The sequence below is a fragment of the Mytilus galloprovincialis genome, chromosome 7 (genome assembly GCF_965363235.1).
Source record: "Mytilus galloprovincialis chromosome 7, xbMytGall1.hap1.1, whole genome shotgun sequence".
In the NCBI taxonomy this organism is placed as follows: domain Eukaryota; kingdom Metazoa; phylum Mollusca; class Bivalvia; order Mytilida; family Mytilidae; genus Mytilus; species Mytilus galloprovincialis.
Genome location: NC_134844.1, coordinates 10,022,122 through 10,310,479, shown reverse-complemented (window position 1 = coordinate 10,310,479; position 288,358 = coordinate 10,022,122). Strand labels below are relative to the sequence as shown.

At 32.5% G+C, this 288,358-nt stretch overlaps 5 protein-coding genes and 5 long non-coding RNA genes across 10 annotated transcripts; 2 read left to right on the top strand and 8 right to left on the bottom strand.

Moving 5' to 3' along the window:
- Positions 1-2,007: 2,007 nt before the first annotated feature.
- Positions 2,008-3,489, bottom strand: LOC143082269 (C-type mannose receptor 2-like). Its single transcript, XM_076257869.1, has one exon. The coding sequence runs from the start codon at positions 3,298-3,300 to the stop codon at positions 2,182-2,184; it is 1,119 nt and encodes a 372-aa protein (XP_076113984.1). The 5' UTR covers positions 3,301-3,489; the 3' UTR covers positions 2,008-2,181.
- A 7,415-nt stretch (positions 3,490-10,904) lies between these two features.
- Positions 10,905-14,461, bottom strand: LOC143084394 (uncharacterized). Its single transcript, XR_012981053.1, has 3 exons — positions 13,894-14,461; positions 11,733-11,823; positions 10,905-11,141 (listed from the first exon to the last, which is right to left on the bottom strand). It is a non-coding gene; the product is annotated as an uncharacterized LOC143084394 (long non-coding RNA).
- A 3,964-nt stretch (positions 14,462-18,425) lies between these two features.
- On the bottom strand, positions 18,426-40,299 carry LOC143082268 (uncharacterized). Its single transcript, XM_076257868.1, has 27 exons — positions 40,110-40,299; positions 39,181-39,435; positions 38,517-38,737; positions 37,495-37,600; positions 36,650-36,766; positions 35,895-36,030; positions 35,324-35,504; positions 34,124-34,400; positions 32,639-32,825; positions 30,819-31,030; positions 30,243-30,475; positions 29,752-29,905; positions 29,299-29,477; positions 28,948-29,091; positions 27,350-27,512; positions 26,743-26,887; positions 26,147-26,268; positions 25,373-25,515; positions 24,718-24,865; positions 24,251-24,454; positions 23,453-23,659; positions 22,188-22,964; positions 21,730-21,942; positions 21,163-21,258; positions 20,321-20,652; positions 19,521-19,728; positions 18,426-18,845 (listed from the first exon to the last, which is right to left on the bottom strand). Exons 1-27 carry the CDS (start codon positions 40,147-40,149, stop codon positions 18,568-18,570), a joined length of 5,478 nt encoding a protein of 1,825 aa, XP_076113983.1. The 5' UTR covers positions 40,150-40,299; the 3' UTR covers positions 18,426-18,567.
- A 247-nt stretch (positions 40,300-40,546) lies between these two features.
- LOC143084126 (uncharacterized) lies at positions 40,547-50,606 on the bottom strand. Its single transcript, XM_076260534.1, has 10 exons — positions 50,487-50,606; positions 48,763-48,981; positions 47,773-47,929; positions 47,063-47,346; positions 45,749-45,946; positions 45,050-45,179; positions 44,582-44,616; positions 43,747-43,885; positions 43,144-43,367; positions 40,547-40,714 (listed from the first exon to the last, which is right to left on the bottom strand). The coding sequence occupies exons 2-10, from the start codon at positions 48,973-48,975 to the stop codon at positions 40,547-40,549; spliced, it is 1,548 nt and encodes a 515-aa protein (XP_076116649.1). The 5' UTR covers positions 48,976-48,981; positions 50,487-50,606.
- A 2,996-nt stretch (positions 50,607-53,602) lies between these two features.
- On the bottom strand, positions 53,603-55,141 carry LOC143084393 (uncharacterized). Its single transcript, XR_012981052.1, has 3 exons — positions 54,977-55,141; positions 54,565-54,691; positions 53,603-53,793 (listed from the first exon to the last, which is right to left on the bottom strand). It is a non-coding gene; the product is annotated as an uncharacterized LOC143084393 (long non-coding RNA).
- A 2-nt stretch (positions 55,142-55,143) lies between these two features.
- LOC143084392 (uncharacterized) lies at positions 55,144-57,373 on the bottom strand. Its single transcript, XR_012981051.1, has 3 exons — positions 57,237-57,373; positions 56,505-56,853; positions 55,144-55,271 (listed from the first exon to the last, which is right to left on the bottom strand). It is a non-coding gene; the product is annotated as an uncharacterized LOC143084392 (long non-coding RNA).
- Positions 57,374-58,292: 919 nt separating this feature from the next.
- LOC143084391 (uncharacterized) lies at positions 58,293-63,978 on the bottom strand. Its single transcript, XR_012981050.1, has 4 exons — positions 63,905-63,978; positions 63,336-63,611; positions 61,344-61,473; positions 58,293-58,512 (listed from the first exon to the last, which is right to left on the bottom strand). It is a non-coding gene; the product is annotated as an uncharacterized LOC143084391 (long non-coding RNA).
- A 64,742-nt stretch (positions 63,979-128,720) lies between these two features.
- On the top strand, positions 128,721-160,425 carry LOC143084125 (uncharacterized). Its single transcript, XM_076260533.1, has 10 exons — positions 128,721-128,861; positions 137,800-137,889; positions 138,602-138,669; positions 139,158-139,334; positions 142,572-142,736; positions 144,056-144,169; positions 144,847-145,125; positions 156,007-156,204; positions 157,111-157,773; positions 160,421-160,425. Exons 1-10 carry the CDS (start codon positions 128,794-128,796, stop codon positions 160,423-160,425), a joined length of 1,827 nt encoding a protein of 608 aa, XP_076116648.1. The 5' UTR covers positions 128,721-128,793.
- A 5,615-nt stretch (positions 160,426-166,040) lies between these two features.
- LOC143084124 (uncharacterized) lies at positions 166,041-251,500 on the top strand. Its single transcript, XM_076260531.1, has 54 exons — positions 166,041-166,265; positions 171,529-171,618; positions 173,630-173,697; positions 175,555-175,731; positions 176,305-176,469; positions 176,708-176,827; positions 179,745-180,023; positions 180,857-180,998; positions 181,789-182,023; positions 182,403-182,564; positions 184,151-184,499; positions 184,813-185,107; positions 185,951-186,077; positions 187,645-187,869; positions 188,810-189,010; positions 189,398-189,672; positions 190,883-191,006; positions 191,430-191,648; positions 194,338-194,494; positions 194,888-195,168; positions 195,486-195,683; positions 195,967-196,096; positions 196,340-196,374; positions 196,880-197,018; positions 197,479-197,705; positions 198,243-198,401; positions 199,428-199,623; positions 200,220-200,474; positions 201,633-201,853; positions 202,872-202,977; positions 208,210-208,326; positions 208,853-208,988; positions 209,473-209,653; positions 210,000-210,276; positions 211,427-211,613; positions 212,105-212,246; positions 229,892-229,979; positions 230,359-230,591; positions 231,273-231,426; positions 232,363-232,541; positions 232,938-233,081; positions 233,526-233,688; positions 234,766-234,910; positions 235,633-235,754; positions 241,520-241,662; positions 242,433-242,580; positions 242,742-242,945; positions 243,983-244,189; positions 245,147-245,920; positions 246,408-246,620; positions 247,160-247,255; positions 248,744-249,075; positions 249,385-249,592; positions 251,059-251,500. Exons 1-54 carry the CDS (start codon positions 166,180-166,182, stop codon positions 251,334-251,336), a joined length of 10,314 nt encoding a protein of 3,437 aa, XP_076116646.1. The 5' UTR covers positions 166,041-166,179; the 3' UTR covers positions 251,337-251,500.
- A 7,040-nt stretch (positions 251,501-258,540) lies between these two features.
- On the bottom strand, positions 258,541-288,140 carry LOC143084390 (uncharacterized). The gene is made up of 3 exons (XR_012981049.1): positions 287,834-288,140; positions 260,315-260,405; positions 258,541-258,673 (listed from the first exon to the last, which is right to left on the bottom strand). It is a non-coding gene; the product is annotated as an uncharacterized LOC143084390 (long non-coding RNA).
- Positions 288,141-288,358: the final 218 nt, after the last annotated feature.

Sequence of the window (288,358 nt, the reverse complement as noted above, 5' to 3'; positions counted from 1 at the left end):
TTTTAAGCTGTTGTAGGATGATTTATTGTAAAAGATTTTATGTCTGGAGAAAAGGTATCAAAAGCCCTCTACATTTTTGCCAAAGTCCGTTTTTTGTTTCCTTTTCTGTTAAATTCCATTATTTTCGAGTATCTGACACTAGACCACAATTACTCTTCCCCTTTGCTACAATGCATTTCTTGGTAAAAGTCAAATTAAATTTTAAAAAAATGCACCGCTTCAAACATGAAATAAATGTAACTGCTTATAGACCATTATTATTCTCATAAAATATGCTTCTAGGACAATCCATCAGTTCATTTTCTTTTGTAGTAGCATGATACATTTCCAATATTCAGTTTCATGGTCTTGTTTGTAAAAAGGCAGAAGGTACCAAAACGGATAGTCATATTCAGTATTAAAAAACACACTGACAACGTCATAGCAAAAAATAACCAATAAACGATCGAAAGACAAACAAAGAGATAAAAAAACACATCATTGAAAACTGGTTAAGGTTGCACACCAAGAACCCCAACAACATCTCGGGAGGATCTCGGGTCAAATCATATCAACGCTCCGTGGTACTGTGGTAGACCAAACCTTCATGTTAATACAACATGCAATCTATAAAATTAGACCTCAAAGTGAAATAATTCATAAATAGGTTTATTAATACACAAATAATGAAATGAATCTGAAACATTCGGTGAAAAACTGTATTGGTAAACCGTTTAAATGATTTTAGAACTATTCAGTCTGAAGTGTCACTTTCACATTCTTTGAATCATTCGTATACCCCATCCAACGATGGAAACTCTTTTCTAATTATGTTTACTACACAAGCCGGTAGGATAATTCTGTGTTTCTTGCCAAGTGTTTGACCTTTCCTGACCCAACACACAAACTGACGATAAGCCATAAGCCTGCTTTGTCTGTTAATAAGTACGTCTGGAGCTCTCCTTCCCTTCCAGTAAGACAAAGTTTAAAATTTTCTGTTAACATTTTTGATATTTTCGTTCAAATAGCTGAAGAATAAGTACGTGGTGAGAATTAAATTATTTTGATAAGGACATTATTTCCTGAATATTTAAAAAAAAAAAGAGAATAAGATCGCTTTGAACGACCCACTTATATAACTGCAATTGGTAATTACTATCTATTTCAAAAATTCAAGGTCACCGATTCATATTTAGAATTTTTTAATTCATTTACTCGTGTTTATAGGGACATCATTATTCATAAATTTATTCAATTAAAATAATTCAGTATTTCTTTTTTTTTAACAAAAAATATTCAGCGTCAATAATATATTTAATTGAACTGAGCTCATGGAAAATATAAAGATTCCCCCGTTTATCATTCATACGAAATGTTGTTCACACCTAGAAAAGTGAACCGTGACGGCTTAAATTCACGGAGTAAAGATCAAAAGATACAAAATGCTAATCTTTTAATTAACTTGAATTTAACCACGCATTCAACAGGTAGTCACTATGTGTCAAAGTACAATACACATTGTATTTGCGGGGCCGTATTTACACACTACAAATGTACTAGCAGCACATATTTACTAGCCTGATGTAAAAGGTAAAAAGTACAAACATGCATGTTTAAAACACTACCAGTTATACGTGTTAGTTCAAAACATCCGTCGGAAAAGAAAAATCATAAAAAAATATTTTATATGATTTACTTGTATCACTATAATCATTTCAGAAAATATTAAAATATAAATCGTACATTCTACTTTCAAGCTGAGCGCTGTTCCATCTTAATTATTAGTTGGTTAATAGCTACACCAAACGTCGTCTATGCGCTTTAAATAGCGTTATAAGATGATTAACGATTAAGATTTAAAATGAGATTATTTCCACTCCCGGCATGCTTAAAGACATAAAATTATTAATTCTTAATTTTCTCCTTTATTGCTGTTCATATCCAGATAAAACTTGGTGAATATGTTTGTTATGGTATTATGGACATAATTAGCTGAAAAGTAAAAATTCGCGAATTATCCCTTTAACATTAAACGCAAAAAAGATAAATACAAAAATGTCAGAATTTACAAGATTCAAAATAGTTATGTAATTTTCATGAATCACGCATCTTACTTTCCAAGTTATTAGCCGTCAATGAGTGTTCACTCAATTTTGCATTTTCTAAGCTACCGAATCTCTTAACGAATTCATAAACTGAAACTCACAAAACTTTCTCACAAATATACCCAATCATTGTTTCACAGTCTGCATCATAAATATTACCAAGTCTTCCAAAGTAGACACAATAATGTTGATCATTGTTTGGTTCTCCTTTAGCCCATGTTAGATTTTTCGAAACAGTTCCATCAAGCCATTCATATTCGCCGATCAACGTCGAATTATTTAGACCTATCCATTTGTGTGACGTAGATAATCGAAAAGCTTGACTCAGAACAAATGAAAATTCATTATCCGAACCAATGCTGATTAAATCTGCACCCTTTTGTAAACATAATTCACGAGCGGCAGCCCATGACAACTTCGTGTCATTAGACGGACTAAACAGGTAACACGATCCATTGTGAAGATACCAACTGCCGTTCCCACATTTGTCAGTAAGACTCAATTTACAAATAAAACTTTGTGAAATATAGCAATTACCATCATTCCATTTTCTGTGAGTGAAGTGCTCCATTTCAACACAATGTTCAAAGTTGTTCCAATGGTTTGGTTCATTCAAGTTCCAATTTGTATAATCCAGCGGAGTCCCATCGCTCCATTTAAATGTACCTTTATGATCAAGTTCGTTTAATCCTATCCAATACGGCTCGGCTTTTAATCGTTTTTTCAGAAATTTATCAATTTCAGTTTTACTATGGAAACTTATCAGATCAGATCCAAGACCTCGGCAGACATCTCTTGCTTGAAACCATGTTATCTTTTCGTGAAAAATTAGATAACAAGCATTTCCATACTTATACCACGGGATAGGACAACTTGTTCCTACGGATTTTACACGGAAATTCAAGTTTGAAAGCGTTCTATCATAAGCCTGTGTACAGTTTTTATTTCCAAGAATGTCATGTTCACTGTTTCCGTATGATTCGTTTCTGTTAACCACAGAAAAACGATGTTTTCCCTCCGAATCATAATTACCATTAAAATACAGAACAGCGAACGTAAGTCCTGATGAAAACACAGCTGTTGTGAAAATGGTCAAAATGCATAGTGCAATTCTTTTTGCAGAATGTTTCAGAAATGGACGGTTACTTTTCTTAATGTCGGGTTTTCTGTCAAAATCTAGATAAATATGCTGATCCATACTGCTAGTATCACACATTGTATACGTTTCATCGGGATTATATTACGTTAAAGTCATTATGATAGGTATACCTTAAATACAATTTTGAGCAAACGTTTGAATCCTGTCCTTCATATGATGTACAAAGATAAAGAAGATTTCCGTGATTATAGATTACTGAGAAGAAGATGTAAATTAAAAGTGATACTTTGTATGAAATACATTTGTTTGTCCTATATGTTTATGTTATAAATTTATAAATAAAAAGAGACGTATTTATACACATACATGACATACGAGACAGGGAAGAAATGAATCAAACAATTAAGCACCATGGGTGTTATAGGCAGTTAATTAAAAAAACAAAAGCAAACTTGGCAAAATTTCAGATGATTATTGTGAAGAATTAGTAAAAATAATTATATCAGGCATTGTTCTCAGCTTCAAGAAAAGTTGCATCTTGAAAAACATGATGTAACTCGAGAACGCAGGCATAGGTTGCAAAAATACACTGATACGGAAGTTGAATAGATTGCTATGTTAAATATTTACCAAGTCTAACAAAATTGAAACTAAAAATGATGTCTTTATGTTGATTGAAAATTTGTGATTTTGTTACCTTGTTAGTTCAATGTTGACAAAATACTGATACTTAATACGTGACAAACGTATTTAAAACAGATAATATTCGGCAAATCGTTATGACCGAGTCATTTTTCGAAGCTTTTTATCTCTCATTACTGACCGTATTCTTTTGACTTTCCGTTTCCAACCGTCATTTGCACTGATGAAAAGACATTATTAATCAACAAACGACTTCTCTTTTTCAATCGATTTTAGGTGTAGTACCACCAAATCATGGTACGTAACATCCGGTTGTATACGAAAATAGGTCGAAAAAATATTCCCTTGAATTTGACAGTTGTAGCTAGGTAATTAATCCTAAATTTTATTGCAGTAAAACATTTTCTGAGTCATAAACATATGTCTTGGGTATTTCAAAGCACCATTAATTTTTTGTTTAGGATTTCTATAGAATATTTTGTAAACTTGAGGCTACATGGTTACTAAACCTTGTACACAGATTAAATAAGGGGTGAAATGTGATTGGTAATCTTCGAGTGATGGTTATTTTCTTATATGCAATGTAATGTTATGCGATTTTTTCCATAGAACTGGACAGGATAAAACTTTACTCATGCCAATTTACACCACTGGGATGATGCCACTGCTGGTGGACATTTCGTCCCCGAGGGTATCACCAGCCCAGTAGTCAACACTTCGGTGGTGACATGCATGTCAATTATATGGTCATTTTTATAAATTTCCTGTTACAAAACATTGAATTTTTCGCGAAAAACTAAGAATGTTCTTAACCTAAGAAAAGATTACCTTAGTCGTGTTTGGCACAACAATTTTGTAATTTTTGATCCTCAATGCTCTTCAACTTTGTACTTGTTTGGCTTTTTAACTATTTTGATCTGAGCGTCACTGATGAGTCTTATGTAGACGAAACGCGCGTCTGGCGTACTAAATTATAATCCTGGTATCTTTGATAACTATCAACACAATATAGATTTCGACGTTTCGAACATGAAAGCTTTGAAACAACTAGATTTATCAAATATCTTTATCGGAACATTAAGTCAAGACATTATGGACACTTTACCAACATGTTTGAAGTATCAGGTTTACGAATAGATTTAGGATCCAACGTTTTGCGATGTGGTTGTTCATCTACTCACTTTTTACGATGGATGTTGAACAACCATAATCATTTCAATAATAGTAATGCATATAATTGCAAATTTGAAAATGGTACATCGATTCTACTCGATAATCTAGGCGAAACAATTTGACAAATGGAAAAGGAATGCAGACACATAGTAATAATAATCGTTGTAACTATAGGAATAGCCTTAGGTCATAACTGTTATTGCTGGGTTAGTTTATAGATATAGATGGAAAATACGTTATATTTATTATATAACGAAAGGTAAATACACAAAATTGAAACTTGCAGAGAACAATAAAATATATTTGTATGACGCATTTATTTCGTATGCCGACAGAGAACAGAATTTCATTATCAATGAATGCATTCCGAATCTAGAAGAAACTGGGAACAAAAAACTATGCATTCATCAGCGAGACTTTATACCTGGTGAGGATATAACGCTGAATATAACGAATGCTATACATGATAGCAAGAGAACTATTTGTATAATCACCAGGGCATTTCTAGATTCTAATTACTGTATGTTTGAATTCAATATGGCCAGAATGGAAAGTATTTATTCTAGGGGAGGAGAAAACATTTTGTTTCTAGTCTTGCATGAACACATTACATCAAGGGAGCTACCATTAGTGATGTTAGAAATAGTACAAAGACAATCGTATATAGAATATCCAAATGACGAAAAAGGGAACGTCGTGTTCTGGGATAAGATGAGGGAAACCTTAACTTAATTTCAATTTGAAGTTTTTCACAGATCAAAAACAGAATAATTGGGATGCAAATAGAAAACATATGTTTAATGTCTTTTTTGTCTGTGGAATAAATATTCAGACAAATCATCGGAAAATTATTTCAAAATTATAAAAAAAAGTTTATATGAATGTTTTATTAATATAATTTGATTACAATGATTTGTATATTATATGTCAAAATTGTTTGTGAAACTACTTTCATGTTTTACGTGTAATGTTAACCGATGCGTAAATAAATCCAAAATTGGTATAATTCATATCCATACGATTAAAAAGTTACAATAATGCAGATCCGGTAGATCAAGAGGGAGCAGCTATACCGTTGAAATCACTGGTGTACGTCGGTTCGTAATAGTTTCTGTGTACAATGCCTATTCTGACTTTAATACAAACTTGTAATAACTAAAACGGCAAGTATACCAATGTGTGTATGCACATGGCAATTCTTAAATAGTTTTTCGTTAATCATTTTGCAGTACAAAATGCTGAAATATAAGACAAAACTATTAACAATAAATACGTGACGTAATCAATAAAACCGTTTATTGCTTTCTTTAGCTTTAAGATTTTTTTTTAAATGAACGAAAAACTGTGAAAAATATTGTTGAATCATATTTTCAAAAGATCTAAAATATGCAGGGTAAATCAAATATCAATACAACAAATTCAATCGTAAATATCAGTGTTTAACAAATTATGTCTAAAGGAAATATATATATTGTAATGTAAAAGACATCCGATTTATTCATTTTTTTTCTCGTAATAGATAATAAATATTTTAGAAGACACAACGTGTTTTGTAATTAATAGCTTTAAATTATTCAGCGTATATCCTCCAATTAATCTCTACGTGTTACGCTCCATAGATGATGTTTTCAAGAAAACCTCTACCGTGTTACAAGTACTAGTCTGACTTGATATTGTGTAGTAAAGTTTTGCGTCTTACACTCCTGACTTGGTAATCTCTAGTTAGTACCATCGTTCTACACTCCTTACTTTATATTTTCTATTAAAATATGTACGTGCTAAATTCTTTCCTTAATAACTTTAAGTAAATATCTGCTCGCTACTCTTTTTACTCTAGTAATCTCACTGTTCTACAAGTCCTTCTCGCTTTCTCTTGTAAATTCTCTACCTTTAACACTCCTCACTTGGTATCTTTTAATAAATCTTTGTGTGCTATACTTCTGACTTAATATTCTCTAAAAATCTCATGTGCTGTACTCTTGACTTGATATTTCCTCATGCATCTCACGTGCTACACTCCTTACTTTATATTTTCTTATGAATCTCACATGCTACATTACCTAATTGATATTGTCCCATATACATGTGTGTGCTATACTTCTGACTTAATATTCTCTAAATATCTCACGTGTTGTACTTCTGACTTGATATTCCCTTATACATCTCACGTGCAACACTCCTGACTTGATATTCCCTTATACATCTCACACGCTAGACTCATTACTTTATATTTTTAAGTATATCTGTGTGTACTAGACTCCTTACTTGGTATTCTCTAATAACTATTACGTGTTACACTTATTACTTGATTTTCTCCATTATCTTAGCATCTGTACATTTCTAACAATAGAAGATGTGATGTGAGAGCCAGTGAATGGTTAAACGCAACCGCGTGGAGACCATGTATATTTAGTAATAGGTTATAATTAGAAAGCGCGACTTATTTCAATAAACTGTTAGAAATCTTACTTACTACAATTCTTCCTTGATATTCTTTAATAAATCTCGCGTGTTACACTCCTTCAGTTATATTATCTAATATATCTCAAGTGCTACACCTTACTTGATATTATATAGCACACCTTTGTTTGCTTGACTCATGACTTAATATTATCTGATAAGTCTTTCATACTACACTTCTTCATTGATATTCCCTGATAAATCTCACGTGCTACACTCGTTACTTTATATTTTCTAGTATATCTGTGTGTGCTATACTACTGAATGAATATTCTCTGATAGTTTTTACGTGCTACAATCCATACGTGATATTGTCCAGTAAATCTGTGTGTGCTGTACTTCTGACTTAATATTCTCTAAAAAACACTGCTTACTACACTCTTGATTTGATAAGTATCAGTCATCGTGTTTTCTACACATTGTTATCGTAAAATGTCAGCCGGAGTCACAACTTGTACCTTTTGTGCAAGTGAGCGCAGCAAACGCGCTGAAAAGCTTCACATTCTGTCTATAGCGGCTGATTTTTTACGATATATTTACTAAGAAAATCCGATTATCTGTTTGTCGTTCTACAAATGGTCTTCCCCTCCCTATGGTAGTTTTACACTTGACAAAAGCAAGCATGATAACGTCTCCTAACACGTTGTGACATCGCTGATAACTTCCCGCAGCAATTGCAACGTCACAAAAATGTCCTTCTTTGTCTCAAAGCCGCGATACGAGAATAATGGAGCAACTGAGAAGGGTGATATGGGTGTAGGGAAGGATGATAACTTAAAATAAATATCGGCGCGCTACACCCCTCACTCAAGACAATATCTAGGTAATATCACTCTGCTACACTCCTAGCAAATATCGTCGTTCTACTTATATATCATGCTATTCTTTTACAAATATCACTGTGCTAAACTGTCTGTACTCCTAACTTGATGTTCTCTGACAAATCTCACGTGCTAAAACCCTTGCTTGATAATCTCTAGTTTAAGTACCATAATATGATGTAAAATATCTACATGATGAATTTGATATTTTTTAGTAAATCTGTGCTACACCTGTCTCTGGATATTTCTTTTCTAAGATTTATTCAAATGTGTGACTACCTGTGAGTGAACAATGACACTTTCAGTGTGTGTTAGAATTTTTTAGCAGAGTTTACAAAACAACAACAGAGCTTACATATTGATAAGTAAGAGTCTTCAAAATTTATATGCCGTAATACTGTAGAGTTTATAGAACATGCTCCCAGTTCGTCATGTCATTATTATGAAATTAAACAATGATAATATTTATTTAGGGTCCAGTTGAGGCCCACCTCCGCGTGTTGGATTTTCTCTCAATGCGTCACAGACTCATTGATGCTTTCGGCTGTTTTCTGCTTTTTGATCGGGTTGTTGTCTCTTTGATGTATTCCCTATTTTTCATTTTCAATTTTCAGTATAAATATTTGTATATAATGTAACAACACACAAATTGCACTGAGTATACAATTTGCAGCCATTATGCATAAAAAATACGGATATCTAACTGGTTTTGTAAGATAATCGGACGCACTTTTATCATTTTTCAATATGCACTTCTTTTAACAAACCTAAATGATTCACAAAGCGGTCTCTTTATATATCAACAGATGGTGTATCCAGTGAAAAAAGTAAAATTTACGGAAATTTGTCTGGAACGTCTGTTATTACGGGCGCCGAATGAGACTTTTGTGATTTTGTACTCGAAATTCAATTTTTTACGGACAAAAGTGAGTTTTTTTCAACAAAAATGAGTTCAGTTTAACAAAATGTGTAGCATACTACAAATTTAAAATTCTGTCATACAAAATTATCTTTCAGTGGACAAAAGTTACTTTTGTCATGACAAAATTCATTTTTGTAAAACAGACTTTACTTTTGTTACCTTATTTGAAAATTGGGCGACAAAAGTCAATTGTGTATGCAAATTTGTTTAGTTTAGATTCTGTGAACTAATTTGCATACAAAATCGACTTTTGTGACACAATATTGACTTTTATGAGACAAAATTGAGTTTTGTGAGACAAAATTGACTTTTGTGAGACAAAATTGACTTTTGTGAGACAAAATTGACTTTTGTGAGACAAAATTGACAAAATTGAATTTTGTCTCACAAAATTGAGTTTTGTCTCACAAAAGTCAATTTTGTCTCATAAAGGTCAATTTTGTCTCACAAATATCAATTTTGTCGTCACAAAATTGACTTTTGTCGTCACAAAATTGACTTTTGTGAGACAAAACTGACTTTTGTGAGACAAAACTCAATTTTGTGAGACAAAACTCAATTTTGTGAGACAAAATTCAATTTTGTAAATTTTGTCTCACAAAAGTCAATTTTGTCTCACAATTGTCAATTTTGTCTCACAAAAGTCGATTTTGTATGCAAATTAGTTCACAGAATCCAAACTAAACAAATTTGCATACAAAATTGACTTTTGTGAGACAAAATTGAATTTTGTCTCTCAAAATTCAATTTTGTCAATTTTGTCTCACAAAAGTCAATTTTGTCTCACAAAAGTCAATTTTGTCTCACAAAAGTCAATTTTGTCTCACACAATTGACTTTTGTGTTTTAATTTCCATATTAGAAAACAAAAGTCAATTTTGTATGCAAATAAGTTTATATTTGCATACCTTTTTGACAAAATTTACTTTTGTCATGACAAAAATGAATTTTGTCTACAAAAATGAATTTTGTCTACAAAAATGAATTTTGTCTACAAAAATGAATTTTATCTAAAAAATTGAATTTTGTCTAAAAAATTGAATTTTGTCTACAAAATTGAATTTTGTCTACAAAAATGAATTTTGTCTAAAAAAATGAATTTTGTGATGACATCACAAAATTGAAGTTCTCATAAAACAAGTATGTATCACATAGTTTTGTAAGACAAAAATGATTTTGTTATGACAGAATTGAATTTTGTACAAAACCACAAGAGTCCCATTCGGCGCCACGTAGTTATACACTTATCCGCGGATTACATTGCGCCCGGAAATTTACTCTTTCTGCTTATTTGTGCCTGAAAATAAATTCGGACTTAAAAAACTTCTATTGAAATTGTTTAAATGACAAAAGGTTTGACGATTTTCAACAACCTTTGTTTTTGGTTTTCAGACGAATAATGTTAGCATGCAACAGCTAAAAGATTAGAATACCACTTCAAAAAGATCCGTACACTTTTACACCGAGTAATTCTGGTGTGTCAATCATAATGCAAAATGAAATTGTATCGAAAGTTTTGAAAATAAACCACACCATTCTATTTTTAAATGTCCAGTGTCAATAAATTACAAAAAAAAAAAAAAACTTACCATATAAAACACAAAAACATCACAAAGGGAAAAATAAAAGAATTCAAATTTTTGGGACTTTTATCAGGATTTTTTTTTAACCATGTAGAAACAAAATGGCTATTACTTGATACTATTTAAGACATTAAGACACTATCTATAAAAATGAAAAGATAGAATAAACAGTTTTCATATCAATTTCCGGATTAATTTTATTTAAATTATTCATGCACGTTTGTGGATCTGTTAAAAAATTTCAGAAAGACGACAGTTTGTTTTTGCAGAGTTTTCTACACCGTCATCTGTTACCAAACGTTTTTGTTGAATGATGCTCTACTGTCTTCATGTGAAACTGCATCCGGTCACCGTTAAACTAAAATATAAAACAAATTATGAGTATTCCCCACAACAGTTAGCACTTATTTCTCCTGATATCTGTGATTTTTCAGATTACAAATAATGCAATTTTAATGAATATGAGTATCGGTTGAACAATCTCTCTCTCTTTTTTCTCTCAGAATTAATTTAAAATATTTTTCAAACATCAGAAACTGTGTTTCACTCCCCGGGAATTACGGACTATCAGTCCCTTACAAGATTTCTCCAAGAATCACGAAGGGGATTTATAGTATTAAAAAAGGTTTGGAGAATTTTCAGTGTAATACAGGGGGAAAAAATGCCTTTAAAGTAAGATAACATTATATACGTTAAAGTATTATTTATTTTTTTTACTCGCCAAAAAGTTATTTTTGAAGCAAGCGCATTTTTCAATTATATCTCGTCTACTAGCAAATGACTAGTTTCTATTTTGTTTCCAAATTGACAATGCATTTTTGTTATATCAAGTATAATAATTTGTAAGATGCTATGAAAATTTACCTAAATTTTGACAAAATTGCCGTGATTAAGTTACAGTTAAATACTTAAATTCCTACAAAATTGAAGACATTTAGTTAATACTCACAAGCTATGCAACTATGTGTATCGTCACCATTATCTATACAAATTTCTTTTTCGTCACATGTATCAGTTTCACAATCACCATTGTTGAGATCCTGAAATAGATTAATTGAAAAGTATTATATTTTCAATCATATCGTAATGTTTACTTGTAAAATTTAGTTCTAAATTTAAGGAACCAAGAATGAATAAAGCATCATGGGTAAATAGATTGGTAAATGGTAAACTTGAGACTTTGAAGCTTATACCATTTAAATACTTATATGTTTCAAACAATATTTTGTTAATATTTAATATGAATTTTAGTGATATTAAATCTTTAAGATATCTGAAAGATATTCCTACGTTTAATAAAGAAGTAATAAAGTCTTGGAATTTGACTGGTGGGGGTCAAACAAACCAACCACACACATTTGTCGATATCAGAAAGCAATAAATCTATAAAATTTGGTAATAATCCAATTATATTTGAGAACTGGAAAAGGAGTGATCTAATTTACATGAATAATATCTTAGATGATAAAATGTCATTATCGGAAATCTACATTCTAAACAAATTAAAGTACAAAATAATAAAACTGGATCGCCGAATTTCAAAAATAAAAAAAATCTATACCAGCAGAATGGATTTAAGTTGTCCGAAAAGAGAATTCTGTCAAAACTACAGTTAATATTCAGAGAAATAAAATCATATGGAAAAATAATTTAATCCAGACTACATTATTAACAAATAAAATGTTATATAACTCTTTGATAAGTATAAAACTAGAGTCGTCAATAGGGATAAACAGATGGTTTAGAATCCTACCAATACAAGAAACTCTTAATATGAATACATTGTACAAATTTATTTTTGAACATATGACTGAAAATAAATTAAAAAATATTTAGATGGAAATTATTACATTATATTGTGCCAACTAAAAAACTGTTATTGCAGTGGAAAGTAACTAAGACAGAGAAGTGTAATTTTTGTAAGCAAGAAGAAGATTATGCTCACTATTTTCTGAAGTGTAGATATTTGAATAAATTTTGGCAAAAAATATATGAACTCTTTAAAAGAAGTAAAATAGATTTTGATATCAAATTGCAACATCTGGTATTTGGATATAAAATCACAGATAGTAAATATTATGTTTTGAATTATATACTAACAGTATTAAGTTTTTCTATTTATAAGTCATACTATGTATCCGAGCAGAGAACAAAACTGTTGATGTCTTTCGTATTTTTGAAAATGAATTTAATAAAAGAATAGATGCATATAAATCAAGATGTCCAATGTTATTGTCAATTAGAAAGAATTTTTAGCATTGATAAATCTCTGCATAAGACAACTATACATCCTTTACATTCTTTTTTATAAGTTAATAAGTTGAATCAGCTGTTTATTTCCCTGGATAAGCAGTGGAGTGTAAGAGGGTAAATCAAGAGAAACTTGGACTCTTGGTGAAATTTGTAACAAGCAAGATTAGATGAATAAATATTATTATGTTTAAAAAAAAAAGAATGAATATAGCATACGATACGACAGGAAAGCTTTATCCAAATTCGTTAAAGTTATCGTTTGTGAAATTATAAGCTATAGATTGCTTTCAAGCAAATATATACAAATATATACAAACAAAAAAACAAACAAAATAATGTTATGCTGAAAAACAAAGAATATAGAAAACACACGTACAAGAAGGCACACCCAAACATGGCAAAGCAAATATACATTCTAGCATAATTTAAAAAATAAATCGAAGTAATGTAAAAAAAAAAGCACAGTGTATTAAATTATTCATCGCATACTCTGGTGTTGAGCATTAAGCTTGATAAATTATCTGTTATTTTAATGGAGAAAAAAAAAAAAAAATAGATGGAAATTACTACATCTGTACATCATAAAATTATACTACTATACCACCACAACAACTACTCCTTTAATACGTCTAACTGTTTCCTATTTTACTACAGTACTACTCTACTACTATAAAGAAGTCACTTCTACTACTGATAAAATGCCTACTACCTCTTAGCTGCTGATTGGACACAACTACTGCTTCAATACGTCTAATTCTTTACTATTTTACTACAATACTACATCTACTACTATACAGAAATCACTTATACTGATAAAATGCCTACTACCTCTTAGCTGCTGATTGAAAACCATTTACCTTAGGCATATCTTTCCGTTCTATATAGTTTCCAGAACTATCGATCGTCAGTTGACCCTGGTCAGCTTTATCATTGATGTCACACATGTTTTGTCCTCGATTAAAGTTAATTGACATGCATGGTTGAATCGAAAGACACAAGGTTGCACATTGGTAAAGCGTAGGCATTTTAAAATTCATAATTCGTGATTCATCTAACATTTTCCCTCTGAACAGTTTCATTGTTGCAATCGAGTGTGTTCCAACATAGAAAATCTCAAATAAAAGATATAAAAAAGTAAAGTTGAAATATTTCATGTCTAAAACTATCCTGCTTTCTTTCTGTTCACGCAACACTATCTTGAAATAAAGGTTAAGAATTGGTTGGTCGCTCTACATTTGTAAAAACTGTTATGCAAGTTCTCTTCCAATCAGTGCATTATAAAATCGACAATCAATAATCGTTTGAAGATGAATATAAATTATATCTTTAGTAGTTTTCATTTACAATAATCTATATCATTATATAATATTATTAACCATGATTGAAAGAATGTAATAAAATATAGATAAGACAGCAGAAACTTCGTAAATCAATCTTGTAAAATTTTAATGTCAAGTTGATATAATGTACTTCGCATGTTATCAAATTTGAAAAACAAATCTGTTTCAAAAGAAAAACAATCTGCATTCACGTATTACTTTCTACACTGATTTATAAATAGTCAAGGATAGAGAAAAATAGGCAAAACAGATTTCTAATTTTGTTTGCCTATTTTTCTCTTTTCTTTACAATTCATAAATTCGTTCTGTTCTATTTGGAACGAGTACTCAATTATTTGCCCCATTGGAACGCATTGAAAATCATAGTAAATACATAGGGTCCTGTTCAATAAATAATTTTGATAGCCACCTTGGGACTTCTGGTTCATGTTAGGCATTCATTTTGAAGTGTCTAAGTACAATCTCAGTGCCTCATGACCGGCATTACGTTGCAAAATTTTGTTTTTATTGACAACAGGGTCAGTCTGTCTACTTCCGGGAAAGAATAAAGGCTAGAATTTAGGCAATTTACTCTATGTACTGACGCCAGATTACATTTAAATCAATCAAAATTTTTACAGAAATTCAAACTAGAAAGCCTACCCTTTCAAATAAATCTACATTCAGTTACAGAACTAGTGAAATAAAAACACTACACAATTTATAACAAAAGTTAGATATTGTTTTTAAGAACTACATTCGTGGGTACCGGACTGGTTGCCCTAACTGGGATCCTATTCCATTTATCTATTATATTCTATTCTGTATAATATTATCAAAGGTACCAGAATTATAATTTAGTACGCCAAATGCGTGTTTCGTCTACATATGACTCATCCGTGATGCTCATATCAAAATAATTATAGCGAAACAAGTACAAAGTTGAAAAGCATCGAGGATACAAAATTCAAAAAAGTTGTGCCAATTACGGCTAAGGTAATCTATGCCAGTTGGTTAAGAAAATCCTTAGTTTTTCGCAAAATTCAAAGTTTTGTAAACAGGAAATTTATCAAAATGACCACATAATTGATATTCATGTCAACACCGAGGTGTTGACAACTGGACTGGTGATAGCCTCGGGGAAGAAACGTCCACCAGCAGTGGCATCGACCCAGTGATGTAAATAGTTATCAAAGGTACCACGATTATAATTTAGTACACCAGACGCGCGTTTCGTCTACATAAGACTTATTAGTGACGCTCATATCAAAACAGTTAAAAAGCCAAACAAGAACAAATAAAATTGAGAATGGAAATGGGGAATGTGTCAAAGAGACAACAACCCGACCAAAATAAAAAAACACAACAGCAGAAGGTCACCAACAGGTCTTCAATGTAGCGAGAAATTCCCGCACCCGGAGGCGTCCTTCAGCTGGCCCCTAAACAAATATATACTAGTTCAGTGATAATGAACGCCATACTAATTTCCAAATTGTACACAAAGTTGAAGCGCATTGAGTATACCTCACCCAGACCCTCATTCACTTGTATAGACTACTAACTTATCAATAGGGTTCTAAAATATAGGGAGTAGCGAATGTTTGGCAAATCAAGAAAGAATAGAGACGAATGATATAAAAATTAAGAACGAAGAAACGAATGACAACCTATCAAGACAATGTAAGTAACAAATTAAAAATTGGAGATTTCTAATAGATCTTTCAGATTTATAAACACATACATTCATTACTTCTTCTGGTTGTCAACACTTAATTTTGCCGTATTACCTTTTCTATCAGTTTAAACACTATTATGACAATTTCTATACTATCCATCGTATTAAGATTTTATTGAGCGCAGACTAGATGAAGAAGAGTGAATCTTGAGCGTTTGCAAGTAAACCTAACCCATACACGTAAAAAATGTCTATCTCAGGTAGAGTGAATCATTGAGCGCTCGCAAGCATGTATTATCAACCTTTTCAATAGAGACCTGTCCCAATTCAGAAGCTTCTTATCCAACCGATGTCTTTGGTAGATATCTGTATTATCTCAGACATCCCTTGCATTACAAAACCTATTTTATAAATTGTAAATTTGTCGTAATTATCCATGAACTATGACACATGGGCATTGAGTAAACAACAATCAATCACTCATATTGAACAGATTCTGGTGAAAAATTCTGCATATTCTCTTATATATCTGTTTCTAAGAATATTAAGAGAGCAGATTTAGAACATGTTTTATGTAATGAACATGTTCATCTGGAAGACTAATTGTTAATATAATCAAAATTATAAAGCTGCCAAGAGGTCGTTCCTAGTTACTTTTGTTTGACAAGTAACTTTATTATGTACACAATGTACTTATATGGCTTTTAATTAGTTTTTTTAAAATGGTAAAACTCTTGGTATGTTCTCTCATAACGTCAATTTTGCAACAATCAATTATACTTATCCAAAGCTCTGAAAACTATCAATAATACTCAATTTAAAATCTGACTTTTTCTACAGAAACGGTAGCCATAAAAAATACATTTTTGTTTGCGTTACGGAAAGCTTACTTTTGAAAGACATGTAAAATAATGGTGTAAATGAGCCTGTTCTTCAATTCAAATAACTTTTCATCTAAAATAAAACTAAAATCGAAGGTCAAAATTCTTGTTTTTGGTCACACAAGATCGTTCTTTAAGATGAAAAAAGGTCAATGTAAAATGTATGAATCCAAACTTAAATCGTGGAGTGTAGAAAAAATATTTATCCTGTAAGCATAACAATTCATGTTATATAATTGGTCTACACTTATTAGACACGACGGTTGCCATAGTCATGTGGAGGATAATCTGATTACCATTCTAGAGTTCTTGTTGCTCAGTCTACGGTTTCTATGGTTACGTTGTGTATATATTTGTTGTCTTTTTTTCGTTTTTCTTGTCTCTCTCTCCTTAACGTTATCTTAAAAATAAAATTGAGAAAGGAAATGGGGAATGTGTCAAAGCGACAACAACACGACCATAGAGCAGACAACAGTCGAAGGCCACAAATGGGTCTTCAATGTAGCGAGAAACTCCCGCACCCGTAGGTGTCCTTCAGTTTGTTTGTGGAATATCTACTCATAAAAAATAAAAGAACAAAAATACCAAACTCCAAGAAAAATCTAAAACGGAAAATTCCTAATCAAAGTTAATGGCAAAATCAAAAGCTCAAAAGGATAGCAACTGTCATATTCCTGACTTGGTACAGACATTTTCTTATATGTACTGAGAAGCCCGTGCTACTTTATGATATGTTTTTCATGATAATCATAAAACTTTTACATGCAACAGCTCATAAAACTTAGTTTTTATTTTAAAACTAAAAAGTATGACACTCGCTATTTCATAATTAAACGTGGACTGTGTTTGTTGTTTATTTTCATATCTATTTGATTGCAAATCTGTCAATTTTTCTTACTTGTTTTCTTGACTTTTTATCGTATTTGATGAAGGTCAAATCATTTACGTGAGATGTTCATACCAAATGCATATCATAGATCATATTTTGCATTAGTTGTGATATAGTGTGTGGTGGCAAAACTACATTAATGCACTGCAGTTTATATACTACTTGACTGTTTAAATGTTTCGTAGGATAGCTGGTTTCCATTTTGCGTGTCATTATTATTTTAAGACAAAATGAACTTTCATAATAAAACACTTAACCCGATCTTTTAGCTGGTTTTCTGTCTTAGTATACCACGTCTTTGAAATACATGTATGAAGAACAACTCACAGGTAGTGTGTTGGGTAGTCACTATTGAATTTATTTAAAGATTGACTACTCTCTTTTTAGAAACAAAACCTTCGACAGTCTCAGCCGTATTTGGCAGAACTTTTTGGAACTTTAAATCCTCAATGCTCTTCAACTTTGCACCTGTTTGGCTTTATAAATATTTTGATATGAGCGTCACTGATGAGTCTTATGTAGACGAAACGCGCGTCTAGGGGTACTAAATTATAATTCTGGAACCTTTGATAACTAACAATATTATCGAAATTCATTAGTTTGTAAAAAGTATAATTGTTTAATCTTTTTTAAACATTTTATTACTCATAATAAAATCAACAAAAATACTCATGCATATATATCAACTAGCTAATAAAAACAAAAAAGTATCACAGAATTTATGAAAGGACGGTCACGGAATTAAGGTTTGTTTGTTATTCATGTTATTATAATTTGACAGCAGCATTTAGGACTGACGTCATTCCATTTGCTGAAACACATCGGACAGATATATATCCAGTTAAATCTCTCAGTGATTTGATCTTTTGAGGAAGTTGGAATTCTAGGAATGTGTTCTTTGTTTCTTGCCACTGTATAATATCAGCGCCACCTAGCGTTGTTCCTGCTGACACCTCATAATACAAAGGTTGATGAACTTTAAAGTGATCTTCCCAAGAGGACGTTAGTGTACGGTTATCTAAAACCAGTTGTAAGTGCGGGTTATCTGCAATTGTCATAATGTAAATAAGTAAACAAAATCAAAGGAACCAAAAAAAACATACTGTTAAAATCTATATAGAGAAAATAACAACCATTATGGTTTTAGTTGACCAAAACACATGGTTCTCGTTTGATGCCGTCGATCATATTTTGCACAATCAAATGAGATATACAGTGAACAGAATGAAAAATGATATACATTCATTAATTAAAACAGATTTTAGAAAATTTAGAAAGTGTTTTTGCGAAATGTATAAAAAAAATAAAGTTTAAATAAAGTTAGCAATACTGTATTGCTAGTCTTTAATACACAACAAGGTCATGCTGGAATGTGTCATACTTTCTCATGATCATATCATATGTTGTATTCTCAAAACGTAGGTCTTAATACTTATTAATGAGACATTATTTTGTTTGCGTCAAAACTCTTGTACAGTATTAAAGTAATTTTAAATGTTGATGTTAAACAAACTCATTGTAATACCTAAATAAATTAATACTGTGTACAATACTTTAAAGTAATTTTTCCATGCTCTGTAGATGAAATTGGATTATTTGTGTCTTTGAGACAAAATTTATGACTGTCTCTATTATTATTATTTCACATTTGTGGTGGTACATACGTAGGTCTACTAATTGACTCATTTGTTTTAACTTCATAGATTTTAAGTGTACACACCTATCAATGCAGGGACTTTTGATGAAACAACGATATTTGAAGACACAGGTTCGCTCCTAAGATACATTTTGTTTACAGCTTTAATACTAGTGGTAAAGTTTCCTGTCCTAAGATCTAGTCCTGTAAACACACAAAAGGAGGTATCTTGGTCCTCAGCAATTATTGATTTAGAAATCACAGTTGTCTTATCTTGGCTGTGAAAAGTAAGCTGAAAAATTAAAAAAAAGAAATTGTATCGTTTTTAAGCAATATGTTTATGTTTGTTTACATTTAAATATAATCAAATCAATATAAATGACATATTAGTCAAACTGATGAATGTCATTTCTTTTAAAAAAAAAAATTGTTTGTTGCTTTAAATTAAAAAAAATTAAAAATAGATGCAATTATTCCATGAATAATGTCATTGTTTGGTATCAAGAAACGGCAACATCATCTTATATACATATCGCAAACAATACGATAATCTATGGTCACCTGGAAGATTTCTACTTTAACAATGTTGAAGAGAATAAAAATCTGAAAATATACACACTGGCTTATTATAAAAATTTAAAAATTTTGACCGACATGTATATGGGTTGCCAATTGACGGAGTGAATACAGGAAAAGGAACTCCCTAACGAAAACTCGGGTTTTGTTTGACTAAATTTCAACTTTGAAAAATCGCTAATCCTAATCGACACATAAATAATCCTGACATTTATCATGCTTTAAGTCAGGTTGGTTATCTTTGTGACCCGACCAAAGCTAATTTCCATTTAATCAAGATTAAGATATTATTTTTAACTACGACTTACAAGGTAGGAATCGACACCAGTCAGATCCTCAAATCCTGTCCATTTTACTCTTACGTATGATGTGTCACCCTGATAATGATGTCTAGGGTTATACTCTGTTAATGTATGTGGTAGAATTTCTACTTCAGCAGTCGTTGTATTTGGTGGAAGATTTGATATTTTAACACCGTTTGAAGACTTGGAAGACATTAATCCGGCTTTACTTCTACATCGTAATGTCACGTGTACCATTTGCATTGATATTTGGCTGCTGTGAAACACTTTTGATATCCTACTTTCTCCTTTAACTAATTCATGGAATGTTTGGATTTCATTGCCAAAAGGTTGGTAACCTACAATAAAACATTGTTTTAACAATAAAACATTGTTTTATTGATGATATATTGGTGGTTGACTCGCGTGGCCTCAACACAAAAAAAGCTATATTCTTTGTTTTAAATGAAAAAGTAAAGTAAAAAATCCTGAAGCAATACAGTATCGTTTTGTTGTTAGTAGAAATGGACGCAAATGACACCATGGTTTTCAGAAATATTATAAGTTTTGGTTTCTATTAATAGACAACAACATGCCTAATTAAGAATAAGGACGAAAAGACATATTACAAAAAAAACACAACAGAAAACATAAGACTGAGCAACATGAACCACACCAAAAAAGAAAACAACCCAGAACTCAGATGTTATGAAAAGACAAGATTTTTCTGGTTCATTCTATTAATTTAGTCGTTATGTCGACATCTACATGTCTTTAATATAAAATATTTAGCAGAGCATGTCATATTGTATACATGTACTATCTTTTATATATTTGTAAGTCTTTGTACCATTCGTACAAATACTTACCGACTGCCCATTCGCAGACATCAATCCCAGATTCAGAGTCATGTACCTCCCAATTAGCAGATACTTCATCGGTAGTTTGTGCGTCAATGTCAGATCCTAAAACATATAGAAACATGTGAGTTCTGTATATGTTTCAGTTGATAAATCAATGCATGATTTGATATTATCACTGTTCGTTTTGTTGCTCTCGCATGCTTATCTTCATTTATGATATATTGAGCTTACATCATCTATATGTTATTAATATTTCTCCTTCTTTATATATGTCTTTCTACTCGGGATGGGAAACACATGACTTTAATGGTGAAATGATGTTGATTCGCATTGCAAGTTAAAGTCAATTTTAAGGAGACGCAAACCCACCTTTTCTCTACTTTACTCAAAATGACTGAATGGAATCATCCAATCAAATTTGATCAAAATCTTATTTGTTCATAATTTTTCATAAAAATGTTTTGCGTTATTCTTTTATTTCGAAGACGACGTATTTTGATATAAACACAAATCAAATACATCAAATATTTTACAGAGATCAAGATCTGATTCTATTTTTTTTCATTTACAAACCTATTCCATCATTTATAAAATCTATATACGGTGGCGTTAAGTCAACAAGCAAGTCTTCGGCATGCACCTCGTGTCTCAATCCTGCAGCATTTGTAGCGATGACAGTGATATGAATGACTGACGTATGGGCTAAGCTGACGTTGTAGTTGTAAGCAAAATTATTCAGACCGACACTTGTGAATCCTTGGACTTCTGTACTTCCTTCTGTATAGCCTTCAAATAAATAGGATTTTTTAAATGTGTTAGTGCATTGAACAATGATTAGAAAGCATTCCTGATTTAGCATTTGTTTTCGGAAATATATTTTACGTAGCTACAATGCCACCTTGTACAGTTGGCGTCAACATTTTAAGGTTTTATTTTTATCTATATAAATTAAGAAAAATATATGTTTACAATGAAATTACACATGATAGTTTTCAGTTTGTGAAATTTTAAATTCTATGATTTCTATTTACCAATAGCCCACATGTAATCTATTATCGGACTCTCTGGATCAACAAAATTCCAAGATGCATGGATCGACGACCATTGATGCAAAGCAACCACATGTGCGTGAATATGTTTGCCATTTTCATTCTCATCACTATGATGATGAAAAAAGGTCTTCTGAACTTTCAAATCATCGAACAAAATGCCGGTATGACCAGTCATACTTCCAATACTGATTGTTGCTTCGAAAGTAAAGGCACGGAAATAGAATGTGTGGTGATGCCAGTTTAATTCTTTAGAGGAACTACCGTGTTTGTCATGCTTTGTGTAGACCATGAAGACGTGTCTTTTATCTCCAATTTCTACATATCCTTCTTTATTAGCTAAAACAGCCCCAAGTATGGGTGGATGAGCGGTTACAAAAGTAACACGGAATAAATGTCCAGCTTTTAGATTACTTAATGTTTGTGATATTTGGCCTTCGACAAATACGAAGGATCTTCCGTCTATTGCTAGATTTTTATCGGACTTTAAGACACTCACGCAGCTCCCTATTGAACTATTCCATTCAGAGGCACGTACAATATAATTGCATAAATTGATATTGGTTATATTATCCCAGTCAATAGGTACACCACCGTCTGTATCCTCAAATGAAGGATTTGCAGCTTCATTATGATCTAAATGTTCCATTAAAGTAGGTTCCGGATGTGTAGAGTCAATCATGATGCCATTTGATTTTACAGTTTTAGATTTATGTCCTATAACATCCATTGCATAAACAAGACTCTCGATTTCAGCTCCTGCATTAGAAAATAAATTGATTATCATATATATTCATAATGTTGAAATTTGTTTATAATTTCTTTAAATCCCAATATATATTTTATCTTATCAAAATATACTTGCAATATTGTGAAATAGAACATTTTTTAAAATTGAATTTCTCAACTCAACATCGAATGCCTATTAATTTGCATGGTATAATACATTGTACTAGACTAATTTATAGAAACAAGACGTTGATAATTTTTTATATTTAATCCGTAATCTAACATTAACATAATAAGATATACGAATATGTGGTATGAGTGCCGATGAGACAACTCTCCATCCAAGTCACAATCTGTTAAACTAAATTATAGGTCAAAATACGGAATCCTGGCTCACACCGAACAGCCAGCTATAAAGGGCCCAAAAAATGACAAGGGTAAAAACCATTAAAACAAAGAATGCCACCAAGTAGAGAAAACAAACCACAGTTAAATGGAGAACGGAAATAATTTTTTACCTGTATCAATGCGTGAGCTGTTAATAATTCTGGATACAGAATGATGAACGCCAACGTTTTCCCAGTCTCTAACATCACATGTTGTAGTTTTAGATTTAGTTTGTACACACCACATGTAATGTGTTATTCCAGAATCTCGATCAGAAAAGCCGTGCCATGAAGCCCCGGTAACATCTGAATTGTTCTGGTAATCAATGTCGTGTATACCTATTGGTGAACAATAAAGCATAACTAGATATTTGTCCACAGCACAAATATTGTCTACGAGATCAATATCATTTAGCAACAATTTAAAAGAGTTTAGTACGTTTTATAGACTGATTTTGTGTGTGTATTTTTAATTCATTGAAAGTCCCTTTATTTAGTTCGAAAGCTGCTGCTGAGATCTTTCAGACTATTGTAACCCCAAAAAGTTATAATGTGTCTATCTGAGACGTACATGTATAACGAATGTGGATGATGAATACTATAAAACATTAATTTAACCACCAAATTCTATAAAGTGCATGTGGTCTTTGTTCTGCATGAAGAATAAAATGGCGCTTTTGATCTTTTTTGAGAAGTGTTGATAAGGCTGTTGTTTGAAATTGTTAAAAAAAAGGTACACTAAACCAACCTAAAACTGTGACAGATTGTCAACCATGATACAGTCTGATATTTTTTGTTGATTATTTTTAATAATTGGATATAAGTATAAATATATCTATTGATATACATACCAACGTATATTCTCAAATATTTATTGCGTCTTATTGCAGTTACCTCATGTTTAATTGATTTGAATCACATTATACCCACCTATACCATCGTAGACAGTACCAGTAACTGGTGGCTGAGAGTCTACCATGATACCGTCTGATGATTCAGTAGCATGGATACCAGAGTAACTGTATCCTACAACATTACTGTAAAATACTTTCCCTGGAGATAATGGCACTCGGCTGATGTTATGAGACGTTATTGATCCTGGTAGATCCGATTCCACTTCATGTATGTCGTGACCTTTAACGAAATTCCTGTTCAATTAATATTATCTACATAAAATTTTTAATCAATGGGTCTTTTTATTAAGACCAGTAGGAATGTATAAAGGGAAGAAAGGTAATAAAACTCATAAGAAAAATAAAACGGAATCATAAAGAAATGATGAAAATTGAACAATTAAACCATTCTTTGTTATTGAAAACATTGGCTCACTTTTTTGACAATACTGAGGAAATTTGTTTGGGTCATACATACAAGTTCCAATTATAATAAAGATATACCTCCTGGATATGTACTCAGATACACTTTAAACTTGTCAATAATCTTAGCATCATCCTTAAACACATTTGTCCATCTGATTGTAAACGGAGCTCCAGGTTTGATATAATCTATATCCTTCTTCCAGTAACCAGGTATTTGTTCCACAACCTGAAGTAACATATTAAAAAATAAAACATAAAGTTGTGAGTTCAAATATATCTTAGGTACGGATGAGGGTTTCGCTCGGTTTGAAAATAACTAACAAAAAACCTTTTTACAAATAATTTTAGTTAAAAAAACGTCTACAACGTTTAAATGGTATATCTGTTCTATCATAAGTAAACCCTAAATCATTTTAAGGGAGAACACACCTAATATTTAACTATCTAAACGTCCTTTCCTTCCGTTGTCTAATTTTGGAAATCATGCAAATTTAGATCTTAAACATGTTGCGTATCACTAACACTTTTTTTCAAGCAGTCTTGAACAACAAAAATCACAGTTGTCTCTGTTTGAATTTTATGACCACAGCAATATATTCCTTTATGATCCTTTATGATGACAGTCTCCGTTTAATGTTACAATGCGCTATTTAATTATAAAGATAAAGGTGAGAAGGCAAAGTATATTTCAAATGAAATTTTGTTCTCCATAACAAAAGATTGAACTACAAACCGCTGCTCCTTTTATTTTTCGTCTTGGTAGAGGAGTTGACATAACTAATATTCCATCAGTTTTAAAAACAGCATATGTATCTTCATCATACCAAACTCGTACAAACATTGCATACGATACTGGTGATTCCTTTAACCGTTGACCTATATTTAAAAATCAATAAGTCTTGCAAATTCAATAGAATAAGTGATCACACAGTTGAATATATAAAATACAATAAAGTGTAACAATGTATTTGCATACAGGGATCTGGGTAAGATACATTTATAATCTAATTATTTATAAACAAAAAATAAAATTAATTAATGGCACCATACTCATACTTAACGTATGAGGGATCTTTTGAAAATACAGCGTGCAAATCATAGCAATATGCACGAAATGGCATACTAATACTTGTGATGATGTGCAACAAGCATTATAAGATAGTGTTTTTCATTTTCTGAAAATTGTAGAACATTTGTTCACCATTATTACTGATATCACAGATAGAGTTAACAATGCAGTTTGTTTGTCAAAATCTTTTTTTTCTTGTATTTCTTTATGTCCACCACTCTTAATCTATTTTGTTCATAAGTTCTGTTTTCCTCTGGCAATTGCTTGTTCAGTCCAATGTCAATACTACTCATTTGTAATGTTTGGAAGCCCACGCGATTCCGAGGCTATTACGATTCCCTTTTCATATAGTCATTATTATTTTGATATTAATTTCTGGTAATATTAATGACATTGAATACTTTATTTCAAGATTAATTTAATAGTACAAAAATTTACCTCGTTTGATATTCAATATTGCCTGGTTTGTTTGCCCTGCATGATGCCAGACATCGTCATTTAAATTGTCAAAGACGCCTTCCGGTTCATCTTTATCTGTATATCCTGCTGTCCATTCATACCTTAAACATTTTGAATATTTTAAATACATGAATTTCCTGTGTTGCCCCGCCTTCCCACGCGAGCTGATATACTAGTATGTCTGATTCTAAGATGAATTATAATAATCTATCAAAAAAGAGTTCTTGTGTCTTTATCCAACGAGAAAGCGAAATGTTATATTCAGATAATAATCATATAATCACTTACAAATAAGTAATTGGATTTAAAAAAAAGAAGGCCATGAATGCTTTAAAATCACTCAAATTTCGATCGTTTTTTGTTGTTGATACAAACACATTTTTTTCAATTAAAATAAGTTGACACATGACAGTCATGTTTGATTCACAGCACTATGTATCCCTTTTTATATAAAACAAGGGTTTTTTCCGACCAACAAATTGCATTTGTGTACTTGCACTAAATTATACGTTTAACTATAATATTCTATGAATTACTCGATTCCTGTTATTTTGATTGATTTAAATTATATTTACCACAATGGCCCCAATCCCTGAGCTTGTACTACATGCCATTTGGCTGCCAGAGCGACATTTGATGGCGTATACTTCACATCACTAAAGGGAGACGATTCCTGAATATTTGTTATATCATATATGCCTAACAAGTTGTTAGTATTTGCTGAAATACAAATATACTAAATGCAAACACATTTTACAATAGACCGTATATATTTTGAGGACTACTTGTTGCCCTTTATATATTTAGTCAATTTTCAGTTCAGTGCATGGAGCAGTTAGGCATATAACTAGCATCATGAGTTACAATGTTAAGTTTTCTATCCGTTACGGTATTTGACGTCGAAGCAAGTTTTACGATGTATGCTTCTGAAAGTGTGTTAAAAAACTATTTATAGCGTAGAAAAAAAAATTAAAATATATCAGACTAATAAATGTGAAAGCCAGAAACGAGTTTTTTCTAAAACTAAATAATCATCGAAACTGGAGTAAAATTCAGTGCCATGAAATCATCTCCGAGTAGAAATCTTGCGCGTCTCACATTGTAATAAACTAATCATTTGGATGCAGATTGCACATCCTTTGACATTTAAAAAATAAGATATTTATTTTGAAATTGTAATACCTTTGGTCACATCATTACATGCTCGTTTTGAACATCGTTGTCCTTGAGCAGCACAAACACAATGTCCTTGACACGTGACCGCTGAACATCTCCTTATCAATTCTAATGAACCTCCGGGTACAAGTTTAAATTGAGAATGTATCATTCTGCTTGGTAATCCAATCTGTAATTAACCATGTAAATAGCTATAATGCTCCATTTTTACTGAATTGTAAGTAACCTTTACCCTAGTTGCGTTTTAAAGCGAACTAAACTGTTATTATACTTCTTTTGTATTTATTGTTGATTTTTATTAGTAAGTTCTATATTATTATTTTGAAGCGTTCATGATTAGATATTTTATAATTGTGTGTACATATTTAGTGAGTTTTTAATCATGTAATGCATGACTATGCGTTTTTATAAATAACATTTTCCTTCAGTAGAACTGTTATAGCTTTTATTTGTATATACAGTTTCTCGTAAGTCTTTATAGGCTGGGTATTGATTTTTTTATGATGTTGTTATGTAATTTAATTTAGATCAATATGTGATACTTTAATAAACTATTATTTATCTTATCTTATCTTATCATACGTTAAGCATGTTAAGTTGCAATCATAATTTTGGAAATTCATCTATAGTGATCAAAGTTCATATACTTTGAAGTATTATCCATAACTTAAGAGAAAGAAAAAAATGGAAAAAAATAATGTTGGTTAGATGACAGATTGAATAACAGATGTTGTTATTTATGTATTATTGTCATTTTGGTTATTTTCTTTTGTTTCATATTTTGACATCGGACTCGGACTTCTCTTAAACTGAGTTTTACTGTGCGTATTGTTGTGCGTTTGTTTTTCTACTTTGGCTAGAGGTATAGGGGAAGGGTTGAGATCTCAAAATATATGTTTAACCCCGCCACAATTTTTGCGCCTGTTCCAAGTCAGAAGCTTCTGGCCTTTGTTAGTTTGGTATGATTTTTAATTTTAGTTTCTTGTGTATAATTCGGAGTTTAGTATGACGTCCATTATCACTGCACTAGTATGCATATTTGTTTAGAGGCCAGCTGAAGGACGCCTCCGGGTGCAGGAATTTTTCGCTACATTGAAGACCCATTGTTGGCCTTCGGTTGTTGTCTGCTCTATGGTCGAGTTGTTGTCGCTTTGACATATTCCTTATTTCACTTCTCAATTTTATTAGATATTACCCTTCGATAAAAGTGAAAACTTAAATTTTTCAATTCCAACTTTCCATTTTTAATTTGCAGCATCACATCATTACAATCACATATGAGTGTCGATCCCCCTGTTGATGTGAAAGTCCAAATCTAGAATTTCTTATCTTGAGGTCCTTATGAGTGTAGGGTTCTGTGTAACGTGTTTTGTGCACCGTTTACGTTTTTGCTTTGTACGGTTATTCATGGTGTAACTGGGCGGATAACGGCAGAACCGCACACGCATTCGCTTTTTACCTAACATCGATAAAATAAATGTTGGCAAAATGGCAATGGAAGCGTTCCCACCAATGCTTCATCTTGGATTCTGAACTTGCTGGTGTTATTTTATATCAAATTCAATGTCTTGTTACATAAATAACTGATTGTAACCACATTTTACCTGGTTAACCGCAAAAACGCTTACAAACACATGCTCAAATTTTGCCAAGTTTTTAGTATCTACTTCAAATGTCTGGACATATCCTTCATCATACTTGTCGACTCCCGATTGGTTATGTAGAAATGCTTGTGGTGAACCAGATACCTAAAGTAGAATTGTTTTTATACATATAACAACATGAAAAGCAAATTTCAACTTTAGTGAATTATTAGAAATTTAGTCTTATTTTCTAAGAATGGTCATCGGTATAACATCTGTACTAATAAAAATATTACAAAACTCGTTTGTTCTTCAGTAAAATGTGAGAATATCGACATCAATAGACCTCAATATTAGAAATGAGCTTTTTACCTTATTGAAATCATCTGTCATATACTTGCTGCCAAGGGATACAAAGTACTTGTCTATTCCAGTATGAAGATCTGTGAATCCTAACCATGACAGCCAAAGCTTATACCTTGACCAAGTCATCCAGCCATCAACATGGCGATGAAGATTTGCAGCATGATCAGTCTTTATCGCAAACATGCCTAATAAAAATGAGTGAGCATGTGTTATACTTGTACTTCCATTTTGTCGATAATTGGAATGAAAGCGATAACCTGTTTTTCATTGCAAGTATCAGTTTAGTACAGAATAAAGTCTGAATTTTACAAGATCACACTCTGCATCCTCATCCATTATATAACTTAATTGCTTCGAATATAAATGTTCATGCAAAAGACTCCATAGACTTAATTAAAAAATATCATAACATATCATATCATAAAGAGGGAGAAGAATTTTTCAACGTTTTTAATTTACCTGGAGTTGGTGGAGAGCTGTCTATCATGATCCCTTTAGATTCGGCTTCAACACACAGTTTTGCACCATTACAAACTATGAGTTTTACCGTATAATTCCCGCCATCATGTAAATCAAGTTGTGAAAATGTATACTCTCTCACAATACCATTTAACTGCAAAACAAAACATAGACAATATGCAGATTTGTCTTAGTCTTTTTGAAAAAAGTCAACTTTGCAATACGTCTTTTATCATCTTTATTTGCATTTACAGATAATCCACTCTGCTTGTTCAATTTACTCCTCTGGACATACGTTATTAACAGAAGGCACATGGCCGTTGTTTTACGTGATATGAAATCATGAGAACAGCTCTTTTATGTTATTTTCTTCTTCTCTTCATTTCTTATTTTGTTCTTTAATTTCAGAATAAAGTACTTCTCGATTGCACAATAAATCACCAGAAAAGATCGCACACTATAACACAGTTTCTTTACGTTGTTGTATTTACCTCAGTTGAAGATGTATTGAACTCGCCTCCTTTGTGTGCTGCAATGGAGACGTACTGTCGCTGTATATATGATTCTTTGTCTTCTACCTCCCAATGTATTTGTATAGTACTTCTAAATACTACAGAATTGTCTTTTATGGAACCATAATCTGTTGACATGTAAGGTTTCACCTTTATCAACGGTGGTGAGTCGTCGATGAGGAAACCGTTTGAATTGGCTTCTGTACTTAGTCCTGCATATCAAAAGGTATATGTAATATTTCATTAATAAAGTTTTGGTAAACTAACAAAATATAATAATTCGGAATAGAGTAAGAACATGAAGAAAAAAATTAATACACATTGCATGTCACAGAAAAGAAACATATTCGTCGTCATCTTTACATCAAATACAATTTTTTTTTCTGAATTAAACCAAAAAATATGATGATCTGTTTTATTTGTTATCATATTCAACATAACAAAGCAGAAAACACACATTATAATTTTAGCATATTGAACAAAAGGCTAGTTTGTTCTTTTTGGAGAGGAATATTGCATTAATCAATTTTACAGAAATAAATCAACAGTACATACCCGCTTTATTATACGCTTTTACTGTTACATAAATACGCTGTCCTCTTGGTAGTTTATGTAATAAATCTGGTTCCACTAATATATCAGAGCGTGGTAAATGTGTGGATTTTACAATATCATCTGATCCTGGTTTTGTTCCGACTCGCCATGCAAATTTGTCTATGTCTGAATGGGGATCTGTAAATCCATACCATTTTGCAGAAATGTAATTTCTGTGTGAAATAGGTAAGAACAAAAAAACAGGTGATAAAACTGGAGATTACAAATAAACTCATCTAAGAAACCAAGATTAATGTTTGTACACCAGACGCGCATTTTGCCTACAAGAGATTGGAATAAAAAATCGAAAAAAGCCAAATAAATAACGAAATTGACAAGCAATGAAAACCCAAAATTAAAAAAGGTTTTGACAAGCACAGCTAGACTTATATTTTCCTGGGGTAGAAAATCCCGAATATTTCTAATCATTCAAAGTTTTATTAACAGTTAATTAATGATTGTGAAAATATTAATGATAATTCATGTAATTTACACAGAAGTATTTACTACATGGCTTTTTATATATTCGGGGAAAATGTATCAATTACAGTGCACTATCATATTGTTTATGTATAACATATTACAGCAGAATAACAACCCAAAGTGTTAGGTCTGTGGTTTGAACAATATGCAAACTTTTTGAATATATATAGAATAATAGGTAGTTAAGATGTTCCACGTGATATAGTCAGTATCAAAAACTGAACTCCCTATTATTCTGTTTATCGGTAATTATGACGTCACACAATGTATTGCCTAATATTTTCAGTGATACAGCCCGGTACGTTGATACTCGAAAATATTAGGCAGTAAGATCAAAGGGAAAATATACGAATTACCGATAAACAAATATATCATGGTGATACATCTGCATTTAGAATATAGTAGAGTGCCCTCGACCAATGAAAGTGCAGAATTATGTGTTCCTTTATTGTAATTAAGAATGAATAAAAATCATGTTCTAAGTAAGGATCTCGGCCTATTAACAGTTCAAAACAAAGAATATCTGACCAGAACACAGTTTTATTGATTGAAAGTTGAATCTCGAAACAAACAAACATGATCAAAATAATTTCAAATATTGCTTGTGCATTACAATAGATAATGTTTGTGTTATTATGTTAAAAATTAGATCCTCCACCAAAAATAAATCTGCATCTTTTACGCTTATCAAAACTCTTATTACTGTATTTGCAGTTAGTAAGAATATTCATTTCCAATATACCGGTACATACAGGAAATACAATTTACTTTAGAATCTCCGGATACTATAAAAACATTTTTTTAACATTTGAATTTTAGTGTATTGAGTAGTACGAATGTATCTGATGTAAAGAGTGGGAGCTGGAATAAAATTGGCTGTGGAAAAGATTTTGAATTTTTAAATCGAACTGTAAATAAATGAGGAAAAAACCCCTTAAACACAATTAGAAAACATACTCTTAAACAGGAAACGTATTCAGAATTTCTACCATGTCATTGTTTACAAAATTGTGTCTAAAACACAATTTATTCAAATTTCCAGACATCACCATGACCAACACATAAATGAAATGCCTCAAAGGAAAGTCCACCTAATAATAAACATTGCACTGAGCCTTTTGCACTTTACTATATTCTAAGTTTGTAAGAGAACAACAATCCTTTTCATCATAGTAAGTACTCGCTAACAGTCGTACGTGCTTAATTATGACGGAAGGGATTATCATTCTCTTACATATACTTGTACATTGAAGAAATATAGAAAAAAAATTCTCTTGAAATCTGTTAATCTGACTGACCTCAATGACTGATATTCCAAGTCATACACATCTACACCATCTAGCACTATTCCTTGTGTTGGTGGACTGTTGTCAATAATAACACCGTCTGACGTCACAGATGTACATATTTCAGCTGTATTACATGCTGTAATAGTAGTATAGTATCGGATTCCAGATCCCAAATGCATATGACAGAGGGTAAAATCTGACAAAAAACCATAGTACTTCAAAGGTCAGACACATCAGAAAAAGAAATAACATAAAAGGCGTATGCATTAATCTATCACACCACATTTCAATTCAACAACGATGTGCAACTTATCTTGCAACAACTTTTTGTCATTTTATTACAAATAGCTGTTTGCATGAAAGGCATTTTGCTCATATCAATCTCTACAAAATATCTGAGGAAAACACAATATTCATATTATGTAAATTTCAAATACGAACCGACTGTTATGGTTATGTCTTTTTTGTTTCAAAAATGTCAAACGTATTTCTTTATATCATTGTATTCTTTGAGAAAGAAGGATTTAACGGCCTTGACATGCATTGTGATTCACTTGACTGATGAATAGCGATTTTGAACGTTGATACCTCAATGATGCAGTTGAACAGTATATTTGAACTTGGAGAAGCGTCAATTATGTTAATCACAACATTAATCCACAAAACTTGTCCCACCCAGATCCTCCCTTATTTGATGTTGAATATTAAGGCCAGTGGTACCAATAACCAGGTTGCTATCCCTTTGGTGCCCAAACCTAATGCTGAATAGTTACAATGCAGGTAGTCACTTAATTTACACTAATCAGAGTTAATTAGCTGGACAAAGACATAAGCTAACTGGTTATTGTATTAAGTACAAACTGAACAAACACAGGTTTGGGAGAGGAATCACAGTTTAATATTTTCTTTGCATATCAATACGCAATAAACATATTTACAAAGAAAGCAGAATCACATTGAAAAACTGTGGTACTCCATACAAGAAGTACATAAAAACTGTGAGTTCTTTGAAACATTACTACTCTACTAATTAAACAATATAAAGCATGCATAGATTTTACAAATGCAACAATATCTGTAATATACATATGTATATAGCAAATAACAATAAATGTCCACTAGGGAGTGATGGGTGGGAAGAAATTATTTTCCCGAAAAATATAAAATGACTACTACAAGCAAGCGTTGCTTTAAGAATAATTATGATTGCGCGTTTAAAACAAGAGCCCTGCTAATAAGTGCTGATTGGATAATTCAAACTTAATAAGCAATCTCATTGGTTAATTAGTATGATCTCGCAAAACAATTGTAAATGAGAAGCACATGCAGAGGTGAATGGGAAACCCCTTTGCTGATTGGATAATAATCTGAACAGGTCAAGGCCCCTGCATAATATGTGTACAGCATTCCAAAACGTATTGTATCTTGATAATCTATTTTATATAAAATAGTTCCTACAAAGACATTGTTCAAATGACATAAAAACGAACTTACTAAAGGATATTCCTATATCCTGATTAGCTAATACATCTTCACACTTAGGGCAAGTTCCTATGCTAACATAATATGACTTGATAGTAGAATGTGGATCATAAAATCCTTCCCAATAAGCAGATAGGGTCTTGACGTCTGTTTGGTAATCTATATCTTTCATATAAGACGCAGCAGTTTCTCGGCTACCATCGTATACATGACCGGCAATTGGGGGAGACATGTCATATATGTAAGCCCAGGAAGAAGCGGTGCTGATGAGATTGGCTCTATTTACAGCCTTTGGAAATAAATAAAAAAAGCAAAACTGTATACAGTAAACTACTACAGTTAAGTTCAATGAGGCGAAGACGATTCTATATGTTTCGTTTGTTGGATTTATTTCTTTTCATTAACATTTAATTCGGATATCAGTTTTATTAATCAAATAATAATACATTCTACAATACATTAAATTCATCGATAAAAAGTAGAACTCGTATCCTCGTCTGAATACTTTGACACTACTGAGCATTTCAAACAGTAGGTCTACTTGCTACTTCCAGGTGATTCAATAAACAAATGTCAAATGAAGGACTTGTTTTATTAATACTCAATTGTCTATGAACTATCCTTTAGATACAGGGTCTTTATTAATTAGGCAAATACAGACAAAACGAAAATTGAAATCACATTTAATCTAAATGAAGCGATATTACATGTTTCGACAATCTACATAATAGGCATATCCTCCTGTAAATAAATATTTTTTCGAAAAGCAGTTGTCATATAAATCGTCAAAGCAATTGTTATAACCATGACAATTAAACCAAATAGATATAATATAATATGCCGAATGTGATATTTGTTTGAAAAAAAAATGTGATGGGTATCATGTGGATTGTCTGTTTCCAAAAATATATGTACAATCAAAACTTTAGCTAATACTTTGGGCTTGTATTCTCAAACATTACATGTACACATTATTTCAATATTATAAATGTACAAAAAAGAAGGATGGATAAACATTCAGGTAAAGAAAAAAGAAAAAAAATGTGCTGTTTTGTTTTGTGTATCTTCGTTGTTTAATGCGCATATATGGTCGTCAGAATTTAAGACATCTCAGGCAATTGACTTATTACGAAAATAGTTCAAAAGTATGATTACATGTATCAGCTTCTTTGAATTGTGAAATTATGTCAACAGTTGTACATTCACTTTTACCTTAACTGTGATGAAGTAGGCATGACCTTCGTGAATATCAATTGTTGTATCTTCAGCTGACACACCACAGTCCAACATAGTCTTCGTAAACGGGATGACATCATCATATCCAGGATGGGATCCTATCGACCATAGGTAATGATCAATCCCACTCTCTTTATCAAGGAAAACATCTCTCCAGCTTTAATACAATGAAAAAGATCTAAGTTGATAAATACAAATATAATACATTTTTTATGATCTATATTGATTTTTATGTGTATGGATTATTTCAAATTCAGACTGAAAATGTTATGAATACATGTTCAATTTATCTTTAATAGAATATTATAATATCGAACTACCCCTAATTATGCTGTTTGTCATTCAAGTGTCATTGAAATTGCTGATTATGGCAAATCCTTGACAAAGAATTTGGTATTTATTCTGAAATTATGGAAATATGGTGTACGCATTTGCCAATTGTTTTTTTGTTTTTTTTTAATTTTTGATCGCTATAACATCGACATTCAATCGCAGTTTGGTCGACGCAAAACTTTCTTAAAATAAAATGTTAAACAAATATACAAACCATGCATTTATTTCACTCATATCTGATAAATGACGTCCTTCTATTGTTATTGGTCGATCAGATTTTCCTGGTGGTGTACCATCAATCTTTACTGGATGTGAACTTGATGTGGCACTTCGTTTTGCAAAATCCAACGCTACAAAATAAATTCAGCAGTAGTTAACCGAGGTGTAAAAATTTCATTATTTTTAGTAATTTATAAAGCGAAGAGAATCCTAGGCGCTATTGTTATAATAGCAAACTTTGTTAGTCAATGTGTCTACATTCATTCTTTCAAAACGCCATAATCGAGAATTTCACAGAATCGAGTTGTTTACAAACCACACGACTATATCAGAATTTAGAGACCAGAAACCACAAACAAATGTAGCATGCCAGTTGAGACCTGAACAAATTGCAGGTGTTCTACCTATTCGTGATTGCAAACGTACAAATTTATGTAACTTCAAAGGAACCACATGTACCATTCCGGAACACCTGAGAACACCCCCAATTTTTGGTCGGGTTCGTGTTGCTTAGTCTTTAGTTTTCTATGTTGTGTTTTCTGTACTATTATTTGTCTGTATGTCTTTTTATTAATTTTTAGCCATGGCGTTGTCAATTTGTTTTCTATCTATGAGTTTGATTGTCCCTCTGGTATATTTCTTCCCTCTTTTAGACGTCATATAAATTGAAAAGTACATGTATACGAATTGATATGTTTTAATGTAATGTTACAACAATGAATTTAGTGTAAAATCTGTAATATTTGATACCTCTTATAGTTGCATAGTATTCATGTCCATTTTGTAACCTCAAACCATGTACTGTATAATGATTCACAAGTCCAACTTTTGTATATGGATATATGTCTGTTCCTCCCTTTGTAGATCCTGAAAAGTATAATCCGAAATAGTATTAAAAATATTGGAAAATACATTTTCGTGATTTTCCATTGGGAAACGTTTATTATATTTTAAGAATTAATTTTAAGAAATGCTTAGGTTTTTCTGATAAGTCTTTTTATGTTGAAACGCGCGTTTGGGGTACACAATCTTAATCCTAGTATCTATGAAGAGTTTATAATCTATAGTAAGTTAATTACGAAACATCACTTTACAAAGTCTACCAAATAAATAAAATTATATACGGTCAGAAGATAGGAGAAAGATTCCAAAGGATGTTGAAACTCACAAGTAAAAAAAAAAAAAAAATAACAATGCATTGGCAAAAAAAAAACCCAATAAAAGCCAAGAAACAGTCAACAAAACTACCGAAATCAAGGCAAGAAAATATAGCAGGTGTTAAAAACTAAGAAATATGACAACTAATTTTTATTAATAATATTTGTTTTGTATAAAAGCATGTGACTTGTCATTAGTTTAAATATACTCACTTATAGTGGATTGGAAAACATGTTTTTGCAACTTATTTATTCCTTTCAACTTTGCGGATACGAGTGCTACCTTGTAGTGGCATTAACCTTTAGACTTTACTCAAAAGGGTATTTCATTCGAAAATATCACAATACACTTATGCATGCTTTATTCAATGAATTAAAAACAAACTGTTAAGTTATGAAGGTTTTGTTTTAAATTCTGATATTTGAAAAAATGCTTACCTATTCCAAGTTCGTACTCTTTTATGCCTGACGCATGCACAGTTTTTCTATACTCCTCGACATCGGTAAATGAATCCCAGCTGACAAAAATATCTGTTGTTGAAGACTAAAAAGGAGGATAAATAAAAAAAAGCTAACATAAAAATCCTTATATTTATGTTTTTCAATTCGACAATACAATAGATATTGATATTCATATAGTAAAAACATTTTCTTCTACCAATCACAATATGTCTCCTATTATCATCAGCTTAATAAACTCGACACAGATTTTTCGTTGTACCGTCTGATACAGCTGCCAATTATATCATTATTGTATGACGTTTTATGTTTATGTTGAGGTTCCAATTCATATAACTTGTTTTTTTCTACCTCTTTACATCAGAACCGAAAAACACGAAAGTTCCAACTATGTTATGGGCTCCAAAGCTCTACGAAAAACCTTACAAATATACTTGAATAATATTTCGGCTCTCAATTATGTCTTTTTCCAATTTAGTAACCATAACTTTTGTAAGTCTTCTGTACTTTTCTTTAAATTTTTTTTATTCAATTGAATGTTTCGGGGTTAGTGTGGTATCCCTTTTGCTGAACTATCATCCATGTTTGGCAAACGGCGAGCTTAAGATCCTTTCCAGATGTAGAAATGATGTAGGATATTTTCTCTGCGTTGAAGACCCATTGTTGAACTTCCGCTGTTCTAATCTTTGATCGGATTGTTGTCTTTTTGACACATTCCCGTGTTCATATTCTATTCTATAATTGAGAGGGATGAACCTCACTTAAATGCTCAAACTGTTTAAATCAATACTACGTTTGTTTTATCAAGTCGCAATAATCTATAAATGAAGATGATTATTTTCTGATGATGGTGATCGAAATCATTCACCGCTTCGGACTCATGTAATTAATAACGTGTTGTTTAAATATTCTAATATGAAAAGTTTAGTATTATTTTAGAGATTATATTTCGTAACGTGTGTGCTGAAACATAAAGAAACAGGTTTATATATGACTTTTACTTGATATTCCTCTTTAGGGTCAATACCAATCCACACGTGACCAGGTGTAGGTGGTGTTAAATCAACCGTAACTCCATCACTGCAAGACTTTATTTCATCTAACACTTCTGTCCACTTCTCGTACTGTATCTCCTTTCGAGGAGCATAGATACACATGATATATCGTTTACCGTGTTCTAGTTCCCTATTTGAATCGAATATCACATTTACATATTCTTTGTCTGTAATGTATTAAAATGTCAGTCATTTTAAATCAAATTTGACAGTGAATATTTAATATAAGTAATATGAAAAGCTTTGTTAATATTCCTAACAAAAAAAAAACATAAAGAGTACGTTTGTCTTTTCACAAAGCACATTCTTGTCGTAAGACTTATAATGTCTAATAGAATTGGTCAATGAAACAATTTAATAATCGTTTTATTTACAGACATGTCTCGTATGTTATCCTAGCTCCCGTGTCTGAAACAGACCATGCACATAATTGCTGACTGCCTCTTAAGTACCCGATCTAAAGACTTTTGTAAATGTAACATATAATAACGGCCATATAATATACAGAAATCTTTGAAATTGGATGCGATTATCTTTATTTACCAGGTGATGTTTAATTATGATCGAACACATATAAATCAACAGCACAATCCTTCTCAAAATAACTCACTTGTTACTCCACATTTAATAGTATCAGGATGTGAACATGGATCTTTCAATTGTAGCATATCCTCATCTTTGTAATAACTTGTTACATCTAACGTCTCAGCATCGATGACAGCCCATGTATAGTTCTTGTGACGTAGTAAGGGCCAGGTTGCTGAAATGATGTTCTTGTATGGTGTATAGTCGACGTCAGTTTCTTCCCAACGACCGTTCTCCTCCAAGTAAATATCCCGACCATATCCATCATGTTTGTTCCCATCTGAGATGATAAATTGCGTTTATTGAACGCTTTTAATGTGAAATTCTCATTGAATGGTTTGCAGAAAAGAGGATCAAGATAAGACATCCAATCGTAATACCAATTTATCGTAGGATATGTAGAAAAATCCGTCAGTTCCGAACAAGTCTTAACTTAAGTAGTTTTATGCATTCGGAATCAACATTTTCGAAATCAGCTGCGATGCTTTAATTGCCGAACTTTTGGAATGATGTTTTGTATTACAATATCAATAAAACAATAGCTTGCACTGCATACATTATCACACACTATCATATATATATAATGTAAGTTAGCATAGGTGTAAAACAGGCTCACTTACCAAAACAGACCGAGCAGTTTCAGAGGAATGAGGAATATTTTTGGCAAAATCTTTAGAATTTGCTTTTCCAAGATTTGATATATTGCTAATGTATCCATTATGTTATTTCTGTTTATAAATAATAAACTATTTGAAGACGATTGGACGACGTCATATACTAGTTTATAAGTAGCTTGGTTAATTAAATTTGCGATAGTATTAAACGTGTCAGTTGCATTAGGTTAGAATACAGTTAAACATTTATATTCTCATTAGATATTCTAAAATATTTATACAAATACAGTTAGGTAGTCAGGTGACGTATTGTTTTATAAATTATGACATTAATTCTCACCTATAGTTTTTTCCTGACGTCCTACAGCATCAATTACCATATTTGAAATTATAAGCGAATTGCCGTCTTGTACATAACATGTTTTAATCTCCTTGGAAAGTGTGGACCAGACACCAGCTTTATTGTAACCTCTAATGTTTAGTTTCCGACATTTAGAGAAATCCAAACTAGTGTTTAATGGTATTATGAATTGCATCTAATAATATAAGAAAAATGTCATTTTGGATCTTAACACAATTATCAACACGAAAAACGATACACCAATGTGAAAAATATGATATTTCTTCTTATTTCAGTGTAACACCAAAGATATCATGTAAATAATTTAGTATGTAATTATTTATGTTACTGAGACTCGTTAGGGGACGCTTTAACTAGTATTTGATAATATTGAAACAGAAAATCATACTAAATTAAATAAGATGAAATACTTAAAACTAGCATACGTGATCAGCGTCTAGTGTAATCCCGTTGTCAATTTCATTCCAAACTGTATGTATACCAACAGTATCACCTAACGCCCACTCATAAAAGTAAACAACACTTTGAGCCTCTGCATGGTCATCAATATCAGGGTCAAACATCTTCTCAAATGTAACTATAAGCTGAATAAAAACAATTATAAATTCTATTCAGCAAAAAAACAATATGATATTTAACATTTGTTTGAAAAAAAAACAATTAATTTGAATACTATTATTCACAGTGTAGATACTATTTGGTACGCTATCCGGAAGTCGCGATTTTCGAAGCGAGAACTTTTTAGATCGCATTTGAAATTTGGTGGATATACTGAATTAAACGGTAAGTTGATCATCTGTACATTGCTTAATGATTAATTCAGCTGACATCGGTATTCTCAAATGGTTAAGAATTAAATTTAGCACATTCATTATTCGTATATTTGCCTTAATCAATATATTTTCAAGTGCATCACTAAGGAAAATCAGTCGGTGAACCTAAAAACAATAGGTTTACCCTCTAAGTGTACAAATTAACGTAAACACCAGACTTAATCAACTAAATGAAGTATATTTCAAGTGGTGGTAAAAATCCAGATCTTTGAAGCCAGAAATACGAAAATTACACTTGTTTGAATTCCTCACTGTACGATCAGTTTCGCTTGTATATTTTGAAACTGTATGATCAGTCTTTGATTCACTGCATTCTAGTGGTGATTTCAAAGTTATTTACGATACATTAGAAGGTGGCATTTTTCTACATAACACAAATATATTTCAATAAATTCACATCCTAAAAACTTATGAAACATGTTTAGCTTAATAGGGTGTACTCGACTTACTACATTAAGTATAAGGATGTTTAAATTTTGTTAAAATAAGAGGAAGGTTTGTTGTGTGTATAAGTTTCAGAACTGTCCTCCGTTATACTTAAAATTGTACAAACACACAGATTTAATTGTTATATAAAAATGCATGTATTTGCACACATTCGAGGCCGTACTGTAACCTTTAATTGATCACAGTTCCTTCACTTTGTTTTGGAAGTAGAGCTGTCTCTTGACACCCAATTGTACACCACTTTGTAAAGCGGGGGTTTATAGTGATAATGACGTTCGTCTTTCCGTTCGTTCGTTGGACCGGTACAATATGTTTCGCCGGTTTTGTAAGCACATCTCCTCATAAACTACTTAATATACAATGGGGTTTCCAGCCATTTTTAAATGGAGAGATGGTCCAACCCAGGAGAAAAGGGGATTCCAAACATATGTTCCCATACAAATGCATTGATAGTTAAAAAAAGGTTTCAAACCGCCGGATCCCCTTTTTTTGGATCCGTCACTGATATGACTATTAATTAATCTTTCTCGGATTCCTTATCATAAATGATAATGACTGTATTGTGCACCGTGTATTTCGAATTTTAGTAAACATCTGTTAAGGGGTTTCTTTATATACGATACGGACTTTGCATTATATGGGCACCCATCAGATATTTCCAACACCTCCTAAACCAATTATTAAAGTCTTCTGAAAATGCTTCAATTTTAATCAATTAAAGCATTATGCACCTTCTATTTCGAAATTTTGGTGAAAATATTTTTTATGTTTCTTTATCTAAAATACAATTATTTTGCAGTCTACAGAAATCATCAGAACTATATTTATATTGCCTGATGAAAGATATTACACGTTATAGTTCCCTGGACAGTTCATAATATCACATAGACACGTACATACCTTCAAATTGCCGTTGTTTATTTTTCTTCAAAATCACGACTGGTCATACAGTCAAAAAATTGAAATCGCTTCTATAATACAGTCAGTTGTAGACTGATCGTACTGTAATTTATTTTGGGATTCTCAAGGAAATATATTTTTTATGGGAAATACGAATATTCTACTTAAATACGAAAAGAATATTGAAACAGTATATATTAAACTGTAAACTGATGCAAATATTTGCAATAAAAGATTATTTGCTTTGTACTACGAGAGCAAAATTGTCCATCGGTTTTACTTTTTTCTATCAAGTTGGTATGATGCACACGTATATTTTATGTTCTAGTGCATGTTTTTGTTACAGTTACACATATTTATGATGCTATACATACCTTGAAGATGTTCAATCACTTTATATATATAGGTGTAAACAAATGATGAGAAAAGTCACCGTAGGCAAAACCGTCCTGTTAGCCAGTTGGAAATCATCGCTTCGAAAATCGCGACTTCTGGATAGCATACAGAATAGTATCTACACTGTGTTATACGTTTTAGTAAAAATGTATGATGCAATAACATCTATAATAAAATTTATCAATTCTACAAATGTTAAATGCATTTCGTCTCAAAATCTGTGATCTTCTGCTTTTCATGAACAACCGAGGTGTAACTATAAAATCTATTAGGAACGGCTGCTAGTTTACCTTTATTGTCCATATTGTCTAATGTGTAGTTAATATTGGGTGCAAATTAATACGATTTAGTAGAATAGAGTGTCCAAATAATCAATCAGGTGTTATATATATCTGTAAACTGTAAAGTTCGTACAAATTCATCTGAATTCTTTTTACCTGATGCTTAATTGAATCTTCCATCTGTACAATGATATCCCCTGTTGACGGAGGTCTCGAAGTTATGGTAACACCTGTGCCATACACCGGTGGAAAGCATATATCCTCACTACAAAATTTTAAAACTGCTCGGTAGGATTTTCCTGGTTTTAGGTCTAACTCAGTTAATGTTTCATGTCGATGTCTTCCGACATATGTATATGGTTGAAATGCCATCCACACATCTAAAACAAATACATATTCGTAGAGGATCCTCTTTTACAAATCTTCCTGTCAACTTGTTCCGATTATACTGACTTGTTAACTTAATTCTAGTGATTTAATACAGATGTTTGGAACATATTCCATAAATTTAGGTAGGAGTATAAACAGAGTAAGTATCTCAATCTTTGCTAGCTACATTCGTCACACTTTTGGAAAGTCACATATATTTAAGAATGAATATTCGTTTTCTTTTTTGTAATTTAATGGTTTTGGTTAAGACGAATCTAGAAACCAGCTTTGGACGTATTATATTGACATAGAGTTTATTTCATTACTATGAATTTTTGTACATTTTGCGTACAATTACAAGCAAATGCTTTATAAATGTGTCAAACTTACCACCAACAAGTCTTTCTTCTAATCTAACAAAGGCATCCCTCACATAGTCATTGTACACCGCCGGTATAGTCCAATACACGTTTAGGGTTGATGTGGATGTTTGGAAGGCAATATCTTCTTTACATTTAGGTCGAGTGTCCTATAAGTTAAATGATATTTGATAGTCATCAACTGACAGGGTAAATTGACATATCTTTTGTAACGTATTTTAAAGTAATAAATCTATAAATGATATTTGGAATCTTAACACCTATACTGATGCAGTTCGTGATAGTTTTTACGGAAATGCTTATAATTACTCATTTGGAACAAATGTTTGTTCCGAAAGTGCTGTAAATCCACATGTAGAATTATCATTCTATCTGATGAGTCTTTGATCTAACTCCTTTATATTATTTGCATAATAGAGAAGCAGCGAATACCAATTGTAACCGGTTCGATCTTTAAAGTATTGGTTTGAGCAAGCAATGAATTTAACTGACTGAAAGTAATCAGAACGAACATAGATAAATGCATGCTCAAAAAAGAGATGCCATATATAATTCATACACAACCCTAAAATTTACTTCCTCTTGCATTTTAGACAGTCTGTACCTGCGTAAAGCAGAACAAACTCTATAAAATTGCCAATATGTCTTTAATTCATAATCATTGTTTACAATATTACACATTAATATAGTCATTATTTACAATACTTATTATGTATGATCAACTATGTGATTAATATACAATGAACCTTAACCATTTATATTGATGAGTTTATGCTAATAAAATATTTGTATATATATTTATATTTATTTATCATTACAAAAATATTTTTAATGATAAAGCATACCTGGCTATGATGACTGTTATTAAGGTCTGGTGCATCTAGCAAATATAGAATTAATAAATGGAATATACATGTCACTTTGAAGACACATCGTCAAATAAAATTAAAAAAACCCAAATTGAATCGCTCTGGTTTGTTTGTATATAAATATTAATTAATAGATTAAAAAGAATTTTACTATTTATGAAAATATAAATAAATATGACGATATTATAATATACATGCTGCATAGACGCTATAAATACAAATGCACTAGTATTGAAGTATTAAATTCTAGAAAAAATCTTCTCGCGAGCCGTACCCGCATATCTGAAATAAACGCAGATGAAATCGCAAAACTAATACAATGTTTGAGGGTACCGACGGAATTTTGATAAACCATTTGTCAAAAATATTTTTCAAGTCAGTACTGAACCATTTATTTATTAATTATTTAGATTTGGTGTTTTTCTAAACTCATGAAATATTTACCAGTACAATTGATGCCATCCCAAACATTAATTCCAGTTAAATTTTGATTGATATCGAGGACTCTGATACCATCTGAACTAACTTTAACGCTTCCCCCTCTAGTGCGTGCTTCTAGGGTAACATAATACATCTGCAACACAAAACATAATTACCTAGTCCCATCTGAACATGCAAACTTTAGTGCATATTAACAGGTGAGTTGCTTATGTTCATATGAACCTGCATAGCAATGTGGACGTTACAGTTTATCAGCTGTGACATATTTCAGTTGTTTGATATTTGTGAAAAGTATTTAAATTTGCAATAATCATTTGTTTTCATTATTGTTTGAAATTTTGTTATATATATATATGATGTTGGTGGTCAATTAGTTATTATTTCATGTACATATACGATAGTTTGCTAACTCTCATCTTTTTGAGGCAGGTGCGTTCAACACAGATCTTAAATGACTAGAATTGTCAATTTTACTATTGCAGATAGTTGGTTCTTTCTGGACACTCTAGTTTCTCAATCAATAAAAACTGGCCTCCAGAATAAAGCCATGATTGTTGAAAGTGGCCTTAACACTACAATCAATCACGTAATCTGTTTGACATTGATTAAATCTTTTACTGAACTCTTGATTACTTCATAACATCATAGTTGAAATATCATTGTTTCCATGCATACAGTATAGTGATTTTATAGTAGATATACCTGAAACGGTATCAAAGTTAGACCTTTAAAAGAAAAAGATGGTGACTCCGTAAAAGCTGTCATTGCTGAAACGTCACACATTTTCGGGAGTGTCCCAACACAACCACTGAAATTAACACTTTCGTGGGGATGCGCAAAGCCGGTCCATGATACAGCTAATGATGTCTTATCCGTACTAAAATCAATATCTTCGATATCCTAAAAGGAAAATATTTGTAAATGAAATGCATAATTTACAATGAAAAACAAATAACGATATGTTATACTAATGGATTTATTAACTGATATCGATATATTTAAAAACGAATGTATAACATAATTTTAACAAGAAGAACAATGTATTAATCGGCCTTCATTTGAGGTCTACTGTTCTGTGTTGGCTATTGTTAAAGGGTTAACAGTAATCTATAGTTGGTCACATTCTTGATTGTGTGGTCTCGTTGGGTAACTGTGTTTTTTTTTGGTAAATCATACATCACATCTTTTAATTTCATTACATACTAGTACAATTTCATTAAGGTGATTCATCTACATAGAACGAAATAAATCATAAACTGAAAAATGTCGTTATCGATCTGATACCGACATCTTAACAGACTGACAAGGAGATGTTTCTTTCTGTAACTGAAACTGAAGTACTGACTAAATAACTGCAGCAGATAAACAAAAAGTAAATGAAATACAAGATAGAGTCAGTTGAGAATGATTTGAAATGACAAATCAAAATCGATATATTCGATAGCAACAACTAACACTGATAAACAACGCCAAACTAAAAGTATCGATATCTGATTGAAATCGTTAAAATAGTTGATATCAAAGTAGTTGAATGCAGAATTAATAAATGGAATCTTAAAGTAAAAGCTATCTATATTGTAACTTTAGAGGTGGTTCAGTTATGAATAAGGTGACAATTGATATCATTACGATATCGTCATTATTATTCATTAAAAAAGTGACTACAACTTGTCTTTGGCATACCTCTAATTATTATTAAAGACAGAATCGTTATATACGAGAAAAAAAAAATGAAAATGTCATAGTCTATGTATTTTTAACGGCAATCTTTTTAAAGAAGGATATAATTAACTCGTGGTTTATTTTATCCTAAATTAAAACAAATGAGTGGATATATACTTCATTGACCATACCAAAATTATAATATGCAATGCAATACGGCAACTGCTATTGAACTGTTAGTGCATGTACATGTTTCCGTTTCAGAAATAATAACCATATAAAAATTATATTTCATAAGACCAGGTAACAAACTGGGAAGGTAATAAATGTACAGCTGCAACTGTCGTGTAATACCTTATTAGCCTGTGCCGATTGATTAAGCATCATAGGGACATCAATAACTATTCCTTTGGCTGGTAGCTGCACATCATGAGTATAAGTGACAGATGTCTTCATCACTGAAAGTCCTGCTAAGTTTGTAGCTTTAATAGTAAAGTAGTAGTTATGGTGACCGTGAAGTGACCATTTAAGACTTGATACAGGTAAAGCAGTACATGTGGCTGGTATCGTGCGTTTACACTTTCCTGTGAACAGCAAGTCTCTGAAGTGTTGAATGTCGTATGTATTTGGTCTGTGACCTGTAATACAAACATGCCATTCAGTTGTGTCAATGTGTCATTGTAAAATTAAGATTTACTGATAGAAGGATAAAAATCCCTATTTTTACATGGAGTTAAAAATCGTTAAATATTTCAAGCTTCCTTTGTTATTGCCATATGGTAGGCAGCAATTTATTTATTAATTTGATTTCTATTTATTATCTACTGTTAATTGTGCGTCCTACATTCTATATATACCTTTTCTTAACCAGAGTCTGTAATTCAGTTACTATCGTTTGTTGCAGTAAATTATACATGTTTGTTTTCGTTTTTATTGTTTTGAACATACATTCTGAAAATGACTTTTTTCCCTCAAGACAATTAATAAAATAAATTCTTCACATTACCCATTTTCTTTCTCAATTTCAATTTTATCTTCATTATACTTGAAAAGATTATATTTACCAACTGCATACTGGAAGTGCATCGGATACGGATCATTAGGATCCTCAAAAGCATTCGTTGTCCAATTAGCAATTAAGAATTCATCCTTTAAGTTTACGTCTATTTTTACACCAGAAAACTGTGGTTTAGTTGTATCAACAATAAACGGTCCGATACTCTAAAACGACAAGACGGTCACAAATTGAAATGTGCACGTGTTCTCATTTAACTTTTGTTAATAATAAATGTAATAAACATTTCGTTTTGATTTCTCAAAGCTAGTTTTCTACCTGACTTGTTATGTTGATTTATTTGAAAAATGATTTAAGATATCGGTAAATGAAAATTTTGATTCGGGATTATTTATCATCTGTCACATTCACTTCATCGAAAAACTGTGTGAATTATAAAACTAATTAAACATGAATAATAAGAACCGAGTAGCAACAAAAAGAATATGAATGATTAGTACTGAGGAGCTACTTCAACAGTTACTATACTAATTTATGTATCATGGTCATTTTGCATAGTTTCTTCTGTTACTTATTCTGAGGCAGGACTAGGACTTCTTTTAAAATGAGTTTTACTGTACGTTTTGCTATGTGTTTGTTTATTCTGCATTGGCTAGAGGTATATGGAGTAAGGTTGAGATCTCACAAAAATGTTTTTTTATCGCGCCTCAAGTTTGCGCCTTTCCCAAGTCAGAAGCCGCTGACCTTTGTTATTCATGTACGTTTTTTTTTTTATCTTAAAGAAATAAGAAGATATGGAATGAGTGACAATGAGACAACTCCCCGTCAATTAGCTGATTTATATGTTTCAGATTTTAGTGTGACCACATTTCACTGAGCATATTTTTGTTAAGGGGCCACCTGAAGCCCACCTCCGGTTGTAGAATATTCTCGCTGTGTTAAAAACCCATCGGTGGCCTTGGGTAGTTTTTGCTCTTTGGTTGGGTTGTTGTCTCTTTGGTATATTCTCTATTTCAATTCTATTTTACAAAGGAATTACCTGTAACCCCTCGACTGCTGCTTTGCTGATGGACTTTATGATAACGAAAAATTCCTTTCCATCAGGAACATCTGGGTGATTAAGTCGGAAACGGAAATGATGTTTGGTTGATCGAAATGGAACTATATCGGGGGCACTGCTACTTGCTGTCGACGACAACCCAATTTCGTAATCGTGCATCAATGCATCGCCAATATCCGATCTCCAGGACATTTTTAACTAAAAAAAGAAGTTGAAATATAATTTCCAGTAGAGATTTTTTATAGTTTAAGAAGAATAATTGTCATTGGTGCTTATAGTAGTAACTTTATAGTTACATGACCATATAACCGATTTTGACTTACTTTTTAATAGGAGTATTTGCGAGTACTTGTAGATTAGTACTATGTGGTTGATGTTATATTTGAAAGTTGTGTTTGTGCTTATTATCGATATTAATGTTGAATGTAATTGGGTTCTTTGATGTTTTAAGGTAAAGAGGATTAAAGTCCATACACGGTTATGGGCAGGTTTAATGATCGTCCACATGAAACACAACACATTCTTTATAAATGTAAATGTACAATGTGGTAGTCGTTGTCTGTAATCTGCAATAAATGCTTTTTCGAATAATTTTCTGAGCGTAAATAATATTTTTTTTTATTGTTTTATATTAACAAAGACCGGATTTTGTTTATTGTTGAAGGTCGTTGGAAATCTTGAAATGTCACAACATTGAAGTTTGATGCATTATTGTCAAATTGGTAGTCGCTCGAATTCTTTTTATATTTGAATCTAAATATACCGATACCCAAAAATAAGCTAGCACGCAAGACCTCGGATTAGTCGTTATCAGTACTGCCTACATTCAAACATCTGAAAAGCCATTCAATTTCTGAGCTAAAAAGACAACCGCAATGCTCATCAGGCTTTCTGTTTGTGCATATGGATTAATCTTAATGTTTTGAGCAATTATTACGAGCAGAAAATGTATAGAAAATGACTTTATCAATGCAGCTTTATGTTGAACGGGAGATGCTTCTTAGGCTTGATATATCATCGTGGACTGAACTTACACCAGCCGTTACAGTGTACCAGTGATTGTAAAAGAGACATCATTCCACAATTCGGCATAAACAATACACAATTTCTCCCATTTGGCAGTGCTGTGAATATTAAAAAGGGACCTCCGTATGGCTGAGTGTACGCAAATTTGTCCTTTAAAATAGGAATGTTGACTATGAGGTGGGAGATTATAACGCCCTTTATATGTTTACAAAACTTTCCAACAAGGATCAAAGAGATCATAAGTGGCATGTCGTAAGAGAAAATAAGTGATTTATTGTTGTATTTTTTTAATTTTTTTTTTCGAAATTTGCATAACTTCGTGTCTATCTTGAATATACCATACCTGGAATATTTGTCACCGGAAATATTTAATAAACAAACGACAGTTAATCAATAACATGAAACTATTTTTCAGGATAAAAAAATCCCTTACAGTTTTCTTTAAAGCACAATTGCATAAGACATTTTCAGAAATGTCTATTACAAAGTGCGTGAGTTTAAAAGGTGTCTTTTTAATCGTCCAATCATACATTCTTATCTAAATTATTTCTAATAACAAGCTTGATAAATATTGTCCTAGACAATAAGGTTTATAATGCTGACAGAACGGTTTGTAATTTTATTGAATTTTATAATGTTAAGGATTATTAGTATTGTTATACATGTAGTCATGGTACCTGGGATTCTTTTCTGACAGCAGCCAATATGTGAAGATTATTTATAACACCACACAATTTTTCTTCATTTTGTTTTACAGGTTTTCCAAGAGGAAATACGGTTATATTTTCTGCACTGGATACCCTATAAAACACATAAGAAGTATGGTCATCACAATGGTCTAGTTCTGAGGTAATTCAACGTATAATAACTTCAAGACATGTTCGATTCATTATAATACGTTATTTTGATTGGCTTACAGCAGTCTCGCATCATTCTGAAATTAACCTTCATTTTTACACGAGTTTCCACAATAAAGTGCACAGGTTAATAAAAGAAAAACTTGATAGAAATCCTATTAAAACAATCATGTAATTACATTTATGAGCATTGAATGCTTCTTTTAGTAATTTGATGGAATTGAAAAGCGTTGACCGCCCGCACGTTTTTAGAATACAATGCTTACGCATTCTCGGTCAAATCTTTCACACTCCAATAAATTAACTGCGTCAAACACCTAAGCTAAAAACTTGAGCTTGAAGTTTTGAGGTAAGAATATGTTTTGTTAAATATATTTTCCTTAGTATACAAGTTCAGACGTACTTGCAACTAGAACTAATGTTTTCGATCCGATGGCGCCGTAGAATGTTATCCAATAACCACACTGTGCCATTGTTGTCACGTAACAATCTGGATCTAGTGCTGGCACCTTCCAATACAAAATCTTTGACGGATGGTACGGTTGGCATGATGATAACTCCATCGGAGCAGACAACTTTGGAGCTCTCTTTTGCCCTGTTGACAGCTACTACTGATACAAAATATGTCCCCTCTACTGGAGCCTCAAATGAAGCAAATGCATTGTAAGTTTCTGTGGTCTGAAAAAACATTCATCACATTTCATGATTTCAAATCATATTATAGATATTAACTGTATCATGAAATGTTCTTTACAGAACAATAACACTTTACAGATGAAAATAAAACTTGATCATTGTTTTATTTTCAGAAAAAAAAATATCTATTCTTTTAATCAAAATAAATATCCACTTATTTTTACACGTTGACTTGGTTATTGTTTTCTTTGTTTATGAATTACCAAAGCATTATCAAAGCTATGAATCAAATACACATTTAAATTCTTAGGTCTCCATATTGCCTTTAATAATAATAAAAAAACACCATACCATATTGTAAATATGTATACTTGTGTAATAATGATAATGCCTTTCCTTATGATTAAGGAACGCGCGTTCACGAATACTTCACACGAAGGAAAAGCTGGTGTTCTTTTATTTATTCCCCATACGAAGAAACATTTCATGAAATTTGACAAGAGCTACAGTGTAGCTATATATAGTGACAAAAAACAATTGTGAAAAAAGCTTGTGGTTAATTTTTGACAAGGAAAGCTGACGCCGCACAATTTATGTGAAGGATAAACACAACATTTCGCGAGGTTTACTTTGATTCAAAAAGGATTTTAACCAAACGAGAAACACAAACTCCTCATTTTAATTGGATATCGCTTGATTCACTATTAACAATGCTATGACACTTGTTTAATTACAAGTTGGCATTTCATTTGTGTTATTTTAAGACATGTCGGTGGCACTCACGAACATTCTAAGCTACAATATGCCCTGGCGGTAGCTAAATACTAAACAGTTCAAAATAGGGAACAAACTGTAAGATTTATAGCTATTTAAATACGCTACAAAAAAAATTACTAGTAGTTAATCTGATGTATATTATTTAACCTCGTTGCTGTTTTTGAATTCAAGACTTGTCATACAATGGTCACTGAAGATGTATTGGTAGAATTCCACACCGCTCTCTCTGTCAAAGAATCCTTCCCAGTGAGCATCAACATGTAAATCTTGTTGGTAGTCCAATTCAGGGTCACCTCTAATACCGTCATGTACATATCCTTCGTGTGGAGGGGAGACATCTATTGTTATCTACAAAAGTATAAATCTATTATACATGTGTTTATTTAAATAAAACAAATCTCGCGTTTTAAATTTGTTAAAAAAAAATCTAAAACGAACTGTTTAGCGATCTTATGCTACAACATGAGACCCTTGTCCACCTGGTATTTCTTAATAATCAGAACAAATCAAACTTTTTTTTTCAAGACAAGATGGAACGACTGAATAGTCATACCATATATGTGCAGGGAATGGGAAAATATGTTTGTCAAAAATCTATCAGACTATTTTATCGAAATAATTAATATAAATATGTTTTCCGTATGTAGTGAATATGTCTGTAAGTTGTAGGAAAGAAAAAAAATCTGTTGTATAAATATGAGTTATGCCCTTTTCAACGGATTTTTATAGTTTGTCCTTTTGTTTTACTGTAACATTAATGCACCAGTTAGAGATAGGTTTTGGTATAATAAAACATACCTGACCCCTTCGCATTCTCCATGGGCCTGTCCCAAGTCGGGAGCCTGTTGTGGTTAATTTCTGTTTTTTATTTCTGTTTCTGTTTAGATTGTAGTTTGCTCTTTTGTTATGCCGTTGCATCATTGCACCAGGTTGGAGAGGGTTTGCGCCTTCAAACATGTTTATGTTAGCAACACTCTGTAGATGCCAGTCCAAGTCAGGAGTCCAAATTGTTGTTCGGAAATTGTTATATAAAATGTTAGGCCTTTAGTTTCCTCGATTGAATTGTGTCACTCTACTATACGATAAGGAGTTTTCTCTTCATTGAAGGCCTATACATTCTTACATTCACTTAATTTGAACGTTAGTGGGGAATTATCTTAGCAATCATACCACAACTCCTTATTTTTATATCAATATTTTTGTACAATATATAAACTCATCATAGATACCAGGACTAAATTTTGTATATACGCCAGACGCGCGTTTTGTCTACAAAAGACTCATCAGTGACGCTCGAATAAAAAAAAAGTTAAAAATGCCAAATAAAGTACGAAGTTGAAGAGCATTGAGGACCAAAATTCCTAAAAGTTTTGCCAAATACAGCTAAAGTAATCTATGCCTGAGGTAGAACAGCCTTAGTATTTCAAAAATTCACAATTTTTTAAACAGTTAAATTTATAATGTCGTATTTGATGGATACCTTTTTCAGAGATGTCGTCTTCAGCAATGCGTTATTAATAACTGTGATTTCTATGAAATAGTCAGAATCATGGACTCCTTTGTCTTTGCCTACTACAAGTCCGGCTTCGCGTCCCTTTTCTGTGATTTCAGGCTTGACAACGAAATGCTTATGATAACAACCATGAAACATGGTACAATAGCATGATGGTCCTCGTGGTTCGTTTTCATACATCTGTTCACATTCTGTCAAATTCTGCAAAATTAATGATTGAAACATTATGTAATTACAGTCTTATCGAACTTGATTTGAGATCAGTCAGATGTTTAGATTTAAAATACATAAACCGAATTTAATTTGTGTTAATACAAAATATCAAAGATACACACAAAAGCTATCTCCCCGATTTTTGGTTGTGTTCGAGATGCTTTTAAGATTTTCCATGTAATGTTTCGAGACTTTTATGAATCTAATCTTTTTCCTTGAAGTGGCGGTGGGTAATCGTTTTTCATTGGGTTCGAGATGCTGTGTCGTAAGAATTTCAGCGTAGTTTTTCGAGACTTTTTTGCGTCTTATCTTTTTCCTTGCAGTGTCGATTGGTGTCGATACCTTTTCAAGAAATGTGTTTTGAATGTTCCCTTGGTATTTTCTACTTCTTTCTTAGTTTGTGAAATGATACCATAGGGAATGCCTTTGTAAATACATCGATCTTTAAATCAAGTCCATCTTTAAAAAAACAAATTTTAATGATCTTGATCTATCAAATCGTTACTTACAGTAAGAAATAGTCACCAAAAGTTGATCATGTAAAGGCCAATATAACGTATGATAAAGTACATGTATATGAGTTTTCTCCCATGGTAATATGTCCAGCCGATTGCGTATAAAACGTCATTTTGAGTACAATTGTTCATTACATGCGGCATATAATTTTTTATTACATGTGTTAATGATATTAACGGATGTATTTTTTTCCTGCAAAGTTGTTAAATAATTATTGTATTGAAATGAATGTGTTGTATTCACCTGTGCCATTCCTTGTGCATGAAGCTGGGCTTTTCCGTGAATGATATTATTTCCAGTGTATTTGTCAAACAACTTCCATTCGACCTGATTCAAACCACTATCGTAATCCATACCGTCCCATTCAATTCTAGAAAAAAATATATTACATTTAAAAATCATATTGATACACGTTTTTATTCGCACAATCCAACCAATGAATTTTTATTTTTAGTTTTTACTACGTTTGTACTTAGACTGATTCAAATGTGGAGCAATGCAATGCAAATATCATTATACTGTTTTAAATGCTAAGTATGTAAATATGATAAGATGTTTATAAGTAAAAGTTACCACAATAATGAAGACCAGTAAGGAGATAACCCAAGGCCAAAGCCTTAAGGTCAAAAACTATAAATGTCTTATATAAACCTACGTCATTTTCTTAAAATCCTCCACACTGTGAACAGATATATTTACGCGATCACCACGAGAAAGCCAAAGTCGTTCAATGATTGGAGCACTTGTGTCTTTATAAACGGTGATGTGTTCTTCTACAAATTGGTTCAAAATATCGTAAGCCCTGACCGTCACATCAAGCCTGTTCCCATCGCTCCACGGGACAGATATATATCCTTTCTGAGATACAACGTTTGATGTTGGTGTAAAGTTTTGGTGAGCAGTTAGTGAAGGACCAAATACTTCATACTTGACATCAAATCTGACAATTCCTGCAAAATCATAATTATCAAAGAATAAAAGTATAATGACGCCATATTATGTCCCAAGTCTAGAGCCTGTGATTCAGTAAGTGTCGTTTGTTGGTGTATACCATATTTGTTTGTCGTTCATAATTTTGTAGGCCGTCACTGTTTTTGTTTGAATTGTTTTATATTTGTCAAGTTTGTCTTTTGTAGCGGACTATGCGGTATAGGTTTTACTCATGGTTGAATGCCATACAGTGACCTATAGTTATTAACTTCTATGTAACTTGGTCTCTTGTGGATAGTTGCCTTATTGGCAATCATACGGCACATTCTTATTTTCATACACGGTTTAATATATAGATACTTTAAACAAATGTTCACTTTACATATATTGTCAAAAATTTCCCCAAAAAAGAAACATTGTCGTAAAAATATTTTTCAGATTTTTAAGTTATAGACGATCTATGCGATAATGTCGTTGCATATATTAAGGACTATATCGACGCTCAGTCAAAAATCTGTTTTATATTAATACTGATACCAGACTTTATGGTTTGATATATAAAAGATAAAGTACTTAGCTGATTTTTCATAGTGTAATATTGCAAGGTTTAATTACGGCATTAATATTGTTTATAGACAAATCAAGTATACATGTATTTAATCGTGCCTTAATTGATATAAGAAGATATTGCATAACTGCCAATGATACAACTCTCCATCCAAGACACAATTAGGAAAAGTAAAATCACTTTGGTCAAAGTAAGGTCTTCAACACGGAGCCTTGGCTCACACCTAAGTGGCTAACAGTAAGCTTAGTCTTATATTTAGTGCTAAATGAATGTCTACATTTAATATCATATTTTTTTTAATTCTGTTTTAAAAATGCATTGTATTATTTTTTCTTTATATCATTTTATATAAGTTCAAAAATGTTTTTTAAGGTCGAATTACAGTTTATTGGCTGCTTCAACTTTTGATATTATTTTTCATACACTTTGGCTTATTGAACTTTAATTGAAAGTCGAAAAAATAATGCATTTATGTCTTTCATATTCTGATAATAACTAAATAATTGGTATGATTGTCATGAGATAACTCTTCACAAAGGACCAAATGATTCAGAAATTAACAACTATAGGTCACCGTACGGCCTTCAACTTTTTTGAAGTTGAAATATTTTTGATACATACATTTCTGTTTGGTTGCTGTACATGAACATATATCATAGACGGACTTAAACTTGCAAGTACTTACCGTGGGCATTTGGAATGGCATCTTTGGTTCTTTTGCCGAAGTGGTCATCGTATTCATCTTTTATGTGATCCAATCCTTCTACTTTGCTCAACCATGACTGCTCTTTATGTCTTTTATTTATAAATCGATCTAACCAAGTAACTTGTAATATTTTGTCATTTACCGAGATCCAAGTATGGTTAGTGCTCATAGATGATTGGTGCACAATAGTTCTCTTACCAGATTTAACTTCGACCTTTGAGAGATTGTCATAGAATATAATACACCTGGTGGATTCATAGTTTGTAGCTTTGTCGTATACAGTTATAATAGCCGAGTACACTCCCGGGGAAGTCAGTTGTATCAAAGCCTACAATAAATACAATATGTCGTCTTTCTTTAATTTGTACAATACATTATTTCTAACCGATTATTAAATGCATCAAGACCGTAACAGATACCAGGCACAATTATCTGACACTCAATCCAGAAAAGTCAATCCCATGTTTATCATCAACGAATGGCCGATTGCTCTATACCTGCCATATAACATCAGCGCAACGGAAAACCGTTGTTATGTCTTTCAACAAAGTAAAGGTCAAGTGTCTGATCTAGCTTGAGTCTATTCCGATTTGCGATGTTCAGTAAGACTACTATAGCCATGGCCCAAAATAACAAGATTAAATATAGCATATACACATAAAACTGTTTACTTGACCAATTAAATCGAAATAGAAGCATTGCAACACTTACTTTTGGTTCAGTAGAAGAAATGTCCTTCTTCTCAAGAGTTGGCTTTAAATCCTGAACTAGTCTATCTCCAGATTTTAACAATTCGTAGATTTCGTAATCGTAGTGATGAACTCCAGCCAGGTCATCTGTCCAACCAGACCAGACCAATGTGACATTCGTCTGCAAGAAATGTTTTATTTTTATTTCATGCATTTTATTTCAACTTAATTTTATTTTAGACATTATTTACATGCAAAACTAAAAAACTTTATAGCTTTATAGGCAATTCATTCATGAAATGGACGTACATATGTCGTCTTTACAATAAAATCAAATTTAAAAAAAAAATCAGAAATGTCAAATATACTTATTTTATCACTCCTTTAATTGCATATTACTGCATCATAATATTGATAAACAATTTTATGAGTTAAATTTTAACATCGAACAAAACACGCATCAGCTATATTAAGACATATGATACTGTATAAATTGGAGAAAAAAACCGCTTTATATGCAATGCCTTAGCTTTTACTTAATTTTGTCAAAAAGATGTGTGTAAAATTATTTTTTTTAATACGTCAATTTCAACATATTCAAACTTAAATCGAGAGAAACACAGCTTCTATAAGGGGATATATTTGTTTATCTGAATTTACTATCCTATATTTCATTTATCGACATGATTATTTATGTATGTGCCTGTCCCAAGTCAGGAGCATGTAATTCAGTGGTTGTCGTTTGTTTATGTGTTACATATTTGTTTTTTCGTTCATTTTTTTTTATATAAATAAGGCCGTTAGTTTTACATTGTCTTATCGGGGCCTTTTACAGCTGATTATGCGGTATGGCTCATTAGGCTCATTGTTGAAGGCCGTACGGTGACCTATAATTGTTAATGTCTGTGTCATTTTGGTCTCTTGTGGATAGTTGTCTCATTGGCAATCATATCACATCTTCTTTTTTTTTTTATATGAATAAGACTATATTCAAGAGGGCGAACGAATGTTTTTACATTTCAGTTTTAAGGACCAATTAATTTCTCTTATCTTACCCTATCTTTTTACTTACCGAGTCTGTTACATCATTGTATGATTTCACCGGTGGTTCAACACAACTGCTATTCTCAACGGAACATGGATGATAAGGTTCGATCAAATCCCATTGGAAAATATAGTCAATCGAATGAACTTTTCCATTGATTGGGACGGTTTTATTTTCCATTCTTTGGATTTTGCTTTCTCTATCGATATATTTTAAATGCCCACCACTTATTACAGTCCAAGTAAAAATTAATCTACAACATGTATAAGAAAATCTAAAGTATGTACTGAGTTAGGGACTGTTCAATATTTATCAGATGGTTGGGCCGGTGCAAAATAGGGCGGGGCAAGCACTTTTTTTGTGAAAATATTTGGATGGGCAAGAACGTTTTTTTTTAAATATTTAGTGGATGGGCCAGAACATATTTTATAGGAAAAATTTTGCTATCAATTTTATCGGTGTGTAGTAAATTTCTTTAGCGGGCACTCAAAACATGTCTCAACAAACTGGTAGCTTGTTTCATTTCTGTCAATTTTAAGAATTTAATTAAGGAATAAAAAAGCTAGAATTTTCTGTTCGACTATCTTTTAAATTATTTTGACCTTATAGAATACCAAGTTGTTTAATAATGTGGTGTTTTGCTGTTAAATTTATGGATTTAATTTATAATAGATAAGAAAAAAAGCTCAAATTTTTAGTTAAGGCTAAATTCAGATAGTCAACTATAAAAATTTTTATAACTTTTTCATACCAACTTGGATTTTCATAAAACTCTACAGCTATCTCATTTATATATTGATCTTATAAAAAACCAGGTTGTTTGATAGCTAGTTGTATTGCTGTTAAATTTATTGATTTAATTAATAGGAAAGAAAAAAAAAAACTCAAATTTTTATGTTAGGCTAAATTCAGAGTTTAGTGTTTTGCTGTTAAATTTATGGATTTAATTTATAATAGGTAAGAAAAAAAAGCTCAAATTTTTAGTTAGTGCTAAATTCAGATAGTCACCTTTAAATTTTTTAATAACTTTTTCAGATCAACTTGGATTTCCATAAAACTCAACAGCTATCTCAATTATATATTGATCTTACAGAAAGTCAGTTCGTTATTTGGTGTTACAATTGCTGACATTTTTATGGATTTTATAAATAGGCAAAAAAAAAAAACTAAAATTTTAAGTTTAAGCTGAATCTATATAGTTATCTTTAAGTTTTTTTATAACTTTTTTAAATCAACATTGATTTTAATAAAACTCTACAACAATCTCATTTATTTATTGATCTTACAGAATGCCAGGTTGATTGGTAGTTTGGTGTATTGCTGCCATTCTTACGGATTTAATAAAAAGGTTTTAAAAAAAGCTCATATTTTCAGTTTAGACTAAATCCAGAGAGTCATTTTTTAATTTTTTTACAACTTTTTCAAATCAACATGGATTTTCATAAAACTTTGCAGCTATTTCATTTATATATTGATGTTATAGAATGCCAAGTTGTTTGCAAGTTTGGTATGTTGCTGTCATTCTTATGGGTTTAATAAAAAGGTTAAAGAAAAAGCTCAAATTTTCAGTTTTAGGTTATTTCAAGATAGCCATCTTTTATTTTTTTCATAACTTTTTCAAATCAACTTGCATTTTCATAAAACTCTACTGCTATATCATTTTTATATTGATCTTACTGAAATCCAGGCTGTTAAGTACTTTGTTTTTTCTGTTATTTTTATGGATTTAGTTTATAGGTTAAAAAAAGCTACAATTTTAAGTTTAGACTAAATTCAGATCGTCACCTTTAAATTTTTTTATAACTTTTTCAAATCAACTCAGATTTTCATATAACTGTACAGATATCTCATTTATATATTGATCTTACAGAATGCCAAGTTGTTTGATAGTTAAGTTTTAGGCGAAAAAGGCTGCATCAAAGTCAAAACATGTCTGCCTATATTTGCTTAAAAAGACCATAATTTCTTTTTTGAAAAGTAGAATTAATAAAGGGACATTGGTATTTGAACTATAAACATGCTCTGTTATTAAGACAATAAATAGTAATTCAGCATATGATAATATGTTAACTAGTCCAAAAGTTATTGTCCCTTAATTTAAATTATTTCCTTTATTTTAAATCAATATTGTATTTGAGGCTGCACATATAAAATTAAATCTGTACATGTATATTCATACTGGTTTTAAAAAACAATAAAATGTATGGTTCTGATAGACACATAAATATATACATATATATGGAATGAACAAGCCCATTTTAAATTTTGTATTTACACCAAAGTCTATTCTTTGATTTCAAGACATAAAAATTAATTTTTTTAAAATAGAAAAAGAACCTAAATCATTTTTGATGGTCTTATAGTTTTAGAGGAGCAAGGACTTTTTTTTATAGATTATTTTAGATGGGCAAGGACTTTTTTTAAGAATTTAAAAGGATGGTTATTAACTTTTTTTAATGAAATAATATGAAGAATGCACAGGCCCGACCATCTGGTAAATATTGAACGGTCTCTTCAATAGGTATTGTTTAAAATCTGGATTATGTATGCATTATGCAATGTAAACGTATGAAAAATTATTTCAATAACTGAACGATCAAAGTTGACCAAAAGGGAATAGCAACATCCATGTAATAATATTCAAACGCCACAAAGAAGAAACAGAAACAAAAATTAGTATGCTTTCATTTTATATTGTAACTATTTGACTGGCTAATACGAAATAACGTGTCATTTGTAATTTTGGATGTTGTTGTTTTTTTCAATTGACAAGAGACGTGAATAACCTAGACAAATTGGTCCTGCGTATAAAAGACTTCCAGTATTACCAGGTAATTAAACCTGGTCGTATCTAAAGGCATACGAGTTAATTCTCTATAAAGTAGACGTCATGTAGTGTCAGATGAACACTTGTTTGTAATATATTGTGAAAATAAGAGTGAATCCTACGTCTACATGCAACAAACATGCTAAATTCATATTTTGATTTGCATATCATTAACTCGAGTATAATAAAAATGAAGAAATTTTATAGAGACATCAATATATTTTTAATCTATGGAAAAACAAAGGTTTTAGAATTACCTATGGGCATGTCTAAATTCCCATGTAGAAATATCCTGTATATTTGGTTTGGCACATTTTTGGTTGAATACTGGAACGTTTGCGTTTATTTTACAGGAATAATTGAAGCTGTGTTCGAAATGACTTCCCTCTAAAACAAAAATGGTACATAAAGTAGTTGTAATTACTATGTTTAACGCTTGTAATGAGTGTAATGTAGACGAGATGTTTTGTATGACGTACTAATTATGCTATTTGACGAATTTTAATATACAGGCAACTGTCGATAGTACCAACTGACTATTAAACTAAGAATACTTCAAAAGTAGGTTATAATATTTTAAATGCAATAAGTCTTTTTCGGAAATCCCGAATCATCTGTGTTTGGTTTTTACAACCCATAAATAAAGGCAATAGTAGTATACCGCTTATCAGAAGTCATAAATCGATTGAAAGAAAACAATCCGGGTTAGAATCTAAAACTAAGGTAAACACATCAACTATAAGAGGAAAACAACGAAACAACAGAAACACTAAAGTCCAACAAAATGACAATGCAACACACACAGAAGAGAACTATAAGATAACAACTGCGATTTTTTCTGACTTGGTTCAGGACATTTTAAGAAAAAATGGTGGGTTTAACCTGGTTTTGCGGCTAGCCAAATTTCGCGCTTTCATGACAATAATGATTACACAACATGGCAGGACTACAGTGCAAATAAATGCATGATGGTAAAAACCGAATTTGTATTTCCATGAACAACATGTGGAGCAGGATACGTTTACTAGTCCAGTGCACCTGATATCACCCACGATTTTTTTTTGTGGTTCATTTGCCCAGGTTTGATTGGTTAAAGCTATGGTTATATAACCAATGCCGCGACGTTATTTTCATTTTGGGGTACGAACAATGAAATTACCAATAGAACTTTTGAGATTCTGAAAAGCCATATCCAACTTAGAACTTTTAAATTCTATGCAGAATATCAATGATAGTTTTCAATCCTGTTATCTATTTTCAGTGAGTTTATGTGTATGATTGTTGCACTTCGTCGGACGATGTGTCAGGGATACAATTGGAACTTCTGTTAGGGGGATCGCGGGTCTAAATCAACTTTTTTTTCTATTATAGGATTTTGCTATTTTTTTTCTATGATTTAATTTTATCTTATACCTAATAAAAATATGAAATGAAACTATGGGGTCATGGTTCATTTAAGGTCACAATCTGCATCCGAAAGTATCATACATTTTTGTTAATGTTCTTTTTTTCTGTTGAACTAATAGGAGAAATATTGGTAATTTCAAAATAAAAAAAAAACTAAATTACAGAAACCGCTTAAATTTTACAATTACATGTACTTAATTTATATATCGCTTGTTTGAAAACAATCATAAAAAATATAGGTCACCGATGATTTAAAAAAGATATTTCAATTTAAACGTCAAAAATGACATTTTTGCAACAAAGGGAAATAATTTGGAGCTTTTTCAATGAAATAAACATTTAAAAAATCATCTTGGGCCAAACCGAATCGATTTGATTGGTTGATTTTTGTACAATATCATAAAGTAATAACTAATAGTATAATAAATAAATTTTGTAATGAAAAAATAAATGTTTGATTTTTGCAGAAATCTTGAATGACAAAGTCAAGATTAACACTAAACGGGCTTCGGTTGTCAAATTCAGGTTCACCGATTCGACTCAAACTCTCGATCATGTTTGATTCAGAACTTACTAAATGTATATCGAATTACGTGTATCAGTTCTTAGATTTCTCTACAATTAAGAAGAGCAGGTGAAATGCTCGAAAAATTGGAATGTCCGGTGAATAAATCAAAAGCTAGACGAAATTGACCTTAGAAAGCTTGACAAATTAATATATCACCATCCTCTGATGGTCATAATTTTATATAGTCGAGAAAAAAACGTTCTTCATACGTGCAATAATTGAATTATGACCAAGAATAAAATGACCGAATTTAAAGCAGAGTTGACAAAAATACCTTTATAATGTTTCAACTGCATAGATGCATGGACCACACCATACTTAAAATCTATTACGAAGTGTTTTTCGCCTTTAGGATCATAGTCTGGAGGCTTGCCTAAATCAGGAAACTTAAAACTGATCTCTATGTCTATTTCTTTCCAGTTAACATGGTTTGTCCAACGGATGGGTTGCGGACCTGGCTGGTTTGGGTCGATTGGTGTCGTTATGATCTTGTTTGTGTCTGTGTCTCTCAGTTTAGCTTCGGCATATGAGGTATTTACATCAGCAATTACTGAAAAGTATACATGATTGTATTTTAAAAATCAATTGCAAACAATTTGAATTCAAACCACGATATATGATTATCTTTGACTTATAATGGTTTACTTTTAGTTTTTACACATTGTGTCTTGAATGAAGAGTCGTCTCATTGGAACTCATACCACATATGCGAAGTTCTTATGATTAAGCAAAACTTTGTGTAAAACATGCATTGATTTTCACCTGATTATTCTAGGCTATGAATACAAATAATAATATAAATAAAACTAAATTTATTTTCTACATCAAAAAGAAAAAACTTACTGTTTTCACAATGTTGCCCACTAAATCCATGCCAGCAGTTACAGTTAGAAGCAAGATCAGCTGTACAATTACCAGGAAAACAGCGAGTACTATCGGATCTCCACGAACAAGCCTCTGTTCAAAATAAACATAAAAATACTTTTGTTATTTAAAAATACAAATACATATGGCTGAAGTACATACCGCATTAACAAACTATAACATTATGTTCCCTTTATATTGATGGGATACGCAGCAGCTTTGCAAATTGGAAAGATTATCTGTTTTATTTGATCTGTTTTTTTTTAATTATTAGCACATATCTTTTCTTCACCCTAATGTACGAAATCTTGAGTGTTAGTAAGTACTGTTATATACTATTTAAGGACATTTGAAGCCGACACAATTATATGTTTTTATTTCCATTGCAATAATTGATTTGTGTGTATCTTGTCTTCACGGAAAACCTTCGAATGAAACAAGTTTGGTATATTCTCTATTTAAATTTTTTAGAACAAAGTAAATTATATCTATTCATACTTTCACAAGTTTTCTTGGTAGACAATGGATGTGGTGTATACGCTCTCCAAAAAGACATGTCCTTTATTTCTCCTTCACAATATTCACAGTGGTTATCTTCTGGTTTTGTACAGCGTCTGTGATTGCAGTGCGATATTTTAGGACAAACTAAATCGGAGCAAAATAAAAAGGAATTTATCACATTTGCTTTATTCTATACAATAAAATATAAATGCTAGCAGATGCTTCAATATTAGTGTGGACACGAGGAGGAGTAACATCAACATATGACTCAATAAAATATGGTAATAATTTCCCTCAAAACTCAGTTTTAGTCATATCTATATATTTTAATATCCCCATAACCATCAAGCTCCAATTTTGTATGCTTGAATTTCCTATCGTATGAACCATTTATAATTTCGAAAGAATCGATGTCGTTCCCTTATGAAACAACTTGCCCAATGTTTAGAGGCACTGGTACATTGTATAACGCATTGTGATTAAAAGTCCACATCACCAGCCATGACAGCCTTTGATGTGTATTTACCAACTCCAATAAAAACAAAATGACTTATTCCATATGCCTTTTACCGCAAATATGTTTAGGGAATATTAAACGTTATGTTTTTCCCTAACTAGACTTTCATTTTCACTGTCTTTTATGAAAACGATTGCAATTATAAATTTGTTTCGAAAATAGACGTTTATTAAAACATTACAATTCTTCTCGACAGCAAATGCTAGTACAAGTAAATTTTGATATTTATTTTTATATATATTTCATCTTGATTTTCCAGTCGTGGTTTGAACAACACACTTTACAAGTTTATCACAGACAACAATTATGGTTATCTGTCTTATTACCTACGACAAAAATAGTAGACTTGTTCATGCTTTTCGAAACTTTAGTGTGTAGTTTCCCGTGTAAAACTGATATATTTAAATCAAGGAAAGGACAGTTATAATGGTTTACATTTGATTTATTAAAGTGAGTTTAATATTATGTATGTTTATTTACTATACGACTCTCTGTAATGCGCACGGACTTGAATGTAGATGAATTTTAGATGTCATTCTTAAGAACGTCCGCGTAGTACAATGTATTTACAGCAGACCACCGCCACCACCATATTGGTACATTCTGTAGCTACTTTGTTGGCCGGTACAAGTTTCGTGTTTTTTTTAGCTCACCTGGCCCGAAGGGCCACGTGAGCCTTTCTCATCACTTTGTGTCCGTCGTCCGTCGTCGTCGTCGTCTGTTAACTTTTACAAAAATCTTCTCCGCTGAAACTACTGGGACAAATTTAATCAAACTTGGCCACAATCATTATTGGGGTATCTCGTTTAAAAAATGTGTCCGATGACCCGGCCAACCAACCAAGATGGCCGCCATGGCTAAAAATAGAACATAGGGGTAAAATGCAGTTTTTGGCTTATAACTCAAAAACCAAAGCATTTAGAGCAAATCTGAACGGAGTGAAATTGTTAATCAGGTCATGATCTATCTGCCCTGAAATTTTCAGATATTGGACAACCTGTTGTTGGGTTGCTGCCCCTGAATTGGTAATTATAAGGAAATTTTGCTGTTTTTGTTATTATCATGAATATTTTTATAGATAGAGATGAACTGTAAACAGCAATAATGTACAGCAAAGTAAGACCTAAAATTAAGTCAACATGAACAAAATGGTCAATTGACCCCCTAAGGAGTTATTGTCCTTTAAAGTCAATTTTTAACAATTTTCATAAAATTTGTAAATTTTTACTAACATTTTCCACTGAAACTACTGAGACAAGTTCATTATAGATAGAGATAATTGTAAGCAGCAAGAATGTTCAGTAAAGTAAGATGTACAAACACATCAGGATCACCAAAACACAATTTTGTCATGAATCCATCTGCTTCCTTTGTTTAATATTCACATAGACCAAGGTGAGCGACACAGGCTCTTTAGAGCCTCTAGTTTTTTTTTTTAAAATAGATATATAAAAAAGTATTCTCAATTAAAGAAGAAACCCAAAAATTAAAAGAACAAAATGATCATAAAACCATATGCAATGAAAAACTTATCTTTTCTGTTAAATTATCTATTTTGTACCAAAACAATCATGCATTCAACTTAAATGCGTTGGTATTATTTACTCACTTCTACAATAAGGTCCATCAGAATAAAAACCGTCGTGGCAACCAGTGCATTTGTCTGGTCTTGTGCAATGTCCACCACTATTTCTCTGAAGAGTTTGGTCACGCTTCTTTATAACATCGTTTGTGTAGTCGATAAAACAAGCTTTATCCTTAATTTTACCATCGCATATTGCTGTAATAATCAATGTTGAAATATGAAACTATGCATCAGCTCGACTTTGCAGCCAAATTATTTTAATCATCTATCGGCTTTTATATCAAGGCAGTATACTTTTAGAAAAGTGAAATTGGGTGAATCGATATTTAATGACAGTTACAATGTACGACTACATGTGAAATTAATTTTGAATGTCCACTCATCCTGTTATAGAGCCTGGAATAATACTAGTGCATTGTATGAACGTTTATAGCCTACCATACGGTATAGGTTTTTCTTATTGTTGAAGGCTGTACTGTTGCCTATAATGGTTTGCATCTACTTGAAATTTGGTAGATAGATGTCTCTTATTAGCTATCACTGCTAATCTCCTTATTTTCATATGTATGTGAAGGAATGCAAATATCGCAATTTACACACGGTTTATATGTGAACGTTAGAAATATGATATTGTATTTCTCGATTTCTGTAGCAAGACATTAGTTTTCTTACGCATAAGTCATATAGGAATTCACTGTTTTAATACACATAATCTTTTTCTCTAACATACTTTCGTCTTTCTATGCCTTTTTTTGTGATATAACTCCAAATGGTTTTCTGACTTTTGAACGTTTATTTCGCAGTGTTCCTGATTTAGGAGAATCTAGAATAACGCTTCCGAAGCTTGCAATTTACCAAAAAAAAATTTCATTCAGACAAAAGTGATCTTTAAAAACTGTAACGTACCAAAACTGCATGCCTTCCTTGTTTTATCGTTGGACCATCCACTTTTACAGGATAATTTTGATTTCTGTACTGAACTAAAAGAAAGAAAATTTTTTGTAAAACTACTGATATTGTTGAAGAAGCGTTAAAGTAAGTTATGTTGTTCCTTAAACATTTTGCATTACATCCAAGTTTTGGGAATTTTACTTAGGGTTCGTTTATACAACGTGTGCAAACATTCGACAGCAAATGAATTTAAACTGAATACTATTTCGACAAATCAAATCTGTGAAAATTTCCAAGTTGAGAATGCATATTACGGAAAGTTAACACATTAATACAAAAACCCTTGATAGCTACTCTCATGACCAAACCATATCAGATTCCTATACTTTTTGATGGACAACATATAGACCGAATTTGGTGGATTGATATTAATTTAAATATTTTATTTTTGAAAATGTTGTTTGAGGTGGAGGATATATTGAACATATCATTTAACAGAAGTTTCCTAACTTAGTATAATTATATGACACATGTCTGACCATGTTCTTGATGGAATCACATTATTATCGATGCCCATTTCAAAACATATTTCATGACAGCAATTCTCCATTATTACAAACTAATTGTAAATATTTAAAAGACTTGACACGCCTTCAGTTTTAAATTTCAACATTAAACTATTTCGGGTTGAGATATATCGTTTTGCGTTAGATTCGGTTGTTGAAACGTTTCCTTTTATGATTTATAGACGATATGTTGGCAAACTTTACATATGATCAATATATTTTAATGATCTACAAAAAGATTCAAACAAAGCGCATTTTTATTACCAAACCAAATCGACCGGTTTGTGAGGGTTTACAGTTACAAAACAACATATTCAGGACGAAATTATGTAATTATTTAAATGTGATATGAATAAGGACCTTTGGATCGATCCTCAACTTCCCGTACTCGAGCAATGATAAACAAAAATATAATTGCAACATAATAGGATATATAAATTTTACCATTGTCATCTTCATGTCACATGAACCCTTTTAAGATGCTTAGATTTTATTTCAGATTACGTTTTAAATCAATTGATGAATATTTTGAGATGTTTTATTTTTATACTCTTATTATATATATAACCATTTACAGTCAGTAAACTGCAAAGACACCTTTGGGTTATACCATTTGTCTTTAATCTTGGATACAAATTTTAACCACGTCAATACTGAACACAAAATCGTTTTCCTTGTAATTCACACAATAGAATAAATTATCTTCAACAAACATACCGATGTTTTGTACAACGACCCCATTTCCAGAAGCTGCAGCTGACATGGTAAGTTTGCTCTTCATACCAAGTACTCTTGTGAACATTTAGTCTGTGAAAAAAGAGACATATCAGTATTTGTAAACACAAAGCGTAAAACAAGTGTCGCTTCAGGCCAACCGTGCTAGGACTGTAAAGCCAGCCAATATCGTTAAAACTTCCACAATGTCACTTACAAGTTGCATCCTATCAAAACACCTGCAACGTACACATAAATTAAACCAACGTTCAAAGTGAGTTTGATACATAATAAAACAAAATTATGCATGTGAACATTATGCCAAAGAAACACTTTTGTTGGATATTGAATTTCAAATTTAATTCTAAAAGGTTTTAGATTATTCAAATTTCGATGCGAAATATTTAGTGCATCCAACATAAACAGTCGGACACACGCGCTGACAAAAATAAAAAATGTTCATTCAAGTATTTTCAATTTAATTCACATTTTGTTTTTATCTCAAATCGAAGATAAGTAAATTTTTCTTCATAACTGCTAATTAATTATAAAGTGCTGTTAATCTTAATTCAATCAAATAAGCACCATAAAAACCATACGTACACAAACACTTTAAGAGTTTCCCCCCCTAAAAACTTATAATTATTTATAGGGTGTTGTTAATCCTGATTGAATTAAATAAGTTTCAAGATTCAAGATTCAAGATTCAAAGTATAATGTACAGTCGATATTCAACTACATAAACACAAGCTGAAGTGAGCTTTTCAAAAATAAAGGAAAAGGTACATTAACAAAACATAAAAAACATACATACACACACACTACAATAAAAAAGATAGTTTCAAACGTTATTTCAATTACGAATGTTTTAATGAATACAGTTATATAGAAGTTAAACTGTTATTAATCATCTTACTGTCCCTCTTGTAGATAAACTGGAGGAGTATATATCAAATTCCACCATGCAGCTGAAAAAACAGGACTTATACCCAATACTGTCCAAAGCAAGACTTGAATCATTCTTCATACCAGTAAGAAATTGAATGATAAGCTTAAGGGTATTATATATTAATTTAAATGTAATTTGTGACTTCCTTGTTACCCTCAGACCAATGAACTACCTGACTCTCCTATCTACTATTTAGATAATTGCAAACAATTCTGGAGTTTTAAAGAGTCATTTATCAACATACTTACACAGTATTTAAATGTTCGATACTTTCTATTTGTATCCAACATGTCAGTTTAATGATTTGGAATGATATCCGGCGCAATTCATAACGTTTAGGTATACAAAAAGTTTAACATACTTTCTAGTTCTATTTGTAACATCTATAACAGGAAAACATCGGAAAAAATACTACATGTTTTGCTACAAAACTATAGAAATGCATGATTTGATAGCTTCAAAAAAATAAATAAATAAATAAGCAATGGGAAAGTATAATCAATTTTACCTACATTTTCAACTTGTAACCCAATTAAGATTCAATATTTTGTTAAAGTCTCACTTCTGGTGTAATATAAAAACGAATACATATATAAAACATAGTGTATATCAAAACTAACAGTACACACCATTAGCGTAGATATTTAAAACTAATACAAGCGCCATTCTATTACGAATTATGATAGACTACTATGATGAGTTATAATATACAATATTTTTAAATATTTTTCAAACTATACTATAGTTAAAATATCAACAGCAGCTATATCTAAATAAAAATAAAATGTGTTTTCTACATTTTTAAACTATAAACGCAGCTTTTATCAACCATCTGACACATCTTTATTTCTAAATAAAAATGCAAATTTTTGTCATTAGATCAATGATATAATTGATCATTAGGTTCTATTGCTCTAATACACAACATATTTCAAAGGTCTGCATAGAAAGAAAATGACGTTAAACATGATGATTTTCATTTTCAATGTAATTTACACATAGAAGACCATTAGAATTGCTTGCAAGATGAGCTGATGATGATGGTTTTTGGCAAACTGTTCTATTTCAAATTTTCAAATGAAGTTATTTAATTTTACATACCATAGCTAGAGATGGAAAATTTTAGTTGTTGCAATCTGCTGAATTTTAAAAGAGAGGGACGAAAGATACCAGAGGGAGAGTCAAACTCATAAATAGATAATAAACTGACAACGCCATGGCTAAAACTAAAAGACAAACAAACCAAAACAAGTACAGAAGACACAACATAGAAAACTGAAGACTAAGCAACACGAACCTCACCAAAAACTGGGGGTGATCTCAGGTGCTCCGGAAGAGTAAACAGATCCTGCTCCACTTGTGGCACCCGTCGTGTGGCTTATGTTATTACAAATCCGATAAATAGTCTAATTTAGTAGGGAACATTCGTGAAAAGGGAAAGGGTATTGTAGTTATGACATAAGAAACATATCCGATATCATCTGTGATACGGTTATTTCATAACGGTCAACCAAATCGTGATGGCGTCCGTAAAATGTAAGAAGGGAGCATTTTAATTGCACCATTTGGAACTCTTGGTTTAATAGCTTTCTTAGGAGTAACAATTCTCTACTAAGGTAATCATTATAGGAAATACAAGCCTGGGAATATCGTATCAATTGGGAGATACATACTCTGTATGCAGGAGCTGCTGGAATGCTGCTACATAGAAATGGAAAGTTCACAATTTGAAAGCTGACATCATCTCTTTTGTCGTTAGTTTTGTTTTCAACCGACGCTCATTGTTAATTTCCGGATGTAAGCCAAGATATGAGGCAGACATAGCTTTATCTGTAGTATCCTTTATCTCCAGTTCGATGGGATAGATTCGTTCAACATGTTCACCAAATTTTGAATTATTTAGTGAGAGAACACAATCTATATAGCGAAACGTAAAATTAAAAGATATTGCTTACTTCTTATTTTTCTTCCTGAGAAGTTCCTATATGAAGTCAGCCTCATAATAATAAAGAAACAAGTTGGCAAGAAGAAAGGCACAATTGGTTCCCATTGGAATTCCGACATTCTGTTGAAAAACACGTCCTCCAAACGTAACAAATATGTTGTCAAACAAGAAATCAAGCATCTTGATAATGTCAGTTTTAGAGAATTTTTGGTTTGAATCAGAGTGATTCTTTACAAAGTAGGGTTTATCCCTCCCCAATACAAGATACTTGTATCTACGTTCGCCATTCTTTTTAATGAAAGTAATACCAACTCTTTCAATTTGTCTTTTAGTTTGGAATGGGGTGAATATTTGTGTAAAGTTTAGAAAAGTGAAATGTGTTAATACTATTGCAAGATGAGAGAGTCTTAGATTGTATGTACTCTAAAAGATCTTTGGAATTTTTTAGTATCCACATCTGATTCACGCCACCTCTAGCAAAGGCAGTTTCACAGTAACTTCGGGGCCCGGCTTTGATTGCTGATAAAATGGATGTTAATAATTTAGAAAGAGGTTTCATGGAGAACTTGGAAGACCCAGCAATATACCATTGTTCGTAAGAACACTTATGTAGTTTAGGTATCCTATACAGTGATGGAAGATCCAGTTCTTCATCTTTGGTTGAAATTTAAAAGGAACATAGAACATATCTATGATTATCCAGGATTTCCTCTTTGGTAAGTGTCGTGAGGGTATATGTTGAGTTTCCAAGTGAATTGTCAATTCCTAATTCATTTGATATTTACATTAAGCTTTGTTTATTTTTATGTATACAATTTCATACTCAGTAAAAAACGCATTAGAGGTTACATTTGTATGCTTTATGCTATTATGCCGGATTAAAATAAAGTTTTCCTTGTGTTTATCAATGGCTTTTTATAACAGGTGTATTTTATCACTAATTATTTCTCAATTTATACCTGAATGAAATTTATATTTAAAGCAAAAAAAGATCACAGTCGGAACTTAATATACATGTGAAAAATAAAGAAAAACAGCACATAAGCAAAACAAATACACACATGTAAAACCGGATCCCTTTTAAACACATTTAACTTCCGAGATGTCCTAAAATTCACATGTTTCAGATAGGACTCTTCAACTTTATCTACATTTAACTGTCAATGATTACACAAAGCAGATTAATTTAGTGAATTTTTACATCTAATAACATTTCCATTTAAATTGAAACAAGATTCTGCTTTGGAGTGATAGGTCAATTCTGAAGTGCCCTGGAAATATAAAGGTTTGCTTTTATATAAAAGTGAAAAGTAGGAGGGTGTGTAAATACTAATCTTTTAGTTTTCGAAAATTTCGAAATTTGTTAAGCTTACCTGGATTTTTCAAATGAGCTTTTGTCAGCACTTGGAGTCCATCATTGTACATCGTTCTTTTGTACATCGTCGTCAACATAAGAAATAAAAATAATCTTCTCCTGTGAAAAAAGTCAAATGACGAAAATATTGAACTCCAAGTTATATTCAAAACAGAAAAGTTAGCCAAATACCACCATACAGAAAACTTTAAGAAAAATAATGTAAATTGATCACTGTTGTACTGGACAGGATAGAATTGTCATTTACAAAACTATATAAGGAGACAATAATGGTGGAAGTACTCCTTTGACGTGAAGTTGCATATGCACCTTTTAACTTGCAAGTACTCTCATTTATATTATGCAATTTCACTGTAATATTGCAAAAGTGAAATATTCTGAGCGGTTAAGTCTCATAAAAACATTTGAAGGGAAACATTGTTAAAATACGATAGTCTTTTTCAGCCAATGCGTTAATTTAAGACTTATGAATTGGGGTGTCCATTTGATATCCCTCGCCTGTCTTGAAGTATTGATACTTATATAATATTGATAAAATATACTAGTTGATTTTCCTCTCGAGACTCTTAATAGACAAAAATGTACACACCAGTTCCATAATGTCAAAATAATGACGAAATGATATAATGGATTTGTTTATAGCTACAAATAAATGTATGATACAAATATAAAATGATTCAGAAAAAGAAAAAAAAATGCTTTTTGATTCTAATCATGCAAATTCAATCTACTTCTATAAAAAAAAAATACGAATCATTGATTGTACATACAGTTTCGGTTACCGTGTCATAGCGTGTGTCTAGAGATCAAATGACTTTGTCTAAAAGGAACAAATGCTTGGTAATACAACGTTTTTGTAGTGCCTGTTATCCATTTCTGTTTCGTTTGACTTTATCGTGTTAAGAAAAGGCTAGATAGATGAGCAATATAAAATGTGTTTGTAGAACTCCATTTGTTGTACATGTGTTCAAGTTTTTCTTTTATTTGTTACAGGATTTAAAAAAATAATTCTGGAGGGTATTGGTGTGCAAACAGGGGGGATCAACTAAAAACTGAATAAAAGTCCTATTTTTATTTTAATATTGTGAGTATGAGGCCCAGTTTACACATAACAGAAGTATTAAGTTTCTTATGACATTTTAAACTGTTTTTGTTAGATTACCAAATAGAAGCAAATTAATATTCAAAGTTAATTCTATTTCTGTCTTTTCAAATATCCTAGAGCCTTTTAGGATTTTACTTTTTACCATTCAAATATTATGAATGTCTTTTGAACCTCTCTGGGATTTACAAAAAACGTGTAACACTGAGGGCAAAACTGGACCGTTTTCACTCTCTTTGTCACTGGGAAATATGTTAAATTCTTTTAAATAACTATGAACTGCAGAAATATATCAAAAAAACTTAAAATCAGAAAAAAGTAGTAGTACAGTACAGTAAAATTGGTTGCTTAAAATTTTAATCTTAAGTATTTTGATAAACTTAAAAAAGAAAGTTAAAAAGAATTGATACAATTGTAAGCTACATACTTACAAACATTAGAATTGTAGTAATATCGGGTAAACATTTGTATAGTATAGATAGTTTTAGACAAATACATGTACATTTAACCGATATTGATACACTTTTTATGTTACTATGATGCGCTATGTTCCCTTTAATTTATTAAAAATAGAAAAATGTCAACAGTTGCATATTCGCATATTCGTAAGATGATCATTTATTCATTTATTGGAACGAATAAAAATCAATTTCAACAATAAGTATTTCGTTCAATCGATCTCTGTTAATACTAACATTAAAGGAGCACTAGCTACGAGATGTACATGTAGATGTAGAATGGTTCAATTTTGTCAAAATAAGCTAAAAACATTGATTATGAATTTACCTCATTGCATCCGTATTCATATGAACTTCAATTTAACACCAGCTAGAGATGGATTACACATGACTTATATGGGTGTAGTTTTTTTTTAAAGGAAAAGAATGTCAACACTGAAAGTAAAACAAAGATAAATTATTTGAATGGCTGATTCAATCCACAAAAAACATTCTTATACAGGTAAAAACGATGATAAATATTTATTTTACATCTATAAAATGAAGTTAAATAGACCTTGAATAATCTAGCAGCAGGAGTTTGCTTTATCTGTTTATATCTATATTTGTGTTTACATCGCTTGTATGGACATCGGATGACTTAAGAGGTCAACTCGATAATTTTAAAATTAGATGGCGTCTGAACTAAAATACACGCGAAACGAAGCTATGTATTTTCATGCTCGTGCCCTGCTCAATATCTATTTTAGACTTTTAACAGTTTGGATAAAGGTTTTACATCGTTATCAATAAAATATGAGAATTTAATTAAAATTGGTGAACATGACAGCTAGTGCCCCTTTAAGGTAGTATGAGTGTCTTCTGCCATCTTGAGTTGTAAAAACAGAGAACCTAAAGTTCAGATTTTCTATCAAGTTAGCAAAATTTAATGCAGGAATGCAGGAATGCAGGAATGCAGGAATGCAGGAATGCAGATATTTAATGTGAATTTTCATTTAAAAGAACCAATTTATAAGAATATATAAAACTTATAAGTATTAATATAATGTATAATACCATATCATTCTCCAAAATTTTGGAGAATGATATGGTATTATACATTATGCATGATTATTTTCCAGTTTTGGAGGGGGTTCGAGATACTTAGTCTTTAATTTTCAATAAATGTTTTTAATACTTGTTTCGGCATATTATTCATTTTTTTGCAAAAATTTTGCGGTGTAAATTTTCTCACTTACGAGTATTAAATCCTTTACATTCATTACATATTTCAATAGTTACTTCCAAAAGGTACAGTCTGCGGTAATGCGACACAATAGTTATCAAAAGTACCAGGATTATAATTTTAGACGCCAGACGCGCGTTTCGTCTGCATAAGACTCATCAGTGACGCTCAGATCAAAATAGTTAAAAAGCCAAATAAATACAAAGTTGAAGAGCATTGAGGAATCGTTGCTTCTTTTCTTATTTTATAATAGATATCAAATTTCTAATATATAACTTAAAGAAATTCTGATTTGTTCCTGTTTAATTTATTAACAACTTTAAAAGTCTATTGATAAATTATAATTTCGGATCAATCTTCTATTTGAGGTCACACTCATTTAAGTCAGGTCTAACACACAGTTGTTATGCAGAATTTAAAAAAGAGATAAACAGGGTTATACGTTGTGTACATGCACAGAACAACGAATATGCATTTTGATTTGTATGAAATTGATGCACTAATGCAACTTACATGTATCTCGTTATGTGACATTCAAATGTGTAGTTGCGTTACCGTATACGTTTTCTTTTGCTTGATTCTTCACATGTTTTATATCTTATATCTATAGTATAACAATGCTGTTTTTCAACATTTACATACATGTAGGCAATGATATTGATAGCAGTGTTTATATCTGTTGTATCGAAGTTATATACAAGTGCCGTACTTACAATGTGTGCCATTTATCAAATTCTTCGTATCGTCAATATAAATCAACATATATACAACAAACCTTTTAATATCTCCTTAAATCAACGAATATTTGAATAATACTACACTTTTTATCTTACTTGTCAAGTTTTTAGGTTTTTAAATTTGTAAAAAGATCGGTTAACTTTTGAAAATCCATATTGTATTACACTTAGGCTTGAGTTTCAAAAGCAGATTATTGTTTTAGTGCTACATAATATTTTAGAATTTATTCCATCCTTATAAGTTCATATTTTTCAAATGTAAAAACAACAAAATGTTATATAATATTTGTTTTTAAACAACTCGCTCAACTTATAAATATTATTTCCTGATGACTACTGTCTTGTCATTTTCCCCCAATAAAGGGAAAAATTAAGATTATAATTTTGAAAATTCTGATAATATTTTCCTAGACTAACATTATGTTAATTTGTCTTGTCATTTTCCCCTAATTAAGGGAAAAATTAAGATTATAATTTTGAAAAAAAAAAATACATACAAAGTAAAACCTACCAAAATGTCCATGAACTATTTATAAGACAATTCACTTTCAGAATATATAAGTGTCTGAAATACAGAATCAAGTCGGACAGAAGTAATGTACATAAGTGCCAAATGGAAAAAACAAAAGTGTTCTGATTGAGAGAAAAAGTGCTTTGCAATTTAATTTTTAATTCGATATAAAGATTATTATGTTTTATTGACTTAAAAAATGAAAACAACACGTTAAACAATTTCAGGCGTACGAAGTCCTTTTCTTGATTTATATTCATCAGAAACATACTAATACTCAAAACAAATAATTTTTTTTTGTAAGTGATTAAGGATGAGGAAACCAGATCTGACCTTAAATACCAAATGTTGATCAAGTCATTTAAATCTAATATATCCTAATCAACTTGACCTTAAAGATACTACACAGAATACAAGTTCTGCTTTCTATCTGGATCTTTTTTTCTTCTAATTGACACAGTATAATTAGTATCTATGACAGACGTGACGGCGTCAGTTTTATCGATTGTGTCCAGTTCCCTTTTGTAACATTGTTAACCGAGTCTTTAGATGATTGACATGTAAATTTTCCTAACTTTTTAAGTGCGTGCCTTTCTATTATGTCTTTTTTTTATATTAATGATCAATTGTCAAGTTTTGATCAATATATACCAGCTGTTTTTAATTTGATCTCTTAAAGTAGTAAAATGTTAAATCACAAAAATACTGAACACTGAGGAAAGTTCAAAACAGAATTCCGTTATCACTCGTTTGAAACAAAACGGAAAATATTCATTACTTGAAAATTGCCTTGATGATCCTTACGTTAAGTAGGCAAATATTACAGTGCATAAAAACACCACTCAAGTAACAATTTCAACGTTCAGATTTAGTAGTAATACATTGTAATTCAAGCTTCAAAGCACTTAAAATCTCATTTCAAGTGATCTACTGTGTTTAAAAGGTTATTGAACAATACCACAATAAAAAAATTGTATTACCTACCTATTTAGAAGGTATAGACTTTAACAAATAAACATTTTTATCTTTCTTTACTCTCTTATATCAAAAAACTATGAAGTTCTGATAAACACTTTTCAAAGGCAAGGTGATGGATTGTCAATACGTTTAAAGTGGGCTCACCATAGCAACGAAACTCTTCAAGCCATTCGGGTTACAAAATCAAGTATGTGTACCTCGGTGTTTACACCGATTAAAATATATGTTGATATTACAATTTATTATGGGTACTTTAATATTACTACTTAAAGCTTTTAAATTTGTTGCCAATTTTTTTAGCCGGTTTGCATACGAGCCGACGATCGTCTGACGAATGACATAATAATAAACAGTTAGTGTATGAAATAGACTTCCTAAATTCATATAGTAATTGCTTAAATGAGCGTAGCTTAATAAATTCAACCCCAAATAAAGTTCCGTAGCTGGTTTGTTACAGTCTTGTGTTTTGTTTACGCAGGCGAAAATGGTTTTGTAATACAATTGTCTTGAATTCGTGACAATTTGGTCCTCGTCAAACTTTTACCATTCAAACACTCTAACTAATTATTACAACTTGCATTACTTCATCACACTCGTTCACTCAAACAAAAAACAAAAAACAACAAAAAAAAACAATCGAAGAATTGCGAAAATCATTAGAATTTTTGTTCTTCTTATAATAAATTCTTTTATAGCAAACCATACAATTTTGGTTCAATATGTGACTTAAACATGTAATAAAGGACGCTGAGTATTGGTTGATTTAAATGAGATTGCCACAGTGACACATTACAGTTTATATCTCCTTTGAATAGGTGGCCTACAAGTTTTACAAAGCAAAAATGTTTGTGCCTATCCTACATACCTTTTTGTCTAGTTGGGTGAGGGTATTGTACTCCTGCTTCACAACTCCACAGTGTCAACTCTAATATGTTAGCAGTAAAAAATCGACAGGAAACAAACCCATTTAATATTCTTTTTGGTGCTTCTGTAAAAGAGGGACGAAAGATACCAAAGGGACAGTCAAATTCATAAATTTAAAACAAACTGACAACGCCATGGCTAAAAATGAAATAGACAAACAAACAACATAGACACATGACACAACATAGAAAACTAAAGAATCAACAACACGAATCAGAGAATTTTTTATTTGAATCAGAGTGAAGTAGGATTTATCCCTCCATAAGACAAGATACTTGTATCTACGTTGGCCATTCTTTTTTATGAAGCAATGCAATACCAACTCTTTCAATTTGTCTCTTAGTTTGGAATGTTGAATACTTGTGTGAAGAGTAGAAAAGTCAAATGTTTTAATACTGTTACAAGATGAAAGAGAGTTAGATTGTATGTACCCGCAAAGATTTTTGGAATTTTCAAGTATCCACATCTGATTCATGCCCCCCTCTAGAATAGGCAGTTTCACAATAACTTTGAATTGCTGATAAAATATATGTTAATAATTGAGAAAGAGGTTTCGTGGAGCACTTGGAAGACCCAGCAATATACCGTTGTTTGTAAGGACACTGTTGGAACTGTAAACATTAACAATTTAAAAAAAAAAAAGGCATTTGAATCCTCACAGGAATAGATTTAAAGCAAAAATGTTCAAGTTTATATTGTTAATGTTTTATTAAATTTACTTATGTTTTGAAAATAATATAATTACAAAACTTTTTTGTATTTTATTTGATTAAGTGACCAGCAACCAACATTAGAGGAACCATATATAGAGATCACTGTTCATCCTGTTTTTCAACACATAACTTCTGTCGTGAACTTAATATCTTGGATATTTGGTATATTAAAAGCTTTATTATGGTGTAATACAAATTATGTTTTTTCAAACTATATTGCATAAAAAGATTAGAGAGTACATCTCCTTCGAGGTTTTCCCAAGCACTTTCATCTACGTTTTAAACATTCTTTGACAGATTTATTTTGGCCTCACCTTTTTTCTTCTACCATTAGGTGTCCGTTTAAGATAAAACTTCATTTGCTCTCTAGTGATAACAAGCTTGAAGAACCATGTATTTTTTCGTGTGGGTTATTCGGACATTAATAGAATCCGAGTTTCTAAACTGCTTCGAAATATGCAAACGATTATTAGTTTTTATCACAGTTATTCATATAATTTTTATTTGATATATTGTTTGAAAAGAAAGAGTCTCAATTTGTTAAAAAGACAGTTATGAAAATTAAAGAGACTTAGAGTAGTCCTCCGATTTATCCATGTCTATAAAAGACGTATATTATCCTTATATAATGCATTGTTGTCCATATCAATAAATAATTTTAAAAGTGTATGGCTATGGTAAAACTTGCCTCATTTTTACATTTTCTTTTACCAATATATTATCAATCCACTTATATAAATATCCCCAACAACTTAAGATTAACATATCTTTGATACTAGAATACAAGACAAGTGTACATTGTTCTTACTTATCGTACACTAACAACGTTTGGAAAATTTAGTGACAGAAAGTTTATGCATCTTCATGAATGTAAACAAAACCATTAAATATTATAGATTTATTTTACAAACAGTCGTCATTCCCATTGTAACCAACTGTACATGGTGCTGTCTTCATATTATCCAGACTTCATACAGACACTTCTCATGACACATTAAAAAAAAGCTTTCATTATACTTATGCTACACTTTCCGGTTTATATATGAAGTCTTCTCACTAAATATTTCATTGTTTGGTGAATACCTTTGTTGAACGTATCCTTTTTTATCGAACTTAGGATAACGAATACTAGAAATACAATTAAGTATATATTTAGACTTTCATCAAGATAAAGGCAACAGTAGTTTACCGCTGTTCAAAACACGTAAATCGATGGAAAAAAACATAATCCGGGTATCAAACTAAAACTGAGGGAAACGCATTAAATATAAGAGGAGAACAACGACACAACATTAAAATTCAACAACAGAAACTAGAAATTGACAACGTTGGTCGGTTGAGAATAATTAGTTATCAAAGGTACCAGGATTATAATTTAGTACGCCAAACACGCGTTTCGTCTTCATAAGACTCATCAGTGACGCTCATATCAAAATATTTATAAAGCACAACAATTACAAAGTTGAAGAGCATTGAGGATCCAAAATTCCAAAAGGTTTTGCCAAATACGGCTATGGAAATCTATGCCTGGAATAAGAAAATCCTTAGTTTTTCGAAAAATTTAAATTTTTGTTAACAGGAAATTTATAGAAAAAAAAATGACCACATTATTGATATTCATGTCAACACCGAAGTGTTGACTACTGGGCTGGTGATACCCTCGGGGACGAAACGTCCACCAGCAGTGGCATCGACCCAGTGCTGTAAATAGTTATCAAAGGTACCAGGATTATAATTTAGTACGCCAGACGCGCGTCTCGTCTACATAAGACGCATCAGTGACGTTCATTTCAAAATATTTATAAAGCCAAACAATTACAAAGTTGAAGAGCATTGAGGATCCAAAATTACAAAAAGTTTTGCCAAATACGGCTATGGAAATCTATGCCTGGAATAAGAAAATCCTTAGTTTTTCGAAAAATTTAAATTTTTGTTAACAGGAAATTTATAGAAAAAAAAATGACCACATTATTGATATTCATGTCAACACCGAAGTGTTGACTACTGGGCTGGTGATACCCTCGGGGACGAAACGTCCACCAGCAATGGCATCGACCCAGTGGTGTAAATAGTTATCAAAGGTACCAGGATTATAATTTAGTACGCCAGACGCGCGTCTCGTCTACATAAGACGCATCAGTGACGTTCATTTCAAAATATTTATAAAGCCAAACAATTACAAAGTTGAAGAGCATTGAGGATCCAAAATTCCAAAAAGTTGTGCCAAATACGGCTATGGAAATCTATGCCTTGAATAAGAAAATCTTTAGTTTTTCGAAAAATTTAAACTTTTGTTAACAGGAAATTTATAAAAAAAAATGACTACATTATTGATATTCATGTCAACACCGAAGTGTTGCCTACTGGGCTGGTGATACCCTCGGGGACGAAACGTCCACCAGCAGTGGCATCGACCCAGTGGTGTAAATAGTTATCAAAGGTACCAGGATTATAATTTAGTACGCCAGACGCGCGTTTCGTCTACATAAGACTTATCAGTGACGCTCATATCAAAATATTTATTAAGCCAAACAATTACAAAGTTGAAGAGCATTGAGGATCCAAAATTCCAAAACGTTGTGCCAAATACGGCTATGGAAATCTATGCCTGGAATAAGAAAATCCTTAGTTTTTCGAAAAATTTAAACTTTTGTTAACAGGAAACTTATAGAATAAAAAATGACTACATTATTGATATTCATGTCAACACCGAAGTGTTGACTACTGGGCTGGTGATACCCTCGGGACGAAACGTCCACCAGCAGTGGCATCGACCCAGTGGTGTAAATTGTTTTCAAAGGTACCAGGGTTATAATTTAGTACGCCAGACGCGCGTCTCGTCTATATAAGACGCATCAGTGACGCTCATATCAAAATATTTATAAAGCCAAACAATTACAAAGTTGAAGAGCATTGATGATCCAAAATTCCAAAAAGTTGTGCCAAATACGGCTATGGAAATCTATGCCTGGAATAAGAAAATCCTTAGTTTTTCGAAAAATTTAAACTTTTGTTAACAGGAAATTTAAAAAAAATGACCACATTATTGATATTCATGTCAACACCGAAGTGTTGACTACTGGGCTGGTGATACCCTCGGGGACGAAACGTCCACCAGCAGTGGCATCGACCCAGTGGTGTAAATAGTTATCAAAGGTACCTGGATTATAATTTAGTACGCCAGACGCGCGTCTCGTCTACATAAGACTCATCAGTGACGCTCATATAAAAATATTGATAAAGCCAAACAATAACAAAGTTGAAGAGCATTGAGGATCCAAAATTCCAAAACGTTGTGCCAAATACGGCTATGGAAATCTATGCCTGGAATAAGAAAATCCTTAGTTTTTCGAAAAATTTAAATAAACTCTTAAATAAAAGGGACGATTTCAGCTTTCTATTTGTGAAATTTCCAATTATATGTCGCAACATTCCAGCAGCGTTTGCATATGTTGTATTTATTGTCCAATTGATACATCATTCAAGAGATTATATTTCCTTTCATGTCCGTGTTAGGGGTTGCTGCAAACACGGTAGCTAGCTGTTAAGATGAGAGTTCCATGTCTTTTAGTTTAAGCAATCTTTTTGTAAATTTTCCATACCCTATCACGAGTCGGTAGACCTGTGTTGAATACTAATGATAACGCCCGATTTGTTTTAATTGTTATAAACACTATCCCATCATCGTTGTCTTGGAACAAAATATCACTAAATTAGATTTATCATCGAATTTATACTTTATTTCGTTACACGAATAACACGGTGGTTGCCTAATATGAAACTAAAACTGAGGGAAACGCATTAAATATAAGAGGAGAACAACGACACAACATTAAAATTTAACACGCATAGAAACTCGAAATTGACAAGCGGGTCGGTTGAAAATAAACTCTTAAACAAAAGGGACGATTTCAGCTTCCTATTTGTGAAATTTCCAATTATATGTCGCAACATTTCAGCAGCGCTTGCATATGTAGTATTTATTGTCCAATTGATACACCAAGATTGTATTTCCTTTCATGTCCGTGTTAGGGGTTGCTGCTAACACGGTAGCTAGCTGTTAAGGTGAGAGTTCCATGTTTTTTAGTTGAAGCAATCGTTTTGTAAATGTTCCATACGCTATCACGAGTCGGTAGACCTGTGTTGAATACTCATGATAACGCCCGATTTGTTTTTATTGTTATAAACACTATCCCATCATCGTTGTATTGAATAAAATATCACTAAATTAGATTTATGATCGAATATATACTTTATTTCGTTACACGAATAACACGGTGGTTGCCTCATATGAAACTAAAACTGAGGGAAACGCATTAAATATAAGAGGAGAACAACGACACAATATTAAAATTTAACATGCATAGAAACTCGAAATTGACAAGCGGGTCGGTTGAAAATAAACTCTTAAACAAAAGGGACGATTTCAGCTTCCTATTTGTGAAATTTCCAATTATATGTGGCAACATTCCAGCAGCGCTTGCATATGTAGTATTTATTGTCCAATTGATACACCAAGATTGTATTTCCTTTCATGTCCGTGTTAGGGTTGCTGCTAACACGATAGCTAGCTGTTAAGGTGAGAGTTCCATGTTTTTTAGTTGAAGAAATCGTTTTGTAAATGTTCCATACGCTATCACGAGTCGGTAGACCTGTGTTGAATACTCATGATAACGCCCGATTTGTTTTTATTGTTATAAACACTATCCCATCATCGTTGTATTGAATAAAATATCACTAAATTAGATTTATCATCGAATATATACTTTATTCCGTTACACGAATAACACGGTGGTTGCCACATATGTAAACATGATCTGCTCTCCCTTCTTGAAGCTCTTGTGATCACTATAGTTTTGTGTAAAACACCTTCTCATAAATACCATGATTGATATTTGCTTTTTACGCTAGAAGCGCGTTACGTCTACAAAAGAAGGGGTTTATATTCTTGCTTTAGTTTTACATGTTGTTCGCTGTGATTTTGAATTGTTCAATGTATGTGCTGTTATACAGGTACTAGTCTTATTTGCTATTTGTCTATAAACGTGTTTCAATTTTCAAATTTAACATTGGGAAAAGCTGCAAGATCAGATATTTTACATGACCGATGGCTTAAGAATCTTTTGATGTCCTATGAGTTAGTAAGATTCGAAAGCCAATAAAAAACTGGGCGTAGAGAATCTGTTTAACCTCTGCAGAATCATAATCCCATGTTTTATATGTAGTCAACTTTTAGGTCTATGGTTTTAGATGTTGTTGTTTTGACTTTTATGAGGTGGTATATCCGTTTGGTATCTCCTACACCTCTTGTATGACTCCACTTTTATTACATTTCGTAATCAATCAAAATATGGACGGACTATTTGTCACTAGGTTTTAGGCAACAAACAACTTCTTTCATTGTGATAGCGTGAATGAAGGTGTTGGTTATCTCTTTTGTACGGCCATGTATACTCTTTTGTTATGTTTGGGATTTCTTACTGTTGGTGACATCTGATGATTCACAGTTTTTTGTCTAACTTCGGGCATTAAAAATGTGTATTTCCTTTTACTCAAACGAAATACACAAAAGAAAGATAATAACATTAACGGTACCAATTAACGACGAACTAACTGCATACATTACCAGTAATACTGTCAACACATAAATAGTATTAGTCGTTTTTATAACTTAGTCTTGAATCCACCAAGCATTATTAAGTTTGTAGTATAAACATTGATTTCTTGATGTTTTTTTTTCAATAAGAGGAATTAAAACGACAATAGACAGAGAAAGGCGTTCAGATAAAACATGACTGTAAACAAGCAAATAACGAAAACTTGGCGACAACTGTATTGAATTAAATATCTATGTACTTAATTCTCCTTTTTGTAGTAATTTTTACAGTGACCTGCGGATTTCATTCATTTAGCCATGTATTATATTTTAACTAAAGTTTAAACTAAAATATCTGATAAAGTAAATCATAGTGATGTTTTTGTTTTGCCTTGCACAATTTATTAGGGCAAAACAAAATTTAATTTGTGTCAATCTTTTAAAGAAAAATAAAGAGAAAGCTTTTCTGTATTGAATGTCATAAAAGCATCCACAGCAACAGTAAACCTGCTTAGTTTTGTTAAAACTAAAACACCAACATTTTTTTGCACATTTTATCATATAGAAACGAGATAGTCACTTCGAGAAGATTGATGCAGATATCAAAACTATATCTCTGGGACTACTAATTGTTGAGATACAGAACATTTTAGAAATAAGTGTCAAGACGCGAATCTTTAGTAGGACGTCTCAAGTGAAGGTACGGTAAAAGAAAAGGAAAGAACATTTGCGAGCGAATCCACATCTGAGATGAACAGAAACATTGACAGAAATTCAAAAACATCATCTACATAATTATATGATAAAAGATATGTGCAAGCATGGAATAGTCTCTTATTATCATATCAAGCGTCCATATTTTACTGCATTATACATGTCACGTATAGATTTCAACATCTTTAGACATGTTATATCAGTTTCAAATATAGGTAAATATTAGGTTTATTTTGAAATAACAAGGTTATAATACGTTTGAAAAAAACCAAGAATGTTTAAACAAAATTCCGTCTTTTGACAAATTATAATCATTATTTTTATTTACTCTTGTCTGACGATACTTGCGAAAAATTCAACATATCACAGTTGGAAGTCGGAAGTATTAAGCTGTCAATAAACAATATCACTACATATCATAAAGGAAATAGTAATCAATCTGTAAAGTAAGGATAGTGTATTAGACTATTCATGTCTTAAATTGTACGCACCCATTAAGTGTTATAGTTTAAACCCCATGATTCGATTCACTGTACACACGCCTTGTATGTGTGTGTTAACTAACACAGCTTGACTTTGGGTTTTGTTTATATTTTTAAACATATTCGTGATGCTTCATATACCATATACATTTGTAATTAATTGAAAATGGTTCTTCTTCCTTATAGTGGAAAATTAAAATAATGAAATAATCCTTTCTAAAACCCGATAAGAAGGATGCATTCAATTTTGTGTTTCGTACTACACTATACAACAATTAAACCAAGAGACTGTCGTAAACTAAGTTAACGTCATGTACTATACATCAAATTTTTACTTTCCTTCTTAATAATGATCGACTTTCCTTGGTCAATTAGATTGTCATTCTATCAATTGTAGCCTGAATATTCAAGATTTGTATCGTGTAATAAGATAGCGATAGGCATTGATTAAAACATTTTCGCCCATAAAACCAATTTTATTTGCTAATTTAAAAGAAGCGGAATAAAATAATTTAAAACAGCAGGGAAGATTAACTTTGTAGTTTTATCGCTTTAACTGATAAAAAGAATGAGAACTTTTCATTGTAAATTTTACGATGTCTCTGAACATGCTGAAGTCACCAGTGGGTCAGATTTGTATAACATTGCTATTTGTCTAAATTGTATAACACGTTTTCACGTGTCGAAAACCATGTGAGTGGATTCCTTACTTCTTATTGGTCAATGATCTTGCGGGGTCAGCACAAGTTTACGTGCCATGTGTGCACTGCCTTTTACCATTAACTTTCGTCTTGATAACTTGTGATTCTAAAACATTGCGTGAAATTTAAATTAATATTGTGTATGATTTGAACTTATCTGCGTACAATTCAAATTTTTCTGGAAGTTCCAGCCTGGATTGATTTTTGTCAGCAATTTGAGGTAAAGGCGAACCATATTTTTGTGTATTTATAATTTGAGTTGTAAATTAAACTTATTTCACTTTTTGCTACATTATGGACAAACGTGTTCAGTTGTTTTTGGCCATTCTTTCATTCGTAAGTTAAATGATTTTGTTTTATTCAATAAACATAATGGCTGGTCAAATTTGTCTCTTTACGAAAGAGATATTTTAGTAAACGTATTTGGTTTTGGTGGTGGCACTGTACGTCAAGGTCCAAAATGTATGTTTCAACCATGCTTTAAAAAGTTATAGCTGATGATAAACCCGATATTGTATTTTTGCAAGTTGGGGGTAATGGTATTAAGCATAATAGTGTTGACCCAAATCTATTAGCTCGCGTATAACTTCATTTCCAGAGTTCATTATTGATGGTTATGATGTAAAACATATTATTGTCGGTCAACTTTTTCACCGTTTTAATGCGAATCGGCCATATAATTACAACGAATTTGTTAATGAAGTAAATACATAGGTAAAATTGATCATAAAGAATATAGACAAATTATCGTTTTGGCATCATAGAGGCATGTGGTCTGATTCTGAATCCCTGATAGCAAATGACGGTGTGTATTTAAATGAAAGAGGCACTTTAAAAATGGCAAATAGTATCAGATTTGCCTTAGACATGAGACGTGGTTTATTTTAATGTATGCATATGTTACTTATTTCTTTGTATTTATGGTATGAAAATTCATTTATTGATTATCATTTTCTAATATTTTATTTTTTAAACCTAATTTCCTTGCTTACTTGGGTAAGGTTACCGTTTTTTTTAATTGGTGCAGAGGTCGTGGTTGCTTGAACTTATGACCTCTGTGTATTTGAGTTTGCAAATAAACCAATTTTCCTTACTAGCTTGGTGTAAGGTGGATGATATTTTAAATGGTGCGGAGGTCGTGGTTGCTTGTACTTATGCCTTCTGTGTATTTGGGTCGTCAAATATGTGTTAATGTAGTGTTGTTTTGATGTTTCATGCTTCGTCATGAAACTCATGCTACTTCGGTTATTATTGTCACGGTGATATTGGTTTAGAACATATTATTTTTTGCATTGTAACCTATCATAGGTTATAATTGCCATGCATTATATTTTATACATGTAGGTGTTTTAGATAATTGATGATATTTAATTCATGTTGTCAATTTATTATGTTTGCTAATACGTTGAAACATGTAGTTTTAGGTTGCGATGGAATTTAAATCTAATTGTCAATTTTCATACCCATATTAATGCATTATCAAAACCAATTTAAAATATTTTTTTTGGATAAATTGAGCGGTTTGTTACAATTTCTTTTTCTTTTTCTTTTCTCTAGTACTAATTATGCCTAGAGCAAAACAATCAAAGAAGAGAGTAGCTTCGGTTAAATCCTCCAGTTCGGTTATTGTACCAGATCCACTTACTTAACCGTATGCGGTCAAATGAACCAACATCTCAAGAACCAACGTCTCAACATCAGCCGTCACTAGCTGCGTTAGTTAATCCACCAGCACAGCAAACTAAAGCAAGAACCTCTACAATGAGAAACCCAAGCTTAGTTATTCCACCAATGCCTTGTTCTTCATCATCCGTAATGAACACTGTTGTACATCCAGTTAACACCAGCTTGCTTCAAGACAACACTTCCATGCCTGTACCATTGAACTATAATTTAGACTCACAGAGGGAAAGTACTACTCGTATAACATTTAGCTCTGTAAATTTAATCAAGAACTCGTTGCCTTTAGCATATCATGTAAATGAGGAAAAAAAAAATAGAAATATTGATTTCAAACTCAATCCACTGAAGAAATTTATGTAATTGCCACTGGTGTAAAACTTATGACAGCTTCCAATTCAAACCCAAAAGCAATTTCAAGCATGCACCAGTGGAATAACGCCTTTGATCTATATTTTATCAATTTATCTTTCTAAGTATCCGCACATGATGTTAGATCTGATCAAATATGGAAAATTGAGATTATAAAAATTTTATATTTTCAATAATCTGGTTTAATTCAATCAAATATTCGTGTGGGTGCGTGGGCGTTGCAGCCTGTAGCTCAATGCCATATTTGGCATGGCCATAGCGGCGATCGCAGCATGAATCAGAATTTTGGAATTCCCGTATCAGCTAGAATAGAATTTTGGAATTCCCGTATCGGGCACTTGTTAATTTGCTGTCGACAAGAAAGCAAGTGTTACGCAAATAAGTTAAAATATCCAGAAAAAGAAGATGCCTAACAAGAGAAATGCCGTTGGATCGCCATCAAGGGCCATGGGGAAGAAAAGAAGAACGACCAGCAGGACAGGAGGAAAGAAAGTGCAGCCCGAAGAAATTGCCCAAAAGAAAGACGGAGCTGACCGGAGAAGATCTGCCAAGAAAACAAAAGAGGTCGGACATGTGGTGGCAGAAGTACCTGAGGAAAATACTGATATCTCATCAGGTAATGAGTCGGAGGAGGATGCATGGGCATTCCCCTCTTTAAGGCACGAAATTGCAAATAATTCCATTGATTTCACTCCGTCACAAGAATCTAGCGTTCATGACACAGTGGGGGAACACGTGTCTTTTAAAATTAAAGAAAAAAAATGGGAGAGAAAATTTATTGAGCTTCATTCTCTTTTGAGAACGCAAAAAGAAATGGAAGAGGTTGACGAGGGCGATTTGAAATTAAAAAGGGGGAAAATTTGCATTGAAAAAAGATCGTCGGGGGTTTATTTGTCAATAAATGAATGGACTTCAGCATTCATGATTTTTATGAGTATCTACATTGAGAAATACAGCACACGGGCACAGGAATTGTTAAAATATATGCGCGATATAAGATTAGCGGCAACTAGGTCAGAAAACTGGGCTACCTATGACGAGCAATTTAGGCTAAAAATAGAAAAGAATCCTAATTTATCTTGGGGAAATATACACGGTGAATATTGGCTATTACACATCACATCTCCCACAGTACACAACAGTGTGTCAGTGCAATCACAGGGTTATAGAACAGATACACAAAATCGTGGTAATTATAACTCAAATGCAGCTACACTTCCAAACAATAGAACACTTCAAAAATCACAGGTAACTAGTGGAATTGTAAATATGTCATGTAAATACTATAATAATGGTACTGACTGTCCCTACTTCCCTCGTTGTAGGTTTAAACACATATGTGAAATATGCAGTGGCAAACACAGAAAAGCCCAATGTAATAACCGGGCGCAAGGAAGAAATAACAAAACGTATTAATTTTTATTCATTGGGAAATACTCCTATAAAAGTATCAGTCTTGGAAAATTATTTAGAATTTTACCCACTTAACAATGTAGCACATGAAATTATATCTGGTTTCAAATACGGTTTTTCATTACAATATTTTGGCTCTAGGGAACCAAGGGAGAGTTCCAATTTAAAAAGTGCATTACAGCTACCCTAAATTTTTAAAGAAAAATTAATGAAGGAAGTTAAACTTGGTCGCATAGCTGGTCCTTTCAGATACCCACCTTTTCCCACACTTCAGGTATCACCAATGGGGCTAGTGCCAAAAAAGGATGGGGATTTCAGACTTATTCAACATTTATCCTATCCTTAGAATAATTCAATAAACGATTTTATTGATAGAGATCATTGTTCAGTGCAGTACAGTTCAGTGGACGAAGCAGCATGTTTGATTAATAGACACAAAACATTTGCCCGATTAAGTCAGTGTGACGTAAAAGCGGCTTTTCGTTTGTTGCCAATTGCCCCGCACGATTTTGACTTGTTGGGGATAAAATTTCAGGGTGAATATTATCTTAATGAAATGCTCCCTATGGGGGCCTCAATAAGTTGTGCCCTGTGGGAGAAATTTGCAAAAGCTTTGCATTGGATAATACAGCTAAAAAGCGGAAATGATGATATCCTCCATTATTTAGATGATTTTCTTTTTGTCGAGTCGAGCCAAACAACAAAAGTTGGCAATACTTTGAAGTTATTTCAAGAGGTATGCAACAAAATAGGTATTCCTCTTGCTAGTGACAAGACTACTTTGCCGACTACATTACTTATGTTTTTGGGTATAGAATTTGATACACAGAATTTAATCATGCGACTTCCAAATGAAAAACTTGTCAAACTCGCACAAAAAATCAGAGATACCTTGGACAGTTCTAAAATAACTCTTAAAGATATGCAATCCCTTCTTGGGCTCCTGAATTTTGCTTGTAAGGTAGTTGCTCCAGGCCGCATCTTCTGTCGCAGACTCATAAATTCAACAATTGGGGTAAGAAAAATCGTATTTCAAAATTAGAGTAAACAAGCAGATGAAAGCAGATTTAGAAGTTTTGTTAGACTTTTTAAAACAATACAATGGTGTAACTGTAATAACAGACAATGTATGGGTTTCAAATGAAAAATTAGAGTTGTTCACTGATAGTGCAGGGGGGTCCAAAGGCGGGTATGGGATCTATTTTGCAGGTCAGTGGGTCCAAGGCAAATGGCCAAAACATTGGGTTGAGACCGGAATCACCAGAGATATGACATTGTTAGAGTTGTTTCCAGTTGTAGCTGCTCTTATGTCCTGGGAATCCTATTTTGTTAACAAAAAAGTTATTTTTCATGTTGATAATCAGGCGGTTGTTCAAATCATTAATATGAAAACTAGCAAATCAAGTAGAGTTATGACTTTAGTAAGACAGATGGTTTTAATGAACTTAAAAAATAATACATTAGTTAAGGCAATTCATATCCCTTCAAAACAAAACCAAATTGCTGATTGTCTTTCTCGTTCTCAGTGGGGGAAGTTCAGAAGCCTAGCTCCAGAAGCAGACCAGTGGCCAACCAAAATTCCAACACAGATCTGGAACATTTAAGTCAGGTGGCTGATTATATTGTCAATCAAGGTGTGTCCAAAAATACGCAAAAATCATACAATTTGGCTCTGTCAAAACTTTGTACTTTTAGATCATCTTATAAATTGAAACAGGATTGGCCGGTGCCAGTCAATGATTTGTTAAATTTAATAGCTTTTTTGTCAGTACAGGGTCAATCGGGGGGAACCATATCATCTTATTGATCAGGATTTTCATACCATCATAAAATACAAGGGATACAGGATACTACAAAATTCTTTATAATTGGAAAGGCATTAGAAGGAATAAAAAGAATTCAAGGGGGAAAACGTAATGACATTAGAGCACCAATTACAGTGCAATTGTTATCAGATATGATTAGTTGTTTAGATAAAGTATGTAAGAATAAATATGAAGCTGCTTTATTTTCAGCAGTTTTTTCTGTTGCCTTCTTTGGTTTGCTAGGAGTAGGGGAAATCACTACTTCAAAATCCAAGTCTGTTATAAATGGCTCCAACTTAACAATTTCTGATATTTTAGTAAGGAGAAAAGTCCTGGAGCTAAGAGTAAGGTGGTCAAAAACTGACCAAAAGGGAAAGTCTGTTACTTTGTTGATAGCTGAGAACGGAAAAAACTACTGTCCGTTACGACTCATTAACGAATATTTAAAGGTACGACCTACCTGTAACAATACAGATTTGTTTATCCATTATACCGGTATGCCTTTAACTAGATACCAATTCAGTAGTATACTGGAAAAAGCTTTACATTTTCTTCATATTAGTAAAGGTCATTTTAGGTCACATAGTTTTAGAATTGGGGGAGCCACGGAACTAGCCAGGCAGGGGTCTCAGAGGAGGTAATTATGAGATTAGGCAGATGGAAATCGCATGCTTATTCTCGCTATATTAGGTTACAATTTTTCTAGTTTCAAAAAGCTAACAAGCTAAAGGTTTTCACAGGTCCCAAGATTTTATGGATTGTTGGAAGTTCCCTTGTTCATTTGGCCAACGTAGAGGCGAAGAAATATGGTAGGAACAACCTGGGACTGGGGTCAAAAGGTGTAACAACATACTGGATTGGGCAACCTGGTTTACAGATTAAAGATTTGGACTCCCTACTGGACGCAAAAAGAAAAATTTTACCTTCTCCTCATTTTATAATAATTCACTGTGAAGCTAATGATTTGACAGATTTAGAATTGACAGGGCAGGGTTTAATGGAAAATGTAAAATGTTCTATCCTACGTTACAAGGCTTTATTTAAAAATGTTATTATAATATGGTCTTCAATGCTACAACGCAGATACTGGCATTTTGCCCCCTTGAATGCGGGTGCAATAATCGAATAGAAGAGAAAAAGAGTGAATTCAGTGGTCAAAAACTTTGTAATAGAAAACGGGGGGAAAGCTATATTACATGAGAACATTAGGGCAAGTGAAGTGTCTTTATACAGAACAGATGGAACTCATTTGTCACAAACTGGAAATCAGGTTTTCTTAAATAATATACAAGGGGGGGTTGAGTCTTTCCTACGCACAGCAAAATCAACTTTTCCAATGATTCAATAATGAAATTTTGTGGAGGTGAGAACCCCAGTCAGATTTGGTAGCTGACTGGGGCTCTCATGTTGCGGTCCAGGGAGACTGGTAGTGATTGGGGGATTATTTCACTCGGCCCTTGCTCTGGGCCTGACAAGTTCTACAATTTGCAGGTTTGGAAAATGTGGTTAGTGGTAACGGTGGGGTCTACAGATGGGTAACTCTGGGACCTCCTCCATCTCATCTTATAGAGGGGAGGCCTACACCTGCGAACAGGTGGGGCACTAATAACTGGAGCATTGGTAATACGAGTGTTTTCCCCGGTCACTCCCCATGGTAGGTGGTGGTGTAACCGTGTTTAACTACCAGGGGTTTTATGACACTATTTCAACATAGGTCAGCTGATAGCCATTGTGTATAGGTAATCGGTAGTCACCCTGGCGCATCAACAAAATATTATAAAATACTCTGTAGCCAAAGTAATGCCACAAAGTAAAAATGTATATTCTAGTCATGAAAATGTAAATACAAGTTGGTGTAATAAAATGTATGTTTAATTCAAAGGATTGTTTTTGTATTAGTTGTAAAAGTTATAAATGAAAAACAGAGGATGGAACCTCTACACAAATGAGTATAATATACAGAAAGTCTGTATAATGTTAATTTTGGTATTTGTGAATTACGGTAAAACAACAGATAAAGAGAGACAACTCTAGATGAATTTTTAATCACTTTGTGATTAAAGGTAGGACTTCAACATAGTTTAGAAATACGTCAACAACTCTTGATCGTTGTTCTTCATCTCATTGTTATTCGTTCAGTATTGATATAGGGTCTTCTTCTATGAGTATTGCAATTAATATGAGAAAACTTGGTTATGAGAGTGGCTTTCAGGCAGTAAAACTTTATGATGAAGAATTTAGAAAGCTTAGAGTAGTTCATAGGTTAGATTGGGTCATTTTGCACGATGAATTATACCGTTTGCATTGGCTACGGCTATAAAACATTCAGGCAATTATCAGCAACATGCTCAGTCGTCTGGTTAAAAAACAGCAGGTCGCCCTTCCTCGGTAAAACCCAACAGAAACAAGGTAAATACCCAAACGGTTTTTGTTGGAGATACTGTGATACTGGTATGTGTGGAAGCAAAGCGTGCAAACTCAAACACCAATGTGTTCACTGTGGACAAAAACATGCTTCAGACATCTGTAATAAACGACCGACAGGTGGTAAACCTTCCAACTCCAGTTAAACTTGTAATGCTTAGTAAATACTTAGAGCTTTATTATCCGGAACTAAGAGAATTTTTGATTAATGGATTTACAAAGGGCTTTAAGTTAGGTGCTACTAGTGAAAGTATTTCAAGTGCGCTGGATAAACCTGAAATTGTGACGGAAAAAATAGAAAAGGAAATTAAGAAAGGCGGTATAGAGGTCCTTTAAATTCGCCCCCCTTTCCTAATTTTATTTGTTCCCCATTGGGTCTTGTACCGAAAAAAGAAGCAGGTCAATACCGTGTTATACATGATTTGCCATTTATTAAAGGAAATTCTGTCAATTCATCAATCCCTGCTGAATATACTTCGGTATCTTATGAAAATATTGAAAATGTCATTCATTTAGTTGAAAGTCAAGGTCATAAAGCCCTGATGGCACATGCGGACGTTGAAAATGCATTTCGTTTAATGCCTATAAATCTAGCAGATTACCATTTTTTAGGCTTTACATGGAATGGTATATTCTACTATGATACTTGTCTCCCCATGGGCCTTTCTTCATCGTGTCAGCTATTTGAAAAAGTTTCAACTGCCCTTCATTGGATATTAACCAGTTCATTCGGTATTTCTAACATTTTCCATCTTCTAGATGATTTTGTCTTTGTTAGTAAAACATGTAGTAAAGGTTGTGACTATGCACTACATTTCTTTTTGAAGTTATGTAAAACGATTTGAGTGCCAATCAAACATGAAAAAACCCGATTTCCTACCACGGTTTTAACTATTTATGGCATCGAAATTGATTCTAATGAAATGATAGCCAGGTTGCCATCTGATAAAATCGAGGAAATATATGATATGCTAGTTTCCGTCAAACGACGGCGAAATGTGACTCTAAGAGATTTGCAATCTTTAATTGGCTTATTAAATTTTGCATGCAGTGTTATCATACTGGGTCGAGCTTTTTTGCGAAGATTAATAAATCTCACTTTAGGTCACACTTATCCTCATTTCCGTATCACCTTAAATGCAGAAGCAACAGCGGATCTGAGGGCTTGATGCGAGATTATAGAACATTCTAATGGAAAATTATGCTTTCTATTCGACAATTGTGTGTTCTCTGATACTTTAAGACTTTATTCCGATGCCGCAGGAGTGCATGAAGGCTTTGCAGCTGTATTTGGTAATGACTGGTTCACAGGTAGTTGGCCTCCTGAAATTGAACCTGAACATATCACCGTTCAGGAACTTTTTCCTATTGTGTTAGCTGTCGAAATGTGAGGCAAATGTTTAGAAAATCGTAAGGTTCTGTTTTTCACTGACAATTCTGCAGTAGTTGAAATTATGAATAAAACTTCTATGAAGGTCAGCGTGATTATGAGACTTGTAAGACGTTTAGTCCTAGCATCTTTAAAGCATAATATATACTTTCGAGCTAAGCAGATCCCAGGAAATCATAATGTCATTTGTGATCTCCTTTCTCGATTTTCTTTTCAAAAAGTGCGCCTGATTGCCCGATGGTTGTCTCCAAAACAGATATAAGTTCCAGTGCAATTTTTAACTCTGTAGTTGCTAAGTTGTTCACTGCATCTTTATCATAAAAAAAATGTTGAAAGGTGTACAGAATTTGAAAGGCAAGAATGACCCTAGCCTACCTATAACTAAGGACATTTTGATCAAATTAATTGACTCTTTGCCGTGTGTAATTGTTAATGTAGACAACCAATTAGCCTTTTTGCTTGCTTTTTATGCCTTTTAACGAGTAGTTATCGACCAAAAGCGGCTCCGATACAAAGCAGGTGCTTCAGGTTTGCGACATATCATTTGATCTTGAAAATAGTACTTTGAAAGGTATGTCTTTAACCATGACATATTATAAACACAGTGATCTGCATCCAACAACGATTTATATCCCGATTTGTGCAGATGATATTACGTGTCCAGTCACTCAGGTACATCACTATCTGTCTCAATTTGGCCATTCAAGTGGAGCTTTGTTCCAATTTTAGTCTGGAGCTCCAGTCACTAGGTCGTATTTCACCACCTCTTTAAAGTCGGCTCTCTCATTCATCGGTTTAGATACTCGGTACTATAAAGCACATAGTTTCAGGATAAGGGCTGCGACTTCTGCTGCAGCTAGGGGAACTCCCCACTCCGCGTTTCAAGGGATAGGGAGATGAAAATCGAGTGCTTTTATGAAATATATAAGGATGCAAAATTATGCAAAAAGTTATTTATTGCACAGTTTTGGGTCAGCATTGCCTGCCAAAACATTTGTCACTTAATTATTTAATATCTGTTATTAATAACCAGTGTCTGTTTTGTTAATCTTCTGATTAATCATTGTCATAAGAATTGCTAATTTCAATTTTGATTTTTACAGTTGTACATTGTTATATGTTTTGTGATTTGTTTTGAGAGCATGTTATGGATGTCAGCATTGCCTGGTCTGTAACTGCAATCTGTATTTTAAAAAAAAAAAAAATTTTTTTTAAGGAATGACTGTAACATTTTTTCGGTCTATGAAGAAATAACATAAAAAATTTGGTGCACACTGAATAACGCGCGTAGCGGGTTATTTAACAGTGTGCACTACATTTTTTTATGTTATTTCTAATAGACAGAAAAAATATTACAGTCATTTCTTATAATTTAATTCTAAATTCCATTTTAAACCGGAGAAAACCATGAAAAAACGTTGATGACGTCACGATCACATGACTAAATTATGTCTATGGGCTGATAACAAAATAACGTCAGCCAATCAGAAGACGCGTTACATCCAAAATTAAATTATATATACATAATTGATTTTTACAACATGAATTTTGAATTTTATGTACATAGACTGGATTCACGTCGCCAGAGCCCTCGGGTGGGGGATACACTCTTAATGTAAGGGTGTATTTGTGGCAGATGTTTCTTCCCACCTTTGCTATTATTTGTCATTTATTCAATTGATATGATTTTAGTTGATGTAATTTCGTATTAATTATGTATTATAATTGCATATTAATTATGAACTTTTATGTCAAATGTTTTATTTGCAAATTGTTATGTTTTGCATTTTATAATTTTGAATAAATGACCTTTTTTCGTCAATCTTGTTTGTATAGATATAGCAAAACAAGCTCAAACTCTGGCTGACATGTTTATATGTCAATAAGTTTATGGTATCTGTCTGTCTGTCTGTCTTAAATTTAAATTCGTGGTTTTGGCAAAGTCTGCATACATTCCTTTAGAAAATTTGCAATTCGTTGTATATCTAAACCTGTTCCCACGAAATCCACGAAAAGTGAGGAAATCCACGACAAATGGTATCCAACGAATATTAATGAATCCACAGTATTGGCGTAAATATCAAGTTGATATAATCTTAGAAAAGTGATTTAAAAAATGATGTTTTTTGACAATTACAAAGTACGACTAGATATAAAGTGAATCTGTAATGTCAACTTATCCTGTCATAAAGCATTTGTAAAGAGCGGAAAGGTACCATTTTCTTCACATCAACTTTGATATAAATGTTAACATCCACTTCATTTGAACTATCTTGTTCTAAAAAGTAACCATTTTGTAACACAGCTCCTAATGTGTCTCTGCGTTTAAAACGTTTATATCGAAGTGTTCCTGATTTAGATGAATCTAGAATAACGCTTTAGAAACATGCATATTAACCAAAGAGTTATTTTCATTTAGACAATTTTTCCTTTAAAAAATAATGTAATATTCCAAAACTGCATGCCTTGCTTGTTTTATCGTTGGACCATCCACTTTAACAGGATAATTTCGATTTCAGTACTGATCTAAAAAGAATTAATAAAACAACTGATTTTACATTGTTGAAAAAGCTTTGAAAAGTAAGTGTTTTGTCTTGATTTTTTTTTTTATATATACAATATGCATTAAATACAATAATGTCAAAACTGAAAACAGAACGTTTCAAGGCGTTATCTATCGGAACTTTCAAAACCGCTTTCTAAATGAATACTTTTATATGAATTCGTAACTAGAAGTTACTCGGTATTCATACACAAGTTCTTGGTAGTAAAGCTTATTTGTTTGAACTTCCGGTTTGTCATAAGGTTTCGTAAAATTTATGCTAAAAACTTGATAGGAATGGGATTGACACATAAAAATCATCGAAAATTTCCAAATTGAGAATATCTTGAACCAAAATCTTAAACGTTTTCCAAAACCTCTTAATATTTTATTTCACTACCACACTCATAATCAATTCAGATACGTTTAGATCGACAATACATAAACTGAATTTGATGGATTGTATCATTTTGAATTTTCGTTTAAAGGCTATGGCAATCATATCTTGAATCATTGCGTGATGCCTATTTCAAAACATATTACATCACTGCAAATTATCTACTATAGACGGTTTTATCGTGCGTATTGTAAATATTTTAAAAAGCCCGACCCACCTTGCGTTTTCAATATGAGATTTTGTGGTTGAATATTTTTCGCTAATGATTTGTAGACTCTATGTAGGTAACAATTATCTATGATTAATATGTTTTACATTGTAGTGATTTGCAAAAAGATTTATTAATTCACAAACAAACCACAATTTGATAATAAAAAACCAATCGACCGGCTTAGAAAAGTATTCAATAAGAAAACAACATATTCAGGACGAAATAATATAAATATGATGGAAAGCTAAATCCTACTTTGCACTAGACAAACACTCTGTCGAGAATTTAACATGATACATGTAGTTCAAAAGGTAACAATCCACGGAAAGACAAATCTGTCAACCTGAACACATAAGTCTGACTTCGGGCCGACCAGGTTCGCTCTAAATCTTTAATATCATGTGTTTAGTGGAGAAGAAGCAAAAAACAAATTTCCAGTCCTAGATTTGTTTCGCCCGGAGATCAATACATAACCTCTCGTATTCGAGCAAAGACGAAACGAGCGCAATCTGTATGTTACATAAAACTTTAGGGCCGAAGAATTTATTTAAGACTTCGCTTAACATTAAATGATGAATATTTGTTTACACGCATTCTTTTTTATTTAATTTTCTGAACATTTAAATTCAGCTTACCGATAATATTTGTGTTAGCTAAGCTAAAAAAAGTTTCCATTGATAAATTATGTACGTCTTTTAACCACGGCAATGCTTAACACAACAATCTTCTCTATGTGAGTTGCACAATATAATCAATATTTTCTAAACAAACGTACCGATGTTTTGTACAACGACCCAATTTCCAGACACTGCAGCTGACATAGTAATTTTGCACCTCATAACTAAATACTCTTTTCAACATTTTCTCTGTAAATTATAAGAAATATTTCTTAGTATTTTTGATAAACTTCACATTTAGGATCAATGTTCTGAAATATGAAATCTTGTATACAAAATGTTATAATATAACTTTTCATTCAAACCTTATTCGTTAAAGAAGGCGTTTTGAGTTTTTCTTTTTAAACTCCTACCAGTTCATTAAATGCATGTTTTAGCATTGTCTATTGTTAGTAGGTATATTAAATCTTCGCTATTTCAACGACAGCTAAATAAAACATGTCGTTTAGAGATCTTTTACATAATTTTAAAGTTTGTTGTGTTCAGTTTTCTTACTTTTGAAACCATGTAATAGCAAATTAATAGACCACTCTTGAAAAACGTTTCCATTTTTTTCCCATTTTGTTGCTATTTTGAACGAGAATACGAATGACTCAAATATGTAAGTTAACACAAACATGAAAAGGTCTTAACATGTATATTCAACTTATTATTTACAAAAAATGTAAGATAAAAATTTATCTATATTCAATTGAACATTTACCAAAAATATCGAATTGGCAGTGTTCTCGTTTTTAAAAAATTATAATACGACAAAATATGTTTTCCAATCCATGAAATGTGAAATATATAGCAAATTGAATGTATTCAAAATATACTAGCTAGAACAGTTAACATTTGAATGTGTCAAAATTAGGCTGCTACAACACTATAAAATGTATATTCGAAATTCCCTTTTGAATTAATAAGATTAAAACAAACAACTCCGATAAACCGATTTTTCCACATATATGATATAATCATGTACACAGAAAACTAACCACTATCTGAAAGCAAAGTTGAATACATGCTAATAAATGGAACACATACATGTGCACATTAAGTGAAAAAGCAGTTTTGATGGATATTTCGGATCAAGTATATAATACGTAGTTGTAGTTTCTTCGGATTATATTTCTTCTTATTGAATTCTAATTGATGTCCCCCCCCCCATTATTCGAAATTTTGATGTAAAACGTAAATTCATCGAATTTGAACTTTGAAATAATTAAACATAAACCGCCGAAAAAAAAAGCGTTTGAAATAAACATGTGTAATCATAATCGATTCAATTGCAACTGTTTATTTTAGTTATCCTGAATTAATTTCCACTCTGTCTTACTTTAAGTAACTGTAAACTTTTGATTTTGACAGAAGAAGTAATTGTAAGATGCGGTTAAATCGAAAAATTAATTCTTTACATCACGAAAATAATCTTACTGTCCCTCTTGTAGATAAACTAGAGTTATTATCATTTTTCACCATGCTGAGTCAAACCAAGACGCTGACAAAACCGGAATAAAACATAATATTATTCCAAGCAACTTGAAGATTCGAATCCTCATACTACATGCCAGTTAGAAATAGTGTGTTATAATTATTTTAGCTTCATTTTTTTTGTGTAACTTCCTTGTTTCCATTCAGACCAATGAACTACCTGATTCGCCTATCTTCTATTAAGATAATTGCAAACAATTCTTAATTTTTAAAGAATCATTTATCAACAGACTTATTGTAAATTTAAATGCTCGATACTTTCTATTTATAAATAACATGTCAGTTTAATGGTTTGGAATGATAGCCATATCACTTCATATAGCGTTTAGGTGAAAATAAACTCAATGCCTTTAATAGCCGACTATGCCATATGGTTTTCTTGTTTTTTTCTCATTGTTGACGACCGTGCGTTTCCTAAAATTGTTGATACCAATTTAATTTTAATTTCGGTCGATTTTGTGACATTGACAACCAAACCACATCCACTTGGTTTTTAAATGTACATGTTTGAATTTAATTTGATATATATAATGCCCGTTCACTAAAATAGTCTACAACTGTACAAGATGAATATTGGAAACAAGAAGTAACATATTTTTGCCATTAAACCATTCTAAAAACATGATTCAATACTTACCCATAATATCATACACCTAGAGATAACAAGGTATAAACATGATAAAATGGTTGTATTTTCAAAATGTTAGCAATACAATTTCAGTACTAATCGGTAAACTATTAAACAAATCCCGAAAGTGAAAATACACGTTTCGTGTTCCGATAAATAATGGACAAATCCCTTTTAGAACATTTTACTTCCGAAATGTTTCTTTTTCTCATTTTACAATTTTAGCTGACTGCCAATGGTAACACCCAGAAGTTTAACTTAGGTTTGTTTACCTTTAATAATTGTTTTGTATTCAAATTGATAATAAGATCGTTTTTTGGAGTCTTAAATCATACCCGTAGTTTAAAGTTGTAAGCTCAAAATACCTTTTTTTGTCATTAATTTGAGTCAGTGGTCGTCTATCGTCTGCCCGACTGTCATATTTAACTTACATAAAATCCTTCCTTGAAACTTTATAGCCAAGTATTTCCATCTTTATTTGAATAGTCCTAAAGTTATTTAGTTTGAAAAAGTATCCCGGGTGTTGATAGACATTGGCGCTGAAGCAAAGGTGAAATACTAACAAAATATGATAAGTCACATTAGTTTTCATACTTGAAAGAGTCAAAAATGTATTTCTTTGAATTTGTAGGTACTTAACCGGACATTTGTGTTGAAGGCCGTACATTGACCTATAATGGTTTACTTTTTTTTTAAATTGTTATTTGGATGGAGAGTTGTCTCATTGGCACTCACACCACATTTCCTTTATCTATTGCATTGCAAAAACACATTCTGATTCATAACCATATATCATTTGTGTTCTAAAGCATTCTTCTTTTCTGATGTGATTGAATAAATGGTTAAATTGAAGTTTACATGAAAACAGATTCAATGCAAGTGGATGATTTATCATTAATGTTTCGTAGCTGATGTGGACACAATTGACTCTACTAACTGCTAAAAGCGAATTATTATATCACTTTTTCACTTTAATTGATGATTGAATAAAAAAAAAACACATACTCATTTTTATGTATCTCGTACCTAGTGCCAATTTGAAATATATATGTGAGATTGTTTGCCTTCAACGTTAGTGATAAACATGAAAGAGAAAGTTTAAAGGAATTGATTTATTGGTAAGCTTCATACTTATAAACATTAAAATTGTAGTAATATCAGGATAAACATTTGTATAGTAAAGATATGTTTAAGTTGTATCACACATATAACCCATAATGATACACTTGTTCAATTTAATACTACGCGTCCCCCCGCGGTAAATTTTAAAGAATAAATAAATGTCCAACAGGTGCATGTTCATAAGTCGTATTTCCCATTTATTTAACAAAACGAGTACAAAAAAAAAAAACCGTCAACAAATAGCCTTTTATTCATTCAATATTTTTAGCTATTTTTTACGATTCTTCTTTTCTATTTATTTTCTAGGTGCATTGAATTTGCATCATGTCTTCCTAATTATGCCATTGTTGAATCACTACGTCTTTTCTTATTTTAGGGTAAATATCAACAGCCTGATTAAAAAGGTTAAGAACTTCTGAACTCTTCCTGTTTAATTTATTCACAACTTTGAAAGTCTATTGATAATTTAGAATTTCAGATCAACTTATCAACGTTGAGACAAACGTAACGACGGCAGTGGTATTTGAGGTCAGGCTCATTAAGGTGAGGTCTAACATAAAGAGGTTATATAGTATTTTAAACAGAGATAATCAGGGTTATACGTTGTGTACATGCACAGAGAAACATATATTGCTTTCTATGACATTGATATATATTTGTACTAATAAAAGTTATCTCGTTATATGACATTCAAATTTGTAGTTGCATTATACGTTTCCTTTTGCTTACTTCTCCAAGTATCTTTTCTAAATTCTAAAGTATAAAATGCAAATTTCTACATTTCAGCAGACAATAATATTGCTAGCAGTTTTGTATCGTATTTATAATTTTATAAGTGTCGTACTTACAATGTGTACGTTTATCAAATTCTTCCCAATTTCAATCAACAAACATACAACAAACCTTTAAATATCTCCTTATATTAAAGAATACTTGAATTATACTTGACTTTTTTTTTTTATCTTACTTGTCAATTTTTTTTTAGGTTTTATATTTTTTTAAAAGATCGATTAACTTTTGTAAATCCATATTGCAATACACTTAGGACTTTTAAAATTTAAAATACGGAAAACATATATCATGCAACAGAATAGTTTAGAAATTATTTTTCAAATGTAAATAAACAACAAACTGTTATACATGTAATACTAAATTTTAAACTACTTGCTCAACTTATTATAACCCACGTAACGAAGTTGCGGAGGGTATAATGTTTTTGACCCGTCCGTCCGTCAGTCCTGTTCTTGTTATCGCAACTTCTCTGAAACCACACCACATAATTTAATGAAATCTTTTTAGATAATAAGAATATACTGTGTAGATGTGCATATCATATCGACAGGAAATTATGATTCAATTTTATTCCCAGGAGTTACGCCCCTTTGAACTTATTTGCCCCAATATGCTACTGCAACAGTTTGTCATCGCAGTTCCTCTTAAACCTCTCAACAGAATTTCATGAAACTTTGTAGATAAGGACATACTATGTAGATGTGCATATCGACAGGTAATTATAAATCAATTTTATTTCTAGGAGATAAGCCCCTTTGAATTTATTTGCTTCAATATACTACTGCAGCAGTTTGTCATCGCAACTTCTCAGAAACAACACAATAGAATTTCATGAACCTTTGTAGATAATGAGGACATACATTGTACTATGTAGATGTGCATATCGACAGGAAATTATGATTCAATTTGTTTTTTTTTTTAAGAGTTATGTTATTTGTCCTTTGCCAATGTGGGGGCGTGGGGTATGTGAACGCGTTCACTAAGGTTCTTTAGTATTAGGCTAATTTCCCGATTACTTCTGTTTTATGATATTATTTTCTCTTGACAAACACCATTTAAATCAATATCTTTGTTAACTGGACCGTGAAATGGAGGTGACAACTCTAATTTATTATACTTTAAGTGAAAATACAATAATTTGATTGGCTAGTACGAGGGTGTTTAATTATTCTATTACATGGCTGAGCGGGTGACCAAAAAATGATGGTGATTTCAGGTGCTCAAGAAGGGTAAGCACATCCTGCTCCAAATGTGGCACCCGTTTAAAGATACTACCAACAGTACAAGTTCTGATTTATATCTGGACCTTAAATATCATCGATTTTGACTTGGATGTCTTGGTATTCTCTGATTTTGGTTTACTGTTTATGATAGATTGACAGGTTTTGGAGATTAATATATAATTACTTTTTCAATCTCGTTCTCTCAAATAATGCACACTAGTTTTCTATCTTAGTTTATGTTAAAACAAATAGCAAGATATTCACCAGGGGCCGGTTGTTCAACTTGTCGTTAACTTAACGGTAGCGTTAGCCTTAACGTGTCGTTAAAAAGTTTAACGTGGCGTTACTTAACGGAAGGTTAAAAAGCTGTTGTTCAAGTTGATTTAACGGTAGCGTTAGCTAACGTGACCGTTAACAAATCTTAACCTGTCGTTAAATTTTAACTATGGTTTAGAGGCTATTTTAGTTACCCATAATTCAGATTTTCTGAACTTCCCCCATAAACAAATATGGCCGACTTGCCTTCTGCTAGTGCATGCAATCAGTCTAATGTTAAGAAAACAAGGGAAAGAAAGCCAAATTTTTCGGAAGCAGAGATAAATCTTCTCCAAGATGAGGTAGAAAAGAATTATGCAGTCATTAATGACAAATTTGGAAGTTCTTTGACAAATAAAAGAAAAACAGCAGTCTGGGGAAGAATTTCAATGATGGTGTCTTCTCTTGGTGTTGCCCATAGGTCAGCCAAGGAGTGTAAAGATAAATGGGGCAACACCAAGAAAGAGGCAAAGAAGATCTTTTCTGTCAACAAGAGAGACCAGGGGAAAACAGGTGGTGGACCACAGGCTAAGCCAGTGAGTGTGGCAGTGAACAGAACCATAGATCTGTGCAAGGACTCTGCTTCCTTCAAGGGCATAGGAGGTGTAGAAAGCTGCATCATTGGTATGTAATATTTTGTCTTATCAATTTAAAGTTTCTGTAGATCTTTCTCTGGAAATTTCTAAACAGTTGTGCTTTTAATATGCCCTAGTTGAAGGAACAACTTCGATGGAGAGGCAAAAATTGATGTCCGCCGATATCACTATGGACCCAAATTATCGTTGAAAACTGTTGAAATAAAGTTTTTCCTTGTTCATGTGCTAAATTTTCACCCAAATACTTTCTATACAAGGATATGTTCATAGTTATTCATATTTTTGAAAGGTATTTAACCAATATTTATTTCTTAAATGATCAAATCGTCTGCATCGCCTTCGATGTTTATGCACTTAAATGGGGTTACACTAAAGACCTGAAAGTGGACCTGAAAAGACCTGAAAAGACCTGAAAATATACGATTAAAATTTAAGCAAGTTGAATTAGTTTGAACAGAGACATATAATACTATTTATTATATGTCTCTGGTTTGAATAATTTCAACGGGCAATCTTCTTTTTTTTCATCATCAAAAAGGTACATGTATTTTGTATTCAAATATGTTTCTGTATAAATATAAAGTCATTCGTTCTCTTCAATAGACTTTTGTCTAAAATGAAAACAAATAGAAAAAACAATGTTGTACGAATTTAAATACATCTACCCCTATGATCTATTCATGTCTTTTACTTCCCCGACAAGGTCCGAATTTTGTAACTTAACGATTATATTTTTTTAATTTCGATAAAATTCTTTATCATTTCAATAATATATATTACCTTTCCTATAACAAAGTTCATATTTCAAGGAGATTGATTGGAAACAGTTAAAAAAAACTTGAATAAATCTGAACACAGGCTTTTCAAGCAAATTTATGTTATTTAATTTTCCGTTCAGGTCCGAGTTTTGACACCTCGACGATATTTTTTCAATATTTTGTTTTAATATCATCATTATACAGAATTTTTTGTTTCATAAAATCCAAAGTTGAAAGATAAACATTGAGCCTTAAAAAAGTTATTGAAGTTAACATTAGTCCGACCATAGATTTTCAGGTCCCTTCAGGTCTTTTCATTTCTCCGTTCAGGTCCAACTTTTAGCATCAAAAAAATGTTTTTGATTTAAAATATTTAAATTTTAATGAAATATGGATATTAACAATTAATAAAATTTCAACTTGAAGAAATTCTATCCAATAATAAAAAAGTTATTGCAATTTGAATAATTTTAATCGTATATTTTCAGGTCTTTTCAGGTCTTTTCAGGTCCACTTTCAGGTCTTTAGTGTAACCCACTTAAATGTACTAAATAATGACCTTGCCCTCACAATCAGTGACAATGTAAACATTACAAATTCCGCATGTTATGAAATATAATTATACCTTTATGAAACGTTATTCAATCTTATTTGCGTTTTCCCTGTCAATATGCGAATAAAGAAAAGGTTTTAACCCTATCATTTCTTGTGAATCTACATCACTGTCCCATGCTGATATGCGAGAATTCTGAACAGGTGCTCTCTTCAATTTGTTAATGGCGCTCAATTAAAATATGTTATCTCGGCCCGAATGAATATCGTACCATAGAAATGTTCGTCCCTATATCCTGTCTTTGCTAGAATTTTACAACTTAAAAAAACCAACTACAATACGAAGTTTATCCTGATTAACACGTTCTTACAAGATGTTTTAAAGGGAATCAACCTGAATGTTTACCTCTATGTATTATGAGGGTTATCAAAAGTTAAAAAAAAAAATAATACTAATATACAACCTGTCGCCCTCTGGCATGGCGTGACAATATCTCAACTACATTTCACTTCATATGTGATGTCCCCTCATATAACTATTGTTCAAACCAATTGATAAAGTATCAAATATATATAATAAATAGAAAAAGTAGTTTAAAAAAATGAAAATATGTAAGAATAATATTTGCGACACCAACAAAAAAGGGGGGTCTACTCAAAAACGTATGATGATCTATGATCTAATTTTTAAAAGGTTTATCCCCCTATCGATTTTTTGAAACTGAAACTTTTGCGTATTAATTGGCTTACAACATTAAATTTAAGAGCTATTTTGTCTTTGTTTTAGCTGGTGCAACTGAGGCTAGATTGTCTGAAGGTGATTCTGAAATGGCCTGTACAGGGTCCCAGGATTTATTTCAGTCAGCTATGGAATGCCAATCTGAGTCCTCACTACAACCTCCAACACCTCCTTCACCTCAGTCGCCATCAGTTCTCTCAGGGTTTATTGGTAACCGGGCAGTACCAATTGTGGTAAACCTACCTGTGAACAATGAATCCCGTGCCGTCCCTACAGCTGCTACAGTGACAAAGAAGAGAAAAGCCACAGCAGGAGATGTTCATGAGCTTCAGGTGAATATATAACAGTGAACCATGTCCGGTAGTATAATGTGTCCTTAGTACTTTGTTGGCAATACATGTATAGCTCTTTTTTGAATATATGTACTGGTGGTAATATTAAACATTGATTGTTAAATTATACTTTCATTAACATCAAGGGACAAATGTTTCATGCATATTCAGGACAATTTTCCAATTTATATACAGTCTACACATATCCAATTTAGTGCACTCCCACAGAGTGTCACACTGGGATCGAAGACTTACATTCACCCTGTTTGTCACAGGTTGTGTATTTTAGGGGTGAAATTGAAAAACAGAAGAAGGAGATGAAAAAGCTGGACTTGCAAATAGAACTGTTGGAGAGAATCAAGGCAAAGGAATACCAGCCAATGTCGCTGTCACAGTGTCTAGAGGCTCTTGGTACTACCAACTAATATTAATTGTTATATTGATTAAATGTTATTTTCAAAAGAGAAAAAAATGATTATATATTTCCCATTATTATACATGTTGTATATTTGAATGAATTAGAATCCCGCTAACATGTTTAACCCTGCCACATTATTTATGTATGTGCCTGTCCCAAGTCAGGAGCCTGTAATTCAGTGGTTGTCATTTGTTTATGTGTTACATATTTGTTTTTCGTTCATTTTTTACATAAATGAGGCCGTCAGTTTTCTCGTTTGAATTGTTTTCCATTGTCTTATTGGGGCCTTTTATAGCTGACTATGCGATATGGGCTTTGCTCATTGTTGAAGGCCGTACGGTGATCTATAGTTGTGTCATTTTGGTTTTATGTGGATAGTTGTCTCATTGGCAATCATACCACATCTTCTTTTTTATATAAAGGAGGTCTTAACTATTAACCTCAACGATCTACATGTATATAACAGTTATCAATAAAACTTCCCGAAATTATTGAACAACACAGAACAGAATCAAGCACCTGTTTTTATATCATGTTGAACTTGGTAGGGAAAATGTTCGCCAATTTCTTTTCTGAATATCGAATACGTTTGTAATTGAAGTGATGTGTAAAATGGGAACCAAATAGTTCTGACAAAAAAATAGAAACTGTAATTGATCTGAGACATGAAAAGCATCTTAAGTCTGCCTGTGTCACTTGTGTAAAGAGTTTGACTTCATGAGCAATAATTGAATCTTTTACTTTAAAACGTAAACACTTATCGAATAAAGTTTCAATGTTATTAAATATGGTAACAAGAAAATGCTTAAATCAAACTATTTTGCACTTTGGTGAATAGTTGTTTCACTGACAGACACCCCATGTCTCCTTATTTTGAACATCATCAAAATAAAACATTGTTACCATTAAGACCATGGTGTAATAAAACTGGTCTTCAATAAATTAGGATCATGTGTCTATGAAAAAGTAAGAAAGCATATTAAAGTGTTAATAATATGTATTCAGTGGTTAAAAAATAATCTGGCAACATGTTCTCTCGTGTTTCTTCCATCTTGCACTCCTAGAAAGGCTGGAACTTGCACGGGCTGATCAAGTCGAACACCAGCACCGTCGTCATTCACCAACGGTTCATTTCTGGACAAGGCGATGTTATGCAACACTGCACATGCACCAAAAATTCTGCATACTTTTTCTGGTTTCATTCGGACCTTAAATATGAAAAAGTATATGCTCATTTCAGTTTCAAGTTATTAGAGCAACTAGTAGTAAATGAAAAGGTGTCATGCATGCAGAAATAGTTATCCTTTTTTATATGTCTTGACATATAGATAATATGCAAAAGTCATTTAAAATACCTTTATTCAATGTTTTGACATTATAGTTCATTCTTTGCACTTAGATAACTGTTCTAGAAAATTGATTGCGGTGATACCAAATGCATGTTCAAAATTCTAAATTGAAGACAAATTTACAACACTTGACAAAGATCCGTAAGGACAGCCTTTTGTTGATCAAGGCGGGCCTTTTTCCAAATTTATATATTCGGGTTGCTGTCTCACTGACGTTTAACAAACATCTCTCAGTCATTTTTGTGTAACCATTTCATGGATTTTGTTCTTTATTTATGTATGAATTGCAATGTCAAATCTGTATTTAATATAAATATACCTCAGAATGAAGGACATGAAACCGTCTTTTCAAAATACCAAAAGTCCTCTCTATAACGGATCTAGTACTGGCATGGCATCCGTTGAACCTTTGCTGGTGTCTCTCTGTTGGATTGGCATATGGAGTAAGCAGGTAAGGGCGACAAGCATATCCACTGTCCCCAAGAATAACACCATCTATCAATCCCCTGTGATTTGTCTGGAGGTGATTAGACAAAGTTGATGTGTTGAATATGTGGGAGTCGTGAGTGGAGCCTGGCCAGTTTGCAAATATATTGGTAAACTTGCCTGTAAATATAAATTCAGTGTTTAAAAAAAAAGAAAAAAGACAATTTAAAAAATATAGCAGATTGTTTAATTATGCAAGTACATTAGGAACTTATCATTATTTATCTGGGAGGGGGCTTGTCAAAATACAGGGGGGGGTAATTTTTTTCCTGTATGTGGAATAGGGGGGTTCAAATTTTATTGTAAATTCAAACAGAGGTAAATAATGATAAGTCCCCAATATTTTTTGCACAAAGAAATAAGTAGTTTGAACATCATTTATCATGGTACCGGTTTTATTTATTTTAAGATCCCTTTCAGTTAATTTATAACTCTCATTCCCTCAAAATCTGTATTTTTTAGTCTAAAAAAACAAATATTTGGCATGTTAATATTTTGACATGTTTAATAGAAGGGGGGGGGGGGTCACATTTTTTTAAATGTTTTTTTTCGGGGGGGGGGGATCAAATAAAAATAGTGAAATATTATGGGGGGGATCATGAAAGTTTTATATGTTTGAATTCAAAATTACCAGCCCCCTCCCAGTAAATAATGATAATTAAGTCCCTAATAACGCACCTGCTAAAAAAGAAGTCACACAAAGTACCACACAGTTATTCCTCAACAAACTTCATTACTGACATTTTTTTAAAACAAGAAAATTCGGATATAAACAAACATAAAGCTATTACTATATGATTAAAAAAAGAGAATTTGAAATCACAAAGAGTGAAAGAAATCAGTGCAAATCACACGGTATCATAGACAAGTCATATTAATTTAACTAGAGTTATGCCGCTTTGTACCGTGATTTGAAGTTCTTTGTCATATACTGTAAATAAAAAATACAATGTTGCACAGCTAAAAGGTCCCACAAATTGAAGAGTAGTTCATGTTTTACCTTTCTGTGTTGACAAGATGAATAAAATGGAAACCTTAAATCTTTTTCAAGTGTTATAAAGACCAGACTAAATGTAATCGAGCCTCCGAAATTTGGGTCGAAACAGAAGGACCCAGTTGTCTCTATTGATAATGTCAAGGTAATTTTAAAGGGAGAGAACAATTTAAAAATATGAACAACGACGAAACAGGGAATGACAAAATACAGATTAAAATACCTTCAAAATCACAGACAGCTTGCACATTTATGCTGTGGTACCCCTTTCTGTTTACATAGGATGGTTCATCATCTGATGGTGCCTGTATTCTCACATGTGTGCAGTCAATGCACCCCAAAACATTCGGAAAGTTGCTTTGCCTGTAAAACCCACATTTTATCCTGTTGATCGAATCCACATCTGTAGGCCAACTCACAAAATCGTCCTTAATGTCAATCAAGGCATCTGTCACATCATTTACAACACGAGAAACTGTTCCTTTGTCATACCCCAATGTATCTCCAATAACTTGCAAGAATGAGCCGGATGCATAGAAACGCAGTGCAATACATACTTGCTGTTCAACGGTCAGTGCTGTTGCTTTATTAGTTGGCCTACTGAGTCTGTCTTGTAGAAGATTACAAAGGTAAGCAATTGAGTCCTTGCCAAATCTATACCTCCTTCTAAGTTCATCATCATTTAAATTTGTTAAATGTGAAATAGTTCCTCTAAAAACTCTGTCCTTTCTGGGTCTCAGTGGTGGCATTAACAAAGCAGCCATTTTCTAATTATACCTTGGTTAAATGGTTTAACGCTGCTACCTACCATCGTTAAATTTCACCCAAGTTAAGAACATTATAACGGATCGTTAAAACTAACTATGAGATGAACAACATGATTAACGAGACGTTAAATTTTAACGATACGTTAGCAAAATTTAACGGAGCGTTAGTGCTAACGACAAGTTGAACAACCGGCCCCAGATGAATGCTATGATATAAGAGAGTATTTACAGAATTGAACGTCCAAGTCGTAATAAAGATTTTGAAGATTAATATATATATAATTTAAAAATTAAAGTGCCTTTATAATCCTTAATTTGAGTAGTCAAATATTGCAGTGTACAAAAACACAACTCATGTAACAATCTCAAGCTTCTGTTATATGAGTATTACTTTGTAATTCAACCTTCAAAGCACGTAAATTCATTTCATGTTAACCTCTCTGTGTCAAATGAAAATTAACTACCTTAATAATATAGGCAATTATAGATTTATTACCTGCATATTTTGAGAGTTGGACTGTAAAGGATAAAACATTTTAATCTTTATTACGACTTAGCCGTCCAATTCGGTAAATACTCTCTTATATCAGTCAAATTTAAAGTTTTAATGAAGGACACACTTTTCAAAAGGCAAGGTGATGGAGTGTCAATACGATTACAGTGAGAAAACTATAGTAACGTGACTTTTCAAGCCATTCGGGTGACAAAATCAAGTACATGTACTTTAGGTGTTTACATTGATTAAAAGATATGTTGATATCCCAACTTCTAATTGGTGCTTTGATAATATAATGTCTTTCCACCTTTCCGTACAATATAAGCTGGAGGTTTGGCTAGCTATAAAACCAGGTTCAGCCTACCATTTCTTCCCAAAAATATCCTGTACAAAGTCAGGAATTTGGCAATTGTTTTCAAAGAGTCCGTTTCCATATACGTTGGTGTTTGTTGTGTTGCACTTCGGTGTTCATGTTTTCCTTTGCTTTCCTCTTATATAGTTGATGTGTTTTCCCCTGTTTTTGTATGTCACCCTGATATGTTTTCTCTCAATCACCTAATGACTGTTGAACAGCGATGTGATATTGTTCCATCTATTTTCACCTTGGCTAATCTGATGTACATGTTATATTAGGATGCATCAATATAACATGTTTAAATGCTTTCGGTTCTTGTATTTCAAATTCACTTCATTCTTCATTTGTTAGAAAGACAGTTATGAAAATTAAAGCGACAGAGATCAGGTGTCTGAAACATCAATGTATAAGAAAAGACGTCCAATGTCATTGTTTACTGAATATTTCTCCTCAAATAAAGCATTGTAGTCCTTTAACGGAATGTGATGAGACTGTCATACAAGTGAGAGGTTTAACGCTATAAAACTAGGTTTTATCCACCATTTTCAAATTTAAAAATGCCTGTACCAAGTCAGGAATATGACAGTTTTTGTCCATTCGATTGATGTGTTATATCATTTGATTTTGCCATTTGATTAGGCGCTTTTCATTTTGAATTTTCCTCTGAGTTCAGTATTATTGTGATTTTATGAGAGGACTTTACAATGTTTGTGTATTCTAGTATTATAGATATGTTTATTTTAGTTTTTTGTAATCATTTGTGTTTGTTGTATGATGATATATTGGTAGAATATGATTTGTTCCAAGAATGACCATTCACAACATTTGATTATTTACTGATTTATTTAGGGTTTGTTTTAAAAGTTTGATTGACAGATAGTTTATGCATTTTTATGCAGGTAAGAATTACCTTGAACGTCATTAGATGTTTTTTTTACATCGAAATGTTAATCATTCACATGAATTTCGTACAATGTAATTCTATTTTGGTATAGACTTTTAAAAGCTATAGACTTTCACAAGTGTGTCTATCACTTTCATATATTTGTTCTGAGATTTCAATTGACATGTTAATGCTCTCTGAAATATGTAAATAATCTCCAACATTTAGAAAACTAGTGTTATCTATATAGCTAATTGGTTTTGACCGATAATTTTACTTAAAAAATGGCAAAAATTTATATGTTTTGATAGCTTCATTGAGCTATTACTCTAGACTAATAATTTCTCCACATTATAATAATCGACCAAATCTAAATTCTAACAATAAATATTGTAAAAGTATAAAAAAATAAAATTTGTCACCCTTCACACAAGTATACTTAGTACTCTATTTCAAACTTTGTAACGCTTGTTGGCGTGTTGTTTGAACAAATATTCGATATTCTAATGGTCAACCAATTATGCATCTCTGCTTCCGATATTAAACATACTTAAGCATCACGTTCCAGTTTACAGATGATGTCTCTAACTATTAATTCTATGTTTGGTGACAACCTATATAGAACGCATCTTTCTTATCGAACTTGGGATAAAGGAGCCAACTTATACAATTTAGTCTTATATATTGACTAAGAGCAAGAAATTGACAACTTTGGTCGGTTGAGGATAAAGTCTTCAACAAAAGTGACAAGTTCAGGTTCCTAATTGTGAAGTTTCCATTTATATGTCGCAACATTTAAGCAGCGCTTGGATATGTAGTATTTATCTCTCAGTTGATACAACATTCCAGAGCTTGCATTTCCTATCATATCCGTTTCTAGCTATTAAGCATAGAGCTCTGAGTTGATAAGTTGAACTTATCCTTTCGTAAATTTGCATGACGCTATCCCTTGTTTTTTTAAAAACTTTATTGAATATCTGAGAGATATGGACCAGGATCTGCCTACTCTACCCAATATACCACGTTTGAATACTGTAGTTTTTTGTTAAAGGGTTTTATATAATTGCTTTAGTTTTAAGTGTAGTTCGATGTGATTTTTAATTGTTCAATATAGGTATTGCTATATTGGTATCAGTCTTTTACGATATTGGTCTGGAAGAAAAAACCCTAATCTAAAAATTCTCATTCTCTAGCTTTTCAATTCAGATATTTTACATGACCAAAGGTTTAAGAATTTAGTAATGTCTCAATATGACTTTAGAGTCGAACGCCAATCAATTAATACTCGATACATGCTTGTTTCATATAACGTATTCCTGTATTTTATATGAGAAACAGTACGTTTACATTTGAAGGATCTACTCAACTTCGGCAGACCCTGGATACCCAACCCAGTTTTTCTGTTGAGTCTATTGCTACGATTTTAGTTTTTTCTGTTGTTGTTTGCATTTTGTCGTTTTTCTTTTTCTGGCATTGGATTATCAAATTTGCATCCACTTATGAGTTGAAATATTCTTTAGTATTTTCTTGTATGACTTCACTTTTTTAGTCATTTAGTAATTTTAGATATTAACCAATCAATGTCTAATGAACCTTCAAATTTTCAAAGATAACCTCTTTTCAATAGATGTTACAGTGTTTTCTTATTAGTCCAGTCAAACTAAGATTTAACCTCAAACTAATTGCAACAGAAAATGTTTCAGTTCTAATCTATAGTATTATGCCCTTTATAAACACAGAAAAAAGTCCCTTAAAATTTAACTTGAGGAAAACTCAAAATCAGCATTTTAGATTTTCAATGGAAATTAACATTGGGAAGGGAGATAACTCTTGCAAAAATTAGTCTTTTTTGGTCAGTTTTTGGTTGTTTTTCTTGAAATTTATGTATAGTATGATACTTTGATGGGGTCATAAGTTTGTTTTTGACTAAATTACATAATCTTCATCTCATGAAATGTACAAAACCGAAGTGTTATGGGTAGTTTTATTTTTTTCGCACATTTTTCTTTCAAGAAATTGCAAATTTGAAGCTTTGTAACCATTTTGAAAAAATAATGTGAAAATTTGGTATTGTTTATATCTGTATATTATATTTTTTCAGCAACTAACTTATCTTAAGAAACTTTAAACCACAAAAAGAAGAATACATGCTTAATTATTTTTATTAAATTTGAGATTCTATAACCAAGGCCAGTACATTGCACGTTCCTGACCTGGTTATTCATCTTGCTAGGTTGGGGGAACTAGCTGGTAGCTTTTATATGAATACATGTCAACGTAACACAGATTCAAAGTTCAATAATGTTTATTAATTCAGCATTCAGTATAGTTTATCAATCACAATAATCACAATAATCACATAAGTTCATGAGACATAATAAAACAGCATGTCTAATATCAATTCAATACAACTGTCTAAATCCAAGTATAAAGCACAAGTGTCCAATACGTGACTGTCAAATAAGTGTCCCTAACTATATGGTCAACTAATATATATTGTTTCATTATTCGATTTACATAACATTAATACTCAAATAGCTAATTTACATAATAATGCTTATTTATCTATATTCCCAAATATCAAGTCTTTGTGACATAACTTAAATCATCTTAAAAAGTAAGAAATCCTTTTTGTATATATAACACTTCTTTAATCCTTAATTCTCTATTGTCATTTAGGCCTCAGGGGATTACATAATAATTTGCTTTACACTTATCTAAAATTGTGAAGATTTATATTAACTATTTATCAAGTAAATTATTTCTTAAGCTAGTGCTAAATATCTTAACTATAATACTAAATTATAACAATGATTTGAATTCCACATTTTAACATTCTGACATCTAAAATATACTGGTTATACCCTTCCCTTCGTCGCCAAGATTGCTCCTGCAATCTTCAATTAAAATACAAAATGCATCATAAAAATGATTAATATAATACACACATCATATACCAACAATTGAATTTCTGATTTCTGTCAATGAAATATTACAATATATATACAAAAAAATTATGAAAACATTAATAAATTTCACTGATTCCTGTAATAAAACATTACTAAATATATATATGTATACATGTTCCTGGATGGGGAATGATCAAGTTTAGGTTGTCCATATCAGGGAAGGTCTCTGAAGTTCACTAATATTGACAAGTCCAACTCTCACATAATTAATGACAATGAGCTCATTGCATACTTCATGAAGTATTTTGGGGTGCATAAGGGGGTATAAAAATAGCAATATATACAATACAGCTGAAAGATAAGATTATCAATGTTTTATCCATATCGGTCATCAGCTACAAGTTAAAAATATTAGTAATCATATCATAAATATTATCCTTAAAAATTAAATTACTTTATGCCTAACCCATAAGTATGTAATATATCAAAGAATTATCTAATTAATATAACTGAAACACAAAACAATATCAATAATATATCATAAGCAAAACATATCAATAAGCAATAATAACTGTTTTTGTATTAAAAACATATTCAATACATATATATATAGGCGATATATTTGTTCTTGAGCACAATCGTCATATTCCATGTTAACATCATTTTTGGGGAAACACATGGTTGATAGTTTTTACGGATTAATGTTCATATATTTCTGGTTCAAGTTTTAACTTTAACATCTCATTGTCTCTTCATCTTCATCACTATTCATGCACGGTTATAAAAATGTCACTATATATATATTATATATCACAAATCTCTGCTAATTAGTTCCTATAATATTAAATAAATTTTCACTAGAAAAATATTATATGTGCATCATTGTTTGTCTTCATTAACTTTTAAAAGCACAATATGGTCACTTCTATGGGTCCACCATTTCATCATTTTGTGGGTCCACCATTTCATCATTTTGTGGGTCCACCAATTCATCATTTTGTGGGTCCACCATTTCATTATTGTGTGGGTCCACCATTTCATCATTTTGTGGGTCCACCATTTCATCATTGTGTGGGTCCACCATTCCATCATTGTGTGGGTCCACCATTGGAAGGTTACTTCATGAATGTAAGTGCAACCAATATCATAATCATACATGACACCAATTAACCCTTATCTCTTATTATAATTAATTCATTTGAATCGAGGGATTTTTTTTTTTATTTATCTCTTAAATATTCACTAGAATACCACAGTTTTAGGCCTGTAACTGAACTACCTATTTATAAATATTACAATAAATAACATACTACATGTAAGAATGTCTAATTCTCTTCCCTTTATATTTTTCCTTAATTTCCTATACTTTCTCTTCTTATTTCTAATTTATATATTTAGCAACTGTATGCCAGTTTATTTTGTACTTCCTTATTAGGTACTCCTTAATTATTTTATCTTTTTAGCTAAAAATCTTTTAAGTCATAATAAAAAAAAACACAGCTCAAAACAGTGATGCCTATACACAATGTATGTATAGGGAACACTTGATAGTTCTATTTGTATCATTGATAAAGTACATTTTGTATAATCTGAAGTAAATTTGGTTTAAAAGTACATCAGTAGATGTGCCGTCCACCTGCAATATTTAAGGATCTAATAGTAAGAACTACTAATGTAATCAATACATTTGTCCAGCAGGATTAATTTAACAGACACTATAACTAATCTGAATATTGTGTACTTTAACCAGAAATTCAGAACAAAAATAAAAATTTTTCAACGATACAAAAGAATATTGTCACAATGCATTTATGTATGCTCATAACATGTATAATACTACTTGGATATCTAGTTATAACATCTCAACCACTCATTTTCATATTTATTTTGGAAAATTTTAAGAAGTCCTGGGGGACAAGTTTCAAACGGTACCCACTCTGGATCATAAATATGTTTTCCTCATAGTGTATGAAACATTTTGGGACATTATTTTCTATTTTAAAATGTGTAATGTGAGAGCCTGTAACAAAACATGCTGGTCCCATATCTTTTGTTTGTGAATTGCCTGTAAGGGTCAGCATAATGTTATAAAACTGGTCACCATAAAAATAATCAAGCAAGTTTGTAAAAGCATGCTGATCTTCTCCATTTACTCTGTGTAAGGGTTGATAGTGTGATATCCTATTATTTCTCAATATGGTTTTGACGAAAAATCTGTTATTTTCTAGTTTTACAGCTTGCACTGGAAATTTATCCCAATTTATTTTTGGTCTTTGTTTATATTTAACATCATTGTTTTGGTCTATTGCAGTTACATTTTGTGGTTCATTTGAAGGTTCAAAAAATTTATGTTTGTTTCCTAGTAATGGTCTTTTTCTCTTTTTACCAGTATGCGTTCTGTTTTCATGAAATTCTCTTCTCATATTCTCTGGGATTTTATCTTGGTGTACCCATTCAGTTTTTGACATGTTTTTAATTTTTATTTTGTAGCATAGTTTCTTGTTTACCCATGCCGATGATATAATCTTTTCAACATCATCAGGTGTAATTTGTATTTCTGTTGTAGCTTGTTGAGCAGTTTTATTTGTATTTTGTTTGTTTTCTATAGAATTGTGAGGAGGCACTGCTTTATTTTGCTTTGAAAGTTTTGATTGACAATGATTGTTTTGATTATTCTTGGGTGCGTTTTTGGGTTGAGAATTCAATATTGTGTCTTGTGTTAGATTTTCAGGGCCTTCATTCTGGACTTGTTGATTTTCACCTTCATCATCCTCATCTTCTTCAAATGGATCATCAGTGTCATCTAGGAGGTAGTCAGGGCGGTCTGTTTTACTGTTAAATACTTTCAGACGACTTGCATTAACTAATTTCTTTGAGATTTTGTTATCGCTGTCCCTTCTTAGTTTAAAAGTATTACAGTCGGGGGGTCCAAGGTTTGTTATTGTGAATGGGCCTGTCCACCTAACTTTTAATTTTGGACTTTGACCTTTTTTAACCTTTTTACAAAATAGCATTACTTTGTCACCAGGTAAATATGTGGGTTTCACTGCTCTTTTGTCATGCTGTGTTTTGTATTTTGCTTGTGCTCTTTTTGTGTTTTCTGCAGCAACATCCCTTGTTAATAGGAGGTCCTTAATAAATTTATTGAGGTATTCTCTATGGTTTTTAGGCAATGTTGACTTTGGAATTAAGGCAACATCAATAGGTGCTCTCATTTCTTGTCCAAAGAGAAGGTGAAAAGGTGAGTATTGAGTAGACTGAGTAGCTGGTGTCATTCTATAAGCCATCATTATAGGTGCTATATAGTTTGGCCAATCTGTCTGTTTTTCCAGTTGAGCTCTCAAAGATTGGACAATGAATGAGTTCATCCGTTCACATGCTGCATTTGTTTGTGGATGATATGCACTTGTATAGTGGCGTTTGATTTGGAGAAGCTCACATAAAGCTGCAACAAGCTTTGAAAGAAAATTGGCACCTTGATCAGATACAATACAGCGTGGTGCACCAAAACGGGCAATTATCTCTCTAAACAGGATGTTGGCTACTTCTGTTGCTTCTTGTGTTCTCATGGGAAAAGCTTCACACCATTTGGATCCGCTATCAACCACCAACAATAAATAGCGATATTTTTCTGGAGTCTCTGGGAGTTCTAAAATATCCATGTGCCATCTTGAAAAAACTTCTTCTATTGGCATTGGTTTCAATGGCAATGGATGGCTGTGTGTATTTCTTTTAGATCTTTGGCAGATTTCACAGGTCTTAATGTATGTCTTGATATCTGTATACATGTTTGGCCAGTAATATCGTTGACGTACAGCTTCATATGTCCTTTCTTCTCCTTGGTGACATCCAACAATATTGTCATGGAAAGCTTCTAAAACCTCCTTCCGTAGGGTTCTTGGAATTGCTAGCTGCTTAACCATGTTTTGTCCTTTTGGTAGGCTTCTAGATCTTGCATTAAAAAAATGATAAAGTATACCATTATCAATTTCGTAATGGAAGGCTTTCGCATCCAGTTGTCTAGCTTTCTGTCTTTCCTCAGGTACTTGGCCATCTAATTTGTAATTAAAAATTTCAACAAAATCTGGGCAATGTCTTTGAAGGTGCCGAAATGTTTTACGCTTCTTAAACTGTTCTGGGTCAATGTTTTCTAATGTTTCATCATCCTCATTACCAGTATCTGTTATTGTAAGAATGTTGGGTTGCTGTTCGTCATCTCCTTTGTAATCAAATGTTATGATTTCGTACTTCTTATTGCTCATGGCTGCAACTGTTTGTTCAATTTCATTCTGCGGAAAATATTCTGGACCTATCTTTTCATACTCTCTTCTTGACAGGGCATCTGCATTATTTTTCTTCCCAGGTCTATGCATTATTTCGAAGTCATATCCTTGAAGTTCAAGTGCCCATCTACCTAGTCTCCCTTGTATATTTTTAATTGTATCTATCCAACGAACAGTTATATTATCTGTATAAACTGTAAATTTGTGTGAGGCCAAATATGGATTAAAATGTTTTATTCCCTCTTTAAGTGCTAACCCTTCTTTTTCGTTTATGTGCCATTTTTGTTCATTTTTATTCAGTGATCTACCACCATAGGCTACGACATGTTCAAGTTTTGTGTTTGGATTTAATTGTCCAAGGACATAGCCAATAGCATAATCAGAAGCGTCCACTGACAACACAAATGGTTTCTCAAAGTCTGGGAACACTAAGATTGGAGCTGAGACAAGGCTGTGCTTCAATGTTTCGAAAGCTGCTTGACAATCTTGTGTCCAGATGTATTTCTTATTTTTCTGAGTTAATTGTGTAAGTGGAGTTACAATTTTTGAGTAATTGTGCACAAATTTTCTGTAGTAATTGCATAATCCTAAGAAACTACGTAATTGTTTGATATTTTTAGGTATTGGGTATGTTTGCACAGCAGATGTTTTTTCAGGGTTTACTTTAATACCATTTTTGGACAAAATATGACCTAAATAATGTACTTCTTCTTTTGCAAAATGACATTTTGTTGGATTTAGTGTAAGATTTGCTTGTTTTAGTTTGTCAAAAACTAATTGTAAATGTTTTAAATGTTCTTCAAAATTTTTACTAAAAATCAAAATGTCGTCTATGTATACTAAAGCAACTTTCCAGTTCAACGTTCCTGACCTGGTTATTCATCTTGCTAGGTTGGGGGAACTAGCTGGTGGCTTTTATATGAATACATGTCAACGTAACACAGATTCAAAGTTCAATAATGTTTATTAATTCAGCATTCAGTATAGTTTATCAATCACAATAATCACAATAATCACATAAGTTCATGAGACATAATAAAACAGCATGTCTAATATCAATTCAATACAACTGTCTAAATCCAAGTATAAAGCACAAGTGTCCAATACGTGACTGTCAAATAAGTGTCCCTAACTACATGGTCAACTAATATATATTGTTTCATTATTCAATTTACATAACATTAATACTCAAATAGCTAATTTACATAATAATGCTTATTTATCTATATTCCCAAATATCAAGTCTTTGTGACATAACTTAAATCATCTTAAAAAGTAAGAAATCCTTTTTGTATATATAACACTTCTTTAATCCTTAATTCTCTATTGTCATTTAGGCCTCAGGGGATTACATAATAATTTGCTTTACACTTATCTAAAATTGTGAAGATTTATATTAACTATTTATCAAGTAAATTATTTCTTAAGCTAGTGCTAAATATCTTAACTATAATACTAAATTATAACAATGATTTGAATTCCACATTTTAACATTCTGACATCTAAAATATACTGGTTATACCTCTTCACCTTGACATGTTGAAAAATTCAATAAATGGTCAACTAATAAATTACGAAATCTAGATTATAGCTTGATAAAATATATGAAAACACCTTTAGAGTTGTTTGTTATACTCTAAAGACCCCTAAAATATCAAGACTCAATACATTCTGATGAATAGAAGCGGTAAAGTTTTAATTTTATATCAATTTTTATTGATATTTCTGCCTTTTTTGCAAGAGTTATTTCCCTTTTCAATGCAAATCTCCATAGGAATTTTAAATGGTGATTTTTTTAGTCTTCCTCAAGTTAGATTTTATGGGACTTTTTTCTGTGTATATTTGGGGTATAATGCTAAAGATTAAAACTCAAAAATCTTCTGTTGCAATTACTTTCAGGTTAGGGTCAAATTTATGCTAGATTGACTGGACTATGTATGTTGTGTATTCACCCATCTGTCTAATGTAAGAAAGGATTGAGACGTAAAAACTACTAGAACACACCTGGAAAATCGCGGGCATATACAGCTTGCGAACTATTGTATTATGTTCTTTTGTCAAAGATATAATGTATGGAGAATTTCATGAAAGGTATGAAAAGCTCTCTCCCTTTTTCTAAAGTCCGATTTTTGTTTCCTTTCTGTTAAATTCAATTGTTTCGTGTTTCTAGCCTCAGACCACAATTATTCTTCTCCTTTGCTACAATGCTTCTTTTGGTAAAAATTAAAATCAACTTAAAAATTTGCACCGTTTCAAACATGAAATAAATGTAACTGCTTATATATAGACCATTATTAGTCTAATAAGATATGCTTCTAGGACAATCCATCAGTGCTTTTTGTTTGAGAGCCTTATTAACATGCCAATGGTAGGATATGAATCTTGTATAAATGACCAAGACCGACTTAGGCTTATTTGAGGGGTGGTCGGAGGGTTCCTGATCCCGAAATCCCGGGCTTAAAACCATGAAATCCCGAGATGCAGAATTTAAAGAAACTTGATATCCGGAAATCCCGAAAATATATTCCCAGATCACGTAAGGATCAATCCCAAAATAAGGAGCTTAAAAACACCCGATCCCGACACCCCAAATAGGTCCTGCCTTCCTCTTATCTCTACCTTATTTTCATTTTTGCCAAATCACTATTTTCCCTTTCAACCATAAATTTGTATACCCCATTTATGGGCATTATGTTTTCTAGTCTGTGCATCCGTGCGTTCGTTCGTTCGGACGTCCGTCCGTCCGTCTGTCCCGCTTCAGGTTAAAGTTTCTGGTCGAGGTAGTTTTAGATGAAGTTAAGCAAATTTTACTTATTTATGCAAGTGGTATGACCCCTTGTATAGTAAAAATTTTGCAAGAAAACAGTAGACAGAACCAGACACTTTCTATACTAACATAGAAAGTCCGTGAAAGAATATAGAGAGTCTCCATATATAAAAGTAGTATAATCGTAGTTTACATGTAGATAAACGCGAAAAATAATTGTCCTCTCTAAGGAGGTATAATAGTTGTGGTTCTTGCGATCTAAACAACATGATATGGAGAACGCTCTGAATGGCTTATTTATTTTTCATTTTTGTTATCAATCATACGATTGGTTGTACTTGTGTCACATGTTTTACTTATTTTAATATATTTGCAACTGGTATGACCCCTTAAATAGTAAACATTTCAAAGAAAACAGTAGACAGATTACAGAGAGTCTATATATTAAAGTAGTATAATCGTAGTTTACATGTAGATAAACGCGAAAAATAATTGTAATAGAGTAATATATAAGGAGGTATAATAGTTGAGGGCCTTGCGATCTAAACACCATGATATGAAGAACGCTCTGATTGACTTATTTATTTTTCATTTTTGTTATCTATCATACGAGTGGTTGTATTTGGGCATGTTTCAAACCAGAAGTCTTATTTATGACTGAAAGTCAGACTGAAGACAGAATTATATCCGGACTCCTATTTTGTCGTTTTTCTCCCAAAATAACTCAATCTGAACAATCGTAAGAAGGGATGACAAATGCGACTAAGCATGTTACCTATAGGACACAGAGGCATGATGATTGATTTATTGTGGAAGGAAGAGAAGCGACACACAACATGAGGTCTTTTTGTTTAATAGTATAGATTTTCTTTGTGACTCTCTCTTGTTCCTAAAGCCATAAAATCTGTAGATTTGGATATTAATACCAGCTGAAGCGAAATTTCTTCAGTCACTCCCATAAATGTTAGAGAACTAATAAAGCCGTTGATTATCTCTTTCACATGTTTTATTTGTTTTATTTTCTGTCACATAAGGTAATATAAACTCGTTTATACTGTTTGAGTTTCTCTAAGATGATAGCGACGTGTGATAGTTCACATAAATGGGCTTACTTCTGGTGATCGTAATGAATTATTATATTTTTTAACTCTGAATGGAAATTAACAAAAGGAAAATAAAAAAGGGAGAACTGGATAAATTACCAGTTATACTGGCAAAACATCAATATATTTAAATAAAGGCAACAGTAGTATACCGCTGTTCAAAACTCATAAATCCAGGGACAAAAAACAAAATCGGGGTAACAAACTAAAACCGAGGGAAACGCATTAAATATAAGAGGAGAACAACGACATAACACCGAAACGTAACACACACAGAAACGGACCAAGCATCAGACAAAACACCACGAGAATAACAAATATAACAAGAAAACCAAATACATGAATTTGGGATAGACAAGTACCGTGCCACGTCTGATCTCAATATCTCAAAAATAAGAGAAAACACAAACGACTCAACGTTAAAATGCAACACACACAGAAACGAACAATAATATAACAATGGCCATCTTCCTGACTTGGTACAGGACACTTTTAAAGGGGAATAAAAGTGGTGGGTTGAACCTGGTTTTGTGGCATGCCAAACCTCGCACTTTAATGGCAAAGTTAAATATAACATTGAAATGACAACATAATATTACAGGACTACAATACAAATAAATGGAACATATTAGACAAAGAAAAACATGATTAATAGATAACAAAAAGCATCAGGTTTGAAATTCAATACGCCAAAAACGCGCCTTGTCCACACAGGACTTACAAGTGACGCCCAGATATAAAAGATCGAAAGTGAAAAAAGTACAAAGTTGTACAGCACTGGAGATAAAAAGTTGAAAAGGTTTCGCCAAATACGGCATTGTTTTTATGCCCGGGATAAGAACATTATATAGAACAATTCATGCTATTGCAAACAGTAAATTTTATCAAATGAATATGAATGAGATATACATAAGGCAGCAACCATTTGATTTTCTGGGGGGGGCTATGGTTTTTTTTTCTGGACAAATTTTTTTTTTCGCCTGCGGCGAAAAACGATCTATTTTTTTCACGACAAGTCGAAAACAATTTTTTTCTTTCAATGTTAGCATTACATATAGTGGCAGCTGAGGGTGAAACAAACAATTTTTTTTTCTCAGAATCAAAAACAAATTATTTTTTTCTCCAAAAACTGGAAACAAACTTTTTTTTCCAAAAAAAACCATAGCCCCCCCCAGAAAATCAAATGGTTGCTGCCTAAAGAAACTCAAGTATTAACTAATTACAGAAAACTAAACCCGAATACATAACGCCCAGATATAAAAGATCGAAAGTAAAAAAGGTACAAAGTTGTACAGCACTGAAGATCAAAAGTTGAAAAGGTTTTGCCAAATACGGCATCGTTTTTATGCCAGGGATAAGAACATCCTTATTATATAGAACAATTCATGCTATTGCAAACAGTAAATTTTAACAAATGAATATGAAAGAGATATACATAATGAAACTGAAGTATTAACTAATTACAGAAAACTAAACCCGAATACATAATGCTATTAAAGTTTAACACAGAATAGACACACCCGAATCAGTCCAGGCGTCAACGTAATTACAAAAATGTGACGTCACATACGATGGCGAAAAGGTACAAACGTTATGCCACATTTGAATTTATGAAATTTAGAAACAGCATGACGTCACATATGAAAAACTATCAAAGTGAGATAGAATTAGGATTGATTTAAGATTATATCAGAACTAAATACTGATAATTAATTTAAACAAAATGCATATTGCAATACTTATTAAGCCGTTTTATTGTAGTATTTCAGACTTGAACAAACCACGTATTATAAAGTTTATAAAAACAACATTGATTTTGCGATTCAATTCGAATCGAAAAAGGGATTTAGAATAACAAAAGAAAGAGAAAGGCGTTTGATAAACCCTGTCAGAAGATAAACAAATAACCCATAACCTGGCGACAAACGTAATGATTTAAATATCCATGTACCTAATTTTCTTTTGTGAAATATATTTTTCAGTAGTCTGCGTTCACTGGTCTATAACCAATTACCGTCCAAAATTTACTGTTTGGTCTGCTTTTTGGGTGATATTTTTTATGTGGCTCTGTATTATACATCCCGTCATTGTGCTGTTGGTAGTAGCCTATTTTTTTGCTTCGTCTGTGTGACTTTTTGTGTTTCTTTGATACAATTGATGTGGCTCTGTTCTTAACATCCCGCTAGCTACTGTGATATTGTTCTATTATAATTCTTGTAATCTGGCCTGAATAACAAATATGAAGCTTGGAAATGGAAAACCTTCGGCTGTTGTCTGCTCTATGATCGGGTTATTGTCGCTTTGACACATTCCCGTTTTCCTTTCTGAATTTTGATCAATTTTATTTCACATCTGAGAAAGCTTTGTCTATATGCCCTTTTGTGTTTCTTTTATACACACTAATCATAGAGCCAAGCGGCAAGAAGGAAGGATAAATATCTAATTTACATTCTGCAGAAGGTATGCATAAAAGAATTATAGACTTTATTCTTTAAATCTTTGAACGACAAAACTAGTTTATATCTCTATCTGTGTTTACATTCTGACGTCAAACGCACAATTCTACGCCAGAGTCAATGTTAAAGCAATGAATAAAATTCTTAAATGTAATATATGCCTTTTTTCGCTTCTTCGTTTAATATTTGATGGTTTTGATAGTGATAAGATACTTGTTGTACTTGTACAACCTGTCATTATGTTAATGTTTATGACATTTTCGTAGTATTGTCTTTCCTTTTAGCTCATGTACTTCGATACATATAGCGTGGCTCTGTACTAATACATCTCTTTATTGTGCTATTGTAAAACCTGATTGTATGCTTGGAGTTCAATTCTGCTATGTGATTAGTCTACATGCCTTTTTATGTTTCTTTGAAACATATAGGACGTGGCTCTGTACTTGTACATCCCGTCATTATGTTATTTTACTATAGTAATTTTGTGTATTCTTGTCTTTCATTTTTGCTATAATGCATTTCATGTCTATGCCGATTATACTGTTAATTGTTGTTCTGTACGTTTGTACGTTCTTTCTCTTTGACAGGCTTCAGAAATGGTCAGTATGGGTTGTTGTTTTGTCATTCCTATCGATTTTGTTTTATATTTTATTATAATAATCTTGTAAAAATTCCTTGCGATATAAGATACAATTAAAACTTCCAAGATGTAGTTGATCAACTTGTTACTTATTGGTTAAATTTTGACTTCCTAGTTACCAAAATATATTAACCAATTATTGATAAGCATAACAATTCTTCCTTTTTGAGTATTTTATTTGCGCAAGACAGCAAAATAAAACACTTTCGTTGCATTAACGTTTTTACCTCATATAATCACTGATCTATGAGTGGTAAATGTTGTTTGTAAATTACATTGAGTTAAAATCCAAGGCAAAAATTGAACACGTTTTAGTATAAACGTTATATAAACAATGATAGGAAGTGCAATGCATTTGGGACTTTTTATCTTGTTTTTGCTCTCTTTTTGTCTCGAATCAAGGTAAGTTATGTTATGTACAACTGAATTTGAATAAGCAGAGGATGCGACGTGCAAAACAAATTACTAGTACCAGTAACAGTACTTATTAATCCATATTGCTATTGTTGTCATTCGGTTATCAAAAAAGTAATCCTGAAAGGATAAGTAACGGTGTTCAAGTATTGCAAATTTATTGTGAATATCTGGTTTTGTTCCGAGAGTTAAATTTTATCGAGAAGATGCATGCATTAATATCAGTATTCAATGTATTTCAATATTGGGAAAAAATACAAATGCCTATCAAAATTGTTCAATATTATGATCGGTATCAGAGAGAAATTAAAGTTTAAACATTCACTGTGTTTACAAAACTTCAAAAATAACTTTACTTGTCAACATTATAATGGCATATACAGTGTTTAAAAACATTATCTGCCTTTTATAGTACAAAGTTAAATGACAAAAGTACCGAAAGTCGAGAAACCACTTTGGAAACATCCTTTGGAGTACTCAAATAATTTTGTAACTTATGGAAATATTTCATTATATACGGCATTCTTAAAGAATGAACTAGTTAATGCTATTATTGTTTGACGTAAATTTTACATTGAGGTTCTGCAAAAAGAAATCACCAATTCCCCAACATTCCAACAGACTCCATTTTCAGAAAACGACATCTGTAACAAACATAAACTTTCAGCTACCGCTTTACAAGCAGAACCTATTACAACGAAAGTCCCAACTATGTATTGCCTTCCGAAGTTACATAAAACACCGTACAAATATAGATTTATTTCGTCTACAAGCCATTGTTCCACTACTAAATTATATATTCTTCTTACCAGTACAATCAAAAACTTGATAATAAATTGTTCAAATAAGGCCTCTACAAGCCATTGTTCCACTACTAAATTATATATTCTTCTTACCAGTACAATCAAAATCTTGATAATAAATTGTTCAAATAAGGCCTCCAAAAATAGTGTAATTAATTACTTTTTGAGTGTCAAGAACTCGTTGGAAGTACTTGATAAATTGCATGCTTATATTGGTGATTTTGAATTTGTTCAAGTTTTGAATTTTCTACCCTATATGCCACATTGCCTCACACATTCTCATTAAGAAAAAAATCACACACCTTATTAAAAGGGCATTTAATAAGTCAGAATGTGAATGTATATGTTCAAACTCTTTCAGGTCATTTTTTTAGAAGCAATAAACAAAAACACTATTCGTTTATATATCTCAACTTGTACGATTCGCTCGTGTATGTAACAATGTTTAAGATTTTAACAAGAGAAATTTATGTATTCCTGAAAAATTATTACACCAGGGTTTTCGATATCACAAACTAGTCAAAATATTTACTAAATTTTATCATCGGTATACGGAAATCATTCGTACATATAGCTAAATATGTTATGATGTTATGATGGTATGATACTAGACCCCTACCGGGAAGGATTGTCCTTGATATTCATATGATGAAGACATTATCTTTCAATCAGTTTAATTGAAGTCTGGAGCTGGCATGTCAGTTAACTGCTAGCTGCTATTGTTATTTATGTATTATTGTCATTTTGTTTATTTCTTTTGTTACATCTTCTGACAGCCGACTCGGACTTCTCGGAATGTATTTTAATGTGCGTATTATTACGCGTTTTCTTTTCTACATTGGCTAGAGGTTTAGGGGGAGAGTTGAGATCTCATAAACATGTTCAACCCCGCCGCATTTTTGCGCCTGTCCCAAGTCAGGACCCTCTGGCCTTTGTTAGTCTTGCCTTGTTTATAATTTTAGTTTCTTGTGTACAATTTGGAGTTAAGTATGGCGTTCATTATCACTTAACTATTAAATATATTTGTTTGGGGGCCAGCTGAAGGACGCCTCCGGGTGCGGGAATTTCTTGCTGCATCGAAGACCTGTTGGTGACCTTCTGCTGTTGTTTGTTCTATGGTCGAGGTTTTGTATCTTTGACACATTCCCCATTTCAATTCTCAATATTATTCGTGTTTTTTTTATAACCAACGTCTTAATGTATCTAGCAAAATGTCAATACTGATAAAGAACTTTTCTGTGTTTCGAACCATTTATTTTGGTTATTTTTTAATGGCTTTATCCATAACTTTAAGTATCAAACAAAATATAACAACTGTTGTCTAAATCAGGAGATGGAAAGACCCTAGGCTGGTTCCCCATCGCAATATTAAGTATGTTACACAAATACCAATATAACGGATAAATATGTTCGCCTATACATATGGGACTTTCAGTTTCAGTCATGCACCAGTTGTCTACACCAAGGATTTGTACTAACTATACAAATCCTTGTCTACACCCATAGTAAATTTTCAGGTGCAAAAGTGACCATATGTGTAAATTCCCTCTGATGAACAGTTGATCGTCATTCATTTGTGTTAGTACCATATGGACATTTCCCCACATAAACATGTCATAAGATATAATTCTGCTTCAAAACTTCAACACTTACATTGTAGCCCGCCGTCATACAGTTATTATTAAAATATGCGTATGATTCAGCCAAACACATTTGAGTTTGTTCTTCTTTCTTTCTTGTCCAATACTTATCTACTACTATTAAGTCTTACACGGTATAATTTATAGGCTGACATTGGTCTGACCAACATAACAAGTCCTTCTCGTATGATAAGTTGAATGTGCTTGGATTAAATCGTTTGCACATTTTTTGTCTGTGTCCCAATTTAAATCAGTAATGTATTAAATCAAAGAAAATACTTTTTTGCAGAAATGTGCAAAGTCATTTTGTTATTTACTGTCTCCTAAGACCAAACTTTAGAGCTTTTGTTTACTTGAGCCCATTTATGTTTGACTACATGGATACGCGCATGCCATGTAATCTAGATATTACATTTAATATCAATAAATTCACTATGAACTACAACAACAGACAGGACTATACCCATTTACAATATAGAATACTAAAAAAAAATCAAAAAAATCTACGACTTGTTAGATTTCCGGTGATGATCTGCTACAATAAAGTGTTCATTTTTAACCGTATAATTATCATATGGAACAATTTTTTTTTATATTGGGCTTGTTTATGATATGAAAAAAATGTTTACAATTCAAGGTACATGTATAGCATTTGTTCAAGTAACTGTTGTTATAAGTTACATGTTTTGTCCCAAATAAAACCTTTAATGATCTGTAAAATGTTCATCACTTGATATCGTGTTTATAAGTGTAATAAATTCATATTACTCGTGTGAAACAATTTCAATTTCTACTTTGTAATTTCAATTAATAGAAATAATGTGTAAGCAAAGATGCTCTAATATTCGAAAGCAGTAATTTTATTTCCAACGTTTTGAATCTTGTCAGCTTTCAAAGACTAACAAACAAGTGAAAATATTTTGCAATACAAATCAACATAAGTTACAATTTATGACTAAAATTAGCAAGGACCCATCGAAACAACATTTGATACAAAAATTAAACAATACTTTGAGATATTTGGAAGATATACTGGCAATCAATAATGATGACTTCAGTATGTATGTAACACACCCAAACGTGTGGCATGACACGGGTTATGTTCTTCTCATATATTTTATGATAGTATGATACTAAACCCCTAAAGGGAGGGATTGTGCCTGATATTCATATGATGAAGACATAACCTTTCAATCAGTTTAATTGAGGTCTGGAGCTGGCATGTCAGTTAACTGCTAGTAGTCTGTTGTTATTTATGTATTATTGTCATTTTATTTATTTTCTTTTGTTACATCTTCTGATATCGGACTTGGACTTTACTTGAACTGAATTTAAATGTGGTTATTGTTATGCGTTTACTTTTCTACATTGGCTAGATGTATATGGGGAGGGTTGAGATCTCATAAACATGTTTAACACCTGCCGCAATTTTGCGCCTGTCCCACGTCAGGAGCCTCTGGCTTTTGTTGATTTTTAATTTTAGTTTCATGTGTATAATTCGGAGTTTAGTATGACGTCCATTATCACTGTACTAGTATACATATTTTAAGGGGCCAGCTGAAGGACGCCTACGGATGCGGGAGTTTCTCGCTACATTGAGGACCCATTGGTGGCTTTCGGCTGTTGTCTGCTCTATGTTTGGGTTGTTGTCGCTATGACATATTCCCCATCCCCTTTCTCAATGTTATAACAACGTATGGTTGTTATCAATAATGTTTGTTTCTAATTGCTTCAATTATTCAATCGATTTGGTTTTTTTTATTTCTGCAGAAAGCTATAATCCACGAATTTTAAACACCACAAACATGTAAACCACGCAAAATTGATACCAAAGAATTAAAGTACTTTCACAGTATGATATTATTAGTTACATAGTGTGCTAGTGACCTAATACGGTATATATGGGGTCAGTAAATTCATATACTGACCCCATAAATACCGTATTACGTCACTAGCACACTATGTAACGAATTTATCTTGCCGACCATCTGAACGTGTGAAATTACGACTAGTGATTCTCAAAATGAGCAAGTCTTCAATACTGTTAGTTTTCAGAAAAAACTTCCATTAATCCTACAAAAACAGATGCCAACAATAACGACTAAATATGCCCCGCCCCCTTCTTACCTAATATGGAATATAAAGGGACGTAACTCCAGTACTAACCTTGTATGAGATAAGCCCCGCCTCCCTACTAACCTAATATCAAATATTCACGGTTTGCACGCGGACGCTTTTAACCAATCATATTCCCGGAAATGTATAGGAGGTAAGATAAAACTTAATACATCAAGACAACGCTATCGGGAAAATATGCATGACAAAAAAAAAACATAAAACAAAAATAGAAATAAATGAGAACACTTCATTATGTTATTTTTCTTCAATGTGGTTTACCGATAAATATATAAAATATAGTAAATTGTATAATTTGACGTATTGTAACACAACAGACTGTTAATATTTTCAGCCCCGATGATAAATACTAGATGACGCTTTTACATTTCGTAGTTAAACATCTTAATTTAACGAAATGATTGTATAGCTGTTGTGAAAAAATAAGATTCAGTTAGACGACCTGCCTTAATTGTGCTCGACCCAATCGTTGATGAAAAAGCAATGTTTGCAAGCAACATATTGCTTTAACTGGAAAGATGATTTTGATTTTGATTCAATAATGTTTAAATCATGTCCTAGCTTGACAATACAACCCGAGACAAAACAACTGATTGAATCGAACTATCTATTTACGGGTTGACACAGGATGTGTCGACAGGGTAAGAGTCTCTGCATGCTTTGACATACCAGTGATTTCTATTTTTAAGATTATGTAGGTTAAAACGAACATAAATTTGCATGCACTAGACTATGCTATATATGAGACCGACTGCTCCATCTTTTTCTTATTTCATTCAAATACAGAAATAATCAAACACTATATTTTGTCTTGTCATGTGCGATGACTTTTCTTTTTAATCGAGCATTGCAATATCAATTGATTACATTATTATTTATTGTTAATTAAAGTCCACACATATATAGAAAAAACAATAAATGAAAACATACTATCTACCAATTTTCACTTCTTCGTACTACATTTGTATGAACGTCAGGATTATTCTCCTTAAATCTGTACAGGGAAGTTTTAGCTAGCTCTAATTGTATAGTTGTATTGTTGATTTTCACCCCAATTTGTATCTAGTGTTAACTTATGTATTTATATGACAGAACTTTCTTGGTATTCCTAATTATTGGAAGAATTTTATACACATAAGTAGTATACATAAAACGACAATTTTTTTTTTTATTTACCTGTAGATATTATTAAAACCGCTTTTTTTTGTAAGTGATTATTTTTGAAGGGTTAGATATTTCGCGGTGGTGTTTTGCCATGGCTTTGTTTGGACTTGTTTGTTTGCTTTTTGGCCTTTAATGTTTGTCCCTTATATTTTATTAAATTTGCATTTGCATTGAGGTATCGCAGATCAAATTTATTCGTTCATATTGTGATAATTTACGTTTTTGGATTGAGTTAAGTCTTCCAATTCATATTTTATCGTGTGGTTTTCTATGTTCTGATGTTATGCTATTGTTTCAGAAAAAGGGAGAAGGTTTGGTAAAATTGAAACGTTTAATCCCGCTGCAAATGTTTGCACCAGTACTAAGTCAGGAATCTGATGTACAGTAGTTGTCGTTTGTTTATGTAATTTATACGTGCTTCTCGTTTCTCGATTTTTTATATAGATTAAACCGTTGGTTTTCCCGTTTGAATGTTTTTACACTAGTAATTTTGGGGCCCTTTATAGCTTGTTGTTCGGTGTGAGCCAATGCTCCGTGTTGAAGGCCGTTCATTGACCTATAATGGTTTACTTTTATTAATTGTTATTTCGATGGAGACTTGTCTCATTCGCACTCACACCACATCTTCCTATATCTATACACTCAACCATCTACAAAAGAAGAACACATTATGTAACAAAAAAGAATCCGTACTGTTATACCAAGTCAGCAATACGGTAGCTGTTGTCCATTCGTTTGATTTGCCATTTGCTTAGAGATGTTATAGTTAAAATTTCCCCCGAAGTTCAGTATTTTTGTTATTTTACTTTTTACCATTATATTGATATTATAATAGAATAATCATACAATGAAATAAATCCGCTAGGTACATACATATAAATAGTACTTATATTTTAGCATTGCACAAGGTCTTGCCAATATCTGAAATATTGTAACGTCTTTACACTAAATTCTGTCATGTAAATCATGATTTATTGAACTGTTGTTGTTGTTTAGATATTTTGTTCAGGAGCTGTGGATACTCTTATATATAATAAGATAGGTACTTTATGTTTGTCGTCTGTTGCAGATATTGCAGCCTTTTTTGGGGTTTGAGCCAGAATAATGAGTAAAGTCACCTCCAACTAAAATGTCGTTTTAAGATGTAATGTTAAACAACTGATTATGATAAGAGAGGGTCGAGTGAATATGCGCATGTCACACCCGACACTCATTTCGATTTGTTCAATTGTTATATAATTAAGGAGGATTTTTGTTCTCTTTAAAAATTGTTTCATCTTTTTTCACGTTGGGGCCTTTCATAGCTGACTAGACAAAATGGGCTATGATCATTGGCGAACACCGTTCGTTGACATATAATTGCTTGCATTAATATCAGTTGATTGTCTTACAAGCACTTATTTATGTACTACATCTTTTTATTGTTGTATAAGTCAAACTTGAAACGATTTGGAATAGCATACATACTTTAAAATAACAGACCTAGTTGTATAAGGAATCCACAACCTACAATATTTGAAACACGTTCGTGAGTAACAGCTTTACCTATTTGGTTACCGTGGCGTACTAGTATGCTAGTATATATAATGCTTTTACTGAGTCAAGCATATGATAGTTGTCATCCATTCGATTGATGTTTAAAATGCATTGGTTTTGCCATTTGATTAGGAACTTTCTGTTTTGAATTAGCTTCAGAGTTTGGTAATTTTGTGATATTACGATATGCGTGATAAGTAGGTTCGTCTTAGGGTTATGAAAAAAAAACCAGAATAAGAAGAGTTTAAAGACGTTCTAACACCGCATGGCTTAAGTTTTGTCTTCAATTAACATTTTGACATCATGCAATTATTTTTTTTTAATTATGTGACAAAATTCTTTAAATTAGGATACATTATTTTGTAATGGGTGGCAAATTTACATTAACGTGTAAAACGGATATTACTAGAGGTCGGATGTTTTAAAACAGTCACCGTCAAATAACTTCTTATGTGATTGAAAAGAGAATGTTAAAGAAACATTGTTTATTAGATCGATTTGCAATCTCATTAACATTATGATCCTTCATTTTTAGATCATATAAATTTGAAAGAATATTTCTTTTACATATTAAAAAGCTAATACATTATTTTTTAACATTTGTAAGTATCACGGATGTCTAGTTTCCAAATTTCTCTTTTAATGCTTATTGATTAAGAAGCATGTTATACAGGAACTACAATACAGTACAATGCATTGATTCAACTTGGGCTTAAAACATTGATTATTTTGAACTTTTAAACTTATTTGTATTTCAAAATGAATCAAGTGTCTACACGAAATAAGAATTAATTTGACATACAAAACTTTGTATATGAAAACTTTACAACATTAAACATTTGGGTTTAACAACTTTACACGCTGCTTTAGTAAAACTCGCATTTTAAAGGGGAGGGTATAAATTGCAACACAGGAATCGTATTACTGTATTTACTTATGTTTACTACCATTATCGAATACGCAAACACACATACATAATAGGAAAATGAAATAAAGATTTTTTTCGATTTTATCAATTTTTATGTCTAGCTATTCACAAATAACATATTGTGAAATAATCCTTTGCCAAAACTTTTTATATGTTTATTGACATATCTGTAATAAGACCTATTGATTTTGTTTTGTTTTATTTTGTTCTTCCGTCCTTTTTGCTTCTGAATTGTTGATGTAGTTGCCTCACTTGTCAACAAGACTTTTTATACATGATGTCGAACAGTTATTGCAATTTAAAAATTATTCCTGATGAGACAGATCATTTTCCAAAATGAGAGTTATCTCCCCGTATACCGTTTGCTTGTTATCGCTTCATCAGAGAGAATAGAAGCTATCGCCTAAATGTTTTCTACAAATCTTCATTAGGTTGATCTATGTTTATTAACATCTTATATACACTGTAGGAGTTAATTCTCTTTTTGAGTTTGATATAAGTGGTATGTTCTTGTTACTTATAAACTGTAAATGAATTGTAACGGACGATTCACAACGGTAATATTTGAGCTCGATGTACATAGAATATGAACTGTTTACATTTCAATTTTTAATAGACGTGGTTCTCATCCTTATTCTGCATACTTGAAATCTGCATCTAAAGGTGAAATAAAATTTTGCATATATAATTATATGTTTTTACTTTCATTTAACAAATAGTGGAAGTGTGTGCTACCGTAGAGAATATTACAAGAAAAAGGATACAACTGGCTGTTGGCTATTTGGATGGTGGAGGTGTTCAAAATATAAGTGAGCATTTAAGAACATTAATTAATAAAGTGATGGAGAATACTTGCTCTCTAACTGGTAATGTAGTTAAATTACAATTTACAAGATTCCAGTGACATAATTTTGAAGACCTGCTTCTCTGAATTCATGTTTTGAAATTGGGCTGGACTTATTCACTCGTTTATTTTACTGCATTTAATCAGCAAAAAGGATCAAGGACACAATTTAAAACATACAATTTTACATTATTCAGCATATTTCATACATCCAAGGATAACTGGAATTACCACCAAATATGCAAGTTTTTTTTTATTGAACAGACATACGTGTATGATAGTATAGTAAGCTTAACATAACTATTGATTTTCTAATTTATTTAATCTTAAATTTGTTACGGTTCTATGAAGTACTAGAGTAAAGATTAAAAATACAAAAAGTTTCAACAATTTATTCTATATGGATAACGAGTACTAAATACTGTACAATATAGAAAAAAAAATATCGATAAAAATACTGGAGATTATTACTGTGTCATCGACGACGTTTTCAATTAATGAAATAATGAAGTTGATGTCAAACATATTGGCAATAATTTTAACTGGCCTCTTTACTACAAAAGCGTCGGGGCACATCTTCCATAGATACAATATAACTTATTAATATGTAACCTTTTTTTTAGAATTCAAGTGAACTTATATAACTTATGTTACTAATTAACTACCCTGTATTTAAGATCAGTATCAAGATCCCGATATGCATGCTGCTCAGGATGGGTTCATGAGTCAACTAGTTGCATTTATGGTAAGACTTTCCTAAATGTGTAAGAGTTTGTACCATGCATAATGAGTAGTTTCTCTGTCAAATTTCCATTAGCTTTAAATAGATAAAACAAAATCATTTGCAATAATACAATTTGCCGGATAAATTATGTCATTGTAGATTTGTTTTTTGAATTAAAGTCCATATAGCTATTGAATTTATTTGTTTTGCCAAGATTAAGTGTAGACACATATCGTAGAAACAGAGTATAGTGAAATATATAATGTTTAAGAAAAGATATGCATTAGATCGTTGCAAAAATCATAATTTTGAAGCCACATAAGTATTTAGATCTTGCAATATCATTCGTATTAATTAGGTACAGATGAAATTGTTGCATAATTAAGATAATTTAATGTCTAACTCAAGCTCATGGAAATTAATTTCAGAAAAGGTACCGTGTGATCACTAAGAATGTAATTGTAGGATTTATTTCTATGTTTTGATTTAAAGAAAAATTTAATTTCAAGCTGTTTGCGCTGGAAGAACAAATTTAAATGGTGCTTGCCACAGAAGTTACAGTGACGATAAGATTATCTATCGTGGCGGTAGAACACAAAATTATGGCGGTGGAACTTGTACACAGCCAAACAATTGTGAAAAATGCAACCATGGATTCTACAATGATGGCAGGGGATATTGTTCGAGTATGTACATATTCTGTAATAATATTGCCGTGTTAATGTTTTTTTTTTAGAATATGTTATAATTAATTCTATTGATGGCAATTCAAAAGAGTTAAAAAAAAAAATCAAACATCAGAGCATATTACCCGAAAGGGAAGAATAATTTGGTAAACAACCATAAGCCTACAATTAACATTTATTAATTAGTCTAATGACATGTAGGTCAAAATCGTTAGAAGAGAATAAATCAGGGATATTATGAAACTTTCACAAAGTAACTATATAACGATCTCACAGTTTGTCATGTTGCCAGTTTTGATGTAATGTTCTTGTGAAGGTGGATAAAATGTTGATGTGACGTAAATACAGTCGAATTTCCTTATCTCAAAACCGACGGGACAGTGTCACGATTTCGATTTATCAGAGGTTTGAATCAAGAGGAGCTGATATGCAAACAATCAAAGGGACAAAATAACGTTTTTACTTTTCTATTAGGTAAACCGATATTGCGTATCCTGTTGATCAGATCATACATTGTTTAATCTCCTATAGTGTAATTTTAAAAAATGCACATCATAGCGAAAGTTTATACGAAATCATGTGCTTATATCATTTCTTATCTCAATGGCTCCATCACTTATTGGCCTGAGCGTTTACATAAAGTGTTATCCATGATTTTCCCGATGTCCTTCCGACATCAAACTCTTGTGCAGACTATTCCATTATGTATTAAATTGTGTTTTGACTATTATCATAAAATGATTAATTTCAGATTAAGTTAACGTTTTTTGTCACTTGACCAATTATTTAAGTTATTTGGACTGATTTTGAAAATTATCAGTCCGAATATGCAATTTTATCAGAATGGCCTACTTTTGTTAAGTTGATGCATACGTGTTGTACCGAAACATCCTGTTTGATCAACCATTTGATAAGAAATACTTGATATAAGAAATAAATAAATCCTTAAAGGTCGATTTAATGTTAAGTGGAGAAATAAATAAAAAAAAAAGGCTAAAGCGAGATCTTTAAAACGAATGTCAAGCCCCACTACTTCAAAGTCGGTCTTTATCTGTAAATTATATCAGGTATATATGTAGAACCCTTTGACAGCACAACGGTATATTGTTATAGTTATGTAAATTGACATTGTGAATCTGTGCTTCCGAACCGCTTTTATTGACTTACCTTCAAAAATGAATGCATAATCTAATAAAATTTAAAACTTAAAATAAATACAAGAGGAGCTTATTGCCAAATCAAAAGAAAAAGTATAGTCACCAAAATCATTACCAATGTTTACGTTATTACTGTTTCATCTTTTTTCAATTGATAAACTCGTACAGTATTGTATATTGTGAATTATTGCACGCTCACATTAATCTCACTGTAATTTATTGTTGTTCATTGTTATTCGGAGCGATCTTCATCATTATTGTTTACGTGTTTCCATTCCATTTTATTTTGAGTAAATTAGATATGTTTACACTAAAACAAACGCAACCTTAAAGAACTAGAAAAATCCAACTGATGATATATTTGCCTACTCTGTTTTTCCAATAACAATACTCATTTATAATTAAGTATTTTGGGAAAATCATTTCATTGGATGATCGTCAAGATATCTGTTGATAATAGTATACCAATCACATGGATGTTCACGGTAGTAGACAAAATAATTGTCTGCATCATAAAAAGTTTCACAAAACGAATAAATGTAGTAAGAGTCGTATGATAAAGTTACTCAATGTAGTCTGATTGAAATGTTTTTGTATGAAGTCTAATTTAATTTCCGGTTTGTTTTATGTCATACGATAGTTCCACATACAATATGTTTTCAGATGTTTAATGCTAGTTTTGGTCAATCATTTACTGCTATTTTTTTTACATTTTTTACCTATTGTGTCTGTTTGTTTTGTTCACGCATCGTTGACGATATAATGGAATTTGGTGCGACTGTCATACAAGTGAGAGGTTTAGCCAGCTATAAAACCAGGTTCAATCCACCATTTTCTACATAAGAAAATGTCTGTACCAAGTCAGGAATATGACAGTTGTTATCCATTCGTTTGATGTGTTTGAACTTTTGATTTTGCCATTTGATTTGGGACTTTGCTTTTTGAATTTTCCTCGGAGTTTTTTTTTTGTTTTTTGTGTTTTTACTTTTTACAGATATTTAGAACACTGTTTTTATCATCAAGGACATTGACAAATAGTTCCATTCATTAAATACCGAACCACTATTGAATTATCTCATGCCAAATACACTATGCTTGCCCTTCATTATATTTTACAACATCGATGTTTATATATACTAGTTTTCTGAGTAAATATGTTCAAACAATTATTATTGTGTATTTCACTACCAACATATCTGGCCCGAGTACACAGCTATCGTCCCTTAATTTTCGTTGTATACAAATATAGTCCCTAGTGTGGACAGTGTGTTACTGGCCATTTTTTTGTATACCATGTTTATTTCGTCATGTTTTATTCCTCAAATAGCAAGTAGGGGGAGTAAACTACACTGTGAAAAAAATTGATTCGTAATTTTAAAGTAAAGTAGTGATTTGGTCCACGTGAAAAAGGTTAAAAATGTGCATTTCGGAAGCTGTCAAAAGATTTTAAGACCCACTTAACATAAAATTGTCCATGTTTTGAGTTAGAGCCGCTGAAGTTTTCTTTTATTTTGATATAATTTGTACAAAAAGTAGAGCAACACACTGTAAAAATATAACTGAAAAAGCGCAGGCGGAATGTTTTTTATTTTCATTTATTGTTTAAAAGAAATGCACTGTGAAGTTACTGTACTCGGACCATCTAGTTGAATCACATTGTCAGGAGAAGAAGTAACAAAAGTTCATACAGAGTATAAATCATTAATAAGCAGCTTCAAATTGTCTGCAGGTGACAATGCGTTTTGATAAATGACTGACATAATCTCTTGTATAGTAAAGTTTTGTTCTAAATCGACTCCTTATTATCAATGTTTAGATGTAAGTCAAGTTATTAGACTAATCATTGATAAATAAAGAAGCTTTACTTAGTATAATATAAATCAAGCATAACAAATATATAGGCGATATTTTATTTTTATATTTATTTTATTTTATACAGTTCAACAGAAATCTTTTCAATTATTTGTTTTAACTTTTTTTTAAAGTCAATACACTAATGAATCCAGGAGAGGAAGGTCGTTGAAATGCTTCGCACTTTCTTATCCCTAAATCACAATTTTGTTTGATTTTCGTATTGTAGTTTGTCCTCGTATAAACCACTGCAACTACAGAAGTTGTACATCTGTGTCAGACAATCACTGTGAGTATTGTGAAGGAGAGATACTCAACCAACTGTATTGGAGAGCATATACAAGACATAAGGACGGACATGGCAATGATGATTTATTCATGAAGAATTGTATACGTAAGATATAGCTTATACGTGGTAAGGTGTCATAAAGATCAATTGTTTAATTAAAATTCAACTACAATAAATGAATGTCTTGCCTGTATTCAGAAGTATATATGTAATGTCTCTTTTATACCAGCGATTGCAGGTGTTATTTTATGGTAACTATAAAATTTGATTATTTTGTTTTACTTTCTAAACTGTTAACCAAACATAGCTTCTTGAAAAATAGAGAGTTGTCCATACAATGGGAAAACATTTAGATATCCCTGTGTATACATAATAATCTACAGAATATACCAAATCTGATATCAACTTGAAATTATTTACATTGACAAAAACATTGAAATAACGGTATAGAACATACTGAATGTTATTCTTCGCGAATGATACCACTACGACATGTGTTCGTAATGCCGGAAGTTCAAAAGTTGTGTATGTGAAACACAGCAATTGGTAAATAACGGTAACATAAAGCTTGTTTTGGAAGCCATAACGCGAAGTTCCTGAAATAAAATTGACAACGTTTCATACATACTATAAGCTTTGGATTTCAAATTTTTTAGCCACGAGCATCACTGAAGAGACATTTATTGTCGAAATGCGCGTCTGGTGCAAGAAAATTGGTACCGTTAATTTTATTACACTGTTTGAAAGAGAATATATGTATTCAGTTAACAGGAAAGTGATGAAATATAAGTGTGAAAACTAATAATATACAGTGTCATGTTTTTTTTCTAATACCCCCTATTCAAGGTAAAAATAAACCAATTTAAAGCCTGTCTCACTATTGATAAATCATAGTAATGTACCAGTAGCTACAAAAAACATAATCCTCCCAGAAATATGTTATGAAAAACAAAGCTATATATTTTAGTGATCTTTGAAAAGTTTGATTAAATTAGTTTGGACAGAACTTGCTTTAATCAGTTTTATAAGGCTGGTCCCATTCAATCAGCACAAAACACAAACGAACTTAAATGATTAAAAAGGACAAACAGTTCCAATGTTATAGTTCTCACAATTACTGTGAAGTCGTTTAAAGACCGATTTGGGATAAATTACAAATCATGTGTTCTTGACCGAATATAACATCTTCAAAAGAGGGACAAAAGATATCAGAGTGGCAGTCAAAGGACTAAATTTAAAATATGCCCTCAGCGTAAAATAACAATAATATCGAACTCCAACGAACTAACAAAACAGAATATCCCTTATCAAATGACAGAATCGAAAGCGCATTCACACCAAACGAATGATGAACAACTGTCATGTTCCTGACTAAGTAGTAAAAAAGTATGAACTTGATCAAGTTGATGATATTTCTATTGCAGAGGCTTGTTCATGGCGAAAGGACAGTAACCGTTGCTACCCTGGTACTTGTATCAATGAAATTGCTTCTTCTTGCAATTGTACGGAAGGATTTGGTGGTAAACACTGCCAGACAAGTTAGTTTCACCTAATTGTATGCTTTCCACTTAAGTAATTGGTTTAAGTATAATATAATTATAAATGCATACTGCGTGTTGTATAATTTTGTTCAATACTTATAGATTATCGTTGGTCATTTCAACGAGATTGCTCTATTTGCTAGAGCCGGTACGGCAAAAATGAAAAATCAATCAAATTCAGATTTCCAAAGATAATCTTTTTATTGGTATATGACCTATACCGATGTTGTTTATTTCGTTAATAACGATACGTGCCCCCTTTGGTTTGTAGTGATAATTTTTCCTATCACTCTACTGTGCTAAGAAGAGAAAGTATCAGTAAGTAAAATCAAAGGTTACTTTCGTAAAATAGCGATTTTAACTCTTATCAACATACTTCATGTAGATATTACGAGTACAGAAACAAGTAGAAATTCATTAGTTATTAGAACTTCATTATCATGACATTTTCCTTCAAATTTATGATTTATTTTTAATTAATTAGCATTGTACAAAGCAATGTCTAATTCGTACCTTTCGAACACTAGTCGTACTTGTGAGTAAGTTGAACGTCAGTAAAATGACATTTTAATATTTTTCATGTCTTTGCAAGGACACATAGACAGGTAATGATTGGTTAGCGCGTGCAAGTCAATTCAATGTCTAAATTAACCTGCATTTTATTTACATTTAAGTAACCAAAGATTCGGATATAAAATTTGCAATTGCCAAGTTTTTAAGTGCCAATCCTACAGATGACCCTGTAGAAACACCAGAAGACCCAAGTGACCCTATACCACGTGAGACGAAATGGACGAATCAGGTTACAATCAATCATGCTGTGCTAAACGTAACAGCAATTTTCAGAGTGAACATAAGTGCTTATCCTCCAAGCGTCACAGGAAGAGAACACTTTGTAACTGAATTCAAATATGGAATCAATAATGGTGTCTTAAAACTGACTTTGGAAAGAGGTACACTTCGGTTGTAACATATTTAGAGATAATTAGACCTCCTCTTTTCTAGTCAGTTATTACATATATATTGTTAAATGCAATTTTATTTACGAGATATTTAATATATTAATTAAGATAAACTGAGTCAAACGTTAAAATAGTGTTCTACATGATGGCATGATTGTATAAAATCCCTATACACCACTTGTGGTAATATGTCATTCTTATTTCTTCGATGAACATGTTTTTCCTTCTTATTCTTTGAATCAAAATGCAAAAAATATTGAAATATTCTCTATCGCAAAAGTCTTTAGAAGCAAGGTCCTTAATGCTCCTTAAATAACACGAAGTTATATTTATACTCTACATGGCGCCTTCAATTAATTTAAACACGCAGAATAACGTATGTGACTAATCAGGAGCATGTAAATCAGTGGTTGTTATTATTTGTCGTATTTCATATTATTTAAATTTATTTTGGTTTTCTGGTTTAACTGTTTTACATTAACTTTTTTGGACCTTTTATAGGTATTGTTAAGAATTTACGGTCATCAATATTTATTAAGTGTTATGTCATTTGGTTTATGATGGACAGTTGTTACATTGGCAGTAACACCACATCTTCCTATGTGTATATTTAACAACTCGTACGATACAATTTTGTAGGAGAAAATAGTACAATACCTCAAATATCTCGTGGTTGTCGGGGTAATAAAGATTTACCGACACCAGACGAATTTCTCTGCAGGGAATCTAATGTCCAATTTAATGAATGGAATGCACACTTACCATTTCAACATGAGGATATGTAAGTCAATACATTTAATTTATGTAAATTGTACACATAATTGAAATTATTATATTTAGCATAATAATATGCTCTTTTAATAAATGGATTTTGCTCAGTGTTAAAAAAATTATGTTAATCTATATATTTTCACATCTTTGTCCCGGCTTCTCTTTGGCAGGAATTTTCATTCAGATAAATGCAACAGTAGTATTCCGCTGTTCTATAGTCATTAATTAACCCATCAAGTGAAACTAAATTTGGGTTACGAAATAAAACCGAGGGTGAGACATCAACTATAAGAGGTAAACAAAGGAACACGAAATTGCAAAACAAATAAACGCCAACATACATTAAAACGGACTATTTGATAACAACAACCATATAAAAACCTTGGTACAGAACATTTAAGGATGAAATGATGGTTTCAACCTAGGTTTATGTATAGCCAAACCTCCCGCTTATGTAGCAATGTTTTAAATGGCGCTAAAAATTACAACATACGTGACAGGTGCAAATAAACGTTAAAACACATAGGAGAGGAAAATACATGGATAAAAAATAAAATAGAACATTACAACAAGTAAAACATAGAGTGACAACGTATCACTTCTATGAATCTAAGACGGTACACCAGTGCATAATAAAAGAAATAAAAAAAAAAAACTGGGCGTCCCACGAATTTATCAAAAGTATACACAAAAGAGGCTCGAAAGATACCAAAGGGACAGACAAAATCATCAATCTAAAACAAACTGACAACGCCATGGCAAAAAATGAAAAAGACAAACAAACAACAGAACAAATGACACAACATAGAAAACTAAAGAATAAACAACACGACCCCACCAAAAAACTAGGGGTGATCTCAGGTGCTCCGGAAGGGTAAGCAGATCCTGCTCCACATGTGGCACCCGTCGTGTTGCTTATTTGATATCAAATCCGGTAAATACAATGTAGTCTTATTCGGTAGGTCACATTCATGAAAGGGAAGGGGATTGTAGTTACGACGTAAGGAACATATCCGATATCATTTGTGAAACGGTTATTCCATAACGGTCAACCAACTCGTGATGGCGTCCGTAAAATTTACGAAGGGATGATTTCAACTTCACCATTTGGAACTCTTGGTTTAATAGCTTCCTTGTGAGCAGCAACCATCTATCAAGAAAATCATGATAGGAAATGCAAGCACGGAAATATCGTATCAATTGGGAGATATATACCCCGTATGCAGGTGCTGCTGGAATGTTTGCTACTTAGAAATGGAAAGTTCACATTTGAAAAGCTAAAATCATCTCTTTTGTCGTAAAGTTTTGTTTTCAACCGACCCTCATTGTCAATTTCTAGATGTAAGTCAAGATATGAGGCCGACTTAACTGTATCTGGAGTATCCTTTATCTCTAGCTCGATGGGATAGATGCGTTCCACATAGTCACCAAATTTTGAATTATTTAGTGAAAGAACATCATCTATATAGCGGAAAGTAGAGTTAAAGGATATTGCTAACTTCTTATCTTTCTTCCTAAGAAGTTCCTGCATGAAGTCAGCATCAAAATAATAAAGGAACAAGTCGGCATGTAGATGGGCACAGTTTGTTCCCATTGGAATGCCGACAGTCTGTTGAAAAACACGTCCTCCGAACGTAACAAATATGTTGTCAATCAAGAAATCAAGCATCTTGATAATATCAGTTTCAGAGAATGTTTTGTTTGAATCAGAGTGGTCCTTTACAAAATAGGATTTATCCCTCCTTAAGATACTTGTATCTACGTTGGCCATTATTTTTTATAAAGCAAAGCAATACCAACTCTTTCAATTTTTCTCTTAGTTTGGAATGTGAAATACTTGTGTAAAGAGTAGAAAAGTCAAATGTTTTAATACTGTTACAAGCTTTATTATTTTTATATCAGTTTAACCAACCATGTCCTCTATCTGCAACTTTAATGACAAAGTCATTACTTCAATAATCTTTAAAAGACAAAACCAGTTTAAAAGTGTTCTCATATTATTACTGTATATACTTTATCGGGACGAATGCAAATGAAAATAGAATGTTTAATTCATATATTTCCAGTGTTACGTTCACGCTGCAAATAACAAATGGTGGATATTTGTATTACATAGACAGAGATGCGTACCCGGATAATCCAGAGACTGCGCCTCGCATCAGAGAGAATTTCTACGGAAGGACTGTTACCAGAGATTTTGTAGTTCAATGGGATCTTGTTCCACCTTATCACCAATGTGTTGAAAATGACGGCTTGAAATGTGCAACCTCACCTGTTTTCATCCAGGAAGTAACAAACAAGGTATATGTATTTGATAAAAACCGGTCAAAATATGTTTGAACAGGTGCTGTATTTAATGTAATATTCATTATAGGTATACGAGATGATATATATCATAGGTTACTTACAAATAATGAATAACTTCTATGTAACGCATTTCTTTACCAATTTCATGGGAATTTCAATTAAACTGTCTTTCTAAGAAAAAAAAAACATTCCAGCACATACAATGTCTATTATACCTTTACATGATAATCTCATAAACAGTATAGCAAGAATTGATTAGTTGACATAGGACTGGTTGTTTCAGTAATGCATATACTCATGAATTAAGCTTTCACTTGCTATTAAAAATGTGTTTGCTGTGAGTGTAAAAGAGTGTTTCCAAATGCTTAAATGTATGTTTCTAAGGCAAATTGCATGGGTTAATGATGTTCGCTCCTCTTGGTTTTGGTTTGTTATCATATATGCGGAATCCTCTGGTTTTATCAATGCTGTGGCATAAACAAAAATTGCCCATTAACCCCTACATTTCTTTTCATAATTTTTATTTCCTGCCATGCTTTCAATGGCTTATATCTCGAAAACACGTTTCTTTATATATGCGATCAATGTATTACAGTTATTTAAAGAAAAAAGCTATTTTTTTTTCATACTTCAGGTTCGTTCAATTGCCTTTGAAACATGAACTGGTATGATTCTTGTAAAACGTTGTATAATACTATTTTGTAGGTGTTTTATAAACATCGATATGAATAATTGGAATTTACCACTCAGAAAGTAAAGTAAACGACTAAGCTTTAAGACATTTTTTGTTAATACATTACACTTCAAGAATGTTGTACCGGTATTCGTTATTCTAACTTCAGCATTTAACCCAATGGTCTCTATTGTATATGCATTTTGTACTGTTATATAGCCTTTTAACATAAACAAAATCTATGCGAGAACAATTTGCATCTTTAATGAACGACAATACTTTCTTAATCTATAGAATGTACTTTGGGTTCGATAATAACGTTTCCATTACGTAATAAACAAGCCCCTGAATATTGATAAATAGTTGTTCAATGCATTTTATTTAAATCAATAAAGTTTACTAGTTGTTTGATACTAAGGCAGTTCTTTGTCATTCGTCAAATGTTGACAAAGCTATACACAATATAAAAACTCGTTAATGCAACCTGAAATTATTAAGTTTAATTAAAAGTCACCCTTTAAGTTTTATGCTTAGGCTACTACGAAAAACATAGTATTACATTATTATATATTGTATATCTTCATACGTGTCAAAGAATGTATTGGGAAAATTGAATGTTGCCGAATACGGTCCAATTCACAAATTTCCTGTCTTGTTTCGATTCTTGAATCAATGATTTTCATCAGCAACAATATAGGCACTATGTAAATACAATGGCGCATTCAAAAGGCTGGAAGTTGATATGCGGTCAGTATTTAATTGAATAAATCTTTTTAATAATTTGCAAAAGAATTTTAAATCATGGTTTGAAATATATAACAAAACACAATTTCGTGTGAAAGAAAAAAACTAGACCATAGAATTTGAAGATAAAATATGAAAATATAGCTCTTGAATTTACAAATATAAAAAATGGGCTTGGGCAAACAAATAGGTAAATTTTAAAGATAGTACATCTTCTGAACAAGAGTTATCTTTCTCTATACACCAAAGTTATAAAAATCTATCAAACAAATAATATCCTGTATTCGTAAAATACAGTCAATCGAAAAAACTCCCAATGTTCTTTATTGAGATGAAAAGTTAAAGAAATGAATATTTCAAAATGTGTACAATTCATTAAAGCTAGATCGATTGTTTTCTGATATTTAACCATCCGAAATGACGGAAGACACCCAAACTCCAATAAACAAATAATTTTTTTCTCAGTTCATCGTCATAAATCTAACAAATAGTATTCGGTTGATACTTGGCAAATGTGGTTGTCTAATTTTCAATTAACATGGTTTAATATTAGACATTTTTGTTGTCGACATACTGAAGTTTTATTGGAATCTCGTCTCAACATACTGCTAGTTGTTGTTATATTTTTTAAAGGTTTTGGTCCAACTCAACTCCGGCTAAATGTTAAAGCTTTAAAAAGAAAGATTTTAATAGGATGATAAAGGAATATGGTAAAATTACCCACTGATTAGTGCGAGCTTCATTAAATCAGCATGTATGGGGAAATCCTAAATCCAGAGAAGATGTGTAGCAGCAGGAGTTATTATCCGTTCACATAAATTCAATTTGTACTTTCCACCTTCAATTGACACAGTAAATATGCATGGGAGTTTCATCAAGAACGTTAGTTTTGTTTGAACTTTTGAGTTTTGCAGTAGAAAAAATATAGAAAACCTGGCACTATGAAAAAAGAAAGATATTAAAAGTAAGTTTGATTATTTACACTTATTTTTACAAATTATCGTTCAAATATATTCTGTCATTTTGTTTCTTTCATACATAAGATCAATGACACAATTCAATATATAACGAAACCAACTAAATTGACGCAAACGCGTTAAAAGAATGCCCCAGTATGTCGAGGGAATTGATTAAACAACTCGCACAGTGTATGACATCGATGTTTAGTTTGTTATTGTCAATAGTTATCAAAGTTACCGGGATTATTATTTAGTATTAGGTGTCATAATATATTGTGGAATTTTGAAATAGTCTTTTCATATAAAGATATATTGAAAGATACATATTATGTAAATCTTATTCTTGTCAGTTAGTTCAGATCAATTGTCATACAATTGAACAAGTTATGGAATATGTAACGGCACGTTCCAATGAAAGTTATGCTCTTAAGCAGCAACGGAAATTTCAGTTTGAATTCGTTTTTCAAATGCAGTTGATGTTTCATTTTGAATGTTTCTGTGTATCTACAAATATGAATACTTACATGTATATAGCAAATCAATCAAAATTAGAGTAGCCGATTTGACTCTTGTTCCACTTTTGAAAACATAGCATCATGTTTATTTGGAAATTATAAGTCAAAGAGAAACTGACAATTTAATGCCGGAAGATAAAACACGACGCTAAAAAACAGTCCACAAAACACTGTATATAAATCTTAAGAAATATCCACCTGAACCCCACAAAGACTGTGGTGATCTCGTTTGCTAAACAACACAAGCAAGTATATTTTGCTTGATAAGTGACCCCCACCTCATGTTTTCAAACTGTGTTGATTCGAGTATCATTGATGAGTCCCTTGGCAATCGCATCAGGCGTACAGATATGATACTTTTGATTAATTGGTATCTGAACCCTTCATATTAAACTGCTTTACAATCTGTTGGGGGAGAGACAAAACTTGCGTGATATATGGTATTGCATTATCATATCATTTTCATGGTAGAAAAATTATGAATACATGTGCAATACGACTTTATGTTGCTCAGTAACATGAATTAGAAGTGTAAGGATACATTGCTGTAAAGTAATTTAAAAGGGTATCACAAGCCCAGTAGTCAGCACTTTTTGTGCTGACATGAATTGTCATTGATATGGTTATAATTATAAATTTTGGATAATTTGAAATACTAAGGCTTTTCTACCTCATGCATATATTATCTTAGCTGTATTTGGCAAAACTTTTAGGAATTTTGATCCTCTAGCTCTTCAACTTCGTACTTTATTTGGCCTTTTAAACTTTTTTGGATTCGAGCGTCACTGATGAGTCTTTTGTAGACGAAACGCGCGTCTGGCGTATATATTAAATTTAGTCCTGGTATCTATGATGAGTTTATTTACATCAACTGCTATTTAATTTGTTAGCCATGTTCAATGCTGTTCATGTGATTAATTATTTATTAAAAGAAACACTGTAATGTACATAATGGAATAAAGAAATCATATCATAAAATAATTCTTGCGCTTGTCTGTTCATATTTTAGTATCATATTCTCAAAACCAAAATGACTGAAAATTACTTAAGTAACTTATCGCTTACATTATACGGTTCAAGAATGTGTGAACTCGTCTATATGAAGCTAAGATTTATATGTTGTTTATCCAACAAACTCTAATATGTCTAACTATTGCCGTAAAAACTTAAATATTACTTTACTTTTTATATTTTGTCTGCAAACGTTTAAAGTAACAAGACTCTCAGAAAAGAGGGACAGTTGGTTCCCATATACATGACTGCAATTGTTTGCACCTGTCCTAGGTCACGAATCTGATGTTCAGTAATTGTCGGTTGTTGATGTGGTTCATAAGTGATTCTCGTTTCTCCCTTTTAATATAGATTAGACCGCTGTTTTTCCTGTTTGAATGGTTTTATACTATAGTTAGTAAATATTTGGGGCCCTTTATTGCTTGCTGTTTAGTGCGAGCCACGGCTCTGTGTTGAAGTCCGTACCTTGACCTATAATGGTTTACTTTTATTGTGACTTGGATGAAGAGTTGTCTCATTGACACTCATACCACATCTTTCTATATCTATGAAATATAGGGCACATATAGTTATTTTAACCACTATTTTAACCACATTTTAAACAAAAAGTTACTATCGCCAAACGATCTTCTTATGCTGTAACATCCGCCTTTTTTGTACCAGTGTTTTTTAGTTTTCTAGCTCAACAATCAGTTGCTGAAATATAGTCATCACATAATATCACATTTTTAATTGTTTTCGTCTAAATACGTAAATGAACTATAATGATGTTTTTTCACAAGAGGAAATAGTAAAAACATAAGACTTTGTTGGCTTCCTTGTCTTCATTTGCCGATCTGGGAATCGAACTTTTTTTCACGTATTTGAAAAATGAATGAATACTGTCAATATACCATTTTTTGTCAATTTAATAACAAAGATGTATCCGTTTTCATATAGATTGGTACAAATAAGTTTTTTTTATCAAATTTAAAAGGAAGGTCACGTTCTGTTTCGTCTTAAAACAGTACACTATAAACATTTATCATTGAACAATCAATTATAATGTTTAAATTTGCATTAAGAATATCTTTCTGATCCTTAATAATTTAATTTTAAAACGGTACACAAATATATTGTGTTTATATTCTTGTGATATTGTTTTGATGATTTTCATCACAGTTATCTAACCCGGGTATAGTTTAATCAATTACATTCACTGATGTGCGTATATGCATGCTGTCACTGAATAAGATGTTTATGATTAATAAAAAAAACTTTGCAGTTTGCATCCACATTTTATCAATAGTTCACTTAAGAGACATAGCAATTAGTATTTTTTTTTTTATCTCAAAGCAACACTTGAAATCCTTTGCATCTAAGTTATAGAAGAAAATGACCAAATAGATATTTGAAAAAATAATGTTGCATGGACGTCTTATGTCGCATGTATATTTGTTCAAATAAACATGTTATTTTGATGAAACTATGATCACATTTTCTCTTCGAAAGACATGACTTTGTATATTTTCGTAAAATGACGATTTAAGTAAAAAATACAAATAGGAACAAACGATCACGTTATAAATTATATATTAAGGACATCTTTATATTGACATCTTGAAATTAATGCAAACAAATTTACAATGATCTTTTAAATCATTCCTTTTTGAAGGCCAATTGACAAACACGTATTCAAGTTTATAGATTTTGATATTGGTTTTAGATATAAAAAAGCTCATGTTTTATGTAAAAATGGTACAGTTTTACGCAGTATAAAATTACATACATCAAGATATTCCAGGCTGTTACAAACAATATACAACATGTACACGGAATATGACAGTTGTTTTCCATTCTTTTAATGCGTTAGAGCTTTTGATTTTGCCATTTGATAAAGAAATATCCGTTTTGAATTTTTCCTTGGACGTCGGTATTTTTCTATTTTACGTTTTATTTTATTTTTGTTACATTTAAATGAGGTGTTGACATGGCACTCAATGTTAACATTGTAATAAATGTGTAGAAAAGAAAAACGGTCCTTTCAACTATAATGCGATACAAATCCCCATGCAATAGTTAATGCAAAAGCACACACACCTTTACATCAAAAACATTTTCAACACAGGCTTATATAATACATTGCACTTATCATTTAAATCTTCTCGCAACTATTTAAAGTTTAAAAGTTCCAAAATGGAAAAAAACACGAGTAAAGCGACTGATAAATGTTTTATGTGGATGCTTTATGATATATAACACACTATTTAGTATGTAAATATAAGAATGTTTAAAATATTTACAAAATGATGAAAATAAACGCAATATTTCGCTAGACCAACTAGCTTTATCAAGCGTGCATCTATCCAGGTGATATCGGATGTAGATGATAAGAAACTTTTGCAGCTCAACGTCTATGTTGAACTTAACTGCCTTTAAAATAAGAAAATATTTTGCAGCTCAATGTCTATGAGCAATTGAATTTAGCTGCTTTGAAAATAAGAACATTTTGCAGCTCAATGTATATGTTGCACTTGGATTTAGCTACCTTAAAAATACATGATTGGTAGTTGAAGTTAGCAACGTCCATTGGTCAATTTTACGGGATAAAAAGGACGACGCTTTGTTTTAAATTATTCTTTATCTTTCCTGTATCTTTTTTCGTCTTTTTCGTTAAGATCATCAGGTTCTAAAGTGTGGAGTTGGTGGATCCAAAAGTTTTCTCTTCTCCTTCTCGCCGTGGTGTCCCACTTGGTGTTGACTTCTATAATTTGGAAAGTAACATTATCAAAAGGATGTTTCGTTGAACGAAGATGTCTTGTGAGAGGACAGTTTTTGTTGGTTTTGTACGATGAACGATGGTTATTGAGCCGAATATTAAATTTGTCCATTGTTTCTCCCACATACTGAATGCCACAAGTGTCGCATGTTAATATATAAATTGAGTTCTCCGTTTTACAGTTGGAATTAGAGTAGATGGTATAATTTTGTTTAGTAACGGAGCTGATGAAATAACTGCTTGTATTGGCAGCTTTACAACACAAACAATTCCTTCGACCACATTGTTTGTAGCAACCGGGCGATGGATTGGGCTGCTTTGCTAATACAGATGTCACTAATTTGTCACGGATGTTTTTAGGTCTTCTGAAGGCCATGACTGGTGGTGATGAAAATACGTTTTTTAGATTTAAATCATTTTCTATAATTTTTCAATGCTTCTGAACAATGGATGACACATTTTTAAAATCAGGATGGTAAGTGAGTACAAGGGGTGTTCTGTTAGCTGCTTTATTCTTATCTTTGTACTCAAGAAGTTCTTGGCGACTAGTTTTGTTTGCTCTTTCGAAAGCGCTATCAATGATGTTGGTATTGTATCCTCGAACAACTAGATGTTTACGAAGTTGTCCAAATCTAGCATTTTTCATATTTTCAGTAGAGCATATTCTCTTGATTCGCAATGCCTGGCTGAATGGGATACCACGGGAGCAGTGTTTAGGATGGCAACTTTTAGGAGAAAGGTTATATATATGTTGTGTACAAGTTATCATTTTGTACAAATTATAATTTGTACAAAAAAATTGTACAAATTATAATTTGTATTTTGACTTTGTACAAATTATAATTTGTACAAAAAGTGCCTGTACAAATTATAATTTGTACAAAATAAGGCTAAATTTCACTTATAACTTGTACAACAATTTATCATATGGATATTGTGATAAAAATGTATTGATACCCACTATAAAAACTGTTCAATGCTATTTTTAAATTCATATTGATTCCTTTATTTTGCCTTGAGGTTATAAATTGAACTCCTGTTCACTGGTGTTTCACATGGTCATTTACAAAAGTAAAAGTTAAGGTGTTAAAAAAATGGCTAGTATTGTTGATCAACAGGATAAATTTTATCAAGAAGTTCAGCAATTTGCTGAGAATAATACATCTAAGCACAACCATCTTTATACTAGGGACAAATTGAATGAGTTAATTTCTAAAGTTAAAAATGCAAAAGAGGCATCAAAGAAAAGTGACCAAGACAGACATTTGCTAAAGAAATATGATATTATTGAAGTTGCAGATATTGAAAAGGTCATCAAAAAAGGAGGAAATGGTAAGTTTTGTTTTGTTTTATATGACAAATATAGAAGGGGGTCTGAAATCGAATGTAAACAAAAATCTATCCCATCCTGGAATTTTAATTGATTGATTGATTGTTGGTTGCTTAAGGTTCAGTGGCAAATATTTCATGCATATTCATGACGATGTATCAAAATAATCAAACTATGCAACCTAAAATCGTAACTCTATATGATCACAGTAAATAAGGGTGAACACGTATTATTTAAGGAACTTTAGGTCACAAAACAGACGACAATATGAGCTTAACTATTTCACAGATCTGCTTATATTTATAATATTTGAACAAGAATATTGCTTTTAGGGCTCATAACATAATTATCTTCAGAACAAAATACAAGTTTAGCTTTGTGCCATACTCACAAAATGGTTTAATTCTTACTTTCAGATGACACCATACTTTACTACTTATCCATTGAGGATATGTATGATATCATAAAAACAGCACATGTTGGGGTCGGTCATGGAGGTCTCCATAAAACTAACAAAGAACTCAAAAAACATTTTGCTAACATTAGCCGGGAAGCAATACGCATATTTACAACCAACTGTGAACAATGTATCTTGAAAAGAAAGCGTTCTGACATATCAAAACTTGTTGTTAAACCTATAATTTCTGCTGACTTCAACTGTAGAGGGCAGGTTGACCTTGTAGACCTTCAATCTGTCCCTGACCAGGAATTTAAATGGATAATGCATTATCAAGATCATCTTACCAAATTTAGTGTGCTTAGAGCTCTGAAATCTAAGAGAGCTGCTGAAGTTGCGTATCAATTACTTGACATTTTTCTTCTCTTTGGTGTACCCCATATCCTCCAAAGCGATAATGGAAGAGAGTTCACTGCACATATAATTACTGAACTGAAATCGTTATGGTCAGAATTAGTAATAGTTCATGGACGACCAAGACATCCCCAAAGTCAAGGATCTGTAGAAAGAGCAAATGCAGACGTTAAAGAAATGCTCATATCATGGATGAATGACAATGACACACGACAGTGGTCTGAAGGTTTGCGCTTCGTGCAATTTCAGAAAAATAGATCATATCACAGAGTAATTGATCAATCGCCTTATCATGCTCTGTTTGGTTCTGACCCAAAGATAGGTTTATCTTCATCTTCTTTGCCCAAGGAACTTTTGCCAAATCTTGAAACTGAGGAAGATCTGGAGAAAGTGTTTAAAGAGGTTTCAGAGGAGAACAGTGAAATTGAGATTGATGGAACGGATGAAAACACAGATGCTGAATCGGTAGAATCAGAAAGAGAACTTAACGATTCTGGATCAACAAGTACAACTATTGAAGTAGTATCAGAGGAAGTCGAAACCCCAATCATTCGTGCTAGAAAACGTGCATTGTCTGGCCAACAAATCCAAGCAGATGTCCTTACAAGAAATACAAAACAGAAACTGAGTGAGTTATCTGTTGGAGACAATGTTATTATCCCAATACCACAATATGACCGAGCACCGACCGATCCAAGGAACATACAAGGTGTTGTTGTAGAAGTAGGAAATTTTGGATATCGTGTAGGGACAATAGCTGGTAATTTATCAGGAGTCTTAAGCAGAAACCAACTAGAATCAATTAGTGACTCTTCTTTGTCAGTTACACAAATTCCAGATTTACAACTTTCCCTTAGGGAAGCTGTGAAAAAAATTTCAAAAACTGGTGGACAGGGTTATCTCTCTTGCAAATGTAAAGGCGGTTGTAACAATTCAAAGTGTAAATGTAAAAAGCAAAATGTATTGTGTAATTCGAGGTGTCATGGTTCGCTAACCTGCTCAAACAAATAAGAGCATTATATGTTATTGTATAGTATTGTAAATAGAGTTATCAGTGTGTTTCATATTGATTCGTAATTAAAATTGAATTTATTTTTTATCATTTGATTTGAAACTTATTATATTTAAAATATTGTACAAGTTATAAGTGAAATTTAGCCTTATTTTGTACAAATTATAATGTGTACAGGCACTTTTTGTACAAATTACAATTTGTACAAAGTCAAAATACAAATTATAATTTGTACAATTTTTTTGTACAAATTATAATTTGTACAAAATGATAACTTGTACACAACATATATATAGATGTATCTAGTTGATTTTTTATGGGGAGTCTTTTTTATTTATTTTCAACTTTTTTTTTAATTATGATGACAGAGGGATAACAAATTAAACAACTTTAGGAAGAAAACCGTCGCTTTTTATTGAAAGAAACCTGACGTTAATTTATAAAAAAAAAAACAATTTTAACTACATATTCATACCAAGTATTTAAGGTGTAATACCACCAAATCATGGTACGTTACACACCCGGTTGTATACGAAAGTAGGTCGAAAAAAATATTCCCTTGAATTTGACAGTTGTAAGTAATTAATCCTACATTTTATTTCAGTAACACCAATTCTGTTTCATAAACACATGTTGTGGGTATTTCAAAACACCATTATTTATTATTTTGGATTTCTATAGAAAATTGTGTAATCTTGAGGTTACATGGCTACTGAACCTTGTACACAGATAAAATAAGGGGAGAAATTTGATTGGTTAACTTCCAATGTTGGTTATTTTCTTATATGCAATGAAATATTATGTCATAAAACTGGACAGGATAAAACCAAGTATTTCTTCATTTGAAAAAAAGATAAATTCTGCACATTTTTTTGAAAAGTGCAAATTTTACAAAGACTAATATGGGAAAATCAATGGTGGTATTACACCTAATATGGGAAGCTGTACATGCACCTTTGACCTTGTGGGTAATCTCATGTGTTAAAATTTCTTGCTATTTAAGTGAAATAATTCAAAAAAAAATATTCTGAATGCATTAGTCTCCAAAACACATTTTATGAGAAAATTGTCTTGAAATAGGACTCTACCATGAATATTGAGTTTACAGAACAACCCATACTAAAAGGGGGGGGGGGACTTTTCTCCTTATTTCTTTTATTGCTATGATAGAACATTTTCCTAGGAAATACTTAAATAAATATATTCTTATAAGTAGATGAAATTATTTTTAATGCCGTAACGACAAATTCTTTACTAAAAGAGAAACCTTTTATGTCCCTCTTTTGAACGCGGCGTAAATTAAGGTTTTACGTAAGGACTTATTGAAACCTCCTTGGAGACAGTAAACTTTTATATGGATTGTTCATTCTGCTAAAATGCTTCAATTACTCATTTCTCATAACATTTCTACCATAACTGAGTGAAAGTTGTCCCATTACTTTTATTTTTTACCCCGAAAAATAGAAATTTTGAGGAAATGAGAGGTATAAATTGACCAAAAGAGACCTTATAAAGAAAACAAAGAGGTCCATTAGTGGTATTTATCTTCCAAAAATCATCTTGTGTATCAAATTTAACTATCTGTAGGCAGATAGGATAGATATTTGATCATTTATTGGTCCACAATCTTTTCCATCTTGATGCGGCTTGGTTTGGATTTGTCGAAGAAATTTTGCTCGAATCGCTGTAGATGTCGTCTTTCATTATACTAGATTTTTCTCAAACTATTGAACTGATTATGACAAAACTTATCAGAAATACTTGAAATAACTAGTATTACAAAGGAAAAAAGTCACATTCAGTTTATTGAACAAAAATGTCTTCTTTAACGAAATGACATATCTTATTAAATTATACATTTCCTTTAAAATATTTAGACTTTTTGATTAGGAAACTAAATAATTTGCCCACAAACTTCGAACGAGAGAGAGAGAGAGAGAGAGAGAGAGAGAGAGAGAGAGAGAGAGAGAGAGAAAAAACATACACAATCATGACTGTTTTAATCTTATATCAATTGTACATTCATTCAGGTTACTATTTTATCTGTAGTCTTACCGAATGTTTGCGGTACCGTGACTCTACTGTTGCCGATAGACGTTTCAACTGTAAAAGATCGACGTTTATAAGGTTGATGCGTTTTAACTGTGCAAATTTGAAGTACAAAAAAAAATCCTTTACAATTACACAACGAAGTGTAAAGAACGTGCAATTTTATTAGTTTAATATAATAGGTACAGTACTTCATGTAGTTTACCGTAATCTGTATCCGGTTAAAGTTAATAAGTTGTTGTCCATTCTTTTGATGTGTTTTATCATTTGATTTTGCCTTCTGATTAGAAACTTTCCGTTTTCAATTTTCCTCGGAGTTCAGTATTTTTGTGATTCTACTTTTTAGGATAAAACACGTTAAATGAGGGATTTTCTTTAACAAAAAAAGAAACGTCTGGATACGTCAACAGAATTAAAATTATGAAGAATGATTACCTTTTAACGTTTATGATCAAGCAACGGACACTTTTTATCCTGGTTTTTTTTTTTTTTTTTTTTTATCTTTCTTTGAAACGTGAAATAGCATTTTATCAAAGCATTGAATATAAAGACATGTATATGCAAACATAGAAAGTTCGGTTGAACAAAGAGATACTACATTGTAAATTTCCGTTTTCAAACACACCAAGTGACTTATGAAAATGATATATATCTCTGATTCTAAGAAAATCAATATGGAACGTAAATAATGGTGGCATAATAAACAAGATAGATAACACAGCTTAACTTTTCGAAGTATTGGTGAAGTCGTAGATTTTCATTTGTTTGCAAAGTATCAACAAAGCAAATAACGCAGTTAAAATCAAAGAATAATACTATCAAGGAGATTGAATTGAAACCGAAGTGGGTAGATAAAATGTAGAATAACTCATTGTAACGCATAATGACTGGTGTTTCTGTTTAGGTTAGGAGAGAAGACCAATCTGTAAATTCAAAATGTTGCCCATATGTCCAAGAAAAGAGAAATTTACAAAAGGAACATTCAAACTCACAAACAGAAAATAAACTAATGGTAAAAGAGAACCATATCAAAAAGACAAACAACGGTACACAACAGATATAAAAAAAAAAAAAAAAACTAAGGACTGAGCAAACAAATCCCTCCAAAACCCGGGGATTATCTCTGGTGTCCAAAACGATAAGCAGATCATGCGCAAATGTTATATTATCGTTTTGTTCATGTAAATACAACACGGAAAATATACAGGTCCATACATGATCTGCCATTGTCTTGTCTAAATTCAAGGTGGAACTAAGGTTATACTGAAAATGGCCAGTTATATTTTACTAAAGAACAAAGCCAATTGTGATATACGGAATATTAACCTACATGGTTGGAGATCCCTTTTTAACTTAAATGCAGCATAATGCTGAGCACAATACAAGACATCGTTTAATCAGTGTTTAATGACCCTGTTTGAAATTTCAATAATGCATGCACTTAAGAATTGAATACTTCTTTTTGTAACTTCATTGGGGTGTAAAAGCGTTGACCAAAGTACATTTTGTATGAAGCGCAGAGGCGCTTCATTCTAAAAATGTGCGCACGATAAACGTTTTTACAACCCTATGAAGTTACAAAAAGATGCATTCAATACTTATTATTAAATTTTTAGCTAGGATCATGAAAACACGAATTTTATCAATTTTTTATATAATTTAATTGACTGTGCAATTTATTGTAGGACCTCGTGTTATAATGAATGAAAAGTTTTATTGAGTAATGCAATTACTTAAGGAATAACACGTGATGTGTAGTTAGATAATCAGAATAACGTATTATAGTGAAACATACATCTAATCTAATTATATGTTGTTGGCATACAGACTTTTTTACAAACGTAGAAACAAATACATTATTTAATCAGGTTGAAATTAGAAACAAATGTAGCGTTTGTACTAACAAACGATGAACAACAAACTGTAGACGCATTTCTAGCGAGTGCATAGTTAAATAGTGCATGATCAAAACATGTGCGCGCTTAGTTGTTTGCATCGTTTGTGTTAAAAAGAAATGCACTCTAAATATGCGTCTACAGTTTGTCGTTCATAGTTTGTTAGTACAAACTCTGCATTTGTTTCTAACTTCAACCTTGAATTTTTGTTAAACTATAAGAAAACATTGGATCAATCTGCCAAAAAGCAAGCAATGCAGTTTAATCTTCACTCTAAGTAGTGCCTATAGCGTTAAAACGTTTCAAAAATATAAAAGAGTAACTAACCAGATCAAAACAATAGTTGGGACTTTTAAGAAGGGATTCATGATTTAACAGTATAAGCAAAAAAAAAATCCGAATTACTGAATGTAAGTCATAATCTTTATTATAGACAACACTGAATCATTCATACATATGAAAAGTCACGAGATTTATTAGGTATGTTGGTTGAAGGAACCGCATTTAATTAAAACCGCGTAATAAGTTTGTTTAGTATTTACCAACAACATGTGCATGCATTATTGAAAGTTTAAACAGGGTCAGAAAACACTAATTAAACGATGTATTTGATTACACTTTTGTATCATATAAGCAACACGACGGGTGCCACATGTGGAGCAGGATCTGCTTAGCCTTCCCGGAGCACCTGAGATCACCCCTAGTTTTTTGGTGGGGTTCGTGTTGTTTATTCTTTAGTTTTCTATGTTTTGTCATTTGTTCTGTTGTTTGCTAATCTTTTTCATTTTTAGCCATGGCGTTGTCAGTTTGTTTTAGATTTATGAGTTTGACTGTCCCTTTGGTATCTTTCGTCCCTCTTTTGTAGCTTTTCGAAAACGTCAAAACAGGCCACAAACGTTTATAAAATTTAGGTTAGAAAAAATTGCACTCAAAATGATAAAGAATAATCAATAATACCGTTTTGATTGCAATTATGTAAGATGATCATGTTTCCATAATGATTGTCGTCTTATAGAAATATAATGATAAATCAAAATATGTTAATTCACTAGTCCTTATATATGTTAGGTAGAATATTAACGTATGATATAATACACTGATAAACGTGAACCCTTCGTTTAATTACAATGTGTATATCTGTTATTCACTTATTGGTCATCAAATCTTGACCTTCCATTACGGTCGATATACATGTAAACTTCCTGGCGTTTAAAGTTATTCAGTAACCAGACTGTATAAGTGCTACGATTAAATGATTGCATATATCTGTTTGCTCTTTAAGCCATTTGTTTATTATCTCAGCTAGTTATACCCTTTTAGATTTCCAAGATCGTAAGAAACGGAAATAAAAATCGTATATATGAACGAACATTCTATATTGTTATAGAGATAGATGCGACCGTTATATTACATGTAACAACACTTTTCACTGGTAAAACGTCAACGTTTGTTTCGTGTAATTAAGACTATTTTCCTTACTACTGATGAAAACGTATATAATCAGAAAAATACAGGTTGTTTAGTATACATCTTGACTCTAACCGGCTTCCGTACTACTGATCTACCGTTGTAAACTTGTAGTGAGATGGTAATAATTTTGCTCACTGTTGAAGGCATTACTGGGATTTTGAGATGAATAACAGCAAGGCTTGCCTTTTTGCTGTATGTGTGTTTTTATGGATATACAGATTTTGTATCAAGAATGGATACCCATGTCTTTTCTTCTGTCAAGACGTACATTGTGGTGTTTACATGTGTCCATATTAAGGTACACAACTATAGCACTTAGATAAAAACAAAATTGCTTAGGGTTCTACATAATCCTTACTTTGTGGAAAAGGAGCGGAGCACCCACGTGTTCATTGTTATTCACGCTCGCTCCAAAACATTCATTTCCCGTGGGTATTATCAGTTTCTTCAGGGAATAACTTCGGGATTCATAAAAAATATCTAAAATCGACTGTTTAAATTTTTTAAAGTATACAGAAATTATGTATATGTATTGTTGATACAAATAATTGTTTATTATGAATATAAGATGTGACCTTGAACTTCGAAATAATTAATACGAATATCATGATAAAATTGTTACATTTTTTTCATATTTTTTTATCTACTGTTAAAACGGTAATTGACCAACAATTGAATTCAGTCAATAACTATCTTGACATCCAATACTATAGAATAACAGCAATTTATCATGTATAATATTTGTATAGTATGAATTATTTAGAAAATGACACATTTTAATCTTCAATTTGACTTAGAAATACTTTCACTTTTATATTTACTCTCATATAGCAATCATCTATGAAGTTTTAATATAACCTTCAACTTTCAGTTACAAAGCGGAATGTATTGTTGATACAAATAATTGTTTATTATGAATATAAGATGTGACCTTGAACTTCGAAATAATTAATACGAATATCATGATAAAATTGTTACATTTTTTTCATATTTTTTTATCTACTGTTAAAACAGTAATTGACCAACAATTGAATTCAGTCAATAACTATCTTGACATCCAATACTATAGAATAACAGCAATTTATCATGTATAATATTTGTATAGTTTGAATTACTTAGAGAATGACACATTTTAATCTTCAATTTGACTTAGAAAAACTTTCACTTTTATATTTACTCTCATATAGCAAGCATCTATGAAGTTTTAATATAACCTTCAACTTTCAGTTACAAAGCGGAATGTATTGTTGATACAAATAATTGGTTATTATGAATATAAGATGTGACCTTGAACTTCGAAATAATTCATATGAATATCTTAATAAAATTGTACGATCATAGTTATTAGATATAAGAAAATGTGGAAGGAGAGACAACTCCCCATTCAAGTGACAATTTGTCATATTATAGTATAATTGGTCAAAGTACAGTATTCAACAAGGATCCTTTTAAAACAAAGTTTGCTCACACCGAACAGCAAGCTATAAAGGGCCCCAAACACTGACTATTATTAAATCATTCAAACAGGAAAAACAACAGTCTAATCTATTAAAAAAACGAGAAACGAGAAAAATTTATGAACCACATCAACAAACGACAACCACGTGTACTAAACATTAGGTTCCTTTGTATTTTCACTGAACTATAAAACATGTCCGGTTGTAAAAGCGAGCCTACGCTTGTCATATGTTTAAACGTCCAAACGTGTCCATATCAAGCCTTTCTTTTTGTTTTACTGGAACTATTTATGTGTCCATATTATAAATATGTAAGTTAGTTGGTTACTGCCTCTTTCATTAACGTATACTCATTTTATTATTTCATAAGAAAATAGAAATAAATTACATTATGTCTTAATCGGCAGTATAACCTGAGCAAAAGTGGGGGCGTCCGTTTGGCTATATATACATGTATGTTGGATGTAAATGTAAGCAGTCATGCTCATTTAAATTGTAGATACTAGTACTAAATTAGATACCTCTTGTAGGTGAACTCTTTTATGGTGCCATCATGCAGTTGTATTTTAGAAAGCAATATGTTTTTTTTTTAATTTCCGATTTTTTTTTATATATGAGGTATTTGAAAATAAAATATTATTAATAACAATGATAAATACAGAATCAAAATCAAATCAAATGATCAGCATATTCAGTGGTTTAAAAACGTACCAGGCTCTGTTTAAGAGCCTCGTTCTACAAAAAAAAAACCCTTCAATACAAAAGATTACAATGCTGGTACATGTAAGGCTGATAATGAACAATGTAGGTTTAATCCACTGTCGATATAAACTTTCAAATAGCTTTAAACAACTTCAGGGTGAAGTTTTATCTTATCTTTAATAGTTGTTGTTGTGAATATTGTTTATATTTGGAGTTCTAGTTCGTATTGATAAAGAAATATGCATGGACAAAACTCATTCGAACTAAATTTCGATATTAATGATTTACCTTATATTTATTAATGAAGTAAAACAAAGCTTTGGCAAGTGAAAAATATTCTTAGTACTGGACGTTAAAGCAAAAATTGACATAGACCATACTCAAGCAATTGAAGCCAAAAACTAAATAGCACTTAATTATCTAATAGATTCGATAATAGATCGATATCAATCACTTTGACTTGTTGAGTTTAAAGCTTATTCATTATTGCATGATCGTGATTGGCCAAGATTTTGAGACTTTGTTAAAAGTCAGTTCTCCGAAAAAGAACTTTCAAATGCTTCAATAGAATTCAGGAGGATATGAAGGAATTTACTATGGATCGCCTGTTGTTTTCAATGTTTGTTTCGCTAATGTTTGGAAATGCGACGGCTCTTATTCAAGGAGGGTAAGCAAATTAAAACATATTTTGTTATAAGGGGGAAAACAATCCTAGTTGAATACTTTTAATTTGTAACTCAAACTATTTTTTAACAATATTTTGTGTTGGTTTTAACAAGAACAAACACATTGAAATTGTTGCTGTACAAAAGTGATACTTAATTATTACGATACTTAATAGAAAGGAACATCTAAATGATCCTAATTAGTTTTCTTTAAACATTCCAATGAAATAAATTAGCCTACTGGAACTTACTCAAATATAAAAGAGCTTGTCATTTTCAGACGTTGATATGACTAGTGAAGCCCGTGACCTTTAGCTTTAAACATCTACGTCGGTTGGTCTCTGGTGGAGAGTTATCTCATTGGCAATAATACCGCATCTTCTTTTTATAGTTATATCGTCGTGTTGTACAGAAAGCCTAAAAGCTGCCAACTGGGTAACAAATTGGTTTAGTGTACACACAAAAACGACATAGATAAGTGCACTATTTTTTCGATTTTCACTTCAATTTTAGATTATTGTTGAATAAAAAAAAAAGACTGACATTTTCTTGTAGAAAGGATACAGATATATTAATTAAGCACATTTTTTCTAAGTTGTATCGCAATGACAATGATTTATTCCGAATATGTGATTTTGCTGAAAGAGATTTGAATAGTTAGTACACTTCATTGACAGATATATTAAGGATGTACACCTCTGAGAAGCCAAAAAATTCTAGAATTAAACTTTTTTTTCTGAACCTGATTTTAGGTTTATATATCTGTAAAAATTTTTCCATTTTTCATCAATTTTTACCCATTTTTGGGCTATTATCGTGAAAAAAATGACAGTTCCACAATTAAACTTTTTTTCATACTCTCAATAAAGATGAAGTTAACCAATCTCAATAAATTCAACTAAAAAATATAATAAAGTTTGATCATATTTTTATGCTTTTTCGTGTCAAATCTACCATGTTGTCAGTTTTGGACATTTGTGATTTTTCTCTATTTAAAGAATAAACTGCATATTATTTCAATATCCTTGTTATGAATGATTGACAAAATAAATATCTAGGAAATTTGAAAAGAAAAAGTTATATGGGATGTTTATTTTTCCGGTAAAATCATTGTTTGTTCCCCTCACCCATTTCTCCATCTGATTTCAGATATAAAGCATTGGAAAAAAAACACATATCATAAATTTGTCAAATATTTACTTTATATGTCCCCAAATTTTATTTGATATCAAAGGTGTAATGGTCTAGTTGTAAATGTTATGTAGTGAATTTCCTTTGCGTAGGGTGAGACAAAAAGTTAAACTTAAATGTTTTCATTTCATCAAATTTGCTTGGTAAATCTATTCTAGCTGTGCTTTATCTCTGGCATAAACTATAAGTAAAAATTTATATCAATTTAATTAGATCGGTGAAAATGTCATGACCGGATTTTATGGTATGTCAAATTTAAGACGCAGTTTCGGGATTCTCCGGAATAAATATTTTTTTAAATTGTGTGAACTGTTTCCAAATATGAAGACTGCATATTATAACCATAAAGTTAAACTCAATCAAACTTATATACGTTATCATTCATTCAAAATGCATTTATCTAGACAAGGACATGCGTTTATATGAGATTTCATTTTAACTTTGAAATAGTGTATTTTTTAGTTTAAATGTTACACAATACATTGATAATGTTGTAGTTCTTTGTGTTTGATTTTGGTAATACGTCATCAAAAACGTACAGACAATCGTATATATTTCAATTGTCAAATTTAGATATAAATATACAATACTTAAACGAAGATAAAGGAATTACAACAGAGACTAATGTATACAGATCCCAAACAAATAGCAGTTTAATGATTTTTATAACTGTTAATTTTAACAAAGGTTAAGTAATTTACAGTGGCTGCGTATTTATATATCCCAAAATGAATAGAACCTTGCGATTGAAAATTGTATACATCTAGAATGTTCGAGTTGTCAACGGTTAGAGAATAGCAACATGTTGCGTAATAAAATGTAATAAAACCCAAATGAAAAGCACGGCTCGAATTGGAAGTTGGACTACACCTTTTCAGTGGTCCAAGTTTGTGCCAAAGTTTTCAATTTTTCAAACATCTAGCCCGAGTGTGTATAACCTTCCTAGACCAGGCAGTGTTGTGGTCTATGATTGTAATGGTCAGTTGATTGAGATAGATCTACCTATAGTGACCAGGGGATCTCAAATGTCGACTGAGAGGAAGTCCTGGCCTGCATATATATATATATATATATATATATATATATATATATATATATATATACAACTCGTCTAAACATCAACCCAACAATGTTAGATCTGTAAATTTGCTTTCGCAAATTTTTGGTTCTTCCCTCGCCGGGATTCGAACCCATGCTACTGTGATATCGTGACACCAAATCGCCTGCACTGCAGCCGTCCCGCTAGACCACACGACCACCTGGGCTCTCAAAAAAAGAGCTTTCGGTGGGCATGTGTTACCTTTCCACGTCAGTTTTAATCTAGCGGCGTACTACAGTACATGATATATAAGGCATGAAGATGTTATTGTTACAGATCAGCTAAATTATCTATAGTAAAGGATCCTACAAATTAATGTAAGATACAGTCACAGAAAATAATTATATTCATAAGTACGTCTGAGTCAGTGACAACCCTACAACAGATGTATCCATCGGATCGCCATCAATGATGGTGATACATGGCTGTGTACATAATGTATATACAACTCGTCTAAACATCAACCCAACAATGTTAGATCTGTAAATTTGCTTTCGCAAAATTTTGGTTCTTCCCTCGCCGGGATTCGAACCCATGCTACTGTGATATCGTGACACCAAATCGCCTGCACTGCAGCCGTCCCGCTAGACCACACAACCACCTGGGCTCTCAAAAAAAGAGCTTTCGGTGGGCATGTGTTACCTTTCCACGTCAGTTTTAATCTAGCGGCGTACTACAGTACATGATATATAAGGCATGAAGATGTTATTGTTACAGATCAGCTAAATTATCTATAGTAAAGGATCCTACAAATTAATGTAAGATACAGTCACAGAAAATAATTATAATCATAAGTACGTCTGAGTCAGTGACAACCCTACAACAGATGTATCCATCGGATCGCCATCAATGATGGTGATACATGGCTGTGTACATAATGTATATACAACTCGTCTAAACATCAACCCAACAATGTTAGATCTGTAAATTTGCTTTCGCAAATTTTTGGTTCTTCCCTCGCCGGGATTCGAACCCATGCTACTGTGATATCGTGACACCAAATCGCCTGCACTGCAGCCGTCCCGCTAGACCACACGACCACCTGGGCTCTCAAAAAAAGAGCTTTCGGTGGGCATGTGTTACCTTTCCACGTCAGTTTTAATCTAGCGGCGTACTACAGTACATGATATATAAGGCATGAAGATGTTATTGTTACAGATCAGCTAAATTATCTATAGTAAAGGATCCTACAAATTAACGTAAGATACAGTCACAGAAAATAATTATATTCATAAGTACGTCTGAGTCAGTGACAACCCTACAACAGATGTATCCATCGGATCGCCATCAATGATGGTGATACATGGCTGTGTACATAATGTATATACAACTCGTCTAAACATCAACCCAACAATGTTAGATCTGTAAATTTGCTTTCGCAAATTTTTGGTTCTTCCCTCGCCGGGATTCGAACCCATGCTACTGTGATATCGTGACACCAAATCGCCTGCACTGCAGCCGTCCCGCTAGACCACACAACCACCTGGGCTCTCAAAAAAAGAGCTTTCGGTGGGCATGTGTTACCTTTCCACGTCAGTTTTAATCTAGCGGCGTACTACAGTACATGATATATAAGGCATGAAGATGTTATTGTTACAGATCAGCTAAATTATCTATAGTAAAGGATCCTACAAATTAATGTAAGATACAGTCACAGAAAATAATTATAATCATAAGTACGTCTGAGTCAGTGACAACCCTACAACAGATGTATCCATCGGATCGCCATCAATGATGGTGATACATGGCTGTGTACATAATGTATATACAACTCGTCTAAACATCAACCCAACAATGTTAGATCTGTAAATTTGCTTTCGCAAATTTTTGGTTCTTCCCTCGCCGGGATTCGAACCCATGCTACTGTGATATCGTGACACCAAATCGCCTGCACTGCAGCCGTCCCGCTAGACCACACGACCACCTGGGCTCTCAAAAAAAGAGCTTTCGGTGGGCATGTGTTACCTTTCCACGTCAGTTTTAATCTAGCGGCGTACTACAGTACATGATATATAAGGCATGAAGATGTTATTGTTACAGATCAGCTAAATTATCTATAGTAAAGGATCCTACAAATTAACGTAAGATACAGTCACAGAAAATAATTATATTCATAAGTACGTCTGAGTCAGTGACAACCCTACAACAGATGTATCCATCGGATCGCCATCAATGATGGTGATACATGGCTGTGTACATAATGTATATACAACTCGTCTAAACATCAACCCAACAATGTTAGATCTGTAAATTTGCTTTCGCAAATTTTTGGTTCTTCCCTCGCCGGGATTCGAACCCATGCTACTGTGATATCGTGACACCAAACTCACTGACTCAGACTGACTTATGAATATAATTATTTTCTGTGACTGTATCTTACATTAATTTGTAGGATCCTTTACTATAGATAATTTAGCTGATCTGTAACAATAACATCTTCATGCCTTATATATCATGTACTGTAGTACGCCGCTAGATTAAAACTGACGTGGAAAGGTAACACATGCCCACCGAAAGCTCTTTTTTTGAGAGCCCAGGTGGTCGTGTGGTCTAGCGGGACGGCTGCAGTGCAGGCGATTTGGTGTCACGATATCACAGTAGCATGGGTTCGAATCCCGGCGAGGGAAGAACCAAAAATTTGCGAAAGCAAATTTACAGATCTAACATTGTTGGGTTGATGTTTAGACGAGTTGTATATATATATATATATATATATATATATATATATTTCATTTTTTTTATCTTGTAAAAAGCGGGTTTATTATACTTTTGGTATAAATATATATATATTCTGAAGAACCTACGATATAGTTTATATAGATGATATGTTGAAAGTTCGAAACACTATCTTTCTATTGATATATATATAGAAAATCTCAACGATAAAATTGAAAAATAACTTTATCTAAATTGATGGGAAATTCACATGTTAACAAAAGGATATATATATAATATATAATTTTATTTTATTTTAGAAGTCATGTCTGCACACACTATGGCTATCGCCGAGAGAAATACTATACAGATTGTGGATTTTGGAGCTGGTCAGCTTGTACAAGATACAGGTAATTTTGCTGCCTTGAATTTGAATCAGAAAATCTTATAGCAAGCCAAGATAGACGTGTGTCAGGTTCAGACCAAGTTACTGTTTTAATCGTGAAGAGGGCGTATGTCAATTTTAGCTCACATGACCCATAGGGCCAAGTGAGCTTTTCCCATCATTAGGCGTCCGTCGTCCGTCGTCGTCTGTTTACATTTACAAAAATCTTCTCCTCTGAAAGTATTGGGTCAAATTTAACCAAACCTGGCCAGAATCATCATTGGGGTATTTAGTTTTAAAAAATATGTCATATGACCTGGCTAACCAACCACAAAGATCATGATGATAACAGAAAGATGTATATAAAGAAGGTAACATGCAGCCTTCACCAATAAGCCTTGCCACAAACAAGCATTAGGGTATTTATTTTTTGAAAAAAAAAACATGAATGTCCGATGACCCTGCCTGCCAACCAACATGGCCGACACGGCTGGAAATAGAACATAAGGGGGGAGTGCAGTTTTTGACTTTCTCTGAAACTAGGGGAAAAGTACTTTTATAACGGTTGCATTATTTCATGCATCAATTGCAAATAAAAAATATTATATGAGCAACACAGGAGCCTCAAGTTTATGTGATATATATGTAAGACTCAGATCGACGTCTCATCCTCAAACTGACGTCCAATACGACGCAACATTTTCGATTCAATCAATGTCTGTTACCCTCTGATGAAAGACCAACGTGATATCGTGTATTACCAGAACGATATCCGATCGATTGGATGTAGGCTCCTCTTATCGATGTCCAATATAATTAAATCATTTATTTTTGTTTTTTTCCCTAATTCATATTTCTTTGAAGTGATCGTTTTATTTTGTATAACATTACTTAAATAGACTTATTGCTTTTTGTATACATTGAACATCATAGGGATTTAAATGACAAATAAAATAGAAAAACAGAGTAGGTATCGTCTGATTCCAGAGACTTCCCGTGGGTAAAAGACAACATAGACAAGACATTATACGGCCATACAATAATTTGTGTGGAAGACTTTGGTCCACTCTATACACATTGTTTACATACTTTCATTGTCATATGGGTAAATGGAGTTTTGTGTATACAACAATGAGACAGGTATCCAACACACAAAGATCATCATGATAACAGAAAGATGTATATAGAAGGCAACATGCAGCCTTCACAAATATAGACAGATGTTTATACAATATGTCGGGCTCTAAGTTGAATCTTTGGAATAAAGGAGCAGTAACGGATTAAAGGAGGGGGGTGTTTCTGACGCTCAATGCTTTTGAATTGGGACATCTGGTTAGAACTCTCTCTCATTATATCCTTGGCTGTAAACCATCTTTAAAAAATAGCTGAATCCGCTCCTGAGATGAAGGACAAATTTTACCCAAAAATTTTCAACCAACAAAAAATGTTCGGGTATGAATGCTATAACTACTACGGTTCCTAACTTCAGACATGGACCTTGTTAGTTAGCAAAAATAACTGAAATCCTCAGACAATATAATAAGTCTTGGTAGAGTAACATTTAATCCTTTTATAGTAGGAATAAACAGCTGAGATACACAATGTTCCTCCCTTTTCATATAATTTTCAACAACACCCAAGTTCCTGTTACGACAAAGGATCTATGAAATACGAGTAGATAATTTGAAATTGATATCATTACTTATTTACCTGGTTAATACATATATGCAATCCAAATTTTGATACATTTGTATTACACAAATTTGCATTTTATTCGTTACAAATGTGTTTTTTTTGTGTGTCGCGAGGTCTCAGCCGAGGACTGGACATTGATTAAAGAACAAACCAATACTTTGAATAGAGGTGTTTATTATCGATCGTCAACTTTTAATCTTACGCTTTTATGATGCCAGATTGGATGTCGATCTGAGTCCTAGATATATATCCTTTTTAAGGTCTTTGCCTTCATACAAACAAATCTCTTTGTTTTTATTTTTATCACTTCTTTAATAAATTGTTCCTTGGTACACTTTCAGAAGTGAATTCTATTCTTACCTGAGATGCTGTCCGGGTTACAGAAGCAATGGAAATAGTTGTCCATACCGTAAGTTATATAGTTTAACAATAAATATTTCTATATGTCACTGATCTGTTTAACAACCGAAGATTTACCAACCAAGAACCTGCAAAAGAAACCAATCAATATACATTCTGAGTTTTATATCTAAAACAAAATTTCTAAAATGATACTGTCGTGTTTTGTGATCAGTATTTACATTTCGTACGATTATATACGCTTAGTTAGAGATTGGTATTTCTCTGCAGTATCAGTTATTATATTTCGTTTCCTTGTTTGTATTCAGATTGACCAGTTTAATGTAATGTTATTGACAATGAATTGATGATGGAGCATTTCGCTTTTATTTTGATCTTTTTATTTTTGAGAAACTAGTAACTTTGAATTTATTTTTTAAGTTAAGTTTGGTTTTGAACTCCAACCTGTACCAGATTCAAGAGGTCTTACAGTGAAACCTGGATGATGTTTGTGTGAAAGGATATTCTCTAACTATATCAATGTTCAAGCTATTATAGTTGTCAGTGTTGGTTTGATATTCACGTTGGCATGTCTTTCTGATTATGAGTGTACACTTTTTTAGGGATAGTCGCAATTTTATAAAGAAAAATACCTTTTCCTCGATGTAAAATATCTACTTGTTATTTTTTGTGATTTTATTCATGTACACTTATTTGCAGTTTGTATAAATTACCTCCGGTAAAAGAACTCGTTGGTAACCAATAATTAAACAAATGCAATGTAATCGTTCCATATATATATATATATATATATATATTTATCAATAATGTGAACAGATCGGTTACCCAAGAATCCGTCATATATAATATTAACATCTCGGCTTCCACAACAGGTTTTCTCAGTTTTTTGCGACGTTTTTGCGACGTTTTGATTTTGTTTTGGGCAGTTTAAGGATGGCTAAACAGCACAAAATCACACTTTTCGTAGACTACTAATTACTTCTTTACATTCAATCAGTTGGAAGAGTACTGATTGATATTTTAGTCTAAGAGAACATGGTTTATGTATTAGTTAAAGTGGGCTAACGTGTTTCACCCCGCCATATTCTGTATGTATATGCCTGTCCCAAGTCAGGAGCCTGCAATTCAGTGGTTATCGTTTGTTGATGTGTTACATATTTGTTTTACGTTTATTTTTGTACATACATTAGGCCGTTAGTTTTCTCGTTTGAATAGTTGAACATATGTCATTTCAGGGTCTTTTATAGATAGGCTTTGCTCGTTGTTGGAGGCCGTACGATGACCTATGATTGTAAATTTCATTGTAGTTTGGTCTCTTGGGGTTAGTTGTCTCATTGGTAATCATACGACATCTTCTTTTTCTTATATTTGAATATATTCTTGTAAAGACAGTACACTTAGACCGGTACTATTTTATTTGTTATTTGTTTGTGTGCCTTGTTCTGATATGATGACTCGAGTGTTTTCATTTTTTTATGTAGAGTTCACTTTGTATAAGGTAGGTGAAGCGTTGCACACTCACGAATACATAAGACCCTTCCATATTCTATTTTTCATGTTCCTATCCAAAACTAGGAACCTGTAATCTAGTGCTTGTTTGTCGTTTAATAAATTAGTCTTAGTTAACACAAGGCAAATGGTCTTCACATTATAATTCATATTGTGTCAGATTTTGCCTTACAGACGACGCTTTAATAATTTACTTTACGGCATGGGTTTTGATCATTTAATAAAGACCACAGGGTGATATGACCTGAACTTGTACACAGATATGGCATGTCCCCCTTATTGATAATGTTGATAATGTTATATCATTGACAATCGTACCACATTTCCTTATTTCTGTGTGATGAACAACTGTTTACAACTCGTTAACCGAGTTCTAATACAACTGATGACTTTGCAGCAATTTGTGACGGAAAAATCAATCCATCAGCATGTCATAAATACTATAACAATGATGTCATTATCTACAGACCGGGAGCCAAAAGACCAGAGCGTAACAGTGGGGGACACTGTCAAACCCCAGAACAATGTGCTGGCTGCAACGATGGTTTTTATGCTGACCGTGCTTACTGTCGTAGTAAGTCTTTAATATTCATATAAGTAAAAATTTTGTGTGCATATTATTCACACACAAATAAATTTATTTGAAAAAAATGGATGAGAGGAATAAAAATAAATCACTCAGAGGAAAGATTTATAAGCCATTTGATGATAAGGAAACAACAAATAGTAAATCTTCAATTCTTTTTCCTTATTTCCGTGTGATGTACAACTATTTATAGGGGTTCGGTTATGTCGAATTCATTCATACTGTAGTGATCCTTAATTTGCTACAAAAAATGCAACTAGACATTAATCAAACATCTATAATTTAATAAATCTGTTATCTGTCACTCAAAGAACAATGTAACAACAAATGTATTGATAACTAAATTGCAGGTGTTAAAAATGTGAAACACATGTATATTTGTAAGACTATTCATACTTTGTTGCAAATCTCAGTACATGTCGATCAACATCATTTATCTTTTATGAAGACAATACCAAATATATAACGGAAAGTAAAGAGAGAACATACACATGAATGGAAATATTTTATAGACTTTTCCTCATTTATGTAGATTAAAATATGTAATATGTTTGCTTGTAGTTTGTCCACCCATAACTCATTGTAAGCACAGACGTTGCACTGATATCCCTAGTAACCACTGTGAGTATTGTGACGGGGAAATTGTAGACAAGCTGTACTGGCGAGCGTATACCAGACATAGCGATGCTAATGGCAACAGTGATCCACATTTCAAGAATTGCATACGTAAGTGACGTTCATATATGAAAATATTGCTATGAAAAATTCCATTCCAAATACTACGAAAATATTTTATTAACAGATTTATATGAAATAAACAGACTTGAGGAGCTTATTATGTCTTTCTATCTTTGCTATTTGAATAAATATTATAAAAACAATCATGTGTGTAGGTCAACAAGTAATGTGTACATTTGGCATGTCAATTTGACTATACTTTCCTACTTTATTTTTTTTTGTTTAGAAACTTGTTCATGGCGTGCAGACAGCAAACGATGTTACCCAGGAACATGTAGCAAAGAAATAGCAACGTCTTGTAAATGTCTAGATGGGTTCGGTGGTCCTGATCATAACTGCGATCATAGTAAGTATATTTGAGACTGAATTAGAAATACATCAATATTAATTATACTATTATATATTTTTATCTTTAAAGAGAGGCGTTATCTACGTTTTAGACAAATATTAGAATAAGATTTTTGTTAAACAGAAATACTGGAAACATATTTCCATGTTATCAGCCAATGTGAATCAATTTTGTGAAACTAAGCGTTTTAAAACATCCCTTCGTGACCATGGCCTCTCAACTCAATGTTTTAACTTCAATTGAATCTGTATTCATGTGACCTTTAAGTTTTCCCTTAGCCGGGATGAAGTACCAATGAGCTAAGCATGATTTGATATTAGTTATTAAAAGGAAACGAATGTCAATATGAAAGGTGAAACAAGGGAGAGTCAGTAGGAATCTTTTTCGTACACTGATTCGGTCTACAACCATTCGTTATTATAAGGTAAAAACGATGAATTCTAAATTCTAAATCTATTACATGTTTCAAACAGATTCGGAAAAATCGTCGTTATACGATTGCACAAGCATGGCTGTCTATATATTCATCTTATCTTAGTGTACAATGTACTTATCCCCCATGCCTATCAATTTTGCACTTGCAAATACGTGTCTCATCCTAGCGTTGAAAAGACATCTCAGTTACGTAAGGGATAAGGAAAGTAATTTATTTTGCTTTTTGTATTAAACAGAGTGCACGAAGTCTCTTAAGATAAAATATTAAAGGGCTCACATATCGACCAACCAGAATTAGCTATACTCTTAATTTTGAATGCTCATAAAATGATATTTAATAGATTATTGTTGGGCATCTCAAATAGATTGACTGTGTCGTTTGAGTCGGTACGGCGAAAGTGAGAAAAGCAATCAAGTTGAAATGGTCAATGGTAATCTGTTGATCACTATTTTACCTATGACGACGTTGTAAATTTCATTGACAACGGCAAGTTCGCCCTTAGTTTTTTTTTTCTAGCGCTAATTTTTAATATCACTCTACTATGCTGAGTAAGGAAATCATCAGTCATGCAGTAAGATCAGAGATACAATTCGTAAAATAACGATAAAGATATATAATATTGTGTGCAGATTAGGTCTTAAATACGCACGATACATGTTCTTAAAAATTTCAGCGAGTTAATTCATTGTAAAACAATTTCTTGGACTTGTTCTTAACATTGATAAACGATTTTGTTTGAAATAAATAATGTGAGTCAAATCGCGATCGGTTAACAATTTGACAATTATGATTATCTAAAGCAATTGCCATTTGTTTTTCTTAAAAAGAAAATATATCCAGTTATTCACTTAATCTGATTATCAAATAATGTACAGAAAAATAAAGAGAAAATATCGCAAATTTGATACAAGTAAGTTGTTATATAGGTTAACTGTCTATAAAAACAAGCTAAAAATATGTAAAATGCAAATTATAAATCAGAATGGTAGGATGTCCTAGAACTTGATCTTTTGTAATGTAATCAATATTACAAGTATTGGTGCGTCCGAAGCGCTTCCTTTTGATAAACTCGCATGATGGACGCTCAAGTCAAATACAATGGAAATTCACAGTACAAAATATAATTGAGAATCTATAGGACCTAAAGAGACATCAACAGAGTGTACTATCTAATCAATTTGGATATTAATGTGTTACGAGACCGTTTCTGCTTGGATGGCTACCTAATTTCCGTTTATCTTTCATACATTGTCCGATACATTGGATAACAATCAGTTTTCGTACCAACCTAAACTAAATATTACTTTACCAATCTTTATAAGGCACAATTTACCTAATGTTAAATCCTTCAGGAACTTCTCCGGAAGTAAGATAAGAAGATAGCAATATCCTTTAACTTTACGTTCCGCTATAAAGATGATGTTCTCTCACTAAATAATTCGAAATTTTGGGACTATGTTGAACGAATCTATCCCATCGAACTGGAGATAAAGTATACTACAGATACAGTTAAGTCTGCCTCATATCTTGACTAACATCTAGAAATTGACAATGAGGGTCGGTTTAAAACAAAACTTTACGACAAAACAGATGAGTTCAGCTTCCCAATTGTGAACTTTCCATTTCTATGAAGCAACATTCCAGCAGCGCCTGCATACGGAGTATATGTCTCCCAATTGATACGATATTCCAGGGCTTGTATTTCCTATCACGAATTCCTTGATGGAGGATTGCTGCTCACAAGGAAGCTATTAAACTAAAAGTTCCAAAATGGTGAAGTTGAAATCATCCCTTCGTAAATTCTACGGACGCCATCACGACTTGGTTGACAGTTACGGAATAACCGTTTCACAGATGATATCGGATATGTTCCTTAGATCGTAACTACAATATCATTCCCTTTTCATGAATGTGACCTACCGAATTAGACTTTTTACGGATTTGTAATAACATAAGCAACACAACGGGTGCTACATGTGGAGCAGGATCTGCTCACCCTTCCAGAGCACCTGAGATCATCCCCAGTTTGTGCTGGGGTTCGTGTTGCTTAGTCTTTAGTTTTCTATGTTGTGTCTTCTGTACTATTATGTGTCTATTTGTTTTTTTACTTTTAGCCATGGCGCGTTGTCAGTTTATTTTCGATCTATGAGTTTGACTGTCCCTCTGGTATCTTTCCTCCCTCTTTCACTAAATAATAAGACCACAACGAATATTAAACTATGTGTAAATTTCAAAAGCGTATTTCAGATATTGTATGTTACAGTTAGTTCTCTGCGAAATGATTCAAAATTGCTTCTGTACAGCTTTAAACGATTGAATACAGTTCAGACATTAGTGTAATGTAAGTCTGCGAAGTTCTTCGTTTAGAAAGTCGATATGTTGAGCTTTTAATACATGTAAAATGTACTGTGTGATTGATTCAGATTTTTCTAACATTTATAGTAAGGGTAATAATAAATTTACATTTTACCATTTCAGTAATTCGGGATTCAACTATTTCATATGCTACTGCAAAATTGAATAGTTCAAATCCAAGTGACGATCCCGTCGAAACTCCCATTGATCCGAATGACCCAATACCACGTGAGACAAAATGGACAAATCATATTATGATAAACAGAGCGTATTTAGAGGTTACTGCTGTGTTCAAGGTCAATGATACGCCACCTGCACCTGATCAAACTGGAAGAAATCATTTTATCACAGAATTTAAATACGGAGTTCTCGCTGGAAAAATGAAGCTCACACTAGTCAGAGGTAGATAAGGACTAAAAGCGAACACACTGCTGATTTTAAGTTACATACACCACTTACCGTTTGCCGTTGTAAACTGGGAAAAAAATAATCTTCTCATTCTTAAAATATCAAGCCACACAATTCAAAACTATATCAGCTCCTATGTTTGTACATTTTATTCACATTCTCTGTAAATTCGATTCTTCAAGTAACTGTTGGTAAATTGTAGAACAACATTTTTTAAGCTACTTTGGAGGTACTTTTTGTTAGAAATTAGGATAGACAGAGAGAAACTCCAAACGAAAAAAATGTTCAGCAAAGTGAGACATATATTAAAATCAACGTGACAAAATTATCCGTTAAATTCTTGCAGAACTAATATGCAATGAAAGACGATTTTTTCAAATTTAATTTGTATGCAGAAACTTAATTACGTAGACAGAAACTGCAGAACTGTGCAGCTGAGTTAGAATTAAAGAAATTATTCATTAGGTATTGCCCCCAAATCAACATTTTGTACTTTTGTCATTAATTCGAAATAAAACAAAATTGATGGAGTCAACTGTAAACAGCAAAAATAAATATTGATTGAAAATCTTCACACTTTCCAAGTAAGCGGATGGTCAAATTTATAGCATTAGACTAATAGATACAGATGTATTTTTTCAATATTTTTTTCAATAATTTATATTGGTAATAAATTCTGCAAAGCATTTGTATTGAAATGCAAAAAAGGAATGGCGATATATATTTTAGATATTATCGGTTGTGCATTGAAATCGACTATTGTATTTTTTTTATATATATATTAAGGTCTATAGTTGTTTTACTGGCATTTTAATCCTCTTTTCTAGATACCAACCACACTATTTCACCTATTGTAAAAATATGTCATGTAGAGAAACAATTACCTACAAATGACATATACCAATGCAAAGAACCAATGGTATATCTTAACGCTTGGCATAAATTCTTGCCATTTCAACATGATGACCGGTAACTACTACTGTTTATATATCTTTGAAAGACATTAATTGTTAAAGTATTTTTGGTCAAGAAATATAGAAACACATGCTGTTGTATAAGTGGTTAATCAAAACATGAATAATCAATAATTTAAGATTTTGAAGTATTTACATGATGAGAGAAATTGGTATTAGCCTATGTACTGCGTTTGCATTATTTACTACAAGGTTTCTTTCCTTTTTTCAACGTTTGTAGATCTGTTTATATATTTTTTTAAGTTCTTAACTAACACATAGAATATAGGTATAGTTTGGAATGTATTAGAATTGAAACGAAAACTTCAAGTAAAATGAGTGCAATAGAAATAGGAATTTTAAAACCAAATTAAAAAAAATGAAGAAAATACCAAAACATTACTGGGCAAAAAGTGCTATTAAAGACAATGATTTAAAATGTTCAACACTTTGAAAAGAATATTGACCTTCGTATCGATCAAAAGAATTCATTCGAAGTTTTCTGTTTAAGTGTTTAAAAACAAATGCGTTTTTTTTTATATTACCTTGAAAGGACTTCTTATTCTTGCCTATTTGCAATACAAATTCCGAAAATAAGCAAATGTGACGATAAAATGGAAGATATTTTGACCCTTTATTTGAATAATAACCACTTTGCAAAATGTGGTGAGACATCTGTGAATGTTTTAAAGTTGAAACCCCAATAAAAGTATTAACATTTTTGCTCAGTTCTATTGTAATAATGTCAAACAGTATAATTAAGTAGTATTAGAGAATGATCGGACTGGCGTACTCATTAATTGTAGGGTAATATATTCGTTTGAAATAACGAATGGCGGCCATTTAAAATACATCGATAGAGACGCGCATCCTTCTGATCCTGAAAAGGCACCGAGGAAGCGTATAGATTTGATAGGTAGAACTGTTTCACGTCAGTTTGTGTTTCACTGGGACTTGGACGAACCTGCCCAACAATGTGTTGAAACTCACGGTATAAAATGCACTGTACCACCAGTTCTTGCTCCAGATGTAACAACTAACGTAAGTAATGGATAGTCTAGCTAATCGATCTGTAATGGCACAAGAGTGAATGAAATGTACGAATAATAATGTAGTACTAGTCAGTATGAGTGAGGGGCATATTTTTTTGTCAATCTTGCACTTGCCTGAATTATAAACTTATGAATTTATTTATATACAACCGTCATTGTTAAAAGTTAATCACATTACTTCTCTTCCTTTTTTTAAATAAGCATTCATATGAACCCAATTTAGCAATGGTATGTATTCTTCAGGTTTATTTGCTTCTTTTCTGTGTGACTGTTACAACCTATCAACCCGGCACATCTAAAATTAAATGAGATAAAGGTAAATTATTCATTTAAAATTATGTTGACAAAATAGTCTTTCTATATTGAAGTCAACAATACAACTACAATGGAACAACTGGATTGATGACTTAGCTGGTATAGGGAGTTACTACTACGAAGTTTTTGAACTTGGTAATGATGGAACGTCATTGTCAGAAGATCAAGGAACAAAGATTACAGAAGCAAAAAATTTATCACGTACAGATTTATCGGTAAGTTGTATCGATTTATAAGTATGCCTATACGAACATGAGTAGGTTTTTTTTTTAGATAAGAGTGTTAGATACTTGTAAATATTAAAGGTTAAGTATACTCTTATTTTGTTATTGATAATGATTTGTTTGATATTTGTAAAAGTAAAAAGGTAAATATCGAAAGTCTTAAATGATTGTTTAAGTCAATATCACTTCATGAAGAAATCCGTACTATTATTGTTTTTGAGATAAAAGGGATTAATGCTATCATGTTTTAAAGTGTATTCGTATACACTTTTGATTTAAATTTTCTGCGCACATCGGATAGTTAAGAAGGATACAAAGTTTTTCCTTCATTGACCGTTTGTCATTACATGATTGAATCAACTGATTTCTTTAAACCTTTTTAATACCACCCACTAAGTCATAATGTGGTGTGGTATACATTGTGTCAACAATGTAATGTTTGAACGTAATTTCGTCTCTTTATCAGTTTTCCGCCCGTCAGCTCATAGTTATCGTTAGGTTTTCTCTACCTATAATTTAATTGCTATGAAACATTTTAAAATTAAATCTAGTAGTCATATGTTTAGTGATTCGGTAATGTTATGCTTGATTAGATGTACTTAAGTGATTTAAAAAAGAAGAATAGTATCCCCCCTATATACATGTATTAAAAATATAATTGATACCGTTCCTACGTTAAACTGAATCTTGTTATACTTTTGTACAGTGTTAAAGGGTTTACTTATGGAAGGAAAAACTTGCATGTATCGACCAATAAAAGGCTTTTGTATTTTCACACGGTAGAATAGTGAATAATAGAAAATAAATCAAAAAATAAAACAACCAAACTCCGAGGGAAAATGAAAACGGAGAGTCCGTAATCAAATGGCAAAATAAAAAGCTCAAACACATAAAACAAAGGGATAACAACTGTAATATTCTTGACTTGGTACAGACATTTTCTTATGTAAAAAAATGTGGATTAAACCTGGTTTTGATAGGTAAACCTCTCACTGCATGACTGTCGCATTAAATTCCTTATATTGACAACGATGTATTAACGAAACTTAAAGACATAAGGCGAATGCTTGTATAAATAGTTTTATACTAGTATTCTTGTCCTTTTTTGTCTTCATTGAAAAGTTCTCTCTTAACAATTCTCATTACATCTCCTTAATTTCATGCTGTTATTTATTTTTTTTTTACTGTGTTCAACGCCTAAACTTAATTATGTCGCTATATTTCATTGTTGAAGAAACCGTTATTGATAAAAAAAACAACCGACCACGGCAAGAGAACTGACAATCTTTGTTAATTAAAATCGTAGTCAAACACACCTTAATATAGGCGGGGTTCAAAGTCACAACCCATCAAGTTGTATGTTAACGGAAGGATACAGAAGCTTTTGTACACGGAGCAAATTTTGATTTGTAAGGAAATTACCTTGCTGTACATAGAACAACAGTCTTATCATTACTACTGTGATAATTATTATCATTAACATTTCAATTAACTGGCGGGAAGAAAGATTGGTTTTAAAGGATATATTGTCCAAGATACTAACTTTAATATAGATTAACATATAACATTCTTTTTAGAGTGAGTTTTCAGTCACAAAAACTGGAATGTACTCTGTAATATTCACGGCCATCGACAAAGCCGGGAATGAAAAGTCAGCAAGGACGTTATTCCTGTACGATGACAGTTCCCACGTTGAAGTTGAGGATGGTAAAACTGTAAGAGTGCAGCAGTCCACGAAAGATACAAAGTATGTATGGGTGGATGTTGATGATCCTATACTGAAAGTGAATTGGCCTGGAAGATTTAAAAATGAGGAACATTATAAACAGTTGTGGTTAGAATCCGTAAAACCAAGGATACACGTCGATCCTGAGTACGATGATCATTATGGCAAACGTCAAACAACAACTGTACCTCATCGTCAAGGTAGGTTCATATACATCTCTATGGCATTAATGAACACAGATATCAAATGTAATTAGTGATGACTTTTCATAGCAAAAAATGGGATCAGATTTGTCGAGGGATTAAATATCGCTTTCACTATCAACATCATTCGTTATAAAATAATTGATGAAATATGAAATTGTCTTATCACCATCAACAAACTAGGAATAAAAAAACTAAATACTGTGATAAATCATGACAAGACCTGTCGTAAAGTGTTTATAATGGGATTCAACAAACTTACATTATCTTTTACATACTAGTATAACGAATTCGAAATTAATATTTACAGGTGTTGTTAGATTTGAAACTCAGTTTATAGTTCTTTCCCCTTCAATCACACAGAAAGTTAATTTTGTCAGTACCAGTAATGTCATGGAGGAGGCTACATCACTATCAGTATCATGGAATGATGGTGACAAGTTAGACATCACTGTGCGAGCTTTTGATATTTTTGATGTATACATCGATGACATGGTAACAGTATACAAGGACATCAGCCCACCGGAAATTGAAAATCTTTGGTTGTCCAATGGAGACCGTGTAAATGTGTCCGTCCATAGTTTTGAAGATTTTTCAAAAATGACGTAGGTTCACATGTATAGTCTACGCAACAACTCAAAAGACAGAAACTTCAAACAAAAACAAGGGATTCCCTTTTTTCTTTATACCATATTCCTTGATACGTTGAGAATTTACGTCGTTCCATTTTTAAAAAAAAAGATGACAGTAATTGCCGATTTGTAAATATAAAAAACATTCGAGTCATACAATATATGCACACATTCATGACAGTATTAAGTCATCAAAAAGAAAAGAAGTAAGTTAAAAATTGATATCTTGAAATTATAAATATTTCACAACATGCACCAAGAACTAGAAATCAAGTTTCACAGTTGAGTACAATTTTCTAAAAGTTCATCACATTGTTCAAAGACGAAATCTTCAAATAATTTCTATGTGGACGAGATCATTATGTAAATAAACTTATCATATATACTAGAATTAAAATTGTGCACGCCTGACTATGTTTCGTCTACACAATATGCAATCAGCATCATCTAACCGAATAATATAGATCAAATAAAGAACGAAGTTGAGAAGCAGTGAGGACATAAAATTCTAAAAGGGTTTGCAATTTATTTTGAATGCTCGTGTGTTTATAAAAAAAAGCCTCAATATATACACTTTGGAAATCAATGAAGTCAATGTAAAGTTCAATTTTTATTCTGAATATTCAATATCAAATTCAACCAGTATATACTCAATTAGTATCAAATAAAGGCGTAACCCAATATAACCAATGTGTCCGAAACATTCACAACAGAGTTTTTTTCTATATCCTAACTAACACTTAAATTTAACAGTTATGTAACAGAATGAACAACCGCTACATTAAAAATGACTGACAAGAGTTTTCTCTTTTTAAGGATTGAATGGAACGCATTTGACTATCACAGTGGAATAGACAATCTAGAGTGGAGATTATATGACAATTACACTAAAACTGATATTGTCCATGGTCACGCTAACCTTCATTCACAGGGAAATTCAGAAGTAAGGAGATTATCTTGTATGACGTTTATACAAAAGATAGGTTTATTTTGCTAATGATAAAGTCTACTGAAACAATTTGAACTGTTTGGTATTATATCCGTGAAGTATATAACGTATATAAAAAAAGCAAAATTACAAAATACTGAACTGCGTGGAAAATTCAAAACACAAAAACCCTTCTCAAAGGGCAAACTCGAATTAGCTAGGGTTCGGGGTCAATCTAAAAAGGAACTCAAGTACATGTATATATGTACGTGAATATATGATCAGCTACAAACCATAAAGCTAGGTCGTAATTTTATAAACTTATCTAATTATTCGTGAAAAGGTTTGTCAGCTTTTTTCCGTTGTCTGTCGTCGTCATCCGTCGTCCATTAGCTTTTACAAAGATCATCTTCTGAAACTACTGGGAAAAATTAAACCAAGCTAACAACAATCATCAATGCATATCTAGTTTTAAAAAGGTGTGTCTAATGACCCCGCTTCCCTACAATCATGACTGACACGGCTAAGATAAAACATAGGGGTAAAATGCAAGTATATTGTTACGGTCTTGTAAACTGCAATAGATAGAGAAAGAGGGGTTCCTTATGAGAAACATTTTACCAAATTTGTTGAATGTATGCATATTAACTTGAAGCTATAATAAATAGATAGAACAAACAAAAATATTGAGCAAGACAATATGTAAAACAAATCTAAATGACCCAAATCAATTTTTGACTCTTCGTTGAATTTAATACCCTTTTCTTGACTATTCCTCCCATTTTTATATGATCGTAAAAAACAATTTGCGTCGTATAATGCTATCATGTCGTCGTCCGAAGACGCATTTAGTGTCCGGACAATTACTTTCGTTTTTAGTAAATGGATCTCTCTTCAATTTTGTACCAGAAAATTCCATACCATTAAAGGAAGGTTGGGATTGATTTTGTGGGTTATGGTCCCAACGGTTTTGGAATTAGGGGCCAAATAAAGGGCCCAAATAAGCATTTTTGTAGTTTCCAGACAATAACTTGTGTTTAAGTGTATACATCTCTCTGAGATTATATCACAAGTTTCCATACCACAAAGGGATGGTTCGTATAAACTTTTAGGGGGTTATGGCTCAAACCATTTAGGGGAATTAGAGGCCAAAAAAGAAGGGGAAACTAGGTTTTTATGGTTAATGGAAAATTAAGACAATCTAAAAGCAGTGTAAGGGAGGTAATTCAAATACATTTAAAATACAATGTTGTGTATGTTTGAATTGACTTCCCTTATACTACTTGTAAATTATGTATAAAGAAATGTCAGGTTTTGAAATATTTGCAAAAAAAGGTGGTCAATAGGCAGCATCATAGTATATTGCACAAAAGTCGTCATCGTTGCAAATGAAGATGAGCAGCGTAGATCCTCTTGTTTAAATTGAGATCAATATTGACTGAAAAATTATTCTCAAATCGACCTTTCTGCCGTTTGAAACATAAACCCAAAGATAAACCGCGATGGTTATTAAACGGGAATTAATGAAAACTATACAAGCCAATATGTTTATTGGTGTAAAATTATTTACATTTTCTTGTAGAATATAACAGACTGTCAAAACAAATATGGGGATGCACCAAGAGGACCATCATGTTACTGCACATCGTTTCATGGATGCTTTCATAAACATTTCTACGTCAAACCTAAGATAAATAAACTATCTGGTCTTATTACTGGGAAAGACAAAGGTGTTCATGATTCAGATTATTACATTGAAGTTACTGTTGTTAACAAGGCCTTGCTTAAAACTACTGTCGTGAAGAAGGTACTACTTGGTGTAAAATAAAGCAAATAACTAGTCAATATATTTAAGATATGTATGCATGTTTACATTTTATTGAATAATAAAGAAGCCGAAAAAATGCTCTATTAATGATTCTTAAAAAGAGGATAAAGATAAGTTGTTGCTATCACGAAAATAGTGCCGTATACGGAATGACATGTTGTACGACCTTCAACACTTCAGATTTTCAATGAATCTCTTGGTATGCAGTTATAATGCGGTATATTATGTCATTCACGTAGTACAACATGTATTGACAAAAAACTGTTAAGCGTATTTATGAAATGCATTTCGGGATATTTGGTTATTTGTAATTGTATTTCATATATCTTTCTTGACAATACAACATCCATTCTCCACTTAAGGTGATACCTAACACTTTCACTTAAATTAATTTGGCTCGTTTAATTTTAATTTAATTTTGACAAAGTGTTTACTTTGACCCTTTAACAAAAATATAAAAAATTCAAAAACTTTTAACCAACCGTTTCGTCAGAAAAAATACACTGGTTATATAGCAGTTTGACAAACACCAATTTTGAACATTAAGAAGCTTAATATTCCCTATACAACACAACGTAATTAAAACGTTTAGCTGACTTTACAGAGTTATCTCCCTGTAGTCTTAGGTACCACCTTAACGTATACTTACAATATACTGTAACATTCGAGTTACCTTCATTTAGTAATAAAAAAAACCCTGTTTTTTGAATTTGTTAAAAAAAAGTCGGTTATATCTAAAACTCTGTTGTGATATCATATTGCATGCATTCTAAGATAAAAATATTTCCTTTAACAAGGAAACTGTTAAAACATAACGATTGCATTTATCCTAATTTGATGATTAATCTATCATTTTTATTAGCACGTTAATATGATAATTCAGTATTTTGTAGTATAGAAAATTTGCAATATTTTTCAGATAACAATAGATGTTTCCCCACCACACGAAGGGTATGTTCATGACGGTATTAGAGGAGATCCTGAAATTGATTTCCAACAAGATCTACATATAGATGCTCATTGGGAAGGATTTTTTGACAGGGAGAGTGGTGTGGAATTTTATCAATATATCTTTAGTGATCACTGCTTTAACAACGACGAATTCAAAGCTAATAACGAGGTATTGATATACAATTTTGTGCATATTTTGGTATATAAAGGGAACAGTAGTATACCGCTGTTCGAAACTTATAAATCCTGGGGACACCTGATAAAATCGGTGTTTTTGTGTCCTTGACAACATCCGATTAGACTGTCTATTGATGTGAAAGACTCAACTTATTACGAATGTTATCAAATTATATATATATATTTCCAATATAAGTATCATTGGCAATACAATTTAAATTTGAATAAAAAAAGCATGGTAAGGGGATGCTGCGGGACCGAAAAAAAACCACCAAAATCATTGTGAATAGTAAATGTGGCATTACCATACTTGAAAAACAATGAAACCTACATTGAACTTAACCGTAACTCACAAGGCATACATTGTTTTGTATTTCAGACAACAGAAACCTACAATACGTTTGCATCATTTGAGGCTTCTACAGAGGGAACGTATTTTGTTTCTGTGGTTGCTGTGAACAGAGCGAAAGAAAATTCAAATGTTGTCTGCTCTGATGGTGTTACTATAATGACAACTATGCCATATATACAAGATTTTGTCATGTCAGGTGCTAAAACAAGACCAAGATTAATAAGAGATAATGATGGAAATGTTTGGTTTTTGGATAATATTCTACAGAGACACTTTGTAGAGAACATAACCTCTAGCTGCATGTGAGAGACATCTTATATTAGTTTCAAATGTTTAATGTGTTCCAAAGTTGATTTTTGTCTGAGTATTTTTGCTTCTGATGAATACTATATACAGACGCCTTTGACTACTATAGTTAAGTTAATGATAGAAAATTTGAAATTTCAGTATAATTACTGGCTGTCAGTTTGAACCAGTTTTTTTTTAATATAGGTCAGTGTACTCTGTCATTTTCCATATAATATTTTATGTTGTTCATAAGCGTCTGTTGTATTTTAAAAAGAATTATACATGAGGATATTCATTATGAAAAAAATTACAAGAGTTCTAATGATTTCTTATTAAATTCGGAAACTCGAGAATAAAGGTACATACATGAATCTTTATCGAAGGAGACTTAATCAAATGATCAATACAAAGAACATTGTAAACTTTTAGTGTAGATATACTTTATAAAAAAGGCTAGACAAATTACTATTTTGTTTGATGACGTCAAACAGCAACAAGATAATCCTCTGAGAAAAGACGTACGAAAAAAGTAAAATCTGAAAAAATCAAAGATTTAGGTGGATTAAACCTGATTATAGTTATCTAGACCTTTCACTCGAATGACAATAAAAAAGGGGTACACCATTCATTGTGTTATAATCTAAATTACTATGAAAACAAACAAATATGTAATAAAGAAGCACAAAAAATGCATATAGATAGAGTACATTACCGAAAAAGAAAGACAAGAACGAAAATTTACCATAATAACACAATAACACAATGACGGGATGTGTAAGTACAGGGTCACGTCATATGTAAATAAGAAATACAAAAGGGCATAAGACAAAGCACATGAGGCAAAAATGAAATACAAGAATACAAAATGTGTATTACAAGAGAACAATAACACAATAACGGGATGTATAAGTATACAAAGCCACTTTAAATGGACATTACCAAAATCAGACTAAACAGTCAACGTAATATTTATAAAGATAAATAAAAGGATACTATAACACGTTATTAAAATGGTAAACAACGTCAGTTCCCAGAAGCATAACAAAAAGGAGCAGCAGAAAATATAGCTAGTTTCGGCACATGCTTGGATTTAGTGAGAGTGTTCATAGTTGTCACAAACTGCCAAATTGACTAGATCGTAGGGTAACACACAATGGTAATCATAATTAGAAAATTTGCACAATTTAAATTTACTTTCTTAATAAGAAACAAATTTTGTTTCAGAGTGTCGAACCTAGAAAATGTAACCATTTTACCACTAGGAAAACCGGTATCGCAGAATGCAGTTCGGCTATGTGGCATAAAAAATAACCTTCATATACTTGCTGTCGTATCCAAGGAAATTCAGGTACTGAAATCGTTATATTTCTAAATGTTAAATTTAAAACAACTAATAGACAAAACAAAGTATAGCTACACTTATCATCAAAGGACACTTCAGATATAATTGGTACAAGTAAGTACATATGCATGTAAAGCAAAATTCAGAATCATAGCAGATCAAGAAGTGCATTGTCTTATATGCTTTCATCATATTACATCTGAACGTTATATTTTCTAAAATTAAAACAGAAATTAAAAGCTTTAAAGGAATGCATTCTTAAGCTACTAGTATAACAAGGTAATACCGATCATTTATAAATTTCATTTTAGTTCCATTTACCGTAATAAATTACGTGTGTTTTGACATTGCCTATTTAAGAATGTGTTTTATTCTCTTGTGATCGTTTATTCGAGGAAAATTATAAATATTGTCTTTTTGATACATAAGTTCAAAATGTCTTGGAAACCAGCTATTGATGCCAACTTGATTCACGATTATGAAGTTGGATTGTCATCTACAGCAAGCAGCATTGCTCCAGATATAGTTTCATTTAAAACAACAAAACATCATACTCACTTCCGGCTTAATCATCCAGATGTCCCGGATGGAAAGGAGTTTTATATCATAATTAAATCTATCAGTAAAGCAGGAGTTGAAGGACTACAGGTAAGTCGTTTGTGGCATATTTAAAAACAAATAATCGTTTGACAAGATTACTTTGCATACTAATTGTTCCACTGTTTGAAACATCTACTGTCTAAAACACCATAATCATATATCTAAATACACAAACGGACTAATAATCCAAAACGATAAAACAAATATTCAGAAAAGTATTTTGTGCCTTGTCAGTCGCTGTCAGTTTTCTTTGACTATTTTGTCAGAATGGTCTCCCCTTTTTCATCAAAGATATCAGTCTGAATGTTATAAAATACTTAGAATTTAACCCCAAATAATAGGTAATTCTATTATAAAAAACGTGTATATTGACCGTAACAAAAATAAAAATCATTAAAATATTTAGAAATGTAGTGCTATTAAATTATTGTGTTCCTTTCTCTAATTCTCAGACATCGTATGTCGTCACCTTAACTCTGGATCATTTCGTTAACATTTTGACAATCGCTTAGTAGTAGCTCAATTTTTTTTTATAATAGTAAAATGTAAACGACGACCACGATTGTTGGCCCATGTGGAGCACATGAAATCACCCCCAGTTTGTTTAGGGTTCGTGTTGCTTAGTCTTTAGTTTTCTATGTTGTGTCTTCTGTACTATTGTTTGTCTGTTTGTCTTTTTATTTTTAACCATGGCGTTGTCAGTTTATTTTCAATCTATGAAGTTGACTCTCCCTCTAGTATCTTTCTGTCCTCTTCTAAAAGGGAATTTTATATAGACATTATTTAGTCATGTGACTGTGACGTCATCAACGTTTTTTCATGGTTTACTCCAGTTTCAAATTGAGTTTAGAATTAAATTATAAGAAATAACTGTAACATTTTATCTGTCTATTCGAAATAACATAAAAAATGTGGTGCACACTTTAAAACAGCCCACTATGCATCACATTTTTCATGTTATTTCTTCATAGACAGAAAAAAATATTACAGTCAATCCATTAAGTAATAGTGATCGGCATCCTGCTTCCAAATCTGTTCAACCAAGCATCACATACATGGAATTAATTTAAGACTAAAAGATTCACAATTATTTGCCAAGACACCAACAAAAGTTTTTGTAGTTCATAGTACATACACGACATAATAAACAAAACACATTATTCAAATACAACTTACAAAACGTTTTTGTCATTACTAGTACATACAGTATACTAAAACTTTATGTCCTGTGACTTTCTGTCCGTTTACCTATAGGGAATATAATGTCGTACTAGTATACACTTAATACGTAACTTCTCACTCGTATGGAATTGTTATGCATAGTTCTGTTATATTGACAAGATTGGGGAGGCACCCAAAGCAGACATACTTTGTTGATTTAAAAATAATGTGGCTCTACTGCCAAAACTATACAACCATGCATCACAGATCGACATACAACAAATGCCTTCAATTCTATAATGGCGCCAAAAAAACATAGTTTGTCATTGATAGTACATACATGACGTCAAAGTTAAAACCAACACACAAATATATCTGACGAAGACGCCAACAAAAAGTTTTTGGTATTGATATTACATTCAGTATATTAAAAATAGTACCGTACTAGTATTCACAATATATGAAACTTTTCACTCGAATGAAATTGTTTTTTTTATAGTTCCGATCAGGTTTCTATACTAACAAGTTAGTATAGAAAGTCCCCGTTCCGATATATTAACAAAATTAGGGATAAATATACCAAATGCAGACATAATTTGTTAATTTAGCAATAACTGTGAATCTGTTGCCAAATCTGTACAAACATGCATCACCGACATACATTAGTACAACAACAATGCCTCGGAAATCAAAAGACTTTATTAAGTCATGTGAGCGTGACGTCATCAACGTTTTTTCACGGTTAACTCCGGTTTCAAATTGAGTTTAGAATTAAATTACGGACAGAAAGTCATAGGACATAAAGTGTTAGTATACTGTATGTACTAGCAATGACTAAAACCTTTTGTTAGATTATTTGAATAATGTGTTTTGTTTATTTTGTCGTGAATTTACTATTAACTACAAAAACTTTTGTTGGTGTCTTTGGCAAATAATTTTGTAACTTTTAGTATTAAATTAATTATGGGTCTCTTGTGGACAGTTGTCTCATTGGCAATCATACCACATCTGCTTTTTTATATATACAAAAAACTTTGACAAAGACTCAAAAAAAGTTTGTTATTGATAGTACATGCGACACTTAAAAATTAAAACAAACATAATAATATATCTGACAGAAAAATAACTTAAACGTTTTTGTAGTTGATAGTACATACAGTACATTATAACATATTGCCGAATTACTAATATACACTTTTATACTCTTACAATTTGTTTATTATTTTCAATGATATATCAAAGCAGGTAATACCCTGAATCGGATACAGTTATTTTTTGCACAATTTTGGTTCTTGTTATGTAACACTACTATTGTCCACATTTGTTAAAATGTTAATTGTTGAATATATTTTTACGTTAATATTTTTGGGGTACGCTGTATGGTTGTACAAATGAAACCCCTATACTATTATTATATTTTAATCTATAATAATGATATTGGCTTCTATATGAATATATAGTAAGGAAGGCACTAACCACAGCAGGTTTTTCTAACCAAACGAGATTATAACGTATACATTTAACTATGTCAAATCAAAGTCAGAACCGAGTAAATGGTTTGTATATTATATTTCAGAGTATTGGGCCATTTATTGTCGATACAACAAAGCCACGGTTTTCTGGCTCTAACATAGATGTTAACTTGATAAACGATTTTTTAATTGCAAACTGGACAGCAGACTCTTTCGAGGATCCAGATGACCCGTATCCAATGTATTTCAAGTATGCCGTTGGTAAGTTATATAAGAAATTATGCCATTTAATCAAAGTTAGGTTAAAGTTAAATGTTAATTGAAACGTTTGGTATTTCAAATTATGATAATTTTAGCATCATATAATTAAATAAAGAAAAAAAAGAAGGACATGCCTAGATGACAATAACACGTATAAGATAACACTCATAAGGCGATGAAATGCATATAGGACCATGATCATATTAGACAAGGCTAACAGCCAAACATCAGTAATAAAGCACCACATAGAAAAGTTACATGCAAATTGCTCCTTTGCGTCATTCAAGTTTCCTGCATACCAAAATATAGAATATGGGTATTATTTGTATTGATATGTCAGCAATTTTACCTAGAAAGTACATTAATGATATAAAAGCTACTTACATTTCAAAGGACATAGACCAAACATGTACGACATCCAATCTTTTCAAAATTTACAAATTGGTGGACCATGTAAACGAACCGTACCAGCCACGTGTACAGCCTTATCTGTTTCACATCTGAAATGGTCACTTCATGGTCATCATGACTACTACTTTACCATCAAAGCTACAAATCTGGCAGGTCTATCCGTTATTCAGACATCCCTTAGGTATACCCATGATATTCAGTTACCTGCAGAAGGAATAGTTATGGATGTTATACCCACATCAAATCTTCAAAACGAGGCCAAGGTATGATATAAGTCGAGAGAATTTATAAATATTTGTAATGATTTATTTTTGTGGTACAGTAGATTAGTGTTAAAGACACCTGCGAATATTCCAAACATAAATTTAATATAAGAATTCTGTTCAAATGGACCTTTTTGAATAAATGAGCAATAATGATATCAGTTTATGCTAAAATTACAGTTTGATTAATAAAAGAACGTACATTTCATGGTTTTTGTCTTCAAATGTGTATTAAACACCGAATTTAATACATTGTTTCTAAATAAATTGAAAGTGTGCAGTCTCATTATTTTGTGTATACATCTATTCAATTTAAGGATATCGAAGACAGAGATTTCACACCAGAGACAAAATCATTGGCAGTGAGATGGACTGGTTTTATACACCCTCACCAACATGTTAATTACAGTGCTTGTATTGGAACAGTGCCCAGTACCTGTGATACCTCGGCAATGAAAACATTGGAGACTTACAATAGTTACACCTTTAAAGGTCTTAATCTTCAGCCATTTCAGGTACCAAGTAGTCTGCTTATTTCTTGCAAGTATATGTTTTATCAACTTTGCTGTTCAAATTTTATCGATAAGAAGAGAAATAGTAACTATTTATCAACGGTTTGTTTTTTGTATTTTAACTCTAAAAAGTATGAAAATATGTCATTGATAAAATGTAAATAAGTCTATGAAAGGATTTTTCTTTCAATAAAGGATATGATATGAAATTTCATGGCTATGGATACCTACAACTATGTTTCATGCTTTATTCTTTTCATATTTATGCATTGTTAACGTCTTGTAGAAATACTATGTGACCCTAGAAGCAGGTACAACAGGCGGTAGTGTAAAAGTCAGTTCAGATGGTATTAGAGTCCTGGATATCCACACAAATTTAACAGGCATTGTTATAAGAGATGGCAACAATTGTTCAGGTAATCTTTATTTTAATGAGTACAATATAAGTTAGAAAAGTACAAAATGTTAAAAACAATTTAAAAAAGACAATAAATGTATACATGAATCAACTGTTCAATTTCCTTACATATTTTTCCAAAATAAAAAAGGTTAAACTAATTTAATGTCTGAGTAACATATGGTATAAATGTTCATAATATGAAAATATATTAAAAACCTATATGTCATATTCTTTAATCTATTCTTCATATTTATGTTAGTGGCACCAGACTTGAAGCTGAGTCATCATAGCAAGGTATGTTCTCAAACTGATCCAGTGAGTAATGAATTATTCATAAAAAAGTTACAATTTAATACTTACCAATCAGATTTTCAGGTGCCGATCTCAATCAGAAACCTCGTCAGCATTTGTTTTTGGTATTTTTACAGTTTGAAAATAATTTTGGGTTGATAGAACATTTTTAGTGCCTATTGCTGATTTAGAGTGTACTATTTTGTTCAGAAAACTTTCTACTGTTGAAAATCACATTTTGACCCTATAACCTGTTTTTGATAAAAATATTGCTTCAATAATTTAATGAGGTATATATAACCCACAATTCATATTTTTGTATGCACTAAAACTAAAATATTGCGAACTAGATCAAGAGATAGCTATCGACCCAATATTTTGCACAGAGGAGTAATTTACAAATAATGCGTTTATAAAACCATCTTTTCATTGTCATCTGTTAATAAGATTTTAATGAGATTTACTACAAGTTATACATGTTTTAGTGTTCTATTTGTTGTTTTTCAAGGATACGCGGCCTACTTGTGTAGAGGATGTAGAATTTCAATCTTCAACAACGAGTTTACACGTATATTGGTCGATACCATCAATGTACACTGAATATTTAAGAGATACATTTGTTCAACTTGAAGAACGAGTGTTTGGAGGTTTGTTATTATTTACCTTATGCATTGTGTACTCATACTTATTATTGAACTTTTATTTTACTGTAATTTTTTTTTTTATTTTGAGTCTTTTGGAAAAAAAGAGAGTATTAATTCAAATAAACAAAAAATAACATGTCCGTAGTCACGGTAACAAATCAATATTACTCAAAAATATTTTAGGATATTGTTATATGTGCATTAAAAATACATTTCGGATCCCAATTTTCAAAGAACACAGTAATCATTCTATTCGTTATAGTTAGTTAAAAAAAACCACTTTGTTTTTCAGAAGAACTATCAAGAATTATATTATTTTTACATTACAATTATTTGTCAAATATGTAAGGAATAAAAATAACATTTGTTTCCCTGTAGTCCGCACAGTCGTTAACAAGGTGTTAAACGCGCATATTTTTCATCTTGTCTATTGAGGTCTAAAGTATTATGTTTTTATTAACAGACATCTGGAAGGAATATAGGAAGTTTCAGTATGTAGGAAAACACCAATATATCACGTTGAGTAATTTAGATTTAGAACCAGGGAAGACCTACAGAGCTGTTGTTAAGTTTTGTGCAGAAGATTTATGTTTCTCACCTGTATACGGCAATGGTATAACTGTGATAGTCAATCCTCCATCCAGTGGTAACATCACTGTTCAACAGGTTGATGAACCAAACCATCACCAGGTAAAATAGCACAAACACAAGCTCAAACATGCAAAAGGATAAGAAGATTTCATAGACGTTGGATATTTGTAGATGTGATAAATAGGTTAAAAGTGTTGAGTGTTTTTGTTCATGAATACACATTAAAACCAAGCACACTTGTAACTTGTACATGTATAAACTAATACCAATCACTTTTTTATATTTTGTTCTACATTACTATTTAAACTATATATCAACTATAAAGCACACCAATTACGTCAGATATTTATCATTTGGTTGGAAAAAAATCTAAATGATTTACCGAGCTTTTAGGTTTTTTTTAAAAATATTAGCTTAAAAAGTAAGTCAAGAGATAACATAATTTTGTGCACTAAGGCATTCACACAATTACTCTTTCGAAAAAAATAAATTTTGAAATTATTCGACAATACTTTATATGCCCTCATTATCGTTTTCTTTATACATCAATTCACATGTATTTGATTGACTAAAATGATAATGAATAAAAGAAGGAAAAATATATTTCTTATTGTCTGAATGTCTATTTTCGTATAGCTTACAGTAACATTTGAGAGGATGTATGACCCTGACATAAAAGACCACACAGAGGCCCAAAGTGTTATACATTATTATGAATGGGCATTAGGAGACAATGTTGGCATTCACACCATATGGAATGAGATCGACAATGCTACTGTCGTTGATAAGGAGCATGTAAGTATTCGTTTTTAATTCTGTCGTAAATGAATGTTTTAGTTTCATACTAAACACAATATTGTTCTTATTTATTCATGTATATTAACATTCTACTGAAAGAGTAGATAAATAACAGTAAAATGGGAAAAAAATCGATCGAATAGTGATTTATGACAGATAATTATTTTGTTCAATTAAAAACCTAAAAGCAGCGAAATAGCGCTTATATATTCAATATTTGACTGAAAAAGAGAGGCAAAGATACCAAAGAACGCCAGTGTGATACCAAAATGTGCAAAGTACCATCATTGAGGGTTCCAATTACAATGCAGCAGATGATTGCTACGACAATCAATTTAGACTGCATGTACAATGATGTATTCTGGATTAAAAAAAACAATTTCTAAAAGCATAACAATTGTAGTTCAATTCATTTTCATAGGTTTTCGCGACTTGAAACAGAGTGCTATTTAATTATTTTCAATTTCTAATTTACAAACAAGAAAAAAAATCATAAAACTGATCCCTATGTTATATTAATATATGATGTTTACAGCAGTAAATTAAAGAGATATACAATATTATATCATTCCTGAATACTTCGTCTCGAGTGACATACCCATGTTGTTACATTTTTACCTAGAATCATGTCTGTTTGTTTTGTTTACACATTGTTATCAATATAATGGAATTTTATGCGACTGTTATACAGTTGAGATGTTAAGCTAAATGTAAAAACTTTATCCACCATGTTCTGTAGAAGAAAATGTCTATACCAAAACACAGTTTTATCCATTCGTTTGATGTGTTTGAGCTTTTGATTTTGCCATTTGATAAGAGACTTTCTGTTCTGAATTTTCTTCGAAGTTCAGTACTTTTGTGATTTAATTTTGAAAACATACTGTACCAAGTTTATTGTAAAGTAGAAGATTTTCTTAATTGTTTGTCATTTGTTAAGACATTGCATAAATGTATAAAGCTCGAACACAAACAAAACTAAAAGATACATTAAAAATGATGTTGAATTGAAGATTTCATTTTCAGATACAGGTCGTTGTACCTTTAAACAATAGTTTAGATTTTTCAAAATGCCGACAGATATTCATCAGGGGTTACAATAAGGCTGGCATTTGGTCAACAATTTCCACGGAGATTAAAACATGCAAAGTCAATGACGGTGATTCTCTCATTGTATCAAATAGTGTTATTGATGCTATTGGAATACAAGAGAAAACAATGGGTATGTTATGTTATCTTTAAACTTACAATTGTTACTTATTTTTTATGGGACCCATTAAGAGTTTAATTTAGACCACAATCAAACAAATGCTGAAATATTCAGAAATACAAAACGTCCTTCCCTTTTCCACTATTCGTCTTTGAGGCTTCCTTATTTAGGGAATTTTTTATTTCTGGCCGAGAAGGCTTGTAATTAATTTCATCATTATAAATGCTTAATATGTGTTATGTTTTATCATACTCTGCTGTACTGTTATATGGGTATACTTACTTATATGATTATTTGACTAATTGTTTAAATGTAAATATATTTCACTGATGTAATTGAATATTTGTAATATTTATATTCTATAAGTTATATTGCTTACGAATAAAAGATTATTATTTATTATTATGAAGACAAATCCCAAAAAAGCATTACATTTATAAAGTGTTGTTTTCCTTTTTCTAAAGGAAGTAAATTACTAGCATGTTTTGATTTTAAATATACATAAACATATAGTAATCTATTTACACTTATACATCATGTATTAAATTTGCATTTAGATAAATAATGGTAATCTGATGCTCACTATGTTATTACTTTCATTCACTTAGATGGAACAAAACGTGATGGATACGGGCATGACATTTATCTAGAGGAGAACGGCAGATGGGATGAGTCTGATGTTGACTATACACCGTATAAAAATATTATATCAGGAGTGTGGCCATTATTACGTCACAAGAACTACACATGGGCTGTCATCGACTCTGAGAATTTAGATATCACGAGTTACTATAAAGATGATGCCAAGCTACAATTGAAGGATCCCTGTTCACATCCGGATTCTATTAAATGCGGATTTACAGGTGAACTTCTGCATTCATTTTGTGTCTGGTAGAAAAGTGTCTCATTGTCAATCAAATCACCTTTTTTTTATATAATATATAAACTTTATATAATTTTCGTGTAAATTGATTTTGTCAGAACATAAAATGTAAGAGGTTTTTATAGATACAATTTATGGGGGATCGGGACTATGCGACTGCGCATAATTTCACGTATGAATACCCAAGCACAGGAAAAGGTAGTGTCGTAAATTCACTATTATTTTTTTTATTATCTTGATTGATTAAAATGTTAAGTTACTTTTTTTTGTCACTAAAACATATAACTGTTATTAAGTGTATCTGTGAAAGGCTCAAAATGACATTTCACCCAATGCCACCATTTTCCTGCCAAAATTTTGGGTATTAATGTAAACTATTTTATTAGTTTTCCTTATCGGTGACCTATATTTTTTATTTGCTTACTCTTTGAAGCTTTATATCAGCTTTTTATGCCCCACCTACGATAGTAGAGGGGCATTATGTTTTCTGGTCTGTGCCTCCGTTCGTTCGTCCGTTCGTCCGTGCGTCTGTTCAGGTTAAAGTTTTTGGTCAAGGTGGTTTTTGATGAAGTTTAAGTCACATCAACTTGAATCTTAGCACACATGTTCCCTATGATATGATCTTTCTAATTTTTATTTCAAATTAAAGTTTTGACCCCAATTTCACGGTCCACTGAACATGGAAAATTATAGTGCGAGTGGGGCATCCGTGTACTATGGACACATTCTTGTTATATTACAGTTTTGGACCAAGTGTCACAGACATTTGTTTGATATAACGCAAAAATTATGTCAACACCTCTATTTTCCCTATCATTTCAGTGACAATCGGTCCCTTTTACATACCTTTTTAAAAGCAATATTTTGGGCTTGAAGTTAAATAGTCTGGAACCTCATTTTTTCCGACAAATTTGATTCACTCTCTGTAAAGATTAAAATATAAGAAATACAGCACTTCTGACAGAAACATTGAAAAGGCCCGAGCCACCTAAATGGTTATTCACTTGAGTTTTATTTGAAATTTATCTGGAAATATTAAGTATGTTTACAAAATGCAGCCTTCTTCTAGCTGTTGAATACAAGTTTTGAGTCGGAATATTGTCAATTTTTTGACTTTCCGAATTTTTATATATTTTAGACAAAGAATACGTTAACATTATATTCAATGTAAATGAAGAATTAGAACATGGAAAACGATACATAGTTTGTATCCATGCACCAAGGACAGAGATACAGTTCGAGAAGTGGACAGAGGTTTTAGAAGAAACTAACACTTGCAGTGATGGAGTTACGGTTGATTTAACACCACCTACACCAGGTCACGTGTGGATTGGTATTGATCCCGATAAGAAATATCAGGTAAGAATGTATGGATATTATAACGTTTAATTATTTAAGACGAATTAGAGGCAATAACATTAACGGTACCAATTTTCCTGCACCAGATGCGCATTTCGACAATAAATGTCTCTTCAGTGATGCTCTTGGCCAAAATATTTGAAATCCAAAGCTATACAAAAGATAAAGAGCTATAATCCAAAAGGTCCAAAAAGTATAGCCAAATCCGTGAAAGGAATCAGAGCTTTGAATGAGGAAGATACATTCTTTAATTTGTAATAATTTCTAACATTTTGTAACAGCAAATTTTAATAACAAAAAATCCGTATCTTTATGCCAATAACGAAGTACTGGCTACTGGGCTGGTGATACCCTCGGAGACGAACAGTCCACCAGCAGATGCATCGACCCAGTGGTAGTAATAACATTAACGGTACCAATTTTTCTGCACCAGATGCGCGTTTCGACAATACATGTCTCTTCAGTGATGCTCGTGGCCAAAATATTTAAAATCCACAGCTATATAAAAGATGAAGAGCTATAATCCAAACGGTCCAATACTACGACATAAGCGAAAGACAAACAAAGTAAGCAAATCATACTAGAGAACGCTAAATATTGGGTATTACTATCACGGTAAATGGGTTGAAATTAGTTCAGGTGCAGCCGATGGGTTAGTAGTTTTAGCAGAATAATTAAAAACATGGACAATTTACTTACTGCGTTGTTTTGGAAGGGGTTGTGTTGCTAAGCCATTAATTTACTACGTTGTGTTTTGTATACTTTTGTTAGTGGCTTTTCGTATTTATACAGAGCATTGACAGTTTGTTGTAGACTTATGAGTTTAGTTATCCCTTTGGTATATTTCGTTACTCTTTGGATAAAGCATTACTATTGAGTGAACTGATTTCATGGTAGTTTTAAATCAAATATTCGTGTATACGATGTTTTCAAGTGTCAATTAATGGACTTGTCATAACAGTATCGCTTATAACATGTAAATATATATGTAAACTAAATCTGCATTTTCTGTTCAAAGTCATCGTCGTCAGATATTTTCGTCAGCTGGGATGCATTTACCGATGTGGAGGAATATAAAAAAACTGTCCATAGTTCGGGAATTAAAGAATATCAAATTGGAATCGGTAAGAAAACAAACGTTTATATACAGATGGGTGCAGTCCTAACCTTGACAAAGGTTAACTTAGAGTTAACTTGTTGACTGCTTTTTAAGTTAACTTGAGAATTTTTAAGCAGACCAGCAAGTTAACTTCACCTACGGTGGACCAGACCTACGGTCCGCTTTTTTATGACTGCTGCAGACCTATCGACGGGTCTGTTCCAGACCAGACCTGTGGACAAGTCTGCTTTTGACCAGTCCTGAGGACAGGTCTGCCCCAGACCAGACCTGTGGACAGGTCTGCTCCTGACCAGACCTGTGGGCAGGTCTGCTTCTGACCAGACCTGTGGACAGGTCTGCTTCTGACCATACCTGTGGACAAGTCTGCTATTGACCAGACCTGGGGACATACATGTCTGTTTATGAAATGTTATCGTTTTTGCGACTTTCCATATCAGACTTGAGCTTTATTAAAATATGTATATAAACAACATTCGCATTGTTCTTCCCAAGAAGGCCTCTGACAGCAAATGTCTTTACTCGCTATACTCTACTAGACATTATTCATAACAACACAATTCTTTCTTTTTTTTATTTTATATATTCTTATAAACATTAGTCAATTACATAGACCTATCATATTTTTTTAATTAGAAGGCGGATAGAAATTAGGGTTGTCCAACGCATCGGAACAACATTCGTATATCATGGGATATCAACATCTTTGTCGACGTTACTTCGTTCCCCGTTTTTTACCTGTCCCTTCATAACTTTTACTTTACGCATTTATACATGCATGGATATTTCATTGTTATTCTACTTGTTTGGATTGGATTTACTATTCTTTTTCCGCAGAATATTCTAACGAAAATTGTACAGTTGTACAGTGTCCGGATATGTACGATGTGGTAAATCTACCAACAATCTCGTCAAATTCGTCAGATTTGTCGAGAGATTTGTGCACATGAATGAAATAGTTGTCACTTTACGTTTAACCACAAACAAAATCAATCAACCGACATAATAGATTAACAGTATACTATTACCAGAAGAGAACCTCAAGTACATTTTTTATTATTAAAAAGCACAAATGAATTCAGACATGTCAGTGTTGGTACATTGTACATGTACTTGGATGATGCGACCTGATAGTTTCGTTTTACACACCCTAGTGACTGTTCAATATTATGAATGCAGAGATGAAACGCTGACATTCTCAATGTATGCGGGGAAAAAATTGCATTAATTGTTTTCCTTATTGCTTACAATTGCCGTCCTACTAACATGTTCACAGGAGTGCCAGGAGAAGACATAATTAGGCGCCATCCCAACAGGGGTCATTTATTTTATTATTGAATCCAGACATCAAAAATATGGCTGATTTACTATGCGGATATATATAGATTTTTAAATTAAAGTGCACATATGCAGGTCAGTTTTTGGTCGATGCAGTCAAATAATTTTGTTGTACAAGTCAGCATGAGGTATCAAAACTACTGAAATTTGTTACGTATCAATATTTTGAATAAAAGGAGGACATAATGACATCCAAAATTAATACGAACAAAAATTTGTTGTTTAATTATATTGCAATATTACTGTCCATTGTATTATACATTGAATCCTGACATAAAAAAATATGGCTTATTTACTATGCGGGTATACATGGTATATAGATTTACAAATTAAAGTGCACATATGGTCAGTTTTGGTCAATGCGGTCAAATCATTTTGTTGTACAAGTCAGCATGAGGTATCAAAACTACTGAAATTTTGTTACGTATCAATATTTTGAATAAAAGGAGGACATGCTGGCACCCTAAATTTATGCGAACAAAAATTTGTTGTTCATGTTGTTATTGTATTGCAATATAGCTGTCCATTGTATTATACATTGAATCCTGATATAAAAAAATATGGCTGAATTACTATGCTGGTATATAGATTTACAAATTAGAGTGCACATATTGTCAGTATTGGTCTCTTGGTCAATGCGGTCAAATTATTTCATTGTACAAGTCAGCATGAGGTATCAAAACTATTGAAATTTTGTTACGTATCAATATTTTGAATATAAGGAGGACATGCTGGCACCCTAAATTTATGCGTAACAGAAATTTGTTGTTATTGTATTGCAATATATTGCAATCCATTGTATTATACATTGAATCCTGACATAAAAAATATGGCTGAATTACTATGCGGGTATATATGGTATATAGATTTACAAATTTAAGTGCACATATGGTCAGTTTTGGTGGAAGCGCTCAAAATATTTTGTTGTACAAGTTAGCATGAGGTATCAAAACACTGTAATTTTAATACGTATCAATATTTTGAATAAAAGAAGGACATTATAGCACCCTAAATGTATGTGAACACAAATTTGTTGTTATTGTATTGCAATATTGCTGTCCATTGTATTGTACATTGAATCCTAACACAAAAAATATGGCTGATTTACTATACAGGTATATAACTTTACAAATTAAAGTTTACACATGGTCAGTTTTAGTTGATGCGGTCAAATAATTTTGTTGTTCATGTCAACATGGTCAGCATAAGGTATCAAAACTACTGAAATTTTGTTACGTATCAATATTTTGAATTTAAGGAGGACATGCTGGCACCCTAAATTTATGCGAACAAAAATTTGTTGTTATTGTATTGCAATATTGCTGTCCATTGTATTATACATTGAATCCTGACATAAAAAATATGGCTGATTTACTATGCTGGTATATAGATTTACAAATTAAAGTGCACATATGGTCAGTTTAAGTTGATGCGGTCAAATAATTTTGTTGGACAAGTCAGCATGAGGTATCAAAACTACTGTAATTTTGTTACGTATTAATATTTTGAATAAAAGGATGACATTCTGTCACCCTTAATTTATGCGAACAAGAATTTGTTGTTATTGTATTACAATATTGCTGTCCATTGTATTATACATTGAATCCTGACATAAAAAATCTGGCTGAATAACTATATAACTATGCTGGTATATAGATTTAGAAATTAAAGTGCACAAATTGTCAGTTTTAGTTGATGCAGTCAAATAATTTTGTTGTACAAGTCAGCATCAGGTATCAAAACTACTGAAATTTTGTTACGTATCAAAATTTTGAATAAAAGGAGGACATGAAGTCACCCTAAATTTATGCAAACAAAAATTTGAAAAAATTTGCTGATTTATAATTAGTATGCTGGTATATAGATTTATGAATAAAAGTGCTCACATGGTCAGTTTTGGTCAACACGGTCAAATAATTTTGTTACACGAGTCAGCAAGAGGTATCAAAACTACTGAAATTTTGTCACGTATCAATATTTTGAATAAAAGGAGGACATATGCTGGTACCCTAAATTTATGCAAACAAAAAATTGTTGTTATTGTATAGCAATATTGCTGTCCATTGTAATATACATTGAATCCTGACATAACAAATATGGCTGATTTACTATGCTGGTATATAGATTTACAAATTGAAGTGCACATACGGTCAGTTTTAGTTGATGCAGTCAAATAATTTTGTTGTACAAGTCAATATGAGGTATCAAAACTACTGAAATTTTGTTACGTATCAAAATTTTAAATAAAAGGAGGACATGCTGGCACCTTAAATTTATGCGAACAAAAATTTGAAAAAATATGGCTGATTTACTATGCGGGTATAAAGATTTATAAAAAAAAGTGTACACATGGTCAGTTTTGGTCAACACGGTCAAATAATTGTGTTGCACAAGTCAGCAAGAGGTATCAAAACTACTGAAATTTTGTTACGTATCAATATTTTGAATAAAAGGAGGACATATGCTGGCACCCTAAATTTATGCAAACAAAAAATTGTTGTTATTGTATAGCAATATTGCTGTCAATGTAATATACATTGAATCATGACAAAACAAATATGGCTGATTTACTATGCTGGTATATAGATTTACAAATCAAAGTGCACATATGGTCAGTTTTAGTTGATGCAGTCAAATAATTTTGTTGTACAAGTCAGTATGAGGTAACAAAACTACTGAAATTTTGTTACGTATCAAAATTTTGAATAAAGGGAGGACATGCTGGTACCCTAAATTCATGCGAACAAAAATTTGAAAAAATATGGCTGATTTACTATGCAGGTATATAGATTTATAAATAAAAGTGCACAGTATTGGTCAACCCGGTCAATTAATTTTGTTGTACAAGTCAGCATGAGGTATCACAACGTAACTAAATGTTTTTACGCATCAATATTTTGAATAAAAGGAGGACATGCTGGCACCCTAAATTTATGTGAACAAAAATTTGTAGTCATGTGTTAAAATGATGCTTTCCTCTAAAATACGTTCTTTCATAGACATAAATATAAATAAAGTGCAAATATGGTTGAATTTGATAGGTATTGGAATATATATTCAGTGCCCGTTATCATTGTAACCAAGATCGTTTTTTAATTTATAGATTGGCAGATCACAGATAAATTTGTGTTACAAGCAACGTTTTATGCGTACTTTATTTTCAAATAGTTGTATTAAATCCTGTTTATATAACGGAAGTATTAGTTTTACTTTATTTTCGATGTTTATACTACAAAACAAAGATATTAAAAAATATTTTTAAAAAATCGATGTAGAGCGGTCCTGGTTACAAGTTAACTTAGTGTTGAGCAGACCAGTCAAAAGTTAACTTGGGAACAGGTCTGGTTTCGATCGGATTTGTCAAAGCAAAAGTTAACTTATGTTAACTTTGTGGCAGGACTGGTCTCGAAGTTAACTTATGTTAACTTTATGGCAGGACTGGTTTCGAAGTTAACTTATGTTAACTTTACGCAGGACTGGTTCGAAGTTAACTTATATCAATAGCGGACCTGTTTCGAAGTTAACTTTTTGGCAGACATAAAAACAGTCCTAGGACCAAGTCCGCTTTTCAAGTTAACTAGATTTTGGTCCTAGGACTGGTCAGAGCAGTCCTAAATCCGGTCACAGGTTAACTTTGACCAGTCCAAATGACTGGTTATCAAGTTAACTTGCTGTACAGGTTAGGACTGCACCCATCTGTACTCTTATATACAAATCATGCTTGTTATTGGATGGTATAAATAAAGCTCTTTGTCTCAATAAAAAGACATTAGGAAGTAAACGGTTAATTTTCCCCCTGGTTTCAACAATTATTTGGATCTACTCTTTCATTTCATGCATAAACCGGGGTTATTATTTTTTCTTTAACCAAATACAATTTGTTGTATAATTTTAATTCCAGGATCAACGAAAGGAGGAACAGATGTATTTCCATATACAATAGTCGGACTTGTTAACCATTACACAATACATGATGTGCGGCTACAGAATGGGCATGAATATTATGCCACTGTTAAAGGTATCAATGAATTTTAAACTGTATCTGCCGATCTTTTTTGTAACCTGTATATTTCAATCTGCCAAAATTTATTGTGTTTAAAAAATAAATGAAATGGTATTCATGGTAATAGGATGTTCGTTTTTAAAACTTCTTACCTTTAAACACTGCAAACACATGCCTATTACAAATACTCGGTTTTCATCAACTCATTTGATAAAAGTTTCACTAACATGCTAAAAATACATGTACAGAAACTACAACAGATATATAATATAATTAACACTTATTTATCCAACCTTTCACCGCAAAAACACACAATATATATAAAACAAACAACAACTATGACATATATATATATATATATATAGAACCAACCTGACATGCAAAGGTCCTAGTCAGATATGAAATGATTTCGAGTTTTAATTTTTGCCATCGAACTGTCTTTACGGGATACTTATCCTTTTTATTCATATTTTAACACAGAACTTTTTTATAAATACAATCCTACGATTATAATGTAAATTCAGTTTCTATTGTATTTCAGCACTCGACTTTGCAACTCGAAGTGCAATAGCAGATTCACATCCAGTGAAAATTGACGCTACACCGCCAGAAAAGTCTGACAAACCAATAACTATTGAAGGGCGGCATATGTCTGATATGAGTGAAATCAATGCTTGGTATATAAATTCAAAAGCTCATATCACGGTTGATGTAGCTTTTATATCTTGCATGCGCTTAACTCGTTAAATTGTGACTACACAAAATATTACAAAATATACTATTTGGTCAATATCTATAAAGTTATGACTTTAATCACTTTTCGGTTAAATCAAATAATTAAATGATTGATGGAGCAATACCAAAAACGATTAAACTTTATAAAGGATATTTTCGTACCAGAAGGAGATTTATTTTTATCTGAAAATATTTTATGTCCATTGACCTCCAAAACGTCAATACCAAAACTACTAACCAAACATACAATTTCAATATATTAATTTTATATAAGAAGAGAGATGTATATAAATATTTTTTTCTAAATATTTGTAGAAAATTTAATATGAAAATGAAGGTATGTGATTCATAGCAATCTATATCTTTTGCTTTGCATTGCATTCTGAAACTGTTATGATCTAATCTTGAATACATTTTACATTGCAGTTGGAGAGATGTCTTTTTAGATAAAGATAGTGGAATTGACCATTACCTATGGTCAGTAGGATCTCATCCTGGACATGACGATATTATACCATTTACAAAGACAACACTAGATTGTGGGGTATCAGCTGAAGATACAAATATTAATATACATGAAGGTCATGCTTACTTTATTACCGTTAAGGTAAATTATATTATATTTGTTGTACAATAAAGAGATAATTTATAATGATTAGTGCTACCTTGCTATATAGACAGAATATTTCTCGTGCTTAAACTTATCATGCAACGGGTTCAAAATATCTTGGAAATCATAAATTGGGTTTTATTCAACAAATAAAACAAAAACGAAAAATATCCACGAAAAATATGATAACGAAAACGTAATCGCGATGGTCTGTTACTTATCTTAGTATATGATATTTACTTATGAGATACTGAACTACATGCTTTTAAACTGGCTCGGTATGTTGGTGTCTATGATTAATGTTCAAACGTGATACTGAATTTATAATTTGTATTATTGTTAGGCTGTTAACAGAGCAAACCTTATTAGCACAGCGTCGTCTTGGGCTTACATATATGACATGTCACCACCAGTGGCTGGTCATGTATACGATGGTAGTGTTGAATCAGCTCTGTCATATATGAAGGACAGAGATTACCAGACAGATGTGAAGACACTGTCTGCCTACTGGGAAGGTTTTCACGATCCACATTCTACCATCAAGTCATATTATGTCAGCATCGGAACCTGTCCAGAATGTGAAGACTTATTAGTCAACCAGGATATCGGAATAACATATAGTAAGTTAAAATTTTTACGACAAACACTATAAAAGTAAATATTTATCAATGTGGCCTATAATTGATATAGGAAAACAAATGTTTCATTATAGTTATAAAGTTCATTGCAGATGTATTTTCTTTTTATCTATATAAGTAAATATTATAGGATGCTGATATGTATAGCATGCTGATATGTATAGCAAGCTGATATGTATAGCATGCTGACATGTATAGCATGCTGACATGCTTAAATGGATTTTACAAAATGAAACTGGTTTCACTCAAAGGAATTATCGATATACTGGAAAATTAGTTCCTTTTTAGGATAAGAGTATCGTTTTTGCATGTTTAGCAGGACAGAGTTAATAAGAACCGTTAACTCTTATGAAGATCCAATGAAATTATTTGGCTTAGAATACATGGTTGTTATAAAGGACATGTGTCTTGTGCACACACATGTTAATCGATCGACATACGAATGTACCCTGCACTTGCATGAACAAATCCATGCTTGGTATTTCTAAATATATAAATAATATGTGTGGTTACAAATGTACGATAACAAAAAACCACTGATCGTTGACGTAAAACAAATCGTAAGACTTAACCCCGAAAATATCTGCTCTACACTTGTACTATACCTCGAAAATGCTTTTGTTTGCACATGTCATCAGTAAGAATTCCATCTTAGTCACATCAATGTGTGAGCAAAACAAACAGACATCATGATGACTGATGTACCCATATTTTGACTATTTTATTAATTGTGACTGTTTATTTAACGCATCATGTAAATGTAGCGGAATTTGATGAGACTGTTATTAAAGTGAGAGGGTTAGCGCTATAGAACCAGGTTTAATCCACCATTTTCTACATTTGAAAATGCCTGTACCAAGTCAGGAATTTGACAGTTCTTGTCCATTCGTTTTTGATGCGTTTTGTTTTTTGATTTTGCCATGTGATTATGGACTTTTCAAATTGATTTTCCTCTGAGTTCAGTATTTTTGTGATTTTACTTTTTTTTGTGACGTTACACTATTGCTTCAGCTAAATAGGAATGTTGGTACTAAACCCTCTGCGTGGCTTTGCATCTGTCATAAGTCAGGAATCTGATGTTAAGTAGGTGGGCTTCTATAGATACTAACGCGATTCTGTTTTTATTTGTTAGATTACACCTTATGTCATATGCATTTGGGATCAGGCATTCGATACTATACTACTATCACAGCATGTAATACAGCTGACATGTGTACATCTGTGACGTCAGATGGTGTTGTTATTGACAACAGCCCACCAACACAAGGAATAGTGCTAGATGGTGTAGATGTGTATGACTTAGAATATCAGTCATTGAGGTAAAAACAGCGGGAATCAAATATATAAACCTCGAAAAACACTTTGTAGTCAAACGTGTTGAGAGAAACCGTTTATATGTTTTCGTTTGCATGCATATTCAGGTTAAGGAGAAGGCGCACATTTGATGTAACAAAAAGTATTGTCATAAGAAATTTTGTTAATGTTGTAATTGTTCACATCACATCTACACGAATTGTTACACAAATCAACTAGGTTTAGTGAGCCCTGGGTTTTAATGACGTTCATTTAATCAAGTTGAACTTTTCTACATAGCATAAAATTGGTAAATTTGTTTGTCTATTTGAATGTTTTTCCAAGTGATGGTATTCTCTGTTTTTCTTAAAACTTATTTTAGACTCTTGATTTCTTTTATGTTGTTATATTTTAAAATATTAAATATTTTCGTAATGTCAAACTGTGAGCAGATGCTTATAGAAATTAACAACTTCTAATATTAATTGAATACAGAAATATTTCAATTCTGTTATAGGCGTTACCTTTCTGCTAGATGGTACGGATTTACGGACCCACAGTCGGGTATAGACAAATTCTCATGGAGAGCTGGAACGAAGCCAGGTCAGGATGATATAGTAAAATCAACACACTTACCACAGACTATGGGCGTCAAGTTGGTTACCTATTCCCTATTCCCTATTCGTTACCTATTCCCTATTCCCTATTCGTTACCTATTCGTTACCTATTCCCTATTCCCTATTCGTTGCCTATTCGTTACCTATTCCCTATTCCCTATTCGTTGCCTATTCGTTACCTATTCCCTATTCCCTATTCGTTACCTATTCGTTACCTATTCCCTATTCCCTATTCGTTACCTATTCGTTACTTATTTGATTTTTAATATCCTTCCCCCTTTTTAATTATGGCATGGAATAGTTTAATATGGCTGCCGTTACCATGGAAACGGCACAATTGTGAAAAAAATGAGTTTTTGGTTTTTGGTGAACTGTTTGGATATGCTTCAACTCAGAATCATCATATTTTAAAACAATGTAGGTGCCCACTATATACAGGTGTTGGATGATTTTGGCGATCATTGGAACTACTATGTTGCCATGGAAACTACACCAAAATTTTCAAAATTCTAAAAATGCTCAAAACTTCATGAAACTTCACAGTAATGATGAGCAACATTGGAGTTGGAATTTCCAAAATAGGTCTTGTTACCATGGAAACAATGCAAAAAGGTCAAAAATTTCAAAAATAAGAATTTTCCGCAAACTGGATGAAACTTTACAGGAATGGTAACTGGCATAGGCAGAGTTGGATTTTGAAGTAAGAATTTTCAAAATGGCCGCCGTAACCATGGAAACAGCAAAAATATCAAAAATTCAAAATGTTCAAACTTAATGAAACTTTGCAAAAATGTTACTAGCTATAGACATCTGTAGATGCTCTCTTTGACTTTGGAATTGTCAAAATGGCTGCCGCTCACCTGGTAATAGGGGGAAGGGGTGCCTTCCGTTATTGCTAGCAATTACAAATCTAGTTGTTAATAGTCTTACATATGGTAATAGTTCTGAATTGGTTGAGGTAAAATGATCTTTTTATGACCTATTTATATGTGTTTGTGCTCAACCGATCCTTTTACTTCATGTTCGATACGCATTTGTTCCTTACTTGTTTTTTATACGTTCTACCTTTTAACTGCTTTATGTCCGTATGTTTGAAGATGGATCTTGGTTCGACGGGATGAAATCACCGTGTTAGCGCTTGCGTAAAAACGAAGATGTGGTATGATTGCCAATGAGACAACACTCCACATTAGACCAAAATGACACAGAAATTATCAACTATAGTTCACTGTACGGCCTTCAACAATGAGCATAGCCCAAACCGTGTAGTCACCTATAAAAGGCCCAGACATGACAACCTCATACAATTCAAACAACAAAACTGACGGCCGTATTTCATATACAAAAAAATAAACGGAAATATGTAACACAAAAACAAACGATAACTACTTAATTTCAGGCTCTTGTCTAGGGACAGGCACATACTTACATAATGTGGTAGAGTTAAACATGTAAGCAGGGTGTACATCGTTTCGGAGCATGCTATTACCTTGTTTAATTCGTTCCATCACTCGCTTATAATTCGCTTATAATACGTGTATCTTACGTTGCACCTTTTAAAACATGATTTTCAATTGTTTTGTTGTCTCTGGTGGAATATTTTGGCTCTTAGAGGTGATATAACTCTATAAGTGCATTTGTATCCGTTCCAGCGGTCGGATAATACCCTGTTAAATATTCGTTACTAATTCGCTTTTAAAAAGTTTGTTGTACGTTGCACCTTTTAGAAAAGGATTTTCAATTAAATTCATATCTCTGGTGGTAACAATGTGTTCTTAGAGACGAAATGACCCCATTAGAGCGCATGTACCCGTTCCAGCGCTCGGTAAATAACCTGTTACCTATTCGTTACCTATTCGCTTTTAATGCGCGGGGTATACGCTGCAACTTGAAATAAATCGTGTTTTAATTGTGTTCATGTCTGGTGGTAACAATGTGTTCTTAGAGATGAAATGACTCCATTAGAGCGCATGTACCCGTTCCAGCGCTCGGTAAATAACCTGTTACCTATTCGTTACTTATTCGCTTTTAATGCGCGGGGTAAACGGTGCACCTTGAAATAGATCGTTTTTTAATTGTGTTCAGGTCTCTGGTGGTAAGAATGTGTTCTTAGAGATGAAATTACCCTATTAGCCCGCATGTACCCGTTCCAGCGCTCGGTTAATACCCTGTTACCTATTCGTTACCTATTCGTTACCTATTCGCTTATAATACATTTTTTTATACGTTGCACCTGTTAGAAAAGAATTTTCAATTATGTCCAGGTCTCAGGTGGTAACAATGTGTTCTAAGAGATGAAATTACCCTATTAGCGCTCATGTACCCGTTCCAGTGCTCGGTAAATAACCTGTTACCTATTCGTTACCTATTCGCTTTTAATGCGCGGGGTATACGGTGCACCTTGAAATAAATCGTTTTTTAATTGTGTTCAGGTCTCTGGTGGTAAGAATGTGTTCTTAGAGATGAAATTACCCTATTAGCCCGCATGTACCCGTTCCAGCGCTCGGTTAATACCCTGTTACCTATTCGTTACCTATTCGTTACTTATTCGCTTATAATACATTTTTTTATACGTTGCACCTGTTAGAAAAGGATTTTCAATTATGTCCAGGTCTCAGGTGGTAACAATGTGTTCTTAGAGATATAATGACCCCATTAGAGCGCATGTACCCGTTCCAGCGCTCGGTAAATAACCTGTTACCTATTCGTTACCTATTCGCTTTTAATGCGCGGGGTATACGGTGCACCTTGAAATAAATCGTTTTTTAATTGCGTTTAGGTCTCTGGTGGTAAGAATGTGTTCTTAGAGATGAAATTACCCTATTAGCGCGCATGTACCCGTTCCAGCGCTCGGTTAATACCCTGTTACCTATTCGTTACCTATTCGCTTATACTACATTTTTTTATACGTTGCACCTGTTAGAAAAGGATTTTCAATTATGTCCAGGTCTCAGGTGGTAACAATGTGTTCTTAGAAATTACCCTATTAGCGCGCATGTACCCGTTCCAGCGCTCGGTTAATACCCTGTTACCTATTCGTTACCTATTCGTTACCTTTTCGCTTATAATACATTTTTTTATACGTTGCACCTGTTAGAAAAGGATTTTCAATTATGTCCAGGTCTCAGGTGGTAACAATGTGTTCTTAGAGATGAAATGACCCCATTAGAGCGCATGTACCCGTTCCAGCGCTCGGTAAATAACCTGTTACCTATTCGCTTTGAATGCGCGGGGTAAACGGTGCACCTTGAAATAAATCGTTTTTTAATTGTGTTCAGGTCTCTGGTAGTAAGAATGTGTTCTTAGAGATGAAATTACCCTATTAGCGCGCATGTACCCGTTCCAGCGCTCGGTTAATACCCTGTTACCTATTCGTTACCTATTCGTTACCTATTCGCTTATAATACATTTTTTTATACGTTGCACCTGTTAGAAAAGGATTTTCAATTATGTCCAGGTCTCAGGTGGTAACAATGTGTTCTTAGAGATGAAATTACCCTATTAGCGCTCATGTACCCGTTCCAGTGCTCGGTAAATAACCTGTTACCTATTCGTTACCTATTCGCTTTTAATGCGCGGGGTATACGGTGCACCTTGAAATAAATCGTTTTTTAATATCGTTCAGGTCTCTGGTGGTAAGAATGTGTTCTTAGAGATGAAATTACCCTATTAGCGCGCATGTACCCGTTCCAGCGCTCGGTTAATACCCTGTTACCTATTCGTTACCTATTCGTTACCTATTCGCTTATAATACATTTTTTTATACGTTTCACCTGTTAGAAAAGGATTTTCAATTATGTCCATGTCTCAGGTGGTAACAATGTGTTCTTAGAGATGAAATTACCCTATTAGCGCTCATGTACCCGTTCCAGTGCTCGATAAATAATCTTGTTACCTATTCGTTACTTATTCGCTTTTAATGCGCGGGGTATTCGGTGCACCTTGAAATAAATCGTTTTTTAATTGTGTTCAGGTCTCTAGTGGTAAGAATGTGTTCTTAGAGATGAAATTACCCTATTAGCGCGCATGTACCCGTTCCAGCGCTCGGTTAATACCCTGTTACCTATTCGTTACCTATTCGTTACCTATTCGCTTATAATACATTTTTTTATACGTTGCACCTGTTAGAAAAAGATTTTCAATTATGTCCAGGTCTCAGGTGGTAACAATGTGTTCTTAGAGATGAAATGACCCCATTAGAGCGCATGTACCCGTTCCAGCGCTCGGTAAATAACCTGTTACCTATTCGTTACCTATTCGCTTTTAATGCGCGGGGTATACGGTGCACCTTGAAATAAATCGTTTTTTAATTGTGTTTAGGTCTCTGGTGGTAAGAATGTGTTCTTAGAGATGAAATCACCCTATTAGCGCGCATGTACCCGTTCCAGCGCTCGGTTAATACCCTGTTACCTATTCGTTACCTATTCGTTACCTATTCGCTTATAATACATTTTTTTATACGTTGCACCTGTTAGAAAAGGATTTTCAATTATGTCCAGGTCTCTGGTGGTAACAATGTGTTCTTAGAGATGAAATTACCCTATTAGCGCTCATGTACCCGTTCCAGCGCTCGGTTAATACCCTGTTACCTATTCGTTACCTATTCGTTACCTATTCGCTTATACTACATTTTTTTATACGTTGCACCTGTTAGAAAAGGATTTTCAAATTATGTCCAGGTCTCAGGTGGTAACAATGTGTTCTTAGAGATGAAATTACCCTATTAGCGCTCATGTACCCGTTCCAGCGCTCGGTTAATACCCTGTTACCTATTCGTTACCTATTCGTTACCTATTCGCTTATAATACATTTTTTTATACGTTTCACCTGTTAGAAAAGGATTTTCAATTATGTCCATGTCTCAGGTGGTAACAATGTGTTCTTAGAGATGAAATTACCCTATTAGCGCGCATGTACCCGTTCCAGCGCTCGGTTAATACCCTGTTACCTATTCGTTACCTATTCGTTACCTATTCGCTTATAATACATTTTTTTATACGTTGCACCTGTTAGAAAAGGATTTTCAATTATGTCCAGGTCTCTGGTGGTAACAATGTGTTCTTAGAGATGAAATTACCCTATTAGCGCTCATGTACCCGTTCCAGCGCTCGGTTAATACCCTGTTACCTATTCGTTACCTATTCGTTACCTATTCGCTTATACTACATTTTTTTATACGTTGCACCTGTTAGAAAAGGATTTTCAATTATGTCCAGGTCTCAGGTGGTAACAATGTGTTCTTAGAGATGAAATTACCCTATTAGCGCTCATGTACCCGTTCCAGCGCTCGGTTAATACCCTGTTACCTATTCGTTACCTATTCGCTTATAATACATTTTTTTATACGTTACACCTGTTAGAAAAGGATTTTCAATTATGTCCATGTCTCAGGTGGTAACAATGTGTTCTTAGAGATGAAATTACCCTATAAGCGCTCATGTACCCGTTCCAGTGCTCGGTAAATAATCTTGTTACCTATTCGTTACTTATTCGCTTTTAATGCGCGGGGTATTCGGTGCACCTTGAAATAAATCGTTTTTTAATTGTGTTCAGGTCTCTGTTGGTAAGAATGTGTTCTTAGAGATGAAATTACCCTATTAGCGCGCATGTACCCGTTCCAGTGCTCGGTAAATAACCTGTTACCTATTCGTTACCTATTCGCTTTTAATGCGCGGGGTATACGGTGCACCTTGAAATAAATCGTTTTTTAATATCGTTCAGGTCTCTGGTGGTAAGAATGTGTTCTTAGAGATGAAATTACCCTATTAGCGCGCATGTACCCGTTCCAGCGCTCGGTTAATACCCTGTTACCTATTCGTTACCTATTCGCTTATAATACATTTTTTTATACGTTGCACCTGTTAGAAAAAGATTTTCAATTATGTCCAGGTCTCAGGTGGTAACAATGTGTTCTTAGAAATTACCCTATTAGCGCGCATGTACCCGTTCCAGCGCTCGGTTAATACCCTGTTACCTATTCGTTACCTATTCGTTACCTTTTCGCTTATAATACATTTTTTTATACGTTGCACCTGTTAGAAAAGGATTTTCAATTATGTCCAGGTCTCAGGTGGTAACAATGTGTTCTTAGAGATGAAATGACCCCATTAGAGCGCATGTACCCGTTCCAGCGCTCGGTAAATAACCTGTTACCTATTCGTTACCTATTCGCTTTGAATGCGCGGGGTAAACGGTGCACCTTGAAATAAATCGTTTTTTAATTGTGTTCAGGTCTCTGGTAGTAAGAATGTGTTCTTAGAGATGAAATTACCCTATTAGCGCGCATGTACCCGTTCCAGCGCTCGGTTAATACCCTGTTACCTATTCGTTACCTATTCGTTACCTATTCGCTTATAATACATTTTTTTATACGTTGCACCTGTTAGAAAAGGATTTTCAATTATGTCCAGGTCTCAGGTGGTAACAATGTGTTCTTAGAGATGAAATTACCCTATTAGCGCTCATGTACCCGTTCCAGTGCTCGGTAAATAACCTGTTACCTATTCGTTACCTATTCGCTTTTAATGCGCGGGGTATACGGTGCACCTTGAAATAAATCGTTTTTTAATATCGTTCAGGTCTCTGGTGGTAAGAATGTGTTCTTAGAGATGAAATTACCCTATTAGCGCGCATGTACCCGTTCCAGCGCTCGGTTAATACCCTGTTACCTATTCGTTACCTATTCGTTACCTATTCGCTTATAATACATTTTTTTATACGTTTCACCTGTTAGAAAAGGATTTTCAATTATGTCCATGTCTCAGGTGGTAACAATGTGTTCTTAGAGATGAAATTACCCTATTAGCGCTCATGTACCCGTTCCAGTGCTCGATAAATAATCTTGTTACCTATTCGTTACTTATTCGCTTTTAATGCGCGGGGTATTCGGTGCACCTTGAAATAAATCGTTTTTTAATTGTGTTCAGGTCTCTAGTGGTAAGAATGTGTTCTTAGAGATGAAATTACCCTATTAGCGCGCATGTACCCGTTCCAGCGCTCGGTTAATACCCTGTTACCTATTCGTTACCTATTCGTTACCTATTCGCTTATAATACATTTTTTTATACGTTGCACCTGTTAGAAAAAGATTTTCAATTATGTCCATGTCTCAGGTGGTAACAATGTGTTCTTAGAGATGAAATTACCCTATTAGCGCGCATGTACCCGTTCCAGCGCTCGGTTAATACCCTGTTACCTATTCGTTACCTATTCGTTACCTATTCGCTTATAATACATTTTTTTATACGTTGCACCTGTTAGAAAAGGATTTTCAATTATGTCCAGGTCTCTGGTGGTAACAATGTGTTCTTAGAGATGAAATTACCCTATTAGCGCTCATGTACCCGTTCCAGCGCTCGGTTAATACCCTGTTACCTATTCGTTACCTATTCGTTACCTATTCGCTTATACTACATTTTTTTATACGTTGCACCTGTTAGAAAAGGATTTTCAATTATGTCCAGGTCTCAGGTGGTAACAATGTGTTCTTAGAGATGAAATTACCCTATTAGCGCTCATGTACCCGTTCCAGCGCTCGGTTAATACCCTGTTACCTATTCGTTACCTATTCGCTTATAATACATTTTTTTATACGTTACACCTGTTAGAAAAGGATTTTCAATTATGTCCATGTCTCAGGTGGTAACAATGTGTTCTTAGAGATGAAATTACCTTATAAGCGCTCATGTACCCGTTCCAGTGCTCGGTAAATAATCTTGTTACCTATTCGTTACTTATTCGCTTTTAATGCGCGGGGTATTCGGTGCACCTTGAAATAAATCGTTTTTTAATTGTGTTCAGGTCTCTGTTGGTAAGAATGTGTTCTTAGAGATGAAATTACCCTATTAGCGCGCATGTACCCGTTCCAGTGCTCGGTAAATAACCTGTTACCTATTCGTTACCTATTCGCTTTTAATGCGCGGGGTATACGGTGCACCTTGAAATAAATCGTTTTTTAATATCGTTCAGGTCTCTGGTGGTAAGAATGTGTTCTTAGAGATGAAATTACCCTATTAGCGCGCATGTACCCGTTCCAGCGCTCGGTTAATACCCTGTTACCTATTCGTTACCTATTCGCTTATAATACATTTTTTTATACGTTGCACCTGTTAGAAAAAGATTTTCAATTATGTCCAGGTCTCAGGTGGTAACAATGTGTTCTTAGAAATTACCCTATTAGCGCGCATGTACCCGTTCCAGCGCTCGGTTAATACCCTGTTACCTATTCGTTACCTATTCGTTACCTTTTCGCTTATAATACATTTTTTTATACGTTGCACCTGTTAGAAAAGGATTTTCAATTATGTCCAGGTCTCAGGTGGTAACAATGTGTTCTTAGAGATGAAATGACCCCATTAGAGCGCATGTACCCGTTCCAGCGCTCGGTAAATAACCTGTTACCTATTCGTTACCTATTCGCTTTGAATGCGCGGGGTAAACGGTGCACCTTGAAATAAATCGTTTTTTAATTGTGTTCAGGTCTCTGGTAGTAAGAATGTGTTCTTAGAGATGAAATTACCCTATTAGCGCGCATGTACCCGTTCCAGCGCTCGGTTAATACCCTGTTACCTATTCGTTACCTATTCGTTACCTATTCGCTTATAATACATTTTTTTATACGTTGCACCTGTTAGAAAAGGATTTTCAATTATGTCCAGGTCTCAGGTGGTAACAATGTGTTCTTAGAGATGAAATTACCCTATTAGCGCTCATGTACCCGTTCCAGTGCTCGGTAAATAACCTGTTACCTATTCGTTACCTATTCGCTTTTAATGCGCGGGGTATACGGTGCACCTTGAAATAAATCGTTTTTTAATATCGTTCAGGTCTCTGGTGGTAAGAATGTGTTCTTAGAGATGAAATTACCCTATTAGCGCGCATGTACCCGTTCCAGCGCTCGGTTAATACCCTGTTACCTATTCGTTACCTATTCGTTACCTATTCGCTTATAATACATTTTTTTATACGTTTCACCTGTTAGAAAAGGATTTTCAATTATGTCCATGTCTCAGGTGGTAACAATGTGTTCTTAGAGATGAAATTACCCTATTAGCGCTCATGTACCCGTTCCAGTGCTCGATAAATAATCTTGTTACCTATTCGTTACTTATTCGCTTTTAATGCGCGGGGTATTCGGTGCACCTTGAAATAAATCGTTTTTTAATTGTGTTCAGGTCTCTAGTGGTAAGAATGTGTTCTTAGAGATGAAATTACCCTATTAGCGCGCATGTACCCGTTCCAGCGCTCGGTTAATACCCTGTTACCTATTCGTTACCTATTCGTTACCTATTCGCTTATAATACATTTTTTTATACGTTGCACCTGTTAGAAAAAGATTTTCAATTATGTCCAGGTCTCAGGTGGTAACAATGTGTTCTTAGAGATGAAATGACCCCATTAGAGCGCATGTACCCGTTCCAGCGCTCGGTAAATAACCTGTTACCTATTCGTTACCTATTCGCTTTTAATGCGCGGGGTATACGGTGCACCTTGAAATAAATCGTTTTTTAATTGTGTTTAGGTCTCTGGTGGTAAGAATGTGTTCTTAGAGATGAAATTACCCTATTAGCGCGCATGTACCCGTTCCAGCGCTCGGTTAATACCCTGTTACCTATTCGTTACCTATTCGTTACCTATTCGCTTATAATACATTTTTTTATACGTTGCACCTGTTAGAAAAGGATTTTCAATTATGTCCAGGTCTCTGGTGGTAACAATGTGTTCTTAGAGATGAAATTACCCTATTAGCGCTCATGTACCCGTTCCAGCGCTCGGTTAATACCCTGTTACCTATTCGTTACCTATTCGCTTATAATACATTTTTTTATACGTTTCACCTGTTAGAAAAGGATTTTCAATTATGTCCATGTCTCAGGTGGTAACAATGTGTTCTTAGAGATGAAATTACCCTATTAGCGCGCATGTACCCGTTCCAGCGCTCGGTTAATACCCTGTTACCTATTCGTTACCTATTCGTTACCTATTCGCTTATAATACATTTTTTTATACGTTGCACCTGTTAGAAAAGGATTTTCAATTATGTCCAGGTCTCTGGTGGTAACAATGTGTTCTTAGAGATGAAATTACCCTATTAGCGCTCATGTACCCGTTCCAGCGCTCGGTTAATACCCTGTTACCTATTCGTTACCTATTCGTTACCTATTCGCTTATACTACATTTTTTTATACGTTGCACCTGTTAGAAAAGGATTTTCAATTATGTCCAGGTCTCAGGTGGTAACAATGTGTTCTTAGAGATGAAATTACCCTATTAGCGCTCATGTACCCGTTCCAGCGCTCGGTTAATACCCTGTTACCTATTCGTTACCTATTCGTTACCTATTCGCTTATACTACATTTTTTTATACGTTGCACCTGTTAGAAAAGGATTTTCAATTATGTCCAGGTCTCAGGTGGTAACAATGTGTTCTTAGAGATGAAATTACCCTATTAGCGCTCATGTACCCGTTCCAGCGCTCGGTTAATACCCTGTTACCTATTCGTTACCTATTCGTTACCTATTCGCTTATAATACATTTTTTTATACGTTACACCTGTTAGAAAAGGATTTTCAATTATGTCCATGTCTCAGGTGGTAACAATGTGTTCTTAGAGATGAAATTACCCTATAAGCGCTCATGTACCCGTTCCAGTGCTCGGTAAATAATCTTGTTACCTATTCGTTACTTATTCGCTTTTAATGCGCGGGGTATTCGGTGCACCTTGAAATAAATCGTTTTTTAATTGTGTTCAGGTCTCTGTTGGTAAGAATGTGTTCTTAGAGATGAAATTACCCTATTAGCGCGCATGTACCCGTTCCAGTGCTCGGTAAATAACCTGTTACCTATTCGTTACCTATTCGCTTTTAATGCGCGGGGTATACGGTGCACCTTGAAATAAATCGTTTTTTAATATCGTTCAGGTCTCTGGTGGTAAGAATGTGTTCTTAGAGATGAAATTACCCTATTAGCGCGCATGTACCCGTTCCAGCGCTCGGTTAATACCCTGTTACCTATTCGTTACCTATTCGCTTATAATACATTTTTTTATACGTTGCACCTGTTAGAAAAGGATTTTCAATTATGTCCAGGTCTCAGGTGGTAACAATGTGTTCTTAGAGATGAAATGACCCCATTAGACCGCATGTACCCGTTCCAGCGCTCGGTAAATAACCTGTTACCTATTCGTTACCTATTCGCTTTGAATGCGCGGGGTAAACGGTGCACCTTGAAATAAATCGTTTTTTAATTGTGTTCAGGTCTCTGGTAGTAAGAATGTGTTCTTAGAGATGAAATTACCCTATTAGCGCGCATGTACCCGTTCCAGCGCTCGGTTAATACCCTGTTACCTATTCGTTACCTATTCGTTACCTATTCGCTTATAATACATTTTTTTATACGTTGCACCTGTTAGAAAAGGATTTTCAATTATGTCCAGGTCTCAGGTGGTAACAATGTGTTCTTAGAGATGAAATTACCCTATTAGCGCTCATGTACCCGTTCCAGTGCTCGGTAAATAACCTGTTACCTATTCGTTACCTATTCGCTTTTAATGCGCGGGGTATACGGTGCACCTTGAAATAAATCGTTTTTTAATATCGTTCAGGTCTCTGGTGGTAAGAATGTGTTCTTAGAGATGAAATTACCCTATTAGCGCGCATGTACCCGTTCCAGCGCTCGGTTAATACCCTGTTACCTATTCGTTACCTATTCGCTTATAATACATTTTTTTATACGTTTCACCTGTTAGAAAAGGATTTTCAATTATGTCCATGTCTCAGGTGGTAACAATGTGTTCTTAGAGATGAAATTACCCTATTAGCGCTCATGTACCCGTTCCAGTGCTCGATAAATAATCTTGTTACCTATTCGTTACTTATTCGCTTTTAATGCGCGGGGTATTCGGTGCACCTTGAAATAAATCGTTTTTTAATTGTGTTCAGGTCTCTAGTGGTAAGAATGTGTTCTTAGAGATGAAATTACCCTATTAGCGCGCATGTACCCGTTCCAGCGCTCGGTTAATACCCTGTTACCTATTCGTTACCTATTCGCTTATAATACATTTTTTTATACGTTGCACCTGTTAGAAAAAGATTTTCAATTATGTCCAGGTCTCAGGTGGTAACAATGTGTTCTTAGAGATGAAATGACCCCATTAGAGCGCATGTACCCGTTCCAGCGCTCGGTTAATACCCTGTTACCTATTCGTTACCTATTCGTTACCTATTCGCTTATAATACATTTTTTTATACGTTGCACCTGTTAGAAAAGGATTTTCAATTATGTCCAGGTCTCAGGTGGTAACAATGTGTTCTTAGAGATGAAATTACCCTATTAGCGCTCATGTACCCGTTCCAGCGCTCGGTTAATACCCTGTTACCTATTCGTTACCTATTCGTTACCTATTCGCTTATACTACATTTTTTTATACGTTGCACCTGTTAGAAAAGGATTTTCAATTATGTCCAGGTCTCAGGTGGTAACAATGTGTTCTTAGAGATGAAATTACCCTATTAGCGCTCATGTACCCGTTCCAGCGCTCGGTTAATACCCTGTTACCTATTCGTTACCTATTCGTTACTTATTCGCTTTAAATATGTTTGTTGTACGTTGCACCTTTAAGAAAAGGATTTTCACTTGTATTTATGTCTCTGGTGGTGACAATGTGTAATTAGAGATGAAATGACCCTATTAGCGCGCATGTACCCGTTCCAGCGCTCGGTTAATACCCTGTTACCTATTCGTTACCTATTCGTTACCTATTCACTTATAATACGTTTATTGTACGTTGCACCTTTTAGAAAAGGATTTTCAATTGTGTCCATGTCTCTGGTGGTAACAATGTGTTCTAAGAGATGACATGACCCTATTAACGTGCATGTACCCGTTCCAGCGCTCGGTTAATACCCTGTTACCTATTCGTTACTTATTTGCTTTTAATACGTTTGTTGTTCGTATATAAAGCGAATAAGTAACGAATAGGTATCGAATAGGTAACAGGGTATTAACCGAGCGCTGGAACGGGTACATGAGCGCTAATAGGGTAATTTCATCTCTAAGAACACATTGTTACCACCTGAGACCTGGACATAATTGAAAATCCTTTTCTAACAGGTGCAACGTAAAAAAAAATGTATTATAAGCGAATAGGTAACGAATAGGTAACGAATAGGTAACAGGGTATTAACCGAGCGCTGGAACGGGTACATGCGCTCTAATAGGGTCATTTCGTCTCTAAGAACACATTGTTACAACCAGAGACATGAACACAATTAAAAAACGATTTATTTCAAGGTGCAACGTATACTTACCCCGCGCATTAAAAGCGAATAAGGAACGAATAAGTAACAGGGTATTATCCGAGCGCTGGAACGGGTACATGCGCGCTAATAGGGTAATTTCATCTCTAAGAACACATTCTTACCACCAGAGACCTGAACGATATTAAAAAACGATTTATTTCAAGGTGCACCGTATACCCCGCGCATTAAAAGCGAATAGGTAACGAATAGGTAACAGGTTATTTACCGAGCGCTGGAACGGGTAAATGCGCTCTAATGGGGTCATTTCATCTCTAAGAACACATTGTTACCACCTGAGACCTGGACATAATTGAAAATCCTTTTCTAACAGGTGCAACGTATAAAAAAATGTATTATAAGCGAATAGGTAACGAATAGGTAACAGGGTATTAACCGAGCGCTGGAACGGGTACATGCGCGCTAATAGGGTAATTTTATCTCTAAGAACACATTCTTACCACCAGAGACCTGAACACAATTAAAAAACGATTTATTTCAAGGTGCACCGAATACCCCGCGCATTAAAAGCGAATAAGTAACGAATAGGTAACAAGATTATTTACCGAGCACTGGAACGGGTACATGAGCGCTAATAGGGTAATTTCATCTCTAAGAACACATTGTTACCACCTGAGACATGGACATAATTGAAAATCCTTTTCTAACAGGTGAAACGTATAAAAAAATGTATTATAAGCGAATAGGTAACGAATAGGTAACGAATAGGTAACAGGATATTAACCGAGCGCTGGAACGGGTACATGCGCGCTAATAGGGTAATTTCATCTCTAAGAACACATTCTTACTACCAGAGACCTGAACACAATTAAAAAACGATTTATTTCAAGGTGCACCGTATACCCTGCGCATTAAAAGCGAATAGGTAACGAATAGGTAACAGGTTATTTACCGAGCGCTGACACGGGTACATGCGCTCTAATGGGGTCATTTCATCTCTAAGAACACATTGTTACCACCTGAGACCTGGACATAATTGAAAATCCTTTTCTAACAGGTGCAACGTATAAAAAAATGTATTATAAGCGAAAAGGTAACGAATAGGTAACGAATAGGTAACAGGGTATTAACCGAGCGCTGGAACGGGTACATGAGCGCTAATAGGGTAATTTCATATCTAAGAACACATTGTTACCACCTGAGACCTGGACATAATTGAAAATCCTTTTCTTACAGGTGCAACGTATAAAAAAATGTAGTATAAGCGAATAGGTAACGAATAGGTAACGAATAGGTAACAGGGTATTAACCGAGCGCTGGAACGGGTACATGAGCGCTAATAGGGTAATTTCATCTCTAAGAACACATTGTTACCACCTGAGACCTGGACATAATTGAAAATCCTTTTCTAACAGGTGCAACGTATAAAAAAATGTAGTATAAGCGAATAGGTAACGAATAGGTAACGAATAGGTAACAGGGTATTAACCGAGCGCTGAAACGGGTACATGCGCGCTAATAGGGTAATTTCATCTCTAAGAACACATTCTTACCACCAGAGACCTGAACACAATTAAAAAACGATTTATTTCAAGGTGCACCGTATACCCCGCGCATTAAAAGCGAATAGGTAACGAATAGGTAACAGGTTATTTACCGAGCGCTGGAACGGGTACATGCGCTCTAATGGGGTCATTATATCTCTAAGAACACATTGTTACCACCTGAGACCTGTACATAATTGAAAATCCTTTTCTAACAGGTGCAACGTATAAAAAAAATGTATTATAAGCGAATAGGTAACGAATAGGTAACGAATAGGTAACAGGGTATTAACCGAGCGCTGGAACGGGTACATGCGCGCTAATAGGGTAATTTCATCTCTAAGAACCTATTCTTACCACCAGAGACCTGAACACAATTAAAAAACGATTTATTTCAAGGTGCACCGTATACCCCGCGCATTCAAAGCGAATAGGTAACGAATAGGTAACAGGTTATTTACCGAGCACTGGAACGGGTACATGAGCGCTAATAGGGTAATTTCATCTCTAAGAACACATTGTTACCACCTGAGACCTGGACATAATTGAAAATCCTTTTCTAACAGGTGCAACGTATAAAAAAATGTATTATAAGCGAATAGGTAGCGAATAGGTAACGAATAGGTAACAGGGTATTAACCGAGCGCTGGAACGGGTACATGCGGGCTAATAGGGTAATTTCATCTCTAAGAACACATTCTTACCACCAGAGACCTGAACACAATTAAAAAACGATTTATTTCAAGGTGCACCGTATACCCCGCGCATTAAAAGCGAATAAGTAACGAATAGGTAACAGGTTATTTACCGAGCGCTGGAACGGGTACATGCGCTCTAATGGAGTCATTTCATCTCTAAGAACACATTGTTACCACCAGACATGAACACAATTAAAACACGATTTATTTCAAGTTGCAGCGTATACCCCGCGCATTAAAAACGAATAGGTAACGAATAGGTAACAGGTTATTTACCGAGCGCTGGAACGGGTACATGCGCTCTAATGGGGTCATTTCTTCTCTAAGAACACATTGTTACCACCAGAGATATGAATTTAATTGAAAATCCTTTTCTAAAAGGTGCAACGTACAACAAACGTATTATAAGTGAATAGGTAACGAATAGGTAACGAATAGGTAACAGGTTATTTACCGAGCGCTGGAACGGGTACATGCGCTCTAATGGGGTCATTTCGTCTCTAAGAACACATTGTTACCACCAGAGATATGAATTTAATTGAAAATCCTTTTCTAAAAGGTGCAACGTACAACAAACTTTTTAAAAGCGAATTAGTAACGAATATTTAACAGGGTATTATCCGACCGCTGGAACGGATACAAATGCACTTATAGAGTTATATCACCTCTAAGAGCCAAAATCTTCCACCAGAGACAACAAAACAATTGAAAATCATGTTTTAAAAGGTGCAACGTAAGATGCACGTATTATAAGCGAATTATAAGCGAGTGATGGAACGAATTAAACAAGGTAATAGCATGCTCCGAAACGATGTACACCCTGCTTACATGTTTAACTCTACCACATTATGTAAGTATGTGCCTGTCCCTAGACAAGAGCCTGAAATTAAGTAGTTATCGTTTGTTTTTGTGTTACATATTTCCGTTTATTTTTATGTATATGAAATACGGCCGTCAGTTTTGTTGTTTGAATTGTATGAGGTTGTCATGTCTGGGCCTTTTATAGGTGACTACACGGTTTGGGCTATGCTCATTGTTGAAGGCCGTACAGTGAACTATAGTTGATAATTTCTGTGTCATTTTGGTCTAATGTGGAGTGTTGTCTCATTGGCAATCATACCACATCTTCGTTTTTACGCAAGCGCTAACACGGTGATTTCATCCCGTCGAACCAAGATCCATCTTCAAACATACGGACATAAAGCAGTTAAAAGGTAGAACGTATAAAAAACAAGTAAGGAACAAATGCGTATCGAACATGAAGTAAAAGGATCGGTTGAGCACAAACACATATAAATAGGTCATAAAAAGATCATTTTACCTCAACCAATTCAGAACTATTACCATATGTAAGACTATTAACAATTAGATTTGTAATTGCTAGCAATAACGGAAGGCACCCCTTCCCCCTATTACCAGGTGAGCGGCAGCCATTTTGACAATTCCAAAGTCAAAGAGAGCATCTACAGATGTCTATAGCTAGTAACATTTTTGCAAAGTTTCATTAAGTTTGAACATTTTGAATTTTTGATATTTTTGCTGTTTCCATGGTTACGGCGGCCATTTTGAAAATTCTAACTTCAAAATCCAACTCTGCCTATGCCAGTTACCATTCCTGTAAAGTTTCATCCAGTTTGCGGAAAATTCTTATTTTTGAAATTTTTGACCTTTTTGTATTGTTTCCATGGTAACAAGACCTATTTTGGAAATTCCAACTCCAATGTTGCTCATCATTACTGTGAAGTTTCATGAAGTTTTGAGCATTTTTAGAATTTTGAAAATTTTGGTGTAGTTTCCATGGCAACATAGTAGTTCCAATGATCGCCAAAATCATCCAACACCTGTATATAGTGGGCACCTACATTGTTTTAAAATATGATGATTCTGAGTTGAAGCATATCCAAACAGTTCACCAAAAACCAAAAACTCATTTTTTTCACAATTGTGCCGTTTCCATGGTAACGGCAGCCATATTAAACTATTCCATGCCATAATTAAAAAGGGGGAAGGATATTAAAAATCAAATAAGTAACGAATAGGTAACGAATAGGGAATAGGGAATAGGTAACGAATAGGTAACGAATAGGGAATAGGGAATAGGTAACGAATAGGCAACGAATAGGGAATAGGGAATAGGTAACGAATAGGGAATAGGGAATAGGTAACCAACTTGACGCCCATCCACAGACTGATCTTCTAGTTGAACCAAATCTACCACAGAAACTGCCATTAGGACAGCGTATTTACATTACAATAAAAGCGTACAATAAAGCAGGTATTATTAAAATGATATGATTTCATTTGTCTTAATAATCAATGTGAGCAGTCATATTTACATTACTTTTTTTAAACGTTTACTATCAGAGTTTAAGTGAATACATTAACATAGAAGAATTTGATGTAAAAACAATATTTTGTTAATGAAGATTAAAACCATAGTGTATTATTAAGATTGAAATTATTAAATCATAAAATCAATTGTTTGTTTTTGTTGATATTCTTGATATTTTAAGTTTCTTTTACATCCTTTGATTTCTATTATTTGGATATTAGCCCTAATCAAGGTAAATTTAGGGGAGATTTGGACAAAAAAACCAACATAAATTGATATTTTCTTTTTGGTTATGTCTGAGTCTGTTGTCTCATATTTATAGGATTAACTACGGAGGCTACATCAAACGGATTCTACATTGATAATTCACCACCATCAATAAAGGTTAAACCGTACTTATCTGCCGATGTTGGTTCAATAAAAGATACTTCAGTTGTATTTAGGAGTACTATTAAAATCCAGTGGGATGTAGAAGACAAAGAATCATTCATACATCGCCAGTATCTATCTATTGCATCACATAAAGGAGGAGAGTTTAATACATCATCAACGGAGGTAACAAACATACTAAGTATTTACCCATTGGTGGCCTTACAGTGGGTTTTGTTCCATGGTAGGGTAGTTTATCTCCTTGGCACATCCCCATTACCCGTTCTCAATTTTATAGAAATATAATTTCATATTATAGTCAATGTTTGGGAACGTAAGTACTTCTAATCTAAAAAGACGGTAACACAGAAAATAGATAAAAGAATAAAAACCTTTTTAATTAGAGAAAATGTGTATAGATATAAAAGAAAACAGTTAATAAATTATACTGTAATAACGTTGTATCTGAATAAACTCATCATAGATACCAGGACTATATTTTGTATATACGCCAGACGCGCGTTACGTTTACAAAAGACTCATCAGTGACGCTCGAATTAAAAAAAGTTAAAAAGACCAATTAAAGTACGAAGTTGAAGAGCATTAAGGACCAAAATTCCTAAAAGTTATACCAAATACAGCTAAGGTAAGCTATGCCTGAGGTAGAAAAGCCTAAGTTTTTCAAAAATTAAATTGTTTGTAAACAGTTAATTTAGAGACATATCTCACTTTAATATGATCCTAGATGAAAAAACCCTTCATTGTACAAAATATATACTAGTATATTCTTACATTTTTTCATATCGGAAAAACACATCATATTTACATTTGCACTTCATTCGACTGATTTTTCGATCTTTTATATAGTTAAATGGTATAGTGAGAGAGTATACATTTTCACAACTTGATTTGCATGATGGTGGGAATTATACGATAAAACTTATAGTTTGTAATGGTGCCAAAGTATGTGTTGCAGACGAATCTAGAGGAATCATAGTAGACAGTTCACCACCTACACCAGGTAATCATTAAATGAGAACCAACCCAAGGACTTTTAAAAGATTTGCACTGTTTTCTTGATAATTGTGAAAAAGACATTTGATTAATTGTAAAAACGACACAAGACTAAGAAGTAATTGTAACTAACAAAATCATTTCTAGTGTATGAACATATCCAATAAGTGATTATGCCATGTAAATTTTGAATTTATGAATAATTGAGAAGAGTATGTCTTATGACTGATGCATGCAGTAAGTATGTAGAAAAGCATGGGTTGGATAAATGTTCACATGTGTAAAATAAAAGTATATATGTCTACCGATACATTTTTATTAACTGTTGAAGACGATGTTTCTTCACATTTCATCGAGAAATGGACTACCGTTTTTACACACAAATCTGTTACAACGACGAACAGAAGTTGTAATTCAACATTTAGTATGGGATTACTCTCTAAAAAGTAAATCCCAAAACTACTGAACTCCGAGGAAAATTGAAAACGGAAAGTCCCTAATCAAATGGCAAAATCAAATGATAAAACACATCAATAAGAACAACAACTGTCATATTCCGGTACAGAAATTTTCAAATGTAGAAACTGGTACCTAAATCTCAATCTCAGTTCAGAAAATTGTTTTCATCCATCTAATATGAAGTAATTATAAGTATACATACAACATATACATCATGTTCCTTAAATATATAAATATTGTACATGAAATCAAATGTATAACTGAAAAAATGAATCATAGTTGAAATTGAAAAGCAGTTCAATTTATACAGCATGTAGTTTTGTTAAATGAAAGTCTTTGAATGGCCTTTTACCACATAGATCAAACGTTTTGATTGGAATATTTGAAAGAATATTCATAGTATAGGGCAAACATGTGTTTTCTGCTATATGGTCGGGTTGTTGTCTCTTTCAAACATTCCCAATTTCAAGTTTCATTTTTAAAGGCATGTTTGCTATTAGAACTGACCATGCAGCAAATCTCCATCGTCATGTTGATGGCTGGATGACTTGGTCAAGATATAAACTTTGGATATCATGGTTAGGGTTTACAGATCTTCATACTGAAATCGAAAAGTACTCTGTATCTATCGGTAGCAAGTACATGATGGATGATTTTAACAAGGTAAGAATTGTCCTGATGATTGAATATGTATTCAAGCCTTCATAAATACATGTGTCATACCGAACCGTTCAAGTATTGGTTTCTTTTAAACATTTCTCTCTGAATATGTATCATCATGTCTGTAAAAGAACAAAAGACATAAAATATAAAAAAAAAAAATGAAAAAATAAACATTCATAAAAATGTTAATATATAAAATTACAAAATAGCAACTCCTTACAACTATGGAAGACCCATAATTTGAAACTATCTTAACTGAAAAAAATGAAAATAAAAAGTTTGGAAAATTAGTATTTTTAAACTAAATATAACAAATAATTGAAAAGCATTTTATCGGTCATCTGTAATTGACCGGGACAGTATATTTGATTGCGTTAATTTGTGTTCATATTGTAGATATCTGGTTCACCACAAGAGTTCTTGCACAATCAGTCAGGAATTGATAAGCATGATGAAGGCTTTGTTCAGACATTTGAAGTTGATACGAAAAATCTTGCCAAGTTTGAAAACGTGTTTGTTAGCGTTTGGGCTGTAAACCAGGTAACAGGTTTATCACTTTATGTGTATGGAATAATACTGTGAATTGATGATAATGCAACGCACATACAGAAATTAAGAACCGATAATCAGTAAAACGTATAGAAAACATTTTGCATAATATTGAACCATTTCAGATTAATTCTTTTTCCTTACATACCAACAGTTAAAAGTTTTTATTTGGTAGGAAATACATCCTTGGAATAAAGAGAGATGTGTATCTCCGAAATAGATTCCCTTCAACAAAATACAAGATTCTTACAAGGCAACCATGGTTAAAGCATTATTTTATTCATTGTATTAGGTAATGTGTGATAAACGTCAGTGACACAGCATCTCGACAACAACAATATCAATTCATCGAAAAATACATGTTAAATAATTGATGCTATGTTAGCGTCAATATAATTGCTTAAAATCTGATGAAATTATTTGCATTTTTGACAGATTGGATTACAAAGTAAAATGATTCATTCTCAATTTAAACTTGTACCTGGAGGTTCACTAGAATTGATAAGGAGATGTTCAGCGGTCACGTGTCAAGGACATTGTGTGTGTGCTGCTCAAGGTCAACGATGCACAAAAAGATCATGCCATGATGTTACTAAAGGTATATACCAAATAGGATTATGTCTACTTTATTTATTTCTCTGCCCAATACGTCCGCCCTTTTTAAACCGTAATAGTTGTTCGTTCCGTCGCGAATTTCAGCTGCAAGCTACACATACTTAATTTTTCCAATACTACATAACATACAGATGTATATGTATACCGATTATTCTAACGTTTTGTTGTCCCAATTCGTATTCAAAAAAATATAACTAGTGGGAAACAGTCTTTGAACATCAGATTCCTGAAACACATAAGTCGAAAACAAACTGACAACGTCATTGTCAAAACAAGAAAAACGACCAAAAGAGAAACAGACAAACAAAAGTACACGAATCACAACATAGAACTCTAAAAATGGAGCATCACGAACCGCACCAAATTCTTGGGGCGATCTCTTTTGCCCTTCAGGATAAGCAGATCCTACTTTACGAGTGGAACCCGTTGTGTTATAAACTTGTGTTATAAGCTTTAAGGTTAAATATGTGCATTAACAGGAAACTTCGGAGCGATATTGTTTAATTTATATGTTTTAATATTAAGTTGTCTTTATATACAATTGAGTTTTGCAAATGGCTTTCCCGTGTAATGAGTAGTTACATATTGCCTTTGCTCTGTGAAAAATGTGAAGAACTATTCAGTGAAATTTGCAAGAGTGAATAAACATTTTTACAAGTGTTGGTCGGTCAGTTATTCATCATTACAAATAGACTAAAATATAAAAAAAACCCGGAGATGTGGTCTGATTGCAATAATTAACAAGAGATCATAGAACTTGGATATACAATACTATAGGCTACCATACCATCTTAAACAATGGGAAAACCAAAATGTTTAATCGGCTGCAAAAGGCCCTGACATGAACAATATGTTATTATTTATAAGATAAATATGACGAATATGAATATGGAACACAGTAACCAACTGAATTATTTTCTTCATTTTATCTAACTTTGAAATACATATTTCATTTCTCCGGTTAGAAAATTTAATAATGTCAATCAGTCCATGAAATACAAAACAAATTCATGTATAAGGTCTTTTTAAATAATATAGTAACCAACCTGTTTTTCTTTAGCAAACAACAACAACCTACTTGGCATATACGACATAACAAATATCCAGGAGTCTTCTCCTTTTACTGACATAAAGTACACGCCATCAAATGTCGCTCTGGCTGCCAAATGGCATGTTATACAAGCCCAGGGATTGAGGCCTCTGTGGTAAGTTTTTTGGGGTCAACATTTTAATTCAATTACTTCATATTTCAATAGCGGAAACGACTTTTATAGATCTGTCAGAAAATCTTGGTGTCTTGGGAATAGATAAACGATTGGTTAGATAATCGATAACTTAAACTACATATAATACGCATGTCTTGAATTGCGGGTCGGGTTTTGATATCTAACCATTGAACTCACTCGTATTTATCTTGATCACCCTTAGATACAAAACGTTTTGAATACTGTTATCACTTTAGAAATTACTGTATATACAATGGTATCTTCAAGATTCCTTCCATTCGTCGTAATTAACGAATTTACTTCACGAGATAAATAAATCATATAGTAAATGACATACTTCAATTTAAAATTGTTTGTATTTCATATTTTAGTTGTTGTACTACAGTTGTGTGATGTCTATTAAACAAAGTTTTAGTTGGCAATCGAATTATATTACGCCATTGGTCATTCAAATGATATAATGCTGAAATTCACGTCGCCATTTTTTACTCTACTTTTGTGTACAAATGTTCGGATCTACCTTTAACGTTTAAACGTTTATAAAAAAGGCAAATGAAATATGTGTATATAAATGAATAAATAAGTGTAATGTTTTTCATTAACGTTTTAAATTGCTGTCGACCATAAATATTTTCCCACAATTCTCTGTAATAGATACCATGCACAGATTGAAATGATTCAAAAATATGTGTATGATTAAGGTATGAATGGACAGCCGGATATTCATATAAAGATGAACCTGAAGGAATCTTTGATAATTTAAACGACGATGTTTGGCATCATGCAGGACAAACAAATCAAGCAATATTGAACATTAAACGAGGTAAGTTTATTTTTTTGTTTTTATTAAATTTGTGTTGATTGATATTTGTTTAACAATTGGTTCTATAAAACAGAATTGCGAAACGACATACAAGCTAAGACGTTTACTTATGTGGATGTTTTACCTTTACTTTGTTTTACATATCAATTGATGTATAAGTTATGCTCGTTCAGGTTCTCGTATTTATAAACATAAATGAACAAATCAATTCCATCATAGATTTGATCAACAGTCCAATTATCTATACACATAGATATAGAATGATTGGTGTGAGTGCAAATGAGACAACTCTTCATCCAAATAACAATTTTAAACAAGAATGTGTCCAAGGTACACGGATGCCCCACTCGCACTATCATTGTCCATGTTCCATGGACCGTGAAATTGGGTAATAATCTAATTTGACATTAAAATTTGAAAGATTATACTATAGAGAACATATGTATTAAGTTTCAAGTTGATTATACTTCAATTTCATCAAAAACAATCTTGAACAAAAACTTTAACCTGAAACTCCCACTTTCATTTTCTATGTTCAGTAGACCGTGAAATTGGGATCAAAAGTATAATTTCATAAATTCATAATTCGAAAGATCATATCATAAGCAACAAGTGTACTAAGTTTCAAGTTGATTGGACTTCAGCTTCATCAAAAACTACCTTGACCAAAAACTTTAACCTGAACGGACGCACAGACAAACGGACGCACGAACGGTGCACAGACCAGAAAACATAATGCCCCTCTACTATCGTAGGTTGAGCATAAAAAGTAGACCATTATAGGTCAATGTACGACCTTCAACACGGAGCCTTGGCTCACACCGAACAACAAGCTATAAAGAGCCCCAAAATTACTTGTAAAACCATTCAAACGGGAAAACCAACGGTCTACATATATTTATTTGCAACATTAATCTTGCTCTTTATGTTTCTGTATTAAAACAATATTCAGGTATGTAAGTTGTTCTGAGTAATTATCATTTTGCAAATATCAGTATAAATACGTAGGACTCGGAATCGCAATGGTACTCCGAACCGCGATGGTCACGCTGAAGTTCGGTGGTTAACACACTGAAGTGCGATGGTGACATTTTGACGTTAACTTGTTGATACTACCACTACAAACTGCTCAGAGTCAGAATTGACCAGTTTTTGGGCTCGACCAGTAAAATCGAGCACACATTTTACTTGACTAGTCTCGACATTGTCTCGATTGTACTTAACTGTACTTAAGTGTACTCGACCAAGTCTCGACTTTACTTAGTGTGATTCCGTACTTGATGATCTTGGTGTAGTTTGAAATGGTCTTGACCAAGGCTCAACCTGTCTCGACTAGTCATGACCTTCAAATTAAGTTTTGACTGGTGTAAATAAGCACATCTAACTAAATTAAATATTGATCTTACGAAATTTAAGCCTTTTTGGTAGTTTGATTTATTGCTGTGAAATGAAAGAATCTAATTTTATAGTAGGTAAAAATAAAAATTATTATATAACTTCAGATAGGCATCTTTAGTTTTTTTTTTCAACTTTTTCAAATCAACTTGGATTTTCTTCAAACTATGCAGCTATCTTAGATATATATTAAGCTTACTGAATCCTAGGTCATTTTGTTTTTTGTTTTATTGCTGTAAAATTTAGGAAGTAAATTATTCTTGTTAAAAAAAGCTAGAATTTGCAGTTCAGACAAAATAGAGATAGTACACTTTAATTATTTTAATAACTTTTTCAAATCAACTTGGATTTTCATCAACTATGCCGCTATCTGATTTGTGGTGATTTATAGAGCAATACCTCTTGCTTGGGGCAAACTTATTCAAAAGATCACATCTACCAGAGAGTTTTAAATTCTAAATAACATTCATTTAAATTTGCAAAATTCAGATAGATACCTATAATTTAAATATTTATATTTGACAGCAATAAAATAAATGTTCAAATAACCTGTTTTTTGTAAGAATAACATATAATAAAGATAGCTGTAGATGTGAATAAAAATCCAAGTTGCTTTGAATAATCTAAAGTTAACTATCTGAATTTTGTCTGAAATGCAAATTCTAGCTTTTTTTTACCTACATCAATTTAATTCTTAAATTTGTCAGCAATATTACAAATTACATAACGACTTGTGATTCAGTAATATCAATATATTACTAAAATAGCTATATAGTTTAAAGAAAATCTAAGTTTATTTGAAAAAGTTATGAAAAAAATTATAAGTGTACTATCTAAATTTTTCCCAAACTGCAAATCCTAGCTTTTTTAGCTAGATTATTTTAATTCTTAAATTTGACAGCAATACACCAAACGTCATTACAACCTGAAATTCAGTAAGATTAATACATCATCAAGGTAGCTGTATAGTTTGAGGAAAATCCAAGTTGATTTGAAAAAAATATTAAAAAAATTTAAATGTACTATCTGAATAAAGTCCGAACTGCAAATTATAGTTCTTTTTGCCTAGATTAATTTGATTCTTAAATTTGACAGTAATACACCAAAACTTCATAACAACCTGGGATTCAGTAAGATTATTATATCACCAAGGTAGCTGTATAGTTTGATGAAAATCCAAGTTAATTTAGTTTAAACATATTTATTAATTTCAAGTTATTTTGAAAAAGTTATTAAAAAAAATTAAAGTTTATTATCTCTACTTTGTCCGAATTGCAAATCCTAGCTTTTTTACCAAGATTAATTTGATTCTTTAATTTTACAGCAATACAACAAAAAAAAAAATGAAAGACGCCTATCTGAATTTATATAATAATTTTTATTTTTACCTATTGTAAATTAAATTCTTTCATTTCACAGCAATAAATCAAACTACCAAATAAGGTTGAATTTTGTAAGATCAATATTTAATTCAGTTAGATGGGCTGATTTACACCAGTCAAAACTAAATTTGAAGGTCAAGACTAGTCAAGACAGGTCGAGACTGAGTTAAGACATGTCGAGACAGATCGAAACAGGTCGAGCCTTGGTCAAGACCATTTCAGACTACACCAAGATCATCTAGTACTGAACTAGACTAATTGAGTAAAGTCGAGATCTAGTCGAGTACAGTTAAGTACAGTTTAGTACAGTCGAGACAATGTCGAGACTAGTCGAGTAAAAAGTGTGCTCGATTTTACTGCTCGAGCACAAAAACTGTTCAATTCAGACTCTGAGCAGTTGGTAGTGTACGTTGATTTGCGATGGTATCACGCTGTAGTGCGATGGGCAACCTAAGACTTTGAGTAAAAGCAAAATGTACATGAGTTGTTTCATTAAAATAACACCATTAAGATTTGACAAAAGTATTTGCTATATAAAGGCAACAGTAGTATACTGCTGTTCAAAATTCATAAATCGATAGAGAAAAAACAAATCCGTGTTACAAACTAAAACTGAGGGAAACGTATCAAATATAAGAGAACTACGACACAACAGAGACACACCACTGAAACGTAAGACACACAGAAACGAACTATAATTTAACAATGGCCATTTTCCTGACTTGGTACATGGCATTTTATGAAAAAATGGTGGGTTGAAACTGGTTTTGTGGCCATGCCAACCCCCTCTCACCCCCGCTTTAATGGTAGTGTTAATTATAACATTGAAATGACAACATTACACGACAAGGTAACAATAAATAAACAGATAAATGGGAGAAAATATAGGACAGAAAAACAAACGAATAATAGCCATCAAAAGGTAACAGGTTAAGAAATATTTTTTTATACGCTAGACGCGCGCCACGTCCACACAAATGTAAAAAGTTTGAAAGCAATAACAACTACAAAGTTGAAGATCGCCGAGGACCAAATGTTCCAAAAAGTTGTGAGGCCAGGGTTATCCGCCTGGGACAAAAACATCATTATTATCAACAATAATACATAGTTTTGCAAACAGTAAATTTTATAAAATGACTATATAATAGATATACATGATTAAACTTAAGTTGTGACTAGCTATAGAATAAAAAAGAATACATTAAAAAATCACAGCCCTGTTAGCCATAGTCAATAAAACGCCCAAAGTGACGTCACATTTAAATTTCTAAAACGTGTTCCGAAAATAAAGAAATAATTTGGATGAAATTCAAGATTAGATTGGTATGAATTATCTAACTTATATTAATAACAGAGTGAAAATTTATTTCTAATTTGAAAGATGGTTTAATTTCTATTTAGATCATACCAAACACTTTAATTTTTAATCTAATTTTTCAATTCTCCAATTCTCCTTTTAGCACGCAAGAGTATGGAATAAGGTTTTCAAGGGAAAACAATATTCAGCGTGTAGGTCTTTTATAAAAGTTCTAAGAAGTGTCCATCTCATTTACAGAGGAGGATTTCGGGGGCAGAGGTCCCGGTCCCCTTTTCTGGGGCTTATATAGGGAATCACTGAAGCATGACTTGAGCGCCCCCCTTCTTAGGCAGTCAGCGGGACCCCACTTATGGAAACTTCTGGATCCGCCACTGATTTACTTAAATATTAATATAAAACTTAGTAATTGTTAACAACAATTCTTCATCAATTTATATATAACTGATTACGAAACAGTATCCACGAAGTAAAATAGCGACAAGTTAATCTATGCTTCACTAATAGCGAGGCTTGTGAATTATTTCACGAAAAATAAATTACAGGATGACCAATTGGGAAGTACACATAAGGTTTAGGCAGGTTAATTTCTGTCTGATATGTTGTAGACAATCAACACTGATACCACAAAAAATAAGACTAGAGCGACTGAATTTATCTCGGGAATAAAACAACATTATATAAACGTGATATAGCAAAAACATTGAAACATTGCTAATACTAGCCAATTGTTTTATATTAAATTGCCCACATAAAATCTTGTGACGATTACGTAAAGATAAATTAAGATTAATATTTAGATAAGTATACTGTATTTATCGTACAAAAAGTCTGCGGAATAATTTAGAATACTGGTTAGTACAAGTTGATCTTTCAGCCGCTTTGCTGCCTAAAATGTGTAAACATATTTCTGTAACCTCAACATGTAATGCTTAAAACTGTTCGGGACTTGAATAGTTCGTTTCCTTTTTTCCCCTTACTTTCCTTTATAAGCATGAAACTTTCATCTACAAAACCATATTTTATTGCCTGTGAATCCATGTTGTATTTTGAAAACGTCACATTATTCAAACGTCATACACAAAACCATCGCACTTCAGCGACATGATCATCGTAGTTCGGCGTGGACCATCGCACTTCAGCGTGACCATTGTACTTCAGCGTCCCCATCGCACCTCCGAGTCCTACATATATGTAGCCTTATGCAATAGCATTGTCAGTTTATGTTTGACTTTTGAACGTGTCTTTAATTTCATTGGCTCTTCTTTGGATATTAGTCGGTTAAACCATTCAAGTCTGCTTATATTTAATGTGATTATTATTTGATGATATAGTGTGTATCACAATTTACCAGTTGTGGTGTCAACGTTAAAACATTTATATAACAAGCTTAAGTGAGTTTGAAAATATTTTTACTAAAAGCCCTTCTAGGTGCATTATATCTTATTATAACATAAAAGTTTGTGTTATTTGACTGTCTCTATCATATAATATTTAATTAATCCTTAATGTTGCAGTTGTGTGTTTTTTACGGGGTTCCTGTATCTCACCTATCAGTTTTCTATCAGTTTTTTTATTGACTGTTGTTAATATATTTGTCGTGTTTAAGCTGTGGTTTTATCTTTTAACTGTCAACTGATGAATTTATACTAGTAATCATTTTACAAATGTAGGTCAGCGGTTAAAGGAATCACCAGTATCGTATTCGATGTTCGTCAGAGCCTGGTACAATGACGACACGTATGCAGACTTTAAAACAGATGGAATATTAGTTATGTCAACTCCTCTTCCTAGGCGGAAAATCAAAGGATCAGCAGTTAGTACAATAAAATCAAATTTACTCGTCCCGAATATTAAAAAAATACATATTTTTAACTCAAACGAGTACTTTGATTGAAAGTTATTTAAATTGCGCAGACAAATAATCAATGTAGAAAATATTCGAAGCGCTAAGATATAAACCTTTATTACATTTTATTTAAGGAATGACTGTAATATTTTTTCTGTCTATGAAGAAATAACATTAAAAATGTAGTGCACACTGAATAACGCGTGTGTACTACATTTGTTTTTGTTATTTCGAATAGACTGACAAAATGTTACAGTTATTTCTTATGATAAAATTCTAAATTCCATTTTAAACCGGCGTAAATCATGAAAAAACGTTGATGACGTCATGGTCACCTGGCAAAATTTTGTCTATAATATGATAAATAAAGGCAACAGTAGTATACCGCTGTTCAAAACTCGTAAATCCATGGACAAAAAACAAAATCGGGGTAACAAACTAAAACCGAGGGAAACGCATTAAATATAAGAGGAGAACAACGACATAACACTAAAATGTAACACACATGGACCAAATCCCACGAGAATAACAAAACGACGTCATCTCATCAGAAGACGTGTTGCATTCAACATCAAATTATTTGTTTTTAAACTTTAAATTACATTTATAATTATTAAAATGTCTGTTCTTAATGGACACGAATTAGCTACACGGACACAATTGTGATTTTTGTACTGTTGGAATTCTGATTTGTGTATAAGTTATATCAAAACTTATTCGATGTCCAACCATTACAGGTTGTGGAACAAATACCTGGTCACTGGAAGAAGGATGTTGATTATCTAAAACCTGGTGCTCCATTCACAGTCAAATGGACAAACGTGTTTAAAGATGATGCTAATATAATTGCCAAGTTTAAAGTGTATCTTAGTACATATCCAGGAGGTATGATTTAAAACTATATTTTGTTTACACTACATTGACATTTTGCAGAAATTATCTGGTTAGATGGTAATTCTGTTTTCAAAAGATGTGTAAGGCTTTAAAACTATCAAATTAGCCACTTGTGTATTGTATTAGAAATAATGAACCAAATTTTGTTAAAGGTAATGATATACATGAAGTGGAATTAGATCTACCAGGATCAGTAACGTCTCATAACATCAGCCGAGTACCATTATCTTCAGGGAAAGTATTTTACAGTAATGTAGTAGGATACAGTTACTCTGGTATCCATGCTACTGAAACATCAGACGGTATCATGGTTGACTCTCTACCACCAGTTACTGGTACTGTCTATGATGGTATAGGTGGGTATTATATAAAGAATATACCAATATATAAATGCAGATCTAGTGTCATTTTAATTATGTCATTATTATAGGAATTCATTTTACCTGTGTTATGTGGGCGTCGTGATGCTCAATATTTAGTTGGTACCATATGTTTTCTCTTTTTCGTCATTTTGTATCATTCGTTCTTTGCCATGGCAATATCAAACTGTTTTCGGAAAATTTGTTTGAAAGCCCTTTGGAATCTTCGCATCTCTGTTATTGTTGGTTTTATCATGAATCATCATACTTTTTCTGTAATTTTTAATTGTGTAGTGAATTACATAAATTAAAGCCCGATACAAAAACCCACTTAGGAGATATCCTCATAAGGGGAAGTATTAGGCACTCATTGTGCTGAGTATGGTACATATACTCTATATGATGGCACAATAAAGCTTCTCTGAAATCGTAGCCACTTATCTTTTTTTTTCATTGTCTTCTTAGTATTCTCCCTTTTCAATAACTAGTACGTACATTTCTGTTCCTTTTCAAATAATAACTTGTCGAGAAATATGGAAGGTTACAACGAAATACGGTCAGTGATCGTGAATAACAACTGAATACAATTATACTACATGTATTATTAAAAACTAAATACAAAACATTTTTGGTGTGTATTACTTAAAGGAGAGATGAGTTTTGTAAATCGGCAGTATTGAAACAAAGGATAATATACGATTGGAAATTTTACGGGGAATAATTAATGTTACTATATGGATTCGGTTAGTAGTTTTCTGAACTTAAAAGCTTACTGCATCAGTCTTTTAATTATTGAAAACGAAAGAAAGGTATAAAGAGTATCATTTCATGACACAAAATGAGTAAATGCTCAGCCAAAACATATTCATAAAAGACTCAGTGCTTTTACTACAGTACCTCGCCTCAAGTTCATAATGAGGCTGCAAGAAGTATCATAACAGAAATAATTTGTATCTTATGTAAACGTCTGACTGAAATGCCTTATATTATAAAGTTTCAGCCTGCATATATCATTGTACTATCATTTGTTTTAGGAATGCACGACACAGAATATCAGAATAATTCAAAATTGGTCGGAGCTTCGTGGCATGGGTTTTCTGATCGAGATTCAGGAATAACAAACTACATGTGGTGTGTACAAACTAAATCTGCTTCTGTACCTTGCAACATTAAAGACTGGGAAAATGTGGGGATTCACCATTCTGTGTCCAGGGTCTTTAATAGTTCACACATAGATACAGGTAATATTTAGTAAATTGAAATACAGCTGTTGATTAGCCAAAAACTACTAAAGATCAAATTGTACAGAGTTTAAAGCATTTTCTTACATCCTAGATATTTCTATAATTGGTATTTGATGAAAGCAAACACGTGAACTAACATTTATTTAGATTGTGTTTAGTTAGCGGGTTTTATTTTCTTATACACAAGTAGCAGTGTTACCTCTTTTTACAAAAAAAAAAACCCAACATAACATGAAAAAGAATTTTCGCCCGAACAACCAAGGAGAAAATGATAATGAAAGACTGGAAATAAATGCAGAGAACACACTAATACAATTGAGAATGGAAATGGGGAATGTGTTAAAGAGACAACAACCCGACCATAGAGCAGACAACAACAGAAGGTCACCAACAGCTAACAAGTTGTTATTGTTGGCATTTGTTTTGTATAAACCAATGGAGGTAGGCTCTTAAGATTGAAGATCAAATCACTTCCATATGTCAGTAAGTCTAATCAAGCTCATTATAGATACCAGGACTAAATTTTGTATATACGCCAGACGCGCGTTTCGTCTACAAAAGACTCATCAGTGACGCTCGAATCCAAAAAAGTTAAAACGGCCAAAAAAAGTACAAAATTGAAGAGCATTGAGGACTAAAATTCGAAACGTTTTGCCAAATTCAGCTTAGGTAATCTATGCCTGATTAAATGTCACATTTTAAGATACTCTGCAAGATAAATTCGCTCTATACTTCACACGCACAATGTTTGACCTTTGCTGTCACCAAATTATTTTTTATTATCTCATTTATATCGTATTCAGACTCACAATTCAAAGCTATAATATGGGGAACCATCACATACAGTTTCCAAGAAATTTAGAACAAGCGAGTGTCATTTGACATACGACATATTTTATATCTAACGACATGAGAAAATGACGTTGTACAATTTCTGTCGCTTCATTTTTACAGGAGAGGAGGTTGAAAGTCTAGTGTATGCAGTAGACGGTATAGGATATAGATCTAAAACATCGAAATCAAATGGCGTCATGATTGACACTACACATCCAGAACCAACACTTATGGAACATTTGGATCAAAATATTGCAGCAAATCCCTCGTTTGAAGACGTGAATGGTCAAGCAATTGATTGGGACAATATTACCAATGCAAATTTTTGCAACAACCTTGTTTACGCTATGCAATGGAATAACTCATTAAGAAGTTGTGTAGGAGTTTTAAAATCTGGTAAAAATGTAGCTATCGACGGAAGGTCATTTATATTTGTTGAAGGACAGATATCACAGTCATTAGACAATTTAATTGTTGGACATTTATATCGTGTGACTTTTGTAACAGCGCATCCTCCCATTCTTGGTGCTGTTTTAGCAAATAAAGAGGGATATATAGAATTGGGTAATACAAGGCACGTTTTTATGGTCTATACAAAACAAGATAAACACGGAAGTGCATCAAAGGAGTTAAACTGGCACCATCATACATTCTACTTTCGTCCGTCCACAACAACAGAAACAATCAATCTTGGCAGCATGACTGGAAATACCGGTATTCTTTTTGATGACGTAAAAATTCAGGAAACTGTTCTCCATAACCATGACGAAGAAAATCAAAATGGCAAACATATTCACGCCCATGTGGTGGCTCTGCATCAGTGGTCATCAATCCATGCCTCGTGGAGTTTTGTTGATCCAGAAAGTCCAATAGTAGATTATATGTGGGCTATAGGTAAATATTATTTAACCCTTTCTTGACCCATGTTGTTGCCAATGATCCCAGATGATGATTGGCTGAGCTTTAAGTGTTATAATCCCTAGCAGTTCACTGGCTGAATCGAAATGTGCTTAAGCGTGTTAAAGAAATTGACATTTTTATGGAATGACGAAGACATTCGAATGTGAACTTGTTAATCAAAAATGGAAAACGTACTCGAGTACTTATCAAAATTTACAAGAGTATACTACCGTTGTCAGAAATAATAATTGTTATAGCCATTCATTGCAGAAAAAGGGAAATTCATGTCTTGTTTGAAACTTTGCTATGGCGAATCGACGTCAGTTCCGCCCTCAGAAAGCATCAGATGCAATGCGTTCATCACAAATTAAAGATAAAAGAAAAAGTCTTGAAAATAAAAAAAAAGTAATTATATGTTATTCTTTTAGAAGAAATATTGAAGTGTAATCAACTGAAAACTTTAATAAATACTTTTTTCTAGGCTATACAGAGGGAAGCACAGAGGTCCAAGGATTTACAAGTGTTGGTCTGAATAACTTTGCCTATAATTATAATGTCAGTCTAGCCCATACGTCAGTCATCCATATCACTGTAATTGCTACAAATGCTGCTGGATTAAGAAGAGAAGCGCACGCGGAGGATCTTCTCGTAGATTTAACAGCACCAGATATTAGATTTGTTAATGATGGCATAGGTTTGTGTACTAATCAATATAAAAAATAATAGAAAATATGCTAGATATGAGGTTGAAGTGTGAAAATTTGGTGCATAAAATATCACTTGTTTTAGATGATTGTATTGAATGAAATGCAATTAGACAACAAAAACAGGTAATTGATCATGGCTTTACTACATGTCAATTATTTAAAACGTGGTGATTGTTTACCTTATTATTACAGTGATTTCCCTAATATAATGCACATCAAATTGTATGTGTGTTCAGCATCATAAGTATACTAAATATATATTTAAAAAATAGCTCAATTATCTATTTTAGTGTAAAGCACTTTCTTAAACAAAGAAACATACAAGAGATGGAAACCTTGTTTGATATTTCGTGATAATATTGTATGTTGTGATTCTAAGATGTAAATGTCGTTAATATTGCATCATATTTTTTCACATTGAATTGTAGAAAGGTTTCTTGCAAAGTTTTTATCATTAAATACATTCTATTTGATTTTTAAAGCTTTTTTCTGATTTGATAAAAGTTATGCATATCTGCTGTTGTAGGTTCTGATATAGACGCACAAACAACAGAAGAAGTATCTGCAAACTGGGAGGTAAATGATGCTGAATCAGGAATAGATGTTTGTGAGTGGGCAGTTGGTGAGTACAAGCATTTTAAATATAAAGCAAATACAAATAGGAAAATACCCTAGCGATAATACACTAAATCCCTGGGATGTGTTTTAATTAATGTAAGTCTCTTATGCATTATTTTTTCCGTGGAAAGACCTATTGGTTTTCTTCTGATTGTTATTATTTTTTTTTCTTCCACCTAATTTTTTTCCTTCGCTGTTTTTTGTTTTGCAAGATGTCGCTTAGATATTTGGAATTTGATATCGAACAGTTTATACGTTTTTGAAACTGTCACCGCTTAACCGAATACTTTCCCATATAAGAGTTATCTCCCCAAACACTGTTTTCTTGTGATCTCAAAGGCTTTGCAACAGTATAAGAAACCGACAAATTTATTTTATCAAATTGCTCGTTATATCCTCAGGATGTTCTGTTTTATTTTGACCGAAGCCGTATATAGATTCCATATGACAGTTTTCCCCCCTTTTATGTTTGAAATAAGTAATATGCATTTCTAACTGGTAAACCATAAGTGATAGAGACATAATGTCTTTAGATTTGAGGTCCTTAGTCCAAAAATATGAAAATTAGGTCAAGGTCAAGGTCATTTTCTAAATTTTTATTTTGGCTTATTTTCACTTATTTTCAATAACCGTAAACGATATCGACAAATTATCTTTACTAAATTGTTAGTAGTGACATGTATTAACACTTAAATTTCAATAGCGAGGGTCATTGACTGTAAATTGGAGTTTTCTCCCCTTTTATATTTAGAATAATGCGTTAAGTGATATAACTCATTATCCTTACATATTATGGACCTAGGATCTCTTGACTTGAGGTCCTTAGTTTATGACCTTGAAATTGAGATCAAGGTCAAAGGCAAATTGGACGTTCTAGATTTTGACCTTTGCTTGAAATTCATATTTATACATCATAAAGCCATAGGAATTGACATTCAAACTGAATATCAATGTTTTCATATCAAAATATATTGTTAGTGGTGGAAAGACCTTCAATTGTTCTTTGAACAATTGGTTTTTAATTGTTAATTAATTATTTTTTAACTATTTTTGATGCCAAACTTAAATAATTTCATGACATGAAATGGCTGTCATTTGTTTTAAACTTAAGACACAATGTATATGAATACCCGTAGTTTGTGAATTTTAAATACAAGTAATTGGAACCTCGAATGGGGGTGTGACACAAAATTCATGTTAATTATATACATGTTAGGTGTGTCAAGAGAACGTTTTTCGCTTTTTTTTTTATATATATAGATTAAACCGTTGGTTTTCCCTTTTGAATAGTTTTACACTAGTTATTTTGGGGCCCTTTATATCTTGTTGTTCTGTGTGAGCCAAGGCTATGTGTTAAAGGCCGTACATTGACTATAATGGTTTACATAATAATGGTTTTAATAAATTGTTATTTTGATGGAGAGTTGTCTCAATGGCACTCATACCTCATCCACCTATGTCTATGTTTTGATAAGATACGTTTGATTTGCAGGTTATCAACCATATGGGAATGAAATACAAACTTTCCAGCAATTAGCGAGTGGTGTGAAAAGAATATCAAAAGTATTTTCTAGCGGTCAAGTGTCTATGCAGATGATACACGTGACATTGCGATGTAAAAATGAGGCAGGATTGCAGTCCTCAAAGTCGTCAAATGGTGTTAAAATTTCAAGTCTTTCACCAAATACTACTTCAGCCGAGGTACAAATTCTACCACATTCCTTAACGGAATACAACCCAAGAGATCATTATCAAGGTGACACCTCATCTATCAGGGTAAAATGGACAGGATTTGAGGATTTGACGGGTCTCGATTCTTACCTAGTAAGTCAATTCACCTATTAAGATGCTATTTAATATTGCGCATATAATCAGTTATCTTAAACTGGATGTTGCTAAAGTTAAATGTTAAAAATTTCTCTTTTTATATAAAAAAAAATTAAAAAATTCTTGACATGAGTATGAATTATAAAATAGACTACTTGCACATTGTTTGGTGATTAGTCATACCGGAAGTATGTAACTTCGGAATTTCGAAATCGATATTGACTGTACCAAAAGGCGGGCAGAATTTCCAAATCCGCAATTGAAACCAGATTATATTTAAGATGAAAAATTCCTTTATTTTTTCAGCTGACATTGCAAAGCCATGGCAAATCAACATTGATTTCTAAGTCAATTATTGCTGAAAACCAAGACATATCCTATTGTTTGTTTGAGGGGTTGGATATATCGAATGGAAACTATTCAGCCAGTGTCAATGCAGTAAATAAAATGTACTTACGGAGTACTCAAGTGTCATCACAAATTGTTATTTCTCAAATGTCGCCATTGCTAATAGGTATAGTATAACATAACACACAAGGTTAAAATGTATAGTGTGTATATAGCATACAAACAGGAACTCTCTAAACGACACACATTTAAAAAAAAAGATGTGGTATGATTGCCCATGAGACAACTTTCCACAAGAGACAAAAATGACACAGAAATTAACAACTATATGTCATGCTGAAAATGCATTTTTAGCGCTATAAAACCAGGTTTAATCCACCATTTTCTACATTCAAAAATGCCTATACCAAGTCAAGAATATGACAGTTTGATGTGTTTTGTATTTTGATTGTGATTAGGGACTTTCCGATTGAATTTTACTCGGAGTTCAGTATTTTTGTGATTTTACTTTTTATTTCGCAAATGCAGATTTATTTTTAGTAAAAAAGACACAATTGGGATTGAGAAAAACGTTTCAAGCAGTTTAACTTTTATCCTATATATTTGAGACTACAAAACATGTTGCATTTGTGAAATTATCAGTCCATTAGAGTCGTTCTTCTTCATAGCTCTGTAAGTGCAGTTTTTAAAAGCTTAAGTCAATTTGCGTAAAACTTTGGTGGACTGCTTAAAAATCTATTTAAATAAGCTACCTTTCATTGTTTTTTTTATAATTTCTAATATATAAGAAAAAGTGATGAGCGTATCATGCACTCATGGCACAGTTCGTTATTTTATAACGAAAACACCATTGTTAACTAAGTCCATACACTGTGAACATGTATGTACCTTACAGAAGTCTACTGTGAGAATCAGTTTAGAATTCAACGAGAATAGAAATACCTTAGATTTTTCTTTTATGTTCGACCAAATATTTATGTCAAAACTTGTTTTGAGTACATGCATCTGACTTTGATATCTTCAAAACACTAGTGACCCAATATTTGTAATAATGAAGTCTCCAATTCGAAAACTGTTTGCAATGAAATTTTGGAAATCTCATTTTCCGTTACTCGTTACGCTTTTTTCTTAGCACAAAGTAGAACAATGAACCATGGTTGTTCATTGGTCTCTCGAAGTCTTTTCGTCAATTGCAAATATTATGAAGGTATAAAAACCTATTTTGTCAGGGCGGAAATCAAATTATTTATCTTTTTTTCAAACTAATTGATTTTTTAATTATGTTTTGGTTTATTAAGGTGAAAAATTGTTAACGTTATCAGTAATGCTAATACCTAAACAGTATAACAGTACCGCTTATATCATTAAACGCAATTTGCAATCATTTCTTTTTTCAAAAACCAAACATTTTAAGTGTCCCATTGCATTACATTTTGGTGAATTGAGAAGTAAACACATTTATAAGAAACGGTGGTTATCAATAATGGTTGTGCATGATCAAAAGTTCATTCATGGAAAACGCTCCCCACATTGATAGATGATATGTGTATGTATGTCCGCTTCTCAATATATATTTCATAAAACAGGATTTATATAATACACGTTATATATAGTAAACTTTTAAAATTTCAGAGAACCCAAATTTGCGACTTGATTTAGATAACCGTACAATTACAGCATCATGGAAAGATCATTTCCAAACACAGCAGCCAATATATTATGAAGTTTCGGCAGGAACTATTTTAGGTGGCGCTGACATCATACAGTGGCAGGAAACAAAAAATACATTTCTGGAATTCCAGCTTCCTCCGAAGATAAAATCAGTCAAGGATTTAACAGGTTATCTATCAGTTCGTGGTGTGTCAGCAAATGGAATGACAACATTAGTTAATGCAGCTGTTAAACTGTGATTATTGACAATATGTAACACTGATTCCGTCCTTTATAATTGCTGTGATAATTTTTATTTGAATATGTTTTTTTTTAAGATAATTGTTATCATGAATCCGTGCAAACAATGCAGATTGATTGAATTATTTAATTATTATTTAACAATAAATGAAAAATGAATTTTTGCAATTGAATTACAGTTAAGTAAAAGAGTAGCGAAAGATACCAGAGGCACGTTCAAATTCATAATCGAAAATAAACTGACAACTCTATTGCTAAAAAAGAAAATGACAAACAGACAAATAGTAGTACACAAGGCACAACATATAAAACTAAACGACAAGCAACACGAAACCACACCAAAATGGGGTTGATTCCAGGTGCTCTGGAAGGGTATGCACATTCTGTTCCACATATGGCACCCGTTTTGTTGCTTATGTTATTACAAACCGAGTAAATAGTCTTATTCGGTAGGTCACATTCATGAAAAAGGAACGGGATTGTTGTTAAGAAACATTAGAAACAAGATCGATTTGTTCTTAGCAGGAGCCCATTTGAATATTATATGAGCCTCCTACAGCCCCAGAGTTTATACTCCCCCCCCCCCAAAAAAAAAGTGTATTGTGTAATGGTGTACACTTATCTTAGGTTTTCAAGATTTGTTTCTAGTCTCGAAATTTTTTAATATTCAAAGGTCATTAAGTTTCCACTTTGTATTAATAATTAAAAACAGACGAAGTTTTTCACAATGACAATGCTTGACCTTTAATTGGGTGAAATATTTCAATGCATATAGTCACAGCATATCATTTAAAAAAAACGAGGAAATCATTTCAGAATTATAGATTTATACAATGCTTATACACGACCTTAATTTGGTAATAGCAGCTAAACGACCATATTTAAAACTGCAATGGCATATTAATTTTAAAAAAACCGGAAATGTTATTCGATTTATAGAAATCGGATATGGTGTCACGTTCAATAGAGGACAAACAAGTAAAATGAAATCACGCTTCTACCCCCACCAAATATGGGCAAAAATTTTAGAGAAATCAATTATTTAAATGAAAATAAATTATTGAATATATCAAGGTATCTTCAGTGGAGCTTTGACTGTCACGCCAGAGTGCAAGACAATGGTACAAGTAAAATCCAGGTATGTTTAATAGTAAAATTCGATAAATGATAATATGCATATTGAAGTAAAAGTCAATATATCATACAGACAGAGAGAGCAAGTATAAAAACAACAGACCACACCAAAGCTAAAACCACACAAACAAAAGGAAAAAAAAGAAATAATTTACAAAAAGGATCGAGGAATCATAAGACGGTGTAGGATTAAGGTGTCCACCGGGAAAAATAGTTCCTGCTTCAACTGTGCAGTATAATTACTAACATTCACAGACTATGAACTCGGTTAGTAAAACAAATGCATGTATGGCTAAGACAAATTATGTTTAAGTTCGTTATAAATGACTACAACCATGCTACCATAAAATTTTATTTTAGTAGATTCACTAAAAGCTGCAATAATCATTATATGTAAAACAAAATCATCATAACGACAGGAATGAAATTTAGTACGCTGGACGCGCGTTCCGTCTACAAAATATTCATCAGTGACGCTCGAAAAAAGGTTTAAATTGCCAATACGCAGTCCTAAGTAATCACAAGTCTCATATCGAATCAATAGTTCTCAAAAGTACCATACTTGTTATTTGATACACCAGATGCGCGTTTCGTGTACATTAGGATTGGAGATATAATATGCTAATTTGTAATGATCATATTCCTTTTTAGGGAGCAACTATTTAACATCAAAAGGGGAAGGAAGTAAAAATAAATTTTGACGCTATCAATCGAATAAGTTTTTTCCTCTTCAAATTTTACACTATAAGGTATGCGGAATATTTGGATTTAGAATATTCTATTTGGTCATCTGCTTGACCAATATATTTTTTCCTATCAAATTGGGATCAAAATATTTTAGGGAAACACCATGACCCTATCTTGAAGTTAAATGGTTGTTCCCTTAAAACACCCATTTTTAAGAGATTTTTTTTATTCTGTGATAATACAAGTCAACTAAATGATTTTGTTTGAAGTATTCTTCGAAAATATTCTTTAAACATTTTGTTTGTTTTAGAGATTGGCATAAAATGTTAATTTCAACGGAGTTAATAAAACTGCTGATACATATTTTGCCAGCTCATGTTACGTGTTCCAACGTGCCATGTGATATACAATGCCGTTGTTGGGAGAATGCTCACATCAATTATTCAGTTTGTTCTGGTAGTAACTTGACAGAGATCCCAAACGTCCCTGCAAATACAAATGTTTTGAATTTGAATCGCAACAACATTATGCGTATACATAGTAGAGCTTTCCAAAATTTGAACCGTCTTATAGAACTGGATATTAGCAAGAACAGATTGAATCATTTAGAAAAGGAATCATTCTATGGTCTCGGTAATTTGAAAAGACTATGCTTACAGAATAATTTTTTATCATACAAATCAACCTTTCCAAAAGATATTTTCAAACCGTTAAAATCTTTGGTTTACCTAAATATCAAGTTCAATTCAAACTCAAGGGAACCAGACGATTTTTCAGATGAAACGATATCCGACCTTATTAGTTTGGAAAGTTTTGAATTGGATATTGCTGACATGAACGCTATTCACGAACCATTTAAGTCAAAGTTTTCAACTTTGAAACATTTAACAAATTTGACGAGAGGCGAGTGCAAGTTGTCAGCATTCAGACAAAGAACGTTCATTAATGTTCTCCATTTAGAGTATTTAGACTTGTCGACATGTCCTATTCAATGGATTTTTAATAACTCTTTGTCAAAGTTGAGAAATCTCAGATACCTTAACGTTTCAAACATGAATTTGTTTATAGACGAATACCTTCTACTGTTCAACGAAGTAGCATCAACAAACATAAAACAGCTGGTAATAGCAAACACATCTGATTGCGTAATATCAAAATTCCCAGTCTCTGTATTTAAAGTCTTGAATAATACAGGTCTGGAGGAATTTTACCTCAACAATAATGTGTTTTCAGATGCTACAGGAAACCAATGTGAAGAGAGCATACCTTCTTCCATCAAACTTTTAGATTTTTCGTCCAACAGACTTATACAGTTTTGTTTCCGTATGCCGTTTTTGAAATATCTTTATTTACAAAATAATTCTTTAGGATCTTTTCTCAAATTCAAATCGTTTATGCCATCACCAACTACACAGCTAGAATTTGTTGATTTTTCCTTTAATTTTATTTATGAACTGAAATTTTCCACATTTCAAAGACATACGAAATTGCAAACACTCAATCTCAGCAACAACAATTTACACAATATAGATTTCGATGTTTCTAACATGAAAGCTTTGAAACAACTAGATTTATCAAATAACTTTATCGGAACGTTAAGTCAAGACAATATGGACACTTTCACCAACATGTTTGAAGTATCAGGTTTACGAATAGATTTAGGATCCAACGTCTTGCGCTGTGGTTGTTCATCTACTCACTTTTTACGATGGATGTTGAACAACCATAATCATTTCAATAATAGTAATGCATATAATTGCAAATTTGATAATGGTACATCGATTCTACTAAATAATCTAGGCGAAACAGTTTTACACCTGGAAAAGGAATGCGACAAACACGTAGTAATAATAATCGTTGTAACTATAGGAATAGCCTTTAGTGCCATAACTCTTATTGCTGGGTTAGTTTATAGATATAGATGGAAAATACGTTATATTTATTATATAACGAAAGGTAAATACACAAAATTGAAACTTGCAGAGAACAATAAAATATATTTGTATGACGCATTTATTTCGTATGCCGACAGAGAACAGAATTTCATTATCAATGAATGCATTCCGAATCTAGAAGAAACTGGAAACAAAAAGCTATGCATTCATCAGCGAGACTTTATACCTGGTGAGGATATAACGCTGAATATAACGAATGCTATACATGATAGCAAGAGAACTATTTGTATAATCACCAGGGCATTTCTAGATTCATATTACTGTATGTTTGAATTCAATATGGCCAGAATGGAAAGTATTTACTCTAGGGGAGGAGAAAACATTTTGTTTCTAGTCTTGCATGAACACATTACATCAAGGGAGCTACCATTAGTGATGTTAGAAATAGTACAAAGACAATCGTATATAGAATATCCAAATGACGAACAAGGGAACGTCGTGTTCTGGGATAAGATGAGGGAAACCTTAACTTAATTTCAATTTGAAGTTTTTCACAGATGTTTAATGTCTTTTTTGTCTGTGGAATAAGTCTTCAGGCAAATCATCGGAGAAATTATTTCAAAATTATAAAAAAAAATTTATATGAATGTTTTATTAATATAATTTGATTACAATGATTTGTATATTATGTGTCAAAATTGTTTGTGAAACTACTTTCATGTTTTACGTGTAATGTTAACCGATGCGTAAATAAATCCGAAATTGGTATAATTCATATCCATACGATTAAAAAGTTACAATAATGCAGATTCGGTAGAGGGAGCAGCTATACCGTTGAAATCACTAGTGTCCGTCGGTTCGTAATAGTTTCTGTGTACAGTGCCGATTCTGACTTTAATACAAACTTGTAATAACTAAAACGGTAAGTATACCAATGTTTGTATGCACATGGCAATTCTTAAGTTTTTCGTTAATCATTTTGCAGTACAAAATGCTGAAATATAAGACAAAACTATTAACAATAATATACGTGACGTAATCAATAAAACCGTTTATTGTTTTCTTTAATTTTTAGATTTTTTTTTAAATGAACGAAAAACTGTGAAAAATATTGTTGAATCATATATTCAAAAGATCTGGAATATGCAGGGTAAATCAAATATCAATACAACAAATTCAATCGTAAATATCAGTGTTTAACAAATTATGTCTAAAGGAAATATATATATTGTAATGTACAAGATATCCGATTTATTCATTTTTTTTCGTAATAGATGCGAAAATAATAAATATTTTAGAAGACACAACGTGTTTTGAAATTAATAGCTTTAAATTATTCAGCGTATATCCTCCAATAAATCTCTACGTGTTACGCTCCATAGATGATGTTTTCAAGAAAACCTCTACCGTGTTACAAGTACTAGTCTGACTTGATATTGTGTAGTAAAGTTTTGCGTCTTACACTCCTGACTTGGTAATCTCTAGTTAATACTATCGTTCTACACTCCTTACTTTATATTTTCTAGTAAAATATGTACGTGCTAAATTCTTTCCTTAATAACTTTAAGTAAATATCTGCTCGCTACTCTTTTTACTCTAGTAACCTCACTGTTCTACAATCTTACTCGCTTTCTCTTGTATATTTTCTACCTTTAACACTCCTCACTTGGTATCTTTTAATAAATCTTTGTGTGCTATACTTCTGACTTAATATTCTCTAAAAATCTCATGTGTTGTACTCTTGACTTGATATTCCCTTATGCATCTCACGTGCTACACTCCTTACTTTATATTTTCTTATGAATCTCACGTGCTACATTACCTAATTGATATTGTCATATATGCATGTGTGTGCTATACTTCTGACTTAATATTCCCTTATACATCTCACGTGCAACACTCCTGACTTGATATTCCCTTATACATCTCACACGCTAGACTCATTACTTTATATTTTTAAGTATATCTGTGTGTACTAGACTCCTTACTTGGTATTCTCTAATAACTATTACGTGCTACACTCATTACTTGATTTTCTCCATTATCTTAGCATCTGTACATTTCTAACAATAGAAGATGTGGTGTGAGTGCCTGTGAATGGTTAAACGCAAACGCGTGGAGACCATGTATATTTAGTAATATGTTATAATTAGTAGGCGCGGCTTATTTCAATAAACTGTTAGAAATCTTACATACTACACTCCTTCCTTGATATTCTCTAATAAATCTCGCGTGTTACACTCCTTCAGTTATATTATCTTATATATCTCAAATGCTACACCTAACTTGATATTTTATGGCAAACCTTTGTTTGACATAATATTCTCTGATAAATCTTACACTTCTTCATTGATATTACCTGATAAATCTCACGTGCTACACTCGTTACTTTATATTATCTAGTATATCTGTGTGTACTATACTACTGACTGAATATTCTCTGATAGTTTTCACGTGCTACAATCCATACGTGATATTGTCCAGTAAATCTGTGGGTGCTGTACTCCTGACTTAATATTCTCTAAATAAAACATTCTGCTTACTACACTCCTGATTTGATAAGTATCGATCATTGGGTATTCTACACATTGTTATCGTAAAATGTCAGCCGGAGTCACAACTTGTACCTTTTGTGCAATTGAGCGCAGTGAACGCGCTGAAAAGCTTCACATTGTGTCTATAGCGGCTGATTTTTTACGATATATTTATTAAGAAAATCCGATTATCTGTTTGTCGTTCTATAAATGGTCTTCCCCTCCCTATGGTAGTTTTACACTTAACGAAAGCAAGCCCTCTCATCTCACATTGTGACATCGCTGATAACTTCCCCAGACATTGCAATGTCACTAAAATTCCCGTCTTCGTCTCAAAGCCGTGATACGAGAATTATGGAGCAACTGAAAAGGATGATACGGGTGTAGGGAAGGACGATAAACTTAAAATAAATATCGGCGCGCTACACCCCTCACTCAAGACAATATCTAGGTAATATCACTCTGTTACACTCCTAACAAATATCGTCTTTCTACTTATATCTCATGCTCTTCTTTTACAAATCTCACTGTGCTATACTGTCTATACTCCTAACTTGATGTTCTCTGACAAATCTCACGTGCTAATATCCTTGCTTGATAATCTCTAGTTAAAGTACCATAATATGATGTAAAATATCTACGTGATGAACTTGATATTTTTTAGTAAATCTAACTGTTATACATAGCTCCGGATATTTCTTTTATTATATTTATTTAAATGTGTTACTACCTGTGAACAATGACACTTTCAGTGTGTGTTAAATTATTTTAGCAAAGTTTACAAAACAACAACAGAGCTTACATATTGATAAGTTTTAGCCATGTAGAAGCAAAATGGCTATTACTTGATACCATTTAAGACATTAAGACACTATCTTTAAAAATGTAAAGATAGAATAAACAGTTTTCAAATCAATTTCCGGATTAATTTTATTTAAATTATTCATGCTCGTTTGTGGATCTGTTAAAAAATTGTAGAAAGATGACAGTTTGTTTTGCAGAGTTTTCTACACCGTCATCAGTTATCAAATTTGTTGAATGATGCTCTACTGTCTTCATCTGAAACTGCATCCGGGCACCGTTAAACTTAAATGTAAAACAAATTATGAGTATTCCCCACGACAGTTAGCACTTATTTCTCATGATATATGTGATTTTTCAGATTACAAATAATGCAATTTTATGAATATGAGTATCGGTTGAACAATATCTCTCTTTTTTTTCTCTCAGAATTAATTTTAAAAATTTTCAAACATCAGAAACTGTGTTTCACTCTCCGGGAATTACGGACTATCAGTCCAGTACAGACGAAATTAAATTATGGATACTCAAAACAGTTTTGCTCTATTAAACGTTGGTCAAGACCTTTCAAGATTTCTCCAAGAACCCACGAAGGAGATTTCCAGTATGAAAAAAGGTTTGGAGAATTTTCAGTGTAATACAGGGAACAAATAAATGCCTCTAAAGTTAGATAACGTTATATACGTTAAAGTATTATTTTTTTTTGCCCCTCTACTTGCCGACTGGTTTCTTTATTATTATGAGGCTGACTTCATGCAGGAACTTCTTAGGAAGAAAGATAAGAAGTTAGCAATATCCTTTAACTCTACTTTCCGCTATATAGATGATGTTCTTTCATTAAATAATTCAAACAAAATGGTGACTATGTGGTACGCATCTATCCCATCGCGTTAGAGATAAAGGATACCACAGATACAGTTAAGTCGGCCTCATATCTTGACTTACATCTAGAAATTGACAATGAGGGTTGAAAACAAAACTTTACGACAAAAGAGATGATTTCAGCTTTCGAATTGTGAACTTTCCATTTCTAAATAGCAACATTCCAGCAGCACCTGCATACGGGGTATATATCTCCTAATTGATTCGATATTCCCGTGCTTGCATTTCCTATCATGATTTTCTTGATAGAAGGTTGCTGCTCACAAGGAAGCTATTAAACCAAGAATTCCAAATGGTGAAGTTGAAATCATCCCTTCGTAAATTTTACGGACGCCATCACGAGTTCGTTGACCGTTATGGAACAACCGTTTCACAAATAATATCGGATAGGTTCCTTACGTCGTAACTACAATCCCATTCCCTTTCATGAATGTGACCTACCGAATTAGAATATTTACCGGATTTGTTTTCACATAAGCAACACGACGGGTGCCACATGTTGAGCAGGATCTGCTTACCCTTCCGGAGCACCTGAGATCATCCCTAGTTTTTTGTGGGGTTCGTGTTGTTTATTCTTTAGTTTTCTATGTTGTGTCATGTGTGCTGTTTTTTGTTTGCCTTTTTCATTTTTAGCCATGACGTTGTCAGTTTGCTTTAGATTTATGAGTTTGACTGTCCCTTTGGTATCTTTCGTCCCTCTTTTATACAATATTCTTTTTCAACGGACAAAGTTAAACTGTTTTCAACTTCAGAAATAAGGTCACATCTACAGAAGAACCACTAAACATAAGAGCAACCTTGGAAAAAAACTACAAAAACATCATTCGGTTCAACAACAAAAAAAATAAAAAAAAAATAACAAAAATCTACATAGTTTAATGAATACCTCCAGAGAACTAATATGTTTTTTTATATATCAAGTATGTAAATTTGTAAGATGTAATGAAAATTTATCTAAATTTTGACAAAATTGCCGTGATTAAGTTATATCACAATTAAATACTTAAATTCCTACAAAATTGATGACATTTAGTTAATACTCACTAGCTAAGCAACTAGATGCATCGTCATCATTATCTATACAAATTTCTTTTTCGTCACATGTATCAGTTTCACAATCACCATTGTTGAGATCCTGAAATAGATTAATTGAAAAGTAATATATTTTCAATCACATTCGTAATGTTCACTTGTAAAATTCAGATCTAAATTTAAGGAATTAAGAATGAATATAGCATACGATACGACAGGAAAGCTTTATCCAAATTCGGTAGAGTTATAGCTATAGATTGCTTTCAAGCAAACATATACAAATATATACAAACAAAACAAACAAACAAACAAAAATTTATGCTGGCAAAATTAGAATATAGAAAACGCACGTACAAATAGGCACACCCAAACATGGCAAAGCAAATATACAGTCTAGCATATTTAAAAAAAACCCAACCCAAAGTGATGTAAAATATGCACAGTGTACTAAAATATTCATCGCATACTCTGGTGTTGAACATAAAGCTTGATAAATTATCTGCTATTTTAATGAAGAAAAAAAAAAGGAAATATATGGACATTACTATATTTGTACAACATAACATTATACTACTATACCACTATGACAACTACTCTTTTAAAACGTCTAACTGTTTACTATTTTACTATTACCTTAGCCGTATTTGGCACAACTTTTTGGAATTTTGGGTCCTCAATGCTCTTCAACTTTGTATTTATTTGGCTTTATGAACTATTTTGATCTGAGCGTCACTGATGAGTCTTATGTAGACGAAACGCGTGTCTGGCGTATAAAATTATAATCCTGGTACTTTTGATAACTATTTACTACAGTACTACATCTATCACTGTACAGAAATCACTTCTACTAATAAAATGCCTACTACCTCTTAGCTGCTGATTGGAAACAACTACTCCTTTAATACGTCTAATTCTTTACTATTTTGACTACAGTACTACATCTACTACTATACAGAAATCACTTCTACTGATAAAATGCCTACTACCTCTTAGCTGCTGATTGGAAACAACTACTCCTTTAATACGTCTAATTCTTTACTATTTTACTACAGTACTATATCTACTACTATAAAGAAATCAGTTGCTGATTGGAAACAACTACTCCTTTAATACATCTAATTCTTTACTATTTTGACTACAGTACTACATCTACTACTATACAGAAAACACTTCTACTGATAAAATGCCTACTACCTCTTAGCTGCTGATTGGAAACAACTTCTCCTTTAATACGTCTAATTCTTTACTATTTTGACTACAGTACTACATCTACTACTATACAGAAATCACTTCTACTGATAAAATGCCTACTACCTCTTAGCTGCTGATTGGAAACAACTTCTCCTTTAATACGTCTAATTCTTTACTATTTTGACTACAGTACTACATCTACTACTATACAGAAATCACTTCTACTGATAAAATGCCTACTACCTCTTAGCTGCTGATTGGAAACAACTTCTCCTTTAATACGTCTAATTCTTTACTATTTTGACTACAGTACTACATCTACTACTATACAGAAATCACTTCTACTGATAAACTGCCTACTACCTCTTAGCTGCTGATTGGAAACAACTTCTCCTTTAATACGTCTAATTCTTTACTATTTTGACTACAGTACTACATCTACTACTATACAGAAATCACTTCTACTGATAAACTGCCTACTACCTCTTAGCTGCTGATTGGAAACAACTTCTCCTTTAATACGTCTAATTCTTTACTATTTTGACTACAGTACTACATCTACTACTATAAAGAAATCAGTTGCTGATTGGAAACAACTACTCCTTTAATACGTCTAATTCTTTACTATTTTGACTACAGTACTACATCTACTACTATAAAGAAATCAGTTGCTGATTGGAAACAGCTACTCCTTTAATACATCTAATTCTTTACTATTTTGACTACAGTACTACATCTACTACTATACAGAAATCACTTCTACTGATAAAATGCCTACTACCTCTTAGCTGCTGATTGGAAACAACTTTTCCTTTAATACGTCTAATTCTTTACTATTTTGACTACAGTACTACATCTACTACTATACAGAAATCACTTCTACTGATAAAATGCCAACTACCTCTTAGCTGCTGATTGGAAACAACTACTCCTTTAATACGTCTAATTCTTTACTATTTTACTACAGTACTATATCTACTACTATAAAGAAATCAGTTGCTGATTGGAAACAACTACTCCTTTAATACATCTAATTCTTTACTATTTTGACTACAGTACTACATCTACTACTATACAGAAATCACTTCTACTGATAAAATGCCTACTACCTCTTAGCTGCTGATTGGAAACAACTTCTCCTTTAATACGTCTAATTCTTTACTATTTTACTACAGTACTACTCTACTACTATACAGAAATCACTTCTACTGATAAAATACCTACTACCTCTTAGCTGCTGATTGGAAACAGCTACTCCTTTAATACGTCTAATTATTTACTATTTTACTACAGTACTACTCTACTACTACACAGAAATCACTTCTACTGATAAAATGCCTACTACCTCTTAGCTGCTGATTGGAAACAACTACTCCTTTAATACGTCTAATTCTTTACTATTTTACTACAGTACTATATCTACTACTATAAAGAAATCAGTTGCTGATTGGAAACAACTACTCCTTTAATACATCTAATTCTTTACTATTTTGACTACAGTACTACATCTACTACTATACAGAAATCACTTCTACTGATAAAATGCCTACTACCTCTTAGCTGCTGATTGGAAACAACTACTCCTTTAATACGTCTAATTCTTTACTATTTTGACTACAGTACTACATCTACTACTATACAGAAATCACTTCTACTGATAAAATGCCTACTACCTCTTAGCTGCTGATTGGAAACAACTTCTCCTTTACGTCTAATTCTTTACTATTTTACTACAGTACTACTCTACTACTATAAAGAAATCACTTCTACTAATAAAATGTATACTACCTCTTAGCTGCTGATTGGAAACAACTACTCCTTTAATATGTCTAATTCTTTACTATTTTACTTCAGTAGTACATCTACTACTATACAAAAATCAGTTCTACTAATAAAATACCTACTACCTCTTAGCTGCTGATTGGAAACAACTTCTCCTTTAATACGTCTAATTATTTACTATTTTACTACTGACAGTACTACATCTACTACTATACAGAGGTCATTTCTACTGATAAAATGCCTACTACCTCTTAGCTGCTGATTGGAAACAGCTACTCCTTTAATACGTCTAATTCTTTACTATTTTACTACAGTACTACTCTACTTCTATAAAGAAATCACTTCTACTGATAAAATGGCTACTACCTCTTAGCTGCTGATTGGAAACAACTACTCCTTTAATATGTCTAATTCTTTACTATTTTACTACAGTAGTACGTCTACTACTATACAGAAATCAGTTCTACTAATAAAATACCTACTACCTCTTAGCTGCTGATTGGAAACAACTTCTCCTTTAATACGTCTAATTCTTTACTATTTTACTACAGTACTACTCTACTACTATAAAGAAATCAGTTCTACTGATAAAATGTATACTACCTCTAAGCTGCTAATTGGAAACAACTACTCCTTTAATACGTCTAATTATTTACTATTTTACTACAGTAATACTCTACTACTATACAGAAATCAGTTCTACTAATAAAATGTATACTACCTCTAAGCTGCTGATTGGAAACAGCTACTCCTTTAATACGTCTAATTCTTTACTATTTTGACTACAGTACTACATCTACTACTATACAGAAATCACTTCTACTGATAAAATGCCAACTACCTCTTAGCTGCTGATTGGAAACAACTACTCCTTTAATACGTCTAATTCTTTACTATTTTACTACAGTACTATATCTACTACTATAAAGAAATCAGTTGCTGATTGGAAACAACTACTCCTTTAATACATCTAATTCTTTACTATTTTGACTACAGTACTACATCTACTACTATACAGAAATCACTTCTACTGATAAAATGCCTACTACCTCTTAGCTGCTGATTGGAAACAACTTCTCCTTTAATACGTCTAATTCTTTACTATTTTACTACAGTACTACTCTACTACTATACAGAAATCACTTCTACTGATAAAATACCTACTACCTCTTAGCTGCTGATTGGAAACAGCTACTCCTTTAATACGTCTAATTATTTACTATTTTACTACAGTACTACTCTACTACTACACAGAAATCACTTCTACTGATAAAATGCCTACTACCTCTTAGCTGCTGATTGGAAACAACTACTCCTTTAATACGTCTAATTCTTTACTATTTTACTACAGTACTATATCTACTACTATAAAGAAATCAGTTGCTGATTGGAAACAACTACTCCTTTAATACATCTAATTCTTTACTATTTTGACTACAGTACTACATCTACTACTATACAGAAATCACTTCTACTGATAAAATGCCTACTACCTCTTAGCTGCTGATTGGAAACAACTACTCCTTTAATACGTCTAATTCTTTACTATTTTGACTACAGTACTACATCTACTACTATACAGAAATCACTTCTACTGATAAAATGCCTACTACCTCTTAGCTGCTGATTGGAAACAACTTCTCCTTTACGTCTAATTCTTTACTATTTTACTACAGTACTACTCTACTACTATAAAGAAATCACTTCTACTAATAAAATGTATACTACCTCTTAGCTGCTGATTGGAAACAACTACTCCTTTAATATGTCTAATTCTTTACTATTTTACTTCAGTAGTACATCTACTACTATACAAAAATCAGTTCTACTAATAAAATACCTACTACCTCTTAGCTGCTGATTGGAAACAACTTCTCCTTTAATACGTCTAATTATTTACTATTTTACTACTGACAGTACTACATCTACTACTATACAGAGGTCATTTCTACTGATAAAATGCCTACTACCTCTTAGCTGCTGATTGGAAACAGCTACTCCTTTAATACGTCTAATTCTTTACTATTTTACTACAGTACTACTCTACTACTATAAAGAAATCACTTCTACTGATAAAATGGCTACTACCTCTTAGCTGCTGATTGGAAACAACTACTCCTTTAATATGTCTAATTCTTTACTATTTTACTACAGTAGTACGTCTACTACTATACAGAAATCAGTTCTACTAATAAAATACCTACTACCTCTTAGCTGCTGATTGGAAACAACTTCTCCTTTAATACGTCTAATTCTTTACTATTTTACTACAGTACTACTCTACTACTATAAAGAAATCAGTTCTACTGATAAAATGTATACTACCTCTAAGCTGCTAATTGGAAACAACTACTCCTTTAATACGTCTAATTATTTACTATTTTACTACAGTAATACTCTACTACTATACAGAAATCAGTTCTACTAATAAAATGTATACTACCTCTAAGCTGCTGATTGGAAACAGCTACTCCTTTAATACGTCTAATTCTTTACTATTTGACTACAGTACTACATCTACTACTATACAGAAATCACTTCTACTGATAAAATGCCTACTACCTCTTAGCTGCTGATTGGAAACAGCTACTCCTTTAATACATCTAATTCTTTACTATTTTGACTACAGTACTACATCTACTACTATAAAGAAATCAGTTCTACTAATAAAATGGCTACTACCTCTTAGCTGCTGATTGGAAACAACTTCTCCTTTAATACGTCTAATTCTTTACTATTTTACTACCGTACTACTCTACTACTACACAGAGGTCACTTCTTCTGATAAAATGCCTACTACCTCTTCGCTGCTGATTGGAAACAACTACTCATTTAATACATCTAATTCTGTACTATTTTGACTACAGTACTACATCTACTACAGTCCCTGTAACGTCTGATATAAACCGAAAACTGTCAGAGATATATAAAAATTCGTTAAAGATATCTATGGAACCAGTGTCGTTTGTGATTCCTGCTGTTGGTGTTAAAACTGGTTTTTTTTTACTGTAAAAAGTGCTTAAGTCCATGTATGAGTAATTTAAAAATAACTCTACCTTTTTTATATTGCTTTATTTTAGAGGTAAGCTTCTGGCCAAGTTTCACTTATTCTGTCGCAAATCATTTACCTTAAATAACCAATCAATTGTATTCTAAAAGAAATTGATTTGTTCTTTGAACGCATACATGAAATATTTCTTACTGGACGTTATGTTTGCAATCGATGATAAAATACAAATCTACAGTATTTATATGAAAGAGACTAAATAATATATTTTTTTATTATTATTCTACACATATTGGAAGGATCGAAATAATCAGTTCTACAAATGGATGTTATTTAAAGACTTGAAATTTTACAATTATCACATGCATCTATGAAATTTTTTATCGACGCACCAAACTTTTCCCTTTCATCGTGCATAGCTCATTTTCCGATTCACTTAAGGTTTCTAACGATCTTCTTACTTGTTCATTACATTCTAAAATTAAAATCCTACACAATTTGCAAAAACTTTTATTCTCCGGCTAGACTGCGTAAAAGATGAATACTGTTTTGTTTGTGTACACACCATGTTTTGAAGGCCGATATCCAGTTTCGCTAAAAGAATTATTTGAGCCACAACTTAATTACGCCAATTCTTTTTTGCATCACTTTATTGTAAAAACTGCAGCATTTATTTGTGCCAATAAAACAATCATTTAATTGCGCAAATATTTTAGACTTGTTTTCAAATGTTTGACTGTTTTAGTGCACTGACGAGGTCCTTTCCGGTATTTACAGGTACAGATATCGCAAGGGCCTCCTTAGTGCACTTAGAAAATAGTGCACTAGGACCTGATGGAAAGATAAAATTGACACAAAAAACATGGCATACGGAAGGAGAAGTACATAATTTCAAATTTTAGTAATTTTAGTTATTTAACAGTTGAAGTCAGTATTTTAATGTTACATGTACGTGTAAATAGGTTAATCGTTTCGAGGTAAATATGACACAATTAATAAAATTGAGAATGGAAATGGGAATGTGTCAAGTTCCATTTATTGGCGCAATTCATATTATAAAAAAGAAGAGATGAGCGCGATTCAAACCTTTACAATATGACAAATTACACCTAACCGTTTTGACAAACCAGTAAATTCTTCGCCCTGTGATATACACCTGACAGTAATCTTCATTCAGTAACTTTACAATACCCAGCCATGTCGTTTCCGTATATTGTGCATGTAAATAGCACGTGTAATACATGTATATACACCATAAATACCCATTCAAGTGATTTTTATTTTTAGAAGAACACCATATCGGGTACATAAAATTACAATTGAAAAAATGTATCAATAAGTTCAAATCTTGTTTTATTAAATGCACCTTGGTATGTATTTGTAAACTTATGTTAATTCGTTATTTCATGTATCTTTTTTTGTTGTTGTTGCTTCAATTACTTTTTTTTTTATCTTATTGAATTATTCGTAAATCGAAAAACGCACAAATCTGAATAGAATCATATGGCATTGAATGATTTCTCTAATTCAAAACTAGTTATACATGTACATGTAGACTCTTAAGTTTTATTTTTCTCGTTGGGTTGCTTGTTCATTAATTGACGTTTACGCTATATTCTTTTGTTCGGTATTTGTGAAAAAACCGCTCATCTATCGATTTCACAAGAAATATAATACTCGTAAGTCATATAAAAAAGAAGATGTGGTATGATTGCCAATGAGACAACTTTCCACAAAAGACCAAAATGACACAGACATTAACATTATGAACATTGAAGTTTAACTTGCTATCAATTTTTCGTATATGCACAAACATAAAATAAAATGAAACACTTTAAAGCGGTTCAAATTATGCAGTGCATTTTGAAAATATAGTTTTGAAAAACCGGTTATTTTTGTTTCATACTTTGTCTGTCCCTTTTCTTAAAAATTAGGACTAGTGTCACTGGTTAATATAGAACTAGTCAACCATGAATAGTCCCAAACAACAAATTTTTGATTGGTTTGTCACACTTGCTTATATTATCAATATTACGTATTGTTTTCGGCTGAGACTACTACATGTACATTGTATAACAGTTATAGTAGTCTCAGTTTTCGGCAATATTGAAACAATAAAGAATTTTAATTGCTTCAGTCATTTAATATATTATATATATATATATATTTATTATTTCATGATTAATATTTTTAGATTGATAACATAATTGCATCATTTTTTTTAAGCATTTATTTATTCATATGACATTTTTAATATTTATTTAACGTGCATAACGATTTGATAACTGTTTAAACACTTGACGCCGTATTAATATTATATATGAACATTTCGGAAAATTAAGGTGGATATTTAATCATCGGCTCTCATGAAGTTTTCTTGTAGGTTAAAAGAAGGGGGACAATGTACCTCTTAGTACGGAACGCCAACACTGTCTTGTTATGACCATTTTCTTTATATGATGTGCATTTACCTTTATATGATGTGCAATTGTCATTATATGATGTGCAAATATCCTTACATGATGTGCAAACATCCTTATATGATGTACACACATCATTATTTGATGTGCAAACATCATTATATGATGTGCAAGCATCATTATATGATGTACAAACATCATTATATGATGTGCATGTATACTTATATGATGTGCATATATACTTATATGATGTGCTTATATACTTATATGATGTGCAAATATACTTATATGATGTGCATATGTACTTATATGATGTGCGAATGTACTTATATGATGTGCAAACATTCTTATACGATGTGCAAACGTACTAATATTATGTACAACGATCATTATATGATGTGCAACTATACTTATGTCACGTGCAAATATACTTATATGATGTGTACATATCATTATATGATGTGCAGTTACCATTATATTATGTGCAAATATCTTGATATGATGTGGTTGTGTCATTATATTATGTGCTTGTAATCTTATATTATGTGGTTTGGTTTACTTCATTATATGATGTCGAAACGTCATTATATGATGTGCTTTCATCGTCCTTATGGTCAATGAACATGATTACGATTAGAATGATTACTGTCTACGTCATAACTGATTCCGATCAGCTTCTGTAAACTATAAACCCGGCTCAAATATGTGTCCATCGCTAGCGAGAGTGCAATTAATAGGAAAAATGAGACAATGCAATTTAACAAAATCAACGTTTTAAACAGTTCAGAGGGAGATAATTTAAAGATCAATTAATACAGGAGCTAATTGGAGAAATTTGCGGCTGTGGCGAAAATATGATAAAACAAATTTTGAGGCTCTTTATAGGTTGCTATTTGGGTTTAGCAAAAGCTACGTGTTGCAGGTCGTACTTTGACCTATGACTGTTTACTCTTACAAATTATGACTTGGATGGAGAGTTTTCTCATTGGCTCTCATACCGCATCTTCTTATTTCTATTCATTGCAAAATTCATCATTGAACTCACAGTCAGTTTTAAAAATATTTCACAATAGCTATAGAATTATCTACTCATGCATAATATGGCGAGATGGTTTGTTTTATAAACTGTTATTGAATAATATAAATGGTAAGATGTAGAATGTAATATTTACATTAGATGTATGTTTCATTATGATACTTTATTCTGATTGGCTAACTGCACATCACGTGTTATTCCGTAAGCAATTGTATTGCTCAATATAACTTTTCATTCATGATAACACGTGGTCCCACAATAAAGTGCACAGGTGAATTAAATAAAACAATAATAAAATTTGTATTTTCATGATAATTGCTAAAAAAAAATGTAATTATAAGTATTGAATGCTTCTTTTTGTAACTTCATAGGGTTGTAAAAGCGTTGACCGTGTGCACATTCTTAAGTGTTACTCCTCCAAAACCATACAAAGTCGGATAGATTTGTGATATGACGTATACATGTAGTGTTTTGTACTTTCTTTATTTGTCTTTGAAACAATCTTTTTTTCCTCAGAAAAAGCCAAAATATCCAAATTCGGAGACTGCATGCTTAATCCACGTATTGCCCGCGAAATGCAAAATGGTCAGGTTTGGTAATGTTCACATATTTGTATATACGGATTGTTTATTTTCAACTTATTTCAATGGAGATTTTTTTTTAACGTATTGAGAAAGGTGTGTGTAATTGTTCTCTTGTGGTTTTTTTAGGGGAAGGGGGGTGGTGGGGGGTGGGGGGGGGGGGAGTCGTGAAAAGTTTATGTCTTTGGAATGATTGTTTTTTCCCTGTTTCACGGTAATAACTTGGAAAATAAATTAGAGGAATTCCCATCTTTCCTACGCCGTCCCCACCACCAATGATGAAAATGACCATAATTATAATTTACTTATTTTTAAATCTGTTCTTATAATAAAAAAAGAAGACGTGGTATGATTGCCAATGAGACAACTCTCCACAAGAGACCAAAATGACACAGAGATTATTACTTATAGGTAACCGTAAGGCCTTCAACAATGAGCAAAGCCCATACCGCATAGTCAGTACAAAAGGCCCTGAAATGACAATGTAAAACAATTCAAACGAGAAAACTATTTTGCTCAGAAAAGGTTTCCCTATAAATAAGTATCAAGATAAAAGGCAATAAAACAACAAAACTCATAAGAGCCAAAATTGCCCAAAATGGGACCTTAAAATTTACCATAAAATATATTCAGACACATTGCAGTATTTTTTTTAATCTATTGTAGTTTTAAAGATAAACCTAAAATATTAAAAGTCAACGCCGTAAATCTTCACTTAGAAAAAATAAAACACAACTCTCTATATGTCAGAGACCACCAGGCCTCAGTAAACAAAAAATAAATATAGTACTTTTATTTTCATTCAGACACAAATCTAATTAAATTACAGCTATTGTGTGTCCAAGCTATGCTTACGCAGATCTGAAAACACTCCATTTTATTTTCTGTTTAAAGACCATTGGGATTCTCGGTTTTGTCGGATTTAGTGAGGTTAACTTACAGAGACATATTTTTTCTGAGACAAGTTCGTGCGTGGATGATGAACGGGCTCGTCTAGATATTCAACATGATATAGTCAGTATCAAAAACGAAACTACCTATTATTCTATATATAACAGCTACATGTATACATAATTTTTATCCAAATGCTATAGCATTCTATTCTACTATTCTAATAATAGTGCAGTGCAAGTGCATGGTGAAAACACTTCTATAATAATTCGGCTTTTCTAATAGTTTGGATTTATGTAGGCATTCATTTTTCCCATATAAACGTTCTTGAGATGTTCTTCCGAATGCGTTAACACAATTGTCCTGTATGTGTGCCTAGATATAACTTACTTATAACGTAAAAATATATTTCTAACGACGCAACATTTTCATATAATTAATTTAATATGTTCTAAAAAAAATAATTTTTATTAGTATTACTTGAAGCGAAATGGAAAATTGTCAAATAGGGGATCTACAATATTGAGCTCTTATTTATAGCTTGCTGTTCGGTTTGAGTAAAAGCTCCGTGTTGAAGGCCGTAATTTAACCTATTATTGTTTCCTTTTACACATTATGACTTAGATGTAGAGTAGTCTCATTGGCACTCATAACATATCTTCTTATTTCTATTCATTGCAAAAGACACCAAATTGAATGAACTCAGAGTCAATTTTTAAAATATTTAATAACGATAGCTACAAAATTATCCTCTCTTGCATTTATAATTGTACCGGTATGGATGATTGGTTGATTAATTTGTTGATTGATTGCTTTTTATACCACTTTCAACACTATCATGCTATATCGTGGCGGTGAGTTTATATTGATGGAAGAAGCCGAAGTCCCCGGAAAGAACCACCGACTTTCGGTAGGAAAAACTAATAATTCTATTAAATTAAGATTGGAGTCGAGCTTACCTGCCACGTGTGGGATTCGAACTCACAACCTACATGTAAGTGTTGACAGGCTAGATACTTGGACTACTCGCCAACCGAGCCCCCCCCCTCCCTTCCCCAACCTCACCCCCACCAACCCCACCCCACAAACAAAGGAATTAAAGGAGATATGGGATGACCTTCAATTCGGTGCATGACACTTGCTTGCATCTTTTTATTATGTTTTCATGCATTTATTTCACACTTACATGATTATGAATGTATGCTTGACGTCCAGCGGAAAATTGAAATATATGTAAAAGACTACTAGTATGTGTTATGATTGCCAATGAGACAACTTTCCACAAAACACCAAATGACACAGAAATTAACAACTATAGGTTACCGTACGACCTTCAACAATGAGCAAAGCCCATACCGCATAATCAGCTATAAAAGGCCCCTTGATGACAAATGTAAAACAATTCAAACGAGAAAACTAACGACATAATTTATGTACAAAAAATGAACGAAAAACAAAAACCGGTATGTAACACATCAACAGACGACAACCCACTGAATTACAGACTCCAGACTTGGGACAGGTGCATATTCGTACGGGAACATATTAATGTGAAATGAATATTAACCCTGTTTTGTAATAGACCAACACCCTGAGTCGGATTTTTAACATGCTACTTCACAGAAATCCATTTCACCTTACCCGGACAGATTATTCTGATAAATATGAGAAAATGAGAGAAAAAATAAAACAATAGTGTTTGTCCTGGAACAAGGAAGCACACGTCCTCCTGTCCACACTTCATGTTTACATCACGATGACCGTGAGGGCATTCCGATGTATTGTCGCAACAGAGATTTGACTTTCGACTTTGACTGGTACATGTTACCGATCGTATAAAAACGCAGACATAACCGAGTGCAAAATAGCATTCATTGTCGCTTCAAGTAATACTAATAAAAATTATTTTTTTTAGAACATATTAAATTAATTATATGAAAATGTTGCGTCGTTAGAAATATATTTTTAAGTTATAAGTAAGTTATATCTAGGCACACATACAGGACAATTGTGTTAACGCATTCGGAAGAACATCTCAAGAACGTTTATACGGGAAAAATGAATGCCTACATAAATCCAAACTATTAGAAAATCCGAATTATTATAGAAGTGTTTTCACCATGCACTTGCACTGCACTATTATTAGAATAGTAGAATAGAATGCTATAGCATTTGGATAAAAATTATGTATACATGTAACTGTTATATATAGAATAATAGGTAGTTTCGTTTTTGATACTGACTATATCATGTTGAATATCTAGACGAGCCCGTTCATCATCCACGCACGAACTTGTCTCAGAAAAAATATGTCTCTGTAAGTTAACCTCACTTTCAGGTATTGTGATGTGATTTTCTTTAAGACAAGTGCGTGTTACAATCAACGAGAACTTGTGGTCATCCGATGTTCAGTACATCAGTCCTTTGATACTTTCTGTTCTAGTAAATATTACATAAGCCAATGACATTCAGCCTTCACATTTTTGAAGGTGTATATAAATCCGACAAAACCGAGAATCCCTATGGTCTTTAAACAGAAAATAAAATGGAGCGTTTTCAGATCCGCGTAAGCATAGCTTGGACACACAATAGCTGTAATTTAATTAGATTTGTGTCTGAATGAAAATAAAAATACTATATTTATTTTTTGTTTACTGAGGCCTGGTGGTCTCTGACATATAGAGAGTTGTGTTTTATTTTTTCTAAGTGAAGATTTACGGCGGTGACTTTTAATATTTTAGGTTTATCTTTAAAACTACAATAGATTAAAAAAAATACTGCAATGTGTCTGAATATATTTTATGGTAAATTTTAAGGTCCCATTTTGGGCAATTTTGGCTCTTATGAGTTTTGTTGTTTTATTGCCTTTTATCTTGATACTTATTTATAGGGAAACCTTTTCTGAGCAAAATAGTTTTCTCGTTTGAATTGTTTTACATTGTCATTTCAGGGCCTTTTGTACTGACTATGCGGTATGGGCTTTGCTCATTGTTGAAGGCCTTACGGTTACCTATAAGTAATAATCTCTGTGTCATTTTGGTCTCTTATGGAGAGTTGTCTCATTGGAATCTACCACGTCTTCTTTTTTTATATTATAAGAACAGATTTAAAAATAAGTAAATTATAATTATTGTCATTTTCATCATTGGTGGTGGGGACGGCGTAGGAAAGATGGGAATTCCTCTAATTTATTTTCCAAGTTATTACCGTGAAATAGGAAAAAAAACAATCATTCCAAAGACATAAACTTTTCACGACTCCCCCCCCCCCCCCCTAAAAAAACACAAGAGAACAATTACACACCTTTCTCAATACGTTAAAAAAATCTCCATTGAAATAAGTTGAAAATAAACAATCTGTATATACAAATTTGTGAACATTACCAAACCTGACCATTTTGCATTTCGCGGGCAGTACGTGGATTAAGCATGCAGTCTCCGAATTTGGATATTTTGGCTTTTTCTGAGGAAAAAAAGATTGTTTCAAAGACAAATAAAGGAAGTACAAAACACTACATGTATACGTCATATCACAAATCTATCCGACTTTGTATGGTTTTGGAGGAGTAACACTTAAGAATTGAATGCTTCTTTTTGTAACTTCATTGGGGTGTAAAAGCGTTGACCGAAGTACATTTTGTATGAAGCGCGGAAGCGCTTCATACTAAAAATGTGCACACGGTCAACGCTTTTACAACCCTATGAAGTTACAAAAAGAAGCATTCAATACTTATAATTACATTTTTTTTAGCAATTATCATGAAAATACAAATTTTATTATTGTTTTATTTAATTCACCTGTGCACTTTATTGTGGGGCCACGTGTTATCATGAATGAAAAGTTATATTGAGCAATACAATTGCTTACGGAATAACACGTGATGTGCAGTTAGCCAATCAGAATAAAGTATCATAATGAAACATACATCTAATGTAAATATTACATTCTACATCTTACCATTTATATTATTCAATAACAGTTTATAAAACAAACCATCTCGCCATATTATGCATGAGTAGATAATTCTATAGCTATTGTTGTGAAATATTTTTAAAACTGACTGTGAGTTCAATGATGAATTTTGCAATGAATAGAAATAAGAAGATGCGGTATGAGAGCCAATGAGAAAACTCTCCATCCAAGTCATAATTTGTAAGAGTAAACACTCATAGGTCAAAGTACGACCTGCAACACGTAGCTTTTGCTAAACCCAAATAGCAAGCTATAAAGAGCCTCAAAATTTGTTTTATCATATTTTCGCCACAGCCGCAAATTTCTCCAATTAGCTCCTGTATTAATTGATCTTTAAATTATCTCCCTCTGAACTGTTTAAAACGTTGATTTTGTTAAATTGCATTGTCTCATTTTTCCTATTAATTGCACTCTCGCTAGCGATGGACACATATTTGAGCCGGGTTTATAGTTTACAGAAGCAGATCGGAATCAGTTATGACGTAGACAGTAATCATTCTAATCGTAATCATGTTCATTGACCATAAGGACGATGAAAGCACATCATATAATGACGTTTCGACATCATATAATGAAGTAAACCAAACCACATAATATAAGATTACAAGCACATAATATAATGACACAACCACATCATATAAAGATATTTGCACATAATATAATGGTAACTGCACATCATATAATGATATGTACACATCATATAAGTATATTTGCACATGACATAAGTATAGTTGCACATCATATAAGGATCGTTGTACATAATATAAGTACGTTTGCACATCATATAAGAATGTTTGCACATCATATAAGTACATTCGCACATCATATAAGTACATATGCACATCATATAAGTATATAAGCACATCATATAAGTATATATGCACATCATATAAGTATATATGCACATCATATAAGTATACATGCACATCATATAATGATGTTTGTACATCATATAATTATGCTTGCACATCATATAATGATGTTTGCACATCAAATAAGGATGTTTGTACATCATATAAGGATGTTTGCACATCATGTAAGGATATTTGCACATCATATAATGACAATTGCACATCATATAAAGGTAAATGCACATCATATAAAGAAAATGGTCATAACAAGACAGTGTTGGCGTTCCATATCTTAGTAGTAAAACTTTAAGATTAGTATTCTTTAAATTGTATAACTTTCTTATTCTGGCGTTCTCCTCAATTTTTAAATTATATTGAGAATCACGTTTTTATGCCAGATCTTTTATCATTTGTTAAATCAAAGACTTGTAGTACATGTATTTTATTTTCCGAGATAAATTATTCACAATGATAAAGAAATAAGGGTGATTTAGAAATTGGCATGTTGTATATACACCTATCTATAATTGGTGAACACTATATAATATAATTGCGATGTTCCGCTTCATTCTTAAACAATGACCTATTTAGAGCTAATATTATAGATGATCCTTCTTGCCATTGTGGGTCCGATATTGAGGATGTCTACCATTACTTCTTCGTTTGCCCAAAATACACATTATGTAGAAAAACCTTATTCCATAACCTTAACTGGCTATCTGAAAACTTTGTTTTAGATACAAAACTATTAATTTGCGGACACTTGGAACTTTCGAACGAACAAAATATTTAAATTTTCAAACATGTTCAAAATTTCATAAAAAGGTCAAACAGATTTCTTATGCCTTGATAGAGCGTTATTATTACTGACACTGAACGTCATCATTGCCATCAATTCACAAGTCATCGTCACAGAATTATACGACTGTTCAAACTTTCTTTTTCTCTTTTTACTTTCTATCCTCTTTGTTCACTTATGAAAGCTAGTATTATATTGTATAAATTGTTTGTTTTATATGCATGTCCATTATATTATACTGTTATTGTAACTTTATATTGTATTATGGAGAAGACTTCATAAGTATGATTTACTTGTATCTAATCCATTTTGCTTTAATTCAGCAAATAAAATATGTTTAAACTAAACTATATAATGTTACCCACTAGCTGTCCTTATGTGTTTTTGTTGTTTGATTGCTGTCTCGTTGTCGTTAAACCCACTATGATCTCCTACAGTTTCAATATATATTTCCCTTGCTCAGAGGAAAGTGATAGAAAAGGTTTGTATATACATTTTAGCGTTTCACTTTTCAATTTTTAACTCCCCAAAAATTTATTTTAAACTATTAATTTTGAAGACGTGTGTTATCTAAACGAAGTCTAAATGGTCACCAACTTACCAGTTTATTGTTTCCCTATTTGGCACACACCTAAATATAAATCTCATTGTAAATACAATTTAATTGGTCGCAGTAAGTTCTATTGATCATAAAACAAATCCACGTTTTTTTTAAAATATGATAATATTTATTATTTTTACTTTGAAACAAGGAAATAATACTTTAAATTACATTGTGCAAAATATGACGTAAATTCTTCCTGCGAATTAGAAACTCTTTTCTTCATAAAAATGTTTGAGATAGTTTACACTGGACATAAAACAACTTACAATCAATCAACTAAAATATATCTAAGGGATTATTATTAATTTATGCATGTACATGTATATATACAAAAAAAAATGCCGTATACCATATACATATATTGTGGGTTAATTATTTTAAGCATAAAGTTCATAAATCGATCTCTGAAACAAATTATATATAATTATATAGAATAAAGTCAGAGTAAAGATTAAACTTATGCATGGCGGAAAAGAAACATATGAAAACGATAGATGCAATGGGCATGCAGGGCATGCAGCCTTGCAAATGATATTCTAAAAAAAATATATATTTACTTTATTAAACTTAGGACTTTAATTTAAGTATTGTTGATGGGATGTTGAAGTTTCCAGAACATAGAAAATACACAAGAAAATTTATCAGTACACTACTCTATCAAAATGTGTTTGGTGTCCATTTTACAATATATTTGTTTAAGAATTTAGTGTTTTCTTATTCCTTCTGACATCTGTGTCCATGGATCTCAACAAGAAATTGCGAAGACATTATGCTTATCTGTTTACCTTTAATTTAAAAATAATTTTTCAACAGAATATTTTATATATAAAATTATTTAATTTTTGTTTGTCTTTGCGAAAACAAAATGGCCCTAAAGCTAAATGTCATCGTCAGCATGTATAATGGAAGGCGATAAACACTTTAGAATATACACCGCCTGCTGGATCTTTTTACCTGGGCCCAGATCTTGTTACGTAACAAGTATGAATGTAAAATACTGGATATGGTATATTCAGTCGAATATACACGATATCTCTGGACTGGGTTATTTAAGGTATTTTGATCTCATAATGTAACATGTAAATTTATTTGTGCTTTATGTAAAAAAAAATGCATTTGACCATTTTATTTTCAAAACTTCTTTAAAATGAGTTGACTTTCAGCATTTATTTATTTTCAAAACCGGGTACAAATCACTGATTTCCAATTTTAGACCAATCTCATTATTATCAGTAGTAGGAAAATATTTGAAAAAAAAAATGTATTTAAAAACGTATTTAATCACTTAATTAGTTATATTTCAAATACACAAAATGCGTTTCTGTTTCAAGTTCATATTTGCCTTTTGAGAATACCAATGCCGGAGTTCCACAAGGCTCTGTATTAGGTTCCCTACTATTCCTTATTCATGTATATGACATAGCTGGTAATTTGATAAGTCTAACTCGATTGTGTGCTGATGAAAAATCCCTTTCTTATTCAAGTACTAGTCCTAACATACTAGCGAATGTCTTAAATAGCGATTTAGAACAAATTTTAGTATGGTCTAAGGATTGGTTTATTGTTTTTAATCGGAACAAGACTATTACTATGCTATTCTCTTGTAATATTTCTCCAGATGATAATAAAATAGAACTTCAAAATCAAGTAGTAGAATTGTCTCCTGTCAAAAACATTTAAGTATTACTTTTGATTTCAATGGTAAATTCTATACAATATAGAAAACGTTTCAAAGTGTGAAAGCACAAGATTAAATTTCAAAAAAAAATTGAAATATGTATTGACTAGGAATTATCTTATTCACATAAACTTAACACTTATAAGACCAATTATGTAATATGCACGTGAGTTATGGAATGACTGTACTCAACAAGATTACAACAATCTGGAACATGACGTTCAGTTGGAAGATTAGTTACTAGGTTGCCTGTGTTCGCTAGTCCAGAAGTTATATATATTTTCAGTGGTACAGGCAGACATTTGCTAGTGGACAGAAGAAAATCCAAAAAACTGAATACGTTCTATTCTTCACATAAAGTGGGACTGCCTCTACGATTTAATGCCATTTTTTTTCAGTTATAGATAGAATATCAGAAAATCCTTTTTTTTTCATCTGCTACTATCGAATGAAAAAGCCTAAACTCTGACATATGTACGTCCAGAAATATGAATATATTTATCTAACTTGACACAGACACAATTGCACGTCAATCTTTATTATTAAGGACAGTTGATTGGATAAAAGTAAATACCTGTAAATCCCGAATTCACACAAACGACGCACAGGCACTTGTCTCAATAAAAAAATCCTATATACCTTAATATTAAGGTATATAGGAAAACAAAATTTGAGACAAGTGCCTGTGAATCGACGTTCATAAATGGTTTGTTCAAGAGTTTAATTTCACTTTTCAAAATATTTCAGACACGTAAATAATATAGGTTATTCGTAAGATTTTTATATTAAAATTTTCGATAACATTTATTTATTTTTGTTCGCCGTACCATTCTTATTTATGTTTAAAGTGATTTATATACCCAAAGGGTCGGGTGTTCTAATTATTGTTTTTATATCTCACTGTATAATACAATATTTTGTGAAAAAAACACATGTCACTATAATAAATAATTTACCTACTTACTTACTTGCTTACATTTTACTTACTAGTGCTAGCTTCACAAAGAAAATATCCACTGACATGCATAATATCTAATGCCATGGGTCACACATGGACTGTCTTATTTTATAGGGATGCCCATATGGCACATCAAAGATAAGATTGATTTAACCATTGTACTTTAGAATTGCAACAAATCTTAAATTCACTTGAATACATTAACCTGTTATCTTGTCAACTTTACAGCTAATTTCCCTATGCTTGTAGAGTAACAATTTGATAGGCTTGCTTGCTCTGTTTGTATAAACATGGATTCAAGCTTTGTAAATAACATTGACAACTTCAAACAATATAGAGGCATATTTTCATCTGTATATATTATATTTAAATTTGATTGGTTATCCCAATTACAATTGTAAAATATACAAACTAAGCAAGCAAGCTAACTAAAGTCTCGCTTTACATGCATTAGAAAATTAGCTGTAAAGCCAACAAACAGATAACCGCTATATCCTGAGAAGAGACCACGATAAAATTTGAAAGTTAAACAAATCTTAGTTTTCACGGGAACGAATATTTTGTTAAAACATAATTTAAGAAATAAGACGACAAGGTTGAAAATAGTTCTAGACGTCTTATAGCAAAAAAGTCTCCTCACTCAGCTTGTGGTTATGTGTTGGTGGTGGATAGAGTCACACCGACTTACAATTGACTATTTATCTGCGGTTACAATTAAAGCTCGTTGTCGAAATCAACACTAGGGAAATACCATTAAACTTTTACAGGGTAAGGGTGGGGGAGTTGTGGCCAGGATGAAATATGTTGTCAGACAAACTTGTTCGTGCATGTGACTTCATATTTGAAAAGGGATAAGAAATGTCTTAATTGATAAGTTCTGCATTATATTTAAAACATCCATTGAAAGAATATCGTATAATTATAAATAATTGTCCGCTGTTGGAAGTTTAGTTTAGCCATTTTTCGTGCTTGTCATAAGGCGATATTTCAGGGGTTTCGATTGTTAAACTCGTTAAATCAAATAACGAACATATTCCATCTCAACCTGAGAAAGAGTGGCTCATTTACACCAATTGTATCAATGATTATCGTTTATAAGATGTTGTACTTTCAATGCTATTTATAAACGCCGAGTAAAATTTTAAATGTTTGGTATAAAAAATTTAAATTGTTCATCTTAAAAAATATTCAGAAGACAATAGGACATATCGAAGAATCTTTGAGTTCTGCCGAAAATTATAGTGTTTTTCTATCTTTCCACAAAGTATATAAAAGTACCAAGCGTTTTTCTCAACTTTGACACCTTTTTTCTGTAACAGATCCTGGCAGAATTTTTCAACGGCAATTTTCAAAGCGCTTAGACTATTACAGTGCACCGTTACGATTCAAATACGATGTAATCATTGATATAGAAAAACCTTGCAGCTGACTAACTATTGACAAAAACATGCTACATTTGAGAAAAATGGCTGTAAAGATTTTACATATATCTGCCGTCGCCATATTTGGATAGTCGTAATTCAAGTTACGGTTATCAGTTTAATACCAGTGCAGTTGAGTAATATGGTGCCGTTATTCAAATGCAGATTTAAACATTATCAATATTAAACCCAATCCCGCAAGCAGCTGTGGTCATCTTGGTGAGGATAGTATTCACTATTTTGTAAGTGCCCTTTTATCAACGGAGCAAGAGAAATATTGTTTTCAAAATTAGAAAGATCTACTATATCCATTTTGCTTTTATTGGATGACGACGGTGACCTTTCATTTCAGCAAAACAAAGACATTTTTGAGTCTGTACAATCATAATCAGAAATACACTAAGATTTAGAACATTCAATTAAAATTTGTAATTCCTACTTCTCAACTCTTCACTCTAGTTCAGTTATATATATTACTCTTATACGTTTTATTTTTGAAACAAGGCTATATTTTGTCAAAAGACAAGCACAATAACCCCAAAGGAAATTGCGAGAAGTGGTTTCGTATTTCGTTTTCGTTAAAGAAAAAAAATTACTAATAGTTTATGTAAAATAACGACTCTTGTACGGTGTCGCGTTTATATCTTTTGAATGCATTGGTGAAATTTGATGCAAACAATAATGACCATGACATGTCAGGTTTGCGAGATCAGACAGTAACCTAACAACTAAACAATTGAAAACCTAGAGATCAATATTTAGCATTCGCCAGCAATAAGCAATTTTCATAAATAAAACATGATTTAGGTGAATACTTTTCGAGTAAAGAAACAGAGACTACTGTCCATATATTTGTAACACTTATTAACCCCAGATGCTTGATGGGTACAAATCAGTATTCAGGAATTACCACTTTGCATTACACCACATTACAACAGAAATTAGAAAATACATGTAGGGAATCGAAGTATTTCTAAGACATTGTTATTTTCCTGTTGTACATGTATGTAGCTTTTTTTCCCTGGTAAACACGGTTTTATAAATCCTGACCATTGCACCGACCATTGAAAAACAATCGATCTGTTTAAAATAAGAAATGAAAATAATTGTTTTTTTACGGCAAATAAGAAAAATGACCGTTTGATTTGAAATTGTTTAAAATTATTTAGAATACATGTAGATTGAAATAGATGAAAATATCGTATTTTAATGTGAAAAGGCTAGACTTTAATTTGTGTCGTAGGGATGTGAGTGAGTGGTTTTGTTTACAATTATTTCCCATTATTTCCCTAGTGAAAATCTGCAATAATTATTGTATCATCATGTTGTTTGATTTTCACATTATAACAAAACTAAGAATATGACGGATGAATTTATAGTTAGTTGTTTAATGTCCAGTGGCAACTATTAGATGTATCATTAGGAGGGCATTTACATAACATTAGATGTTATGTTTCATTATATGTTGTGTCACATACTATAAATATGTAGTTTTATGGCAATACAGATTTGAATTGAATTATAATACGTTATTCTGATTGGCTACACTGCAATTTTGCGTTATTCCTTACTCAATTTCATTACACAATAAAATGTATCATTCAAGATGACACGAGGTCCCACAATAGAGTGCACAGGTAAATTAAAAAAAAACTTGATAAAAATCGTGTTTTCATAATCCTAGCTAAAAAATGTATTTATATCATAAGTATTGAATGCTTCTTTTTGTAACTTCATAGGGTTGTAAAAGCGTTGACCGTGTGCACATTTTTAGAATGAAGCGCTTTCGCGCTCTTCTTACAAAATGTACTTCGGTCAACGCTTTTACACCCCAATGAAGTTACAAAAAAAAAAAGCATTCAGTACTTAAAATAAATATGAACAAGGACATCCTGTGTTATGCAAAGATGTGTATTTCGGCACAAGCGATGACCTATATACCGTGTGTATCATATGTATATTTAGTGTGGGTTGCTCCGAATTAAGAAGGTATAAATACAGGAAAATAAAGAAAAAAAATACAAAATTAGATTAGAGTATAACGGGCAAAATAAAGAACAGAGGAACATGGTATAAGAAAATTCAAGAATAGAGGGACATGGTCTAGTTTTTTGTCGGACAATTGTTGATGATTGTTTAAAGTAAAGTGCATTTATAGGTAAAAATAATACACAATCGTTTGTACATTGGTAGGGAATTATGTTTGGAGTTGATGAGGCACATAATGAGTAATTGTTTTTGTTTGAAATTTCTCGAATATTTGGGGTTTTTTTTCGTCTGATATTAAAATGAATAATCAAATCTATAATAAAAAAATAAATTGTTTAATTACGACATATAGATACAACTTCTATTCAGTCGTTTTTAAAATACATGCTATAAAAGAGAATACATAAAAAATATTTAACAATCTTTTTGAACAAAAAGTCAACCTTAAGACCCCGAATATATTTTTGTAAGAACATTATATTAATTCCGACTTCAATCTAAAATAACTTGAATTGTTCATTTGAAAAAAAGGGTGATACCTTAGGCTATTTTCAAAAAAATGTTGAGTGATCCGAATTTTACGCATATTATCACCTATATAAAAAGATTTAACAGAACACAACTCATGTTTTATATTTAAAAAAAAAAACAACATATACGCTAAACGAAACTATGCACGCCAAGAAACGATGTACGCTAAACGATACGATATACGCTAAACGAAACGATGTACGCTAAACGAAACGATGTACGCTAAACGATACGGTATACGCTAAATGAAACGATTTACGCAAAACCATAAGATATACGATAAAAGGGCGTTTATGTTATCGTTTATGGAATGGTTTATGGTACATGGTTTCGTTCGTACATCTTTCGTTCAGCGTCCGTACAACGCTCGGTCAGCGTTTCGTTTGCATTCGTACACCGTTCGGTAAGCGTACGTACATCGTTCGGGCATCGTCCGTACATGGTTCGGGCATCGTTCGTATTGTTAACTTTTACGTTACACGGACTGTACTATACAGAGGTCACTTCCACTGATAAAATGCATACTACCTCTTAGCTGCTGATTGGAAACAACTACTCCTTTAATAAGTCTAATTCTTTACTATTTTACTACCGTACTACTCTACTACTATAAAGAAATCAGTTGCTGATTTGAAACAACTACTCCTTTAATACGTCTAATTCATTACTATTTTGAATACAGTACTACATATACTACTATACAGAGGTCACTTCTACTGATAAAATGCATACTACCTCTTAGCTGCTGATTAGAAACAACTACTCCTTTAATACATCTAATTCATTACTATTTTGAATACAGTACTACATATACTACTATACAGAGGTCACTTCTACTGATAAAATGCATACTACCTCTTAGCTGCTGATTGGAAACAACTACTCCTTTAATAAGTCTAATTCTTTACTATTTTACTACCGTACTACTCTACTACTATACAGAGGTCATTTCTACTGATAAAATGCATACTACCTCTTAGCTGCTGATTGGACACAGCTACTCCTTTAATACATCTAATTCTTTACTATTTTACTACAGTACTACTCTACTACTACACAGAGGTCATTTCTAATGATAAAATGCATACTACCTCTTAGCTGCTGATTGGAAACAACTACTCCTTTAATACATCTAATTCTTTACTATTTTACTACAGGACTACATCTACTACTATACAGAAATCACTTCTACTAAAAAAATGCTTTCTACCTCTTAGCTGCTAATTGGAAACAACTACTCCTTTAATACGTCTAATTCTTTACTATTTTACTACAGTACTACTCTACTACTACATAGAGGTCATTTCTACTGATAAAATGCATACTACCTCTTAGTTGCTGATTGGACACAGCTACTCCTTTAATACGTCTTATTCTTTACTATTTTACTACAGTACTACTCTACTACTATACAGAAATCACTTCTACTAATAAAATGCCTACTACCTCTTCGCTGCTGATTGGAAACAGCTACTCCTTTAATACGTCTAATTCTTTACTATTTTACTACAGTAGTACATCTACTACTATACAGAAGTCACTTCTACTAATAAAATGCATACTACCTCTTAGCTGCTGATTGGAAACAACTACTCCTTTAATACGTCTAATTCTTTAGTATTTTACTACAGTACTACTCTACTACTATACAGAAGTCACTTCTACTAATAAAATGCCTACTACCTCTTAGCTGCTGATTGGAAACAACTACTCCTTTAATACGTCTAATTCTTTAGTATTTTACTACAGTACTACTCTACTACTATACAGAAATCACTTCTACTGATAAACTGTCTACTACCTCTTCGCTGCTGATTGGAAACAACTACTCATTTAATACATCTAATTCTGTACTATTTTGACTACAGGACTACATCTACTTCTATAAAGAAGTCACTTCTTCTGATAAAATGCCTACTACCTCTTAGCTGCTGATTGGAAACAACTTCTCCTTTAATACGTCTAATTCTTTACTATATTACTACCGTACTACTCTACTACTACACAGAGGTCATTTCTACTGATAAAATGCATACTACCTCTTAGCTGCTGATTGGAAACAACTACTCCTTTAATACGTCTAATTCTTTACTATTTTACTACCGTACTACTCTACTACTACACAGAGGTCATTTCTACTGATAAAATGCATACTACCTCTTAGCTGCTGATTGGAAACAACTACTCCTTTAATAAGTCTAATTCTTTACTATTTTACTACCGTACCACATCTACTACTATAAAGAAATCAGTTGCTGATTTGAAACAACTACTCCTTTAATACATCTAATTCATTACTATTTTGACTACAGTACTACATATACTACTATACAGAGGTCACTTCTACTGATAAAATGCATACTACCTCTTAGCTGCTGATTGGAAACAACTACTCCTTTAATACATCTAATTCTTTACTATTTTACTACAGTAGTACATCTACTACTATAAAGAAATCACTTCTACTGTTAAAATGTCTACTACCTCTTAGCTGCTGATTGGAAACAACTACTCCTTTAATACATCTAATTCTTTACTATTTTGACTACAGTACTACATCCACTACTATACAGAAGTCACTTCTACTAAAAAAATGCTTTCTACCTCTCAGCTGCTGATTGGAAACAACTACTCCTTTAATATGTCTAATTCTTTACTATTTTACTACAGTAGTACATCTACTACTATAAAGAAATCAGTTCTACTAATAAAATGTATACTACCTCTAAGCTGCTGATTGGAAACAGCTACTCCTTTAATACATCTAATTCTTTACTATTTTACTACAGTACTACTCTACTACTACACAGAAATCAGTTCTACTAAAAAAATGCTTTCTACCTCTAAGCTGCTGATTTGAAACAACTACTCCTTTAATACATCTAATTCATTACTATTTTGAATACAGTACTACATATACTACTATACAGAGGTCACTTCTACTGATAAAATGCATACTACCTCTTAGCTGCTGATTGGACACAGCTACTCCTTTAATACATCTAATTCTTTACTATTTTAATACAGTACTACTCTACTACTACACAGAGGTCATTTCTACTGATAAAATGCATACTACCTCTTAGCTGCTGATTGGACACAGCTACTCCTTTAATACATCTAATTCTTTACTATTTTACTACAGTACTACTCTACTACTACACAGAGGTCATTTCTACTGATAAAATGCATACTACCTCTTAGCTGCTGATTGGACACAGCTACTCCTTTAATACATCTAATTCTTTACTATTTTACTACCGTACTACATCTACTACTATACAGAAATCACTTCTACTGTTAAAATGCCTACTACCTCTTAGCTTCTGATTGGAAACAGCTACTCCTTTAATACATCTAATTCTTTACTATCTTTCTACAGTACTACATCTACTACTATACAGAGGTCATTTCTACTGTTAAAATGCCTACTACCTCTTAGCTGCTGATTGGACACAGCTACTCCTTTAATACGTCTAATTCTGTACTATTTTACTACAGTACTACTCTACTACTACACAGAGGTCACTTCTACTGATAAAATGCATACTACCTCTTCGCTGCTGATTGGAAACAACTACTCCTTTAATACGTCTCATTCTTTACTATTTTACTACAGGACTACATCTACTACTATACAGAAATCACTTCTACTGATAAAATGCCTACTACCTCTTAAATGCTGATTGGAAACAACTACTTCTTTAATACGTCTAATTATTTACTATTTTACTACCGTACTACATCTACTACTATACAGAAATCACTTCTACTGATAAAATGGCTACTACCTCTTAGCTGCTGATTGGAAACCTTTTACCTTAGGCATATCTTTCCGTTCTATGTAGGTGCAGCTTCCAGAACTATCGGTCTTCAGTTGACCCTGATCAGCTTTATCATTGATATCACACGTGTTTTGTCCTCGATAACAGTTAATTGACATGCATGGTTGAATCGAAAGACACAAGGTTGTACATTGGTAAAGCGTAGGCATTTTGAAATTCATAATTCGTGATCCCTCTAACATTTTTCCTCTTAACAGTTTCATTGTTGCAATCGAGTGTGTTCCAACATAGAAAATCTCAAACAAAAGATATAAAAAAGTAAGGTTGAAATATTTCATGTCTAAAACTATCCTGCTTTCTTTCTGTTCACGCAACACTATCTTGAAATAAAGGTTAAGAATTGCTTGGTCGCTCTACATTTGTAAAAACTGTTATGCAAGTTCTCTTCCAATCAGTGCATTATAAAATCGACAATCAATAATCGTTTGAAGATGAATATAAATTATATCTTTAGTAGTTTTCATTTACAATAATCTATATCATTATATAATATTATTAAC

What these genes read in the sequence shown, in the direction of transcription:
- LOC143084125 (XM_076260533.1), top strand. Translation starts at nt 128,794, where the DNA reads ATGATAGGAAGTGCAATGCATTTGGGACTTTTTATCTTGTTTTTGCTC. An exon ending in GTCAACTAGTTGCATTTATG is followed by an intron (nt 138,670 to 139,157) that starts GTAAGACTTTCC and finishes TTTAATTTCAAG; the next exon opens with CTGTTTGCGCTGGAAGAACA. An exon ending in AAAACTGACTTTGGAAAGAG is followed by an intron (nt 145,126 to 156,006) that starts GTACACTTCGGT and finishes AATTTTATCAAG; the next exon opens with AAGTTCAGCAATTTGCTGAG.
- LOC143082268 (XM_076257868.1), bottom strand. Translation starts at nt 40,149, where the DNA reads ATGGTAATTGATGCTGTAGGACGTCAGGAAAAAACTATAG. An exon ending in ATACTATGCAACTATAAGAG is followed by an intron (nt 36,031 to 36,649) that starts GTATCAAATATT and finishes TTTATTTTGTAG; the next exon opens with CGTTGGATTTTGCAAAACGA. An exon ending in TTTTATAAATGATGGAATAG is followed by an intron (nt 21,259 to 21,729) that starts GTTTGTAAATGA and finishes TATATGTTTTAG; the next exon opens with GATCTGACATTGACGCACAA.
- LOC143084124 (XM_076260531.1), top strand. Translation starts at nt 166,180, where the DNA reads ATGAAGGAATTTACTATGGATCGCCTGTTGTTTTCAATGTTTGTTTCG. An exon ending in TCAGCTTGTACAAGATACAG is followed by an intron (nt 171,619 to 173,629) that starts GTAATTTTGCTG and finishes GTACACTTTCAG; the next exon opens with AAGTGAATTCTATTCTTACC. An exon ending in ATCCCGATAAGAAATATCAG is followed by an intron (nt 201,854 to 202,871) that starts GTAAGAATGTAT and finishes TTCTGTTCAAAG; the next exon opens with TCATCGTCGTCAGATATTTT.
- LOC143084126 (XM_076260534.1), bottom strand. Translation starts at nt 48,975, where the DNA reads ATGTCCTGGAGATCGGATATTGGCGATGCATTGATGCACGATTACGAA. An exon ending in CAGCAGTCGAGGGGTTACAG is followed by an intron (nt 47,930 to 48,762) that starts GTAATTCCTTTG and finishes TTGTCGTTTTAG; the next exon opens with AGTATCGGACCGTTTATTGT. An exon ending in GGATGGCATCAATTGTACTG is followed by an intron (nt 44,617 to 45,049) that starts GTAAATATTTCA and finishes TATATTTGCTAG; the next exon opens with ATGCACCAGACCTTAATAAC.
- LOC143082269 (XM_076257869.1), bottom strand. Translation starts at nt 3,300, where the DNA reads ATGTGTGATACTAGCAGTATGGATCAGCATATTTATCTAGATTTTGAC.